At 50.3% G+C, this 270,870-nt stretch overlaps 1 protein-coding gene, 1 long non-coding RNA gene and 4 other non-coding genes across 7 annotated transcripts; 2 read left to right on the forward strand and 4 right to left on the reverse strand.

The window, feature by feature from the left end:
* Window positions 1–218: 218 nt before the first annotated feature.
* On the reverse strand, window positions 219–290 carry TRNAG-UCC. Its single transcript has one exon. It is a non-coding gene; the product is annotated as a tRNA-Gly (tRNA).
* An 11,357-nt stretch (window positions 291–11,647) lies between these two features.
* Window positions 11,648–154,329, reverse strand: LOC120381607 (zinc finger protein 850-like). The gene is made up of 5 exons (XM_039499757.1): window positions 154,277–154,329; window positions 152,607–153,213; window positions 131,903–131,915; window positions 129,866–130,278; window positions 11,648–12,493 (listed from the first exon to the last, which is right to left on the reverse strand). Exons 1-5 carry the CDS (start codon window positions 154,327–154,329, stop codon window positions 11,648–11,650), a joined length of 1,932 nt encoding a protein of 643 aa, XP_039355691.1.
* TRNAL-CAA lies at window positions 82,505–82,586 on the reverse strand. Its single transcript has one exon. It is a non-coding gene; the product is annotated as a tRNA-Leu (tRNA).
* TRNAC-GCA lies at window positions 88,325–88,396 on the reverse strand. The gene has a single exon. It is a non-coding gene; the product is annotated as a tRNA-Cys (tRNA).
* Window positions 154,330–177,047: 22,718 nt separating the features above from the next.
* On the forward strand, window positions 177,048–181,347 carry LOC120381806. Of its 2 annotated transcripts, none has more exons than XR_005588156.1 (3): window positions 177,048–177,122; window positions 180,280–180,347; window positions 181,023–181,347. It is a non-coding gene; the product is annotated as an uncharacterized LOC120381806 (long non-coding RNA). The 2 variants fall into 2 exon arrangements; XR_005588157.1 differs by lacking the exon at window positions 177,048–177,122 and adding an exon at window positions 178,002–178,085.
* A 53,584-nt stretch (window positions 181,348–234,931) lies between these two features.
* Window positions 234,932–235,004, forward strand: TRNAF-GAA. Its single transcript has one exon. It is a non-coding gene; the product is annotated as a tRNA-Phe (tRNA).
* The last annotated feature ends 35,866 nt before the right edge of the window (window positions 235,005–270,870 follow it).

Genomic DNA, 270,870 nt, shown 5'->3' on the forward strand with positions numbered 1-270,870 from the left:
AGAGGGAAGTAAAGGAATTAAAAAAAAAAAAAAGAAACGAAGCATTGTAATACCAGGATGACTCCAACTGCTCATTATATAGTCCCACCCCTTTCTTCCTCCACTGGGTGTTTAATGACCTGTTGGGATTTGGGACACTGATTCTCTCATTCCATTGATAAACTGATACAACGTGACTGACATTAAACCAATTCCCAGTGGAGGAATCATCACATCATTGCATTGGCTGGGAATCAAACCCAGGTCAACTGCTTGGAAGGCAGCTATGCTCACCACTATACCACCAATGCATGTGGTGAAAGTCTCTGATTTTTCACACTTGGTGTCTGGTCACCTTACTTCTCAGCATGAGGCGAATGTCTCTGTGGTCTCTGCCATTCATCGTGGGGAGTTTCCCCACTGATAACAGTTCTTGCTGGGTCGGGGATGGGAGAGAGAAGAGGGGTTTATTCTGTTTCATTCCTCTCCATTTTCTGTTCCTCCCCGTCCCTTCCAGGGTCCTCCCTTCCATTTCAGACTGTGCAGTGACACCCTCCCTGCACCCAGGACTCTCGAGCCTCTGGAGCAGCACGATCCCATGAGATCCTCAGTGACCAAGGGTCTTTTCCAACTTCCAGGAGACCCCAGCTTGAGACTAAAGGAAGCTCTGTTCCTTCCTGGGGATCCTCTCTCCCTTCCTAGAGATCAAGATCATGAAGCCTCTGCCTTGCCTCCTGGGTCTGAATTAATGTCCCATTTCCCACTATCTGCTCGAAAGAAACAAATGTTTCTAACCCAGGTGAGCGGAGTTAATTCAGCTGGAATCCTTCACCCACATTCCTTAGGAGATACAGACTCTCTGTGACACAGACTGACTGGGGTTCATCTCTGCATGTCCCCAATGGGGAAGGAAAGACACTGAGGGGGAAGGAAGAAGATGGACAGAAGGAGTCAAATGGGGCTAGACCAGAATAGGACATTTTCTGCCTGTTAAAATGTACTAGACTCTAATTGCTTAAAACAAAACAAAAACCCACCAGCTTCTGCTTGAACCATCAGCTTTTTACAGAGCAGCCAAAGTGGTGAAGCACAGACACACATAACCACCTACAGCCCAAGTTTGTCTAAGAAGCACCTATAGTGGCTCATGCAGGGGGAAATACAGCTGTGGGTGTGAGTTCAGGCCTCACCCAGAGCATTGGTTTTTATTAGCCACGGAGCTTCCCCCACTTCCTTTGCCCAATTCACATGGAAAGTGCCATAGGAGGGTGATGAGAGTAAATTCTAAACTCTGAAATGCGGAGGTTGGCCCAGAGATTGGGATAAGCGGTTTGAAGAGAAAAAGCTCTAAGAGTATAAAACCAGACAGTCTCCAGGGGCAGGTCCGGTACAACGCCTCAACAGGGAGCCATTCGGGGGAGGGGGTTTCACGTCCTCTGTTAAATGTCCTGAGAGGTATTTGAAGATGAAGATAACACCATGGCTAACAGGTGAGTGGCATGTCCTGGGTTAAAGAAAGGGACCTGGGTTACTAGTCGGAAGTTTTGCGTTACCGTCACTGTCTGACCCCCCTGCAGTGTGGAGCAGGTGTGTGCGTTGCTGGGTGGAACGCACAGACTCCTGCAGAGCAGGGGCAGCTGTTTCCATGGCAGAGAGCCTGGCACTTAGGAGACTTTCTACACTTGCTGTTTTGAAGCAATTCAGAAAAATAACAGTGGAGCTACAATGTCTGGTCCAAAATTTCAGCCCCCCTGGTGCAAAAACGCTATTTTAGGATCTACATCGGAGGCTCCTGGCACTAGGACACCTGGCCAGAGAGCTCAGTGGGGGCGTAACAGCTGCTGACTCTGAGGGTCCCGGGCTAAATCCACTTGCAGGGGGAAGTGTTTTGATTTATTTGATGGATAATGAGCACCAGCTACCAGGGGAGAAGCCCTGAGAGTCGCTGCCACTCCAGCTGCTGCTGGGGCAGGGGGGAGCCCCAGGGGGTCAGCTGCTGCTCTGGCCACCCCAGAAGTGCTGCCAGAGGCCACCAAGCTGTGGCTGCTCCTGCTGCCCTCGGGACCACTGGTCAAGTGGTCCCCGGGCCAGCCGCATTGACCGCTGCTTGGGCGGCCCCTGGAGCCAGTTGATTGAGTGGCCCTGGAGTCAGCCACTGTGGCCACTGCAGAAGTCACAGAAGTGGCAGGAAGTCACAGAATCCATCACTTCCACCACCTCCGTGACAGACACGGAGACAAACCCCTCCCTGCTGTGACTGCAGTTCCTGGAAGGAAAGAGCAGAACAGAAAGTGACGAGAGAAGGAAAAAGAGAGAGTCCCTGTCACCTCTCTCCCTGCTGCCTCCCCCGTTGTATTCTGTAACCCCATCTCACTGGGTTCCCTGTGCTTGTGCCATGGGGGTGACACTAGAGTTCTGGGGATTTGGGGGGAAGGGAAGAGGGCTCTTCACTTCTCAGCATTTCACACAAATTTGTCTTTGGGCTGAAGTTTCTCCTGTGGGGCCTCTCAGTCAGAGCTGTACCCCACCCCCTTCAGTGGGGGGGGGGTGTAAATTGCAGAGTAGGCAGAGAAGTCGCCCATAAAGGGTCATATTGATCAGGTGACTGGCTCTGACCGGGGTCCCACGTCCTCTGACACAGGATCATGTGCAGAACATGGGAGCTCTGGCTTGTCCTAAATGCTGTAGACTGTGAGTTCCTGGAAAGGGCAGGGGAGAGGGAGCAAGAGGAGAAAGGCAGAGACATTGGAGATGAGGAATTGGGGGGAGAAGGAGAGAACAGAGAGACAATAAATGATTGAAGCAGAACAGGTGTCCCAACTCCATCTTGCTCATCACAGGTGTTCAGAGAGACAGGAAGTTGCAGGTTTTCCAGTGTCAAGTCTGAACTTAGATTCTAACAATGTGCGTTGAAATATCAAGGGGCTCGCCCCATACCTGATCTCTTCCCTCCTCACCTTTTTAGTATTAATTTTTATTTTGACGTGTTTGGCTTAACCATGATCTTCCCTTTCCCCACCTGTATTGCAATGTGGGGTTTATGTTTATTTTGCTTCCCTTTTGTTCATGTCATTATAACTGTAACAGCAAAGGAATCTGCAGGAGCAAAAACTAACTCAAAAGAGAAAGTTACTCACCTTGCAGTAACTGAGGTTCTTCAAGATGTGTGTCCCTGTGGGTGCTCCACTCTAGGTGACGGTGCGTCCCGGCGCTGTCGATTGGAGATTTTCGGTAGCAGTGCCTGGTTGGGGCGCATGCACCCAGATGGTATCTCCCGTCTAGTTGGAATCTTCCTGAGTGCATGCGCCCCACACCCTCCTCAGTTCCTTCTCTACCGTGGAGAGTCATCTCAGTACTCCAAAGTAGAGGGGAGGAGGGTGGGGAGTGGAGCACCCACAGGGACACACATCTCGAAGAACCTCAGTTACGGCAAGGGGAGTAACTCTTCTTCTTCGAGTGCTGTCCCTGTGGGTGCTCCACTCTAGGTGAATGTGTAGCAGTACCCACTACAGTTGGTGGGACTTTGGAGATACGGCAGGGAGTACTGAAGATAGTACTGTATGACCTACTAGTGTGTCTGCCGTGGTGTCTTGCGTTAAAGCATAGTGTTTTGCAAATGTGTGTTCAGATGACCATGTAGCTGCTTTGCAGATATCGGGAATGGGAACGTTGTGTAGGAAGGCAATGGATGCCGACATGGCTCTAGTGGAATGAGTTCTAACGCCTTCAGGCGGTTGAAGATTCTTCGCACGGTGACAGGATCTGATGCAGTCAGAGATCCACTTGGATAGGCGTTGTTTAGAAATAGCCGTGCCTTTTGATCTTTCGGCAATTGAAAGAAAGAGTCGTGGAGACTTGCGAAATGGTTTAGTCCTGTCTAAATAAAAGGCAATTGCTCGCCTGACGTCGAGAGTATGCAGGGTTGCGTCCTGTGGCGTTTTGTGAGGTTTGGGGTAGAAAGTTGGTAAATATATAGGTTGGTTGAGGTGGAAGGTCGATACCACCTTAGGAAGAAATTGAGGATGCGGTCTCAAAGTGACTTTATCTTTGGAGAAGATTGTGTATGGAGGGTGGGCCATCAAGGCACTTATTTCTCCAACTCTCCTTGCAGATGTTATGGCAACTAGGAAAGCCACCTTCATGGACATATGGAGATCAGAGGAGGTAGCCAAGGGCTCAAATGGAGGTTTCATGAGAGCATGAAGAACGAGGTTAAGATTCCATGTAGCCACTGTTGTGTGAATTTCAGGGTAGAGATTTTGCAGGCCAGAGAGAAAGCGTTTAATGGTGGGGTGTGTAAAGAGTGAGTACCCATCCAATAGTTCGTGGAAGGTGGTAAGTGCCTCCAGGTGCACTTTGATGGAGCTAAGCGAAAGTCCGTCCTGTTTTAGTTCGAGGAGGTAATTTAGAATGTTAGGAAGGGTCACATTGTTGGGTGCTAAATGTTTATGAGAGCACCAAAGAGCGAAGCGCTTCCACTTCTGAAGGTAGGTTTTGCGGGTGGAGTCTCTCCTACTGTGCAGGAGGACATGTAGGACTTGCTCGGAACAAGCTAGTTCATGGGTTTGGAACCATGAAGGAACCAGGCCGTGAGGTGGAGCTTCTGGAGTTGGGGATGAAGGACCCGCCCGTTGTCCTGGTAAAGGAGGTCTGGCCTGTTGGGGAGAGCCCATGGGTGACGGGAGGACATGCGGAGAAGGTAAGGGTACCACATCTGCCTTGGCCAAGCCGGGGCAATAAGGATGATCTGGGCCTTGTCGTCCGCGATCTTCCGAATAACCCTGTGTAGTAGAGGGATAGGCGGGAAGGCGTACAGGAGGTAACTGTCCCATGAAATGAGGAATGCATCCCCTAGGGATGCAGTCCCGAGTCCCGCCCTGGAGCAAAACAGGGGGCATTTTCGATTTCGGGTCGTGGCGAAGAGATCTATTGATGGAGTGCCCCAGTGGGAGAAAAGGTGTTGGAGTACTGTGGGGTGCAGTTCCCACTCGTGTTCTGTGGAGAAGTGCCTGCTGAGTGCATCGGCAGTAGTGTTGTGGCAGCCTGGTAGATAGGAGGCGATGATTTGTATTCGATGTTGTATGCACCAATTCCAGAGTCGAATGGCTTCCATGCAGAGGGAATGTGATCTGGCACCCCCCTGTCTGTTTATGTAATACATACATGCTATGTTGTCTGTTAAAACTCGCAGATATCTGTTCTTTATAAGGTGAAGAAAGTGAAGGCATGCTTTCCTCACTGCTCTGAGTTCTAGGAGATTTATATGTAGATGCGTCTCTGATGGAGACCATCGACCTTGTGCTTTGTGTTCTCCTAGATGCGCTCCCCAACCTATCAGGGAAGCATCCGTGGTGAGCATGAGCGTTGGGGATCGTTGCTGGAAGGGAACCCCTGCACAGAGGTTTTCTGGACTTGTCCACCATTGTAGGGAAGTTATAACATTGGGAGGAGGAGTTAGCAGCATCCCTAAGGGATGTCTGCTGGGTTTGAAATTGGAGTTGAGCCAGCCCTGGAGGCATCTCATATGTAGCCTGGCATGTTGAACCACGAAGGTGGTAGCTGCCATGTGACCAAGGAGCTGTAGGCAGATTCTTGCTTGTGTCCTGGGACGAGTAGATAGTGTGCGTATGAGCTGTGTGATAGTGAGGAATCTGTTGTATGGGAGCGAGGCCCTGCTCTGGGTTGAGTCGAGATGAGCTCCAATGAACTCTATCTGTTGCGTGGGTATCAGGGTGGATTTTTGGGTGTTTATTTGGAGACCTAGGCTGTGAAAGAGGGAGATGGTGAGACGTGTGGCTTGAAGTGTGTCGCCACAGGAGTCGCCCTTGATGAGGCAATCGTCTAGATAGGGGAAAAGTGTGACTCCGTGTTTGCGGAGGTGAGCCACAACGACGGCTAAGGTCTTGGAAAAAACTCTTGGAGCCGTGGAGAGTCCGAAAGGAAGAACTCGGTATTGGAAGTGATCGTGACCGATTGTGAATCGTAGGAAGCGTCTGTGAGCTGGATGAATCGATATGTGGAAGTAAGCGTCTTGTAGGTCGAGGGCTGTGAACCAGTCCCCATGATCCAATGCGGGTATTATTGTGCCCAGTGTGACCATCTTGAATCTTTGTGTCCTCACGAATTTGTTCAGTCGGCGTAGGTCTAATATAGGCCTCCATCCCCCGGTCTTTTTCTGTGTTAGAAAGTAATGGGAGTAGAAACCTGTCCCCTGGTGTTGCAGAGGCACAGGCTCCACTGCGCCTAATTGCAGAAGGTGAGCCACTTCTGTGCGAAGTAATTGCTCGTGGGAGGGGTCCCTGAAGAGGGACGGGGAAGGGGGATGGGTAGGAGGGTAGGAAATAAAAGGAATGGAGTAACTGGTCTGAACTATTTCGAGGACCCAGCGGTCCTGTGTGATCCGCTGCCAGGCATGTTGGAAATACTGGAGGCGGTGGCCAAATGGGAAAGTAAGTGGTGGAATCAGGGGGTGGTCGTGCAGACCCTCGACCAAAGCTTCAAAACTGTTGTTTATTGCCCTGTGGACGGAAGGCGGTGGCTTGGTTTTGATTTTGTCTGCGTTTGGGAGGTCTATTACGATTCTGAGTTGTGTCGTACGGTCTGGATTGAGGGCGATAATACTGACGTGTTCTTTGGTAGGGTTGGTATCGCTGTCTCCTGGGAAGAGATGGTTGAATGCCCAGGGTGCGCAGTGTCGCTCTGGAATCCTTCATCGTATGGAGGAGTTCGTCAGTTTTTTGGGAGAAAAGTTTGTCCTTGTCAAATGGGAGATCCTCCACTTTAGTCTGGAGTTCTTTAGGAATGCCGGACGCAGAGAGCCATGAGGTTCTGCGCATAACCACAGCAGTTGCAGTAGTACGGGCTGCTGTGTCTGCCGTGTCTAAAGACGCCTGTAGGGCTGTTCTGGAGATTAATTGTCCCTCAGACAGGATTGATTTGAAGTCTGCTCTTCTGTCCTCTGGTATGTAGGAGGCAAATTCGAAAAGCTTATTGTAATTATCGAAATCATAACTGGCGAGGAGGGCAGAGTAGTTAGCAATCCTGAACTGTAGTGTAGAGGATGTATAAACCTTGCGTCCCAGGACATCAAGGCGTCTAAGGTCTTTGTCTTGAGGGGTGGGTCGATATTGTGAATGTTTGGTCCTCTGTGTCACTGCATCGATGACAAGGGAGTTCGGTGGTGGATGAGAGAATAGGAAGTCTGCGTCCTTTGCAGGAACGTAATATTTACGCTCAGCCTTCTTGCAAGTTGGTACCAGAGAAGCTGGGGTTTGCCAGAGAGTGTCAGCTGGCTCCATGAGTGCTTCATTTATAGGGAGCGCGATTTTCGAGGGTGCAGACGGTTGAAGGATTTTAAGGAGTTTGTGTTGCTTCTCCTGAACCTCTTCTAAGGGAATATCCTGGCTGATCGCAACCCTCCGAAAAAGTTCTTGGAACTGTTTGCAGTCGTCCACGATCTGTGGAGGTGGAGGGAGGCTGGCTTCATCTGAGGCTGATGGAGAGTTAGGATTAGGCGAATCAGGATATGGTGCATAGCTCCCCAGTTCAGGAGGGGGTTCAGGCACCCTGGAAGTGGATGGAGCAGGAGACTGAGGTACCGAAGGAAGGTGATTGATAGGAGGATTCTGCCACGGGTACCACTGCGGCCAAGGCATGGGGTAGGAGAACCCAGGCATCACCCACGGAGGGGCAGCATAGGGAAACTGAGGCTGCTGAACTTGAGCCGTGACCTGAGGTGGTAAAGGTGCCTGTGGAGGAGAAGCAGGAGGGGAGAACTCTGCCTGCTGTTGCAGTTCAAGGTCACCGTCGGTGAAAGCCATTTCAGGTGGAGAAAGTGGCAGGTCAAGGAAGGAGTCCTCTGCTTCCAGGAGTGGAGGGTGAGGCTCAGGTGGCACTAAAAGGTCACTTTGAGTGAGCAGCTGTCGTTCCTGCTCTCTAGGCTAAGCTAAGTCTACTCTCTGCTGTAGCTGTTTACTAGGCGAGAGTGACAGAGAGTCTCCTGTTGTATTGTGCTTGGACGCCCCCTGCAGGGGATCTGCTGCTAGTGCACGGGTAGCAGAGTGGCTGGGTGCCGACCCTGTTCTCGGTGCCGAGGCTGATCGAGCTGTCGGAACCGCAGCTATTTTTGTTGCTGAGGCAGAGCGCTGGCGGATCGCGGCTGCTTTCAGCGCTGAAATTGACCAGGCTGAAAGCAGCACGGCTGTTCTTGGTGTCGGTGCCGAATGCGCTGTTGGCACCGCTGCTGTTGCTGGTGCCGAGGCACGTGGTGCCGGTGTTGCAGCGTGCCTGGGTGCCGCAGAGGAGCGAGGTGTCCGTGCCGCAGCCGTTTGCGGCGCTGAGGGGACCAAATGGGTCAGTGCCTTCCCAGATCGGTACGTCTGGTCCCTGCCTTTCAGCTCTGTCAGAGCAGTAGCTGAGGCATTCGAAGAGGCTGAGGCAGCTGTCTTTCCTGCTGTCAGCACAGGGGGTAGGGATCTCGCCGGAGACCCCTTACCCTTGTTAGAGTCTCGTTTGTGAGACTTCTGCGCTTCGTGCCTCCGCTCCAGGGAGGTGAAGCGACGCTCCCCACCGGTTCTGAACTGGCTGGGGAGCGTGTGGGAGCGGGTTCCACTTTTCCCTTCTCCGACAGAGGCTGCAGGGATTTCTCCATCATGATGATCTTGAGCCGCAGATCCCTGTCACGACGAGCTCTTGATTTGAGGCTCGCACAGTGTTGGCACTTTGCGGGGATGTGGGTGTCCCCGAGGCACTTCACACACTGGGAGTGACCATCTGATCGTGGCATGGAGTCCTGACAGGAGATGCATCTTTTGAAACCCGAAGCTCCTGGCATTGTTAATTGGAGATGGGCGAGGAAAGTGTCTCAATCGGAGACAAGCCTGAGGGTTTCTTTTTTTTTTTTTTTTTTAACTAAGTAACTAACTATGTAACTATACTAAAGGAAGGGAAACAACTGAGAAATAATTAATAATTATTTCTATGTTTCCTACAGAGATCAGGGAAGAGAAGGCAGCACTGCTCCGAGTCCCGTCTTCAGCCGAGGACGGTTGAGAAGGAACTGAGGAGGGTGTGGGGCGCACGCACTCAGGAAGATTCCAACTAGACGGGAGATACCATCTGGGTGCATGCGCCCCAACCAGGCACTGCTACCGAAAATCTCCGATCGACAGCGCCGGGACGCACCGTCACCTAGAGTGGAGCACCCACAGGGACAGCACTCAGAGAAGAAAGTGAAATTCCTGTAAGCTGCATGGACACTTTAACGACACCATAATAGAGGCCCAACTTAAATGTATACCCCAATTTAAGAAACACAGTAAAAGAACTAAAAAAGAGCCACCGGGGCTTAACAACCATGTAAAAGAAGCAGTGAGAGGCAAAAAGGCTTCCTTTAAAAAGTGGAAGTCAAATCCTAGAAAGGAGCATAAACATTGCCAAATTGTAGGTGACAAATCTGAGGAACTGTCATAGACTGAAGTGTCACTAGAGGAGGTTTTGGAATTAATTGATAAACTCAACATTAACAAGTCACCAGGACCAGATGGCATTCACCCAAGAGTTCTGAAAGAACTCAAATGTGAAGTTGCGGAACTATTAACTATGGTTTGTAACCTGTCCTTTGAATTGGCTTCGGTACCCAATGACTGGAAGTTAGCTAATGTAACGTCAATATTTAAAAAGGGCTCTAGAGGTGATCCCAGCAATTACAGACCAGTAAGTCTAACATCGGTACCGGGCAAATTAGTTGAAACAATAGTAAAGAATAAAATTGTCAGACACATAGAAGAACATAAATTGTTGGGCAAAAGTCAACACGGTTTCCGTAAAGGGAAATCATGTCTTACTAATCTATTAGAGTTCTTTGAGGAGGTCAACAAACATGTGGACAAGGGGGATCCAGTGGACATAGTGTACTTAGATTTCCAGAAAGCCTTTGACAAGGTCCCTCGCCAAAGGCTCTTACATAAATTAAGTTGTCATGGGATAAAAGGGAAGGTCCTTTCAAGGATTGAGAACTGGTTAGAAGACAGGGAACAAAGGGTAGGAATTAATGGTAAATTCTCAGAATGGAGAGGGGTAACTAGTGGTGTTCCCCAAGGGTCAGTCCTAGGACCAATCCTATTCATCTTATTCATAAATGATTTGGAGAAAGGGGTAAACAGTGAGGTGGCAAAGTTTGCAGATGATTCTAAACTGCTCAAGATAGTTAAGACCAAAGCAGACTGTGAAGAACTTAAAAAAGAGCTCACAAAACTAAGTGATTGGGCAACAAAATGGCAAATGAAATTTAATGTGGATAAATGTAAAGTAATGCACACTGGAAAAAATAACTCCAATTATACATAAAATATGATGGGGACTGATTTAGCTACAACAAATCAGGAAAAAGATTTTGGAGTCATGGTGGATAGTTCTCTGAAGATGCCCACGCAGTGTGCAGAGGTGGTCAAAAAAGCAAACAGGATGTTAGGAATCATTAAAAAGGGGATAGAGAATAAGACTGACTATATTATTACCCTTATATAACTCCATGGTATGCCCACATCTTGAATACTATGTACAGATGTGGTTGTCTCATCTCAAAAAAGATATACTGGCATTAGAAAAGGTTCAGAGAAGGGCAATTAAAATGATTAGGGGTTTGGAACGGGTCCCATATGAGGAGAGATTAAAGAGGCTAGGGCTTTTCAGCTTGGAAAAGAGGAGACTAAGAGGGAATATGATAGAGGTATATAAAATCATGAGTGATGTGGAGAAAGTAGATAAGGAAAAGTTATTTACTTACTCCCATAATACAAGAACTAGGGGCCACCAAATGAAATTAATAGGCAGCTGGTTTAAAACAAATAAAAGGAAGTTCTTCTTCACACAGCGCACAGTCAACTTGTGGAACTCCTTGCCTGAAGAGGTTGTGAAGGCTAGGACTATAACAGGGTTTAAAAGAGAACTGGATAAATCCATGGAGGTTAAGTCCATTAATGGCTATTAGCCAGGATGGGTAAGGAATGGTGTCCCTAGCCTCTGTTTGTCAGAGAGTGGAGATGGATGGCAGGAGAGAGATCACTTGATCATTGTCTGTTAGGTTCACTCCCTGGGCTGCTTCTGCTCTACAACTATAATTGTCTTTTTACACCAAAATCACTAACTTGAGCACCCAATTCCATGTACAGTCCTAGTGGATGTAAGGCACAGGTAACTTTTGCCTCAGGGTAGCTTGTTGGCATCAACCCTCTCTCCCCCACCTGGAGCTGATGAAATTCCTGGCTGGAGGGACACACGCTCCTACAAGTCAAAAGGAAAGGAGCTGAAAGAAAAGATCACAGGACTGACCCCAAAGAAGGGTGAGCTGCAAAAGGCAGAAGCAGACAACTCATCTGGCAGAGCTGAGAGACCACGGTGAAGATGGTGCAAAGATCACTATATTGGAATTAGCAAATGTGATTTTTTTTTTAAAACAAATCTTTAGGAAGCCCTAATAAAGGCATTTCTTACAGTTCTCTCCCATTTGGATTTTCTGATATCTAATAGGGAATGACATCTGATTGAAGCTTTTCCCAAATGCAGAGCATGTGTAGGGTCTCTCTCCACTGTGGATTCTACGATGTCTGACAAAGTCTGAGTGCTCAATGAAACTTTTCCCGCACTCAGAGCATGTGGAGGGTATCTCTCATGTGTGGATTCTCTGATGTGTGATAAGGTTTGAGCGCCGACTGAAGCTTCTCCCGCACTCAGTGCACGTGTAGGGCGTCTCTCCTGTGTGGATTCTCTGATGTCTGATAAGGTGTGAGCGCTGACTGAAGCTTTTCCCGCACTCAGCGCATGTGTAGGGCTTCTCCCCTGTGTGGATTCTCTGATGTGTGATAAGGATTGAGCGCAGACGGAAGCTTTTCCCGCACTCAGCGCACGTGTAGGGCGTCTCCCCTGTGTGGATTCTCTGATGTTTGATAAGGTTTGAGCGCCAACTGAAGCTTTTCCCGCACTCAGCGCACATGTAGGGCTGCTCTCCTGTGTGGATTCTCTGATGTGTGATAAGGTTTGAGCGCTGGCTGAAGCTTTTCTCGCACTCAGAGCACGTGTAGGGCGTCTCCCCTGTGTGGATTCTCTGATGTATAATAAGGCTTGAGCGCTGACTGAAGCTTTTCCCGCACTCAAAGCATGTGTAGGGCGTCTCCCCTGTGTGGATTCTCTGATGTGTGATAAGGATTGAGCGCAGCTTGAAGCTTTTCCCGCACTCAGCGCACTTGTAGGGCGTCTCCCCAGTGTGGATTCTCTGATGTCTGATAAGGTTTGAGCGCAGACTGCACCTTTTCCCGCACTCAGCGCATGTGTAGGGCGTCTCCCCTGTGTGGATTCTCTGATGTGTGATAAGGCTTGAGCGCTGACTGAAGCTTTTCCCGCACTCAGAGCACGTGTAGGGCGTCTCTCCTGTGTGGATTCTCTGATGTGTGATAAGGTGTGAGCGCTGACTGAAGCTTTTCCCGCACTCAGCGCACGTGTAGGGCGTCTCTCGTGTGTGGATTCTCTGATGTCTGATAAGGTTTGAGCGCTGAGTGAAGCTTTTCCCGCACTCGTGGCATGTGTAGTTTGTTTCTTCCAAGTTGATTCTCTCATGTGTAATAAGGTCTGAGTGGCTACTGAAGTTCTCCTCTGGCCTCTGCTGAGTCTCAGAGGCTTTTACTGTTTCTCGGAGTGCACAACTCCTGGAAACATTCCCTTTGGGTCTTCCTGATAACGTCCCATGTGGTGCTCCTTGCTCAGCATCTTCCTGCTGCGGTTTCTGCTCCTCATTCTCACGCACCATCCTATCACCTGATGGGAGACAGAGAGAATCCAGACATAGGTCACTCCCTGTGCCTGAGAGAAAGGAAATCTCAAGACAGGAATTTTAAAAGGGATGAACAAACCAAAATATGTGCAGGAGAGATCAAACCTATCAGGAGCTGATTTTCCCCAGAGGAGAGACGAAGGGATCAGTTTTGGTCTGCATTTTACCAGAACATGCAGGGGAAAGTGGGATCAGGTAGGGATCTGCTGCCAGTTGTTAGTCAGGATAGGTGGGAAGCCATGAGTGACATCTGCCTAATTATTCCACATCTGCAGGGAACAATCCTGAACTTGGAGAGCTCACAAGGTCTTTGTAGGGCATCCCGAATGTTTTCTGTATTCACGGACAGTTTTTGACTTGCTTTAACCAAGTCCTCACCTGTGCAGGCAGCTCTTGGAAGCACTTCTTTCTCAGAACCCTGGAGGTCCAGGACCCACGGCTCTTCCCCTCGTTCCAGCTGGGAGACCACATCAGGTTTGGAATTTAGAAACCCTATGCCAGACAAAGAAAACAAGGGAGGTCGGTGGAATTTGTGGGATACTTGTCACAAAGAATAGTCCATGGTTTTAAGCTCAGATCATTTTTAAGCAGTAACATCCCAAGGCCAGCTTCCTTGGCTCCAAGTGGCAGGAGAGTTATTATTATTATTAATCATACGCATTACCTAGTGCTTAAGGACCAACTAACAGTGGGTCTCCATTGTGCTAGGCACAGTACAAATGCAGAATAGTAGATGGCCCATGCTCTGAAGAATTTACCGTCTAAATAGACAAGACAGACACAGCACGGGAAAGGGGTAGAACCCTCTGTTAGAATGGCGATATTCAGGCCTGCCTGCAAAGCCTATATTTTAAGAACTTAGGCGTATTTTTATCACTTAGCTAGTTACAGGAGTATGAAAACAAAGAATCAAAATCACAGTCTGCCTGTGAATGGGCCTTCTCTCACTAGGATAGCCTGAGGCCTTGTTCTTAGGCTAAGGCCTTTGGCTAAGCAGCAGGGGCAGCCATAAGCTGGGAAGCGAAGGGTCATATCCTCACATCCCAAACCAGTCACACTGAAATAAGGTGCTATTGGGCTGTTAGGAACTCGATCCTGTCCAGATCTTAAGATGGTTAAAGAAACCTTAATTTGATAGCATTCTGTCTGGCAAGAAATCCCTTATCAATGGTTGTGGTTGTGAAACCCTCATTTCTGTATTGCTTTATCTTTATGGCCACCACTTTTACATTGTTAATCAGTCTGGTTCTCTAATTGTTTCTCTCTCCTGTATAATTAATGTTGCCAGGTGTAAGTTAATTAGGGTAGTGGTTTATAATTGGTTAGAGCAGGAGTAGGCAACCTATGGCGGCACACGAGTTGATTTTCAGTGGCACTCACACTGCCCATGTCCTGGCCACCGGTCCAGAAGGCTCTGCATATTAATTTAATTTTAAATGAAGCTTCTTAAACATTTTAAAAACCTTACTGACTTTACATACAATAGTTTAATTATGTATTATAGACTTATAGAAAGAGACTTTCTAAAAACGTTAAAATGTATTATTGGCACATGAAATCTTAAATTAGAGTGAATAAATGAAGACTCAGCACACCACTTCTGAAAGGGGGCCGACGCCTGGGTTAGAGAATTATGTCACAATATGTTAGAATTGTTTAGTTAAATTTCAGCACAATGATTGGTTAAGGTATAGCTGAGAATATTACTCTATAAATGGGGTCAAACAGGAGGGGGGAAGGAAATTGGAATCATAGAATATCAGGGTTGGAAGGGACCTCAGGAGGTCATCTAGCCCCACCCCTGCTCAAAGCAGGACCAATCCCCAACTAAATCATCCCAGCCAAGGCTTTGTCAAGCCTGACCTTAAAAACCTCTAAGGAAGGAGATTCCACCACCTCCCCAAGGAACCCATCCCAGGGCTTCACCACTCTCCTAGTGAAATAGTGTTTCCTAATATCCAACCTAAACCTCCCCCATTGCAACTTGAAATCATTACTCTTTATTCTGTCATCTGCTACCACTGAGAACAGTCTAGATCCATCCTCTTTGGAACCCCCCTTCAGGTAGTTGAAGGCTGCTAGTAAATCCCCTCATTCTTCTCTTCTGCAGGCTAAACAAGCCCAGTTCCCTCAGCCTCTCCTCAGACGTCATGTGTTCCAGTCCCCTAACCATTTTTGTTGCCCCCCGCTGGATGCTTTCCAATTTTTCCACATCCTTCTTATAGTGCTGGGCCCAAAACTGGACACAGTGCTCCAGATGAGGCCCCATGAATGTTGAATGTTGATTAGGGGGAGAACGGGAACAGGGACACAGACCAGGCTCTGCGGCATCAGAGCTGGGAAGGAAACACTGGGGAACAGACTGTATCGGCATATAGAGATAAGCCCGACTGGCGTGAAGGGCTTCGGAATATGTAATCTTATAGGTGTAAAAATTGTACAGACTATACCACCCTGTGACATCATCGACAAAGTGCCCATTTGTGCCTGGGTAGGGGCCCTGCTCTGGGAGGGAGGATGCAGCAAGGACTCAGGATCGGTGGCCGGGGTCGCTGTGCATAGAGATGGGGAGGTTATATGGGGAGGGGGGTAATGAGTGGGAGAGGGAGGTCAAGAGTTAAAAATATTAATATTTGGGGAAAAAATGTATAATAAAGTGAAACTGAACAGAAATAAAACTGGAGTGGAGGCTCTAAAGCAACAAGGCTTCGGTAGGGATTTGGGGTTAAAGGTCTGGGATCCCCAACAGCTCTAGATCCCCAAACCTCTCCTCCCTCCCACTGATGCACCCACCCCACTTCCTGGGTGCCCCTCCCCCACACTCCCCTCCCCTTCTTCCCATTACTTTCAGCCAGCACCACCTCCTGGCACCTTGGGAGCATCTTCTGTTCCCTCCTCGTCTCTCACAACCTCATCTCTCCTTTCTCCATCTTACCTCTAACCCTGCACACACCTTCCCCATGTCCAGGCACCACAGAATTATCTACTCCCCCTCTTCTCCTCCTCTCACATGGCTCTGTTCTCCTTTCACCTTTGGGCTCCTGAATGACAACATTATACTCTCTTCTATCAAAAGAGGAGCTCATCTGACTGTCACACAAGCCATGCATTGGTCACACACCTATTTACTCAATTTAGAATTCTACAGGCAGCATATTTTCCTCTTAAAATGAGAAAAAGGCATGAAAGCTACAGTTATTAATGCAGTTATGAATGTAGCCAATAAGGATACATTCAATGCCATTTTAAAATGTCTGATGGCACCAAAAGGCACATGTCCAAAAATGATACTAGTGGGTGGGAGATAAGGCAAAAAGGGGGCAAGGAAACTTGTCAAAACTTGTATGATGAATAAAGGTATAAAGTTATTACTACTCAGGTTCTTCAGAGACCCCACAGCTTCTAATAACCCAGGAGACAGGACTCCTTACCCAGCGAGGTCACCGTCTCATAGTTCTCCTGCATGACATCCCTGTAGAGGGCTCTCTGAACAGGGTCCAGCAGAGCCCATTCCCCCTTGGTGAAATACACAGCCACCTCCTCGAAAGTCACCAACTCCTGAAAGAGCAAGAGTCCAACACTCAGTACCTGCTGCCCCACTCACAATCCCACTATTCACGGAACAGCAGCACCAGGTAAATGGAAGCTCCAGGAGGCACATGTTAACAGAGTCCCACCTCACCTTGCCTAGAGCAGCCAGGAAGCATCAGAGGGTAGAATGAGAGAACCTTTGCGTCTCCCAGCTGACAGATGGAGGCAGGGTCATCACATTTATCACATACCTACTAGCCAGAGTTTGATATAGGAGATGGGGCTGGCTCTGGACCCTACTAATGGCTCCCTGGTAGGAAACACTCTCCAAATAAAATATAAGGAAGAAAAGGGAAGTCAGTAGTAAAGAATATTAGTTAGAACAGGGGTAGGCAACCTATGGCACGGGTGCTGAAGGCAGCACGCAAGCTGATTTTCAGTGGCACTCACAATGCCCGGGTCCTGGCCACCAGTCCGGGGGGCTCTGCATTTTAATTTAATTTTAAATGAAGTTTCTTAAACATTTTAAAAGCCTTATTTACTTTACATACAACAATAGTTTAGTTATATATATTATAGACAGAGAAAGATCTTCTAAAAATGTTAAAATGTATTACTGGCCCACTCAAAACCTTAAATTAGAGTGAATAAATGAAGACTTCTGAAAGGTTGCTCACCCTGAGTTAGAAGGTCAGAATTGTAGAAAATTGATAAGGGAAGCTATCAGAAATCAATGACCAATCAATGAAAATAAGAAGGAAGTTTTGAAAAGTATATTAATCCTAACAATGGTAGTGATAAATTACTAGACGGAAATGGCAGAATTATCAAAAATAATGCAGAAGAGGTAAAAGTGTTCAATAAATATTTCTCTCCTGGATTTGGAGAGAAACAGATGATGTAAGTCATATAAGATGTTGACGCTGACAGTCTTTCCATCCCAACAATAACTCATGAGGATGTTAAACAGCAGCTATTACAGTTAGACATGTTTAAATAAGCAGGTCCAGATAACTTGTATTCAAGAGTTTTGAAAGACCTGGTGGAGGAGTGTGGAGGACTGTTAATGGTGATTTTAATTAGGACTTGGAACACTGTGGAAATTCCAGAAGACTAGCCTAAAGCTAATGCTGTGCCAATATTTAAAATCGGTAAAAGAGATGACCCAGCTAATTACAAGAGTGTTAGTCTGATACTGGTCAAGATAATGGAGCAGCGAATATGGATTTAATTAATAAAGAATGAAAGGAGGGTAATATAATTAGTATCAATTAAAGGTTCAGAGACAACAGATCCAATCAAACTAACTGGATATCCTTATTGCATGAGATAAAAAAAGTTTGGTTGCAACTAATAGTATTGATGTAATATACCTAGACTTCTGTAAGGCGTATGACTTGGTTCAGCACAACATTTTGACTAGAAAACTAGAAAGATACAAAATAAACACAACATACATTAAATAGATTAAAAACTATGATTGTAAATGGGGAACCATGCTTGAGTAGATTTCTTTCTAGGGAGTCCCACAAGGATTGGTTCTTGGCCCTGTGTTATTTAACATTCTTATCAATGACCTGGAAGAGAATATAAAATCATCACCGATAACATTTGCAGTTACCACAAAGATCGGGGTTGGTGGTAACTAATGAAGTGTCAGTAGGTTCAGGGTTCAGCACTAGGAGTCTGGGAAGTTTTCCCAGCCCTGGCTAGAGGGTTATTTCCTGTTCCACAAAGAGGGGAAGTTCCATTCCCAACACCTTTGCCTTGAAATTAGGCCCTATCTGACACTACACCCCCATATTCAGCATAGTGGTATGATTATCAAATGATTAGGACATAATTATGATGCATTTTGTGCAAGATGCATCATGTTCAGTGTCATTGGAAAAGTTATGATTTGCTGAATATGATTGTCCTATTTGTGTGCATGTATCATGTTCGTATCTGAAGTTATGGATATTGACTCTGTATCTGTATTTCAAATGTACTTACTCTGGATAACAGCCACAACGAGCCTTTCAGGTACAACAAAGAAGCCAGACAGTGTTCATGGCTCATCAACAAAGACAATGGACCATGGAAGAGCTTAGTGTGGAAGCCAGTAAATAATTAACAAGGTTTTGAAGAGATCTTAATGAATGTTAGTTAGCATGAGTTAGGTTAACTGTGACCCTGGTGACGTGAGGAAGCAAGATAATGTAAGACAGAGTGAATTGTGTGAAAGTTATTACGACCTTGCAATGTGCAGTCTTGCAGTCTTGTTTTTCTAGTGAGATAGCAGAAAAGCTTATGTATAAACAAAATGTATTTGTTGCTTTTTACTGTCTGTATTATTGCTAGAAATTGTCTGTAAAAGGTATAAAGGCTTGCTGTAATTGTTTACCAGTTGAGAGACCTGTCCAGGACCCTGTGTCCTATGGCACTCTCTCCTCCATTGTAATTACTGGAGAAATAATAAAGTATTTAATTTTGCTGCACCCAAACAAAAAGCGAGAACTAAATTTTTCTTCGACATTAGCCTTCTTGTGAATGTTTCAGCCAGCCTATGAGTCATGGTTACTATGACTCAGCAGGACATGCTAGTGCATGTGACCAGACCATATGACACTAAACTCCATTTTGGTACCTGTATTTTTCCACAAACTGGACTGGGAACTGAGTTTGGAACAAAGGGGTCCCGCCATATGGAAAAGCTACATAAGGTGGGTGTGACATCATCTCTTGGCCTCATTCCGCACACAAAAGAACTCCTGGAAACACCTGAGGAACAAAGACTGAACTGGGGGATGTGTTGGTCCCAGGGTAAAGGGATTTCTAGCTTGTGTATGGAAACTTGGGGGACTGCTTCTATCATCAGTCAGGGTGAGAAATTGCTAATTCAAATTCTATCCATCTAGTATGTCAGGCTTTTTTGAGTTTTTGGTTATTTGCTAAGTCATCTGCTTTGATCTGTTTGCTAACACTTATTGCTGGGAAATTGGCTGTTGTCTTCTCTCTCTCCTTGAGTGGCTTAGGTAAAGCACTCAGGTGGCTTAGTTGGGTGTATGGCGCCACCTGCTGTCGTGTTGGGTGATAACAGGGCCTGGAGAGGCTGGCTGAATCTCCAGCAAAGCAGTGTGAGAAGGTGTGATGGAGTAGGGGCTGTCTGTGTGGGAGATGGGAGAGCCGGGGATTACTTTAGGTGAGAGACAAGTGCTCAGCCTGTAACCTGAGCCAGGGAGCAGGGAGGGGTGTCAGCACCTTTGCCCAGGAAGGTGGACAAAGGAAGGGGCCGGCTGGAGGGAGGGGAGTTTAGTTTCGGTTTTGGGCTGGGTGGTTGGAATTTAGGGGACAAAGCTTCCTGGACCCCACAGGCGCTTGATTGAGGGGTCCTGGCTGTGCCTCCAAGCTCTGCTGTAACCTGCATTCCTGTTGTCCAATAAACCTTCTGTTTTACTGGCTGGCTCAGAGTCACTGTGAGTCCCAGGCAGAGGGGTGCAGGACCAGACTCCCCCACACTCTGTGACAACTGGTGGCAGAGGTGGGATTTACTGCACCCCGTGGACGGCGCTTCCTGCAGTAAGTGACTGGGGAGCAGTAAAAGAAAGGGACGAGTTTAGGGGTAATTAACCCCTGGGAGTGTGTGACCAGAGAGAAGGAATTTGCAGTAACAGGGTCCCCCGGGGGATTGCAGCGAGCGGGCGGAGGAGTCTGTGGCTCGACCCTGGCAGAGAGGTGGTGACCTCAAGAAGGGCTGGTGCACTAGGGGTCTCACTGGAAACCGTGGGGAGCGGTGAGCACCCCGGCCTGTGAGTGGCCAGCAGGAAGATATATGCCAAGCGGCGTAAGTGCAAGCTGGTGGAGCTGAGGGGGCTGCGCAGAGAGAGCCTCACCAAAGACCAGCTGATTGCCCAGCTAGAGGAGGGAGACCACTTGAATGAACTGATCCCTGTGTCTGAGGGAAGCAGCCTGGCAGATGCAGCGCAGGCCCCAGTGTCTGTCCCAGCTGGGAGTGGTCAGCCGGCAGCTATACCTAGGGGAAGGGCGGGAGGAGCCCAGTGAATACCGAGGGCACTGTGACCCCCCGAGCCAGCAGGAGATCCTCCCGGCGAAGCTCACCCCCCAGCAGGGGATCGTCCCGGTGACGCTCGGCATCCGTGGAGCGGAAGCGGCTGGAATGGGAGAAGGAGCTAAAACTGAGAGAGCTGGAGGATCGTGAGAAACAGAGAGAACATGACCGGGAGGAGAAAGCGAGACAGCATCATCATGAGCTGGAACTGGTGAGGCTGAGGGGCAGTGAGCCCCCGGCTGCGGTGAGTGAGGGAGGGGCCAGGACTGCGCAGAGCTTTGATAAATGCATCCTGGCCCAGCGTAAGGAGGGGGAGGACATGGATGACTTCCTGGATGCCTTTGAGATGGTCTGCACCAGGTAGATCCTGTGGACAGGCTCCAGGTTCTCACCCCCTTACTGGACCCCAAGGCCGTGGCACTGTACCGCCACCTGGGAGAAGAGGAGAAAGGGAACTACGAACTATTCAACTAGGCTCTGCTGCGCGAGTTTGGGCTGACTCCTGAGATGTACTGGGAGAGGTTCCGGAGTCAGTATAAAACCCCTGAGGTCTCCTATCTGCAACTAGCCGTCCGCATGGAGGGATACGCCAGCAAGTGGGCAGATGGAGCCCAGACGAAGGGGGACGTGATTAAACTGCTGGTACTGGAGCAACTGTATGAGCGGTGCCCATCCGACCTGAGGCTGTGGTTGAGGGACCAAAAGCCGGAGAACCCACAACATGCAGGCGGCTGGCCGATGACTTTGTGACGAGCCGGTTGGGGGGTGGCAGGAAGGAGTCCCAAAGGAACAGGCCCGCTGCGATGCAGAGAGAGAGTCATCCTGGGACCACCCAAAGGGGGAATCGGGAGAACCCCCTCCCAAGGGGAATGCTCAGCGTCAGGGACAACCGACCAGTTCGAGGGGACCAACGGGACATGAGCTGCTATCAATGTGGCCAGAGGGGCCACATACGATCCCAGTGCCCCAGGCTCAAGGACAGACTGAGCAGACCGACCCCACACCGGATTAACTTGGTAGAGACCCAGCTGGACGAGGGGCAGTGTTCCCAGGAAAGGGAGGCTGGCCGCGTACCACCGGCGAAGGAGGGAGGAGGGCCCCAGGCCAGTTCCTCTGGGGGGCTGGATGCTCCAGGCTCCGAGGTTTTGGTTTACAGGGTGGGGGCGGAGCTTTCCCTGCGGAGCGAGTGCCTTGTTTCCCTGGAGGCAGATGGCAGAAAGGTCACTGGGTACTGGGACAGGGGCGCAGAGGTGACGCTGGCCCGGCCCGAGGTGGTGGCCTCAGATCGGATGGTGCCCGACACCTACCTGACCCTGATGGGCGTGGGCGGGACCCCACTCAAGGTACCCATGGCGAGGGTACACCTGAAGTGGGGGGCCAAGGAGGGCCCCAAGGATGTGGGGGTACACCCATATTTGCCCACGGAGGTGTTAATGGTGGGGGACCTGGAGGTCTGGCCCAGCAATGCCCGGGGTGCCCTGGTCGTGACCTGTAGTCAGAGTCAGCGAAGGGCACGGCGCCCTGACAACGGGGAAGGTACTCTGCCCGAGGGGCAGGACCTTAACCTGGTGGGCAGGGAACGCCCAGGGACACGGCTCAGAGAGGCTGCGGCCTCAGACCCAGCCAGCGAGAGAGAGCAGGTCCCCATCCCTGTCCCAGCTGCTGAGTTCAAGGCCGAGTTGCAGAAAGATCCCTCCTTGCGGAAGCCCAGGGAACGGGCTAACCTCAGTGCGGTACAGACCATGAGGAGAGGTTGCAAGGAGAGGTTCCTGTGGGAGAAGGGGTTCCTGTACCGAGAATGGGCTCCCCCAGGGGAAGTAGAGTCATGGGGGATCAGGAGGCAGCTGGTGGTTCCCCAGAAGTTTCGCCACAAGCTGCTGTACCTGGCCCATGACATCCCTCTCGCAGGGCACCAGGGAATCTGACGCACCAGGCAGAGGCTGCTACAGAACTTTTACTGGCCTGGGGTCTTTACCCATGTTCAACAGTACTGCCGATCCTGTGACCCCTGCCAGCGGGTGGGGAAGGCCCGAGACAAGGGGAAAGCAGCTTTGAGGCCTTTACCCATTATAGAAGAACCTTTCCAGAAGGTGGCCATGGACATAGTGGGACCTCTCAGCAAGGCGACCCGGTCGGGGAAGAAATACATTCTGGTGGTAGTAGACTTCGCCACTCGCTATCCTGAGGCGGTGGCCTTGTCCTCTATCGAAGCAGACACCGTGGCAGATGCGCTGCTGACCATTTTCAGCCCGGTGGGGTTCCCCAAGGAAGTCTTAACGGACCAGGGGTCCAACTTCATGTCGGCCCTGCTCCGGTGCTTGTGGGAGAAATGTTGGGTCCGGCACAACTGGGCCTCAGCGTATCACCCCCAGTCCAACGGGCTGGTGGAGAGGTTCAACGGGATGCTAAAGATGATGCTAAAAACATTTATAAACCAGCACCCGCAGGACTGGGACAAGTACTTACCTCACCTGCTGTTCACGTACAGGGAGGTACCCCAGGAATCTACTGGGTTTTCACCTTTCAAACTGTTATATGGAAGGTGGGTAAGGGGGCCCCTGGACCTGATGAGAGACAAATGGGAAGGGAAGGTCGCTCCCGATGGAGAGTCAGTGGTGGAGTATGTCCTGACCTTCCGGGAAAGACTGGCCGAGCTCATGGGCCTGGCAAGGGAGAATCTGGCCAGAGCCCAGAGGAAGCAGAAGGTCTGGTATGATCGCACGGCGCGAGCCCGCACCTTCGCCACTGGGGATCAGGTGATGGTTCTCATCCCCATGAGGAAAAACAAACTCCAGGCTGCCTGGGAAGGGCCCTTCAAGGTTGTCAAGCAACTAAATGAGGTAAACTATGTAGTGGAGCTGTCGAACCGGGCGCACCACCGCCGGGTGTACCATGTGAATATGATGAAGCCATACTATGACAGGGGGAATGTGGTGTTGGCCATGTGTGGACATTGGGAGGAGCAGGGAGATGACCCTTTAGTGGATCTATTCCCTGGGACAAAAGCTGGTTCCCCCCTGGAGGCAATTCCCCTCTCTGATCAGCTGACCCTGGCCCAGCATGCTGAGATCAGAGGGGTGCTGCATCTATACCGACAGCTGTTTTCCAACCAGCCTGGATGCACTAATTTGACTGTCCACCGGGTGGAGACTGGGTCACATCCCCCTATAAGATGTTCCCCTTTTCAGGTCACCAGGAAAACTGCCCAGGCCCTACAAAGAGAGGTCAGGGACATGCTGGCTTTGGGGGTGATCCAGCCGTCTTCCAGCCCTTGGGCCTCGCCGGTGGTGCTGGTCCCCAAAAGGGATGGGTCGATCCGGTTCTGTGTGGACTATCGAAAGCTCAATGCCATCACCGTATCTGATGCCTACCCCATGCCCAGGCCTGACGAGCTCCTAGACTAGCTGGGAGGCACTCGGTACCTCACAACCATGGATCTTACCAAGGGCTACTGGCAAGTGCCGCTGGACACAGATGATAGGCTGAAATTGGCCTTTATCACCCCTCTGGGGCTCTACGAGTTTCTGACCCTGCCCTTTGGCCTCAAGGAAGGCCGCCACCTTCCAGCGCCTGGTGGATCAGTTCCTGCAGCGGATGGAGAGTTTTGCCATGGCGTATATTGACGATATCTGCGTCTTTAGCCGGACCTGGGAGAACCACGTGTCCCAGGTTAAACAAGTGCTGGACCGACTCCAGAAGGCTGGGCTAACCATAAAGGCTGAGAAGTGCAAGGTGGGGATGGCTGAAGTAGCTTACCTGGGCCATCAGGTGCGGAGAGGCTGCCTAAAGCCAGAACCAGCCAAGGTGGAGGTAATCAGAGACTGGCCTGCTCCCCAAACCAAAAGCAGGTCCAGGCCTTTATTGGGATGGCGGGTACCATCGTAGGTTCGTGCCCCACTTTAGGGCCATAGCCGCCCCTATCACTGAGCTGTGCAAGAAGGGGAAGCCAGACAAGGTGGTCTGGACCGAGCAGTGCCAGCAGGCTCTCCGGGCGCTGAAGGAGGCTCTGGTTAGTGGCCCAGTTCTGGCAAACCCAGATTTTGACAAACCCTTTATGGTGTTCACCGACGCCTCAGACACGGGACTGGGGGTGGTGTTAATGCAGGAGAATGAAAAGGGGGAGAGACACCCTATCGTGTACCTGAGCAGGAAGTTGCTACCCCGGGAGCAGAACTACGTGGCCATCGAGAAGGAATGCCTGGCCATGGTGTGGGCCCTTAAGAAACTAGAGCCATATCTCTCTGGGCGACACTTCACCGTGTACACCGACCACTCTCCCCTGACCTGGCTGCACCAGATGAAAGGAGCCAATGCCAAGCTCCTGAGGTGGAGCCTGCTCCTGCAGGACTATGACATGGACGTGGTCCATATGAAGGGAAGTGCCAACCTGATAGCGGAAGCGTTGTCCCGGAGAGGGAGCCCTGAACTTCCTCAGGTCACTGGGCAGAGTGACCCCGCTCAGTTCAGTCTCGAAGGGGGAAGAGCTGTGATGGAGTAGGGGCTATCCGTGTGGGAGATGGGAGAGCCGGGGATTACTTTAGGTGAGAGACAAGTGCTCAGCCTGTAACCTGAGCCAGGGAGCAGGCAGGGGTGTCAACACCTTTGCCTGGGAAGGTGGACAAAGGAAGGGTCCAGCTGGAGGGAGGGGAGTTAAGTTTTGGGCTGGGTGGTTGGAATTTAAGGGGATTAAGCTTCCTGGACCCCAGAGGGGCTTGATTGAGGGGTCCTGGCTGTGCCTCCGAGCTCTGCTGTAACCTGCATTCCTGTTGTCCAATAAACCTTCTGTTTTACTGGCTGGCTGAGAGTCACTGAGTCCCAGGCAGAGGGGTGCAGGACCGGACTCCCCCACACTCCGTGACAGAAGGGCCGGGCCAGCTTGAGGGTTAGAGGGAACAGCGGTTCCCAGAAGCCCCCCAGACTGCACCCCGGGGTGACAACCCATCACACCCTAGAGTATACAAGTCTCAGCAGGTTTGTCTCATCCTGTCCCCTCCCTTTCTCCACCCAAGATACTTCCTGCCTCCCACCCTCCTATACATTTACTGCTCCTCTCCCTCCAACCAGAACCCACCACCAGCTCCCTGAGAATCCCTTACCTGAGCCAGCTCCATTGCAGCCATTTCCTTCCCGCTGGGAGAGGGGATGATTTGGGGCGAAATGTGGACGTTATTTTGTAGCCTGCCAGGGTGAGAAGGGCAATGTGAGAGAATTCAGATAGGGTTTCTGTCCTTTCCACATGTCGATTCCCCCCAGCATTTTTCCCTGGTAATGGACATTCCAGGTTCTGCCACACTGTGAAGCACAGAGTGACCTTATCCCAGTACAGGCCTAGCCCCCTCCCACCAGGCTGTAACCCTCTGAGACATGGTGAAACCCTCCCAGTAACAGAGTCTCTGTGTTACACTTATCAAGTTTGTGGACGATACCAAGCTGGGAGGGGTTGCAAGTGCTTTGGAGGACAGAATTAAAATTCAAAATGATCTGGACAAACTGGAGAAATGGTCTGAAGTAAACAGGATGAAATTCAATAAGGACAAATGCAAAGTACTCCACTTAGGAAGGAACAATCACTTGCACACATGCAAGACAGGAAATGACTGCCCAGGAAGGAGCACTGCAGAAACGGATCTGGGAGTCACAGTGGATCACAAGCTAAACATGAGTCAACAATGTTACACTGTTGCAAGAAAAGCAAGTATAATTCTGAGATGTATTAGCAGGAGTATTGTAAGTAAGACACAGGAAGTAATTCTTCCGCTCTACTCCACACTGATTAGGCCTCAACTGGAATGGTGTGTCCAGTTCTGGGTGCCACATTTCAGGAAAGATGTGGACAAATTGGAGAAAGTCCAGAGAAGAGCAACAAAAATGATTAAAGGTCTAGAGAACATGACCTATGAGGGAAGAATGAAAAAATTGTGTTTGTTTAGTCTGGAGAAGAGAAGACTGAGAGGGGACATGATCAGCTTTCAAGTACATAAAAGGTCATTTCAAGGAGGAGGGAGAAAAATTGTTCTTAACCTCTGCAGACAGGATAAAAAACAATGGGCTTAAATTGCAGCAAGGAAGGTTTAGGTTGGACATTAGGAAAAACTCCCTCACTGTCAGGGTGGTTAAGCACTGGAATAAATTGCCTAGAGAGGTTGTGGAATCTCCATCACTGGGGATTCAGAAAGAAAAAGGTTGAGAACCCCTGGAGTAAGGGATCATCTGTCACGAAGGTGAGCTCACCTGCATGGTGAGATATATGGGATCACCCAAGGGGACTGTCTGTGATTCCATGTTAATGCTGTTACAGAGCCTGAAGCGTTTACACTGGATACTTGGTTGGTGAAATCTCCATACAGACCTCACACCCAATTTGGGGTTTGTTCCCTGATTCTTACCAGTCTGCCTGAGGCTGGTGCTCGTGCTCTCAAGTCACTGAAGACAACGTTACAGAGAGAGGGGCTGTGACTTCCCCACGGTCACTGAACAGGTCCGTGACAGAGCCAGGAACAGACCCTGTTAATGCCAGAGCCCCGTCACCCGCAGCTTGGGAAGGTCCCCCGAGCACACTGTATTAGGCTGCAGGAAGAGGTGTGCAGGGACTGCAGCTGAGCTGCCCTGCCAAGACAGCCTGTGCATCCATGGACAAACCACCTCGCTGGGGGGGTGTCCCCTGGGTCAGGAGAAGTCAGTGTCCAGCCCAGTGGGGCTGTGCTCCTGGCTCATACCTCCAGCACTCACTGCTGCCCCTCCCTTACCAGCTGCACTGTTCAGCCAGCCCCAGGCCTCTGTGAGGTCACTTCCCCCAGCCCCACCTCAAACCTTCAAACTGGGACATGGTGCACCAGTACCAATCAGAGTGCACTAGTGTAAATTCTGTCTGTACTAAGGGTTTGCACCAGTGCCTAAAACACCAGGGTGGCAGAGACCTTCAGAAACAGCAGTACGGTGGCACTAGAACCTATTTCTAGCTCCGTCACAGACAGCCTGGGTGACCTTGGACACGTCAATGTTTCTCCTCCCAACTTCAGTCTCTTTACCCAGCTGCCCACTCACTGGGGTCTCCTCTCTCTCCAGAGCTGCTCACCACTACAATCTGTGTGGGTGTCCCCAGAGCTAAGGCAGGTCAGCTCTGGAATAGTCTTACAAGGGGGGCTGGGGAGTCTCTGTCCCTGGAAGTTTTTAAGAACAGTAGGACAAAGCTCTGTCAGAGATAATCTACAGATACTTGGTCCTGCCTCGGCAGAGAGAGCTGGACTTGATGACATCTTGAGGTCCTATCTAGCCCTACATGTCTAGGATGCAATGCAATATATACGTATAAAAACCCAACATACAGTATAAAACCCACCACAACATAATGTTAGGCAATTCAGGGGGGAAAAAAACACAACCCACACTCCACAGAATAAAATGACAATACAAAGGAAAAGAAAGTAACACGATGCAAACAACGACATCCTAGGACAAAAGTACACAACGGAAAATAGCTCAACTCAAACCAACACAGCACAGGCACCAAACAAGCTGAGGCAAAACAATGCACCACAAAACTGCTACACAACATGGTGCGATCACAGTTCCAAATGGCCCCATGCACAACAGTTCAGCGTAGAACAGGACACAGCACAAAAGAGAATTATTTCAGTGTAGGCCTGGAAGGGATCTTGAGAGGGCGTCTACTCCAGCCTCCTGTGCTGAGGCAGAACCAAGTATCCCTAGACATTCCCAGACTGGTGCATCTCTAACCTGGTCTTAAAAACCTCCAATGAAGGAAATTCCACAGCCTCCCTTGGAAGCAAATGCAAGGCAAACACTGACCAAAACAACGCTGCACACACACACACTGGGCTTGGGGTTAAGGGGAGAAGCAAGAATTCAGACAATCTGGGTTCAGTTCCCAGTTTTGCCCCAAATTCTCCATGCAAACTTGTTAGACACCGGCGGCTGGGCCAAGCCCGCTGACTTGGGCTCACACGGCTCAGGCTGTGGGGCTGTTTAATTGTGGTGTCCATGTTCCAGCTGGGGCTGCAGCCCAAGGTCTGGCACCCTCCCACCTCGCAGGGTCCTACAGCCTGGCCCCAGCCCGAGCCCAGACACCTACACTGCAATTAAACAGCCCCTTCACCTGAGCCCTGTGAGCCTGAGTCACCTGGCATGGGCCAGCTGGGGGGTTTAGTGGCAGGGTAGAGATACCCTTGGTGTCTGTTCAGCACCTGTGACAATGGGGACCCTGATCTCGGTGTCTGTGCAGAACCCTGCACAACAGGGGCCTGACCTCAGTCGGGGACTCTGCAACTCCCAGCATTACAGGATCCCGGATTTTGTTTGGGGTCCCTGCAGTATCTGGTAAAATGTGGGGGCAGGATCTCTGTCAGGGTCTGTGCAGTGCCCAGTACAGTGGTGGGGCGTGATCTGGGTCGGGGTCAGTGCAGGGCCAGGTCCAACAGGGACACAGATCTCAGTCGAGGTTTCTCAAGTACCCTGAACAATGGAGGCAGCTATCTGGGCCGCAGTCGTGCGCTGCCCGGCACAAGGGGGGCCGTGATCTCGGTCCAGGTCTGTTTTACCTGGCACAATGGGGGACCTGATGTCTGTGGGGTCTCTGCAGTGCCCAGCACAACAGGGGCACAGATCTCACTTGGGGTCTCCACAGCACCTGTCACAACAGTGGGATCTGACCTCTGTTAGGGTCTCTGCAGCACCTGGCAGAACAGGGCCCAGAACTCACTTGGGGTCTCTGCAGCTCCAGGAACAACAAGGTCCCTGAGTTTGTTTGCTGTCTCTGCAGCACCTGGCACAATGGGAGCCTGATTTCACTTGGTGTTGATGCAGAACCTGGCACAACAGGGGCCCGGAGCTCAGTCAGGGTCACTGTAGCACCCGGCACAACAAGGTCCCTGCTCAATGTAGGGGTCTGTGCAGTTCCTGGCACAGCCAGTGCCCCAAAGTCGGTCAGGGTTTGTGCAGTGCCCGGCCCACTGGGAGACCTGATCTCAGGCCAGGCCTGAGCCACGCCCAGTACGATAAGAGCCCTGATCTCAGTCACACACCTGGAGAGAAAAGTGGGAAGATTTTTGAGCATTTGATATCAGTATTTCAGAACGGAGGAGAAAATGGGGCATAAACTAAATATTTGGCAACATAATAGAGAAGCCCCAACATCTGGGGAGATTTTATGTCAACAGTTCAAGAGAAAAGATGGGAAATTTGTGGGTATTACACAGCGATATTGAATCAACAACAGAAGGGGACGGATTCTTCTTGCCTCACACTCACATGGCCGGCAGGGAGCCCTGGGTGATGTGGCTTTCAGAGGACAGGAGTGGGGCTGGAGCCAGAAGGTCACTGGCTGTGGGGAGGGGCTGGCAGTGGGGTCTGGGAATGTGACTAGCAAGCGATGGGGACTGCTGGGTTGGGCAGGGTGGGGAGGAAGTAGCTGGGACTGGGAAACCGGGGCTGGGCCGTCTCCATAGGGGACACTTGCTCCTCCCTCCCTTCCTGGCCCTTCCCAGGCCCCGTTGCCAGCAGAGAGTGGCCCCAGCGCAGCCCAGAGGTGTCCCTGTCTCAGGGCCCCCAGCCTCTGCACATTCACCTCTGCCCAGCTCAGGAATCACTGGGAACCATTTCCCACCCGCACAAGGACAAATCCCTGCAGGTGGAAATGGGGAAACCCCCAAACCTGAGACCTGAACTGGCCACTGGCGAAGGGAGAGAAAATGGGGCACAATCGGGGACAGGGAACTTCTCAGGGGTTGGGGAGGGGGTCACCTGGGCGCTGCTCGTGGCTCTCTAGGGAGAGGGGGCAGGACAGGAGAGGAGGGGGTCCCCATGGGAGGGGCAGCGGTAAATCCGAGGATCTCAGCCCCCTTTCTCTCCCCACTCCTCGGGGTCACCTGCTCCCCGGGCCATGTCCGGGCTGCACAGACATTTCCCGCCCCAGCCCGGTCTCACCCCAGCCCCCCAGCCCCACGCAGGGACCCCAGTGGGGCCGGGCCCTCCCGGCACGCCCGCGGGCCCAGGCGGAGCCTGGCCGGGCCCGGGGCGCTGGGCTCCTGCGGGGCAGCAGCTCCGAGCCCCCTGGCGCTGCCCCGCAGGGAGCAGATCCCGGCGCTGCGAGATGCGGGCCCCAGGCACTGGGGCAGAGTCACCGCCCGGCCCCGCCCGGGGCTCGCTCCGGGCCTGGAGGCTGCAGCTCCGCAGCGGGCGGGCGGAGCCCTGGGCGGCCCCAGGGCGGCTCCAGCGGGCGGCCCCAGGGCGGCTCCAGCGGGCGGCCCCAGGCGGCTCCAGCGGGCAGGGCCGGGCCGGGCCGGGGGGTTAATGAAGGGCTCTCCCGCGCGATCTGCGCATGCCCAGAGCTCCAACGGCACCAACCCTTCTCCGGCCGGAGAGGCTCCAACGGCCCCGCGCAAGCCAGGCAGAGCCGCAGGGGCCCGCGCGCGTTTGCAGCTCGGCTTGGTCTCTCCACCCAACGTCACTTCCGGTCCAGGGAGAGTCAGGAACTACATCTCCCAGCCTGCCCCGGGGCGCTTCCGCCCTCTCCAGCCCAGGTAAGGGAGGTCCCCCGGGCCAGCCAGACCCTCCCCCCACCGCTCATCCTTTCCCCCGGCCCCGGCCCCTCTCCCAGCCGGTGCCTCTCAGACCCCCCCCCCGGCCTTTTCCCAGAGAGAGGCAGAGCTGGGGGGGGGCTTGTGACCCCCCGGTAAAAACTGCACCGCCCAACCCCAGCCCTGACCCCACCCCGGCAGGAGCGTGTCCGCCCACGTGTGTCCCGGCCCTGCCCGCCCTGCGCTGCCCTCGGCCCCACCGCGCTGCCCCGCGGGCTGCAGGAGCCCCCATGCTGCGCTTCCAGCCCCAGCCATGGCCCCGCTGCCACACAAGGGGCGGGGGCAGGGGCGCGGGGGCGGCTCCTCACCAGGCTTGGCCCCGCCCCCGGGCCCCACGCAGGGGGTGGGACACGTGGGGACCCGCATCAGCCCGGAGGAGGCAGGAGAGGGGCCGGGGCTCCCCAGGAGAAAAGCGGGGGCAGGGGCTAGTGTAGCAGCTCCCCCCCCCCCCAGCCCCTGCATTGGGTGTCAGCTGGATCCCAGCTGCTGCAGCCCGCCCTGGCGAGCGCTGCAGCCCGGGGGGGCGGGGGTTGCGGGGCACAGGAAGGCATTAACCCCTCTGTGCCTGGCCGGGGGGGCTTCTCCGGCTGCAGTGGCACCAGCTCAGGTAGGGGTTATTGGAGGGGTTGCTGGTGGGTTCCTGCTGGAGGGGGAGGGCAGGAAATACTGAAGAGGTGGCAACTTCTGGGGAGTTAGGTCTGGAGGGGGGCAGGGAATACTCTGGGTGAGGCTAGGGAGGGGGACAGTGTGTGACAAACCTGCTGGGACTTGTTTAATTGGGCCTAGATCCTCAGAACAAACACTTGGATGTTGGGGGAGAAAATTCCCTAATTTCTGAAACAGGAAACAGACAAAGCAACTCCCTGGGCAGGGCTCAGAAAACTGACCAGATTTCCAGGGCTGAATCCTCAGCTTGCTAGTCAGAGTCTGGTATGACATGGAAAGGGGGCACCCACAGGGAGGTGTAGGGAAGATGTCCCAGCCCCTCACATCCAGCTGCTGGCAGTGGGGAGGGTGTTGGGTTCCCCACCATGGGGCTGTATCAGCCTCTGGCTAGTAGGTGTGTGATGGATCTGCTGGGAGAGACAAGGGGTCCCTCTTTGTTCTCTCACCGTGATGCCCCCTAGCTGCTCTCAGGACTGGGGGCACAAATTTTCTAAACTGAACCAAAAGTTCCTGCAGTTTTCAAAAGAGGAGAAAAGCAAAATCTGTGATTTCACACTCACAGTGTCTGATAAGTGGACAGAAAGTTATCACAGTGACAGGGCCGGTGACTGGGGAATGCCCGGCAGTGCTTGGAGCCAGGACTCTGACACGAGTTGATCAGAGAGAAGGATCATGGTTAGCAGAAGTTTCCACAGCCAGGGGCCCAACAGCTATTCCCTGGGACGCAGCCCCCAGAGTCCCCGGCCAGGGACCCCAGATACCCCTCAAAGTCCCACCGGCCAGGGAATCCCCACCAGACCATGACTGTCAGGTTGGGAATCCCAAAGGGTTCCCCCCACCAAGAGCCCCCAGCAGCCAGAGACTTGCCTACTGGGAACTCAGTCCCTCACTGCCTGCCTAGGACCCGCCCCGCACACCACCACCAAGCAGGATCTGCCCTGCCATTTGCCTGGGACCCCCTCCTCCATCCAGCGGGACCCCCTGATGCTTTTCAGTGGGACCCCTCACTCTGCTTCCCGGGCATCCCCTGACCTAGTGCCAGGGATCCCCTCCCCCAGCTCTGTGCACTGGGCAGGGCAGCGATCCCAGGAGCCAGCCGGGGAAGCCCAGACGGAGCCCCTGGCACAGCACCAGGCCCCCTCTAACCCCCTGTCCTGCCTCCCCAAGAGACGCCCACCCCGGCTGTTCTGCAGCCAACAGCCCCCAGCAATACCCACCTCCAGGACCCACAGCCTCAGGGCTGGGCACATCACAACCACCCCCTGAAACCCCAAATCTCCAGAACCCACCAACCTCACTAGGGTACCCCCTGCCCAGCCACCCAGAGGCCTCCCCCCACAATCCCCTTCAGCTGCTATCTCCCCCCACAGCCCCACCCCCACCCCGCAACACTGTTACCTCACAGTGCCTGAGAAGTGGATAGAAAGTGACCACCGCCCCCTGCTGGCCAGTCACACAGGCAGAGGGAGCCCTGGGGGATGTCTCTTGAACAGGAGTATGGAAAGCCTGGAGGGACAAAATAGGTAAGAAATGTTCATGCCTGTTACTAGCAAATAATGGCCACCCTGGATCCACCCCAGAGGTGGCTACATCTTAGCACTGTGGGAATCAACCTCTCACAGAGACCATTTGTCATGGGGTTTGGGATACTTCTGGACCCACACTGCAATCAGAGTGACCTCCTCATCCCGTGCCAGCTGGAGAAAAGAAAAGGGTCCAGCCAACTCTCCCGTTACCAGCTGGGAACCACTGACCCCCAAACAGGGGGAGGCCTCGAGCTTTGATGTGTATTAAAGATGTGGCTGGTCTCTTTCTTTGGCAAACATTTTAACGGAGATAAGGGGAGAAATGGCTCTCAAAGGAGAGGGGAAAGATCCACACTGGGAAATTTAAGCCCCTGCAACCTCCAGGATGGACAGTGATTCAGGGCAACAGGTTTCCTCCAAGAAAGGAGAAGTTGCTGGGATTGAGAGACAGGGGGAACAGCCCCAAACATGAAAGGAATTTTAACTGATATTTGATAATAACGTAGAAGTGAAAGAGAAAGGGGGGAAATCTGAGAGATTTTGGCTCTATTTTTGCAAATAATAGAGAGGAAAGTGGAAAATCAAAGGGATTTTATATCAGTTTATATCTGATGTGCAGTAAAATGTCAGTGTTTCACATCAGTATTTGTTAAATGAATAGAGAGGAAATGGGCAACATTTGCAAACATTTTATATCTATGGTCAAGAAGCTGAGAAAAGGTGTAAATCTGAGATTTTCTTGTTATTTTATAATTAGAGGGGGGGGAAATCTCAGGGCATATTCAATGAGAAACAAACAACTAGAGAGAAGTGGGGCAAACGTTTAGGGTATTTTATATCAACCCTTGAGATCTGCAGAGAAAACGTGTCACGACCTGCAACTGGAGGTGGAGAATCAGACTCCTGGAGAGACCAGGGGGAAATGGGGGAGACGGGAGAGCGGCTCGTTGGCGGGGAAAGGCGAATCTCCCCGGATTTTACAGCCCGGGTGAGACACTGAGCGAGAAAAGGGGCAGAACTGAGAGAATTTGTATCGGGCGAGAGGCAAGTGGCACCAAGAGGACAGGATCCAATTAACCCCCTCCCCTTCACCCGCCCGCCACTTCCCCGGAATTTCCTGGCTGCCCAGAGACAGTTCAAACCCCGCGTCCCACTGACCTTCCCCTCCCACTCCGGCGTCTCCCCCCCCGCCCGACACCCCCCTCCCCCCCGGGACCCCCCGCCGGGGCCCCCCCATCCCAGCGGGGGGGGGCGGATCCTGCTGCGGCTCCGCTGGGGCCGAGGCGGCTCCGAGGCTTCTCCCGGGTTCCCCGGGGCAGAGTCACGTGCCCGCCCCCCCAGGGTCTGTCACTCACCGAGGCTCCAACGGTCCCGCGCGCGTTTGCAACTCGGCTCGGTCTCTCCCCCCAACATCACTTCCGCTCCGGGGAGAGTCAGGAACTACATCTCCCAGCCTGCCCCGGGGCCGCTTCCGCTCTCTCCAGCCCAGGTAAGGGAGGGTTTCAGCAGGTAAAATCGCGCATGCTCCGTGCGAGCCTCGCTGCGGGCGGGAGAACAAAGCTGCTGCTGCTGCCTCCGCGTGAGCCGGGCCCGGGCTGAGCCGCTGCTGCTCCTGGGGTCTGTGCGGGGCCCGGCCGGGGTTCTCCAGCTGGGCCCCGCCCCCCGGGCAGCCCTGGCTCTGCCGCCCCAGCCCGCCCGGAGCCCCGGGAGTGAGAGACGCTGGGGGTGGGGACGTGACTCTGCCCAGGGAACCCGGGAGAAGCCTCGGAACCGCCTCGGCCCCAGCGGAGCCGCAGCAGGATCCGCCCCCCCCCCGCTGGGGTGGGGGCGGAGCCTGGGGAGGTGTTGGGCGGGGGAGAAGCTGGAGCTGGGGGGGGGAAGGTCAGTGGGACGCGGGCGAAGGGGGGAGGGGGGTTAATTGGCTCCTGTCCCTGTTTGTGCCACTTGCCTCTCGCCCCCAATACAAATTCTCTCCAGTTCTGCCCCTTTTCTCGCTCAGTGTCTCACACGGGGCTATAAAATCCGGCGAGATTCGCCCCTTTCCCCGCCAATGAGCCGCTCTCCCGTCTCCCCCATTTCCCCCTGGTCTCTCCAGGAGTCTGATTTTCCACCTCCAGTTGCAGGTCGTGACACGTTTTCTCTGCACATATCAAAGGTTGATATAAAATACCCTAAACATTTGCCCTGAGATTTCCCCCCCCCTCTCTCTAATTATAAAATACCAAGAAAATCTCAGATTTACCCTTTTTCTCAGCTTCTTGAACATAGATATAAAAGTATCAGAGGGGTAGCCGTGTTAGTCTGGTTCTGTAGAAGCAGCAAAGAATCCTGTGGCACCTTATAGACTAACAGATGTTTTGCAGCATGAGCTTTCGTGGGTGAATACCCACTTCTTCGGATGCAAGCAGTGGGATATATAATGTTATAAATAACATAGATATGTAGATATAAAATGTTTGCAAATGTTGCCCATTTCCTCTCTATTCATTTAACAAATACTGATGTGAAACACTGACATTTTACTGCACATCAGATATAAACTGATATAAAATCCCTTTGATTTTCCACTTTCCTCTCTATTATTTGCAAAAATAGAGCCAAAATCTCTCAGATTTCCCCCCTTTCTCTTTCACTTCTACGTTATTATCAAATATCAATTAAAATTCCTTTCATGTTTGGGGCTGTTCCCCCTGTCTCTCAATCCCAGCAACTTCTCCTTTCTTGGAGGAAACCTGTTGCCCTGAATCACTGTCCATCCTGGAGGTTGCAGGGGCTTAAATTTCCCAGTGTTGATCTTTCCCCTCTCCTTTGAGAGCCATTTCTCCCCCCCCTTTATCTGTGTTAAAATGTTTGCTGATGAAAGAGACCAGCCACATCTTTAATACACATCAAAGCCAGAGGCCTTCCCCCTGTTCGGGGATCAGTGGTTCCCAGCTGGTAACAGGAGAGTTGGCTGGACCCTTTTCTTTTCTCCAGCTGGCACGGGATGAGGAGGTCACTCTGAGTGCAGTGTGGGTCCAGAAGTATCCCAAACCCCATAGCAAATGGCCTCTGTGAGGGGTTGATTCCCCCTGTGCTAAGATGCAGCCACTTCTGGGGTGGATCCATGGTGACCATTATTTGCTAGTGACAGGCCATGGACTTTTCTTACCTTTCTTGCCCTCCAGATCTTCCATTCTCCTGTTCAAGAGACATCCCCCAGGGCTCCCTCTGCCTGTGTGACTGGCCAGCAGGGGGCGGTGATAACTCTCTATCCACTTAGCAGACACTCTGAGGTAACAGTGCTGTGCGGGGTGGGGGGAGGTGTCTGTGGGGGGAGATTGCAAGGGGTACCCTAGTGAGGTTGGTGGGTTCTGGAGGTTTGGGGTTTCAGGGGGTGGTTGTGATGTGCCCAGCCCTGAGGCTGTGGGTCCTGGAGGTGGGTATCGCTGGGGGCCTGGGGGCTGCAGAACAGCCGGGGTGGGCGTCTCTTGGGGAGGTGGGACAGGGGGTCAGAGGGAGCCTGGTGCTCTGCCAGGAGCTCCGTCTGGGCTTCCCCGACTGGCTCCTGGCATCGCTGCCGTGCCCAGAGCTGGGGGAGGGGATCCCTGGCACTAGGTCAGGGGATGCCAGGGAAGCAGAGTGAGGGGTCCCACTGTAAAGCATCAGGGGGTCCCGCTGGGTGGCGGAGGGGGTCCCAGACAACTGGCAGGGCAGATCCTGCTGGTGGGGGTGTGCGGGGCGGGTCCTAGGCAGGCAGTGAGGAACTGAGTTCCCAGTAGGCAAGTCTCTGGCTGCTGGGGTCTCTTGGTGGGGGGAACCCTTTGGGATTCCCAACCTGACAGTCATGGTCTGGTGGGGCTTCCCTGGCCGGTGGGGCTTTGAGGGGTATCTGGGGTCCCTGGCTGGGGACTCTGGGGGCTGCGTCCCAGGGAATAGCTGTTGGGCCCCTGGCTGTGGGAACTTCTACTAACCATGATCCTTCTCTCTGATCAACTCTCGTCCAAGCACTGCCGGGCATTCCCCAGTCACAGGCCCTGTCACTGTGATAACTTTCTGTCCACTTATCAGTCACTGTGAGTGTGAAATCACAGATTTTGCTTTTCTCCTCTTTTGAAAACTGCAGGAACTTTTGGTTCAGTTTAGAAAATTTGTGCCCCAGTCCTGAGAGCAGCTAGGGGCATCACGGTGAGAGAACAAAGAGGGACCCCTTGTCTCTCCCAGCAGACCCATCACACCCCTACTAGCCAGAGGCTGAGACAGCCCCATGGCAGGGAACCCAACACCCTCCCCACTGCCAGCAGCTGGATGTGAGGGGTGGGACATCTTCCCTACACCTCCCTGCTGGGTGCCCCCTTTCCATGTCACACCAGCCCCTGGATTCAGCACTGGGAGTCTGGTCAGTTTTCCCCGCCCTGCCCAGGGGGTTGGTTTCTCTATTTCCTGTTTCACAAATTAGGGAATTTTCTCCCCCAACACCCAAGCGTTTGTTCTGAGGATCTAGGCCCATGTTAACAAGTCCCAGCAGGTTTGTCACACTCTGTCCCCCTCCCCTTCCTCACCCAGGCTATTCCCTGCCCCCTCCAGCCCTAACTCCCCAGAAGTTGCCACCTCTTCAGTATTTCCTGCCCCTCCCCCTCCAGCAGGAACCCACCAGCAACCCCCCAATAACCCCTACCTGAGCTGGCTCCACTGCAGCCAGAGAAGCCCCCGCCTCCCATAGGCGGCAGGTTCGTATAATTTTTGGTGGGGCCCAAAATGGTGGTCCCCCCCGCTCTCACCCTGTAAGCTGATAGAAAATGAAGCTATAATGCGTCAGCACCACAAGATTACAAGGGTCAATTAAAAGTGGAAAGTCAGAAGCAGCACTTGCCTATTAATACCTAATATACGGTATTAAATTTTGTTGCACCTGTTGTGACAAAGTGGGAATGTTCTTAATGTTTTCTCTGAATACTGTGTGGGTGCCTCAGTTTCCCCTGCAAAGTGCCAACTGAAGGTGTTGGGGACAAAGAGATCAGGTGGCCTCCTTGTCCGGAAGAGACACAAAGGCCAGATTGAGGGAGTGTCAGTTTGGAGCTGGCTGGGGAAATCGGGAGAGGCCCAGAACTTGGGTCTGGGCTCCCCACCCCTCAAGATGGACCTGACTGAGGAGTCCTGTTTTCTGTACTTACAAGCTCTGTTTTAGACTGTATCCCTGTCATCTAATAAACCTTCTGTTTTACTGTCTGGCTGAGAGTCACATCTGACTGCGGAGTTGGGGTACAGGGACCTCTGGTTGCCCCAGGACCTGCCTGGGCAGACTCGCTATGAAAGTGCACAGTGTGGAAGGGCATGCTGAATGCTCCGAGGTCAGACCCAGGAAGGTGTAAGCTTCTTGCCCTGGAGACAGTCTGCTCCGAGAGGAGGCTCCCAGAGTCCTGACTGGCTTTGTATGGAGTTGTTCCAAAGCATCCCAGCATCCCCTTCCACACCATGCGCTTCCCGGAAGTCTGCACAGGCACTGACACTCCCTCCTCTGGCCTTTGTCTCTTTTCCAAGCATTAGGAGGCCACCTGATCTCCCTTGTTCTCCAAAACCTTCAGTTGGCACCTTGTAGGAGAGTGGCCCAGGCCATCAGTTACCTGGAGGCAGGGTTGCAGCCATTCTCTGTGCAGATGGCATCACACTGGCCCTCTAGGGCTTTACAACAATCACACCCCCTTATCCCACCATCTAGAGCCTTAAGAAATGCATTGGGGAAACTGAGGCACACAGACAGTATTCAGAGAAAACACCTGTATACGACCAGTTACATACTTTGAAGGGTGTAAAATAATCAAATATTGTGCTCAATACAGTGATACTCCAAACACCTTCAGTTGGCACCTTGCAGGAGAGTGGCCCAGGCCATCAGTTGCCTGGAGACAGGGTGTCGGCCATTCTCTGTGCAGACAGCATCACACTGGCCCTCTAGGGCTTTACAACAATCACACCTCCTTATCCCACCATCTAGAGCCTTAAGAAATGCATTGGAAAAACTGAGGCACACAGACAGTATTCAGAGAAAACACCTGTATACGACCAGTTACATACTTTGAAGGGTGTAAAATAATCAAATATTGTGCTAAATACAATGATACTCCAAACTGACCACCAAATTTAAGTTGCATGTTTTTCCCCTCAGGTGAGGGTTCTGGGGTGGGGCTGGGGATGAGGGGTTCACAGTGCAGGAGCGTGCTTGGTGCTGGGGGTGCAGGCTTTGGGGTGAGGCAGGGCTGAGGATGAGGAACTTGGGGTGCAGACAGGCTGCCCCAGGGCCAGGGAGGACTCCCCATCACCACCACTGGCAGCAGCAAGCTCCAGGGGAGGGACCCCTCCTGCCCCCCACGGCACACACACTCTACACATGCGCCTAGGGCCCCTCTCAGGTCCAGAAAGCTCACTCCTCTCCCCTATGATGGGTGCTGGGGGAGGGGGGGCACAGGTGGCCTTCCATGTTGCTGCCCCTCACCATAACTTCACTGTGGATGGGGCTGCCCCTTGCCCAGCATGGGGCAGAAGTGGGGTAGGCAGGTTGGTGGTGGCTATGGGGCGGGGGAGCAGGGTGTCATAAAATTCACCCAAGCCCCAGCTGCTCAGGTCTAGGAAGCCTCCCTCTCCCATCCCTCCTGTGGCGGGTGGGTTGGTGGGTGCTGGGGGAGGGGGCATTGCCTTCACATGTGGCTTCCTGCCTCCCCTGTGCAGCCTGCTGCGCCTCACTGGGGGTAGGAGCTGGGGCTGGGGTTGAATCATAGGGTCAAACACTCAAACATAATAAATCATAGGGTCAAACACTCACGGAAGCAGCTGCTAAGGTGAGTGATGTCCGTCTCCTGGCCAGAAGTCCCCTTCGGTCTCCTCCAGGTAGGGGTAGGGGAGGGGAGAACAGCACAGCACGGCCCCCTCCACTCCACTCCCCCTCCCCCTCCCAAGGTGCTACAGCAGTAGCTAGCATTGCTCTTTCTTATGCTAATGCTGCAGATTTAGCCCTTAGGCTGCGGCAGCAGAAGGGAGAGAGACACGCGCTGCCTGCTCTCTTTACATTCAGGCAGGGAAGCTCCGGGGAGGGGGAGAAAATATTGGTGGAGCAGAGCCCCTGATTATGAATATTCCTGGGGCTTTAGCTCCACGAGCCCATATAAGCTGGCGCCCATGCCTGCTTCCACAGCCCTGGCCATGTACACAGCTGCTGGAGACCTGGGAGCGGTGGGGCTCAGTGGCTATTTAAAGGGCTGGGGTGATAGAAGCAACGGGAGCCACGGACTTTTTAAGTAGCCCACAGATCCCCACAGCCCTACCCCAGGGCTCCAGCAGTGTGGCTGTGGTGGCAATTTAAAGGGCCCCCAGGCCCTTTAAATTGTCCCCTGGAGAAGCCGGGCCACCCTGGTACAGTGCACTGACTCTTGCCAATACACCGAACCGGGGCTTGGGCGCGGGACCCTCTTAGGGGCAGGGCCCGATTCAGGGGAATTGGTTGAATTGGCCTAAAGCCGGCCCTGCCAGTATATCCAGGACATTAGTAGCACACTTTCCCCCCCCCCAATACCTAGTAGTTGCACTGTCTTCTCCCATAGCTACTTACGTTGCAGCTTTATTGTTAAAACTAAATTGGGAAGAAAGACGACTGATTCAGAACTTGTTTAATGGTTACTTTCTTGCTAAAGGGTGTTGTGGGGTGTAGACTTGGAGAGAGGAAGGTTTCTATCATGTAGGCAAGATCAAGTATTTTATCCAAAACCAGAATACGAATGGTGCTGGACTTCTTGGTGTCTGACCTTGAGCTATTGTCAAAAGTTTGAGGGTGACTCTTCTCCTTCCTCATATTTTGGTTAGGATTCCATTGATGAAGGGATTGGCCTCAAATACCTGGTTGTAGGACTCTTCCACGGTGTAGTTTTCATCTTGGGTTGCCTGGTCCTAATTATATTAAAGCATGTACTTTAGTCTTTGTAATTATCTGTTATAACTCAGTAGCTTTTTATGAAGGCAGGAGTAAAATAAAAGTAGCTGCAATAGTTTCATACTTAACTAACACTGAAAATGTACATAATTTAAATCAGACTCCTAATCTTAATTTTTGCTTAATAAATAAATCCATAAGAAAACTATGTTGGGAAACTGCTATAGGGAAGTGCACTTCTCCTATATAGGTCATAAGGATCCTATCTGTCTGAAACTGGCTGCTCTTTCTTTCTTTGATCTGCAGAGTGACTGATGCTTTTCAGATATCAGCTGTGGGTACAGGAGGGTTTCATTGCATCTTCTCTCTTGGCACCAGCTACTGTTCTCCCTTCTTGTTGCATTGATAGTGGGTGGGTGTGTCTCACCTTTCTTTAAAATCACATATGCTAGGGACAGTCTTGTCCTCTTCTCCTCTCCTGATGTCAGTGTAGATGCAGGCAGTGCAAAATGTACTACAGTCATATAGTATCTCAAATGCAAAGCTGCATTTCAGTGATCTGAGGTTTGAAGAACAATGTGGAACTAGCTGTTTTACGGGATGTCTCAATTTCATTCCTGTAGTAACATAACTGGTGATAGGAAAGCTGGGAGAGAGAGAGGTGTGTGCTCTGCAAGGCTGCTGGCCACGAGGCCAATGGGGGTGGGTGGGCTGGGTGGGATCTCGGGAGTCACGTCTCAGGGATCTGCCCCACTCCCCAGCACTGCTCCAGCTCTGAGCTGTCTCCACTGCCTGGGACCTGTGTGGCCCCACCTGCCTCCCGGGGGAAGAGCCACCTGGGACTGGTGCAGAGGCTGGGCCAGTCTCAGCCACTCACAGGGAACAGTCAGGGAGGGGGGAGGCTCAGCTGGGTCCTGAGAGCCTGGCCCGGGTAGGCTCTGCTCCTGCTCTAGCCTGGCTGCTTCCACCACTCCCAAGAGGCCAGAGTTCTCCTGCCCCAGGACCAGCTCTGGCTGCGCTGCCAGCTCAGCCTGGCAGACACAGTCACCTCCCATCAGGGCCGGCTACTGTGGCTGGGGGTTAGGGTGTGGGAGAGTAGGTCTCTAGTGGGTCTGGGGGGTGCTGGGCACTGTGGGGTGGGAAGATCTGTGTGTGTGGGGGGGCGGTCAGTGGGGGAGATCTGTGTGTGTGTGTTGGGAAGTGTGGGGGGTCTGGACAGCGTGGGTCTGGCAGCTCCGGTTTGTAAACAGGGCCCTTGTACTGGGCTGGGTGGAGTTGGGCTGTCCCTGCCGTGCCATGACTCATCATCCATTGCCCCGGCGAGCCCCTCGCTCTGAGGACTTTGCCCCCATGTCCCCATTTCCCCCAGGGGGACCCACAAATATGTTTAGCACCGGGCCCACAAAAGGTTAATCCAGCCCTGTTTGGGGTGCAGGATCTGGAAGGGAGTTGGGCAGGGGGTTGCAGGCTATGGGAGGTTGAGTGAGGGGTGCAGGCTCTGAGCTGGGGCAGGGGATGGGGTGCAGGGGGTGCGGACACGCGGGCTCTGGGAGGGAGTTGGGGCGGGAGGGTTGCAGGCTATGGGGAGGTTGAGTGAGGGGGCAGGCTCTGAGCTGGGGCAGGGATTGGGGTGCAGGGGGTGCGGACACGCGGGCTCTGGGAGGAGTTGGGGCGGGAGGGTTGCAGGCTATGGGGAGGTTGAGTGAGGGTGCAGGCTCTGAGCTGGGGCAGGAGATGGGGTGCAGGGGGTGCGGACACACGGGCTCGGGAGGGAGTTGGGGGCAGGAGGGTGCAGGCTCTGGGAGGTTGAGTGAGGGGTGCAGGCTCTGAGCTGGGGCAGGGATTGGGGTGCGGACACGCGGGCTCGGGGGAGTTGGGGCGGGAGGGTTGCAGGCTATGGGGAGGTTGAGTGAGGGGGGCAGGCTCTGAGCTGGGGCAGGGGATGGGGTGCCGGGGGGGGCAGACACGCGGGCTCTGGGGGGGGGGAGTTGGCAGCTCGACGCTGTAGCAGGGGAAGGGGCTGCGGGGGTTTCACACGGACACAGACACTTTCCCACAGTCCCGGGGCGGGAGGCAGAGCCGGGGGCGGGGTCTGGCCGGTGTGTCCTGCACTCGGGCTCCCGGCCGGAGCAGGGGCCGCCCCGCAGCGCTGGCACAGACCGAGCGGCGCTGCGGGGTCGGGGCTCGGACAGGCGGGGCGGTGCCTGGGCCCCGGGAACCCGCCCCCGGGCTGACACGCGGCAGAACCGAGACAGCCGGTGCCCCCGCCCGGCCCCCGGATCTGCGCGCGCAGCGGGGCTCGGCCCGAGGCCCCTGTTCCCCCCACGGGGTTTGTCCCACACAGGGTCTGGCAGCGGCTCCCCATTTCCCCGGCCCCTCCCCGCCGCCCCTGCAGCAGCTCGACCCCCCCCCGGCCAGTGAATTTCTGCCCCGCTCAGCCCCGGGCAGCCCCTCCCCCCCGCTGCGATTTGCCCCCCGGGGCTTTTCACCCCCCCCCCGCGGAGCGGGCCGGGAAGCGCCGGGGGCGGTGAGGGCAGAGAGCGGGCCGTGGCGACAGCGGCGGTTACGGCGCATGCTCCGTTCGGCTGCGCATGCTCAGTGCAGCCCAAGGAGCGAATCCGGAGCGGGAGCTGTGTCTGTCTTACACCGGCCCCGTCACGTGACTCTCCCCCCCACCCCCGCAGGGTGCGTCACTTCCGGCCGCTGCGGGGGGAGGCTCCGGGCGCGCGGCAGAACCGGTAAGAGCCGAGCGGGGCGCGGGGAACAGACACCTGGGCCCGCGACCCCCCCCCCCCCCGCCCTGGGCTGGGGCGGGGAGTCCCGGTGCGGCCCCCGTAGCGCTGGGGGGAGGGGGGTGAGTGTGTGTCCGTGTCTCGCCCCTGCCCTCCCCTCCCCTCCCCACTGCCCCCTTCCCCCGGGCTCCCGCGGCCCGTGTGAGGGGGAACCGTCACTGCCCGCGTGCGCTGGAGCGTCCCGTAAATCCCCCGGGGCCCTCACCCCGCCCCCGCGCTGGGGTTTGTCTCCCCGCTGCCGGGGCGGAGTCTGTGACCCGTTTTCCCCAACTCTCAGACCCGGATATAAAACATCCCAACCCCGTTCTCCCGCCTTCGCTGCTGCCGCCGGACCGGGCCGCGCGGGGCCCCGCCTCGGTAACGGGACCGCGCGAGCCACCGCCCGGATCGACCCTGAGCCCGGGTCCCCCCCGCGGGGCGGCAGCGCTTCCCCCGTCAGACCCTGGTGGGAACCGCTCAGATCTTATCCCTGATCAACACCTGCCCCCCCCCCCGTGTGTGTGTGTGGGGGGGGGGTTGGTGTTTTTGCCTAAATTGCCTGACGTTATGTTGTGGTGGGTTTTATTCTGTGTGATTTGAGGAAATCAGTAACTTTTTATTCATGCAAATGACACTCAGCAATAAGAGAACTTTTCTTCTGAAGTATTGTGAGCATCACACACCAGTAACACTCAGAGAGAGGTCAGGAATCAGAGCACAGTAGCCCTGTAGGAAAAATAATTCTGGAACAGGCTCCTTTTATAAGCAAGATATTTTACTTACAATTGGGCTTTAATTTGTGTGGAAAGAAATACTTTAGGCAGCACAAAGGAGAGTTATAAAAATGTATTACTCTTCATTGGCTCGACACACAATATCCTCCCCAAAATTCACCTCAGGAGTGTTGATTGGAACAAGAAAATTAATTCATCTACACGAGTTATCAGTTGCTTACCTTGTGACATGTATTCTCTGCAAATCTCAAAGATTCATATAAAATACCCTAAAAATTTGCCCCACTTTCTCTCAACTTGTCTATTTCTAAGTGACTATGCCCTGAGTTTTTCTTTGTCTCTATTTATAAATTACTAAAAAAAATAAATCTCAGATTTACACCTTTTCTCAGATTCTTGACTATGGATACAAAATGTGTCCTTATGTTGTCCATTTCCTCTTTATTCGTTTATCAAATATTGATGTGAACTACACTCAGATTTTACCTCATATCAACAACTGATATAAAATCCCTCTGATGTTCCACTTTCCTTTCACTAATTTACAAAAATGGATCCAAAAATCCTCTGATTTCCACCCTTTCTTTTCATTTCTGAACACTGATCTCAAATCTCAGGTTTTCCCTCTTTCTATGTCATCATCAAAAGTCAATTAAAAATCCTCTCCGGTTTGGGGCTGTTCCCCATGTCTCTAAATCCCAGCAACTTCTTCATTGGAGGGAACCTGTTGCCCTGAGTCATTCTCCATCCTGGTTGTTGCAGGGAGTTAAATTGCCCAGAGATCATCTTTCCCGTCTCCTTTGAGAATCATTTCTTCCTCCTTTATCTCTGTTAAAATGTTTGCCGAAGAAAGAGACCAGACACACGTTTAATACCCATCAAATTCAGAGGCCACCCCATGTTTGGGGATCAGTGTTTCCCAGCTGATAACAGGAGAGTTGGCTGAATCCTTTTCTCCAGCTGGCACGGGATGAGGAGGTCTCTCTGAGTGCAGTGTGGGTCCAGAAGTTTCCCAAATCCCATGACAAATGCTCTTCAGGAGGGGTTGCTTCCCGCAGTGCTAAGATGTAGCCAACTTGGGGTTGGATCCCTTTTCTTTTCTCCAGCTGGCACGGGATGAGGAGGTCTCTGTGAGTGCAGTGTGGGTCCAGAAGTATCCCAAACCCCATAGCAAATGGCCTCTGTGAGGGGTTGATTCCCCCTGTGCTAAGATGCAGCCACTTCTGGGGTGGATCCATGGTGGCCATTATTTGCTAGTGACAGGCCATGGAAGTTTCTTACCTTTCTTGCCCTCCAGGCCTTCCATTCTCCTGTTAAAGAAGCATCCCCCAGGGCTCCCTCTGTCTGTGCGACTGGCCAGCAGGAGGCGGTGATAACTTTCTATCCATTTATCAGACACTGTGAGGTAACACTATTGCTCTGGGGGAAGGGGTGTATGTATGAGGAGATTGCAGCTGGATATGAAGATGCATTGTGGTGGGGGGAGGTGTTTGGGTGGCTGGGCAGGGGGTACCCTAGTCAGGTTGGTGGGTTCTGGAGGTTTGGGGTTTTGAGGGGTTGTTGTGATGTGCCCAGCCCTGAGGCTATGGGTCATGAAGGTGGGTATCGCTGGGGGCCTGTTGGCTGCAGAACAGGGGGAGGGGGGTGTCTCTGGGGAGGTGGGACAGGAAGTTAGAGGGAGCCTGGTGCTGTGCCTGGGGGTCTGTCGGGGCGTCCCCAGCTGGCTCCTGGGATCGCTGCCGTGCCCAGTGCACAGAGTGTGTGTGGGAGAATCCCCAGCGCTAGGCCAGGGGGTGCCCCTGTAAAGCATCAAGGGATCCCGCAGGGGGGCGGAGGGGGTGCCAGGCAAAGAGCAGGGCAGATCCTGCTGGGGGGCGGGGATCCTAGGCAGGCAGTGAGGGACTGAGTTCCCAGTGGGTGGGTCCCTGGCTGCTGGGGGCTCTTGGTGGGGGGAACCCTTTGGGATTCCCAACCTGACAGTCATGGCTTCCCTGGCCGGTGGGGCTTTGAGGAGTATCTGGGGTCCCTGGCTGGGGACTCTGGGGGCTGCGTCCCAGGGAATAGCTGTTGGGCCCCTGGCTGTGGGAACTTCTGCTAACCATGATCCTTCTCTCTGATCAACTTGTGCCAGAGTCCTGGCTCCAAGCACTGCCGGGCATTCCCCAGTCACAGGCCCTGTCACTGTGATAACTTTCTGTCCACTTATCAGTCACTGTTCGTGTGAAATCACAGATTTTGCTTTTCTCCTCTTTTGAAAACTGCAGGAACTTTTGGTTCCGTTAGGAAAATTTGTGCCCCCCAGTCCTTGTCCTCGATCTGGGGGGTGAGGGAGGTGGGAAGTGGGTCAGCACTGCCGCACAATGGTCTCTTCCACAGCGTTCTGGACTCATTCTTTCTGAACTCTGGTTTCATTGAGACCAATGTTAATCCAGAGTCACTGTATGGAAAGACAAGGAGTGACTCCGAATCGACAGTGGGGCAAATGAGATCAGCAATTCTCCCTGTGAGGAGGGGCTCTCATTAGCTGCTCTCCCCAGAGAGCTAAAGTAGGGAAGCTGCTCAAACGCTCTGTCCCTCTCTGCTCAGGATACTGGGGTTCAGCTTCCTGGGTCAGAGGCTGCAGCCTCCATTGTGATCTGGGAGACCAGGCTTAGCAGCTGCTGCTCCCCCAGTGGGGTTCTGTGCTGGGAAGTGACCTTAATTAAAGCTGCTTCTCTGCCCAGCCCAGGGGATGACTTTCTCCAGCTGGTCCTAGCCCCCTAGGGCAGCCCTGGGCCCTGTTAATACTAAATTCTGAGCCAGACATTCCAAGTAACTGAAAGTGCTGGGGTCTGGCCTTAAAATGACTCTACACAAACAGACCCCCCTCGTTTCTCATCCAATTAACAATTGCAGGAGCAAATCCAGCCATGGGGGAGCAAACTACCCAGGAATGGGACTTTCCTACCAGACGGGCAGGGAGAGGGGAAAAGGAGATAGAAGGAGAAAGAAAAACTGAAAGGGGCTGTGGGAGAGAAGAGTTTGGAGAGAGATTTCCAGATCTCTAATCTGCCCAGACAGATGTATTACTGCACCCTGGATAGAGTCACTTTCCTGTGGAAAAGATGAGAATCAGACAGAGGAAAATCCAGTTCCTGAGTCCATATCCCTCCTGCTGGGGTGTGGCTGCCGTGGGGTCAGTGTCTGAGGGGATCCCCCACAGTGACTCCTTTGGTTCTGCTTTTTTCTAGCCTTGTGTTCAGAGACTTTGTTAGGGGGTGGGGGGAGGGAGAAGGGAAGTTAAAAATGTCACTGTGGGCTTAGCCTGGCAGGAGAGGCCAGGTCTACACCGTATAAAGAGATCAAGCCTTTCTCAGCATGGCAGACTCTAGGGTGCCTGTCTGCAGGGAAAGGGCCTGGGGGAATCATGCTGTGAAATGAGTTAAAGCCTGTTCTGAAACCTTCACAACTGCCCTTCTCGCCCTGCCAGGCTGCGGAATAACGTCCATGTTTCGCTCCAGTTCATCCCGTCCTCTCGTTGGACAGGGGAGAGAAATGGCTGCAGAGGAGCCGGTTCAGGTAGGTATTATCAGGGGGTTGCTGGTGGGTTCCTTCAGCGGGGGAGAGGGACAGCAAATACGTGGGAGATGGGAAGGTTTGCACAGGCTGGTTTGCAGGAAATGCACAGGGTGGAGAAAGGGAGGAGGACAGGGGTGTGCTAAACCTGCTGGGAGTTATTTAATATGTGGCCTAGATTCTAGGAACAGACCCAGGAGGTTCGGCGGTGGAAATGCTCTAGTTTGTGGAGCAGAAAATAACCCAGCTGCATGGGGCTGGGAAAACTGACCAGACTCATAGTGCTGGAGCCCGACCTGACTAACCAGCGGCTGCTGTGAGATATGAAGGGGGCACCCACCAGTGAGGCTTGAGGGAGATTCCCCTCCCTTCCCATCCAGCTCTTCAGAATGGGGAGGGTGTTGGGCTTCCTACCAGGGAGCTGTCCCTGGACCCTGCTAGGGGCCCCATCTCCTGTATCAGTCGGTGGCTAGTAGGTGTGTGATGGGTCTGCTGGGAGAGAGGAGGGGCTCTCGCTTCGTCCCCTCCCCCTGGTGTTTCCTGGATGCTCTGAGCAGGGTGGGGGTGGGACTCTGTTGACTGCAATCCACCCAGAGTTTCTGTTTGGCTCCTGTTCTCCATGTATAGGGGGGCTCTGAGTGGGGCAGCAGTTACTGAGTGTTGGACTCTTGCTCTTTCAGGGGCCGGTGACCTTCGAGGAGGTGGCTGTGTATTTCACCAGGGAAGAGTGGGCTCTGCTGGACCCCACTCAGAGAGCCCTCTACAGGGATGTCATGCAGGAGAACTATGAGAATGTGACCTCACTGGGTAAGGGTTACTCCCTCTATTCTTGGAAGGGAAAAGAAGAGAGATGGTTCACGCCAGCCCCACAATGCCACCTCTACTCTGCCCTGTTTCAGCATCACCCCAATATGCCAGTAACACACAAGCTACCAGAGACCCTCCCCTGCTGCAGAACACTTTGGGAACAGAGCACAGGAGCCGTATCGCACAGTGTCAAATATCTCCTGTTTGTTCAAGTAAAACTGAGGGTTCGGTGCGGCATAATCAGCAGAAGCTTCCTACTCCTGATCTCTCAAACCGTGAGCCTTCTCCACCCAGAGCACAATTATGCTTGGGGTGTAACGAGCAGGCTGCTGGAGTCAGCTGCTGATCCGGGTTACTTATCACACAGACAGTCCGTGCGTCCTTGAATGCTGGCTGGGGGTATCCAGAGAAGGAAGCTCAGTGGCGGATTTAGCGTTAGTGGGGCCCTGTGCTCAGCTCCATTTTAGGGTCCCTCCTTGGGACATAAGCAACAAAAAGATCACCCTCTCTTATTTCCTCCCACCCCCATTTTCATTCTTTTTTTTCCCCCTCCTTCTCCTATAAGTAATAGGAAGTAAATGAAAATAAAGTGAGGTACATTGATTGTTTTTGTCGTCTAACCGATTTTTCCACAGACCACTTGAAAATGACCGAGAGTCTTGGTGCACCACTTAATGATCTTTCCATATATTGTTTGTGCCGTTAGCTAACTATTTTAAAGTGCTTTGGATAAGAGCCCTTTATTAAAAATTAAAAATGTTGGAGTGCAGGGTCTGGCCAGGAGTTAGGGTGTGGGAGGGGGCTGAGGGTTGAGGCAGGGGGTTGGAGAGTGGAGCACTTACCTGGAGCAGCTCCTGTTTCATGCGAGCAATGCAGGTGGGGATGTGGGGGGGCAGGAGTCAGGGCTGGGGTGTGTGATGGGCAGGGGTGGGGATAAGTGGTTATGGGTGGTTGCAGGAATCAGGGAGGGCAGGGAACTGGGGTGTGTTTGAGAGGGGTGAAGGAGTAAGGACTGGGGGTGTGAGGGGGTGCCGGGGTCAGGGAGGGCAGGGTGTTCAGGGTGCAGGAGTCAGGGCTGGGGGTGCAGGGTCTGGGAGGGAGTTGGGGTGCAGGAGCAGCTGGAGATTGGGGTGCAGGGTCTGGCCAGATTTTAGGATGCAGGAGGGGGCTCAGGGTTGGGGCAGGAGGTTGGGGTGTGAAGTGCTTACCTGGGGCAGCTCCCATGTGGTGTGAGGGGTGCAGGTGGCAATGTAGAGGGGGGTGTGCAGGAGCTCCCATTTGGTGCTCAGGGTGCGGTTGAGGATGTGTGTGGGGGGGTGCAGGAGTCAGAGCATGGGGTGTGAGGGCTCGTTATGTGGGAGGGGATGCAGGAGTCAGGTCTAGGGCTGGGAGGGTGGGCTGGGGTACTGGGGGTGCTCCCAGCCCCCTATCCTGAGTGGCTCAAGCAGGGGCTGGGGGGTATGTGATAGGGGAGTGCTTTGTAAAGCTGGGAGCTTTTCAAACAGAGCTGCAAACGGGGAGTTTTGTTAGGGAGTTTGGAAGGGGAGTGGGAAGGGGGGAGGTGCTCTTGCCATTCTTTAAAACACTTAAGCTATAATACAAACTTCTTGATTGAAACAAAAACCCTGTTAACCTAGGTGGCTGTAAGAGAGAATGCAGGCAGAAGCCCAGCAGCAGAGTGGGGGCTATCCTGTTTATTGCTCTCAATGTAGCATGTATGATACCTGCCCTGTGGGCGGGGGGCTTACGTGTGCATTCAGTGCAAGGAGCTCCTGGCCCGCAGAGACCGCGTGGAGGCTTTGGAGGCCAGGGTGGTGGAACTGGAGACGCTAAGGGAGGCAGAGAAGTATGTTGATGAGGCTTTTCCGGGACACTGTAGATTTCTCCCACCTCCGGTCAGACAGCCACTGCGCTGTTGAGGAGGATGAAAGGCCCAGGGAAGGAGAGCTGTCAATGGGAGCAGAGGGAAACCTTCCCATAGTTGGGACCCTCCTCCCAGATGGTGTTGGGGTAACCTCTTGCACTGAGGTTACCTCTCTGGGGATGGAACCCCAGGCATTAAGAAAAGGCAGCTGTTAGTAATGGGAGATTTGATCATTAGAAACAAGGATAGCTGGGTTTGTGACGACCCGGAGAACCGTATGGTGACTTGCCTGCCTGGTGCAAAGGTTGCTGATTTCTCGAGGCATCTAGATAGATTTATGTGTAGTGCTGGGGAGGAGCCGGTGGTCGTGGCACATGTAGGCACCAATGACATAAGGAACGGTAGGTGAGACGTCCTGGAGGCCAAATTTAGTCTGCGAGGAAAGAGACTGAAATCTGGGACCTCTATGGTGGCATTCTCAGAAAAGCTTCCAGTTCCACGCACAGGGCCAGGTAGGCAGGCAGAGCTTCAGAGTCTCAATGCGTGGATGAGATGATGGTGTAGAGAGGAGGCGTTTAGATTGATTAGGACCTGGGGAAACTTTGGGGATGGGGGGCCTATACAGGAAGGATGGGCTCCACCTAAACCAACGTGGAACCAGACTGCTGGCACTTAACATGAAAAAGATTGCAGAGCAGTTTTTAAACTAAGGGCTTGTCTACACTACAGGACTATTTCGAATCTACTTAAGTCGAATTTGTGGATTCGACCTTAATAAGTCGAATTTGTGTATCCATACTAAATACACAAATTCGAACTTCTGAGTCCACATTCACGGGGCCAGCTTCGACTTTGGAAGCGGTGCACTGTGGGAAGCTATCCCACAGTTCCCGCACTCCCGCTGCCCATTGAATTGTGGATTTCCCCAATGCATGCTGGGGGAAAAATGTGTCGTCATTGAACCGTCAATCCCGCCTCCCTCTCTTCCTTGAAAGCGCCGGCGGAAATCTGTTCGCGCTCTTCTCTGGTCGGTTACAGCGGACGCCACAGCACTGCGAGCATGGAGCCCGCTGCGATCATCGCTGCACTTATGGCCGTTGTCAACTCCTCGCGACGTTATCGCCCACCTCTTCCACAGTCAGATGCTGAGAAACCGGGCGAGGAGGCTCCGCAGCACGGTGAGGAGAGTGGCGCAGACCTCTCAGAAAGCAGGGTACGCCGGGCAGTGGAGATCATGGTGGCAATGGGTCAAGTTCATGGTGTGGAACGCGATTCTGGGCCCGGGAAACAAGCACAGACTGGTGGGACCGCATAGTGCTGCAGGTCTGGGATGACACAGAGTGGCTGCGAAACTTCAGGATGCGAAGGACACTTTCCTTGAACTGTGTGACTTGCTGTCCCCTGCCCTGAAGCGCCAGGACACAAGGATGCGAGCAGCCCTGACTGTGCAGAAGCGAGTGGCCATAGCCCTCTGGAAACTTGCCACGCCAGACAGCTACCAGTCAGTAGCGAACCACTTTGGCGTGGGCAAATCTACCGTGGGGATTGCTGTCATTCAAGTAGCCCACGCAATCGTTGAGCAACTGCTCTCAAAGGTAGTGACTGTCGGAAATGTCCAGGTCATCATAGATGGCTTCGCGCGATGGGATTCCCAAACTGCGGTGGGGCTATAGATGGGACTCACATCCCTATCCTGGCACCAGCCCACCAGGCCAGCGAGTACATTAACCGAAAGGGCTACTTTTCAATGGTGCTGCAAGCTGTGGTGGACCATAGGGGACGTTTTACCAACATCAACGTCGGGTGGGCGGGCAAGGTTCATGACGCGCGTGTGTTCAGGAACTCTGGTCTGTTTAGACGCCCAGGCAGGCACTTTCTTCCCGGACCACAAAATAACGGTTGGGGATGTGCAGATGCCTACAGTGATCCTCGGGGACCCGGCCTACCCGCTAATGCCCTGGCTCATGAAGCCCTATACAGGCGCCTTGGACACTGAAAAGGAACTCTTCAACTACCGGCTGAGCAAGTGCAGAATGGTGGTGGAGTGTGCTTTCGGACGTCTCAAGGGGAGATGGCGGACCTTACTGACTCGCTCGGACATCAGAGTTATTGCCCGTAGTTATTGCTGCTTGCTGTGTGCTCCACAATCTCTGTGAGAGCAAGGGCGAGACCTTTTTGGCCGCTTGGGAGGTTGAGGCAAATCGCCTGGCTGCTGTTTATGATCAGCCAGACACCCGTGCTGAGAGAATATCCCAGCGGGAAGCGATATGCATCAGGGAGGCTTTGAAAGCGAGTTTCCTCGCAGAGCAGGGTAACCTGTGACTGTCCACTTGATTTTAAGAGAGCCTGATCATAAACCAAGTTTTCCCCACTTCCCAAGGACGTTTTAAAACTAAGGACATGTTTTAGTAATTAATAATAAATCTTTCGTTGACTTTGCATTTCTGTTTCTTCGTTGAAACATGGAAGCATTCTGTGCTGGTTAAGGTGTGCACTGATGGGTGGGTTTGCAGGAAGGGGCGAGGGGTGCCGTCCTTGGATAGGGGTTACCATGACGGCTGTGGGTTTGGGCGTTGGAAGGGGTGAGGGGTGTGGGGGAAGGGTGAGTATCTGCCCCTGGATGAGGTCTCTTTGGGGCTCGGGGCACCGGGAGGATCGTGACTACGGTCCAAATGCATGTGAAGGGAAGCCTGCCTTTACATTCGGGATGTCAGGCACCAGGACCCTACACATCAAGGAAAGACCCGGGCAGCATACACCACACAGACTGTCCCTGGTGCCTAGTGACTGCCGTCTGTGTGTGCCCTGCAGTTGACCCGGCCCCCAAGTCGGTACCCTGGTAATGTGGGCTATGCACTGTAATTAAAAATCCCCCCCCCCCCACAAAGTCTTCTGCCACGAGAAACGTGGACGGAAACAGAGAGTAACAGCAAACCGCTTTTAATAATGTTATACACAGTGGGGTTGAAACTTGGATTTGGGACTGGGTGATCCTGTAAGGGAAGAACTTCTACAAATTTACAGCGCGAGAGGTGTCTTGTACATTAGCGCCTGCTGCGGTGCAGTGACAGTTCTCACGGCCCCTACCGCCTCCTTCTTGTCACTTTGGGTGAGGGGGACAGGACTTCTTGGCGTTGGAGGGCGGTTGCAGATGCACTGCAGGGGGCTCTCTCCTCCTGCCTGTGGTCTTGCAGAACATCTACAAGGCGCCGGAGCGTGTCCGCTTGCTCCTCATTAGACCAAGCAGCGCTTTGAGTCGCCTGCTGGTCTTCCTGCCGCCACCTATCCTCCCGTTCCAGGTGTGTGCGATGCTGCTGACACAGGCTCTCCTCGACTGTCTCTGCTCTGCCGCCTCCGCTCTGGAGCTGGCCATCAGTTCCTGGAACATGTCGTCCCTTGTCTTTTCTTTCGGCGTCTAATCTGAGCCAGCCTCTGCAGGGGATGGCGGGCAGTCCGTGAAGGAGCCAAGCTGTGTGATGCGAAAAAGTAGGTGATTTCCTTGAACAAATACATGTTTGCCAACAGTAAACACAGTCTAGTCATTTTCAGTTAAGAAGACCAAACAGGGAACCAAGTCTCAGGAGATCTCGAACTAGTCCGAGATTTGAATACGCTCATTGGCGCGCGATTGCACTGGATAGCGCAAGCGAGGAGAGACAGCTGCATCCCTCTTGCACAAAGTCCTGGTAAGCCTTACAGTACAGACTGCTTATCAGATAGTGCTTAGCTGTGCTCTCCTGCTGGAGGCAATGTGCAAAGCAGAAAAGAAGAGCGTTATGCGGCATCTCCCGCCAGTGAACGAAAGACCCCTGTATGCTTTTCCTCTGAGGCCTGCAACACGTGGCTGTTAAGCGAGGGTCATTCTTATGCAAAGTAAAACTCTGTTAAGCGAGGGTCATTCTTATGCAAAGTAAAACTCTGTTAAGCGAGGGTCATTCTTATGCAAAGTAAAAGTCTACCATGCACAATAGTAACAGTACACTAATTCCACTAATTAGATGCAGCACTTCCACAACGACATCACCCTGAGGCGTGTCAGGCGCACACAGAGAGAGCGGATGTTAATAGAAGCCCTGCACAGACCAGGACCCTACGCTGCCATGCTCGTAGAGGCGATGGTCCCCCTCTACCTGAGGATGGCATGGCGCGGAAGAGTGTGCTTCAACGGAGCACCCAATAAAGCACCTCTCCCAAGAAACCTCTTGCTGAGGCTTTTCCAGCTGCTCTCTGAGAGCTATTTTGAAATATCCCCAGAGGACTATTGCTCCATTGCTGTTTGTGTAGACCTGCTGTTTGTTTAGTTTCATATTTAAAAATGTTTATATAGTATTTCTATTTTTTATAAATCCCTGTTTCTTAAAAAATAAATGTTTCCCTGTTTGTAGCACTTACGCCTGATCCTTCCCTGATTCCGAGTCCTGGTTAACGGGCGGGACGGTTGGTAGGGGATCTCTGTGAGGGTGATGAAGAGATCCTGGCTGTCAGGGAAAGCGGGAGTGGGTTCGATGTCGCCTGCGCCGTCCTCTAAAGACCCTTCCTCATCTTCCCCATCGGCGAACAGGGAGGGGAACTGTCCCGGTACACTATTCCGCCTCGGAGTCCACCGTCACTGGTGGGGCACTGGTGGCAGACCCACCTAGAATGGCATGCAGTGCCTCGTAGAAGCGGCATGTCTGGGGCTGGGCTCCGGAGCGTCCGCTTGCCGCTCTGACTTTTGATACCCTTGTCTTAGGTCCTTCACTTTCACGCGGCACTGCATCGCATCCCGGCTGTATCCTTTGTCTTTCATGGCTTTAGAGACCTTCTCGAAGGTCTTCGCGTTCCGCGTGTTGGAGCGCAGCTCCGAGAGCACAGACTCCTCGCCCCACACAGCGATCAGATCCTGGACTTCCCGGTCACTCCATGCTGGGGACCTCTTTCTATTCTGGGATTGCCCGGACTCCTCTGCTGGAGAGCTCTGCATCGTTGCAGGTGCTGCGGAGCTCGCCCCGATGTGCAACCAGAACGTCAGATTCAAACCGCCCAGACAGGAAAATGAATTCAAATTTTCGCGGGTCATTTCCTGTGTGGCTGGCCAGAGAATCCAAGCTCGGAATGCTGTCCAGAGCGTCAACAGAGTGGTGAACTGTGGGATAGCTCCCGGAGCTGCTAAGTTCGATTAGCATCCACACCAAGCCTAATTCGAGCTAGCAAGTGCGAATTTAGCGTTACTCCACCTGCCGGGGTGGAGTACCAAATTCGAACTAAAGAGCCCTCTAGTTCGAATTAAATGGCTTCCTGGTGTGGACGGTTGAGCGGTTAGTTCGAATTAACGCTGATAAATTCGAATTAAAGTCCTAGTGTAGACCAGGCCTAAGAGAACGGGGAAAAGCCAATGGCTGCAGAGGAGCTCGTGGATTGGACAGAGACTTGTCTTAGAGGGTGTTGGGAATAGAATGTGAAATGCTGAGATTGTTTAGGCTTCTGGGACGAGCCGATAACGCTGGGAACTGTGTATAAAGGGCTGACCTTGGGCGCGCTCTCATCGGCCAGCTAACTGTAAATAGGATGATAAGTCAAACAGGTGTGTAGGATGTTAATTAGGATGGGGTTACAGCTGCGGCTGTGTATATTTAATTAACCAATTAGCAACTGTCTGATTGCTTGCCATAATGGGATATAAGAGCATGCTGGAAATGAATAAAGAACTCTCTGCTTATGATCACACGCGTTGTCAGACTCTGTCCCTGCTCCTCTGCGATGCAACAAATGGTGACCCCGACGTGATTCGTATCGAATGAGGATAGTGTTGGTGGCCTGAACTGAAAAGAAGAAAAGGAGGCGCACCTGAGCTCAGTGTCGAGCGGCTAGGAGCCGCAGGGAGTCCGAAAAGAGGGGCACACCTGAGCTCAGTGTCGAGCGGCGGCCGCAGGGCGTCCGAAGAGAAGGGCGCACCTGAGTTCAGTGTCGAGCGGCTAGGAGCCGCAGGGCGTCCGACAAGAGGCGCACCTGAGCTCAGTGTCGAGTGGCAAGCCGCAGGGCGTCTGAAAAGGGAGGCACACCCCAGCCCAGAGGTGAGCAGCTAACATGGGAACCGCTGCATCAGCGGAAGAAAGGACGGTGCATAAATATTTGATGCGCATCGCGGAGCGGCAGGGAGAGAAGCTCCCCTCTGATAAGTTATCCCGTCTGCTGCGGTGGGGACGGAGAAGGGGACTTTCTGTTCAACCATGTACAATTTTTGATAAAACTGTTTGGGAGCGGCTAGGCTCCGAGCTTTGGAAGTCGGTGGCTCGGGGCGATAAGGAGGCCTTCTCCCTGAGTCCAGTATGGAATAAGGCGAAGGAGATAGTAGAAACTCTCGCGGCCGAGGCAGGAGTGCAGGCGGCCCTTTCTGAGCTTTGCCGCCCAACGCCCGGAATGCCTTCTGTGTTGCCGGTTGGAGCCAGAGAGTTTTTCGGTGGTGAGGACACGGTGATACCTTTGGCTTCCAACCCCTACCCTATGGATGATGTTGCCCCTGCTACGGCCCCACTACCCTCCAGTGTGGCTATCGGCCCCGACATGATTGATCCTGCTACGGTCCCGTTACCCCCCGATACGCCCGAGCCTATGGAGACAGCCTTGCCGGATGCACCCCCTCCAAAGCCATGCCGTGTCCATGGGGCCTGGGGGTGCCACGATTGCGGGGGGACAGAGGAGGCTCGGGTGGAACATGTGCCATCGAACCCATATCCCGATTTGACTACGTTTACTCAGTTTACTCAGTCTGATGCCTTCTATAAGGAGATGGAGCGCCAGGGTCGACAGCTGCAGCATATATGTGACAAGTTGGACCAATTGGAAGGTTTTCCACCTGGATCGTCGCGATCGCATCTTCACAAGTGCTTTCATTCGACTCGCCCCCCCGCCCCGCCTGGGCCCGGGGACCCTCCAACTGGGGACCCTCCGGATCCGGTACAGCGCTGGCATGGGGTTTTAAGAGAAGCCATCCTTGAAGGTCTAACACCTGAGGCCTTTCCGGTGATTACGCCAGACCCTCAACACCCTAATCATAGACGGTGGGCCCTTTGGACTGGAAGTTGATCCGTGAGGCACAGAAATCGATCATGGCTTATGGACTAGATAATCCGTATGTACAGTCTATCATTGAACAGGTATTTGCTGGCCAAGCAATGTGTCCGTACGATGCGATTAAGCTAGCTGACATGCTTCTTACACCTACACAGAAACTGTTGTGGAAAGATGATTGGGCTAAGAGAGTTGACTTGGCTCTTGTCCGCAATTTGGATTTACCGGATGGTGATCCTCGCGCGTGGCCACTGCTGATATGTTTTGGGAGCCGGTCGCTTTGTTGACCCGCATTTGCAAGCTCGCCTTGAACCCCGGATCCTGCAGCAATCACAGGAACTAGCCTTGGCTGCCTTTAAAGCAGTGCCCCAGATGGGGAAGCCGACCCCTCCCTATGCTAAAATTACACAAGGCCCATCGGAACCGTATTCCACCTTTTTGGATCGCCTTCGAGAGGCTATTGATAGATCTCCTAATCTGACGCCAGAGGCCAGAACTGCAGTTGGACTTGATCTTGCAACCCAGAATGCAAATCCCACTTGCCGCCGTATATTAGCCACCTTGCCCAAGACTGCGACCCTGATGGAAATGATTGAGGCATGTGGTAGGGCCGCTATGCTTGAGGAGACGGATAAGGCAGCAATTCATGCTAAGGCACAGGCCTCTGCACTGGCCGTGGCGTTACAACCCCTGCTCGGGGGACAGCGGGGGGCTAGAAGACCGACCCGGCCAGCCGGCCCCTGTTTTGGTTGCGGAAAACCCGGGCATTTCCGGCGGGACTGCCCTATGCAAAATGGGCAGCAGGCCTCTGATGTGTCACCTAAAGCTGCAACTGGCGCTTGCACACGATGTGATAAGTTTGGACATCGCGCCGCCGACTGTTGGGCGCGTTACACGAAGGATGGAACACCGCTGCCGGGAAACGGATCGCGGAGCGCCCCTCGGAGGAGCGCGACGACACAAGTGCCTCCACCCGCCAACCCGGCTGCCTGGAACACCTCACCGGAGCAACCCGTGGCAGTGCCGGAGTGGACTTGGCCACAGCGACAGATGTAGTTTTAGAGACTGACGAGGTTCAAGTTCTTCCTTCCAACATCGATGGTCCATTAGGATTTGGACTGAGTGCCCTTTTGATTGGCCGTTCGTCAACATCGAAACAAGGTATTTTTGTTTTGCCTGGCCTTATTGATGCCGACTATACGGGGAATATTGGGATAATGGTACGTGCCCTCTGTCCCCCTGTGACTATAATTGCTGGTACACGTCTTGCTCAGTTAATACCTTTCAAGGGATGTGTGCCCCGATCGACCCCGATTGACCGCGGGTCTCGAGGGTTTGGATCCACTGGCCCTCCCCAAACTGCCTTTGCTATGCACATTACTTCGCGTAAGCCCATCCGAACTGTTCGGCTTCAGGGATCCAATGGGCGGCAGATCACTCAGGAAGCTTTTATTGGGGATGCAATGCAGAGTGGGGTAATTGAGGCACCTGGGACGACAGAGGTAGAAGATACTGTGTTTACCTTGGAATTAGAGCACGCTGAAGCGGTTGCAGCTGAGGCCCCCATGCAGAATGATGTAGGAGATGCGCCGTTAACCTAGTATCAGAATGCCCAGGGGCTGTTGTAAATGGTTCCCCTCGACAGAGCGACATGTGTCCTCAAGAACTGCCTGTGTGTGGAAAGGGACACGAAGAGGAGCCTATGGAAGCAAAACAAACATTTCTACTGACTGCGACAAGTTCAAGTGACAATCAGCGAGGGGAAACCAAGTTTGAGCTAAGGACGGAAGTGGAAAAAGATTTGTTTGAATCTGGAAAATTAGAACTTGCAAGCGGTGATAAACTTTATTCAACTCCAGTGCAGCTGGAAGATATTGGCTCACCCATTCCTAGTACTGAAAGCTCTGAGGCTCAAAAAGCATCTGTGCCTGTTACAGCTGCAGCAATTGACGCACAAATCATTGCAGAAACTGTAACGCCTATGGAAACCTCGGCTGAAATTTTAAAGCCTTTAGAAGCAGTGCCTGAAATATTATTTCCTGAACTAGTCCACGATGTTACCACTGCTTATTCGGGATTTGAGGCTGCAAGCAGTAGCAGTGAAGCAATTGCAACTGTGTTAGTATCAGAGATGTCTGCTGCAGTGGTGGATGGAATGTCTGAAAGAGCCACAAGATGTACACAACCTGGGCCCCTGGAGGATAGTTGCTTGTTTGCTATGCCAGGATTCTTTCTGTTTGATCCTCCCTGAATGATTTATTAATTGGGATAAATTTTTGCTTTGCCTGAATGTATAGGGTATTTGTGTGTTTTAAGTAATGATTGATTGCCCCCCCATTACTTGCCCCGGCTCTCTGGAGCTTGGTTACCTTTGTTTTTGAAGTTTGAGAACACTCAGCCGAAAGGTTTGTTGAGTATTCTCAAAGGGGGGAGTTGTAGGTTATTAGATATAAATTTAGGTAATTTGGAAGTATGGTTTTGGGTTGTTAGCCTTATTAGATTTTTGTATGTTTTGTGCAGTTGTATGATTGTTTGATATTTGATGTAGCCCCCACGGTGGGAAAGTACAGATAGTTGTTCACAGAAGATACCAGAAAGGTAGGGGCTAGTACGGTTTAGCAAGAGGAAATATGGATCGGGCCCAGGCAGGCACGCAATAGATAGAGAACTTGAAGAGGAAAAAAGGATCGGGCCCAGGCGGCGGGCAACAGACAACAAGCTTGGAATACTGGTTGATAACCTTGAGGGTGTAGTTGATAGGAAAGGTAATTAACTACTAGCGAGTAATGTTAGGCAGAGTACAAAGTTAACTCTGTGGTTGCTGGAGGGAATAGCAGTTGAATTTTGTAAAGATGCTAAAGAGAAAAGTTTTTGGTGTTTTTGAAATGTTTGTAAATAAATTTAGGCAAAGAAATTAGTTTGCAATTGGTGGGTTATAAATAATTTTGTTGCATTAGTTGAAGATTGTATATTGTGCTATGTAATTGTATTAGGCTAAGGGTATATAAGTGGTGATTTTTTGGGGGGGTTTAAAAGTAGAAGTTAATAGTAAGAACCCTTAAGCTGTGAATAGCTTTGAATTTAGAAGTAAGTCAGGATGCAATTGTATTACTGTAAATGATTTAATTGATGATGTAATTTTTCTTTTTTTGCCTGATGGTACTAAGGGTATTTGTATATTGTATGTGATGATTGCTTGCCCAGTAGGGGTAGTTTTGTTTTGTTTTTTAGATATTAAGAAAATTGGTGTTAGCTGCATAGCATTTTATGTACCATGCATTTATTTATAGAGTCAAATTTATGTTATGTGTCTTATGTTTTGTTTGTGGTGTTTGTTTGTTTGTTTTCTGGCCAGAATTGTCTTTTGCGTTTTATGTGGTTTATGTTGTGTTTTTTCTAGGACCCCCCCCTCCCTCAGTGTCAGTTTGATCGCCTGACGTCTGAGGGATGATTTGGTAATAGAAGTTTGCCACAAGTTGGTGTGCTATAGAGAAGGGGGGAATCCTGTAGAATTTACACCATTTATTTGTTGTGCTTTGTTTTTGTTTGGTGTTGTTGGGGTTATGTTAAGAATTGCATGGTTATATAGGTTGGCTTTATAAAGTTTTAATTTTGGCTTGTGATAGATTGTGGTGTTATGATGTTATAAGTTGGAAATGTTTTGCTAATGTTTTTATCCTTTTTTTTCCCCTCCTTTTTGATTTTGGGTAGAGGGGGGAAGTGTTGGGAATAGAATGTGAAATGCTGAGATTGTTTAGGCTTCTGGGACGAGCCGATAACGCTGGGAACTGTGTATAAAGGGCTGACCTTGGGCGCGCTCTCATCAGCCAGCTAACTGTAAATAGGATGATAAGTCAAACAGGTGTGTAGGATGTTAATTAGGATGGGGTTACAGCTGCGGCTGTGTATATTTAATTAACCAATTAGCAACTGTCTGATTGCTTGCCATAATGGGATATAAGAGCATGCTGGAAATGAATAAAGAACTCTCTGCTTATGATCACATGGGTTGTCAGACTCTGTCCCTGCTCCTCTGCGATGCAACAGAGGGGAGTCTAGTGACAGAGATTTTCTAGTTTTAGTCAGGAAGAGAGGCTGGAAGAGGATAAAGTAGGGGCCAGATCAGACGAGAAGCATTCACACACACAAGAATCTGACACATCAGAAAAGGGCAGACAAATAAACAGTGGCAAGTTTTTCAAGTGCTTGTACACAAATGCCAGAAGTCTAAATAATAAGATAGGTGAATTAGAGTGCATCACAGAAATCTGGTGGAGTGAGGACAATCAATGGGACACAGTCATTCCAGGGTACAAAATATATCGGAAGGACAGAGCAGGTCATACTCGGGGGGTGGGGAGGGGAGTGGCACTGTATGTTAAAGAAAATGTAAACTCAAATGAAGTAAAAAATCTTAAATGAAACCACATGTTCCATAGAATCTCTATGGATAGTAATTCCATGCTCTAATAAGAATATAACAATAGGGCTCTGTTATCGACCACCTGTCAAAGACAGTGATAGTGAGGATGAAATGCGAAGAGAGATTAGAGAGGCTATCAAAATAAAGAAATCCATAATAATGGGAGATTTCAATTATCCCCATATTGACTGGGTACATGTCACCTCAGGACAAAATGCAGAGACAAAATTTCTGGATACTTTAAATGACTGTTTCTTGGAGCAGCTGGTACAAGAACCTGCAATAGGAGAAGCAACTCTCGATTTAGTCCTGAGTGGAGCGCAGGATCTAGTCCAAGGGCTAACTATAACAGGACCGCTTGGAAATAGTGACCATAATATAACAACATTTAACATTCCTGTGGTGGGAAGAACAGCTCAACACTGGCATTTATTTTCAGGAAGGGGAACTGTGCAAAAATGAGGGGGTTAGTTAAACAGAAATTAAAAGGTACAATGACTAGAGTGAAATCCCTGCAAGCTGCATGGACACTTTTCAAAAACACAATATTAGAGGCCCAAATTAAATATATACCCCAAATTAAAAAACACAGCAAAAGAACTAAAAAAGAGTCACCGTGGCTTAACGACCATGTAAAAGAAGCAGTGAGAGATAAAAAGGCATCTTTTAAAAGTGGAAGTCAAATCCTAGTGAGGTACATAGAAAGGAGCATAAACACTACCAAATTAAGTGTAAAATGTAATAAGAAAAGCCAAAGAGGAGTTTGAAGAAGGGGCTAGCCAAAAACTCAAAAGGTAATAACAAAAGCAGGAAGCCTGCTAAACAGGCCTGGGGCCACTGGACGATTGAGATACGAAAGGAGCCCTTAAAGACGATAAAGTCATTGCGGAGAAACTAAATGGATTCTTTGCTTCAGTCTTCATGGCTGAGGATGTTGGTGAGATTCCCAAACCATTTGTGGGTGACAAATCTGAGGAACTGCCACAGATTGAAGTGTCACTAGAGCAGGTTTTGGAACTACTTGATAAACTTAACTGTAACAAGTCACCGGAACCAGATGGTATTTACCAAGAGTTCTGAAGGAACTCAAATGTGAAATTGAGGAACTATTAGCTATGGTTTGTAACCTGTCCTTTAAATCGGCTTCTGTACCCAATGACTGGAAGATTGCTAATGTAACGCCAATATTTAAAAAGGGCTCTAGAGGCGATCCTGGCAGTTGCAGACTGGTAAGTCTAACGTCTGTACCAGGCAAATTAGTTGAAACAATAGTAAAGGAATAAAATTGTCAGGCACATAGAAGAACAAAAATTGTTGAGCAAAAGTCATTATGGTTTCTGTAAAGGGAAATCATGTCTTACTAATCTATTAGAGTTCTTTGAAGGTGTCAACAAACATGTGGACAAGGGGGATCCAGTGGACATAGTGTACTTAGATTTCCAGAAAGCCTTTGACAAGGTCCCTCACCAAAGGCTCTTACATAAATTATGTTATCATGGGATAAGAGGGAAGATCTTTTCATGGATTGAGAACTGGTTAAAAGACAGGGAACAAAGGGTAGGAATAAATGGTAAATTTTCAGAATGGAGAGGAGTAACTAGTGGTGTTCCCCAAGGGTCAGTCCTAGGACCAATCCTATTCAACGTATTCATAAATGATCTGGAGAAAGGGGTAAACAGTGAGGTGGCAAAGTTTGCAGATGATACTTGTGACGATGCGGTTCTGATGGGACCCAACTGAGAGTGACAAATCGCTTAAAACAGGGCAGTTACAGCCCAAGGTTGGGATTTTTCCACCTCTAAGGCAAACGAAACCAGTCAGACAAAGAGGACTTTGGTTTCACCTCACTGGTTAACCACAAGTCACACAAGCAATTCCCTTAGACACTCCAGTCTTCCAGTATCACCACCAGTGCCACTCGTCCTGGGGATGAATGGTTATGAAAACCAACACCCCAATACAAGAAAAAGGTTCTCTCGATCCCAAGGAATCAAGCCCCAGACCCAGGTCAATATACACATCAGATCTTACCCACAAATCACGCTGTTGCCAATCCTTTAGAGTCTAAAGGTTTCTTCATAAAAGGAAAAACATAGAGATGAGAGCTAGAATTGGTTAAATGGAATCAATTACATGCAGTAATGGCAAAGTTCTTAGTTCAGGCTTGTAGCAGTGATGGAGTAAATTGCAGGTTCAAATCAAGTCTCTGGAGTACATCCTCCTCTGGGATGGGTCAGTCAGTCCTTTGTTCAAAGCTTCAGTTTGTAGCAAAGTTCCTCCAGAGGTAAGAAGTAGGATTGAAAACAAGATGGAGATGAGGCATCAGCCTTTTATAGGCTTTTCGAGGTGTAAGAACCTCTTTGTTCTTACTGTTGAAAATGACAGCAAAATGGAGTCTGGAGTCACATGGGCAAGTCCCTGCATACTTTGCTGAGTTACAAGGCGTATCTGCCTTCTCTCAATGGGTCAGTTGAATAGCTGATGTCCTTAATGGGCCATCAAGCAGGTGAGGCAGAGCTAACACCAGCTTGTCTGGGATGTCTCCCAGAAGCACAGCATAAGTTGGAAATACAGACAGGATAGAGCCAATACTCATAACTTCAACTACAAAATGATACATACATATAGACACCATAATTATAACCAGCAACCCATAACCTGGTCTTGGACACCTTATATGACCCCTGTACATAATATTTGGTGCCACTACAGGACCTTGGTTTCAAGAACGTTCTATATGGTCCCAGTTTATATCAATAATGTCACAATTCTAATCTGCTCAAGATAGTTAAGACCAAAGCAAACTGTGAAGAACTTCAAAAAGATCTCACAAAACTAAGTGACTGGGCAACAAAATGGCAAATGTGTATAAATGTCAAGTGATGCAGATTGGAAAAAATAATCCCAACTATACATACAATATGATGGGGGCAAAATTAGGCTAATCAGGAAAAAGATCTTTTTGTCATTGTGTATAGTTCTCTGAAGACATCCAGCAGTGTGCAGCGGAAGTCAAAAAAGCTAACAGGATGTTAGGAATTATTTAGAAAGGGATAGACAGTAATACAGAGAATATCTTATTGCCCTTGTATAAATCAATGGAAATAACTAATTTAGACCCCATCATTTTATATGTATATTTGGGATTATGTTTGCCAATGGGCTGCACTATGTGTTATCCTGACATCTAGTACTGCTGAGATCCTGCATTCAATAATATCCCTGCCCTTCCTGTTCCCGTTCTCCACTGAGCCCCACGCTTATGTTTCCAGCTTCCCCAGGACTCAGTCTCTGGACCCATCTGTCAGCAAGAAGCAGTGCAAGGGAGACTTTGATTTCTGGGACGTGGATTTACTTTCTGTGTGTTTTAGGAGACTCTTTGGAATTGAGTGTCTGTGACATTAAGCACAGTACAATCTGGACTGTTAACAGCTGTGTCCCCTCAGTTCCCCAGGCTGGGGTGCCTTTTACACTGCTCTACTGTGAGAGCAGCCACTCCTGGGCAGTTCACACGCAGTCTCCAGCATGTAACTCGCTCCCAGCTACACAGTATTGAGTGCTGCTAGTCAGTGACTCACAAATTACAGTGCCCCACAGGAAAACCCCAGAAAATTCTCTGCTCCCAGACTTCCCCAGAAATGTGCATCTTGGCGAGTCCTGCATACTTTGCTGAGTTACAAGGCGTATCTGCCTTCTCTCAATGGGTCAGTTGAATAGCTGATCGTCCTTAATGGGCCATCAAGCAGGCTAGGCAGAGCTAACACCAAGTTGTCTGGGGCCTTGTCTACACTACAAGAGTATTTCGAATCAACTTAGTTCGAATTTGTGGATTCGACCTTATGAAGTCGAATTTGTGTATCCATACTAAATACACTAATTGAATTTCTGAGTCCACATTCACGGGCCAGCGTCGACTTTGGAAGCGGTGCACTGTGGGAAGCTATCCCACAGTTCCCGCAGTCCCCGCTGCCCATTTGAATGCTGGGTAGAGCCCCCAATGCCTGCTGGGGGGAGAAATGTGTCGAGGGTGGTTTTGGGTAAGTGTCGTCATTGAACCGTCAATCACAACCTCCCTCCCTCCCTCCTTGAAAGCGCCTGCGGGCAATCTGTTCGTGCACTTTTCTGGTCAGTGACAGCGCGGACGCCACAGCACTGCAAGCATGGAGCCCGCTGCGATCATCGCCGTTTTCTCCTCCTCGCACTTTATCGTCCACCTCTTCCACAGTCAGCTGCTGAGAAATTGGGCTACTTTTCAATGGTGCTGCAAGCACCGGGGACCGGGGGACGTTTTACCAACATGAACATCGGGTGGCGGGCAAGGTTCATGATGCGTGTTTTCAGGAACTGTGGGCTGTTCAGACGCCTGCAGGAAGGTAGTTTCTTCACGGACCTCGAAATAAGTGTTGTGGATGTGCAGATGCCTATAGTCATCCTCGGGGACCCAGCCTGCCCGCTAATGCACTTGCTCATGAAGCCCTATACAGGCGCCTGGGACAGCGACAAGGAACTCTTCAAACACCAGCGAGCAGCGAGACCTGTGACTGTTCATTTTCTTGACAGAGAAGCTGAACCTGCCCCTGTTTCTTTACCCAGTTACTGTTGAGTCTCCTCTTCGGTTACATACCCCGTTCACCCCGTTACCCCCACTTCCAGCACACGTGTAAAAATAAAATACATGTCCCATTATTACTTAACAAAGGTTTCTTTATTCATGACTTTTCGTGAAAGGGTTGAAACTGGGACGCAGACTGTGCTGGGTAGGGTGTGCGGTGATGTAAAGACCGCCTCTAAACTCAAGGAATGACAGGCTCCTGCTCCTAGAGTGGTCCGCAGTGCCGGAATGCTTCTTTCAACGGAGCCTGCCATCCCTCTTTATGGAATTCTGTGTGCGGATATGTGACCTTGTGCTGGAGGAGGACGGATACAGATTCCTCAGCTGCGTGACTCAGCGGTCCAGGACAAGGACCGCTGTATAAGATCTGTAACCGCCCTCCCCTGCTGCAAAGTCACATCTCCCCCACCCACACAGATCCTGGAAACCACCTCCCATACCGACCAGGGTGCCTACTGACTGCACCGTGTGTGACCCGCTGCTGATCCTGCCCCCGTGTCTGTACCCTGGGAAAGGTGACTTTCCTATGCAATTAACCACCCCCTTCCCCACGCCCCCCATTCAAACACAGTCTTCTTTGAAAAAACATAACGGAAACAGTAATTAACAGCAAAGCATTTTTATTAATTACGTAGACAGTTAGGGGATGGGACTGGGATTGGGACTACTGTGAGTCTGTAAGTAAAGGACTTCGGCAAATGTAGGGTATGAGAGCTTTTGGGTACTTGAGCACTGTGCTGGGGTGCTGTGACAGTATTCACGCCCCGGCCGCCTCCTCCTGGTTACTTTGGGTGAGGGGGATATGGGACTTTGTGGCGGGGGAGGGCGGTTGCAGATACACTGTAGGGGGGCTCTGTCCTCCTGCGGTCCTGCAGAACATCCACAAGGCGCCTGAGCGTGTCCGTTTGCTCCCTCACTAGTCCAAGCATTGTTTGAGTCGCCTGCTTGTCTTCCTCACGCCACCTCTCCTCCCGTTCGCTGTGTGAGCGCTGGTACAGAGAGACGGTCTCCCTCCACTGTATCTGCTGGTCCGCCTCGGCTAGGTAGCAGCCCATACGTTCCTCGAACATCTTGTCCCTTGTCTTTTTTTTTCGCCGCCTAATCTTGCCAAGCCTCTGCGAGGGGGATGCTGTGGCAGGTCTGGAGACAGTGGAGGCTGTGAGATGGGAAACAGGGAGTGAATTCCTTGCAAATATACATTTTTGCGAACAATTAACTGAGTCTAGGCTGTCTGTGTGAATTCTTGGTTGAGAGCCCTGTGCCTGCTGGGGCACAAATCATTTTCATGGTGGATTCTGGGTAAATGTCGCCATTACTTCCTTCCTCCGGGAAAGCAACGGAAGACAATCATTTAGAGCACGTTTTCCATGAATTGCCCTGGCATACGCCATAGCGTGGCAACCATGGAGCCTGTTTTGGATTTTGTGTATGTCACCATATGTGTACTAGATGCCGCTGACAGAGGCGGGCCAGCAGCGCTGCACAGCAGCATGCTTTTGCTTTTGCATGACAGCAGCGATGGTTGTTTTCCCTTTCACTTTTCCCTTTTCCCTTTCACTTCTGGGGGTGGGTGGGGGGTGCGCGCAAATTGCAGAACTATGCCCTGACCCACCGCGGACACTGTGTTTGACCCTAGAAGCTCATCCAAGAATGCAAATACTTTTCGGAGACAGCAGGAACTGTGGGATACCTTGCGTCCTCATTCCCCCCTCCCTCCATGAGCGTCCATTATATTCTTTGGCTTTCCGTTACGCTCGTCACGCAGCTGCGTGCTGAGTCTGTGCTATGCCGTCTGTCCGTAGATTTTTTAAAAATACTTTGGGCCAGGCGTAAAATTACATTAATTCCCCTAATTAGATGCAGGAGTCTCCGAGCGAGATCACCCTGAGGACGGTCACTGAAGGAGATAGAGAACGCATGCTGCGTGAAAGCTAGCATGAACCAGGGCCCGATGCAGCCGTGCTCGGGGAGGCAGTGCTCCATGAGTAATTCATGAAAGCCTCGCGCGGAAAAGTGTGCTACCACGGAGCACCCAATAAGGCAGCTCTCCCCGGGAACCTCCTGCTGATGCTTTCCGATTAACGGAAGGAGAGCTTCGTGGAGATCTCCCTGGATGATTTCTGTTCTCTCCCCATATATAGAGACCTCCTTTTCACACACTTAAGATTCCTGTTATATTAAGAATAAAAGTTAACATGGTTAAAGCACTTACCGACTGATCCTTCCCCTGATTCAGGATCCGGGTTCATGGCCGGGGAGGGTTGGTAGGGGATCTCCGTGACGGTGATGAATAGATCCTGGCTGTCGGGGAAGCCAGCGTTGTAAGCGCTGTCGCCTGCCTCGTCCTCCACAAACACTTCCTCATCTTCCCCGTCCGCGAACATCTCCGAGGAACTGTCCATCGACACTGTCCCATCGTCAGAGTCCATGGTCACTGGTGGGGCAGTGCTGGCAGGCTCCGTAGCGTCCGTTTGCCGCTTTGATTTTTTGGTAGCCTTGTCTGGGGTCCTTTGTTTTCACGCGGCGCTGCGTTGCATGATGGCTGTATCCTCTGTCTGGATCATGGCTCTGGAGACCTTCTCGTAGGTCTTTGCATTAAGTTTGTTGGAGCGCAGCTCCAAAAGCACAGACTCCTCGCCCCACACACCGATCAGATCGAAAAGTTCCCGGTCAGTCTATGCTGGGTCCCTCTTTCTATTCAGATATTACATGAACTCCTCTGCTGGAGAGCTCTGCATTGCTGCCGGTGCTGCTGAGCTCGCCCCGATGTCCAACCACGAAATGAGATTCTAACTGTCCAGAAAGGAAAAGGAATTCAAATTTTCCCGGGTCGTTTCCTGTGTGGCTGGTCAGAGCATCGAAGCTCGGACTGCTGTCCAGAGCGTCAACAGAGTGGTGCAGTGTGGGATAGCTCCCGGAGCTACTAAGTTCGATTTGCATCCACACCTAGCCTAATTCGAGCTAGCCAGTTCGAATTTAGCGTTACTCCACCTGTCGGGGTGGAGTACCAAATTCGAACTAAAGAGCCCTCTAGTTCGAATTAAATGGCTTCCTGGTGTGGACGGTTGAGCGGTTAGTTCGAATTAACGCTGCTAAATTCGACTTAAAGTCCTCGTGTAGACCAGGCCTGGGATGTCTCCCAGAAGCACAGCACACTGTCCAGCACACTCCTGAACAATGGGAGCTCATATGAAATCTGTTGTTTCATCAGTGGAAAATGACATGCACCAGCCTTGTTATTCCAAATGGAGTTTCCAACACACTTTAATCCAAACACACTGGTTTGATAAAAAAAGGAAACAAAATTATTAACTACCGAAAAAAAAGATTTGAAGTGACTACAAGTAATGAGGCATAAAAGCCAGAATTGGTTATGAAAGAAATGCAAAGATAAAACACAAACTAATGTTTAACTTAACAAGCTAAAAGGGATTTAAAACAAATGTTTCTCTCACCATCTGCTGAGACAGGCTGCTTTTCCTTTCAGCCAGGACTCCCCCTAACCTGCCCCTGCTGCCCACATTCAGTTCTTCAGGAGTTGTCATGAGCAGAGGGAAAAGGGGGAGAGCGAGAGAGAGAGTCTCATGCATTTTCCTCACCTCTTTTTATAATTCAGTCCTTTGTACTGGAAACCACTTCAGTTCTCAGCTGAGTCATGGTGACAGGCTGTCATAGATACGAGCTTCAAGTGTCCCTGTGATGGAATGTAAATGTCATCTTCACACCTTCCCCCTGGTGGAGAATGGCTATTTGACCAGCTATTTGCCTTGCTGTCTCTGAGGAACTTAAGGTTAGGGTTGCAGCTTTTTCAGTAATATCATACCGTAAAATCTCATCATTTTCCATACAATGTTGCTACACATTGTAACAGGAGTATCAGAGGGGTAGCCGTGTTAGTCTGGATCTGTAAAAGGAGCAAAGAATCCTGTGGCACCTTATAGACTAACAGACAAATAGCAGCATGAGCTTTCGTGGGTGAATACCCACTTCTTCGGATGCAAGTAGTGGAAATTTCCAGGGGCAGGTATATATAACCAAGCAAGAAGCAAGCTAGAGATAACGAGGTTAGTTCAATCAGGGAGGATGAGGCCCTGTTCTAGCAGTAGAGGTGTGAAAACCAAGGGAGGAGAAACTGGTTCTGTAGTTGGCAAGCCATTCACAGTCTTTGTTTAATCCTGAGCTGATGGTGTCAAATTTGCAGATGAACTGAAGCTCAGCAGTTTCTCTTTGAAGTCTGGTCCTGAAGTTTTTTTGCTGGAGGATGGCCACCTTAAGATCTGCTATTGTGTGTCCAGGGAGGTTGAAGTGTTCTCCTACAGGTTTTTGAATATTGCCATTCCTAATATCTGATTTGTGTCCATTTATCCATACAAACGGACTTCACTAAAATAAGACAGGAGATCTACATTACTCACTTCTCCTTTCTACAAAGGAAAAAGGACTGTAAGCTGTCTAAACTCCTACCTGCTACGTGGGGCCACAACTGTGATACCCCTAACCCACCCAACAATATCGTCAATCTATCCAACCACACACTCAGCCCAGAAGAAAAGTCTGTCCTATCTCGGGGACTCTCTTTCTGCCCTGCCACCCCCACCAACATGATACAGTTCTGCGGCGATCTGGAAGCCTACTTTCGCCGTCTCCGACTCAAAGAATACTTTCAGGACAACACTGAACAACACACTGATACACAGTTACCCTCCCACCAACAGCACAAGAAGAAGAACTCCACATGGACTCCTCCTGAGGGTCGAAATGACAGTCTGGACCTATACATTGAATGCTTCCGCCGACGTGCACAGGCAGAAATTGTGGAAAAACAACATCGCTTGCCTCATAACCTAAGTCGTGCAGAACGCAATGCCATCCACAGCCTCAGAAACCATCCTGACATTATAATCAAAGAGGCTGATAAAGGAGGCGCTGTAGTCATGAACAGGTCTGACTACCAAAAGGAGGCCGCCAGACAACTCTCCAATACCAAATTCTACAGGCCACTTCCCTCAGATCCCACTGAGGAATACACTAAGAAACTGCATCATCTACTCAGGACGCTCCCTACGCTAACACCGGAACAAATCAACATACCCTTAGAGCCCCGACCAGGGTTATTCTATCTACTACCCAAGATCCACAAACCCGGAAATCCTGGACGCCTCATCATCTCGGGCATTGGCACTCTCACTGAAGGACTGTCTGGATATGTGGACTCTCTACTCAGACCCTATGCCACCAGCACTCCCAGCTATCTCCGTGACACCACTGATTTCCTGAGGAAACTACAATGCATTGGTGACCTTCCAGAAAACACCATCCTAGCCACCATGGATGTAGAGGCTCTCTACACAAACATCCCACACACAGATGGAATACAAGCTGTCAGGAGCAGTATCCCTGATGATGCCACAGCACAACTGGTTGCTGAGCTCTGTGCCTTTATCCTCACACACAACTATTTCAAATTTGATGACAATATATATCTCCAGATCAGTGGCACAGCTATGGGCACCCGCATGGCCCCACAATATGCCAATATTTTTATGGCCAATCTGGAACAACGCTTCCTCAGTTCCCGTCCACTCACGCCCCTTCTCTACCTACGCTACATTGATGACATCTTCATCATCTGGACCCATGGGAAGGAGACTCTGGAAAAATTCCACCAAGATTTCAACAGCTTCCACCCCAGCATCAACCTCAGCCTGGACCAATCTACATGGGAGGTCCACTTTCTAGACACCACGGTGCAAATAAGTGATGGTCACATTAACACCACCTTATACCGAAAACCTACCGACCGCTATGCCTACGTTCATGCCTCCAGCTTCCATCCCGGACACACCACAAGATCCATTGTCTACAGCCAAGCACTGAGGTACAACCGCATCTGCTCTAACCCCTCAGACAGAGACCAACACCTACTAAATCTCCACCAAGCATTCTCAAAACTACAGTACCCGCAAGAGGAAATAAGGAAACGGATCAACAGAGCCAGACGTGTACCCAGAAGCCTCCTACTGCAAGACAAACCCAAGAAAGAAACCAACAGGACTCCACTGGCCATCACATACAGTCCCCAACTAAAACCCCTCCAATGCCTCATCAGCGATCTACAACCCATCCTGGACAATGATCCCACACTTTCACAGGCCTTGGATGGCAGGCCAGTCCTCGCCCACAAACAACCTGCCAACCTGAAGCATATTCTCACCAGTAACTGCACACCGCACCATAGTAACTCTAGCTCAGGAACCAATCCATGCAACAAACCTTGATGCCAGCTCTGCCCACATATCTACACCAGTGACACCATCACAGGACCTAACCAGATCAGCCACACCATCACCGGTTCATTCACCTGCACGTCCACCAATGTAATATATGCCATCATATGCCAGCAATGCCCCTCTGCTATGTACATCGGCCAAACTGGACAGTCTCTAAGGAAAAGGATAAATGGACACAAATCAGATGTTAGGAATGGCAATATTCAAAAACCTGTAGGAGAACACTTCAACCTCCCTGGACACACACTAGCAGATCTTAAGGTGGCCATCCTGCAGCAAAAAAACTTCAGGACCAGACTTCAACGAGAAACTGCTGAGCTTCAGTTCATCTGCAAATTTGACACCATCAGCTCAGGATTAAACAAAGACTGTGAATGGCTTGCCAACTACAGAACCAGTTTCTCCTCCCTTGGTTTTCACACCTCTACTGCTAGAATAGGGCCTCATCCTCCCTGATTGAACTAACCCCGTTATCTCTAGCTTGCTTCTTGCTTGCATATATATATACCTGCCCCTGGAAATTTCCACTACTTGCATCCGAAGAAGTGGGTATTCACCCACGAAAGCTCATGCTGCTAATTGTCTGTTAGTCTATAAGGTGCCACAGGATTCTTTGCTGCTTGTATTGTAACAGGAGGCTATTCAGTAGATTATGTCTTTTCAAATGGTACCTCACAAGCCCTACAGTGATAAATGAAGGGGAGGGGAGGGATCTCCCTTTTATAAACACCCAGTCAGCCAGTTGGCTGTAAAATCCCTGTTGGTGCGAGTTCTCTGCTTGCTTTATCTCTAAAGGGTTAACAAGCCAACAGGGTTTAAAAAAAAAAAGTATTGGGGACCTGACCAAAAGAGCCAATGGAAAGGCTAGAACTTTGTTAAATGGGAAAGTAACTTTCCCTTTGTCTGTTGTTCTCCGGAGAAGGCGACACGGAGTAGCAATGCTGTTTATGGCTTGAAGCAGGTATGAAAATTCATCTTCCATACCTAGAAGAAATGATTTGGCCAAGGAATGTTTAGACAGACACAATCAGGTTTATTTTTTATTTTGGCTTTTGGATCTACTCGGTGCTATCCCAGATGCTTTTGTTTGCTTGTAAGCTTTAAGCTGAACCCCCAAGAAAGCTATTTTGGGTGCTTACAAACATTTTCTTTTAAGATCTAGCAGAAGCCTAAGTTCCAGATGTATTGTTTTCCTTTTCAATTTTACTAAAATTTACCTCTTTTAAGAATAGGATTGGATTTTTGGTGTCCTAAGAAGTTTGTGTGTGTTGTTTGATTAGCTGGTAGCCACAGCTAATTTCCTTTGTTTTCTTTCTCAGCTCTTTCCCAGAGGGGAGGTGAAAGGGCTTGAGGGTGCCCCAGAGGGAAGAATTCTCAAGTGCTCCTTCCTGGGTCCAAGGGTTTGGGGGGGTTTTGCATTTGAGTGGTGGCAGCATTTACCAAGCCAAGGTCAGAGAAAAGCTGTAACTTTGGGGGTTTTAATACAAGCCTAGAGTGGCACAAATTAATCTGTAGAATCCTGTCGGGCCCCCACTTTCTGCACTCGGAGTGACAGAGTGGGGATTCAGCCCTGACACATACTATGAACAAAATTGATCATAATTTTCTAGAAGAGTGAACATAGGGGAACAGACTAGCACAGTGTCTGTGTGTTCCCAACATATATGTGGGTATTCTAGTCCCTCACAAGCAAGGTGTTCGCATCTTCAAACACCTGAGGAACCGGTCCTGGGAATTGACTGGTTTATTAAGTGACACTGTATGGAATTGAGAGACACTTTATATTATTATTATTTTATTATAAATACTGTGGCAAATTGCCAGTACTGTTATGCTGGGTCTCGTACTTTCTCTTCTTTGTGGAAGGTTCAGGGCGCCATTGCTTGCCTCCTAATCGGTATTTTAATTACCCCACTAGTGTCCTTGAGGAGGGGAGTGGAGAGGAGGGACCTGGGCCCGCCTCTTCTCCAGGTCCCAACCCAGGGGCCCTGAGGTTAGTGGTGAACCACTTGTACTGGCAGTTCCTTCCCCTGGGCTACTTCCCTCTCCTGCCCTTCAGCTTGTGGAGGGGCTTCTTGCCCTCCTTCTACACAAGCCAGGTGCCCCTTACCTAGGGTTTTTGGATTTCTCAGCCCACCGCAGCACTCCTCCAAACTTTCCTTTTGTCTCTCTTCAAAACTGCCCTCTGCTCCAACCAAACCTTCCTACTCCAACTCCCCACACTGTCTGGCTGAAGCAGGGTTTTTTATCACCTGACTGCTGGTGCTCTAATTGGCTTCAGGTGCTCCAGTTAATTTGTAGCAAACCTTCCTCCCCTTGCAGGGAATAAGGCTCCCTGCTAACACTCTCCTGCTGCATCACAATACCAATATGATGAAATTGCAATGAATTGTGCTATATATGCCATGTAAGGAGTCAGTGAAAATGTTATGAGTTTCCACGTATGATAATCTTGTTTCTATCTTTGTATTGTGAGTTACAGATATGTAGGGTATATCTGTATTCCAGACTTGTGCATTGTTTCTGAGTGACACCCCCAGATATATTGGCATCAGCCCTGCCCAGCCTGTTCGATGGCCCAGCCAGAGTCATCAGCCATACAATGAACCCATTGAAAGGATTAAGGGGATACGCCTATTGAGTCAGCAAGATATGCAGGGTTATGCCTGTTGTGGCAAATTGCCGGCACTATTATGATGGGTCTCCTGCTTTCTCTTCTTTGGGGGGGGGGGTCAGAGCACCATTTCTTGCCCCTGAATTGGAATATTAACTGCCCCACTAGTGTCCTAGAGGAGGGGAGTGGAGAGGGATGGACCTGGGCCCACCCTCTACTCCAGGTCCCAGCCCAGGGGCCCTGAGGATAGTGGTGAACCACTTGAACTGATGGTTCCTTCCCCTGGGCTACTTCCCGCTCCCACCCTTCAGCTTGTGGGGGCTTCCTGCCCTCCCTCTGTACAAGCCCGGTACCCCTTACCTAGGGTCTTGGACTTCTTAGCCCACTGCAGCACTTCTCCAAACTTTCCTCTGCTTCCCTTCAAACTGTTCTCTGCTCCAATACCAATCCCCTCTGCTCCAACTCCTTCCCTGTCTGATTGGAGCAAGGGTCTTTATCAGGTGACTGACTGCAGGTGCTCTAATTGGCTTCAGGTGCTCTAGTTCATCTATAGCAAACTTTCTTCCCTCTACAGGGAATAAGGCTCCCTTCTAACCCTCTCCTGCTGCCCTCTGGCCACGCTGTATCACACTGTGTACTGAGAATGCCAAGGCTTTTCCGTGCCATGTGCTGTGAAGCTTGTGTTTGGGACACAGGAATTAGAAGCCACTTGGCAAAAGGAATGTAAAGGGCAGCTGCATCATCTCCATTTTGTCTTCAATTCCTCTTCCTACCTCTGGAGCAATTTCTCTACAAACTGAAGGCTTGAACAAAGGACTGAATAATGTGGATGTGTACCAGAGAGCCTTTCAAGCCAGAAACTCACCAATACTGCTAAGAACCAGATGTATAGATTTCTGAATGTGTCTGACTGCTTTCCCATTTAACAACTCCCTTTTTCTTTCTTTCTTTCTTTTATAATAAACCTTTAGTTTAGATGCTTTCTTGCTTATACACCTTTAGTTTAGATGCCAATGATTGGCTGGAATCGTAGTATTTTGAGTAAGATCCAAACCTATACTGACCTGGTAATGTGGCTGACTCTGGGGTCAGAGGAACACTTTGTTTATGTGAGCAGAGTTTTTAAATAACCTCTCACTGTGCTGGACCTAGGTGCTGATTGGGAGTCAGAGAACTGGGATGGAATAAAGGGGGCCGTGTGATTTCTTTTTTCAGTTTCTCGATAACCAGTGTTGGGGATCAGAAGCACAGTTGGTGACTGGTTGGTGAGTTTAACTTCTGTGATAACCACCAGTTTGGGGAGCCTCTGCTCTCCCTTTTTCAGCCTGCCCTGGTCTTGGCATTTTCAGTGAGGACTAGCCCAGGCACACCGGGTCACACGAAGTATTAAAGTTAAATTAATGGAACGTTTTTTATGAGAAAGTTTTATGAAATCAACGGAACTCCTTTGTTTTCTTTCATCTGAGCAGGGTTTCCATTTTCCAAACCTGATGTGATCTCCCAGCTGGAACAAGGGGAAGAGCCATGGGTCTCAGACCTGCAGGGTTCAGAGGGAAAACAGACCCTGAGATCTCCCTGCAGAGGTGAGGAAACATTAAACCAACTCTGAGTGTGAAAGTGCCTGAAGGAAACATCTGGGATGCCCTACCAAGCCCTTGAGAGGTGTCTCAGTTCATTATTGTTGCCAGCAGGGGTCATATCCTCAGGGTAACTATAGCTCATGGCTTCCGTGAGACCCTAGCAGACACCAGCAGTAGCTTCCTCCCTTCCCCCTGCGTATTTGGATGGGAATTGAAAGCCAAATTGATCCCCTCCTCTCTCCTGTTTTGGGGAAGAGTACGGGGGAGTTCAGTTTGTGATTTTTATTTGACCTCCCTCCAGCACTTAGTTTGTTTTGGCTTTTCACTTTTCATCCCTGTTTGATGTTTGTCTTTTTCACAGCAGGTGATGCAATGGCATGTGAGAAAGAGGAGCAGAATTCTCAGCAGAAAAATGTTCAGCAAGTGGATAAGCACAGAGCATTATTGCAAAGATCAAAAAGCCATGTGTCCAGGAGTCATGAGGAGGAAAAATCCTGTGAGATTCAGAACAGACCAGAGAGAGAACAAGGAAACCAGCCGGGGGTGAAAATGGGTAAACGTATTTCCTCTCAGGGAACTCAGAAGGACCTCAAGGAAACCACAACAAAGCAGGAAATCATCATTGGAAAGAGAAAAAATACATGCATAGAGTGTGGAAAAAACTTACGTGACTACTCAGCCCTTCTTAATCATCAGAGAATCCACACAAGGGACAGGCCCTACGAATGCCGTGAGTGTGGGAAAAGCTTCACTCAAAGATCAGTCCTTTCTAGACATCAGAGAATCCACACAGGGGACAGGCCCTATGAATGCTGTGAGTGTGGGAAAAGCTTCACTCACAGATCAGCCCTTTCTGTTCATCAGAGAATCCACACAGGGGAGAGGCCCTACGAATGCTGTGAGTGTGGGAAAACCTTCAATTGCAGATCAGACCTTTCTAAACATCAGATAATCCACACAGGGGACAGGCCCTACGAATGCCGTGAGTGTGGGAAAACCTTCAATCGCAGATCAGACCTTTCTAAACATCAGAGAATCCACACAGGGGACAGGCCCTATGAATGCTGTGAGTGTGGGAAAAACTTCACTAGCAGCTCAGACCTTTCTAAACATCAGAGAATCCACACAGGGGGAAGGCCCTATGAATGTCGTGAGTGTGGGAAAAGCTTCACTCACAGATCAGCCCTTTCTAGACATCGGAGAATCCACACAGGGGACAGGCCCTACAAATGCCGTGAGTGTGGGAAAACCTTCACTCAAAGATCAACCCTTTCTGTTCATCAGAGAATTCACACAGGGGAGAGGCCCTATGAATGCCGTGAGTGTGGGAAAACCTTCAATCGCAGATCAGCCCTTTTTACCCATCAGAGAATCCACACAGGGGAGAGGCTCTATGAATGCCGTGAGTGTGGGAAAAGCTTCACTCACAGATCAAACCTTTCTAGACATCAGAGGAGCCACACAGGGGACAGGCCCTACGAATGCCATGAGTGTGGGAAAAACTTCACTAACAGCTCACACCTTTCTAGACATCAGAGAATCCACACCGGGGAACAGGCCCTACGAATGCCGTGAGTGTGGGAAAACCTTCTCTTGGCACTCAGCCCATATTAGCCATCAGAGAATCTGCAAGGGCAGTGAACACCATAAAAACCTCTACGGCTATCAATTTTTTTTCTTTAATATTTTTTCCTGATTCCCACACAGTAACTTTTTAAATCTGTTTGAACTGTTTGCAGCACTGTTATCCATCAGCTTGGCCAGATGAGTGGCCCATTTATGCCTTTTGTAGTTTGCCTTCTTTTGAGGTGGGCCCATTTGTCCTTTCTATCAACTCAATTATCCCACAAGTAACTGGAGTGTGCCCTTCCTATGAGGAACCAGGGAGCATCACATTTATACCATTGCTCCTATTGCAAAGTGATTGTTAGAGTCGCCAATGATACAGATTGTATCCTTGCCAGTTGTTCTCACGTTGCTCTGGGTTGTGCTGAAGAGCAGTTACATTGGGAATTTTTCATGTTATAGTTAAATAAAGAGGAGCAGGGGAAAAAAGTGTCATTTCAGCCTCTGTGACACTGGAAGGAGATGGGGTGGTTCAGAGATTCCCTCCTTCCCCATCACTCCAGAACTGTTACATTTTGGCTTCTCTGTGCAGAGTTTATTTTCATCACATTCTATCCCTCCACGTCTCAAAATGTCATGTGAGGAAGAGTTCTCAGCTGTCTGCTTGGAGATGATGCTTTGATTTCTTTCCTCCTATATCAGAGTCGCTATGACTGGAGATGAACATGTCAAAGACGTGGAAGGGAATTTAAATGGATCCCAAACATAGTGTGATTATTTGGCGTTTAAATTCCAGGTGTCATCTATTGGTAAAGCCACTTCTGGCAAGAGGACTATTTTGTCCCCCATTATGGGATGCTGGGATACTTACAATTTTGTAAATAACATAACTGACTATTGAGAGAGTGCTGAGTGAAGCTGCTTTGAATGGATCAGAGGAGAATGTGATGGGAGAATCTCTTGTCCTGATTCTAACTAATCAGATGTAACCTGCTCTGGAATTTCTCTTGATACTTTCATTGCCATGTATTCTGTCTCTCTGTGATGTGGGTTTCTCTCTTTCCTGAAGGCTGTTTGCTCACCCAATTGGATATTAGTTCAGTTCGATAGGACGTAGCTCAGATTTCTTGGAGAATTGAAGACAAATGACCGATTTCCTAAAGTCCTCATTTGTCACTTCAGCTTTGCTTTTTCCCCACCCCTCCATGATGACACGGAGAAAGTTCAAGTGCAGTTCTGTCAACAGTGGAGAACTTTCCAATTTACTGCACATGCTAACAAAGAAACAGCAGTGATTTAAAATCTCTATTCGAAATGGTGAACAACAGCAGAAGCCCAACTAACTGAGGGAAGTGCATATGATCACAGTGGAGTTCAATTATTTAAGTCAGTATTTTCTCAGATGATTTGGGGAGAGAATTCCACATTAAGTGATTTTTAACTTGGCAAAATGCCCATGTATTTGGTTCCCAAAGCATTTTTGTAACCCATGCCCCACAGAAGATCTTTCCTATTCGGAATGCTCCCCTTCATGATGCAGATGTTGAGGAAAGAGAAGTGGTATTTTTGTTCAATTTATCCTTAATAGATGCTCAAAATGTGTATAAAATGAAATCAGTGTTGGAAATCTAATAGCAGCAGAAAAATATCTCTTTTTAAATAGGAATTCTTGCTCTGGTAACGAAGATTCTGATCCAGGCCTGTATCCAGTCCCTTGCCTGGACCTGTGTCACCAAATTAAAGAAAAGCTGGGCACGTTTCCGGAAGCCATTGCTTACGACACTGCTGAGATTTTGAGTGGTTTTGTAAAGGATTCTACTTCTGAGAAGTGTCAATTTACCCTAAAAAGGGCAAGGAAACAAAGGGCATCAGGAATGTATGTTTTTTCGGATGAGGCAAGAAAAGGGAGTAGCATTGTCCCCCTTGGGTAGCCCCTGTTCAATTCCAGGTCAGAAAGCAAAACTCTTCTGCAAGAATATCCAAAAAATATTGTGTTTCACTTCACTTCATAAGTACAGTTGTGTGGCAATTAAATGATGACCCTAAAATTTCGTAAAAGCAAAGAACGCTGAACAAAAAAGTGTGGGAAGTACGGATGTATCTGAGAAAATGGCTTGGAATGAAGGAAGACAAAACTTGATCGGTCGAGAGAAAAGACCCTGTTTCCCCCTAGTTTGGAACTTCTCTCACAACTACTGGAATAGAAAAGCTAAACAAATGGTGTTCTATTGTTGCAAAGGAGACTGAAGTGAGGCCATTTTCTCCAGATAAAAGAAAATGGTCATGTCAGAAGTGGGATTTGAAACCACGTCTCTATGCAGAAACCAGAACACCCAAGAGATAGGAAAAAAGAGCCTTAAAACTGGCACTTTGGACCAGTCCACAATCCTAACGCTACAAAGAATGTGACTTATCAACCCTAGTTTTCATTAATATTTGATGACACTCTTTAGGGAGGCCAAGATGGCACATCTCTTTGAACGCCTAGAGACCTTCTCCAGCACAACTGATTTTTAGGCACACTCACCTGGACCTAAAGTTACACGTTTCCTGGAGTTCCATGAGTTCTGCAGTGTTGGAATCTCCCTGCTCGCATTTTAAGCGAACAAAAGATGGGTGCTGGCATTCTGAGACCCTCAAAATCCTGCCCTGGGGGCCAGACAGTTAAGCAACCAGCATCCACAACCTCTACCATGATAGCATCCTGTCTGGCAACAACTCACTTATCAATAGCTGGGGTCTGAAATCCTCATTTCTTTGTTGTTCTATCACTGTAGTCTCCACTTTCCTATTGCTTGTCTGTATAATCTCTGTCTGGTTCTGTGATTTTCTGTCTGCTGGATAATTAATTTGTTGGGTGTAAAGCAATTAAGGTGGTGGGGTATAACTGGTTAGATAATCATGTTACAATATGTTAGGATTGGTTAGTTACATTTCATTAAAATGATTGGTTAAGGTATAGCTAAGCAGAACTCCAGTTTTACTATATAGTCTGCAGTCAATCAGGAAGTAAGGGGGGGAATGGGATTGGGGGTAGGGGAATTGGAGTTATGTTTTGCTAAGGGGGAATCGGAAGAGGGAATGGGAACAGGGACACAGACAAGCCTCTGTGGTGTCAGAGCTGGGAAGGGCGATACCAAGGAAGGAAATTGGAATCATTGCTTGCTGGAAGTTTACCCCAACAAACATTGAATTGTTTGCACCTCTTGAACTGCAGGTATTGCTGCTCTCAGGTCATGCGAGAAGGACCAGGGAATGGGGGCGTGATGGGATAAACCCTCTAAGAAGTACGTCTTTCAGGGTGTGAAAACCCTGGAATCAGTATAATTAAGCTGATCTAAGCCGTGGTTAAATAGTGCTAAATGAAAGGAAAGATTGTTCTGTCAATGTAGCTATTACAGGGATGGAAAACCCCTCCACTCACTGTAGCAACTGTCTACTCCACAGTGCTGTAGCACTGTCACAGCAGCATTTTAAGTGTAGACAGCCTCAGAGTGAGACCAGGTCTGGCTCTGTGGATGCTCAGGCACTACAACAAGAGCAGTGACAATACACTAATGCTTCCGTAGTTGGCAGGATTCAAACTTGCCTGGGGAGACCCCAATGGATTTTGAGTCCATCGCCTTAACCGCTCGGCCACAACTACTTGGTGTATAGGTGCTTCACTACACAATGATTCTGTTCTCACTGAATTGTCACTTCACATTGCTCTGACCAGCTCCCCCAGCACACTCCTGGCTGTGCATTAGTGTAAGTGTGTCCATGGCTGAACAACAAGGGTTTCTGCCCATTTCCCTCCCAGCTGGAGCATGATTAGAGTGTGTTTGTGGATAACGACATTGCTATAGATTGTTGTTCATTCCCCACACTGACAATTCAGACCGTCCCGTTCCTATTCGAATCTCCACCAGATCATGCCAATAGCCGGAGTCAGGATTTCTCTGGGGCACTGAAATGTTTCAGGGGGTTGGTGCATGAACTCAGCCTTGCATCCATCCCTGATGTTTCATGGACTAACAACAGCAGCGTAAAGAAAGAGCTGATCCAATATCTCACTGTCAGAGGTGAAGGTGGCCTCATCCTGTCTGCATGACCATTGCCATTGCAGGAGAAAAGGTTTCAATGGAATCGAATGCCCTGGCTCAGACAAGAGACACAGGGAGGTTTTGCTGTTCATGGATCTGTGCAAGGGAAATTGTGTCTCTGTGTGAAATTGAGGAGGGAAATGAAACGTCCACATGGTGGCCCAATGCCCTAAGGAATGTGGGCGATGGACTCCGGCTGGGAAATGATTTCACAGGATCAGTGTATTGCCCTGATTAAAAGCTATGGCTAAAAGGCAGCCACTGTTGTTAGTACCTGAACTTGGGTAGGGACGCCCGAGTGCGTATCAAGTCCATTGCCGTAACCAGGGGTAGTCGATTATTTTATCAAGATTCAAATTTCTTGGTCAAAGTATAGTCAATGTATAGACGCCAGAGAAAATAATACACTGATAAGAAGAAGAATATAGAAATATTTTGCAGTCACTATGGGTATAACTATGATAATTGTTTTGTGTTTCACTCTTTATTATGGCACCACCTTCCTTGCCTTTAGACTTCTAGTTTACCAAGGGTAAAACTAAACATCTCTTCAGGTACCAGGGAGTGTTTGTGTTCATTCCTGCTAGCTACACAGGTATTTGATGTAGCTGCTTTCAATCCTCCGGCTCTGCCGGGATAAGTAACATTTCAGGCTGTCACTGAACTGAAGGAGGGAGATCATTTTTTGACAGGTTACGCCTCCTCTTAAAGGTGTTTGTCTGGCAGCCTTGGTTCCCAGGTCTCTCCTGAGGGAAGAAAGTTTCTGTGCAAAATACCAAACCTTTTAACAGAGCGGAGGGAAAGGGAACGGCCACATGATGAGGCCAATATGTACCACAACATGATTCTTTTATGTGGGATGACTCTGAACACTGACTGATCTGCACTCTCTTGTGTTTGAAGAGATGTTTAGTTTTGCACTTGGGAACCTATAAGGCTGAAGCAATGTTATGGATAGTGACACTGCGATTGAAGGGTGATTTAAGGTTGTAAAAATTGTTAAAAACACTGAGCTTAAACTTGAACTGCCTGTTATTAAAGGCTGGTTTCCCCACGTCGGTTCCATAAGCTCTGCTAGAAAGGCCCTGGGTTCTCTCCTGCCTCGGTGGGAACTCGAGGGAATCGTCCCCTGCTGCCCTTGGCTCCAGGCTGATTTTTCTGGGGAGGGGGCGTGGAATTGATTTGTTTGCTGTTGAGAAGGGAGCCAGGCCAGTTCTCAGGAACGAACTCCCAGCATCTGCCCAGCCCAGCCCAGGCTGCTGCCCTGTCCCAGCCTCTGTTCCACTGGGGGCCCTGCATGTTTGACTCTAGAGCAGGCCGGGAGCAGCAGCTGAGGCAGAGGACACCTGGGCTGGGCAGATAGGAGGGAGTTTAGCAAGTGGAAATGGTAAAACCGCAGTGAATATTAGCTTGGACTCGACGGCATTTCTCCATTGGTCTGTCTGCTTTGGGGCAGGGACAATGACACGTCCTGCTGCATTCGTCATTTCAAAGGGTGGTTTAGGATTTTCATTCTCAGACACGGTGCACAAAGCAGGACTCAAACCAGGGTGCAAACGAAATGAGCCACTCACAGGTTCTGGCAGCCACAATGAGCCTTTGGTGCGAGAGCTCAGACCTTCCCCTGTCCCAGAGGGAGGGGGGGGGGTGTCTACAAGGGGCTTGGACCACTGATCTACCAGTGCCTAACTCCCAAACTTTCAGTAACTCTATTATCAGTGCCCGTGAGTGTAATTTAAACCATGAGAAAAACCACACTAGGCTAGACCAAAGGCCCATCTAGCTCTGAAGCTTGTCCTCTGACAGTAGCCAATAGCAGGTGCCCCCAAAGCCACCACTGGGAGTTGAACCCAGGCTCACCTGTTCACAAGGCAGGTGCTTTAGCCAGCTAAGCCATGGTGCCTGTCTGGGTGTAAGACATAGTGTCTGCCCACACCTGACTCCCTGCCATCTCCACCAGGCCCTGACAAGCTTTCCTTGTGTTCGGATTCTGCAAAGCAGAGGAGCAGGTGACGTTTTCCTTGCAAGCTGTGTGTGTGAGTGAATCTTTGGCCAGGTCTGCTCTACAAAGTTGTTTCAGCAGAAATATATTGCTCAGGTGTATGAAGAACACACAACGCTCCCTCGGTCGGCAGCTTGGTGTGGCTGGTGTACACACTGCAATGCCACGTCTGGCAACAAAACTGCCCTGTTTTGGTGAAAAAATAAAACCACTTCGATGAGAGGCCTAGAGCTTTTTGCAGCAAACTTACAGTGACAGAGTGCCAGTGTAAATGCTGCTGGTCATTAAATCACCATAACTGGCCTCCGCCAGTATCCCACAATGCCTGCCGTGAACTCACCTGCCCTGCATTCCTGCTAAAGAGGCTGGGCCCCTCCCCTTTCCTAGCTCCAGGAAGTTCTGACAGCTGAGCCTGCTGCTCTGCTCTGGCAGCCAGGAGCAAATCACTGCCGTGCAATGCTGCTCTCGGTACTGCGAGCACAGAGCAGGGGCGGGAACTTCCATACATGGGGGCTACCGGCATCCGAACTGTGACACCCCATGACACCCCTTCCCTCCAGGAGGCTCTTACCTTCTAAACAGGGACGGCTGTTTTCTAGTAAAATCACTGAAAGGGAAGGAGAAAACTCGAAAGAGGTTCCTCCTGGTGCTCATGTCCGTGAACCCGAATACTCTCTCAGTCCTCAAAGAGAGACCTGGAGAAGGAGACTTGTTGGAGCAAAGCCACAGGGGTCTCTGAGGTTCCCCTGGCCCCTCGCCCCTGTCCTGCCTGGCTGATGTCAGCATCTCTCTGTGAAGTCACCACCTCCCCACCACCTCTGACCAATAGGCTGAGGTCCTGCCAAAGGCCTTTGTGATGTCACTGCCACACCCCTCCCTTGCTGGGCTAATGTCCTGCCCCTGGCCAGGCACTTTGGAGGTTTGAGCTACTCCCTGTGGATCACCCCACTCAAGGAGCGTTCGTTCTAGGCAGCAAGCCGGCTAGACAGGGAAACATCAGACGCTGCTCCCAATGCTACACTCAGTTTTTCAGAAATTATGGCCAGAAGAGACCATTAGAGCATCTAATCATATAATCATAGAATATCAGGGTTGGAAGGGACTTCAGGAGGTCATCTACTCCAATCTACTGCTCAAAGCAGGACCAATCCCCAACTAAATCATACCAGCCAGGGCTTTGTAAAGCCTGACCTTAAAAACCTCTAAGGAAGGAGATTCCACCACCTCCCTAGGTAACCCATTCCAGTGCTTCACCACTCTCTGAGTGAAAAAGTTTTTCCTAATATCCAAACTAAACCTCCCCCACTGCAACTTGAGACCATTACTCCTTGTTCTGTCATCAGGTACCACTGAGAACAGTCTAGATCCATCCTCTTTGGAACCCCCTGTCAGGTAGTTGAAAGCAGCTATCAAATCCCCCCTCAGTCTTCTCTTCTGCAGACTAAACAATCCCAGTTCCCTCAGCCTCTCCTCATAAGTCATGTGCTCCAGCCCCCTAATCATTTTTTGTTGCCCTCTGCTGGACTCTTTCCAATTTTTCCACATCCTTCTTGTAGTGTGGGGCCCAAAACTGGACACAGTACTCCAGATGAGGCTTCACCAATGTCTAATAGAGGGGACTGATCACATCCCTCGATCTGCCGGCAATGCCCCTAATTATACAGCCCAAAATGCCGTTAGCCTTCTTGGCAACAAGGGCACACTGTTGACTCATAGCCAGCTTCTCGTCTACTGTAACCTCTTGGTCCTTTTCTGCAGAACTGTTTCCTAGCCATTCGGTCCCTAGTCTGTAGCAGTGAATGGGATTCTTCCGTCCTAAGGGCAAGACTCTGCATTTGTCCTTGTTGAACCTCATCAGGTTTCTTTTGGCCCAGTCCTCTAATTTGTCTAGGTCCCTCTGTATCCTATCCCTACGCTCCAGCGTATCTATCAATCCTCCCAGTTTAGTGTCATCTGCAAACTTGCTGAGGGTGCAGTCCACGCCATCCTCCTAATCATTAATGAAGATATTGAACAAAACCGGCCCCAGGACCGACCCTTGGGGCACTCCACTTGAAATTGGCTGCCAACTAGACATGGAGCCGTTGATCACTACCCGTTGAGCCCGATGATCTAGCCATGTTTCTATCCACCTTATAGTCCATTCATCCAGCCCAGACTTCTTTAACTTGCTGGCAAGAATACTGTGGGAGACTGTATCAAAAGCTTTACTAAAGTCAAGGGATAACACATCCACTGCTTTCCCCTCATCCACAGAGCCGGTTATCTCCTCATAGAAGGCAATTAGGTTAGTCAGGCATGACTTGCCCTTGGTGAATCCATGCTGACTGTTCCTGATCACTTTTCTCTCCTCTAAGTGCTTCAGAATTGATTCCTTGAGGACACGCTCCATAATTTTTCCAGGGACTGAGGTGAAGCTGACTGACCTGCAGTTCCCCGGATCCTCCTTCTTCCCTTTTTTAAAGATGGGCACTACAGTAGCCTTTTTCCAGTCATCCAGGACCTCCCCCGATCGCCATGAGTTTTCAAAGATAATGGCCAATGGCTCTGCAATCACATCCGCCAACTCCTTTAACACCCTCGGATGCAGTGCATCTGGCCCCATGGACTTGTGCTCGTCCAGTTTTTCTAAACAGTCCTGAACCACTTCTTTCTCCACAGAGGGCTGGTCACCTTCTCCCCATACTGTGCTGCCCAGTGCAGCAGTCTAGGAGCTGACCTTGTTTGTGAAGACAGAGGCAAAAAAAAGCATTGAGTACATTAGCTTTTTCCACGTCCTCTGTCCACTAAGTTACCTCCCTCATTCAGTAAGGGGCCCACACTTTCCTTGACTTCCTTCATGTTGCTAACATACCTGAAGAAACCCTTCTTGTTACTCTTAACATCTCTTGCTAGATGCAACTCCAAGTGTGATTTGGCCTTCCTGATTTCACTCCTGCATGCCTGAGCAATATTTTTATACTCCTCCCTGGTCATTTATCCAATCTTCCACTTCTTGTAAGCTTCTTTTTTGTGTTTAAGATCAGCAAGGATTTCACTGTTAAGCCAAGCTTGTCGCCTGCCATATTTACTGTTCTTTCTACACATCGGGATGTTTTTTTCCTGCAACCTCAATAAGGATTCTTTAATCCTTTAGAGGATTGGAACTGATTTCAGTAAAGGCACATGTTTGCTAGGTTTTTATGCATTTGTGCAGGAAAACATTGAGTGTTTCTATTCATTTCAGGGATCCCTATCCAGTGGAACTCCTGAACATAATGGAAATGCCATTATTTTAGTTGAAGGAAGAGGTTTGTAAGGGGGTACTTGGAGTTGAACCAAGGACCACTTGAACTGCAGTCAAACACTCTACCACTGAGCTATACCCCCATAACTCCTGTGTAGATAAGTCAGAGATCTTAAAGATTTTGAAGGACAGGCCCTGCCTCAGCGATCTCCTGTTCTGTTCCCAAACCACAGTGCTTTTAAAAATGGGTTTGATTAAACTTAAAGATCCATGTAAACAGCACAGCTTGCACACCCACCCACATAGCTTCCCCCAGTGACATAGCTACCACCTCTCGGGGAGATGGATTAACTACACGGACGGGACAGCTCTCTCCCCTCCGCTTACAGCATCTTCATTATTTATGAATAGGTGGAAAATAACCTCCTGAATGGACAGTAACCAATTTATCAAATATTGCTGGGTCTGCATTCAATATGGGTACCTGGTCATATTGGCTGGATTAGTAGGAGCATTGCCGGCAGATCCAGGGAAGTGATTATTCCCTTCTATTCGGCACTGGGGAGGCCACATCTGGAGCATTGCGTCCAGTTTTCGCCCCCCCCCCCCCACTACAGAAACAAATTGGAGAGAGTCTAGGGGAGGGCAACAAAAATGATTAGGGGGCAGGGGACTGATGAGGAGAGGCTGAGGGCAGGGCTGCCCGGGGGGGGCAGGTGGGGCAATTTGCCCCAGGCCCTGCAGGGCCCCCACGAGAATACAGGATTCTAGAGTATTGCAACTTTTTTTTATGGAAGGGGCCCCCAAAATTGTTTTGCCCCGGGCCCCCTGAATCCTCTGGGCAGCCCTGCCCACTCCACCCCCTTCCCTCGTTCTCCTCTCTCTGAGGCCCCACCTGTGCTCCGCCCTCACTCCCATTTGGCCACTTCCCACCCCCGTTCTTCCACTGTGGCTGAGGCCTGCTGGTCCACCTTTCGCTCACTCCTCTCCTCCCCCAAGGCCTTCCTGCCTGCTGCTTGTGCCTCTCCATCCCCTACCCCAAGGCCTGCCTGCTGCCCCCACCTCTCTGCCCCTCCCCTGAGACCCGCCCTGCCCAAACCTCTCTGCCTCCTCCCCTAAGACCAGCCCTGCCCACCACTTGCACCTCTCTGCCTCTCCCGAGACCCACCCTGCCCAGCGCTCACACCTCTCTACCCCCTCCCCTGTCCTGCCCTGTCCACCACCCCCACCTCTTTGCCCCTCCCCTGAGACCCACTTGTCCACCTCTTTCCTCGGTCGTCTGTTGTTATTCCTTGAAACATCAAGGATGGAATTAAAAGCTGAGTTTACTCCAGGGTGAGGAAAGAAAGGAGCCACCAACCCCCTGACAAATCTCAGTGCCCCAGAGAAAACCTGCCCCCTGCTATTGCAATCACTGATGTGCTGGGGATATGGCAGGAAAGGGACTGTCTGAATGATCAAGGCAGGAAATGGACAACAATCTACAGCAACGTCATTGACCACAAACACACTCTCCTCATGCTCCAGCCAGAAGGGAAATGAGCAGGAATTCTTGCAGTTCAGCCATGGACACACTTACACAATGGCACAGCAGTGTGTGTGTTGTGGAAGCTGGTCTGAGGAAACAACTGGAATTGATCACTCAGTGAGAACAGAACTAGAGTGCAGTGAGAGACACATCTCAACCAAGTAGTTGTGGCTGAGTGGTTAAGGCAGTGGTCTAGAAGTCCATTGGGGTCTCCCTGTGCAGGTTCAAATCCTGCCAACTACAGAGAAAGTTGTGCTTCTTTAGTTTCAAGGTAGCTGGGTCTTGTCTCACTCTCAAGCTGTGTCTACACTATTGGGTAATGCAGCTTTAAAGTGTTTTAATTAAACAGCTGCTGCATGTCCACACTATGCCCCTTGTGTCACCAGAGCACATCCACGCTAGAATCTTGGATGGCCACAGAGAGCAGTGCACTGTGGGTAGCTGTGCAACTGGCTGCAGGGTGCTTTGGGAAGGGTTTGCAATGCCTCATGGGCCGGTACAGCATCACATGATGCAGGTTTCTCTATCCCACCGTTCCATGGGCTGCTTACTAGATTGCCAGCTGCTTTTCAACTGCAGTGTGCGTGGCGGGGTAGAGACTGTGTGTGTGTGGGAGAGGGAGTGTCGGCACACTGTCTCTATGTTCAGACAGCTGCTGCAAGCAACCAGTCCTGAGGCAGGGGGAGGGGGCAGCCCCAACATCAGCCCCCGCTTCCCTCACTGGCTCAGCTCAGCACAGCAGCCTCTGTCACACACACACACCGCTGCTGCTTAGCTCTGTGTCAGGGGTGCTGGAACAGGGGGGTTAGAGGGCCGTGGCCCCACCACTCTTAACTGGCTGTTAGGACAAATGATGGAGGGGGGAAAGGGGGAGTCTTGGGGGGGGGGAGAGGCGTTCTGTGGGTGTGGCCTCGGGGGGAGAGGTGGTGTGAGTGGGGGTCCTTGGGGAAGGGTTTTCATGGAAGTGCCACAGTTCAGACAATAGTGACCCCCCCACTGTAAGGAAGCTCCCGACGCCCCTGCTCTGTGTTCGTAGCGCGGGAGAGAGCAGCGTTCCAGGGCAGTGATTTGCTCCCCAGGGGCGCTTGGGAGGCTGCAGGGAGCCCTGGGCCCTTTAAATCACCAGCCTGGGGAAGCCGGGCCGGGCTGGCACAGCGTACCCGCTCTTGCCAGTACCCCATACCGGAATGTACCAGCTTACGTTCACCTCCGGAAGGTCCTCACGTGGATCAATAACTGGTTAAAAGCTAGGAAACAAAGGGTAGGAATAAATGGACAGTTTTCAGGATGGAAACAGGTAACTAGTGGTGCCTGTACTGGGACTAGTCAACATCTTCATAAACGATCTGCTGAACAGCGAGGTGACTGTTGCGTCGCATGGTGGACGTGGACAAAGCTCAACAGTCAATTTGATTGGAAGCAGAGTCATTTTATTTCTCTCCAGCATACATCTTTATACTCTTGAAGCAGGCAAGCAAGCAATTGCTAATTGGTTAACAAAATACACACAAGCACTGCTATAACTTCATAGGATAACATCATCCTAGACAGCTTCTAATTTATTATCCTATTATGCCTGCTAGAGAGAAGTTAGCCAAGGCCAACTTCTCATAACAAAACTCACAACTCAATCAACCCAAGCTGAAAACCTAAACATCTTAGGCTTCCCACACTATCTCCTAAAACCTAAACATCTTAGCTTCCCACACTACCAGCTGCCAAGCTAGCAAAATATTCCAACAGGTGACAAAATGTGCGGATGCTCCAAAACTAGGATAGTTAAGTCCAAAGCAGACTGTGAGGAGCTAAAAAGAGATTTCACAAAACTAGGTGAAAGGGCAACAAAATGGCAGATTAAATTCAATGTTGATCAATGCAAAGTGATGCACATTGGCAAACATAATCCCAACTCTACATATAAAACGATGGGATGTAAAATAGCTGTTCCAACTCAAGTGAGAGATCTTGGAGTCACTGTGGATAGTTCTCTGCAAACATCCATTCAATGCGCAGTGGCAGGCAAAAAGTGAACAGAATGTTGGGAATCATGAAGAAAGGGATAGAGAATAAGAGAGAAAATCTTATTGCCACTGTATAAATCCATGGTACGCCCATATCTTGAATATTGCATGCAGATATGGTCGCTCCATCTTAAAAAATATGTATTGGAATTGGAAAAGGTTCAGAAACGGGTATGGAGTGTCTGCCATATGAGGAGAGAATAATAAGACTGGGGCTTTTCAGCTTGGAGAAAAGCTGACTAAGGGGAAATATGCTAGAGGGCTATAAAATCATGACTGGTGTGGGAAAGTAAATAAGGAGTGTTACTTATTCCTTCTCATAACACAAGAACTAGGGGTCATCAAATGAAATTAATAGGCAGCCCGTTTAAAACAAACAAAAGGAAGTATTTTTTCACATAACGCACAGTCAACCTGCGGAACTCCTTGCCAGAGGAGGTTGTGAAGGCCAAGACTATAACAGGGTTCAAAAAAAGAGCTAAATCAATTCATGGAGGACATGCTCTGAGCCAGGATGGGCAGGGATGGTGTCCCTAGTCTCTGTTTGCCAGGAGCTGGGAATAGGCGACAGGGGATGGATCACTTGGTGATTCCCTGTTCTATTCATTCCCTCTGTGTGACAGTAGGAGACAGCGTTAGGATGTTAACGCCAGGCCTTTAGTTGAAAGGTCGCTTCTCTCTCCTTTCCCCCAAGAACTGAAGCGCAGCATTAAAGAGATCCAAAGATTGGCCAATGGCATTTTCAAGTGCTAAAATAGCAAGCGATGTTGGTCTCTCATTGGCCATCAGCGACTGAAGATGTGGTTTAATGAGCCGGAGCTTCAAGGCGAGGGTGGCTCTGTCCACTGCCTTCCGTTGCGCTGCTGGGCCCCAAGTCCCTGGTGGCCAATATGTGACGCTGGAAGAAGAGAGTGGGGTGGCAAGTGGCGGCAGGACTTTTGCCACCAGGGTCTAGCTGCCCAACTTCCTCCTGGTACTGCTGGCCCCCCGTCGCCTTCTGGTAACCCAGGAACTAAGGCAGGAATAGGGCGAGGAAGCAAGTAAAGCCGAGCAAGGAAGGCAAAAGTGAATCTTGTCTTCATGGGCCGCTTGCAATGACGTCCTTTTTCTGTGCCACAGCTGACAACAACATCCCAGACAGAAAAGCAGGAGGCCAAAAAGAAACCGAGCAGCTGCTGAAGTAGTTCAGTTGGGAGCGTGCTAGACTAACAGGCTCGTCTATCCCCCTTTGTGCACGGGTGGGATGTTTTCTGAAAGTGCAGCAGTGCCTTTAACTGCCACGAGTCCCTCATTTCAGGCTATGCAGCAGGAAAAGGCAGCATGGGCTTCTGCACCGAGTTGGCCCACCTGACCTTTCATTCTTCTCTTGCTCTTTGTCAGCAAGGGGAAGAAAAAGAAGCTCTCCCTGAAGCTGGAGTCACAAGGACGACGTAAGGACGACTTCCTGAGTGCCCGCTCCAGTCCTCTGCTCTGCCAGCTGACCTATTGAAGGGCTGCCACCACTTTCTCCAGGTTTGTCCATCAGTCTGTGCCAGGGTGAGCAAGAGTCAAGCAGATGGAGTTTCTGTAGTGTAGTGGTTATCGCATTTACCTAAGATGCAAAAGGTCCCTGGTTCAGAAACATGCTGGCTTCCTTTTCCCAGATCCCCTTGCTGTTCAGGAAGGCCTCCTCCTTCTCCTATTGGCTTGTCCCTGGGATAACTCCAACCCCGGCATGACAGAGGGTGCTGACAGCAGTGGAGAAAGCACCTTGGTGTCAGGCTGGAGAACCTAGAGGAGTGCGGCGTGTCACCTTTTGGAGGCTTGTGGCTTGGCCTCCTCTGCCCTGGGAGGTTGGCCGGTGGAGGCCGGCTCTTCCTGCTGGCCTCCTCTGCATGACTTGCCAAAGGAGGAAGTGAGGCAGGAATGGAGCGAAAGAGGAAAGTCGAGCTGAGAAAGGTAGGGCAGAAAGTAAGCGCCTCAGTGCGGCTAAATGGGGTTAGTAGAGCATCACCATTCGTTCTGCAAAGCCGGGGGAGGTGTGGTTGGCTGCTGGGAGGCAGAATCCTGTGCCTGCCTCTTGGCTTCCCAGGGATGGCTCCTTGCAGCCCAGGAGAAGCAGGGTTCTGGGGGGACGGAAAAGCAGCAATGGCGAGGCTGAGTGGGCTCCTTTCTGGCCGAAATGGTGGGTCTGGGAGTTGCCTGTAAGCCATAAGTGGACTTGGTGGAGTGAAAACCGCTGCTCCATTCTGGCTGACCTGGGGGAGCCATTAATGACTTGGGAGTGGGGGCAGGGCACTGGCTGTGAGCAAATGGGATCCAGGAAGCCCCAGCCTGCCCCTCCAGGGGCCGAGTCATCTTCTCTCCTGCCATGGGGAGCCCGGCCTTAAGCCTGCCCAGCATGCACTGCAGCTCAAGCATTAAGCCTTCCTGTGTGCATAACCGAACTACGGCCTAGTGTAATAAGGTGTAAAGTTTAGATTGTGAATTTATCTTTAATTTCCATGGTAATTTACTTTGATCTTTTATGCCTACCACTTATAATCCTTAAAACTCCATCTTTCTGTAGTTAATAAATCTGTTTTATGAAACTGGTGTATTTTGCTTGAAGTTCTTGGGAAATCTCAGCTCCATTACAAGGGTGGTTCATGTACTATTCACAGTGAGGGAGAGGTGGACCCTGCGTAATAAATTCACTATTGTGTCATACAGGAGGCCTGTGATATGCAGGGGGTCAGATTAGATGCTCTAATGGTCTCTTCTGGCCATAAAGTCGACTCATTTCTGAAAAACCGAGTGTAGCATTGGGAGCAGCGTCTGATGTTTCCCTGTCGAGCCGGCTTGCTGCCTAGAACGAACGCTCCTTGAGTGGGGTGATCCACAGGGAGTAGCTCAAACCTGCAAAGTGCCTGGCCAGGGGCAGGACATTGGCACAGCAAGGGAGGGGTGTGGCAGTGACATCACAAAGGCCTTTTGCAGGACCTCAGACTATTGGTCCAAGGTGGTGGGGAGGTGGTGACCTCACAGAGAGATGCTGACATCAGCCAGGCAGGACAGGGGCGAGGGGCCAGGGAAACCTCAGAGACCCCTGTGGCTTTGCTGCAGCAAGTCTCCTTCTCCAGGTCTCTCTTTGAGGACTGAGGGAGTATTCGGATACACGGACGTGAGCGCCAGGAGGAACCTCTTTCGAATTTTCTCCTTCCCTTTTAGTGATTTTACTGGAAAACAGCCGTCCCTGTTTAGAAGGTAAGAGCCTCCTGGAGGTTTGAAACCTGTTCAGTCTGATCCATCTGGTGAGAGTTGAATTCTGGGCATGGAAAACTCGAGCTTAAGGAGGCAGAATTTTATTGCGCACCTGGGATTCTGTCCCTTAGAATCACTGGGGACATTGGGGTTTGTCCTTTTTGTTTCATCTTTTCCTCCATCCATTCCTCCCTCCTTTCTCTTTGTCTTTTGCTTCTTTTGTCCTTTCTCCTGTTCCCCTCCCAACAGCAGGAGAGGGGTGTGTGTGTGTGTGTGTTGCTGGGGAGTGCTCTGCAGCTCCCACTGTGGGAGGTCCACCCAAAAATGTGGGGCTGAAATAGTGCTCGGGCAGTGATCCCCACCAGTGACCTGGGCCATCCTTTGGGCTCTCTGGTGAGAACCCTCGGCCTCTTGTCCTCAGTCTCTACCCTGATTGGCTCAAGGGTAAGCATTTCCTGCTGGATCACCTTGTGCATACACACGTGTTACGACTTGGCAGGGGTTACCCCACCGCCTATAGTGAAGGCGCATTCTATGAGAGTGCAAGCCTCGTCGGCCGCCTATGTCACCCACATCCCTATCCAGGACATATGTAGGGCTGCCACGTGGTCACCTGTCCACTTTTTCCTCGCACTATGCGATTGTCTCCCAAGCACAGGATGACGCCGGGTTTGGTAGGGTGGTACTCCGTCCAGATAACCCTTAAACTCCTACCCACCTCCATCAGATATAGCTTGGAGTCACCTACTGTGGAATACACAGGAGCAGTCACTCGAAGAAGAAAGGACAGTTACCTGTTCCGTAACTGGCGTCCTTCGAGATGTGTTGCTCTTGTCTAGTCCACATCCCAGCCTCCTTCCCCTCTGTCGGAGTTGTCTGGCAAGAAGGAACTGAGGGTGGGGGGAGTGCGCAGCTCCCCTTATAGCGCTATAGAGGCACCTCTCCAGGGGTCGCAGCGGTGCTCCAAAAATTTCCGGCACCAGTACATGTGGCAAGCACGCACACCTACTGTGGAATAGACCGGAGCAACACATCTCAAAGAACACCAGTTACAGAACAGGTAACTGTCCTTTTTAAAGGATGTCTACATTTCATTCCTGTAGTAACAGAACCGGTGATAGGGAAGAGGGAGAGGGAGAGGGAGAGAGAGAGAGAGAGAGAGTGTGTGTGTGTGTGTGTGTACAGCTTAAATTGGTTAAATAGTCTCACTTTCAGTACTCAGTGTTTCAAAAATGTTAGACTGCCATCCTGTGTCATAGAGATGTCTTCTGTTTTTTAAAAAAAACCATGAATAAAGCTACTTTAAGGGAAATTACTGCTTTGTCCAACCCTGAAGAGCTATGAGATCTTTGCTCACCAATTCTCATAAAACTTGTATTTGTTATGACTTTTTGGTGACTTTAGTATTATGATCTATTATAAATAAAGTTCATTTCACTGACTGATTTTAAAATGAAATTAGTAACTGGAAAAAATGGCCAGTATTTTTTTTAAACCTGTGACAATTATAAGCTACTGTATTCTGTCGAATCAAAAGTATATCTAAGTATAATCTAAAGTTCTCCTGCAAAATGCCGGCTGTGCAAATCCTCCTGTGGCTGGATCATTCTTGGGTTTTTATTTTAAGTACAAAATAAATATGTACATAACAAATTTAAATGTATGTAATTAGTAATTTGATATGTTGGGTGGTGCCTCTTTTTATGTGTTTGCTCCCCTGGTGTTAGAACCTGGCTATGCCACTGCTGTAGAGGGCTCATCACCTAGCAGCTGGGGGCCACCATGTGGCTCAGCAGGGCTGCTGGCCACAGGGCCAATGGGTGTGGGTGGGCTGGGTGGGATCTCGGGAGTCACGTCTCAGGGATCTGCCCCACTCCCCAGCACTGCTCCAGCTCTGAGCTGTCTCCACTGCCTGGGACCAGTCTCAGCCACTCACAGGGAACAGTCGGGGGCGGGGCGGGGAGGCTCAGCTGGGTCCTGAGGGAGCCTGGCCCGGGTAGGCTCTGCTCCAGCTCCAGCCTGGCTGCTTCCACCACTCCCAAGGGGCCGGAGTTCTCCTGCCCCAGGACCAGCTCTGGCTGTGCTGCCATCTCAGCCTGGCAGACACAGTCACCTCCCATCAGGGCCGGCTACTGTGGCTGGGGGTTAGGGTGTAGGAGAGCAGGTCTCTAGTGGGTCTGGGTAGGTGCTGGGCAGGGGGGGGTGAGGAGATCTGTGTGTGTTGTGGGGTTGTCAATGGGGGAGATCTGTGTGTGTCGGGGCACTGGGAAGTGTGGGGTCTGTGCAGTTGTGGCAGTGGGGGCCACAGGGCAGTGAGGGGATCTATGGGGGACTCTGGCCTGGTCTACACTACGTGGGGGTCGAACTAAGACGTGACTTCAGCTATGCAAATAGCATAGCTGAAGTCGAACTACCTTAGTTCGAATTTCCTACCTGTCCAGACGCCGCGGGATCGAACTCCGCGGCTCCCCCGTCGACTCCGCCACCGCCGTTCGCGGTGGTGGAGTTCCAGAGTCGACGGGAGCGCGTTTGGAGTTCGAACTATCGCATCTAGATTAGACGCGATAGTTCGAACTCCGAGAAGTCGAACTCTCCGCGTCAACCCGGCGGGTAAGTATGGACCTACCCTCTGGGTGGGGAGGTGCAGAGCACTGTGCAGTTGTGGGAGGGCTGTGGGGGTCTTCAGCTAGGGGGGCACTGGGCAGTGAGGGGATCTGGGGGTTCTGAGTGGGTGGGAGTGATCTGGGAGGGCACTGGGCAGGGGTTTGTGGGGTCTCTGGATGGTGCGGCGCTGGGCGAGGGGAGCCGGAGGGGTGCTGGGCAGGGGTTTGTGGGGGGCTCTGGGTGGTGCAGCACTGGGCGTAGGGAGCCGGAGGGGTGCCGGGCCGGGGGTGGGTGGGGGTCTCTGGGCGGGGCGGCGCTGGGCGGAGGGCGCCGGAGGGGTGCGGGGCAGGGGGTTGGTGGGGGACTCTGGGGGGTGCGGCGCTGGGCGTAGGGAGTCGGAGGGGTGCCGGTAGGGGTTGGTGGGGTCTCTGGGCGGTGCGGGCTGGGCGTAGGAGTCGGAGGGTGCAGGGCAGGGGTTTGTGGGGTCTCTGGGTGGTGCGGCGCCGGGCGTAGGAGTCGGAGGGGTGCCGGGCAGGGGTTTGTGGGGTCTCTGGGTGGTGCGGCGCCGGGCGTAGGAGTCGGAGGGTGCCGGGCAGGGGGTTTGTGGGGGTCTCTGGATGGTGCGGCGCTGGGTGTAGGGAGTCGGAGGAGTGCTGGGCAGGGGGTTGTGGGGGTCTCTGGGTGGTGCGGCGCTGGGCGTAGGGAGCCGGAGGGGTGCTGGGCAGGGGTTCAGGGGGGTCTCTGGGTGGTGCGGCACTGGGCGTAGGGAGCCGGAGGGGTGCTGGGCAGGGGGTAGCATGGTGCAGCATGGGCCCGCCCCCAAGGTGAAGACGCACGATGGCAGTGCAGGGCTGGGCTGGACAGCGTGGGTCTGGCAGCTCCCGGTTTGTAAACAGGGCCCTTATACTGGGCTGGGGGGAGTGGGGCTGTCCCTGCCATGCCATGATCCATCTCCCGTTGCCCCCGGCCAGCCCCTCGCTCTGAGGACTCTGCCCCCCTGCCCCATGTCCCCATTTCCCCCATGGGGATCCACAAATATGTTTAGCACCAGGCTCACAAAAGGTTAATCCGGCCCTGTTTTGAGGTGCAGGCTCTGGGAGGGAGTTGGGGGGCGGGAGGGTTGCAGGCTATGGGGAGGTTGAGTGAGGGGTGCAGGCTCTGAGCTGGGGCAGGGGATGGGGGTGCAGGGGAGTGCGGACACGCGGGCTCTGGGAGGGAGTTGGGGGGCGGGAGGGTTGCAGGCTATGGGGAGGTTGAGTGAGGGGTGCAGGCTCTGAGCTGGGGCAGGGAGTTGGGGGCAGGAGGGTTGCAGGCTATGGGGAGGTTGAGTGAGGGGGCAGGCTCTGAGCTGGGGCAGGGGATGGGGGCAGGGGGCGGACACGCGGGCTGGGGAGTTGGGGCGGGAGGGTTGCAGGCTATGGGGAGGGTGAGTGAGGGGTGCAGGCTCTGAGCTGGGGCAGGGGATGGGGGCAGGGGTGCGGACATGCGGGCTCGGGAGGGAGTTGGGGCGGGAGGGTTGCAGGCTATGGGGAGGTTGAGTGAGGGGGCAGGCTCTGAGCTGGGGCAGGGATGGGGTGCAGGGGTGCGGACCGCGGGCTCGGGGGAGTTGGGGGCAGGAGGGGTGCAGGCTGTGGGGAGGTTGAGTGAGGGGGCAGGCTCTGAGCTGGGGCAGGGGATGGGGTGCACGGGGTGCGGACACGCGGCTCGGGGGTTGGGGGCAGGAGGGTTGCAGGCTATGGGGAGGGTGAGTGAGGGGGCAGGCTCTGAGCTGGGGCAGGGGATGGGGTGCAGGGGTGCGGACACGCGGCTAGGGAGGGAGTTGGGGCGGGGGTTGCAGGCTATGGGGAGGTTGAGTGAGGGGGCAGGCTCTGAGCTGGGGCAGGGGATGGGGGCAGGGGCGGACACGCGGGCTGGGGTTGGCAGCTCGGCGCTGCACCAGGGGAAGGGGCTGCGGGGGTTTCACACGGACACAGACACTTTCCCACAGTCCCGGGGCGGGAGGCAGAGCCGGGGGGGGCGGGGGGGTCTGGCCGGTGTGTCCCGCACTCGGGCTCCCGGCCGGAGCAGGGGCCGCCCCGCAGCGCTGGCACAGACCGAGCGGCGCTGCGGGGTCGGGGCTCGGACAGGGGGCGGTGCCTGGAGCCCCGGGAACCCGCCCCCCCCCCGGCTGACACGCGGCAGTACCGAGACAGGCGGTGCCCCCCCGCCCGCCCCCCCCCAGATCTGCGCGCGCAGCGGGGGGCTCGGCCCGAGGGGCCCCTGTTCCCCAAACGGGGTTTGTCCCGCACCGGGTCTGGCAGCGGCTCCCCATTTCCCCGGCCCTCCCGCCGCCCCTGCAGCAGCTCGACCCCGGCCAGTGAATTTCTGCCCCGCTCAGCCCCGGGCAGCCCCGCCCCCCCGCTGCGATTCGCCCCCCGGGGCTTTTCACCCCCCGCGGAGCGGGCAGCGAAGCGCCGGGAGCGGTGAGGGCAGAGAGCGGGCAGCGGCCACAGCGGCGGTTACTGCGCAGGCTCCGTGCGGCTGCGCATGCTCAGTGCAGCCCAAGCAGCGAATCCGGGGCGGGGGCTGTTTCTGTCGTTACACCGGACCCGTCACGTGACTCCTCCCCCATCCCCCGCGGGGTGCGTCACTTCCGGCCGCTGCGGGGGGAGGCTCCGGGCGCGCGGCAGAACCGGTAAGAGCCGAGCGGGGGGCGGGGAACAGACACCTGGGCCCGAGATCCCCCCCCCGCTCTGGGCCGGGCCGGGAGCTGGGGCGGGGCGGGGGGTCCCGGGGCGGCCTCCGTAGCAGTGGGGCGGGAAACCCCCGTGGGGGGAGGGGGAGGTGAGTGTGTGTCCGTGTCTTAGTACAGACAGAATTTACACTAGTGCACTCTGATTGGCTCTGGTGCACCATGTCCCAGTTTGAAGGCTTGTGGGGGGGATAGGGACACTGACTTCTCCTGACCCAGGGGACACCCCCAGCTGTGTGCAGGGACTGCAGCTGAGCTGCCCTGCCGAGACAGCCTGTGCATCCATGGACAAACCACCTCTTCCTGCAGCCTAATACAATGGGGTCTGGGGACCTTTCCAAGCTGCGGGTGACGGGGCTCTGGAGTTACCGGGGTCTGTTCCTGGCTCTGTCCCTGACCTGCTTGGTGACCTGGGGGAAGTCACAGCCCCTCTGTGCTTTCCTCCTACCCATTGTCTACTTGGATTGTGAGCTCTTTGGGGCAAGGACCGCACTGATTGGTCGAGGTGTTAGTTAAAGCAATTTGGTGGAGGTGCGATTGTGATATGAGAAGATCTGGGTCTGAGTCCCCCATTGTGCGATGAAAGGAGAGAGGTGCATGTGTACCTTGAGCTTCCAGTCTGTCTCGTTTCTGCACTGAGCGGTGCACGTTGTCAGGAGGAAACGGGACTGTTTGCCATGGGAATGGTCAGCAGTGAGATGGGATGTGAGAGCAGTCTGTGTGCTTCACGATGGGTGAGTGAATGGAGACTGTTAAGTGGAACTTCTGTGAGTAAGGATGAAAGAGTTGTAAAAAGGGGTGAAGGGGTGTTCAATTGACCAAGTGTGCGGCTGCTTCTGGGGAGCAGGCCCAGTATCTGAGTGTAGAACAGGTGTCGGTAGCTCCTGTACAGCGCAGCTCACCTAAAACCACATTCTGCCTTAGCAGAGGTAAGCTCTGTCCCCTTCTGTTTGCTTCTGAAAGTTGCCTTTCCCAGGGCTTTGCTGCCTTTGTGAATTGCAGAATTAGGATTCCATTGGTGTGTACTTTCTCTGCATTTCCTGATTATTACAAGTTTGAGTTTTGCTGATCTCTCTTCTGGAGGGGCACCAGACAGCTTCGGGCAACCTTAAATCGTCCTTTCATAAAGTTTTAATAGGTGAATTTCTAGCTTTTTGCACAGAGCAATGTTGGCAGGAGGAGTTAGCAGGGCTATAGGCAGTTCTGGGTCTCACACAAGTTTGCAATCAGAGGCACAGGAAGTGCAATGACTTACCCAATGTCACCCAGCAGGCCCGTGGCAGAGCCAGGAATAGTAAGGGTCCAGTGCTCTCTCCACCTAGGTGCTGCGTGATTCTGAAGTTTTGCTCCCCTCTCCTGTACTTTTGTTACGGTGGAATGGGAATAATGGTCATGCTTTCAAGTGTCTCTCTCCTCCTCCTGACACCATTTGCAGCTCCGCCTCCCCTTCTTTCAAGTGTTTGCGGTGGGCAGTGGTAAGAGAGCCAGCGAGAGAAATCTCTGACATGGTCTGTGCCCCAGCTGGGCCTTCTGCTCCTGGTCCAGCAGTGCCCTAGCTCTGCGTCTCCTCCCCTATACACTCTGGCCTGCCCCTGCACCCCGTACACGTGTAACATGTGCCTTGAAACTATTCCTAGTTTGGATTTGGGAAGATTAAATTTGTTACCTTCAGCTCCCCCACACTCCAGTTTCCCCCACACTCCCCATCACACTCCCCCACCTTCAGCTCCCCCACACTCCAGTTTCAGTTGTTTGGTGGTATCCCGATGGTTTTCCACTGCTAGTTTGGGAGGGAGCAGGGCTGGACAGTTGAGTTTATAAAGTAGATGTTCAGTGTCAATGCTTTGTTCCGTACATATGACCCATACGCTGATCTCTGAGTCAGTGAGTCTTGACCAGTTATGAGCTTTCTGTAGACACCTTGCAGGACCATCCTCCAAGCGATGTTTTTGGTGTGGTGGGTTTGTCAGGTCTCAGGTGAGAGCTGCTGGCAAAGACCAAGTGACCCTTTGCCAAGGGATCTCTGTGTCACTGTCTGACCCCCCTAGGCCAGGGAGAGGACGACTTTATGCCAATGGCCTTCAGGACGGGTGCTGAGTTCACTGCAGTGCTCCATGTCCCCTCTCCGTTTGCCTTCTCACTGTGCTGTCTGGGACGCTGCCCCGCTTCCTGCTCCCCAGGCCACCCCATGTCTACTCCATGTGCCAGGCTGCTGGCAGCCCCCAGGGAGAGGCCATCCAGCCCATCAAACTGGTGCCCAACTCCTGGGCCTCAGGCCTTCTGGGGTGCAGCTCTGAGAGTCCCATTGGCCCCTGCCCCAGGGGTGCTCCGGGGGCACGTCCTTCTCGGGGCACCAGGTGAAACAGCAGAAGAGCCGACTGTCGGCCAACAAGGGTAAATAAAGAATGAAAGAAAGAAACGGGAAAGCCCTGTGGACAGCTCCCATCAGGATCTGGGCCCTCTTACTTCTGAGAGCCCTGGGAGCATCTCAGTCCCCTTCAGAGTTTAGTGGGTCCCCAGCACAAGTTTTAACCTGCTCCCCTTTGAGCTCCGGGATCCCCACCCTCCCTCAGTGAAGGCCAGAGCCCCGAATGCTGCCAGCCCTCTCCTTGGGGCTGGAAATGCTCCACAGACTGTTCCCTCCCAGGGTGCCCCAGAGTAGAGTAGGTCTCTCCTGTTAGCTCCTGCTCCAGTCCTGACAGGCCAGTCCAGACTAAAGCAGCAGTTTAACCCCTTCTATGCCAGCGTGGGGTTTATATAGCCCTTCACAGGCGCCCAGGCCCAGGGAATGGCCCCCTATCAGCCCCATGCCTGAGGTGGTGGGGAGACCCACTGGCAGCATTGCCCTTGAGGGTGCTGCTCCCACTCCCTCCCCTCCCCCTTCACTGCCTGTCACCGTCACTTCCTGAGGGGTGACCCCGGAGGGTGTGTTTTGTTATCCCTTTCCCTGCCCCCTGGATCCATTCTGCCCCCTCCATCACTCACCTCTGTCTCAGGAGACAAGGTGGGTCATGGGGTGCGGGTGATGCTGTGCTGCAGATCCATCATCACTGGAGGGGTGGCAGCCTGGACCCCCCCTTGAAGGTTGCCGGGATGCTAACATGCCCTGGAGGAGAACGGGGGTTTGGTGGAGACCACAGACCATTTGGCCCACACTGTGTCCCTGTGAAGCCTGCTCTGCATTGCTGCCAATTGCTGCTGGTGGCGTTGTGCCCGTTAGTCTCTGTAACGCTGTCCCCAGTGACTCGAGAGCACGAGCACCAGCCTCAGGCAGACTGGTGAGAAGCAGGGAACAAACCCAAATTGGGTGTGAGGTCTGTATGGAGATTTCACCAACCAAGTATCCAGTGTAAACGCTTCAGGCTCTGTAACAGCATTAACATGGAACCACAGACAGTCCCCTTGGGTGATCCCATATATCTCACCATGCAGGTGAGCTCACCTTTGTGACAGATGGTCCCTTACTCCAGGGGTTCTCAACCTTTTTCTTTCTGAGCCCTCCCCCCAACATGCTATAAAAACTCCACTGCCCATGTGGCCCACAATAACTGGTTTTCTGCATATAAAATCCAGGGCTGGCGTTAGGGGGCAGCAAGCAGGGCACAGGGCCCCCCACAAAGCTACATTGCTTAGGCGTTGGCTTCAGCTCTGAGTGGTGGGGCTCAGGGCCCTGGATTTCAGCCCCATGCGCTGGGACTTCAGCTTTCTGCCCTGGGCCTCAGCGAGTCTAATGCCGGCCTTGCTTGGCAGCCCCCCTGAAAGCTGCTCACGGCCCCCCAGGGGGCCCCAGACCCCTGGTTGAGAACCACTGCCTTACCCCACTAATCACAGCAATGTTCAGGTTACTGCCAGTCTCAAAGGACCAGTCACTTCCTTAGGTCAATTGAATCTTAGATCGTCCAACAAAGACAACTCTTGTAGCCAGTCCTGTAATAACCTGTATTAAATTTTATTTAAAACCAGAGTTGTTTACAAAGTTAAGGCAGGTTAAAGCAGATGCAGATGAGTTACAGTCTTAAATTTCAAAAGGTAACAGAAGCTTCTATAATAAGCAAGTTCTGCATAGCCTGGGTTAGTCCTAAAGAATAAGAAGCTTCATAAGCTCTTGCTTATGCCTAGAAACTTTGCCCCCCAGAGTCCAAGCAGCATACAGATCATCAGTTCCTTCTGTATGGGGTTTTTTTACCCCCTTCCTGCCATGTGCTCTGAGCTGCAAACTCAGCCAGAGGGAAGTGAAGAGCACAACAACAGTCTTGTGTCGTCTTTAATATCCCATAATAGTCTATCTGGTGTGGATGGACCTTTCCTGCCAGGCAGGGTGTAATGCATTCGGTTGCCAGTCAGCACTTCACCTAGGTAAAGTCTCTCTCCTGTCTGGTGATTTACAGAGGCTCACAATGCAGCTACTCAGATATTAACCCTGGCAGCAAATCACATGCATTTAGTAAAGTCTAAACCCATTGTTATAATTCTAATACCTCTTTTAACAATACTAACACAGGTGAGTCAGACTGATCCCAGCGATGCGTTTGTCCATGTTCAGTTAAGACTTGGGAGCTTTTGCAAGAATTACACCTCATCTGCCAGTGTCACAGGCAGGCTGGGCAGGGATGGTGTCTCTAGCCTCTGTTTGCCAGAAGCTGGGAATGGGTGACGGGGTGGATCACTTGATGGTTACCTGTTCTGTTAGTTCCCTCTGAAGCACCTGGCATTGGCCACTGAGCTAGACGGACCATTGGTCTGATGCAGTGGGCAGCTCTTATGTTCACAGTCTGTATGAGGAGTATCTACTCATTGAGACTCACTGGGGAGCCACAGAAAGGAACAAGATGTGCTGAGGCAAGAAGGCCCTGTCTCAGAGTCCCCGGGGTCACGCTTCCCAAAGGCTAAAACTAGGCCCAGCCCATGAAGGGGGCACTGCCAGGAGAGACTGGATAAAGGCTGGAGCATCAAACGGCTTTGTAAACCTGAGAGAGCTGCCTTGGGGACAGTGACAGGGAGAATCCCCAGAGTGACTCCTTTGATTCTGCTCTTCTCTGGCCTCTGATTGATAGAATCATAGAACTGGAAGGGACCTCGAGAGGTCGTCTAATAAGAACCTTTTGTGTACTTGCAAACTGTGATCATGTCCCCTCTCAGTCTTCTTTTCTCCAGACTAAACAAACAAAATGTTTTCAATCTTCCCTCATAGGTCATGTTCTCTAGACTTTTAGTCATTTTTGTTGCTCTTCTCTGGACTTTCTCCAATTTGTCCACATCTTTCCTGAAATGTGGCCCCCAGAACTGGACACACTATTCCAGTTGAGGCCTAATCAGCGCGGAGTGGCGCGGAAGAATTACTTCTCGTGTCTTGCTTTTTTTGCAACAGTGTAACACTGTTGACTCATATTTAGCTTACGATGCACTGTGACCCCTAGTTCCCTTTCCGCAGTTCTCCTTCCTAGGGAGTCATTTCCCATTTTGTGTGTGTGCAACTGCTTGTTCCTTCCTAAGTGGAGTACTTGGGATTTGTCCTTACTGAATTTCATCTTATTTACTTCAGACCATTTCTCTAGTTTGTCCAGATCATTTTGAATTTTAATCCTATCCTCCAAAGCACTTGCAACCCCTCCCAGCTTGGTATCGTCCACAAACATAAGTGTAACACAGAGACTCTGCTGCTGGGAGGGTTTCACCATGTGTCAGAGGGTTACACCCTGGTGGGAGGCGCTAGGCCTGTACTGGGATACGGTCACTCTGTGCTTCATAGTGTGGCAGAACCGGGAATGTCCATTAGCAGGGAAAATCCTGGGGAATCGGCTTGTGGAATGGACAAAACCCCACCTGAATTCTCTCACCTTGCCCTTCTCGCCTGGCAGGTTACAGAATAACGTCCACGTTTCGCTCCAGATCATCCCCTCCTCCCAGGGGAAGGAAATGGCTGCAGTGGAGCTGGCTCAGGTAAGGGATTCTCAGGAGCTGGTGGTGGGTTCTGCTTGGAGGAGAGGAGCAGTAAATGCATAGGAGGGTGGGAATTGCTCGAGGTGGTGGGAGGCAGGAACTATCTAGGGTGGAGGAAGGGAGGGACAGGATGTGACAAAGCTTCTGAGACTTGTGTAATGTAGGGTGTGATGGATTGTCACCCCGGGTGCACTGTGGGGGCTTCTGGGAACCGCTGTGCCTCTAACCCTGAAGCTGGGCTGGCCCTTCTCACAGTGGTTGGCGGAGATTCAGCCAGCCTCTCTAGGCCCTGTTATCACCCAACACGACAGCAGGTGGTGCCATGCAGCCAGCTAAGCTACCTGAGTGCTTTACTTAAGCCACTCAAGGACAGAGAAGACAACAGCCAATTTCCCAGCGGTAAGTGATAGCAAAGCGATCAAAGCAGATTACTTAGGCCTAGTTTGAGTTTTTGGTTATTTGCTAACATACTAGATGGATAGAATTTGAACTAGCAATTTCTCCCCCTTACTGATGATAGAAGCAGTCCACCAAGTTTCCATATGCAAGCTTGAAATCCCTTTACCCTGGGACCAACACTTCCCCCAGTTCAGTCTTTGTTCCTCAGGTGCTTCCTCAGGTGGAGAAAGTGAATAAGGAAAAGTTATTTACTTGTTCATGTAATATAAGAACTAGGGGCCACCAAATGAAATTAATGGGCGGCAGGTTTAAAACAAATAAAAGGAAGTTCTTCACGCAGCACACAGTCAACCTGTGGAACTTCTTGCCTGAGGAGATCCTGAAGGCTAGGACTATAACAGCATTTAAAAGAGAACTGGATAAATTCATGGAGGTTAAGTCCATTAATGGCTATTAGCCAGGATGGGTAAGGGTGTCCCTAGCCTCTGTTCGTCAGAGGGTGGAGATAGATGGCAGGAGAGAGATCACTTGATCATTACCTGTTAGGTTCACTCCCTCTGGGGCACCTGGCATTGGTCACTGTCAGTAGACAGAATACTGGGTTGGATGGACCTTTGGTCTGACCCAGTACGGCCGTTCTTATTCCTAGATCGATAGATTCTAGGACTGGCAGGGACCTCGAGAGGTCATCGAGTCCAGTCCCCTGCCCTCGTGGCAGGACCAAATACTGTCTAGACCATCCCTGATAGACATTTATGTAACCTACTCTTAAATATCTCCAGAGATGGAGATTCCACAACGTCCCTAGGCAATTTATTCCAGTGTTTAACCACCCTGACAGTTAGGAACTTTTTCCTAATGTCCAACCTAAACCTCCCTTTGCTGCAGTTTAAGCCCATTGCTGCTGCTTCTATCCTTAGAGGCGAAGATGAACATGTTTTTTCCCGCCTCCTCATGACACCCTTTTAGCTACCTGAAAGATTCTATCATGTCCCCTCTCAGTCTTCTCTTTCCAAACTAAACAAACCCAATTCTTTCAGCCTTTGTTCATAGGTCATGTTCTCTAGACCTTTAATCATTCTTGTTGCTCTTCTTTGGACCGTCTCCAATTTCTCCACATCTTTCTTGAAATGTGGTGCCCAGAACTGGACACAATACTCCAGTTGAGGCCTAACCAGTGCAGAGTAGAGCGGAAGAATGACTTCTCGTGTCTTGCTCACAACACACCTGTTAATGCATCCCAGAATCATGTTTGCTTTTTGCAACAGCATCACACTGTTGACTCATACTTAGCTTGTCCACTGTAACCCCTAGATCCCTTTCTGCCGTACTCCTTCCTAGACAGTCTCTTCCCATTCTGCATGTGTGAAACTGATTGTTCCTTTCTAAGTGGAGCACTTTGTATTTGTCTTTATTAAACTTCATCCTGTTTACCTCAGACCATTTCTCCAATTTGTCCAGATCATTTTGAATTATGACCCTGTCCTCCAAACCAGTTGCAATCCCTCCCAGTTTGGTATCATCTGCAGACTTAATAAGTGTACTTTCTATGCCAATATCTAAATGGTTGATGAAGATATTGAACAGAGCCGGTCCCAAAACAGACCCCTGCGGAACCCCATTTGTTATTCCTTTCCAGCAGGATTGGGAACCATTAATAACTACTCTGAGTACGGTTATCGAGCCAGTTATGCACCCACCTTATAGTAGCCCCATCTAAGTTGTATTTGCCTAGTTTATTGATAAGAATATCATGCAAGACCGTATCAAATGCTTTACTAAAGTCTAGGTATACCACATCCACCACTTCTCCCTTATCCACAAGGCTTGTTATCCTATTAAAGAAAGCTCTCAGATTGGTTTGACATGTTTTGTTCTTCAGATACAGAGTCAATATCCATAACTTCAGATAACAAACATGATCCATGCACACAAATAGGATAATCATATTCGGCCAATCACAACTTTTCCAATGACACTGCACATGACGCATCTTGCACAAAATGCCTAATAATTATGGCCTAATCATTTTATACTCCTACCACTATGCTGAATGTGGGGTGTAGTGTCAGATAGGGCCTAATTTCAAGGCACAGGAGTTGGGAATGGAACTTCCCCTCTTTGTGGAACAGGAAATAACCCCCCAGCCAGGGCTGGGAAAACTTCCCAGACTCCCCAGTGCTGGAGCCGGAATCTACTGACACTTCATTAGTTACCACCACCCCCAATCTTTGTGGCAACTGCAAACTTTATCACTGATGATTTTATGTTCTCTTCCAGGTCATTAATAAGAACCAGTCCTTGTGGGAAGCCCCTAGAAAGAAATCCACTCGACCATAGTTCCCCATTTACAATCCCAGTTTTTAATCTATTTAATATATGCCCTGTGTATTTTTTATCTTTCTAGTTTTCTAGTCAAAATGTTGTGCTGAACCAAGTCACATGCCTTACAGAAGTCTAGGTATATTACATCAATACTATTAGTTGCAACAAAACTTTTGATCTCATCCAGTAAGGATATCCAGTTAGTTTGACAATCTATTGTGTCTAAACCTTTGTTAATGGGTACTAATTATATTACCCTCCTTTAATTGGTTATTAATGAACTCCAGTATCGGCTGCTCCATTCTCTTGCCCAGTATCGATTTTAGACTAACACTCTTGTAATTAGCTGGGTCATCTCTTCTACACTTTTTAAATATTGGCACAGCATTAGCTTTATTCCAGTCTTATGGAATTTCCTCAGTGTTCCAAGTCCTAATGAAAATCAACACTAACAGTCCACCACGCTTCTCCACCGGGTCTCTCAAAACTCTTGTTATCTGGACCTGCTGATTTAAACACATCTAGCTGTAATACCTGCTGTTTAACATACTCATGAGTTGTTGTTGGAATGGAAAGTGTCGTCGTCAACATCTTATGATATGAGTTACATCATTTGTTTTTCTCCAAATCCAGGAGAGAAATATTTATTGAACACTTTTACCTCTTCTGCATTATTTTTGATAATTCTGCCATTTCTATCTAGTAATTGACCACTACCGTTGTTAGGATTAATTTTGTACTTAATATACTTTTTAAAACTTCCTTCTTATTTTTCATTGATTGATCATTGATTTCTGATAGCTTCCCTTACCAATTTTCTACAATTCTGACCTCCTAACTTATAGTCTTTACTATTGACTTCCCCTTTCTTCCATATATTTTATTTGGAGAGTGTTGGGATTCCTACCAGGGAGCCACCAGCAGGGTCCAGAGACAGCCCCATCTCCTGTATCAAGCTCTGGCTAGTGGGTATGTGATAAATGTGATGACCCTGCCTCCGTCTGTCAGCTGGGAGACACAAAGGTTCTCTCTTTCTACCCTCTGATGCCGCCTGGCTGTTCTAGGCAAGGTGGGGTGGGACTCTGTTAACATGTTCCTCCATTTACCTGGTGCTGCTGTTCCGTGAATAGTGGGGCAGCAGGTACTGAGTGTTGAATTCTTGCTCTTTCAGGGGCTGGTGACCTTCGAGGAGGTGGCTGTGTATTTCACCAGGGAAGAGTGGGCTCTGCTGGACCCCACTCAGAGAGCCCTCTACAGGGATGTCATGCAGGAGAACTATGAGAATGTGACCTTGCTGGGTAAGGATTCCCGTCCTCTTGGAATAGGAAATGAAGAGATAAGGTTCATGCCAGCCCCACAATGCCACCTCTACTCTGTCCTGTTTCAGCATCACCCCAATATGCCAGTGACACACACACTACCAGAGACCCTCCTGCTGCAGAACACTTTGGGAACAGCGCACAGGAGCCGTATTGCAGTGTCAAATAGCTCCTGTTTGCTCAAGTAAACTTCTTTGAGATGGGGCAACCACATCCGCACGGAGTATTTGAGATGTGGGCGTACCATGGATTTGTGTAGAGGCAATATGATATTTTATGTCTTATTATCTGTTTCTTAATGATTCCCAACATTCTGTTCGCTTTTTTCACTGCTGCTGCACACTGAGTGGATGTTTTCAGAGAACTATCCACAGTGACTCCAAGATCTCTCTCTTGAGTGGAAACAGCTAATTTAGATCCGATCATTTTTTATGTATAGCTGGGATTATGTTTTCCAGTGGGCTGCAATATGTGTTATCCTGACATCTAGTACTGCTGAGATCCTGCATTCAGTGATATCCCTGCCCTTCCTGTTCGCTTTCTCCACTGAACCCCACCAGCCCATGCTTCCTGTTCCCAGTTTCCCCAGGACTCTCTCACTGTCTCTGAACCTCTCTGTCAGCAAGAAGCAGTGCCAGGGAGACTTGCCCTCTGTCTGGAGTCTTTGATTTCTGGGACATGGATTTACTTTCTCTGTGTTTTAGGGACTCTTTGAAATTGAGTGTCTGTGATATTAACCACAGTGCAACCTGGACTGTTGAACAGCTGTGTGACTCAGTTCTCCAAGCTGGGGTGCCTTTTACACTGCTCTACTGTGAGAACAGCCACTCCTGGGCAGGTAACGCACAGTCTCCAGCATGTAACTCACTCCCAGCTACACAGTATTGAGTGCTGCTAGTCAGTGACTTATAAGTTACAGTGCAGCACAGGAGAACCCCAGAAAATTCTCTGCTCCCAGACTTCTCCCAGAAATGTGCATCTTTCCCTGTCCAGCACACTCCTGAACAACGCAAGCTCATATGAAGTCTGTCATTTCATCAGTGGAAAATGACATGCGCCAGCCTTGTTATCCCAGATGGAGTTTCCAACACACTTTATTACAAACACACTGGTTAGATAAAGAATAAAACAAGATAGTTAACCATCAAAAAAAATATTTTAAGATACAGATAATGAGGCATAAAGCTCAGAATTGTTTACAAAAGAAATGCAAAGATAAAACACAAATTAACATCTAAGTTAACCAGCTGAAACGGATTCAAGGCAAATGTTTCTCTCACCATGTGCTGAGACATGCTGGTTTTCCTTTCAGCCAGGACTCGGCCTAACCCACCCCTTCCTCCCACGTTCAGCTCTTCAGGAGTTGTCATGAGCAGAGGGAAAGGGGAGAGAGAGAGAGTCTGAAGCATTTTCCTCACCTCTTTTTATAATTCTGTCCTTTGTACTAGAAACAACTTCAGTTCTCAGCTGAGTCATGGTGCCAGGCTGTCTGTCGGAGATATGAGAATTGTGAGGGAAAGTCTACAGAAAGAGCTTTGGAGCTTTGGTCAAGCTAGTAGGCCTGAAGTATTAGCTGATCTTGCTTCTCTGTGTAAAGGGCATAGAAAGGCAGAGTGGAATGGAAAATCCCCCAGATTGGGGAACAAGTGAAGCCAGGGGGCTGGACTCGATGATCTTTCAAGGTCCTTCCAGTTCTAGGAGATTGGTATATCTCCAATTATTTATTTTAATTTAAATCCCCCAAATTGGGGAACAATGGCTTTGTGTGCATAAGGGCCCTAGTAGGTGAAGTGGAAAGTCCCCAAACACACTGATTTGCAGTAACCGAACTTTTGAAACATAACCACAATGGAAGTGTTAGAAAAGTCAAACCACAAACTAGACTAGGAATAACAATAACAGGAAAGGCCGAATATGGAAAACTGATTGTTCAGTTTGCTTTTGACCTGCATCATATTTGGCAATATATTCCAAATAAGGAAATTAACGTGCAACGTATGTGCCATTGATTGTGGTTTTAAGCTTTAAAAGGCTTGTGTGATTTTTAGCTCAGGGGGACAGTATTCCAATAGCTGTTGCCCCTACGCACTTTTAACCAAGAAAAGAGCCTCAGGCTGAGCTGATTCAAAATCAATCGTGTGGTTGTTTTCATAACAACTTCAAGTGGTCCCTATGATGGAATGTAAATGTCTTCTTCACACCTTCCCCCTGCAGGAGAATGGCTGTTTGACCAGCTGTTTGCCTTGCTGTCTCTGAGGAACTGCTCTGTGGGTGTTCCCCAGAATTGTAACTTTTTCCATAATCTCATACTGTAAAATCTCATAACTTTACAGATAGTGTTACTACACATTTTAACAGGAGGATAATATTCAGTAGATTATGCATTTTCAAATGATATCTCACAAGCCATACTGTGTACAAAATTGATAATTTTCTAGAAGAGTGAACATAGGGGTTGTTGCAAAGTTCCTCCTCTCCTCTAGTAGGTCCTGCGCTTATTGGCGGATTTCTTCCCCTCAGTGGTTTTCCCCTTGGGTGAAACCCATAGTCTGGATCAACTACTCCTATGTCTGATTAGAAGTAGCGGGGCTAGGGGGGAACCCAGGCCCGCCCTCTACTCTGGGTTCCAGCCCAGGGCCCTGTGAATTGCAGCAGTCTCTATAGTGCTACTTGTAACCGCTGCTTGACCACTACAGCTCCCTGGCTACTTCCCCATAGCCTCCTTCAAACACCTTCTTTATCCTCACCACAGGATCCTCTTGGTGTCTGATGCTGCTTGATTGTACGGTGTTTTCCTCAATCCTCCAGTAGTACATCCTCTCAGTTCTTAGTTCCTTGTGTCTCTTGCTCCCAGCTCCTCATGCACACTTCTTTCCTCTGGCTCCTCCTCCCCAGACTGGCGTGAGCTCCCCTTTTTATACCAGGTGCCTTGATTAGCCTGTCCTGATTGGCTGCAGGTGCTCCAATCAATGTAGCTCTCTCCGGTGCCTTCTAGAAAGTTCTTAATTGGCCCCAGGTGCCTTGATTAGCCTGGAGCAACTGCCATTTTGGTTCCTATGGTACTAGGGATTTGCTTAGCCTGGAGCTAACATAGCTGCTCCTCAATACTTTCCTGTAGCCATCCGGCCTTGCTCCATCACAGGGTGTAGACTGACACAGTGTCTGTGTGTGTGTTCCCAGCAGATATGTGGCTATTTCAATCCCTCATAAGCACAGTGTTTGGCATCTTCATGGACCTGGGGAACTGGTCCTGCGAATTCACTGGTTTACCAAGTGTGACACTGTATGGAATTGTGAGACACTTTGGTATTAATAATAAAATAATATAATCTTATCAAATTGCAATGAATCATGCTAGATATGCCATTTAAGGTGTCAGGGGAAATGTTATGATTTTCCAAGTATGATCATTTTGTTTCTATGTCTGTATCACCTTTGTATTGTGAGTTATAGATATGTAGGGTATATCTGTATTTCCAGACTTGTGCAGTGTTTCTGGGTGACACCCCCAGACATATTGGCATCAACACTGCCTAGCCTGTTTGATGGCCCATTGAGGGTCATCAGCTGTACAATGAGCCCATGGAAAGGACCAAGGGGATACACCTATTGAGTCAGCAAGACATGCCGGGGTATTGCCTGTGTAATGAGAACTCCAAGGCTTTTCCATGCCACATGCTGTGAAGCTTGTGTTTGGGACACAGGAAGTACAAGCCACATAGCAAAAGGAATATAAAGGGCAGCTGCATCATCTCCATTTTGTCTTCAATCCCCTTGCGTGCCTCTGGAGCAACTTCTCTACAAACTGAACCCTGGAACAAAGGACTGAATGACCCATCCAAGCTATGGATGTGTTCCAGACGGACTTCCAAGCCAGCAACTCACCAATACTGCTAAGAACCTAATATATCCATTTTGGAATGTATCTGACTGCTTTCCCATTTAACTTCTTTCTGCTTTTCTTTCGTTTAAACCTTTAGTTTAGATGCTAAGGATTGGCTGGCAGTGTGGTATTTTGGGTAAGATCCAAACCTATACTGGCCTGGTGATGTGGCTGACCTTTGGGGTCAGAAGATCATTTTGTTTATGTGAGCAGAGTTTTGAAATAACCTCTCACTGTACTGGGCCTAAGTGCTGATTAGGAGTCAGAGAACTGGGATGCAATAAAGGGGGCCGTGTGATTTCTTTTTTCAGCTTCTCGATAACCCGAGTGGGTGATCCCTTTTTCAGCCTGCCCTGATCTTGGCATTTTCAGTGAGACCTGCCTCTGGCCCACCAGGTCATACTAAGCACTGAAGTTAAATTAATAGAATGTTTTTTATGACAAAGTCTTATGAAATCAAGTGAACTCCTTTGTTTTCTTTCATCTGAGCAGGGTTTCCTGTTACCCAGCCTGATGTGATCTCCCAGCTGGAACAGGGGGAAGAGCCATGGGTCCCAGACCTCCAGGGTTCAGAGGAAAGAGAGATCCTGAGAGCTCCCTGCACAGGTGAGGAAACATTAAACCACCCAGAATCTGTAAGTGCCTGAAGGAAACATCTGGGATGCCCAACAAAGCCCTTGGGGAGGTCTCTCAGTTCATTATTATCCCTAGCAGGAGTCGTATCCTCAGGGTAACTATAGCTCATGGCTTCCTATAGATCCTAGCAGACACCAGGCAGTAGCTTCCTCCCTTCCCCCTGCGTATTTGGATGGGATGTGAAGGCTGAATTCATCCCCCTCCTCTCTCCTATTTGGGGGAAGAGTTTGGGGGAGTTCAGCTCCTGATTTTTATTTGACCTGTCTTCAGCACTTGTTTTTGTTTGGTCTTCCCTTTCCATCCCTGTTTGAGGTTTCTGTCTCTGTCACAGCAGGTGATGCAATGGCATGTGAGAAAGAGGAGCAGAATTTTCAGCCTGAAAATGTCGAGCCAGTGGGTAAAAACAGAGCATTATCGCAAAGATCGAAAAGGAATGTGTCCAGGAGTCATGAGCAGGGAAACTCCTGGGAGATTCAGCACAGACCAGAAACAGAGCAAGGAAACCAGCCAGGAGAGAAATTGGATAAATTTATTTTCTCTTGGGGAACTCAGAAGGTCCTCATGGAAACCACAACACAACAGGAAATCCTTAGGCGAAAGAGAAAAAATACATGCCCTGAGTGTGGGAAAAACTTCATTCACGGATCAAACCTTTCTGTTCATCTGAGAATCCACACAGGGGAGAGACCCTACAAATGCAGTGAGTGTGGGAAAACCTTCAATCGCAGCTCACACCTTATTGCCCATCAGAAAATCCACACAGGGGATAGGCCCTATAAATGCTGTGAGTGTGGAAAATGCTTCACTGAGAGTTCAGACCTTTCTGTACATGAGAGAATCCACACAGGGGAGAGGCCCTACAAATGCAGTGAGTGTGGGAAAACCTTCAATCGCAGTTCGGACCTTATTAGGCATCAAACAATCCACACAGGGGACAGGCCCTACGAATGCAGTGAATGTGGAAAATGCTTCACTAGCAGCTCAAACCTTTCTCAACATCTGAGATTCCACACAGGGGAGAGGCCCTACTACTGCAGTGAGTTTGGGAAAACCTTCACTTACAAATCAGGCCTTTCTAGACATCAGAGAATCCACACAGGGACAGGCCCTATGAATGCAGTGAGTGTGGGAAAACCTTCAATCGCAGATCAGGCCTTTCTAGACATCAGAGAATCCACACAGGGACAGGCCCTACGAATGCAGAGAGTGTGGGAAAACCTTCACTCAAATATCAGCCCTTTCTCAACATCAGAGAATCCACACAGGGACAGGCCCTATGAATGCAGAGAGTGTGGGAAAACCTTCACTCAAATATCAGCCTTTTCTCAACATCAGAGAATCCACACAGGGGAGAGGCCCTTTGAATGCCGTGAGTGTGGGAAAACCTTCACTTACAAATCAGGCCTTTCTAGACATCGGAGAATCCACACAGGGGAAAGACCCTACGAATGCCGTGAGTGTTGTAAAACCTTCAGTCGCAGCTCGCACCTTATTAGTCATCAAACAATCCACACAGGGACAGGCCCTATGTATGCAGAGAGTGTGGGAAAACGTTCACTCAAAGTTCAGCCCTTTCTGTTCATCAGAGAAGCCACACAGATGAGAGGCCCTATGAATGCAGAGAGTGTAGGAAAACCTTCACTCACAGATCAACCCTTTCTGTTCATCAGAGGATCCACAGAGGAAAGGCCCTATGTATGCAGTGAGTGTGGGAAAACCTTCACTCAAAGTTCAGCCCTTTCTCTTCATCAGAGAATCCACACAGGGAGAGGCCCTATGAATGCAGAGAGTGTGGGAAAACCTTCAATCACCGCTCACACCTTATTACCCATCAGAGACTCCACACAGGGGAGAGGCCCTATAAATGCTGTGAGTGTGGAAAATGCTTCACGAAGAGTTCAGCCCTTTCTCAGCATCAGAGAATCCACACAGGGAGAGGCCCTATGAATGCAGTGAGTGTGGGAAAACCTTCTCTTGGCACTCATCCCATGTTAGCCATCAGAGAATCTGCAAGAGAGATCAACATTGTAAAAATCTCTAGGGCTATCAATACTTTGTTTTTGTAATACTTTTCCTGATTCCCACATAGTAACTTTTAAAGCTCTTTGAACTGTTTGCAGCACCGTTATCCCTCAGCTTGTCCAGATGAGTGGCCCATTTTGCCTTTGCAGTTCGCCTCTTTTAAGATGGACCTATTTGTCCTTTCTATTGTCCCACAAGTAACTGGAGTGTGCCCTTCCTATGAGGAACCAGGGAGCATCACGTTTATACCATTCCTCCTATTGCAAAGTTATTGTTAGAGTCACCAGTGATACAGATTGTATCCTTGCCAATTGTTCTCATGTTGCTCTGGGTTGTGCTGAAGAGCAGTTATATTGGGAATTTTTCAAATTATATGTAAATGAAGAGGAGCAGGGGCAGGAAAAAAGTATAATTACAGCTTCTGTGACACTGGAAGGAGATGGGGTGACTCAGGCCACGTCTATACTTACCTTCCCGGTTGACTAGGTGAGTTCGACTTCTCGGAGTTCGAACTCCGAAGCGCTAGTTCGAACTCCGGTACTCCACCGCGCAGGCGGAGTTGCCGAGTCGACCCTGGAGCCGCGGAGTTCGCTTCCCGCCGTCTGACGGGTAAGTTTCGAACTAGGGTAGTTCGAATTCAGCTACGTTATTCACGTAGCTGAATTTGCGTACCCTAGTTCGAATTAGGGGCTGTGTGTGGACCAGGGCTCAGAGATTCCCTCCTTCCCCATCACTGCAGAACTGTTACCTTTTGCCTGAGCCAGGCAGAGTTTATCTTCATCACATTCTATCCATCCACTTCTCAAAGTGTCATGTGATGAAGCATTCTCCGTTGTCTGTGCTTGCAGATGATGTTTTGACTTCTTTAATCCTATATCAGAGTCGCTATGACTGGAGATGAAAGTGTCAAAGACCTGGGAGGGGAATTCAAATGGATCCCAAATACAGTGTGATCATTTAGAGTTTAAATTCCAGGTTCCATCTATTGTAAAGCCACTTCTGGCAAGAGGGCTGTTTTTCCCTTATTATGGGGATGCTACGATACTAAAAAATTTGTAAATAACATAACTGACTATTGAGACAGGGATGAGGGAAGCAGGTTTGAATGGATCAGAGGAGAATGTGATGGGAGACTCTCTTGTCCCGATTCTGAATAATCAGATGTAACCTGCTCTGGAATTTCACTTGACACTTTCTTTGTCATGTATTCTCTCTCTGTGATGCGGGTTTCTATCTTTCCTGAAGGCTGTTTGGTCACCCAATTGGATATTAGTTCATTTGGTAGGATGTAGCTCAGATTTATTGAAGAATTTAAGACAATGACCCTTTGCTAAAGTCCTCATTTATGATTTCAGCTTTGCTTTTTCCCCATCCCTCCATGTTGACATGGAGAAAGTTGAAGTGCAGTTCTATAAACAGGAGAGAACTCTCTAATTTACTGGACAAGCTAACAAAGAAACAGCAGTGATTTAAAATCTCCACTCAGAAATGGTGAACAACAGCAGAACCCCAACTAACTGAAGGAAGTGCATCTGATCACAGTGTATTTCAGTTGTTTAAGGCAATATTGTCTTCGATGATCTGGGAAGAGAATTCCATGGTAAGTGATTTTGAACTAGGCAAAATGCCCATGGGTTTGGTTCCCAAAGCATTTGTAACCCAGGCCCTACAGAAGATCTCTCCTAGCTAATCCTATGGTATGGGAAATGCAGCCCTTCATGACACAGATGTTGAGGAAATAGAAGTGGAGTTTTGTCAAATTTATCCTTTGTAGGTGCTAAAGATGTGTATAAAATGAAACCAGTGTTGAAAATGTAATAGCTTCTGAAAAATAGCCATTTTTAAATAGAATCTCCAGTTCTGGTAACTAACGAAGATTCTGATCCAGGCCTGTATCCAGTCCCTTCCCTGGACCTGTGCCACCGAATTAAAGAAGAGCTGGGCATGTTTCAGGAAGCCATTCCTCATTAACACTGCTGAGATTTTAAGTGGTTTTGTAAAGTATTCTACTTCAGAGAACTGTAACTTTACCCTATCCAAGACCAAGGATTTGGAAAGAGCTGAGGTTGAAAGAGTCCACACCCAGTTCTTGGTTTCTACCCCAGTAAAGGAAGCTATGGTGACCCAAGGAAAATCGTTTGTACAGCTCCACTTCCAAGTTCAGTGTCACTGATTACACTTCCAAAGTATGCCAGGGTTAGATTGAGAACAGTCATCCTTCACTGTTTGGATGCAAAGAGAGTGCTTCATAGGACAGTCCTTCCTGTGGATCCCAAACTGGCTGCCTGGATGGGTAACAAGGACTTTCAGGCTGTAGAAATTATGGTAACCAATAAGGCAAAGAATGTGTCAGCCTACAATTTCAGATTTTCAGATACACGCATGTTGAGTCCTGAGACTATGGTTTTGTGTCTGACGCTGTGGCTACACAATTAAGCTGATGTTGGCACAGCTCCACCAATGTAGCTGTGCTGCTGTAGCACTGCAATAACAGATGCTGTAAGCCAATGGGAGAGATTTCTCCCATCAGACTTGATTAGTCCAGCCCCTGCAAGTGGTGGTGGCTATGTTGAGAGGAGAAGCTCTCCTGGTCATGTAGCACTATCTACACAGGGGGTTAGGGCTGTGTAACTACATTGTTCAGCTGTGTGGATTTTTCACTCCCCTAAATAATATAGTTATCCCAATAAATGTCTTTAGTGTAGACCAGAGAGGTTTCTCTTGTGTTTTATGCATTTACCTTACTTCTCTACCTCCTCCTACTTTGAAAGATTAAAAAGTGTGAAAAGAGAGGTATTTTTCTCCATGATGCAAACATTCCGACATAGAAGACCCCTTCTACCAACACACATGGCAGAAGATCCTGAGATATATGAACTCACAGAAGTGGTTGGGACCTACGTTGGGACAAACTACAATAAGAACCAGGGTTCAGTTGGCAATGGGGATTAAAAGAAAACTAACATATATGACAAGAATTTGTGATCTTTGAATATGTTATTGTTACCAATTAAAATGATAGGTGAAGTTATTGGTTAAAGAGTAAGAGACTGTGGGATAATCTGAATTATTCTGGAAAACTGAAAGTTGTCTTGATTTTGTGTTTTGTTAGTCATACAGGAAATGATGGCTAATCTTGAAAAGTTAATTAGATTTAATTTACCCTGGTTCCTCAACTGTTGCTACAGCACTACTACCCATCAGACCAAAGACTGAGAGAAATGGAGAGTTCCAGCCATTGTCCTTTTAGTATCTTATTGTTCCTCTCTCTGTTTTTTGTGCTGGCCTTTCTAGTCTATCACTTTCTGCCTTTGTTTAGTTGGTAACAGTTGGTTTCCATCACTCACGTTTGTTTGTTTAAATCTCTATCCATTGTTAAATACATTTTTTGCTTGTTTGATAACTGTACTCAGGTGCTGTGTGAGATACAGTAGAAATGGTCCACAGTAAAACTAGTAACCTGGGATACTTGGGCAGATAGGATCTGGGATTTCACTGAGAATCTGGTGATCCGGGCTGGACCCCAGAGGGGGACACATTGAAGGAACTCAGGGGTGAGGGTGGCTGCTGTAGCTCAGAGGAGGGTGCTTGAGTTCCAGCAGGATGGTGAGTTTGGTCACTAACATCCAAATGGAAAACTCCTCTTCCTAGTGGCAGGTGGCAACAAGAGACTCACAGCCCTCAGCACCCTGAGAAGGGTCACAATGTGTCTCTGTGTTGATCCACCTGTCAAATTCACACAGGGAAAGCTCCCGATATTCCATCAAACTCTGCATCACACCTCTTGAGTATTTAAAAGAGTATCTCATAACTATTTGTCTATGTAAAGTATCAGAACAGTTCACAAATTTTAGGATCTGCCCTATGAAATCATGGAAAATATGCTCTTCACTCTGTGGGTACATCTAGACTACCCGCCGTATCGGGCGTGGCGATCGATTCTCGGGGATTGATATATTGTGTCTCATCTAGGCGTGATATATCAATCCCTGAAAGTGCTTCCGTCGACTCCGGAACTCCACCAGCGCGAACGGCGGTAGCGGAGTCGACAGGGGTAGCCACAGACGTCGATCCCGCGCCGTGAGGATGCGAGGTAAATCAATCTAAGATACACAACTTCAGCTACGTGATCTTAGATTGATCCCACTCCCCAGTGTAGACCAGCCCTGTGAAAGCATGTAAAGAATCCAAGCGCTGGAGGACAGGGTTTGGGTCCAGAGTGACCTAGACAAATTGGAGGATTGGGCCAAAAGAAATCTGAGGAGGTTCAACAAGGAGAAGTGCAGAGTCCTGCACTTAGGACCCAAGAATCCCAGGCACTGCTACAGACTGGGGACTGACGGAGTGAGTGGGGTTTGATAGCAGCCTTCAACTACCTGAAAGAGCAGCAGTGTGGGCTTTCTCCTGGCCACTTTTGCTGGGCTGGGCAGGCAGCCTGGAGGCCTTTCTAGAAGAGAATTGGGAACTGAGTTAGAAAAACCAATGTGAAAACCAGAACCTCAGGTTTAGACTCATTCATTTATAATATTAAATCTTCAATTCTAGTGTCACAATCAATACAATTGCTTCAGCCTGATAGTTGCCCAAAGGGAAAACTTAACGTCTTTCCAAGGGGAGTGGAGAGAAAATACTTTTCAGAGTCCAAAAGAGACAAGGCGGGTGAGGTAAGAGCTTGCAGAGGACCAACCTCTGTTGGTGAAAGAGACAAGCTGTGGAGCTAACCCCACACACTTCTTCAGTTCTGTGTAGCCTGGAAGATCGTCTCTTCCATAACCAGCAGTTAGAACATAAGAACAGCCACACTGAGTCAGACCAGTTCATCTAGCCCACTCTCCCGAAAGTGGCCAATGCCCGGCGCCCCAGAGGACCCCTGGGACCAACATGGATACAACACCACCACAAACAAGGTTAAAAGTCAATGCACGTGAGAGAAGCATCTTGTGTTTCATTCCTTATGTCCTAGTCCCATCATGTGGCCATTTCCTTTTCTTCCTTTCTGTTAAAAGCTTTGGTGTTTTGCACAGAAACATTATTTCCCCAGGAGAGACCCAGGAGGGGGGGCTGCATTCCTGTACCAAACAGTCACTGGAAGGGGGCAGACAAAGGCCTTTAGGACGAGGCATCCGTCACTGTCAAAAGATCATCTCCCTCCTGCAGGTCACTGGCAGCCTGAATTTGTTCCTTATCCTCCCGGAGTCTGGGGGTTGGAATCAGCACTACCCAGCCCCTCCGTATGTAGCAGGAACAAACACAAACCTGATCTTTAAAACAAGCTGTCCCCTTCCTCCTCAGGGAAGATTTTTCTGTGATTGAAGTTGAGCTTCAGTTCCCCTCTCCTAGGGGCGGGGCAGGTGTGGGGCCAGCTCCCAGTAAGATCTGTTTTTACCTTTGCCCCCTTTCAGTCACTCTGGGATGGTAACTCTGCTCCCAGCTGTCAGGCAGCTTCCAGCCCAACCACCCTGCTCACTACTTCCATGGTCATGTGTCACCCCCTTTGCCAGCACACAGAGCCTGCAGGAAAGCTACTCCTGCCAGATGCACTGGTGATATAGTGGTGTGCGTAGGTGTCTTCCAAGCAATTCATCTGGGTTTGATTCCCAGCCAATGCAATAATGGCTTTTCTCTTTTGTTGTTTCCTCATCTGGAAGTGGCTTAATTTCAGTCACATTGTGTTACAATCACATTATCTATAGAATGAGACAATAAATGTGTCAAAGTCAAGCAGGTCATACAAGATGGAGGCACACAAGGGGCTGGAATGTGTCATCTGAGAAAGACAGAACACTTGAAACCTGCATCTCCCATCCCCTGGCCTTGCGGGTTATGATTCCAGCTGCGTGAGCTGTTTGTAGGATGTTCCGGCATGACAGGGAAATGAAATTTTGAGTCAGTTTTTGCTCCTGCAGATTCCTTTGCTGTTATAATTATAATGACATGAACAACAGGGAGGCAAAATAAACATAACCCCCAAATTGCAATACAGCTGGGGAAAGAGACGATCACGGTTAAGCCAAACACTTCAAAATAAAAATTAATACTAAAAAGGGGAGAGGGAAGAGATCAGGTATGTGGAGATCCCCTTGATATTTCAACGCACATTGTTAGAATCAAAGTTCAGACTTGACACTGGAAAACCTGCAACTACCTGTCTCTCTGAAAACCTGTGATGAGCAAGATGGAGTTGGGACACCTGTTCTGCTTCAATCATTTATTGTCTCTCTGTTCTCTCCTTCTCCTCCCAATTCCTCGTCTCCAATGTCTCTGCCTTTCTCCTCTTGCTCCCTTACCCCTGCCCTTTCCAGGAACTCACAGTCTACAGCATTTAGGACAAGCCAGAGCTCCCATGTTCTGCACATGAGCCTGTGTCAGAGGACGTGTGACCCCGGTCAGAGCCAGTCACCAGATCAATATGACCCTTTATGGGCGACTTCTCTGCCTGCTCTGCAATTTACATCTTCCCCCCCCCCCCGCAAACAGGGTGGGGTACAGCTCTGACTGAGAGGCCTCACAGGAGAAATTTCAGCCCAAAGACAAATTTGTGTGAAATGTTGAGAAATGAAGAGCCCCCCCAAATCCCCAGAACTCTAGTGTCACCCCCCATGGCACCAGCACAGGGAACCCAGTGAGATGGGGTTACAGAATACAAGGGGGGAGGCAGCAGGGAGAGAGGTGACAGCAGGGCCGGCTCTAACATTTCTGCCGCCCCAAGCAGAAAAGGAGAGCGCCGCCGCCCAGCGCGCGGCGCTCCGCCAAGTCCCGCCCCAGCAGCGCGTAGCGCAAACCATTACCACCCCTCCCCTGAGCGGCCAATTCCCCCCCCCCCGAGTGTCACGTAGCGCCGGCCAATTCCCCGCCCCCCCCGAGTGGCTCGTAGCGCCGGCCAATTCCCCGCCCCCCCCGAGTGGCTCGTAGCGCCGGCCAATTCCCCGCCCCCCCCGAGCGGCGCGTAGCGCCGGCCAATTCCCGCCCGAGTGGCTCGTAGCGCCGGCCAATTCCCGCCCGAGTGGCTCGTGGCGCCGGCCAATTCCCGCCCCGAGTGGCTCGTGGCGCGGCCAATTCCCGCCCCGAGTGGCTCGTGGCGCGGCCAATTCCCGCCCCGAGTGGCTCGTAGCGCCGGCCAATTCCCGCCCCGAGTGGCTCGTGGCGCGGCCAATTCCCGCCCCGAGTGGCTCGAGCGCCGGCCAATTCCCGCCCCGAGTGGCTCGTGGCGCCGGCCAATTCCCGCCCCGAGTGGCTCGTGGCGCCGGCCAATTCCCGCCCCGAGCGGCTCGTAGCGCCGGCCAATTCCCGCCCCGAAGGCTCGTAGCGCGGCCAATTCCCGCCCCCGGCGCGTGGCGCCGGCCAATTCCCGCCCCGAGCGTGGCGCCGCCAATTCCCGAGTGGCTCGTAGCGCCAGCCAATTCCCGCCCCACCCTCACCGGCGGTGCAGCGCGCCCAACCAAAAATAACAAAACCAAACCCCAATCGCCGCCCCCTCCCAAGGTGCCGCCCCAAGCACGTGCTTGGTAGGCTGGTGCCTGGAGCCAGCCCTGGGTGACAGGGAGTCTCTCTTTCCTTCCAGGAACTGCAGTCACAGCAGGGAGGGCTTTGTCTCATTGGAAGGGATCCGTGTCTGTCACGGAGGTGGTGGAAGTGACGAATTCTGTGATTTCCCGCGACCTCCATGACTTCTAAGTGAAAGCTGGAGACATGTAGGTAAGTATAGTGGTCGGTAGGTTTCCAGTATAGGGTGGTGTTCATGTGACCATCGCTTATTAGCACAGTAGTGTCCAGGAAGTGGATCTCGTGTGTGGACTGGTCCAGGCTGAGTTTGATGGTGGGTTGGAAATTGTTGAAATCATGGTGGAATTCCTCAAGGGTTTTCTTTTCCATGGGTCCAGATGCTGAAGATGTCAGCAGTGTAGCACAAGTCAAGTAGGGGCCTTAGGGGACAAGAGCTGAGGAAATGTTCTAAGTCAGCCATAAAAACGTTGGCACACCGTGGGGCCATGCGAGTACCCATAGCAGTGCCGCTGGCTTGAAGATACACATGGTCCCCAAATGTGAAATAGTTATGGGTGAGGACAAAGTCACAAAGTTCAGCCTCCAGGTTTGCCGTGACATTATCGGGGATACGGTTCCTTACGGCTTGTAGTCCATCGTTGTGTGGAATGTTGGTGTAGAGGGCTTCTGCCTCCATAGTGGCCAGGATGGTGTTTCCTGGAAGATCATCGTAGTTTCCTCAGGAAGTCAGTGGCGTCTCGAAGATAGCTGGGAGTGCTGGTGGCGTAGGGCCTGAGGAGGGCGTCTACATAGCCAGACTATCCTGCTGTCAGGGTGCCAATGCCTGAGATGATGGGGCATCCAGGATTTCCAGGTTTATGGATCTTGGGCAGCAGATACAATAATCCTGGTGGGGTTCTAGGCTGTCTTATTGCCAAGGGACGGAGAAACTCGACCAGCAGCAGGGGTGCAGAACATCGTCCTAGTGTGGGGGTGACAGCGCCTCCGAGATCCTGACATCCCAGCACTTTACACACCTTCCTAGAGCCTCCCAACCCCCCTGGGCTGTCGGGACTGCGACCCCAACCCTACTGACAAGAAACAGGCTTGGGAGGGAAGCTACTGGCTCAGGGTCACACCAAGTGTCAGAAGTATGGATGGAACCCAGCAGGCCTTCTTTCCAGGCCCCTTCGCTAACCACTGCTGCACACTCCTCCCACAGCTGGCAATGAGAAGCAGGCCCTCATGGCCGCTCCCCTGCCTTTGAGAGGGAGTGTGCTCCGCTGGAGTGACTGGGCCAGGGATTGGGAGTCAGGACTCCGGGTTCCATTGCTGGGTTTCCTATTGGTTCCACTGCTGGTTGTTTTCCTTTTCCTGGGGGACTCTGGGCAAGTTGCTCCCCCCTCTAGGGCTCCGTCCCCAGCAGGCAAATGGGGATTTCGTACCTTCCCGCTATTGGAAAGTGCTGGGAGAATCCCCCAGCCAAAGCTGCTCTGACAGCGCTAAGCAGCATCTGACCATTCAAGGTCGGAGCGCACTGCCCAGGAGGAGGAGTGTTTGGCTCTGGGGTTTCACTTCAGCCCAGTCTAGAGAGAGGGGCCCAGCCATGGGGTTTGGCTCAAGAAGACCAAGTCTCCAATTTGTTAAGGGTGTTTTGAATTCCAGTCCTGAGCTCCAAAGTGCTTGGTGTCAGCTGCACATTTTGGAAGCAGGCTCTCCACTCCATTTTCCAAATCATTCATGAAACTATTGAATAGTACCGGACCCCGGACTGATCCCTGCCGGACCCACTAGGTGCACCCTCTCTGTTGGGCAGCCAACCATGGAGAAGGGCCCTTGGAGTCTGGGCTTTCAACCAGCTCTGCACCCACATGACACTGATTGCAGCTGGACTGCATTTCCCTCATTTGCTTGTGAGAATGTCCTGCAGGACTGTGCCAAAAGCCTTAGTAACCCCGAGATAGATCCCATCTACTGTTTACCCACCTCCACTAGGCCCGGAACCCTGCCAAAGAAGGAAAGAGGATTGGTTTGGAATGATTTGTTCTTGACAAATCCATGCTCCCTCGTCCTAAGAACCAAATTATCCTGTAGGTGCTGCTGACAAACTGATTGTTTAAGAATATATTGCAGTATCTCTCCAGCTGTGGAAGTGAGGCTGGCTAGTCTGTAAGTCCCAGGGGTCTCTTTGTTCCCCTTTTAAAAATGGGTCCTGTCTTGTTCATGGATGGGAAGATGTTCTTTTTCAGGGATCTCAGACGAGAACTGAGGCACAACACCTGGTTTGTTACGGTTTGTTACGGCCACAAAAATGGAGGCAGGAACCTCTTCTCTCCTGCTGGCAAAGAACCCCAGGTACCTAAAAGACAGGTAATGGGCTTAAGAAAAGGCAATGGTTAAAAAGTTTGGCCCTGGCCATTTCTTGTTTCCACAAACTAGACATTTTAGCAAACTTTAGAATTCCTTGGTGCTAAACACCCTGAAACTCCCCTTTCTCCTTCACAGAGGGCTTTATCGCCCCTTATCTCACTCAGGCTCACGACTGCCCAGAGTTCGAGAACTGTCCCTGTTCCCATTGGGGAGGAGCCTGAGGTATAGAGAAGGGAAGTGACCTGTCACCAGATGGATCAGACTGAACAGGTTTCAAACCTCCAAGAGGTTCTTACCTTCTAAACAGGGACAGCTGTTTTCTAGTAAAATCACTAAAAGGGGAAGGAGAAAACTCAAAAGAGGTTCCTCCTGGCGCTCACGTCCATGAACCCGAATACTCTCTCAGTCCTCAAAGAGAGACCTGGAGAAGGAGACTTGCTGAAGCAAAACCACAGGGGTCTCTGAGGTTTCCTGGCCCTCGCCCGGTCCTGCCTGGCTGATGTCAGCATCTCTCTGTGAGGTCACCACCTCCCCACCACCTTGGACCAATAGTCTGAGGTCCTGCAAAAGGCCTTTGTGATGTCACTGCCACACCCCTCCCTTGCTGTGCCAATGGCCTGCCCCTGGCCAGGCACTTTGGAGGTTTGAGCTACTCCCTGGGGATCACCCCACTCAAGGAGCGTTCGTTCTAGGCAGCAAGCCGGCTAGACAGGGAAACATCAGACGCTGCTCCCAATGCTACACTCGGTTTTTCAGAAATTAGTCAACTTTACGGCCAGAAGAAACCATTAGACCATCTAATCTGACCCTGTATGACACAATTGCTGGTGTGGGTGGGGGTCTGTGGTGGCGTGGGGCGCGCTGTGGCACGCGGGGGGGTGCGCGGGGCGTGGGGGGGGGCTGTGGCAATGGGGTGGGTGAGCCGGCAGCATGAAGGGGGGGGGAATGAGGAGGCGAGTGAGAGGGGCTGGTGAGCCGGCAGCAGGGGACTGAGGAGACGAGCTATGAGTCGGTGGCTGACCTGTTCTGCTGATCTGGTCTGGCTCCCAGCCCTCTCCAAGGGTTCCAGCTGTCTGGAGGTGCTGCCTGCCTCAGTCCCACCTCAGTCACTCCACAGAGCACCTGATTCCAGAGTGGGGGGCAGATCTTATTCTACTGCTAGCAAAAGACATTTTCTTTTACCTTAATCATACTACCTTAGAGGCCCGCTATAACATATTACCAAGATTCAATGCCACAGTTTTGGCGGGACGGTGCTAGGGAAGGCGGGTTTGTTTCCATGGGGCGGGTGGCGCTTGGGGGGGATTTTTTCGGGGAGGGGCTCAGCAGCGCTGGGGGGTGGTGTTCAGTGAGGCGGGGGGGGTTTCATCCCTCCGCTGTTTTCTTTGGAGTAATATTGCCTTCGCCGCTTTACGAGTTGTGCAGGCCTAGACTAAACCAGAGACTCTGGGACTCAGCATTCAAGTATCCTGCAGTCTGAACTTGGAATCTGATACATTCCCTCGTTGGCTACCATTGTTTGGCCAGCAGGGAAGTGCTTCTTGTCCAACAAGGCAGCCAGACTGGGACCCATAGGCATGGAATGTCTCTGAAGGAATCAGCTGTTTCTCTCTGTGCTTCATCTAACTTTGGATCCAAATGGGAAAAGACAGTTGTGCCCAATTTAATCACGGCATCCTTCAGGAGTGTGATCAATGCCACTTAACTAGGGAGCAGCGTTCTAAAAATAGTTTACCTGGGCCACAGGTCACCATAGCTTCCATCTCAGGGGTGAAAATCAACCACTAGTACCTGCAATTTCTACCTGAGCTCTTGTCAAATCTTTGACCTTACTTGGAGTAATTTGACACTTCTCTGGTGTAGAATTCTTCACCAACCACACAACAGATCAGTAGTGACAGTGAGGTACAACTCCACCAACTATGCCCTTTTATTTCTTTAATCTGGTGGCACAGATTTAAATTAGGGACTAAATTCAGGTGCTATTTAGAATCCCTGTAAGACACCAAATGTCAGGTCTCTATTAAAAATAGGTATCTTTCTGCAGCTACAGCACATTCAACACGGATTTCATTTTCTACACATTTGCAGCATCTCCCAGGGGTGAGCTGATGAGAAAAGTCACTTCCATGTTTCCCATCTCTACCTAGCTAGGGATTGTATTTGCCAAACAATAGGCAACATGCAGCTAATGAGGAAGGAGATCTCTTCAGGAGCCACTTCCTGCAGGGCCTGGACCACAACGGCTTTGGGAGCCCAATGCATGGGCACTTTGTTTAGTTACAAGTTATTTATGAGGAATCCTCTTCCCAGCCCTTTAGAAAAAATACTGACCTAACCAACTGCACAACAGGGGGATTGGGATGGTGATGGGGAATAAGGGAATCCCTCTGATTTACCCCATCTTCTTCTGTTGTTCCAGAGGGTGAAATGACATTTTCCCCTACCCCTGCCCAGTTCCTCCTCTTTGTTATAGTTCAATATATTTTAAGTGAGAAAAATGGTAGTAAAAATATCTGCTCCCCAGCACAACCTGAACCAACATCAGAGCAACTGGGAGTGAAACAACTTCTTCCCCAAGAGTGAACTCGATGACTAACAATGGCTTTGAAACGGGGGAACAGTATAACCGTGATGCTCAGGGTTTGTTTAGACTAGGGAAAGTGATGGAGTTTAGGTCAGGTCAAGGGGGAAGCTAATGCCAACCCCTGCACCTGGGCTGCATCTGCACTACAACTATAATTGTCTTGTTACACCAAGATCACTAATTTGAGCAGCCAACGCCATATACAGTCCTAGTGGATGGAAGGCACAGGTAGCTTTAGCCTCAGTGTAGCTTGTTGGGATGAAACCTCTCTCCCACCTGGAGCTGACGAACATTCCTGGCAGGAGGGAAACACACTCATTTGACTCAAAGGAAAGGAGTTGATAGAAAAGATCACAGGACTGACCCCAAAGAAGGATGAGCTGCAAAAGGCAGAAGCAGGTAACTGATCTGGTGGAGCTGAGACACCACGGTGGAGATGGTACAAAAATCACTGTGTGGGAATTAGCAAATGCGATTTAAAAAAAACAAACAAAAAACCTTTCTCCAGCCCTAATCAAGAGATTTATAACAGTTCTCTCTCATGTGGATTTTCTGATGTCTGATAAGGTTTGAGCGCTGATTGAAGCTTTTCCCGCACTCAGAGCACGTGTAGGGCGTCTCCCCTGTGTGGATTCTCTGATGTGTGGTAAGGTTTGAGCGCTGATTGAAGCTTTTCCCGCACTCAAAGCACGTGTAGGGCGTCTCCCCTGTGTGGATTCTCTGGTGTGTGATAAGGGTTGAGATATGCCCAAAGCTTTTCCCGCACTCAGCGCACGTGTAGGGCGTCTCCCCCGTGTGAATTCTCTGATGTGCGATAAGGTGAGAGCTCCGATTGAAGCTTTTCCCGCACTCAGAGCACGTGTAGGGCGTCTCCCCTGTGTGGATTCTCTGATGTGCGCTAAGGTGTGAGCTCTGCTTGAAGCTTTTCCCGCACTCATGGCACATGTAGCGTCTCTCTTCAAAGTTGATTCTGTCGCTTGTTATAAGGTCTGAGTGGCTACTAAAGGATAGGCTGAGGCCTTGTTCTTAGGCTAAGGCCTTTGGCTAAGCAGCAGGGGCAGCCATAAGCTGGGAAGCAAAGGGTCACATCCTCACATCTCAAACCAGTCACACTGAAATAAGGTGCTATTGGGCTGTTAGGAAGATGATCCTGTCCTGATAGTGCCCATCACCACCAGATAAAGAAACAGATCTTAAGATGGTTAATGAAAACTTAGTTTGAAAGCAGCCTGTCTGGCAAGAAATCACTTCTCAATGCTTGTGGTTGTGAAACCCTCATTTCTGTATTGTTTTATCTTTATGGCTACCACTTTTACAATGTTAATCAGTCTGGTTGTCTAACTGGTTTTGTCTGCTGTACTATTAATTTTGCTAGGTGTAAGTTAATTAGGGTAGTGGGATTGGTTAGAGAATTATGCTGAACTTGAATTAATATGCAAACTAGACACAATTAACTGTGGCCTAAACAGAGACTGGGAATGGTTGGGCCATTACACTAATTGAATCTATTTCCCTATGTTAAGTTCTCCTCACACCTTCTATGGGCCATCTTAATTATCACTTCAAAAAGTTTTTTTTCCTCCTGCTGACAATAGCTCATCTCAATTGATTAGACTCTTCCTGTTGGTATGCATACTTCCACCTTTTCATGTTCTCTGTATGTATCAAAATCTCCTGTCTGTGTGTTCCATTCTATGCATCCGAAGAAGTGAGCTGCAGCTCACGAAAGCTCATGCTAAAATAAATTTGTTAGTCTTTAAGGTGCCACAAGTACTCCTGGTTTTTTTTATGTTTCAATGTGTTAGGATTGGTTAATTAAATTTCATTACAATGATTGGTTAAGCAAAGGTATAGCTGAGCATATTACTATATAAACTGAGTCAAACAGGAGGGGGAACAGGAACAGGGTGTGACGTTATTGATATAAATGGGAACCATATAGAACATGGGTTGCAACCAAGGTCCTGTGGTGGCACCAAATCCTAAGTAAAGGGGGTCATATAAGGTGTCTAAGACCAGGTTCTGGGTTGCTGGTTATGATTATGCTGTCTGTATGTCTGTGTATCATTTTGTAGTTTAAGTATAAGTATTGGCTCTATACTGTCTATATTTTGTATTATGCTCTGCCTCTGGGAAGTGTCCCAGACAAAGCTAATGTTAGCCCGGCATAGCTGGCTTGATGGACCATTAAAGGACCATCAGCTACACAATTGACCCATGGAGAGAAGGCAGACACGCCTTGTGACTCAGCAAAGTATGCAGGGACTGGCCCATGTGACTCCAGGCTCCATATTATTTTTGCTGTAAGTTTCCACCGTGAGGACAAAGGGATTCTTACACCTGGAAAAGTCTATATAAGGCGGATGCATCATCTCCATCTTGTCTTCAATCCTGCTTCTGACCTCTGGAGGAACTTTGCTACAAACTGAAGCTCTACACCAGGGACTGAGGACCCATCCCAGCGGGGGATGCATTCCAGAGACTTAAATTGAACCTGCAGTTTACTCCATCACTGCTGCAAGCCTGAACTAAGAACTTTGCCATTACTGTATGTAATTGATTCCATTTAACCAATTCTACCTCTCATCTCCACCTTTTTCCCTTTGTAAATAAACCTTTAGATTTTAGATTCTAAAGGATTGGCAACAGCGTGATTTGTGGGTAAGATCTGATGTGTATATTGACCTGGGTCTGGGGCTTGGTCCTTTGGGATTGAGGGAACCTTTTTCTTTTATTGGGGTGTTGGTTTTCATAACCATTCATCCCCAGGACGAGTGCACTGGTGGTGATGCTGGGAGACTGGAGTGTCTAAGGAAATTGCTTGTGTGACTTGTGGTTAGCCAGTGGGGTGAGACCAAAGTCCTTTTTGTCTGGCTGGTTTGGTTTGCCTTAGAGGTGGAAAAACCCCAGCCTAGGGCTGTAACTGCCCTGTTTAAGCAATTGGTCCTGATTTGGCACTCTCAGTTGGGTCCCGCCAGAATCGCTCCGTCACACGGGGACACAGGGTAAATGCTCTGCGGTGTCAGAGCTGGTAAGAGGACACGGGGAAAATGCTCTGCGGTGTCAGAGCGGGTAAGCGGGACACGCCGCCGAAGACCCCAGGCCCCCTGAATCCTCTGGGTGGCCCTGGGTGACAGTCATTCCCTGGTCTCTGTCGGGTATTCCATTGATGTAGGTTACTCCCAGCCAGTCCTTAATGACCCATTCATATCACCCCATGACAGCTACGTGAGAAAACACCTCACGTCTCCTGCTCTTTAGAATCACAGCAATACCAATCACAGCAGGAAACTGAGGTGTGTATTGGCATCATACAAGTATCACCAAAAGTCCCACCTCTATCACACACACACACTGCTCACAGCCCCTGGAGAGAAAGCAAAGCACAGGAACGTTAGTCCAGCAAACACAGTGGAGGACAAGCTGCAATCCTCACACTCTGGTCAAAAAGGAGAGGCAGGTGGGTCCCTGCCCACAGAGAGGGGCTGGCTACAGGCCTGATACCTGAGGGGCCATTCCGTGAGCAGACCATGGAGGCAGGTCAAAGGCTTCGCTATCCCAGAACAGTGACACTGCAAAAGCACATTTTGGGGAATTAGGAAATCTAGTGACTCAGGTGTAATGGGAGGGAGAATTAAACTCCCCCAGTGGGAGGAGAAGGCTGGGGAATTACACACTAACATTCAGGAGCAACAGCCTCTAATTCTTCCGGAAAAGGAGAAGGTCAGAAACAAGAACTGGGCCACGCAGCCTCAGGAGGGACAGGCTCAGAGATCCAAGGAGCCGGGAGGGAAGACAGCTTGTGGTTGCTGCAGATGGGGAGAGGGGGGACAAGACTCTCTCCAAACTCTCACTCTTCTTGACCCCAACCTGATTTTACGATCTGTGACCCAGTCTCACGTCTTGTGGGCAATTTCATACTCGCTAGAGGTAAGATGTCATGATCAGAGAATTGCTTATTAGCTTGGACCATGCGTGGAGGGGCAAGGAGGTGAACATAAAGAAACGGGTTATTCAGGGCAGGTCGACACTACAGCCGAGATTGACGCTCTGAGATCGATCTAGCTGTGGTCGATTTAGTGATACGATTTAGTAAACGTGGCCTAAGCTTGCTACAGTTCAGGGCCTTATATTAAGTTGAGGCTTTGTGAGAGTGGTTATGCTGAAGTCTGGGATTTACCTGAGGTTTGGGTAGGGATTCAGGGTTAAAGGTCTGGGATCCCTCACAGCTCTAGATCCCCAAACCTCTCCTCCCTCCCACTGACCCACCCAGCCCACTTCCTGGGTGCCCTTCCCCCACACTCCCCTCCCCTTCTTCCCATTACTGGCAGCTGGCATCACCTCCCAGCGCCCTGGGAGCTTCTTGTGTTCCCTCCTCGTCTCTCATTACCTCCTCCCTCCCTGCTGCCTGCTAGTCTATGGGAGATAAGGAAAGAAAGGGGGGACAAAGAAACTTGTCAAAACTTGGGTGATGAATAAAGGTATAAAGTTATTACTGCTCAGGTTCTTTAGAGACCCCATAGCTTCTAATAACCCAGGGGACAGGACTCCTTACCCTGCGAGGTCACTGTCTCATAGTTCTCCCGCATGACATCCCTGTAGAGGGCTCTCTGAGCGGGGTCCAGCAGAGCCCATTCCTCCCTGGTGAAATACACAGCCACCTCCTCGAAGGTCACCGGCCCCTGAAAGAGCAAGAGTCCAACACTCAGTATCTGCTGCCTCACTCACAGCCCCACTACTCACAGAACAGCAGCACCAGGTAAATGGAAGCTCCGGGAGGCCCATGTTAACAGAGTCCCACCTCACCTTGCTTAGAGCAGCCAGGAGGCATCAGAGGGTGGAAAGAGAGAACCTTTGTGTCTCCCAGCTGACAGACGGAGGCAGGGTCATCACATTTATCACATAGCTACTAGCCAGGACTTGATATGGGGCTGTCTCTGGACCCTGCTGGTGGCTCACTGGTAGGAATCCCAACACTCTCCAAATAAAATATATGGAAGAAAGGGGAAGTCAATAGTAAAGAATCTAAGTTAGAAGGTCAGAATTGTAGAAAGCTGGCAAGGGAAGCTAACGGAAATCAATGATCAACCAATGAAAATAAGAAGGAAGTTTTTAAAAGTACAAAATTAATCCTAACAATGGTAGTGGTACATTACTAGATGGAAATGGCAGAATTATCAACAATCATGGAGAAGAGGTAAAAGTGTTCAATAAGTATTTCTCTCCTGGATTTGGAGAAAAACAGATGATGTAACTCATATCATAAGATGTTGGGATGGAAAGACTGTCAGCGTCAACAATAGCTCACAAGGACGTTAAACATGAGGATGTTAAACAGCAGCTATTAAAGTTAGATGTGTTTAGATCAGTGGGTCCAGATAACTAGAGTTTTGAAAGACCTGCTGGAGGAGCGTGGTGGACTGTTAATGTTGATTTTAATTAGGACTTGGAACACTTGGGAAATTCCAGAAGACTGGAATAAAGCTAATGCGGTGCCAATATTTAAAAACTATAAAAGAGATGACGCAGCTAATAACAAGTGTGTCAGTCTGAAATCGATACTGGGCAAGAGAATGGAGCAGCCGATACTGGATTTCATTAATAAAGAAAGGAGGGTATTTTAATTAGTACCCATTAAAAAGGTGTAGGCACAATAGATCCTATCAAACTAACTGGATATCCTTACTGGATGAGATCAAAAGTTTGGTTGCAGCTAATAGTACTGATGTAATATACGTAGCTTCAGCACAATATTTTGACTAGAAAGATACAAAATACACATGGCATACATTAAATAGATTAAAAACTGGGATTTTAAATAGGGAACCATGGTCGAGTGGATTTCTTTCTAGCGGGTTCCCAAAAGGATTGGATCTTGGCCCTGTGCTATTTAACATTCTTATCAATGACGTGGAAGAGAATATAAAATCATCACCGATAAAGTTTGTAGTTGTCACAAAGACTGGGGGTGGGGGAACTAATGAAGTGCCGGTAGGTTCAGGTTTCAGCACCGGGAGTCTGGGAAGTTGTCCCAGCCCTGGCTGGAGGGTTATTTCCTGTTCCACAAAGACAGGAAGTTTCATTCCCAACACCTGTGCCTTGAAATTAGGACCTATCTGACACTACAGCCCATATTCAGCATAGTGGCAGGATTATAATATGATTAGGACATGAGGCATTTTGTACAAAATGAGTCGTGTGGTGTCACTGGAAAAGTTATGATTTGCTGAATATGATTATCCTACCTGTGTGCATGGATCATGTTTGTACCTGAAGTTATGGATATTGACTCTGTATCTGTCTTTCAAAGGTGCTTACTCTGGGTAACAGCCACAACTAGCCTTTCAGGTACAACAATGAAGAAGCCAGACTGTGTTCATGGATCACCAACACAGACAATGGACTGTGGAAGAGCTTAGCCCTCCTGTGAACGTTTTTGCCAGCCTATGAGTCATGGCTACTATCACTCAGCAGGGCACTCTAGGACATGTGACCAGACCACATGACAATGAACTTCATTTTGGTACCTGTATTTTTCCACAAACTGGACTGGGAACTGAGTTTAGAACAAAGGGTTCCTGCCATATGGAAAAGGTACATAAGGTGGGGTGTGACATCATCTCTCGGCCTCATTCCCCACAGAAAAGAACTCCTGGAAGCACCTGAGGAACAAAGATTGAACTGGGGGAAGTGCTGGTTCCAGGGTAAAGGGATTTCTAGCTTGTGTATGGAAACTTGGTGGACTGCTTGTATCATCAGTCAGGGTGAGAAATTGCTAATTCACATTCTATCCATCTAGCATGTCAGGCTTGGTTTGAGTTTACTAGTGGAGTTCCTCAGGGATCAGTTTTGGGTCCAATCTTATTTAACCTTTTTATTACTGACCTTGGCACAAAAAGCGGGAATGTGCTAATAAAGTTTGCGGATGACACAAAGCTGGGTGGTATTGCTAACACAGAGAAGGACCGGGATATCATACAGGAAGATCTAGATGACCTTGTAAACTGGAGTAATAGTAACAGGATGAAATGTAATACTGAAAAGTGCAAGGTCATGCATTTAGGGATTAATAATAAGAATTTTAGTTATAAATTGGGGACACATCAGTTGGAAGTAACGGAGGAGGAGAAGGACCAAGGAGTATTGGTTGATCACAGGATGACTATGAGCCGCCAATGTGATATGGCCATTAAAAAAGCTAATGCAGTTTTAGGATGCATCAGGCGAGGTATTTCCAGCAAAGGAGGTGTTAGTACCGTTATATAAGGCACTGGTGAGACCTCATCTGGAATACTGTGTGCAGTTCTGGTCTCCCATGTTTAAGAAGGACGAATTCAAACTGGAACAGGTTCAGAGACGGGCTACTAGGATGATCCGAGGAAAGGAAAACCTGTCTTATGAAAGGAGACTCAAAGAGCTTGGCTTGTTTAGCCTAACCAAAAGAAGGTTGAGAGGGGATATGATTGCTCTTTATAAATATATCAGAGGGATTAATATTAGGTAGGGAGAGGAATTGTTTAAGCTTAGTACGAATGTGGACACAAGAACAAATGGATATAAACTGGACACTAGGAAGTTTAGACTTGAAATTAGACGAAGGTTTCTAACCATTAGAGGAGTGAAGTTCTGGAACAGCCTTCCAAGGGGAGTAGTGGGGGCAAAAGACATATCTGGCTTTAAGACTAAGCTTGATAAGTTTATGGAAGGGACAATCGGTTCTAAAAAAGCTTTTAAATTTAACAAAGGCTCGGGCAGCTGTCCCCCCCGGCCCCAGCTCACCTCCCCCTCTCCTCCGAATGTTCTGCCCTCCTTCTCCTCCCCATCCCCTGCTTCCCACAAATCAACCAGTCCTGGCCCCAGGCAGTGTGATAAGGGGGCAGGGAGGAGGTGTTCAGTGAATTGTGGGGGGGTGGATAGGGGTCGGGGCAGTCAGAGGGCATGGAACAAGGGAACTGAATGGGGGCAAGGGTCCCAGGGGGCAGTCAGGAAGGAGCAGTGGATGAGGTGGTGGGGGACAGTCACGGGACAGGGAAGGGGATGGGTCAGGGTCCCGGGGGTGTCAAGGAGCAGGGGGGGTTCGACGGGACACAACCCCTCGTGAGGTGAGGAGGAAGGAACCTGTTGTTACTATTTTGGCAGGTCATCACTGGCTCCCACCCTCCTGTACATTTACTGCTTCTCTCCCTCCAAGCAGAACCCACCACCAGCAACCTGAGAATCCCTTACCTGAGCCAGCTCCATTGAAGCCATTTCCTTCCCCCTGGGAGAGGGGATGATCTGGAGCAAAACGTAGACCTTAATTTGTAGCCTGCCAGGGCGAGAAGGGCAATGTGAGAGAATGCAGACAGGGTTTCTGTCCTTTCCACATGTCGATTCCCCCCAGCATTGTTCCCTGCTAATGGACATTCTAGGTTCTGCCACACTGTGAAGCACAGAGTGACCGTATCCCAGTACAGGCCTAGCCCCCTCCCACCAGGGTGTGACCCTCTGACACATGGTGAAACCCTCCCAGCAGCAGAGTCTGTTACGCTTATCAAGTTTGCGGGCGATACCAAGCTGGGAGGGGTTGCAAGGACTTTGGAGGATAGAACTGAAATTCAAAATCATCTGGACAAACTGGAGAAATGGTCTGAAGAAAACAGGATGGAATTCAAAAAGGACAAATACATAGTACACAGCTTAGGAAGGATCAATCAGTTGCACACATACAAAATGGGAAATAACTGCCTAGGAAGGAGTGCTGTGGAAAGGGATCTGGGGGTCAGAATATGAGTCAACAGAGTTACGCTTTTTTTGCAACAGTAAGTATCATTCTGGGATGTATTAGCAGGAGTATTGTAAACAAGACACGAGAAGTTATTCTTCCGCTCTACTCCGCACTGATTAGGTCTCAACTGGAGTAGTGTATCCAGTTCTGGGGGCCACATTTCAGGAAAGATGTGGACAAATTGGAGAAAGTCCAGAGAAGAGCAACAAAAATGATTAAAGGTCTAGAAAACATGGCCTGTGAGGGAAGATTGAAAAACCTGGGTTTGTTTAGTCTGGAGAAGACTCAGAGGGGACACAATCACAGTTTTCAAGTACATAAAAGGTTGTTACAAAGATGCCAGAAAAAAATTGTTCTTCTTAACCTCTGAGGATAGGACAAGAAGCAATGGACTTAACTTACAGCAAGGGCAGTTTAGGAAGGAGATTAGGAAAAAAACTTCCTAACTGTCAGAGTGGTTAAGCACTGGAATAAATTCCCAAGGGAAATTATGGAATCCCCATCACTGGGGATATTTAAGAGCAGGTTGGACAAACACCTGTCAGGGACTGTCTAGATAATACTGAGTCCTGCCTTGAGTGCAGGGGACTGGCCTAGATGACCTCTCGAGGTCCCTTCCAGTTCTATAATTCTCTGAACCAAAAGTCAGAGAAGAGCAGAATCAAAGGAGTCACTCTGGGGATTCTCCCTGTCACTGTCCCCAAGGCAGCTCTCTCAGGTTTACAAAGCTGTTTGATGCTTTAGCCTTTATACAGTCTCTCCTGGCAGTGCCCCCTTCGTGGGCTGGGCCTAGTTTTAGCCCTTGGGAAGCGTGACCCCGGGGGCGCTGAGACTGGGCCTTCTTGCCTCAGCACATCTCGTTCCTTTCTGTGGCTCCCCAGTGAGTCCCAATGAGTAGATACTCCTCATACAGACTGTGAACATAAGAGCTGCCCACTGCATCAGACCAATGATCCGTCTAGCTCAGTGGCCAATACCAGGTGCTTCAGAGGGAATGACCAGAACAGGTAACCATCAAGTGATCCATCCCCCGTCACCCATTCCCAGCTTCTGACAAACAGAGGCTAGAGACACCATCCCTGCCCATCCTGCCTGTGACACTGGCAGATGAGGTGTTAGCTCTTGCACAAGCCCCCATGTCTTCATTGAACAGGGACAAACGCATCGCTGGAATCAGTCTGACTCACCTGTGTTAGTATTAGGTATTAGGATTATAAGAATGCGCTTACACTTTATTGAATGCTTGTGAGTTGCTGCCTGGGTTAATATCTGACTAGTTGCATTGTGAGCCTCTGTGGCTCTGTAAATCACCACACAGGAGAGAGACTTTACCTAGATGACATGCTGATTGGCAACCGAATGCATTTCACCCTGCCTGGTAGGAAAGGTTCATCAACACCAGACAGACTATTATGCGATGTGAAAGACGACAAAAGACTGTTGTTGTGCTCTTGACTTCCCAGTAGCTGACTTTGCAGCTCAGAGCATATGGCAGGAAGGGGATAAAAAGCCCCATACAGAAAGAACTAATTATCTGTATGCTGCTTGGACTCTGGGGGGCAAAGTTTCTAGGCATAAGCAAGAGATCCCCAGTTGATTAGCCTGGGTTAGCCCTAAGGAAGTGGGTTTGACAAAATTCATTGTGTCTATTTCTTTCTTTTAATTTCAATAGATAACGATATTTATTTTTAAGCCCTTTTTTCAGTGTTTACAATTTCAACGTTCAGAGCTGTGGGAAGTTACGGGGGTCGTCAGACAACAATTATTTAATAACAGTAACTGTTGAGAGTCCAAAAGCCAAATCATAGAACTGTTCAAAGAGAAATTCTCAATGTCACACCCAAAATATACAGTGTAAATATCCTTAAATCAAACTCCACTTTCTCCAGAAGCATTTCTGTATATTACCTATATAAATATTTTTTCATCTGTGTGTGAGTACAGTGAAATTAACATTTACTGCAATTTATTCATAAAAATCCAATCCTTTCAAGCGTAATTTTAAGTAATGAAGTACTTGAATTCTTTCACTTCCTAGATTGGAATGTTTCACTTCAGAATAATTACAGCCTCCTTGTGATGTATTTCACTCTCAGTACTGTAACCCCCTCGTGATGTAGCTCCTGTCTAGGAGCTCTGCTGAAGCCAGTGGCATTATGATCAGGTGACACTGACATGAGCAGAGACACATGGGGGAGGGGGGAGGATGAGGTAACATGGAGGCTACCAGAGTTGAACGTGGCCGTAAGAGCAAACGCTCTCTCAGCCTCTCCTCTCTCCCACCTCCCAGAGTCAGTAATTCTGAGAAATCGTTCCCTGAAATCTAAATAGCCCTAGTATCAGAGACAGCGATTAAGGCAGGTACCTTAGGGGCTGCAGCACCAACCCCCTGCCTGGATGAGGAGGGTGAAGAATTACAGTAGAAATGGGTAAGGTTGGGAGAGGGCACAGCTGATGGGGGTCTGGGAGCTGAGTTGACCAAGAGGCCAGAACTCATGGGGGGTTTCGGAGAAGAAGTCAACAGGACTGGGTAGAGGCACTTCAGTGTATGTATTTAATTTAGAAACTTTTCATTCCCATCTAAACACCTTGGAGCTAAGCTGGGTTGATGCATTTCCACTTACAGTGGTACAGTTGTAATTAGGTGCTTAATCAGATGCTCATGCAGCACAAAGCAGTCAATAATGGGTGTGCTTTCATTCATTAACTGGACTGTGTGCTGTGCATCGCTTTGAAAAAAAGATCCTGTGAAGGAGTGTCAACATTTTAGGCATTAAGAAATGGTAAGTAGGTGTCAGTTCATTTCTCATGCGTTTCTTTCCTAATTTTAATGTCAGTTTTGAATCAGTATTAATACCATGTTGTTTTAACAGCAGCAGGGTCCATTTGTATAATTGTTTGCAAGATTTCATTGGATATTGTGACCCAGCCGTCTTCACCTTTTATTTTCAGATTCCTAAATACAATCCAGTGCACCTCTCCTCACAGACTGCAGGCCCTGGCTGGTGACATGTTCCTTAGAGAGCAAACACCTGACGAGCCCTTTTGCCCTCAAACGCGCATTTGGCTCTTTGACGTTGCTTTATCCGCCCCACCAAAAAAAGCTAAAGGGAACCCGGTCATTACAGCCGACCGCACTAGGTATCGTTCTACCAGCTCTGGGCCAACATTCAAATCGTTCTGTTTGTTTATCTTTCATTCCGCTTTGCAATTCTTAGATCCCATTTAAAAACTGGAAGTGAAATAACTGAAGCAAGTTAAGAAGAGAGCGGCACCTGGCATAGGTGAGGGTAAAACAATAAATGGAAAGACCTGACTATGGAAAAAGGAACATTGCCAACTATCAGAGCCCCAGACCCCCGTCCAGCTGAACCCACCCCAGCCAGGCATATCAAGCTGGGTCCCTGAAAAATCGCCCAGCCTGTCTGGCAGTGAACGCTGCGTGTTCCAGGCAGAGCTACGGTGTGTGCTTCTGCTCTGCTGACATGCTGCTTTAGTACAGAAAGCACCATGGCCACAGGGAGCAGAGACATGGACTCCTACAAAACACAATCCCACATACACCTCCAATGCCGCATTCCCTCCCCACTGTCTGCCATCCTCCCCACCTCCACATGGCCATTCTCAGCCTACTGCTAACACTTCCTCCCAGCCTTCAGCGCTACAAATAAATAAAACATGGTGTTACAAAAGGTAGATTGTGCAGAGAAACCTGATCTGGACGTCAGTAAGGTTTTTGATACAGTTCCACATGGGAAACTATTCGTTAAATTGGAGACGATGGGGATTAATATGAGAACCGAAAGGTCAAAAAAGAATTGGTTAAAGGGGAGTCTACAAGGGGGTCATATTGAACGGTGAGTTGTCAGGCTGGAGGGAGTTACTAGTGCAGTTCCTCAGATCAGTCTTGGGACCAATCTTACTCAACACTTTTATTAGTGATCTTGGCACAAGAAGTGGGAGTGGGACACAGAGCCGGGAGGGATTGCCAATATGGAGGAGGACAGGAAAATCATACAAGAAAATCTGCATGTCCTTGAAAGCTGGAGTAATAGAAATGGGATGAAAATCAATAGTGCACAAATTCTAGTTCTTAGTCCCCAAGTGCATAATTTTGCAATAAGATGGGGATTTGTCAATTGGAAGTGACAGAGGAGACTGGTTGATCACAGGATAATTATGAGCTGCCAATGTGATGCAGCCGTGAAATAGGTTAATGCAGTCCTAGGATACATCAGGTGAGGGATTTCCAGCAGACACATAGAATCATAGATTATTAGGGTTCGAAGGGACCTCAGTAGATCATCTAGTCCAATCCCCTGACAGATTTTTGCCCCAGATCCCTAAATGGCCCCCTCAAGGATTGAACTCACAACCCTGGGTTTAGCAGGCCAATGCTCAAACCACTGAGCTACACATGAAAGGGTCAGTACTCTTATACAAGGCACCGATGAGACCTCATCTGACATACACCTCTACCTTCTGCCCTTAAAGTCTGTGAGTCTATAAGCTGTGCTTTGTGTTGCACAGACACTGATGGAGATCAGGGCCCCATCGTGCAGCACATGGCAGAGAACCTGACTGAGATCAGCAGCCCCATTCTGCTGGGCACTGCACAGACAGAGAGGGACAGTCCTTGCCCCAAAGAGATCACAATCCAAGCAACAATGGGTAGGAGGAAAACACAGAGGGGCTGTGACTTCCCCCAGGTCACCAAGCAGGTCAGGGACAGAGCCAGGAACAGACCCTGTTAACGCCAGAGCCCCGTCACCCGCAGCTTGGAAAGGTCCCCAGACCCCACTGTATTAGGCTGCAGGAAGAGGTGGTTTGTCCATGGATGCACAGGCTGTCTTGGCAGGGCAGCTCAGCTACGGTCCCTGCACACAGCTGGGTGTGTGGGTCATGGGTCAGGAGAAGTCAGTATCCAGCCCTGTGGGGCTGTGCTCCTGGCTCATACCTCCAGCACTCACTGCTGCCCCTCCCTTACCATCTGCACTGTTCAGCCAGCCCCAGGCCTCAGGGAGGCCACTGCTCCCCCTCCCCTATCCCCTGCAAGACTCAAACAGGAATATGGTGCACCAGTGCCAATCAGAGTGCACTAGTGTAAATTCTGTCTGTACTAAGGGTTTGCACCAGCGCCTAAAACACCAGGGTGGCAGAGACCTTCAGAAACAGCAGTACGGTGGCACTAGAACTGGGCTCTATTTCTAGCTCGGTCACAGACAGCCTGGGTGACCTTGGACACGTCAATGTTTCTCCTCCCAACTTCAGTCTCTTTACCCAGCTGCCACTCACTGGGGTCTCCTCTCTCTCCAGAGCTGCTCACCACTACAGTCTGTGTGGGTGTCCCCAGAGCTAAGGCAGGTCAGCTCGGGAATAGTCTTACAAGGGGGGCTGGGGAGTCTCTGTCCCTGGAAGTTTTTAGGAACAGGCAGGACAGAGATAATCTACAGAGACCGGATCCTGCCTCAGCAGGGGGAGCTGGACAGGGACATGGCAGTTGAAGGCACTAGGCTGCCCTACAATAGATACGTATGAAAACAAATCACACAGGATAAAACCCACCACAACATAACGTCAGGCAATTCAGGGAAAAAAACAACCCCCCCGCCCCCCCACACACACATACGGGGGGGGCAGGTGTCGATCAGGGATAAGAGCTGAGCGGTTCCCACCAGGGTCTGACCGAGGAGCGGGGGGAAAAGCGGCGCCGTTGGCCCCCAAGGCCCCGTCCCGCGGGACCCGGGCACAGGGGTCGATTCGGGCGGTGGCTCGCGCGGTCCCGTTACCGAGGCGGGGCCCCGCGCTCGGCCCGGTCCGGCGGCAGCAGAGAAGGCGGGAGAACGGGGCGGGGTTGGGATGTTTTATATCCGGGTCTGAGAGTTGGGGAAAAACGGGTCACAGACTCCGCCCCCGGCAGCGGGGAGACAAACCCCCAGCGCGGGGGGGGGAGGGGCCCGGGGGGGGGATTTTACGGGTCGCTCCAGCGCAAGCGGGCAGTGACGGTCCCCCCCCCTCCCCCGGGCCGCTGGGAGCCCGGCGGGGGAGGGGGCAGCAGTTGGGGAGGGGCGGGGCGAGACACGGACACACACTCACCCCCCCCCACGGGGGTTTAACGCCCCGCTACGGAGGCCGCACCGGGACCCCCCGCCCCGCCCCGCCCCGCCCCAGCTCCCGGCCCGGCCTGGCCCAGGGCGGGGGGGGGGTCTCGGGCCCAGGTGTCTGTTCCCCGCGCCCCGCTCGGCTCTTACCGGTTCTGCCGCGCGCCCAGAGCCTCCCCCCGCAGCGGCCGGAAGTGACGCACCCCGCGGGGGACGGGGGGGAGTCACGTGACGGGGCCGGTGTAAGGACAGAAACAGCCCCCGCTCCAGATTCGCTGCTTGGGCTGCACTGAGCATGCGCAGCCGAGCGGAGCATGCGCAGTAACCACCGCTGTCGCCGCTGCCCGCTCTCTGCCCTCACCGCTCCCGGCGCTTCGCTGCCCGCTCCGCGGGGGGGTGACAAGCCCCGGGGGGCAAATCGCAGCGGGGGGGGAGGGGCTGCCCGGGGCTGAGCGGGGCAGAAATTCACTGGCCGGGGTCGAGCTGCTGCAGGGGGCGGCGGGGAGGGCCGGGGAAATGGGGAGCCGCTACCAGACCCTGTGCGGGACAAACCCCGTTTGGGGAACAGGGGCCCCTCGGGCCGTGCCCCGGGCTGCGCGCGCAGGTCCGGGGGGGCCGGGCGGGGGGGCACCGGCTGTCTCGGTTCTGCCGCGTGTCAGCCCGGGGGCGGTTCCCGGGGCTCCAGGCACCGCCCCCGCCTGTCCGAGCCCCGACCCCGCAGCGCCGCTCGGTCTGTGCCAGCGCTGCGGGCGGCCCCTGCTCCGGCCGGGAGCCCGAGTGCGGGACACACCGGCCAGACCCCGCCCCCGGCTCTGCCTCCCGCCCGGGACTGTGGGAAAGTGTCTGTGTCCGTGTGAAACCCCGCAGCCCCTTCCCTGGTGCAGCGCCGAGCTGCCAACTCCCAGCCCGCGTGTCTGCCCCCTGCACCCCATCCCCTGCCCCAGCTCAGAGCCTGCCCCCTCCTCAACCTCCCCATAGCCTGCAACCCTCCTGCCCCTCAACTCCTCCTGAGCCCGCGTGTCTGCACCCCCTGCACCCCATCCCTGCCCCAGCTCAGAGCCTGCACCCCTCACTCACCCTCCCCATAGCCTGCAACCCTCCCGCCCCAACTCCCCAGCCCGCGTGTCCACACCCCTGCACCCCATCCCTGCCCCAGCTCAGAGCCTGCCCCCTCACTCAACCTCCCCACAGCCTGCAACCCTCCCGCCCCAACTCCCCAGCCCGCGTGTCCGCACCCCCTGCACCCCATCCCTGCCCCAGCTCAGAGCCTGCCCCCCTCACTCAACCTCCCCATAGCCTGCAACCCTCCCCCCCCCAAACGCCCACCCAGAGCCCGCGGGTCTGCACCCCTGCACCCCATCCCTGCCCCAGCTCAGAGCCTGCCCCCTCACTCAACCTCCCACAGCCTGCAACCCTCCCGCCCCAACTCCCCGAGCCCGCGTGTCCGCACCCCCCCTGCACCCCCATCCCCTGCCCCAGCTCAGAGCCTGCCCCCCTCACTCAACCTCCCCATAGCCTGCAACCCCCCCGCCCCCCAACTCCATCCCAGACCCCGCGTGTCCGCACCCCCTGCACCCCATCCCTGCCCCAGCTCAGAGCCTGCACCCCTCCCTCAACCTCCCCATAGCCTGCAACCCTCCTGCCCCTCAACTCCCTCCCTGAGCCCATGTGTCCACACCCCCCTGTACCCCAATCCCCTGCCCCAGGTCAGAGCCTGCACCCCTCACTCAACCTCCCCATAGCCTGCAACCCTCCCGCCCCCCAACTCCCTCCCAGAGCCTGCACCCCAAACAGGGCCGGATTAACTTTTTGTGGGCCCAGCGCTAAACATATTTGTGGGTCCCCATGGGGGAAATGGGGGCAGGGGGGCAGAGTCCTCAGAGTGAGGGGCTGGCCTGGGGCAACGGGAGCTGGATCATGGCACGGCAGGGACAGCCCCACTCCACCCAGCCCAGGACAAGGGCACTGTTTACAAACCAGGAGCTGCCAGACCCACGCTGTCCAGCCCAGCCCTGCACTGCCATCGTGCTTCTTCCCCTGGGGGGCGGGCCCATGCTGCACCATGCTACCCCCTGCCCGGCACCCCTCCGGCTCCCTACGCCCAGCGCCGCAGCACCCAGAGACCCCCACCAACCCCCTGCCCAGCACCCCTCCGGCTCCCTACGCCCAGTGCCACACCACCCAGAGACCCCCACCAACCCCCTGCCCGGCACCCCTCCAACTCCCTACGCCCAGTGCCACACCACCCAGAGCCCCCCACAAACCCCCTGCCCGGCACCCCTCTGACTCCCTATGCCCAGCACTGCACCATCCAGACACCCCACCAACCCCCTGCCCAGCACCCCTCCAACTCCCTTTGCCCAGTGCCACACCACCCAGAGACCCCTCACAACCTCCTTGCCCAGCACCCCTCTGACTCCCTATGTCCAGCGCCGCACCATCCAGAGACCCCCACAACCCTCCTGCCCGGCGCCCTCCCAGATCACTCCCCCACCCAATTAGAACCCCCCCACAGATCCTCTCACTGCCCAGTGCCCCCCAGCTGAAGACCCCCCACAGCCCTCCCACAACTGCACAGTGCCCCACACCTTCCCACCCAGAGCCCCCCTACAGATCCCCTCACTGCCCAGTGCCCCCCACCACCACAACTGCATAGTGCCCCGCACAGACCCCCCCCCACTTCCCAGCGCCCACACACACACAGATCTCCCCCACTGTCAGCCCCCCAACACACACAGATCTCCCCACCCTGCAGTGCCCAGCACCCCCCAGACCCACTAGAGACCTACTCTCCCACACCCTAACCCCCCCGCCACAGTAGCCGGCCCTGATGGGAGGTGACTGTGTCTGCCAGGCTGAGATGGCAGCGCAGCCAGAGCTGGTCCTGGGGCAGGATAACTCCAGCCCCTTGGGAGTGGTGGAAGCAGCCAGGCTGGAGCAGGAGCAGAGCCTACCCGGGCCAGGCTCCCTCAGGACCCAGCTGAGCCTCCCCCCTCCCCGACTGTTCCCTGTGAGTGGCTGAGACTGGCCCAGCCTCTGCACCAGTCCCAGGTGGCTCTTCCCCCGGGGAGGCAGGTGGGGACCCACAGGTCCCAGGCAGTGGAGACAGCTCAGAGCTGGAGCAGTGCTGGGGAGCGGGGCAGATCCCTGAGACGTGACTCCCAAGATCCCACCCAGCCCACCCACACCCATTGGCCCTGTGGCCAGCAGCCCTGCTGAGCCCGCATGGTGGCCCCCAGCTGCTGGGTGATGAGCCCTCTACAGCAGTGGCATAGCCAGGTTCTAACATCAGGGGAGCAAACACATAAAAAGAGGCACCACCCAACATATCAAATTACTAATTACATACTTTTAAATTTGTTATACATATTTATTTTTTACTTAAAATAAAAACCCAAGAATGATCCAGCCACAGACGGATTTGCACAGCCGGCATTTTGCAGGAGAACTTTAGATTATACTTAGATATACGTTTGATTCTAGAAACTAAACGACAGAATATAATATCTTATAATTGCCACAGGTTTAAAAAAAAAATACCAGCCATTTTTTCCAGTTACTAATTTCATTTTAAAATCAATCAATGAAATGCTCTTTATTTATAATAGATCATAATACTAAAGTTACCAAAAAGGCATAACAAATACAAGTTTTATGAGAATTGGTGAGCAAAGATCTCATAGCTCTTCAGGGTTGGACAAAGTAGCTTTATTCATGGGTTTTTTTAAAAACAGAAGACATCTGTACGACACAGGTTGGCAGTCTAACATTTTTGAAACACTGAGTACTGAAAGTTAGACTATTTAACCAATTTAAGCTGTACACCCCCACCCCCTCTTCCTGCTTTCCTATCACCAGTTCTGTTACTACAGGAATGAAATCTAGACATCCTTTAAAAAGGACAGTTACCTGTTCCGTAACTGGTGTTCTTTGAGATGTGTTGCTCCGGTCTAGTCCACAGTAGGTGTGCGTGCTCACCACATGCACCGGTGCTGGAAATTTTTGGAGCACTGCTGTGACCCCTGGAGTGGTGCCTCTATAGCGCTATAAGGGGAGCTGCGCACTCCCCCCACCCTCAGTTCCTTCTTGGCAGACAACTCCGACAGAAGGGAAGGAGGCTGGGATGTGGACTAAACAAGAGCAACACATCTCGAAGAACGCCAGTTACGGAAGAGGTAACTGTCCTTTCTTCTTCGAGTGACTGCTCCTGTGTATTCCACAGTAGGTGACTCCAAGCTATATCTGATGGAGGTGGGTAGGAGTTTAAGGGTTATCCGGATGGAGTACCACCTTACCAAACCCGGCGTCATCCTGTGCTTGGGAGACGATCGCATAGTGCGAGGAAAAAGTGTGGACAGATGACCATGTGGCAGCCCTACATACCGGGTAGTTGTGCTCAACAGGAAAAGTGGCTTCAGCTCCTATACAAATAACTGGTTGCAAAAACCAAACCAAAAATTAAATTAAAAAACCAAACCAAAAAAAAAAAAAACAAAGAAAACACCACCCAGAAAAGTTCCTATCACACATCCATCACCATTTTAGATTTTGACATCTCCTGCCTGATGTGACATCTTTGCTTTGCAAACAAGAGACCTGGGGATCTCTGTGGCTGTTACCCTCGAACTGGGTAAAAGGTTACACATCTTGTCTCGAGTAATTTTCCTCTTAACAGAAGGTTCATTTTAAAATTTGTCACAATAAAATTCCATTTTAAATAGAAATAATTAGTCTATACTGGGTCTCTATTCTCGTACAGCCTATTTCTCTCACATATTTCCCCACTCTAATTCCTTTGGAGTGAGGTTTTAATTTCAGGATTAGTCACCATTTCCGATTTAGGAAGAGGACGGAGGGAGAAAACTAGAAGAAAACCTGAATTATATTGTAACTCTGAAAGTTATCATTTAATCAGCCTCTTATGTTACACTAATTAACTTCATGTTTAATTTCATTGTCGCTGGTAACAACTTATTCAAAGATTACAAAATATAAACCTATAGGGCAGTTTTCTCTTAATTCCCATTTCCATCCAGTCAGCTTTGTGTGAAGTCACATTCTACAACCGAGGAGCCTTCCATTTCTGTGAGTTCATTTCTCCCTGGGACTTCTCCCATGAGTGTGGGTGGAAGGCGTCTCACGCTATGTGGGAAGGCTGCATTATGAGAAAAATCACCTGTGCTCTATTTTCACACTTTCTAATCTTTCAGAGTAGCAGGAGGTGGAGAAGTGATAAAAATGCGTAAGACTAAGTAGCAAACCTAAGAGACCAAACCACAGACTCTGGACTCAGCATTCATGTATCCTGCAGTCTGAACTTGGAATTTGATACATTCCCTCATTAGGTACAATCATCTCCCCAGCAGGGAAGTGCTTCTTGTCCAACAAGGCAGCCAGATTGGGACCCGTAGGCATGGAATGGCTCTGAAGGAATCAGCTGTTTCTCTCTGTGCTTCATAAAACTTTGGTTCCAAATGGTAAAAGTCAGTTTTCTCAATTTAATCATGGCATCTTTTAGGAGTGTGATCAATGCCACTTAACTAGGGAGCAGCGTTCTAAAAGTAGTTTACCTGGGCCACAGGTCACCATAGCTTCCATCTCTGGGGCAAAAATCAACCACTAGTTCTTGTCAAATATTTTACCTTCCTTGGAATAATTTCACACTTCTCTGGCATAGAATTCTTCACCAACCATACAACGTATCAGTAGCAATAGTGAGGTATAACTTCCCCACATATACCCACTATACACATAGTTCTTTAATCTCATGGCACAGATTTAAAATAGGGATTAAATTCAGGTGCATTTTAAAATCTCTATAAGACACCAAATATCAGGTATGTTTTAAAAGTAGATATCTTTCTGCAGCTATATCACATTCAACACAAATTTCATTTTCTACACATTTGCAGCATCTCCCAAGGTGAACAGAAATATCACTTCCATTTTTCCCATCTCTACCTAGACAGGAATTGCATTTCCCAAATAATAGGCAACATGCATCTGATTAGGAAGGAGATATCTTCAGGAGCGAGCTCCTGCAGGGCCTGGGCCACAACTGCTTTCGGAGTCCAATGCATAGGTATTTTGCTTAGTTCCAAGTCACTTACTAGGGAATCCTCTTCTCAGCCCTTCAGAGAAAATATTGACCTACCCAATTGAACAACGGGGGGTTGGGATGGTGATGGGGAATAACGGAATCCCTCTGACTTACCCTATCTGCTTCTGTTGTTACAAAGGGTGAAATGACATTTTCCCCTATCCCTGCCCTGTTCCTGCTCTTTGTTATAGTTCAATATATTTTAAGTGAGGAAAATGGTAGTAAAAATATCTGCTCTGCAGCACAACCTGAAGCAACATCAGAGCAACTGGGAATGAAACAATTGGTTCCCCAAGGGAGAACTCAATGACTAACAATTGCTTTGAAATGGGGGAACAGTATAACCGTGATGCTCAGGGTTTGTTTAGACTAGGAAAAGTGATGGAGTTTAGGTCAGGTCAAGGGGGAAGCTAATGCCAACCCCTGCACCTGGGCTGCATCTCCTCTACAACTATACTTGTCTTTTTACCCCAAGATCACTAACTTGAGCAGCCAATGCCATGTACAGCCCTAGTGGCTGTCAGGCACAGGTAGTTTTTGCCTCAGTGTAGCTTGTTGGGATCAAACCTCTCTCCCAGCTGGAGCTGATGAACATTCCGGGCTGGAGGGCCTTCTAGGATGAGAAAACGGGCTTTGTGGATATGTGGAAAGTGGTGGAGGTGATATATCTTGACTTTAGCAAAGTTTTTGCTACAGTCTCCCACAGTATTCTTATCAGCAAGTTAAAAAAGTATGGATTGGATGAATGGACCAGAAGGAGGATAGAAAGCTGGCTACATTGTTGGGCTCAATGGGTAGTGATCAATGGCTTGATGTCAAGTTGGCAGCAGGTATTAAGTGGAGTGCCCCAGGGGTCAGTCTTGGTCCCGGTTATGTTCAACATCTTTATTAATGATCTGGATGATGGGATTAATTGCACCCTCAGCAAGTTTGCAGATGACACTAAGATGGGGGGAAGAGGTATTTACACTGGAGGGCAGGGATAGGGCCCAGAGTGACCTAGACAAATTAGAGGATTGGGTCAAAAGAACTCTAATGAGGTTCAAGAAGGACAAGTGCAGAGTCCTACACTTAGGAAGGAAGAATCCCATGCACCGCTAAAGGCTGGGGACTGACTGGCTAAGCGGCAGTTCTGTAGAAAAGAACCTGGGAATTGCATTGGATGAGAAGCTGGATGAGAATCAGCTTCTCATCCAATGTAGGGAGGAGGGATAGCTCAGTGGTTTGCGCATTGGCCTGCTAAACCCAGGATTGTGAGTTCAATCCTTGACGGGGCCACTTAGGGATCTGAGGCAAAAACTGGTCCTGCTAGTGAAGGCAGGGGGCTGGACTTGATGACCTTTCAAGGTCCCTTCCAGTTCTAGGAGATTGGTATATCTCCAATTATTACCTTTTAGTACCAGTGTGCCCTCGTTGCCAAGGAGGCCAATGGCATATCGGGCTATATTAGTAGGAGCATTTCCAGCAGATCAAGGGAAGTGATTATTTCTGTCTATTCAGCGCTGGTGAGGCCACACCTGGAGTATTGCATCCAGTTTTGGTCCTCCCACTACAGAAGGGATGTGGACAAATTGGAGAGAGTCCAGCGGAGGGCAACAAAAATGATTAGGGGGCTGGGGCACATGACTTTCGAAGAGAGGCTGAGGGAACGGGGGTTATTTATTCTGCAGAAAACAACAGTGATGGGGGGATTTGATAGCAGCCTTCAACTACCTGAAGGGGGGGTTCAAAGAGGAGGGAGCTTGGTTGTTCTCAGTGGTCGCAGACGACAGAACAAGAGGCAATGGTCTCAAGTTGCAGTGGGGGAGGTCTAGGTTGGCTATTAGGAAACACTATTTCACTAGCAGGGTGGTGAAGCACTGGAATGGGTTACCTAGGGAGGTGGTGGAATTTCCATACTTAGAGGTTTCCAAGGCACAGCTTGGCAAAGCCTTGGCTGGGATGATTGAATTAGTATGGGTCCTGCTTTGAGCAGGGGATTGGACTAGATGACCTCCCGAGGTCTCCTCCAACCCTAATATTCTATGAGTCTATAACACACACTCCTGTGACTCCAAAGGAAAGCAGTTGATAGAAAAGATCACAGGACTGACCCCAAAGAAGGGTGAGCTGCAAAAGTCAGAAGCAGGCAACTCATCTGGGGGAGCCGAGAGACCACAGTGAAGACGGTGCAAAAATCACTATGTGGGAATTAGCAAATGTGATTTTTTTTTTTAAATCTTTTGGCCAGCCCTAGTCAAGGCATTTATTACAGTTCTCTCTCATGTGGATTGTCTGATGTCTAATAAGGTTTGAGCTCCGATTGAAGCATTTCCCACACTCAGAGCACGTGTAGGGTTTCTCTCCTGTGTGGATTCTTCGATGGGTGATAAGCTGTGAGCTCCGATTGAAGCGTATCCCACACTCGGAGCATCCATAAGGTTTCTCACCTGTGTGGATTGTCTGATGTGTGGTAAGGTGTGAGCGCTGATTGAAGCTTTTCCCACACTCAGAGCATGTGTAGGGCGTCTCTCCTGTGTGGATTCGCTGGTGTGAGATGAGGGCTGAACTATCAGTGAAGCATTTCCCGCACTCAGAGCATCCATAAGGTTTCTCCCCAGTGTGGATTCTTCTATGTGTGATAAGGTGTGAGTGCCGATTGAAGCGTTTCCCGCACTCAGCGCATCCATAAGGTTTCTCACCCGTGTGGATTGTCTGATGCGTGATAAGGTGTGAGCTCCGACTGAAGCTTTTCCCGCACTCAGAGCATGTGTAGGGTGTCTCTCCTGTGTGGATTCTACAATGAGTGATAAGGTGTGAGTGCCAACACAAGCTTTTCCCACACTCAGAGCATGTGTAGGGCCGCTCTCCTGTGTGGATTCGACGATGTGAGATGAGGGTTGAACTATCAATGAAGCATTTCCCACACTCAGAGCATCCATAAGGTTTCTCACCCGTGTGGATTCTCCTATGTGTGATAAGGGCAGAGCTTCGATTGAAGCGTTTCCCGCACTCAGAGCACTTGTAGGGATTCTCTCCCCTGTGAATTCTCTGATGTGTGAAAAGGTATGAGCTCCCATTGAAGCTTTTCCTGCACTTATGGCATGTGTAGCATGTCTCTTCCAAGTTGATTTCCTTGCGTGCAATAAGGTCTGAGTGGCTATTGAAGTTTTCCTCTGGCCTCTGCTGAGTCTTGCAGGCGTTTGCTTTTTCTGGGAGTGCACAACTCCCTAAAACATTCCCTTTGGATCTTCCTTTTAACATCCCATGTGGTTCTACTTGCTCAGCATCTTCCTGCTGGGGTTCCTCCTCATTCTCATTCACCTTCCCATCACCTGATGGGAGACAGAGAGAATCCAGACATAGGTCACTCCCTGTGCCGGAAAGAAATGAAATCTCAGAGACCGGAATTGAAAAAGGGATGAACAAAACAAAATACATGTGGGGGAGATCAAACCTATCAGGAGCTGATTTTCCCCAAACCTTTCCCCAGAGGAGAGAGGAAGGGATCAGTTTTGGTCCACATCTCACCAGAACACTCCGGGGGAAGCTATATTGGTGAGAGACCTGCTGCCAGTTGTCAGTCAGTATAGGTGGGAAGCCATGAGTGACCTCTGCCTAAAGATTCCATATCTGCAAGGAACAATCCTGAACTTGGAGAGCTCACAAGATCTTTTGTAGGGCATCCCAATTGTTTCCTGTATTCAAAGACAGTTTTTTTAGTTGGTTTAACAAATTCCTCACCTGTGCAGGCAGCTCTTGGAAGCACTTCTTTCTCAGAGCCCTGGAGGTCTGGGACCCATGGTTCTTCCCCTCGTTCTAGCTGCGAGATCACATCAGGTTTTGAAACTGGAAACCCTACTAAAGGCAAAGAAAACAAGGTGGTATTGGGCTGTTAGGAATACGATTATGTGTCGATAGGGCCCATCACCACCAGATAAAGAAACAGATCTTAAGATGGTTAAAGAAAACTTAGTCTGACAGCAGCCTGTCTGGCAAGGAATCACTTATCAACAGTTCTGGTTGTGAAACTCTCATTTCGGTATTGCTTTATCTTCATGTTCCCCACTTTTCTATTGTTAATCTGTCTGGTTCTCTAATTGTTTCTGACTGCTGTATAAATAATTTTGCTAGGTGCAAGTTAATTAGGGTAGTGGGATATAATTGGTTAGAGAATTACATTACAATATGTTAGGATTGGTTAGTTAAATGTCAGTACTATGACTGGTTAAGGTACAGCTGAGAATATTACTATATAACCTGGTGTTAAACAGGAGGGGGGGAATGGAAATTGGAATCATGTTTGTTAAGGGCGGAACGGGAATAGGGAATGGGGAAGAGAGACACACGCAAGGCTCTGCAGTGTCAGAGCTTGGAAGGGTGACACGGTGTAAATGCTCTGCAGCATCAGAGCTGGGAATGGAACACCGTGGAACAGACTCTATCGGCACACAGAGATAAACCCTACTGGTGTGAAGGGCTTCGGAATATGCTTGCTTGGAAACTAACCCCAATAAACATCGCATTGTCTACACTTTGGACTTCTGGTCTTTTGCTGCTTGCGGTCTGCATGACAAGAACCAGGGAAGTGGGAAGGTGATGGGAAAGCCCTCTAACAAATGGACATGATCTGATAACCTAGACATAAGCCTTAGAGGAAGGTTTTAATACACTATGAAACGGATCAGGGATTCCCACAAGGACTGATGCGGGGGAAATGGTAAACATGCATTTGGATCCTTTTCTTCTTTTATATTTTTTCTCCATAAGGCTGAACCTCTGGCACTGTCATGGATCCACAGGATCTGTGCAATGCCCTGGCTTTTAAACAGTCCTTGGGAGGTGCCCCTTGCGTGTGCTAGACCCCCAAGGGCTCCCACTCTTCCACAAGGAGAGACCATGTAGCTTCAACACTTGAGACTGAGCCTCTGGCTTCAACACTCCTACTTCAACCTGTGAGCTCTGCCAGCAGGACCAGCTGAACGACACTCCTGTTCAGAGACTGTTCCTCATTCATGCTTCAATGCACCTCAGCAAGTTTTTGTTGTGACACTGGGCAGACTGTTAAAATATAGCAGGGTTTATTAGTCAACTGAAACACAGCATTGGAAAGGCTTTAGATTAGGACAGAGAAGCAAAGAAGACAATATAGTCCATACTGGCCAATGCCCTTGAGGACATGCTGCTGTTAAAAACAGTTTTGTTTCCTTTCACTTTGCCTGTCCATTTGTCTTAGCTCCGGTAGAGCTCCGCAAGGCCTGCTAACCCAGGTCTTCCTGCTCCCAAAAACATAACGAGTCCATGTGTGCTTCACTCAGCCAAGCTGAGATCCTCCCATGGACAGGTGAGAATTATTCCCTTGTCTCTGTCGAGTATTCCATTGATGTAGGTTGGTCCCAGCCTGTCCTTAATGACCCATTCGTATCACCCCATGACAGCTACGTGACAAATCACCTCATGTCTCCTCTTCTTTATAATCATAGCAATACCAATCAGAAGGAAACTGAGGTGTGTATTGGCATCATACAATTATCACCAAAATTCCCATCTCTGTCACACACACACTGCTCACAGCCCCTGGAGAGAAAGCAAAGCACGGGAACTGGACAATAGTCCAGTGAACACAGTGGAGGACAAGCTGCAATCCTCAAACCCTGGTCAAAAAGGAGAGGCAGGTGGGTCCCTACCCATAGAGAGGGGCTGGCTAGAGGCCTGATACCTGACAGGGCATTCCTTGAGCAGACCATGGAGGAAGGTCAAAGGCTTAGCTACCCCAGAACTGTGGCATTGCAAAAGCACATTTACTCAATTTAGAATTCTATGGGTGGCATATTTTCCTCTTCAAATGCGGAAAAGGCATGAAAGCTGTAGTTATTAATGTCTCCAATAAGGCTACATTAAATACAATTTTAAAATGACTGACGGCACCAAAAAGGCACATGTCCAAAAATTATTCTGATGGGTGGGAGATAAGGCAAAAACATGGGGGCAAGGAAACTTGTCAAAACTTGTATGATGAATAAAGGTATAAAGTTATTACTACTCAGGTTCTTCAGAGACCCCATAGCTTCTAATAACTGGGCGGACAGGACTCCTTACCCAGAAAGACCACCGTCTCATAGTTCTCCTGCATGACATCCCTGTAGAGGGCTCTCTGAGTGGGGTCCAGCAGAGTCCATTCCTCCCTGGTGAAATACACAGCCACCTCCTCGAAGGTCACCGGCCCCTGAAAGAGAAAGAGTCCAACACTCAGTACCTGCTGCTCCACTCACAACCCCACTGTTCACAGAACAGCAGCACCAGGGAAATGGAAGCTCCGGGAGGCACATGTTAGCAGAGTCCCACCCCACCTTACCTAGAACAGCCAGGCGGCATCAGAGGGTGGAAAGAGAGAAACTTTGTGTCTCCCAGCTGACAGACGGAGGCAGGGTCTTCACATTTATCACATACCTACTAGCCAGAGCTTGATATAGGAGATAGGGCTGTCTCTGGACCCTGCTGGTGTCTCCCTGGTAGGAATCCCAACACTCTCCAAATAAAATTTATGTAAGAAAGGAGAAGTCAATAGTAAAGAACAGAAGTTAGAAAGTTAGAATTGTAGAAAATTGGTAAAGAAAGCTATCAGAAATCAATGACCAATCAATGACAATAAGAAGGAAGTTTTTAAAAGTATATTAAGTACAAACTTTACTAGATAGAAATGGCATAATTATCAAAAATAATGCAGAAGAGGTAAAAGTCCTCAATAAATATTTCTCTCCTGGATTTGAGAAAAAAAGATGTTGTACTCATATCATAAGATGTTGATGACGACGCTCTTTCCATTCCAACAAGAACTCATGAGGACATTAAACAGCAGCTATTAAAAGTTAGATGTGTTTAAATCAGCAGGTCCAGATAACTTGTATCCAAGAGTTTTAAAAGGCCTGGTAGAGGAGCGTGGTGGACTGTTAATGTTGATTTTAATTAGAACTTGGAACGCTGGGGAAATCCCAGAAGACAGGAATAAAGCTAATGCAGTCCCAATATTTAAAAAGTGTAAAAGAGATGACCCAGCTAATTACAAGAGTGTCAGTCTGACATCGATATTGAACAAGATAATGGAGCAGCTGATACTGGATTTTACTGATAAAGAATGAAAGGAGGGTAATATAATTAGTACCCATGAACAAAGGTTTAGAGAAAATAGATCCTATCAAACTAACTGGATATCCTTATTGGATGAGTTCAGAAGTTTGGTTGCAGCTAATCGTATTGATGTAATATACCTAGACTTCTGTAAGGCATATGACTTGTTTCAGCACAATATTTTGACTAAAAAACTAGAATGATACAAAATAAACACAGCATACATTAAATAGATTAAAAACTGGGATTGTAAATGGGGAACCATGGTCGACTGGATTTATTTCTAACAGGTTCCATCAAGGATTGGATCTTGGCCCTTTGTTATTTAACATTCTTATCAATGACCTAGAAGAGAATATAAAATTGTCACTGATGAAGTTTGCAGTTGCCACAAAGATTGGGGGTGGTAGTAACAAATGAAGTGTCAATAGATTCAGGCTCCAGCACTGGAAGTCTGGGAAGATTTCCCAGTCCTTGTTGGAGGGCTATTTCCTGTTCCACAAAGAGGGGAAGTTCCATTCCCAACTCTTGTGCCTTGACATTAGGCCCTATCTGACACTACACCCCATATTCAGCATAGTGGTATGATAATAATAGGATTAGGTCATGATTATGATGCATTATGTGCAAGATGTGTCATGTGCAGTGTCACTGGAAAAGTTATGATTTGCTGAATAGGATTATCCTATTTGTGTGCGCAGAGCATGTTTGTATCTGAAGTTATGGATATTGACTATGTATCTGTATTTCAAAAGATGCTTATTCTGGGTAACACCCACAATGAGCCTTTCAGGTACAACAATGAAGAAGCCAGACACTGCTGATGGCTCATCAACAAAGACAATGGACCGTGGAAGAGCTTAGCCTTCCTGTGAATGTGTCAGCCAGCCTATGTGTCATGGCTACTATGATTCAGCAGGGCATGCTAGAGCATATGACCAGACCACATGACACTGAACTCCATTCTGTTACCTCTATTTTTCAACAAACTGGACTGGGAACTGAGTTTGGAACAAAAGGTTCCCCATATGGAAAAGCTACATCAGGTGGGGTGTGACATCATCTCTTGGCCTCATTCCCCACACAAGAGAACTCCTGGAAGCACCTGAGGAACAAAGACTGAACTGGGGGAAGTGTTGGTCCCATGATAAAGGGATTTCTAGCTTGTGTATGGAAACTTGGGGGACTGCTTGTACCATCAGTCAGGGTGAGAAATTGCTAATTCTAATTCTATCCATCTAGTATGTTAGGCTTAGTTTGAGGTTTTGGTTATTTGCTAAGTAATCTGCTTTGATCTGTTTGCTACCACTTAGAATTGTTGGGACATGTTATGGTTCAGTAAAAGAGCTGGGAACTGCTAATGTGCAGACATGGGATTAGGGGACAAAGGCATAAGCAGGCAGGAATTCTTTGCTTAATAAATAAGTTGCCATATTTTTCCTTTCCCTGTTGCTTGTAAGAATTGATAAGGATGCAGCTGCATGAGAAATGTAGTTGTCGGAATGAATGTCCTTTGTGTGAAAGAAGGTAAAAGAAATGTTACCTCCCCCTCCCTTCCTTTCCCAGCTACATAAATAAGCCCTGGTTTATGGCCTCTTCCTCCGTCCCCTGAGAACTGCTCATTGACCCTTCCTCCGTCCCCTGAGAACTGCTGATTAAGGAAATTTGTAGCAACACATTAATACAAAGTACTGTATTTTCAAGGTAAAAATGTCTGTATAACATGCGTAATCCTGTGAATAATAGATAGGGGTGGGTATACTAACAGTATGGGTGTTTCTATTACTTAATAAGGGTTTTGGGGGTGTTGTAATGGATGTAGGCGTGTACATACTAAGTTAGATAAAAGGAGTGTGATGTAACTAATCCAGTGCTTACTCCACAATTGTCGAGGGGAACAAGCATCGCAATAAAGATGCCTGTACTCATATCCGCTTCCGGGTCAACCTGCTCCTTTATTCTCCTAACAAAAATCACTTAATCTATCTTTCTGCAGTTAATAAACTCGTTTTATGCTTTATCTTAACCAGTGTTAAGTATTTTGAGTGAAGTGTCTGGGGAAAATCTGAGCTTGGTGTGCACAAGCTTGTTGTGCACATCTTTCCCGTATCAAGGGGAAGGCAAATTATATTAATGAGATTACATTATAGAGCTCCCTGTGTACTATAAGACGATACAATTCTGAATTTATACTACAGCAAGTGTGCAAGGTTGGGGAGCTAGGAAATTGGCTGTTGTCTCTATCTGTCCTTGAGTGGCCTAGGTAAAGCACTCAGGTAGCTTAGCTGGGTGTATGGCGCCACCTGCTGTCGTGTTGGGTGATAACAGGCCCTGGAGAGGCTGGCTGAATCTCCAGCAAAGCAGTGTGAGAAGGGCCAGCCTTGCTTCAGGGTTAGAGGGCACAGCGGTTCCCAGACTGCCCCCTGGGGGTGACAACCCATCACACCCTAAACTACACTAGTGTCCCAGCAGGTTTGTCACATCCTGTTATTTCCTGCCTCCCACCACCTGTAGCAGCTACCACCTTCCTATGCCTTTACTGCTCCTCTCCCTCCAAGCAGAGCCCACCACCAGCTCCCTGAGAATCTCTTACCTGAGCCAGCTCCATTGCAGCCATTTCCTTCCCCCGGGATGATGGGATAATCTGGAACGAACGTGAATGTTATTTTGTAGCCTGCCAGGCGAGAAGGGCAATGTGAGAGAATTCAGACGGGTTTTTGTCCATTCCACAAGCCGATTCCCCAGGATATTTCCTGCTAATGGACATTCTAGGTTCTGCCACACACTGAAGCACAAAGTGACCTTATTCCAGTACAGGTCTAGCCCCTCTTACCAGGGTGTAACCTCTGACACCCTCTGAAACCCTCCCAGTAGCAGAGTCTCTGTGTTACACTTATCAAGTTTGCGGATGATACCAAGATGGGAGGGGTTGCAAGTGCTTTGGAGGATAAGATTAAAATTCAAAATGATCTGGACAAACTGGAGAAATGGTCTGAAGTAAATAGGATGAAATTCAATAAGGACAAATGCAAAGTGCACCGCTTAGGAAGGAACAATCAGTTGCACACATACAAAATGGGAAATGACTGCCTAAGGAGGAGTGCTACGGAAAGGGATCTAGGGGTCATAGTGGATCACAAGCTAAATATGAGTCAACAGTGTAACGCTGTTGCAAAAAAAGAAAACATTCTGGGATATATTAGCAGGAGTACTGTGAGCAAGACACGAGAAGTCATTCTTCTGCTCTACTGCACTAATTAGGCCACAACTGGAGTACTGTGTCCAGTTACGGGTGCCACATTTCAGGAAAGATGTGGACAAACTGGAGAAAGTCCAGAGAAGAGCAAAAAAAAATGATCAAAGATCTAGAAAACATGACCTATGAGGGAAGATTGAAAACATTGTGTTTGTTTAGTCTGGAGAAGAGAAGACTGAGAAGGGACATGATCAGAGTTTTCAAGTACAGAAAAGGTTATTACAAAGATGCGGGAGAAAAATTGTTCTTCTTAACCTCTGAGGATAGGATAAGAAGCAATGGGCTTAAATTGCTGCAAGGGCGGTTTAGGATGGAGATTAGGAAAAAAAACCTTCCTAACTGTCAGAGTGGTTAAGTACTGGAATAAATTGCCTAGGGGGGTTCTGGAATCTCCATCACTGGGGATTTTAAGAGCAGGCTGGACAAACACCTGTCAGGGATGGTCTAGATAATACTTAGTCCTCCCTTGAGGGCAGGGGACTGGACTAGCTACCTCTCAAGGTCCCTTCCAGTTCTATGATTCTATCAATCAGACGCCAGAGAAGAGCAGAATCCAAGGAGTCACTCTGGGGATTCTCCCTGTCACTGTCCCCAAGGCAGCTCGCTCAGGTTTACAAAGTTGTTGGATGCTCCAGCCTTTATCCAGTCTCTCCTGGGAGTGCCCCTTTCAAGGGCTGGGCCTAGTTTTAGCTTTTGACAAGTGTGACCCCGGGGGCTCTGAGACTGGGCCTTCTTGCGTCAGCACATCTTGTTTCTTTCTGTGGCTCCCTAGCGAGTCCCACAGCCTCATACAGACTGTGAACATAAGAAGAGCCCACTGCCTCAGACCAATGGTCCATCTAGCTTAGTGGTCAATGCCAGGTGCTTCAGAGGGAATGAACAGAACAGGGAATCATCAACTGATCCATCCCGTGTCACCCATTCCCAGCTTCTCGGAAACAGAGGCTAGAGACACCATCCCTGTCCAGCCTGCCTGTGACACTGGCAGATGAGGTGTTAGCTCTTGCAAAAGCCCCCATGTCTTCATTGAATATGAACAAACACATCGCTGGAATCAGTCTGACTCACCTGTGTTAGTATTGTTAAAACAGGTATTAGAATTATGAGAATGTGTTTAGACTTCATTGAATGCTCGTGAGTTGCTGCCTGGGATAATATCTGACTAGTTATATTGTGAGCCTCTGTGGCTCTGTAAATCACCAGACAGGAGAGAGACTTTACCTATGTGAAGTGCTGATTGGCAACAGAATCCATTACACTCTGCCTGGGAGGAAAAGTCCATCAACACCAGATGGACCATTATGGGATGTTATGGAGGGAGGGATAGCTCAGTGGTTTGAGCATTGGCCTGCTAAACCCAGGGTTGTGAGTTCAATCCTTGAGGAGGCCACTTAGGGATCTGGGGCAAAAATTGGTCCTGCTAGTGAAGGTAGGGGGCTGGACTCAATGACCTTTCAAGATCCCTTCCAGTTCTAGGAGATTGGTATATCTCCATTACCTTTAAAGAAGACACAAGACTGTTGTTGTGCTCTTGACTTCCCATTAGCTGAGTTTGCAGTTCAGATCACATGGCAGGAAGGGGATAAAAAACCCCATACAGAAATGTAGTGAGGCCGTGTGGCTCCCCGCCGCCCCAGATGGGGAACAGCCCATCCGGAGGCCGGAGTGGGCAGAGCTAGGGAGCACCCCCCCAATGTTCTGTCTCTCCAAGGACCTGGCCCCTAGTGCAAAATCACACACTCCCCAGAAATCTGAAATGCCCAGTTCATAGCTGATAAAACGTTATTAATCTGGGAATTACCAATGAGAAACAACCCAGTGACGGTGATATCCTGAGGAAAAGATCTCATGTGTCTTTAGATCATAGCGATTCGTAATCTGGAACTTTATACACTAAAATGCCTAATTTGTAGCCCTACGGCAATTGCCTGGTGTCACTACAGGGCAGAATTAAGGTTGGTGCCTTAGTTGTGAATTTCCATCCCCTGGCATATTGCGATTGCTGTTAAGTGGGTTTGACAAAATTCATTGTGTCTATTTCTTTCTTTTAATTTCAATAGATAACGATATTTATTTTAACCCTTTTTTCAATGTTTACAATTTCTATGTTCTGAGCTGTTGGAAGTTATGGGGGTCGTCAGACAACAATTACTTAATAACAGTATGTCCTAGGGTCTTACCCCCACTTTGAGCTTGTGAGTTCAAAGATGGGGACCCGCAGGTATTCTCCCCCCACCCTAACCCTTAGGGTAGGGTTCCTTCTCGCTGCCACCACTCGATTATTCGGTGAATCGAGACACCCTCTGTTCCCCTCCTCCTTCCAGAGACTTTCCTGGGGAAGCACAGATCAAATCACAGAGGAGAAAGATTCCTTTCACTTCCTCTCCCTTCCCTGCTTTCTCTGCTTGGAGACAACCCTTGTCTCCACAGAGTGGCGCCTAGCTTCCTTCCCCTGAATCCACAGGTAAGGAACTTAACCAAGTCCTGAACCTAAAAGAGTTTATTAAAAGAATAAAAAAAGGAAAAAAATACACAATCTCTATGAATCCAAGATAGACATTCATAGGGTCTAATCTTATTAATCCCTGGAGAAATTTCTCCCTTTTCCTCAGTACAAACAATACAGGCAAAATTACGAATAATCAATACAAACACACAGAATTGCAGACACAGGATTCTTATATGAAATTACCCAGTACTTCTAATACTCACTAGCTGGAATAGAAGAAATTAGTTCAGAGAGATGAGCAGACTTGATTAAGCGTCTGGGCTGGTGTAGTTCCAGACGGCTAAGAACACAGAACAAAGAACACAGAGACCCAAGTTCCCGCTCTCTGGGATTTTCAAATTGTCTTCCCTGATTGGTCCTTTGGTCAGGTGTTTCACCAGGTCTGTGTTAACCCTTTACAGGTAGAACTTAACCCTTAACTAACTACTTATGACACAGTAACTGTTGAGATTCCAAAAGCCAAATCATATAACTGTTCAAAGAGAAATTGTCAATGTCACACCCAAAATATAGTGTAAATATCCTTAAATCAAACTCCACTTTCTCCAGAAGCATTTCTGTATATTACCTATATAAATATTTTTTCATCTGTGTGTGTACAGTAAAATCAACATTTACTGCAATTTATTCATAAAAATCCAATTCTTTCAAGCGTAATTTTAAGTAATGAAGTACTTGAAGTCTTTCACTTCCTAGACTGGAATGTTTCACTTCAGGATAACTACACCCTCCCTGTGATGTATTTCACTCTCAGTACCGTAACCCCCTTGTGATGTAGCTCCTGTCTGGGAGCTCTGCTGAGGCCAGTGGCATTATGATCAGGTGACACACTGACTCCATGGCTACACTTGCACTTCAAAGCGCTGCCGCAGCAGCGCTTTGAAGCGCTAAGTGTAGTCAAAGCGCCAGCGCTGGGAGAGAGCTCTCCCAGCGCTGTCCGTACTCCACCTCCCTGTGGGGAATAACGTACAGCGCTGGGAGCCGCGCTCCCAGCGCTGGGGCTTTGACCACACTGGCGCTTTGCAGCGCCACAATTTGCAGCGCTGGAGAGGGTGTGTTTTCACACCCTACTGCAGCGCTGCAAATTTGCAAGTGTAGCCAAACCTTGACACATGAGCAGACACACATGGGGGAGGGTGGAGGACGAGGTAACATGGAGCCTACCAGAGTTGAACATGGCCCTAAGAGCAAACACCGTCTCAGCCTCTCCTCTCTCCCACCTCCCAGAGTCAGTAATTCTGAGAAATCATTCCCTGAAATCTAAATAGCCCCAGTATGAGAGACAGTGATTAATGCAGGTACCTTAGGGGCTGCAGCGCCAGCCCCCTGCCTGGATGAGGAAGGTGAAGAATTGCAGTAGAAATGGGTTAGGCTGGGAGAGGGCACAGCTGATGGGGGACTGGGAGCCAAGTTGACCAAGAGGCCAGAACTCATGGGAGGTTTAGGAGAAAAAGTCAACAGGACTGGGTAGAGGCATTTCAGTGTATTTTCCCCATTAACCATTCTGCCATGTATTTAATTTAGAAACTTTTCATTCCCATCTAAACACCTTGGAGCTAAGCTGGGTTGATGCATTTCCACTTACAGCGGTACAGTTGTAATTAGGTGCTTAATCAGATGCTCATGCAGCACAAAGCAGTCAATAATGGGTGTGCTTCCATTCATTAACTTGACTGTGTGCTGTGCACCACTTTGAAAAAAAAGATGCTGTGAGGGAGTGTCAACATTTTAGGCATTAAGAAATGGTAAGTAGGTGTCAGTTCATTTCCCATGCGTTTAGCCCTTTCGCCCTCAAACGCGCATTTGGCTCTTTGACGTTGCTTTATCCGCCCCACCAGAAAACGCTACAGGGAACCCGGTCATTACAGCCGACCGCACTAGGTACCATTCTACCAGCTCTGGGCCAACAGTCAAATGGTTCTGTTTGTTCATCTTTCATTCAGCTTTGCAATTCTTAGATCCCATTTAAAAACTGGAAGTGAAATAACCGAAGCAAGTTACGAAGAGAGCGGCCTCGGGCATAGGCGGGGGTAAAACAATAACTGGAAAGAACTGACTATGCAAAAAGGAACATCGCAAACTATCAGAGCCCAGACCCCCGCCCAGCTGAACCCACCCCAGCCAGGCATATCAAGCAGGGTCCGTGAAAAATCGCCCAGCCCGTCTGGCAGTGAACGCTGCGTGTTCCAGGCAGAGCTACGGTGTGTGCATCTGCTCTGCTGACATGCTGCTTTGGTACAGAACGCACCACGGCCACAGGGAGCAGAGACATGGACTCCTACAAAACACAATCCCACATACACCTCCAATGCCACATCCTCCTGCCTCCCCACTGTCTGCCATCCCCTCCCCCACCTCCACATGGCCATTCTCAGCCTACTGCTAACACTTCCTCCCAGCCTTCAGCGCTATAAATAAATAAAACATGGTGTTACAAAAGGCAGTGGGGGAGGGGGAGGGGCGAGACACGGACACACACTCACCTCCCCCCCCCACTACGGAGGCCGCCCCGGGACCCCCCGACCCGCCCCAGCTCCCGGCCTGGCCCAGGGCGGGGGGGGGTCTCGGGCCCAGGTGTCTGTTCCCCGCGCCCCGCTCGGCTCTTACCGGTTCTGCCGCGCGCCCGGAGCCTCCCCCCGCAGCGGCCGGAAGTGACGCACCCCGCGGGGGATGGGGGAGGGGTCACGTGACGGGGCCGGTGAAAGGACAGAAACAGCCCCCGCTCCGGATTCGCTGCTTGGGCTGCACGGAGCATGCGCAGTAACCGCCGTTGTCGCCGCTGCCCGCTCTCTGCCCTCACCGCTCCCGGCGCTTCGCTGCCCGCTCCGCGGGGGGGTGAAAAGCCCCGGGGGCAAATCGCAGCGGGGAGGGCTGCCGGGGCTGAGCGGGGCAGAAATTCACTGGCCGGGGGGGGTCGAGCTGCTGCAGGGGCGGCGGGGAGGGGCCGGGGGAATGGGGAGCCGCTGCCAGACCCGGTGCGGGACAAACCCCGTTTGGGGAACAGGGGCCTCGGGCCGAGCCCCCCGCTGCGCGCGCAGATCCGGGGGGGCCGGGCGGGGGGGCACCGGCTGTCTCGGTTCTGCCGCGTGTCAGCCCGGGGGGGGGGGCGGGTTCCTGGGGCTCCAGGCACCGCCCCCGCCTGTCCGAGCCCCGACCCCGCAGCGCCGCTCGGTCTGTGCCAGCGCTGCGGGCGGCCCTGCTCCGGCCGGGAGCCCGAGTGCGGGACACACCGGCCAGACCCCCGCCCCCGGCTCTGCCTCCCGCCCTGGGACTGTGGGAAAGTGTCTGTGTCCGTGTGAAACCCCGCAGCCCCTTCCCTGGTGCAGCGCCGAGCTGCCAACTCCCGCAGCCCGCGTGTCTGCACCCCCTGCACCCCATCCCCTGCCCCAGCTCAGAGCCTGCCCCCTCCCTCAACCTCCCCATAGCCTGCAACCCCTGCCCCCAACTCCCCCGAGCCCGCGTGTCCGCATCCCCTGCCCCCATCCCTGCCCCAGCTCAGAGCCTGCCCCCTCACTCAACCTCCCCATAGCCTGCAACCCTCCTGCCCCCAACTCCCGAGCCCGCGTGTCCGCCCCCTGCACCCCATCCCCTGCCCCAGCTCAGAGCCTGCCCCCTCACTCAACCTCCCCATAGCCTGCAACCCTCCTGCCCCAACTCCCCGAGCCCGCGTGTCCGCACCCCTGCACCCCCATCCCCTGCCCCAGCTCAGAGCCTGCCCCCTCACTCAACCTCCCCATAGCCTGCAACCCTCCCGCCCCAACTCCCCGAGCCTGCGTGTCTGCCCCCGCACCCCCATCCCCTGCCCCAGCTCAGAGCCTGCCCCTCACTCAACCTCCCCATAGCCTGCAACCCTCCCGCCCCAACTCCCCAGCCCGCGTGTCCACACCCCTGCCCCATCCCCTGCCCCAGCTCAGAGCCTGTCCCCTCACTCAACCTCCCCATAGGCTGCAACCCCGCCCCCAACTCCCCGAGCCCGCGTGTCCGCCACCCCTGCACCCCATCCCTGCCCCAGCTCAGAGCCTGCACCCTCACTCAACCTCCCCATAGCCTGCAGCCCTCCCGCCCCAACTCCCCAGAGCCCGCGTGTCCGCACCCCCTGCACCCCATCCCCTGCCCCAGGTCAGAGCCTGCCCCTCCTCAACCTCCCCATAGCCTGCAACCCTCCCGCCCCCCCACACCCTCCCAGAGCCTGCGTGTCCGCACCCCCCTGCACCCCCATCCCCTGCCCCAGCTCAGAGCCTGCACCCCACACTCAACCTCCCCATAGCCTGCAACCCTCCCCCCCCCCAAATCCCTCCCACACCCAGCACCCCAAACAGGCCCCGATTAACCGTTTGTGGGCCTGGGGCTAAACATATTTATTGGTCCCCAAGGGGGAAATTGGGACATGGGGCACGGGGCCGAGTCCTCAGAGCGAGGCTGGCCGGGGGCAACGGGAGCTGGATCATGGCACGGCAGGGACAGCCCACTCCCCCCAGCCCAGTATAAGGGCACTGTTTACAAACCGGGAGCTGCCAGACCCACGCTGTCCAGCCCAGCCCTGCACTGCCATCGTGCTTCTTCCCCTTGGGGGCAGGCCCATGCTGCACCATGCTACATTCTGCCCAGCACCCCTCTGGCTCCCTATGCCCAGCGCCACACCGCCCAGAGACCCCCACAAACCCCCTGCCCAGCACCCCTCCGACTCCCTACGCCCAGCACCGCACCACCCAGAGACCCCACCAACCCCTGCCCAGCACCCTCCAACTCCCTACGCCCAGCGCTGTACCACCCAGAGACCCCACAAACCCCTGCCCAGCACCCCACCATCCAGAGACCCCACCAACCCCTGCCCAGCACCCTCCGACTCCCTACGCCCAGTGCCGCACCGCCCAGAGCCCCCCACCGACCCCCAGCCCAGCACCCCGCCCACTCCCGACGCCCAGTGCCGCCCCCCCCCGCGACCCCCACCACCCCCCTGCCGGGCACCCCTCCCACTCCCTACGCCCAGCGCCGCACCACCCAGAGACCCCCACAAACCCCCTGCCCGGCCCCCCACCCCCTCCCTACGCCCAGCGCCGCACCACCCAGAGGCCCCACAAACCCCTGCCCGGCACCCTCCGACTCCCTACGCCCAGCGCCGCACCACCCAGAGACCCCACCAACCTCTGCCCAGCGCCCCTCCGACTCCTACGCCCAGCGCCGCACCACCCAGAGACCCCACAGACCCCCTGCCCAGCACCCTCCAACTCCCTACGCCCAGCGCTGTACCACCCAGAGACCCCCCCCCACCCCCTGCCCAGCACTCCTCCGACTCCCTACGCCCCGCGCCGCACCACCCAGCGACCCCCACCACCCCCCTGCCCGGCACCCCTCCGACTCCCTACGCCCAGCGCCGCACCACCCAGCGACCCCCCCCAACCCCCTGCCTGGCGCCCTCCCAGACCACTCTCCCACCCACTCAGACCCCTCCCACAGATCCTCTCACTGACCAGTGCCCCCCAGCTGAAGACCCCCCACAGCCCTCCCACAACTGCACAGTGCCCCACACCTTCCCACTCTGAGCCCCCCTACAGATCCCCTCACTGTCCAGTGCCCCCCACCACCACAACTGCACGGTGCCCCACACAGACCCCCTACACTTCCCAGCACCCACATACACACAGATCTCCCCCACTGACAGCCCCCCAACACACAGAGATCTCCCCACCCCCCAGTGCCCAGCACCCCCCAGACCCACTAGAGACCTACTCTCCCACACCCCAACCCCCAGCCACAGTAGCCGGCCCTGATGTGAGGTGACTGTGTCTGCCAGGCTGAGCTGGCAGCGCAGCCAGAGCTGGTTCTGGGGCAGGAGAACTCCAGCCCCTTGGGAGTGGTGGAAGCAGCCAGGCTGGAGCAGGAGCAGAGCCTACCCGGGCCAGGCTCCCTCAGGACCCAGATGAGCCTCCCCCCTCCCCCACTGTCCCCTGTGACTGGCTGAGACTGGCCCAGCCTCTGCACCAGTCCCAGGTGGCTCTTCCCCGGGGAGGCAGGTGGGACCCCACAGGTCCCAGGCAGTGGAGACAGCTCAGAGCTGGAGCAGTGCTGGGGATTGGGGCAGATCCCTGAGACGTGACTCCCGAGATCCCACCCAGCCCACCCACACCCATTGGCCCCGTGGCCGGCAGCCCTGCAGAGCACACACCTCTCTCTCTCCCTGCTTTCCTATCACCAGTTATGTTACTACAGGAATGAAATCGAGACATCCCATAAAACAGCTAGTTCCACATTGTTCTTCAAACCTCAGATCATTGAAATGTAGCTTTGCATTTGAGATACTATATGACTGTAGTACATTTTGCACCGCCTGCATCTACACTGACATCAGGAGAGGAGAAGAGGACAAGACTGTCCCTAGCATATATGATTTTAAAGAAAGGAGAGACACACACACCCACTATCAATACAACAAGAAGGGAGAACAGTAGCTGGTGCCAAGAGAGAAGATGCAATGAAACCCTCCTGTACCCACAGCTGATATCTGAAAAGCATCAGTCACTCTGCAGATCAAAGAAAGAAAGAGCAGCCAGTTTCAGACAGATAGGATCCTTATGACCTATATAGGAGAAGTGTACTTCCCTATAGCAGTTTCCCACCATAATAAATAAATCCATAAGAAAATTAACCAAAAATTAAGATTAGGAGTCTGATTGAAATTATGTACATTTTCAGCATTAGTTTAGTATGAAAATATTGCAGCTACTTTTCTTTTACTCCTGTCTTCATAAAAAGCAACAGAGTTATAACATATAATTACAAAGACTAAAGTGCATGCTTTACTATAATTAGGACCAGGCAATCCAAGATGAAAACTACACCGTGGCAGAGTCCTACAACCAGGTCTTTGAGGCCAATCCCTTTATCAATACAATCCTCAACCAAAATATGAGGAAGGAGACGAGTCACCCTCAAACTTTTGACAATAGCTCAAGGTCAGACACCCAGAAGACCAGCGCCATTCGTATTCTGGTTTTGGATAAAATACTTGATCTTGCCTACATCATAGAAACCTTCCTCTCTCCAAGTCTATACCCCACTACACCCTTTAGCGATAAAGTAACCATTAAAGAAGTTCTGAATCAGTCGTCTTTCTTCCCAATTTAGGTTTAACAATAAAGCTGCAACCTAAGTAGCTATGGGAGATGACAGTGCAACTACTAGGAATTGGTGGGGTAAAAGTGTGCTACTAATGTCCTGGATATACTGGCAGGGCCGGCTTTAGGCTAATTCAACTAATTCCCTGAATCGGGCCCTGCCCTAAGAGGGTCCCGTGCCCAAGCCCTGGTTCGGTGTATTGGCAAGAGTCAGTGCACTGTACCGGGTGGCCTGCTTCTCCAGGGGACAATTTAAAGGGCCTGGGTGCCCTTTAAATTGCCACCACTGCCACACTGCTGGAGCCATGGGGTAGGGCTGTTGGGATCTGTGGGCTACTTAAAAAGTCCATCGCCCCCGTTGCTTCTATTGCCCTAGCCCTTTAAATAGCCACTGGAGCCCCGCCGCTCCCCCAGGGCTCCGGCAGCTGTGTACATGGCCAGGGCTGTGGAAGCAGGGGAGCCCCAGGTGGCTGCTGTTACTCTGGTGGGGGAGGGAGGAGGAGGAGGGAGCACTTACCATACCGGGTGGTCTGTACCCCCTGTACCTGCACCCCCTGCCCTGTCTCCAACCAACCCCTGCTGCACGCCCCCTGCCTGAAGCCAGCCATTCCTGCACTCCTCTGTCTTCAGCACTGCCAATCTATGCCGCACTGCCAATCTATGCCACACCCCCCCTATGGCCCTGCTTGAAGCCAGCCAGCCAGCCCACCCCACCCCACCCCACCCACCCCTGTCTCCAGCCATTGCTGCACCCCTTGCCCTGCCTGCAGCCAGCCCCATGTCCACTGGTGCCCTGCAATTCCCTGGGCAGTAACCCTGCATACCTGCTTCAATGATGGGAGAAGAGAGCAGCTGGTACCCACACACATGTGCACACCCTAGGGTGACCAGACAGCAAGTGTGAAAAATCAGGATGGGGTGGAGGTTAATAGGATCCTATATAAGAAAAAGACCCCAAGATTGGGACTGTCTCTATAAAATCGGGACATCTGGTCACCCTAGCACACTCCCAGGGAGTGGCGGGGACCAGGGGCGGCTCTATACCCCAGCGCGCCAAGCAGGCACGTGGGGCGGCCCTTTCCCGGGGGGGCGGCATTTGGCTCCGGTGGACCTGCAGTCTTGCCTGTGGCAGGTCCGCTCGTCCCAGGCTCCGGTGGACCTGCCGCAAGCAGGCCTGCGGGAGCTCAACCGGAGCCGCGGGAAGAGGGGACCCGCCGCGGGACCGGGGAAGGGCGGCGCAGCGCACCGCGCTGCTTGGGGCAGCCTGATTTCTAGAGCCGCCCCTGGCGGGGACCCACATATGTGAAGCGGAGTTCATTTCTAGTTCAGGCCCATCTTTTTAAAAAAGAACTGTAGGTAGTGTTAACATACAGCCATATTTTCCTGGACATGTCAGACTTTTTGGTTTTTAAATTCCTGTTCGGGAGGAATTTTTAAATCTGGAAATATAGTAACCCTATTGGTACCAGAAATACATATTCTGGCACATCCCTTAAATCAGAACTTTTCATAGGGAAACGGTTGCTAAGAAAGGAAAGGCTTTTTTTCCCCACCTTTTTTTCCTTTTTTTTAAAGTCATCCCTGCTGGGGCCCCGCTGAAAATGTTTGAATTGGGTGGGCCCCAAACTTCCTAAAGCCGGCCCTAACTAGTCTGTTCAGTGTTATAGCTTTTAATATGCTACTGCAAATACTGTAATAGAGCATTAATGTCCCAATGTACTGTAGCTTGTTTTAACTTACCGTAATACTAGAAGTGGTGCATGTGAACATTGCCGTAACGAGGGCAAGGCGAGTGAGGCATTTGCCTCGGGCACGGAAAGTGAGGGGCTCAGAAAGTCTCTCCTTCAGCGGCAATTCGGCAGCAAGTCCTTCCTCTGAGAGGGACTGTGGTACTCGCCAAAGTGCCGCTGGTCGTCTTCAATGGAGAGGGGCAGCGATACGGCTCTTTGCAGAAATTGTCGGTGGATCCTTCCTCTAATAGGGAAGAGCCGGACATGCTGCCTCTGTTCCTTGCCTTATGTGCCAAAAATCCCTACTGACGGCTCTGCATGTGAAGCTCTCTTAAAAGCTGACACTACAGTAGTGATATTCCCTAGCCAGCATGCATAGGGCTGGGTGTGGGGAAGGGGAGTGAATTTAGGTATAAGTAACATCTCTCACACCAAACAGGAACTTTTACAAAGTTCATTATTATGCCTTGTCTTACAAACACCAAAAACTATTATTACATATGCATAAAGGTCAATAATCAGCCCCTCCCCATATATACAGAGTTGTGCTTCTGCATATACTATCTATGTCAGATTAATATTGAGTTACCAGCTGTTCAGGAATCAGTCAAGAGTCAGCTGCCAAGCCACATGTTGATTCCTATTGCAAACTGTATGGGTGACCCTTGAGGCATTCTGAAGCAAGAGATTACTGTAAAACTGTAAATAAGACATAGAAAGAATAAAATTTTCCTAGGTTTTGTTTGTCAGATTTATTGTATTATGTATAGTAGGTGTTTAATATAAAAACCAGGTAGTATGGTTTACAATGTTTTAACAAGAGATTATTCTATTACCATTATCCAGTCAACTTGCACACTATTTTGAAGTAGTGATAATTCACAGAGAGAGAAAGAAGAAAGCTGAATTTAGATAATTATTAACCAGATTCCTGGTTATTCACCAGCCACTTTGCTTCAGTCCATGGCATAAAGCATCATAAACCCAGGACAGTATTGACAAGATAATATTCACCTCGAATTTGCATCTGCTACACTCCCGCCCCGCCTCATTCCCAGTCACAATATTCAGGATATAGCCTAGTGAGAAAGTGGCCTGGCTGAAGCATGTAGCTGCCAACTGAAAACTAGTACTGAGTACAATAGCCTTGAGAACATTGCTTAATTCTGAGCACTGTGTCTGCAGTGAGATGCAGGGTGGCCCTGGTGCCATGGCACCATTGTAAAGTCGATACTGACTGTAATCCCATAGGCGGCAGGTTTGTATAATTTTTGGTGGTGCCCAAAATGGTGGTCTATCTCCCCGCTCTCGCTCTGTAAGCCGATATAAAATTAAGCTACAACGCATCAGAAACACACGATTACAAGGGTCATTTAAAAGTGGAAAGTGAGAAGCAGCACTTGCCTGCTTCAATATACGGTATTAAATTTTGTTACACCTGTTGTGCCAAATTGGGAATGTTCTTAGTGTTTTCTCTGAATACTGTGTGGATGCCTCAGTTTCTGCAAGGTGCCAACTGAAGGTGTTGGGGACAAAGAGATCAGGTGGCCTCCTTGTCCAGAAGAGATACAAAGGCTAGAGGAGGGAGTGTCAGTTTGGAGCTGGCTGGGGAAATGGGAGAGGCCCAGAACTTGGGTCTAGGCTCCCCACCCTCCAAGATGGACCTGACTGAGGGGTCATTTTCTGTACCTACAAGCTCTGTTTAATCTGTGTTCCTGTTGTCTAACAAACCTTCTATTGTACCGGCTGGCTGAGAGTCACGTCTGACTGCAGAGTTGGGGTGCAGGGACCGCTGGTTGCCCCATGACCTGCCTGGGCACACTCGCTGCAGAAAGTGCACGGTGTGGAAAGAGCTGAATGCTCCAAGGTCAGACCCAGGAAGGTGTAAGCTTCTTATCCTGGAGACAGTACGCTCAGAGAGAGGAGTCTCTCGCAGAGTCCTGACTGGCTTTGTATGGAGTAGTTCCAAAGCATCACAGCATCCCCTTCCACACCATGGGCTTCCCGGAAGTCCGCACAGGCACTGACACTCCCTCCTCTGCCCTCTCTCTTTTCCAGGCATTAGGAGGCCATCTGATCTCTTTGTTCTCCAACACCTTCAATTGGCAGCTTGCAGGAGAGTGGCCCAGGCCATCCGGTGCCCGGAGACAGGGTTTCGGCCATTCTCTGTGCAGACAGCATCACACTGGCCCTCCAGGGCTCTACAACAATCACACCCCCTTATCCCACCATCTAGATCCTTGAGAACTGCATATGGGAAACTGAGGCACCCACACAGTCTTCAGAGAAAACATTAAGAACATTGCCACTTTGTAACACCTGTATACAACTACTTATATACTTTAAAGGGGTGTAAAATAATCAAGTATTGTGCTAAACACAATGATACTGCAAACTGACCACCACATTTCAGTTGCACATTTTTCCCCCTTTGGTGTGGGCTCTGGGGTGGGGCAGGGGATGAGGGGTTCACAGTGCAGGAGGGTGCTCTGGTTTGTGGTGCTGGCGGTGCAGGCTCTGGGGTGGGGCAGGGCTGGGGATAAGTAACTTGGGATGCAGACAGGCTGCCCCAGGTCTAGGACCAGAGAGGACTCTCCTCCCCATTATCAGCAGCAGCAAGCTCCAGTGGAGGGATCCCTCCTCTCCCCCCACAGCACACTCACTCTGCAACACAGTCACTGCACATGCTCCTAGGGACTCTTTCAGGTCCAGAAAGCCCACTCGCCTCCCCTGCGGTGGGTATTGGGTGGCACAGAGTCCCTGGGCGATGCTCTGGAACTGCTCCCAACCAAGCCAGTCAGGACTTTTGGGAGCCTCCTCTCCCTTGGAGCAGACTTTTCCAGGGCAAGAACCTCACACATCTTCATCTCCTGGGTCTCTCCTTAGTGCATTCAGCATCCTCTGCCCCTCCATGTGCTTCCCACAGTGATCCCACCCCAGCGGTGTTCAAGGGAAAGCCACAGGGTCCTGCACCCCCAGTTTGCAGTCAGATGTGACTCTCAGCCAGCCAGTAAAACAGAGGTTTGTTCGGTGACAGGAACACAGTCTAAAACAGAGCTTGTAGGTACAGCAAACAAGATCCCACAGCTGGGTCCATTCTGGGGCAGTGAGCCAGATCCCCATATGCACTTCCTCATTATCCCCAGCCAGCTCCAGACTCCCAAACCCCTCCAGCCCCTCCTCTCTGCTCAGTTCTTTCCTGGGCCAGGAGGTCACCTGACCTCTTTGTCTCCAACACCTTCAGCTGGCACCTGTGGAGAGGAGGGCCCAGGCCATCAGTTGCTAGGAGACAGTGTGCCAGGCATTTAGGTGCACTGGCCCTTTGCTCTGTAGCAATCAAATACCTTGATCCACCACCTACATACTTTAGAACGGCATAGGAGACACTGAGGCACCAACACCGTATTCAGAGAAAACATGAAGAACATTCCCAGCTCGTCACACCGGGGTGGGGGGCTGCCATCATGTGTGGCCTCCCACCCTGCTATTCCCCTGAGTGCGGGAAGAGAGCTGAAGCACCTGAGTGCCTCCTGTCTCCTCCTCTCTCCTCTTCCTCCCCTCCCCCGGTGCTCCAAGAGGCTACCAGCCGCTGATCTCTATATCCGTAGGCAGAAACAGCACAAAGAAAGGAGAGAGGCACTGGCTGTTTTCTTTCAGGCAGGGAAGCTCTGCAGCGGGGGCAGGGGAGAAACACCGCTCCAAATATTGGTGGAGCAGAGCCCTCAGCCTTGAAGATTACTGGTGCTTAAGCACCTCGAGCCCATATAAGCTGCGGCCCCTGTCATCCCCTTCAACAGGAAAACTCCTTGGACCGTTTCTGGATGCCACTAAAAATATAAAAATCTGCTTCCTGCTGTTAATTTACTGCTACAGGAGACTTGATGCAGTGACATACTTTCCCTATATTCCATCAAACTCTGCATCACATCTCTTGAGTATTTAAAAGAGTATCTCATATTTGTCTATGTAAAGTATCAGAACTGTTTACAAATTTTAGGATTGCCTTTTGCTGCATTACTCTTGCCTGTGAATCCAGCTCTTACAGTCCCATGTGCACACATCATTGCTTATGTGTAGAAGATGATTCACAAATATTCAGTAAGTGTATTATATGGTCTCACCCTACATTGTTCCCAAGGGCAAAAATCTTCTGCAACAATGAAGGCTTGGGCTGATGACCAGTGGCTGCAGAATTATTGGATGTATCTTTGTGCAAAACTCGCCAAAATGAAAGCTGGACTGACAGTGGAGAAGAAAAAACAATTGCACTATGGGGATCTGCAACACCTTATTACTTTCTGTCAATCAGTGCTCTCTCTCCTAAACTAAGGTGAATGGATTTCTTTAATGTAAGTAGTCACAACATATGGTTAAATATTTTATTATCAATATCCTGTTATGAACTCAGTGGTCACAGATAATACCTGTCTTCTATTGCAACCAGGGCACATTATCCAGTCTTTTCCCGCACCCCACACAACCAAAACTGATCAGAGAAAAACCTTGCATAAAGCAGTTAATGGAGGTGCGAGACATACCTACTTCTTTGGTGACAAGCTGTAGGCAACACCCCTATCCTTATTCACACCCATAGCAGTAGGACAGACTTCTAGTAGTGAAACTCTTACTGATATCCAAAATACCGAAGCTGACAAATTACTTGTCAGCCACCTGAAGGGACACCACCCATAGTAAGAGGTGATCAGTTCCTATTATCTAGCCTAAATAAATTCCTTCAGTCCTCAGTTTACCCATAAAGAAATCTAGTGTTTTCCCATCAACCAATTCCATATTTTCTACCAAACCATTTCCTCACTGTCAATTAAGAATTCTCATGTGTGCATAGACCCAAAGTATGCCTGATTTAGAATCATAGAATAGAATCATAGAATGTCAGGGTTGGAAGGGACCTCATGAGGTCATCTAGTCCACCCCCCTGCTCAAAGCAGGACCAATCCCCACATAAATCATCCCAGCCAGGGCTTTCAGAAGCCTGAGCTTAAAAATCTTGGAGATTCCACCACTTCCTAGGTAACAACATCTACTCCTGACAGAATCAAGATTCTGAGTTAAGAACAACAATGCAGACTCACGAGTTCAAGCTTCCTGGAGTGGGTGAGTTCCTCATTTTATCTCTCTGTTTCCTTTTCTACCACAGGTATTAATCTTTAAGAATATAATTTCTTTTAGTTTGGCTCTCCTTATGATATAAGGGTGATGACAGGGACATGCTAACTGTGGGACAAATAAGGGTGTCAGCTTGAAAGTGCTGTTTGAATCATTCCAGTGGGCACACAACCAGTACATTGATAGATTTACACAACTTACCCCCACCCCCCGAAGAGGAGAAATATCAAGGAAAACCAAGACAAGTAACCACACTAAATGAGCATATCCCAAGTAATGGGCAACTCTGTTAAAAGGACCCAAATAATAAGGGTCTTCCTGGCTAACTGCATGAATAATAAAGAATCTTCAGAATGTAGTCATTTCTTAAATGGTTTGCAAGCCTGTAATCATGGTGATTTCTTTATTGCTACCAATTTCTATATTGTTTCTCTGTGCATGGTCTGTTTTTTTTATGTGTCTTTGGCTGACATATAAGTAATTTTGCTTGGTTTAAAACAATTTAGATGGTGGGATCTAATTGGTAAGATAATCAAGTAACAGTATGTTAGGGTTGATTACTTAAATTATATTACAATTATTGACTAAAGGCATTGATGAGAATGAGGCATGGCCACACAGAGGTGGGGTGCAAGTGGGGCAATATGGCCCAAGCCCTGGGCTCTGCAGGGCCCCCCCAAGAGAACGTGTGAGGTCTCCACCCCTCTTCTGGAGCCTCAGCGGATCCAGTAGTGCCTCAGAGCAGCTGCAGCTGGGTGTGGCCTGACCACCTCCCTTTTCAGAGACACGTGGTAAGGGGGTGGGGCTGCGAGCTCCAGCGGGGCTGCGTTCCCAGCCCCACCCTTTACCACGTGACTCTGAGCGTGGCGTAGCTCAAGAGCCACGCTGCAGCGATTCAGGGAGACTGTTGGAAACGACGCGCTGGGGCTCCGTGTGAGCGGGGCGCCAGGGGTAATTGGCCGGGGTTAAGGGGCTATGGCCGGGGGGGGCTGGCTAAGGGGTACGAAGTCCTGGGGACAGGGAGGGGGCAGAGGTGGGGTGAAGTCAGGGGACAGGGAACTTTGGGGTTGTATTGTGGGTGTTCTGGGGTGTCTGTCAGGACTCAGCAGGAGGGTGGATGGGGTGGGTCAATCAGGAGACAGGGAGCAGGGCTGGGGTCGTGGGGTGGTGGTGGTGGTGGGAGGTGGGGGGGGGTGAGGGGACAAGAAGGAGGAAGGGTTCAGGGAGTCTGAGTTGGGGGGGGGCGGTGGGGGGCAGGAAGGGGGTGGGGTCAGATGGGGCAGGGCCAGGCTGTTTGGGAGGCACAGCCTTCCCTACCCTAAAGCTCATTTTGCAGTTTGAGGCTTGCAGAAGAGCCAAGCTGTTAGCTTTTCCATTAGGGCTACCATCCCTTTCACTTCTCAAATGCCAAATTACAGTATATATTTAATTTCAGGGGAGGGTAGCTTCATTTAAAATTAGCCACTTGAGGGAATCACATGAGAAGAGCAATATCCTACACCGCCTACCTTCTTCCCCACCTTACCAAGGGAGACAACCCCCTCCCCTACATTCCCTGAGGCTTCAGAGGGGTTAATTCAGTGGCTCTCAAACTTTTTTTGTCCTGGCGAACCCTTTCACATAGCAAACCTCTGACTGTGACCCCCAACCCCATACATTGAAAATACTTTTTGATATATTTTACACTACTATAAATGCTGGAGGCAAAGCGGGCTTTGAGGTGGAGGCTGACAGCTCGTGACCCCCCCCCCACAACCTTGTGACCTCCTGAGGTGTCCCGACGCCAGTTGGAGAACTCCTGGGTTAATTGAATTTTAGCGACCAGTGTCCATGCACATGCATGTGCATTTCTAAGCATGTCAGTTTTCACAACATAGGCTTATCCCAGATTCTGGAACAAGCACAAATGATCAGTTTGTGGAGTATGTACATAGTCTATACTAAAGACAAATCCACCGTAACCGTCTCCGGTTTGTAGTGGACCCCATGGAGCCAGTCTCTAGGAAAAACATAAATGCATAGAGGTTAAGTCCGTAAATGGCTATTAGCCAGGATGGGTAAGGAATGGTGTCCCTAGCCTCTCTTTGTCAGAGGGTAGAGATGGATGGCAGGAGAGAGGGGGGAGGGATAGCTCAGTGGTTTGAGCATTGGCCTGCTAAACCCAGGGTTGTGAGTTCAATCCTTGAGGGGGGCCACTTAGGGATCTGGGGCAAAAATTGGTCCTGCTAGTGAAGGCAGGGGACTGGACTCGATGACCTTTCAAGGTCCCTTCCAGTTCTAGGAGATTGGTATATCTCCAATTATTACCTATTAGAGATCACTTGATCATTACCTCTTACGTTCACTCCCTCTGGTGCACTTGGCATGGGCCACTGTCGGTAGGCAAGATTCTGTGCTGGATGGACTGTTGGTCGACCCGGTATGGCTGCTCTTATGTTCTACCCTAAATGAGCCCAAAGTTATGGAGACCCATATGAGTCAAGTAAGCCAGCAGAGTATCAGAAACCTGGAAAAAACCTCTGACTGGGTGGGCTCAGGCATTTGGTCACAAGCTGAGGTGGTTCAAAAGTTTTTGATTTTTTTCAAGCAGAACTTTTTGTTTCTTAACACAATCAAACACAGCAAGCATCAAATATTTTGAAACGTACTTATGAAACCCAAACCATATTTAGGTTTTGGCTGATTACTTTCAGCTTTTCTATTACCAAAAAAAAAAAAAAATTTCGAAGGAAAGCAGAAATTGTCCGTGAATTTCTTCTGCTGTTTTAAAAACCCCTAGTTTTTGATCCAAAAAACCCACTGACGGAAATAATTTGTCCAACCGTTTTAATGAGCCTTACTGCCTTTTACCATTACCTGATTCTGAGAACCAGTGATACCTCCTAAGGAAGTTTTCTCTAAAGTGGGTTTGTGCTGCGATGCGGAAGGTTTCTTTTTCCAAGGGCCACCCGTGGGGGAGATCAAGTGGTGCAATTTTCCTGGGCCCCGCTGAGGCCCCCACGAGAATATAGTATTGCAATTTTTTTATTGAACGGGACCCCAAAATTGCTTTGTCACAGGGCCCCTAAATCCTCTGGGCAGCCATGGAATGATGTGATAATGATATGTGTATGTTACAGGATTGTCTCTTTTTCATAATCTTCAGATTTACAGAAAAGTATTTTCTCCAAAAAAAGTTGCACCAAGCAGAAAATTAACTCAACATAATGGCAAGTAAGTAGAAATTTTTCATATGTACCCACGGGGGTAGGGGTAGCTCAGTGGTTTGAGCATTGGCCTGCCAAATCCAGGTTTGTGAGGACAGTCCGTAAGGGTACCATTTAGGGATCAGGGCTCCAAAAAAAAGGTGTGGCTTGGGAAAAACTGCCAGGGACAGTACATTGTCCTGCTACTGAAGGAAAGGGACTGGACTTGATAACCTTTCAAGGTTCCTTCTAGTTATATGACATAAGAATATCACCATATATTGTTAATTAGTTTATTATTTATTCTTTAGTTTCCAGATCCCCTTACTTTCAAGAAAATCCGCTTGTTTTACTTTTTTAAGGACATATTTATGCTGTCACATTTACGGTCCTGAGTCAATATGTCTATACATGGTTACAATCTTGTAGTGATCTCTTCATCTCTGATGACATTCACTCTGCATTGGGCGAATATGGCCATAATTTCCAATTAACAAGTATTTTAAAATTATGCACAAGCCTGACATTTTTTTATGTATGTCTTCTGTTTGGCCTATGACTGATGCATCGTTGATTTTGGTTTACCCTGCTTATAGGTCAGCAATCTACATCTCATACCTTGTAACTCAACTTTAAGTCTTATATGCATTGATATGCCATGTTTGTGGTTAAGTAACTGTTTTCTCTTGTAAATGATTCTCAGGGAAGTCTTTTGAAGAAAAAATAGCAAATGTCTTGGCATACTTAAAGACAGGCAGATATCCTGAAGGAATGAATAAAGCTGGCAGACTGAACCTGCGTCGATATGCTGTCAACTTTTCATTGGAAGGAAAGGAATCCTTTTTTTTTTAATACAGTACTGACACATTTACAGGCTGAAGTTTCCTATGTAATGATGGCCCTGATGTCCCAACACTGGGATTGTGTCGAGTGTTACTATTATCTTTCATGGGCCTGGAATTGGTATCTCTACTTTTCTTTAAATTATCCAGAAAATCAATGTATACCAGTGGTGCAACAAACGCAGTGTGATGTACAGTTATGTGATAAATGACTATGACTTTGAAAAAAAAAATTTTTTTTCATTTCTTAATTATGTTATCCAGTCTGCTGCAAGCACCACCAGCAATCACTATATGTAAAATTAGCAAAAATTTCTAGCTAAACACCAGGGCCGCCAAGAGGATTCCAGGGGCCTAGCGTCTTCAGTGGCGGAGGCCCACGCTTCGGTGGTAATTCGTCGGCGTAGGGTCCTTCCGCTATGGGACCTACTTCAAAAGTGCCCCAAAGACCCATGGTGGGGGCCGAATTACCGCCGAAGCGGGACCCACCACCAAATTGCAGCCGGGTCTTCTGCGGGAATTCGGCAGCAGGGAGCCCCCTCAGCAGGTCTTCAGGGCACTTCGGCGGCGGGTCCCGGAGCAGAAGAACCCCCTCCCCCCCCCGGCTGCTGAATTACCATCAAAGACACGGCTGCACTTTGGCGGCGGGTCCCGCTTTGGCGGTGGGGGGACCTTCCTCCGGGGCATAAGGACCCCACGGCGGCGAAGACCAGGAGTGGAAGAAGCTCCGGTGGCCCAGGCCCTGAGAGAGTGTCCCGGGGCCACCCGGAGCGAGTGAAGGTCCCCGCTCCAGGGGCCACAAAAACCTCTCGTGGGGGGCCCCTGCGGGGCCCGGAGCAAATTGCCCCACTTCCCACCCCCAGTCTTCGCAGCCCTGCTATACAGTGAAATTTCCCCCTTGTACTCAAGGTATTATGATTCATAGTGTACATAGATGTCTTTGATAGGCATACACCTTATAATTAATAATTTTTTTGCAAGTAACCAGTTACAGATTAAGTGAAACATGTTGCCCCCACCACAGCCCTGGCAGAAGCCACAGGGCTGCAGGGGAAGCCCATATGCCCAACCTCATCTCCAGGATACATGCCTGGTGGGGCAGGAGAATCCACAGCACCCTGCTCCTGGTCCCCTAAAGAACCGCAGCATCAAAAACCCCACTGCAGCCCTGGGACTGGAGGAGCTCTCAGTTCCTGGTACAGCCATGACATAGGAATAGAGCTTCTCCAGTCCCAGTGCTGTGTGGGAGAGCGGGGTGGTTAGGAAATGAGACAAGGAGTTCTGGGGCAGGCAAAATGGTGGGGAGCCTAGGTGGAACATGGCTGAGATCCCGGTGAAGAGGACGCAAGGGACAGGGCCATAGGTGTTGCTGCGGGTGGACAGGGTGGGTACAGGGAGAACAATTGCTGTGGCCCAGGGCCACGATAAACCTTAATCATCCTCCGTGCTCCGTCTTCTATGATCAACAGAGGGGAAATTGTTCCATTCAGCAAAAGGAAGAAAGGTGGCCGTTGTGCATACCATGAAAGAAGCCCTGCGACTCTTTGAAATGTTTCATGACAGTGCAGTGGGTGGACATCTTGGAATACTCAAAACGAGGAACGTGCTGACATCAAAACACTATTGGCCAGGGATGACAAAAGACATTACCAATTGGGTATGTACAGTAATGAAACGAAATCCTGAGGAATGCTATTTAAAAGTGAAGTAGAAGTTCACAATGAAGAAAAGGAATATAAAATTATATTTGGTGGGCAAATCTTAACTGTGTTCCTTTGGAATACTATTTCCATAACAAAATGTTCATGTCATCATTTTGTTCTATCAAAACCAGGTTGCACAATGCCTGACTTGCCAGAAACAGGGAAAGCAATCAAATCTGGATACCACCTTGAAAAGCATAAAGGTTAATTTTTGATCAAGACACATTATTGTTTATCATTATCCATTGTTATTTCTGAAATGCAATGAGGGTTTGTTTTTGAAACGAGTCCAATGCATACAAGTGGTACAGCATAGTGCAGCAATTACTTGTCATGCGACATCTCAGTGGCTGGGGATACTTCTACAGCTTTACTGTAGTATTGTTTTCTATATCCCATTCCTGTACTTCTGTTGGTTTGTTTTCCCTTTCTTTCTTTTCCTTTATCATTTAAAAGTGGGCTTTCATTCGGATTCTATGGCTGTTGTAACCATATTACATTCTGTACTCTCCCTATGACATACGGGTTTTTTGAGAACATTTAGTAATAAACATGTGTAGTATGTCTGTAACTAGTACCCTTGTATGTAGGTCACGCGGATCTGGGAATTGTTGGGAATGGATTTAATAGGACCATTACCAACAACAAAGGATGGATACAAGTATATACTGACAGTCATAGATTATCTGTCAAGATGGGTGGAAGGCTTTCCACTTAGAAGTAAGTCAGCATTCGAAGTGACTATGAACATACACAAAGTGATTCTTCGACGTGGATGCCCATATCGGATACTGACAGATCTTGGTTCAGAATTCAATAATAAGGTAATGGCCTTTTTTTTTCTGGTTATTTGTAATATGCAGTAAAACTCACTATGAGGTCACCCATTGATCTCCAACAATCACCATCCTTTATTAATTTTTTTTCCCAAACTGCTGTTGGTCACCATCAGTATTCCTATACCATTATTATTCTTCATATCTAACATAGAAATGCAAAACTACTGGTTTAAAAAACAAATATCAAAAGATAGTCTATTCCTGTTGCTAATAAAAACATAAAAGTAGAGGCAAATATGCAATGGAACAGTCCTCAACAGAAGCCTATATGCAAGGTAACGGTGTAACTTCTTTTCTTTCAGTTTAACTTGTTTTTTTGTGAAAAATTGGGAATAGAACGTAGCTTCACCAGTCCGTACCACCCACAGACCAATGGCTTGGCTGAGAACGCTAATAGATCCATAAAAAGGTAAGTGATTTTTTGGGAATATTATAGTACTAATGGCAAGTAGACTGTGTTATGCTAGAAGATAGAATTCACAGAAAAATCTCCAAAGGAATTGTTACATGGAAAGTCTTTTTCATTCTGTATTACACCTTTTTTATTATGTATGATCTGTTTTAAACAAGACCGTACATGTGACTTTCTTTTTTTAAGCAATCAAATCAATGTCCCTTTTTTACAGAGCACTGCGGAAGATGGTTGATGAAAGTGGGACTAACTGGGATCAATTTCTTGATCCCATTTTGTTTTCTTTGCGAACAAAAGCACACGCAACAACAAAAATTTCACCTTTTCGTCTAATGTTTACTGAAGAACCAGTGTTTCCAACAGACGTCCCAGAGAATTACCCGGTAAGTGTATGTTTTTTCCAGCACCTGTCATGTAGACATGGCATTCAGTGTGTCTTCATTTTACAAATACAACCCCTTCTCCATTTGTTTACAAAGATCCCAGATATTAATACATTCGTGGAAGAGTTCTGCAAAGAGTACAGCATAGATATGACGTCAAGACATGATGCTGACATTGCACTGCCCCTAGGTAACATTGCCAAAGCACAGGAGAAACAACAAAGACTTTATGCTAAAAGAAAGAAATCTAAATACGGGGAAATAGCATTTGATGTCGGGGACTCTGTTCTATTACTGAACGCTAGAAAGACCAGCAAACACACAGAGAGACTGGAGGCCAAAGTGAGAAACATTAAATTATATGGCTCCTCCTTTCATTGCCTGAAACCTAAAAGCTGGATAAGTGATGAGGTACAGTTAAGTACCAGTAAACAAGTATTTTGTAATGGGATTGACTAATCAAATGTCATTGAAATTGTGCTTTTCTTTCATCATGTGTTGTAGGTTATTGATGCATATTTGAGCTGTGTAGTTGAGAAAGCAGATGGAAAGGTAGGCTACTTACTGTGATGATACATGACAATATACATTGATTCAATAAGTGAACAATCACGGTAATGTGGCACAACATATTTAAGTCCAAATCCCCTTGAAATATCAACAGACACCGGTTATCGCAACATTTGTTTGTATTTTATGCTTAAAAAAATTTAGTATCAGGTATTTGGAGGTGCATATTGGACATGCAATAGAGGGCCCCATTAGTTTTGCTGTACAGTTCATTGGGTCCATTAATTGTACACAAGTATGCAAACAGCTTAGTCACATTTTTAAATTAAGACAGAGCACATTGATTACAAATCATTTACTTTTTATAGGACACTCTTACATATACATATCTGATTTGTAAAACGAAGGATCCCTTGCATGCCTGTCTATGTTAAATTAACTTTGTGCTTGACATGCCACAATTATTAATGCATTAATAACTTTGTTGACTGTCAACAGGTAGAAGCCATCTCAGCAGTAGTTTCCACTGTCATTCTCTCAGGAAGAGCTACTCAAATGAAAGTGAAGGTAAATGCTGACACACTGTAATACATAGTATGAGAAAAGCTCAGTTTCATTCAGTGAGTAAAACACAGGTTGAAGCAGAAAATACAGTGGTATGTTTGATGTGGCGGAGTAGTCTAATAGTAAGACATGTAATGATTTTGGGAAATACAGTATAACGTACATTTAATGGTTTGCTTCACTGGAAACTATAATTGAAATACTAATTTTTTGATTTTTAAATAAATACAGAGTGAATTACTTCAAAATGATATATTATTGCTTCCTTACCACACACCAGGTCATTGGGTTATTATGTAAGATGTTTTATATTGTACTACAATTTCCTTGTTGCGGGTTTTCACTGTGTTCAGTGCATGCTAAGGAAAGAGGAATGTGAATGTTATAAAAAATGGCAACTGTCACTTTACATTGTTCATGTATCCTGGAAGAATACATTCTGTAAAGAATTAATTGATTTCACAATATGCTTATATCTTATGTCTTACTGAGACATTACAAACAACAATATGTTAGTAGCATAATGCTTGTTGATAATTCAATAGAAAGTTTTTGAAAACCTCTCATGACCAATAAAATTTGTGAATATATTGAAACTTACAGATAGCCTTGATGGAAAAAAAGGAATTGTTAATAATTGACCCCTTGTGTGATGAGATCAGATATGAAAGGACATGCCTGAGGAATTGGAGGTGATTTCTTAGATGCTTGCTTTTACATTGGACATTAAGTTTTCCATTGACATTTTTTTAAAGGGAATGTAACAACACTGAGACTAACATCTTCCTGTTAACGACAAGTAAAAATTGAAACAGCATGCACTTCTACTGAATATGCTTAATGATGGACTTTGAGTGAACTTGTGTGATTGGTATCAGAGGGGTAGCCGTGTTAGTCTGGTTCTGTAGAAGCAGCAAAGACTTCTGTGTCACCTTATAGACTAACAGACGTTTTGCAGCATGAGCTTTCGTGGGTGAATACCCACTTCTTCGGATGCAAGTAGTGATTTGATTCTGGGGAAAGACTTAACATAATGTGGACACGAAATAGTAGCATGTTGCATGTTTGAGAATGTGTTATTATCAACATGGGGCACAGCAAATCAGGTGAGACATTGTGTAAAGTGTGAGACAATAATATGAAAACAAGTGTGTATGTATGTGAGCAGTAAGTCATTCCAATTACTAATTGAAAAGAGAGAGAATGGATTTTTATCTATGTCGAGAAACCAGAGGGGGTGGGGGAAGGGAAAGCAGAGCTCATTTATGCAGTCTGCTAATGTACTCTCTAAAAATTTCAGAAACTTCATAAAACGATTAACTAGTAAATCCTCATCTGATTGGAACAGTAAAATTGTTCCGCATCCAAGACAAAGTGATGGCCACAACTGCGGACCACTCATCTTAAAGGTATTGAATAGCAAATTGCCATTAATATTGGTTATGTATGTTTACTTATCCATGTTGAAAGTAAATGACAGAGATTACCAGTGGGCACTGCACCGGTGTCCTTGCCAGGGTGTATGGGGTGCGCTTCTGGCCCCAAGAAGGAATGGGGTCTCCAGTGGAAGGTGCGGTGCTGGGGGGACCAGATTGTACCAGCCAGCCCTTCGTGACATCTGCTGCTGCAGTGGCCAGGAGCACCAGGTGCTTGTAAATCACCGTAACCCAGAGGCCCTTTTGGTCACCCACCGTAGGCAGCCCTGCCAGGAGCGTTCAACAGCATTGCCGGACCCTATGGCTGGGCCACTGATGCGGGGCAGATGGGATAAAGGGGGCAGCGCCGTTAAAGCATAAAGCACTGCCACAGCGGTAGTGTAATGTCAGCCATGTACGGGAAGGAACCAGTGGGCAGTTCTTAACGGTACACTAGACTGGCCAACTTTCACCTCTGTTACTTATGTGTATTCTAAATATCTGTGTTGCTAGTTTGCAGAAACGTATTTGCAGCACAAAGACTTCAGTGCGGTAGAAACAACCCAAGGGGCTACTACTGCATTTAGAAGACATATAGCAATTCTTCTAATGAAGGAGTCAGGTAATTACTTTCTTGCGTGTATTGTGGACTCATTAGGCACATGCGACGATAACATGAAGAGTGGAACTTTGTCACATAGTAGACAGTTATCGTAACACCCCTAAAGTGGGATATCTCACAGGTTTGGTTCTCTAATGGTGACTACGAATCAATAATATCTTTAAGTACACAAAAATTTGAAGGGGGTGAATGATTGCTATTGATCAGTTAAATGAAATTTGCATTTTTAGATACAGGTGCAGTAAAGTAAAAATTTGAGAAATTATGATTCCCAAAAAATAAAAAAAAGTTAAAACCATTGACTGCATTAAAATATTGACAAGTAATAAATCAAGGTTTGCATTTTCAGTGTTGGTCATACCATATTGATCATTTCATAACGCTATAATTATTTTTTAGAAAGCGTGGAGGACTACTGTATATACTGCAACTGTATCAACTGTGAAAAAGAAAATGAGGATTGCACGATGGTAAGATAAATAATATTGAATGAGAAATATATGCCATAAACTGGTTAAGGAGCATGATTTCTGTAAAAATTCCACAGCAGTAATCGTTTTCTTCATGCTGATTATCATATATTAGGTAATGCTCCCATGTGGAAGGAATAGCATGAGTGAATGCTAAGTATGTGTAACATTATAACTTCTGTGATTTCATTTCTTAATTGTTACTTATCAAAGGTCCAGTGTGATTCTTGCAAGAGGTGGGCACATATACCCTGCATTGCAGAAGGAACCAATCAAGAAAACCTGAAAGATGAGAAGAAAGAGTACAACTGCAAGAAATGTGCATAGTTCACTTCATTACCCCCCAAAAAACCCCAATAGAGAAACCCCTAGTTTAAATGCCTCTTGTTCAAAACATAAAACTATATTTCGTTGGGTTGCATTATGTATAATCAGAATTTAATAAAACATGTTTTTTACTTGAAAAATTTATTCTCTGTATTTGTGTCCATATATATAATGCAAAGTATAAAATTATAAAAATATATTTAAAAAAAGAAAGTGGTCTCATCATAGGCGTTCTCCATACCCCCAAACCTTACCTCCCTTTTCACGTATTCACACTTAAAAAAGTGGAAGCGCGCGCCTCAATCATCCAATAGGTCAATTTGGCACATTAGCCAGGAGGAAGTAGATCGTGAGCGTTTTTTACAGCAAAGGCCATCCCTCCAGATTTGCAACCATCCCTGGACTGGTGACAGGTGCATAGGGAGCCAAGTCATTGGAAATAATCAAGGAGGAAGCCAGTGGAAAAAATGAATGGGGCCACTCTGGTTATCACCTTGGGGTCAGGGGCGTCCTCTGTACCCCCAAACCTTACCTCCCTTTTCAGTTATTCACACCGTGACGAGGCAGTTCTGGCGGTACCAAACTGAGAGTGCCAATTCAGGACAAATTGCTCAAACAGGGCAGTTACAGCCCTCGGCTGGGGGTTTTCCACCTCTAAGGCAACCCAAACCAGCCAGACAAAAAGGACTTTGGTTTCACCGCACTGGGGAACACAAGTCACACAAACAATGTCCTTAGACACTCCAGTCTCCCAGTATCACCACCAGACCCACTCATCCTGGGGATGAATGGTTATGAAAACCAACACCCCAATGAAAGAAAACGGTTCTCTCGATCCCAAAGGACCAAGCCCCAGTCCCAGATCAATATACACATCTGATCCTACCCACAAATCACGTTGCCAATCCTTTAGAATCTAAAATCTAAAGGCTTATTCATAAAGGCAAAAAGGTAGAGATGAGAGCTAGCATTGGTTAAATGGAATCAGTTACATAGAGTAATGACAAAGTTCTTAGTTCAGGCTTGTAACAGTGATGGAGTAAACTGCAGGTTCAAATCAAGTCTCTGGAGAACATCCCCGCTGGGATGGGTCACTAGTCCTTGCGTAGAGCTTCATTTCCTAGCAAAATCCCTCCAGAGGTAAGAAGCAGGACTGAAGACAAGATGGAGATGAGGCATTAGCCTTATATAGGCTTTTTCCAGGTGTAAGAACCTTTGTCCTTACTGTGGAAAATTACAGCAAAATGGAGACTAGAGTCACATGGGCAAGTCCCTGCATACTTTGCTCAGTTACAAGGCGTATCAGCCTTCTCTGCATGGGTCGATTGTGTAGCTGATGGTCCTTAATAGGCCATCAAACGAACTTATCAGAGCTAACACCAACTTGTCTGCAGTGTCACCCAGAAGCAGAGCACAAATACAAAATACAGACAGTACAGAGCCAATACTTATAACTTCAACTACAAAATGATACACAGACATACAGACAGCATAATCATAACCTGGTCTTAGCCACCGTATATGACCACCTTTACCTAAGATTTGGTGCCACTACAGGACCTTGGTTGCAAACCATGTTCTATATGGTCCCAGTTTATATCAATAATGTCACACACAAACAAATGAGTGGAAGCGTGCGTGCGCGTCATTCACCCAATAGGTCAATTTGTCACATTAGCCAGGAGGAAGCAAATCGTGAGCGTTTTCAACCACAAACCCCATCCCTCCAGATTTGCAACCATCACTGGACCAGTGACAGGGGCACAGCCATCCCTGGACCAGTGACACATGCATAACCATCCCTGGACCAGTGACAGGTGCATAGGCAGCCAAGTCACTGGAAATAATCAAGGAGGAAGCCAGTGGAAAAAATGAATGGGGCCACTCTGGCTACCACCTTGGGGTCTGGGGTGTGCTCTGTACCCCCAACCCTTACCTCCCTTTTCACGTATTCACACACAAAACAGTGAAAGAGCGCACCTCAATCATCCAATAGGTCAATTTGTCACATTAGCCAGGAGGAAGCAAATCGTGAGCGTTTTCAACCACAAACCCCATCTCTCCAGATTTGCAACCATCCCCGGACCAGTGACAGGTGCATAGGCAGCCAAATCATTGGAAATAATCAAGGAGGAAGCCAGTGGAAAAATGAATGGGACCACTCTGGTTATTACCTTGGGGTCAGGCGAGTGCTCTGTACCCACAACCCTTACCTCCCTATTCACGTATTCACACATAAAAAAGTGAAAGAGCATGCCTCAAGCATCCAAAAGATCAGGGTTCAGCAACCTTTCAGAAGAGCTGTGCCGAGTCTTCATTTAGTCTCTCTGATTCAAGGTTTCACATGCCAGTAATACATTTTAATATTTTTAGAAGGTCTCTTTTTATGGCTATAATATATAACTAAACTATTGTTGTATATAAAGTATACAAGTTTTTTAACATGCTTAAAACGCTTCATTTAAAATAAAATTAAAATGCAGAAACCCCCAGAACCCTGCAATAGGTCAATTTGGCACATTAGCCAGGAGGAAGCAGAATGTGAGTGTTTTTGACCACAAACTCTGTCCATCCTGATTTGCAACCCCATTTGGCACATTAGCCAGGAGGAAGCAGAATGTGAGTGTTTTTGACCACAAACCCCATCCCTCCAGATTTGCAACCATCCCTGGACCAGTGACAGGTGCATAGGGAGCCAAGTCAGTGGAAATAATCATGGAGGAAGGCAGTGGAAAAAATGAATGGGGCCACTCTGGTTACCACCTTGGGGTCAGGGGAGTGCGCTGTACCCACAAACGTTACCTCCCTTTTCACGTATTCACAATCAAAAAAGTGGAAGTGCGCGCCTCACTCATCCAATAGATCAATTTGTCATATTAGCCAGGAGGAAGCAAATCGTGAGCGTTTTCGACCGCAAACACCATCCCTCCAGATTTGCAACCATCCCTGGACCAGTAACAGGTGCATAGGGAGCCAAGTCAATGGAAATAATCATGGAGGAAGGCAGTGGAAAAAATGAATGGGGCCACTCTGGTTACCACCTTGGGGTCAGGGGAGTGCGCTGTACCCACAAACGTAACCTCCCTTTTCACGTATTCACAATCAAAAAAGTGGAAGTGCGCGCCTCACTCATCCAATAGGTCAATTTGGCACATTAGCCAGGAGGAAGCAAATCGTGAGCGTTTTCGACCGCAAACACCTTCCCTCCAGATTTGCAACCATCCCTGGACCAGTGACAGGTGCATAGGGAGCCAAGTCAATGGAAATAATCATGGAGGAAGCCAGTGGAAAAAATGAATGGGGCCACTCTGGTTACCACCTTGGGGTCAGGGGAGTGCGCTGTACCCACAAACGTTACCTCCCTTTTCACGTATTCACACTCAAAAAGTGGAAGTGCGCCTCACTCATCCAATAGGTCAATTTGGCACATTAGCCAGGAGGAAGCAAATCGTGAGCGTTTTCGACCGCAAACACCTTCCTCCAGATTTGCAACCATCCCTGGACCAGTGACAGGTGCATAGGAGCCAAGTCAATGGAAATAATCATGGAGGAAGCCAGTGGAAAAAATGAATGGGGCCACTCTGGTTACCACCTTGGGGTCAGGGAGTGCGCTGTACCCACAAACGTTACCTCCTTTTCACGTATTCACAATCAAAAAGTGGAAGTGCGCTACCACTCATCCAATAGGTCAATTTGGCACATTAGCCAGGAGGAAGCAAATCGTGAGCGTTTTCGACCGCAAACACCATCCCTCCAGATTTGCAAGCATCCCTGGACCAGTGACAGGTGCATAGGGAGCCAAGTCAATGGAAATAATCATGGAGGAAGCCAGTGGAAAAAATGAATGGGGCCACTCTGGTTACCACCTTGGGGTCAGGGGAGTGCGCTGTACCCACAAACGTTACCTCCCTTTTCACGTATTCACACTCAAAAAAGTGGAAGTGCGCGCCTCACTCATCCAATAGGTCAATTTGGCACATTAGCCAGGAGGAAGCAAATCGTGAGCGTTTTCGACCGCAAACACCTTCCCTCCAGATTTGCAACCATCCCTGGACCAGTGACAGGTGCATAGGGAGCCAAGTCAATGGAAATAATCATGGAGGAAGCCAGTGGAAAAAATGAATGGGGCCACTCTGGTTACCACCTTGGGGTCAGGGGAGTGCGCTGTACCCACAAACGTTACCTCCCTTTTCACGTATTCACAATCAAAAAAGTGGAAGTGCGCGCCTCACTCATCCAATAGGTCAATTTGGCACATTAGCCAGGAGGAAGCAAATCGTGAGCGTTTTCGACCGCAAACACCATCCCTCCAGATTTGCAACCATCCCTGGACCAGTGACAGGTGCATAGGGAGCCAAGTCAATGGAAATAATCATGGAGGAAGCCAGTGGAAAAAATGAATGGGGCCACTCTGGTTACCACCTTGGGGTCAGGGGAGTGCGCTGTACCCACGAACGTTACCTCCCTTTTCACGTATTCACAATCAAAAAAGTGGAAGTGCGCGCCTCACTCATCCAATAGGTCAATTTGTCACATTAGCCAGGAGGAAGCAAATCGTGAGCGTTTTCGACCGCAAACACCATCCTCCAGATTTGCAACCATCCCTGGACCAGTGACAGGTGCATAGGAGCCAAGTCAATGGAAATAATCATGGAGGAAGCCAGTGGAAAAAATGAATGGGGCCACTCTGGTTACCACCTTGGGGTCAGGGGAGTGCGCTGTACCCACAAACGTTACCTCCCTTTTCATGTATTCACACTCAAAAAAGTGGAAGTGCGCGCCTCACTCATCCAATAGGTCAATTTGGCACACTAGCCAGGAGGAAGCAAATCGTGAGCGTTTTCGACCGCAAACACCTTCCCTCCAGATTTGCAACCATCCCTGGACCAGTGACAGGTGCATAGGGAGCCAAGTCAATGGAAATAATCATGGAGGAAGCCAGTGGAGAAAATGAATGGGGCCACTCTGGTTACCACCTTGGGTCAGGGGAGTGCGCTGTACCCACGAACGTTACCTCCCTTTTCACGTATTCACACTCAAAAAAGTGGAAGTGCGCGCCTCACTCATCCAATAGGTCAATTTGGCACATTAGCCAGGAAGAAGCAAATCGTGAGCGTTTTCGACCGCAAACACCTTCCCTCCAGATTTGCAAGCATCCCTGGACCAGTGACAGGTGCATAGGGAGCCAAGTCAATGGAAATAATCATGGAGGAAGCCAGTGGAAAAATGAATGGGGCCACTCTGGTTACCACCTTGGGGTCAGGGAGTGCGCTGTACCCACAAACGTTACCTCCTTTTCACGTATTCACACTCAAAAGTGGAAGTGCGCGCCTCACTCATCCAATAGGTCAATTTGGCACATTAGCCAGGAGGAAGCAAATCGTGAGCGTTTTCGACCGCAAACACCTTCCCTCCAGATTTGCAACCATCCCTGGACCAGTGACAGGTGCATAGGGAGCCAAGTCAATGGAAATAATCATGGAGGAAGCCAGTGGAAAAAATGAATGGGGCCACTCTGGTTACCACCTTGGGGTCAGGGGAGTGCGCTGTACCCACAAACGTTACCTCCCTTTTCACGTATTCACAATCAAAAAAGTGGAAGTGCGCGCCTCACTCATCCAATAGGTCAATTTGTCACATTAGCCAGGAGGAAGCAAATCGTGAGCGTTTTCGACCGCAAACACCATCCTCCAGATTTGCAACCATCCCTGGACCAGTGACAGGTGCATAGGAGCCAAGTCAATGGAAATAATCATGGAGGAAGCCAGTGGAAAAAATGAATGGGGCCACTCTGGTTACCACCTTGGGGTCAGGGGAGTGCGCTGTACCCACGAACGTTACCTCCCTTTTCACGTATTCACAATCAAAAAAGTGGAAGTGCGCGCCTCACTCATCCAATAGGTCAATTTGTCACATTAGCCAGGAGGAAGCAAATCGTGAGCGTTTTCGACCGCAAACACCATCCCTCCAGATTTGCAACCATCCCTGGACCAGTGACAGGTGCATAGGGAGCCAAGTCAATGGAAATAATCATGGAGGAAGCCAGTGGAAAAAATGAATGGGGCCACTCTGGTTACCACCTTGGGGTCAGGGAGTGCGCTGTACCCACAAACGTTACCTCCTTTTCATGTATTCACACTCAAAAAAGTGGAAGTGCGCCTCACTCATCCAATAGGTCAATTTGGCACACTAGCCAGGAGGAAGCAAATCGTGAGCGTTTTCGACCGCAAACACCTTCCTCCAGATTTGCAACCATCCCTGGACCAGTGACAGGTGCATAGGAGCCAAGTCAATGGAAATAATCATGGAGGAAGCCAGTGGAGAAAATGAATGGGGCCACTCTGGTTACCACCTTGGGTCAGGGAGTGCGCTGTACCCACAAACGTTACCTCCTTTTCACGTATTCACACTCAAAAAGTGGAAGTGCGCCTCACTCATCCAATAGGTCAATTTGGCACATTAGCCAGGAAGAAGCAAATCGTGAGCGTTTTCGACCGCAAACACCTTCCCTCCAGATTTGCAACCATCCCTGGACCAGTGACAGGTGCATAGGGAGCCAAGTCAATAGAAATAATCATGGAGGAAGCCAGTGGAGAAAATGAATGGGGCCACTCTGGTTACCACCTTGGGTCAGGGGAGTGAGCAGTACCCACAAATGATACCACCCTTTTCACGTATTCACACTCAAAAAAGTGGAAGTGCGCGCCTCATTCATCCAATAGGTCAATTTGTCACATTAGCCAGGAGGAAGCAAATCATGAGCGTTTTCGACCGCAAACCCCATCTCTCCAGATTTGCAACCATCCCTGGACCAGTGACAGGAGCACAGCCAACCCCGGACCAGTGACAGGTGTGTAGGCAGCCAAGTCACTGGAAATAATCAAGGAGGAAGCCATTGAAAAAAATGAATGGGGCCACTCTGGTTATTACCTTGGGGTCAGGGGAGTGCTCTGTACCCACAACCCTTACCTCCCTTTTCATATATTCACACACAAAAAAGTGAAAGAGCATGCCTCAAGCATCCAAAAGATCAGGGTTTGGCAACCTTTCAGAAGAGCTGTGCCGAGTCTTCATTTAGTCTCTCTGATTTAAGGTTTCTCATGCCAGTAATACATTGTAATATTTTTAGAAGGTCTCTTTTTATGGCTATAATATATAACTAAACTGTTGTTGTATATAAAGTATATACGTTTTTTAACATGCTTAAAACGCTTCATTTAAAATAAAATTAAAATGCAGAAACCCCCAGAACCCTGCAATAGGTCAATTTGGCACATTAGCCAGGAGGAAGCAGAATGTGAGTGTTTTTGACCAAAAACTCTGTCCCTCCTGATTTGCAACCCCATGGATCAGGCGGCAGCAAGTCCTGAGCAGGAACCCAGATGGTTATGCTGTGCGGCAGAAACTGCTACTAGTAGCAAAACGGGATGGTTTCGAAATGTGATGGTACACCTGAACGTTCCGCCGGGCGCTGGCGGCGGGGCTGGGACGGGGCGAGGGAGCAGCAGGGAGCGGGGGCTGAGCAGGGAATTGATGAGGGGGGAGTCAGGCAGGTGGGGGCGGGGCTGGGGGTGCTAAAGGGAAGATCCGGGCTGGGGGGGGCACTGGAGTTGAGCTGGGGGGCGCAGGGGAGGAAGGTCATTGGGGCGGGAAATATGAATTGGTTTGTGCAGTCAGGAAATTCCCGTGTGGGGGGGAGGTGAGTTCACTGAATCCTGCCCTGTTTGTGCCCTGTCCTCCCACATACAAAGTCTCTCCAGCTTTTTCCCCTGGTCTCTCTGTATTTCTCAAGTGTCAATTCAAAATCTCTCCCATGGGGCAGTTTTTCCCACCCATTTTATCTGCAGCGATTTGTCCTTGTGTAGGTGGGAAATTGTTGCCCTGAGTCATTCCCCAGCACATGGCTGCCCCTGGAGTGGGGGTGGGAGGAGGTGCCCGTTCTCTGCCAAGGTGGGGATAAGAAGCGCACGTGTCTCCCATGAAGACTGTCCAGACCCCAGTTTCCCAATCCCACCCACTGCCCCCAAACTACCAACACAGTTTCCCCCAGCCCTCAGTTGCCAGTCACCTGCCCGTCCCCCACTTCTGCCCCCTTCCTTTATCCATGGTTCCTTCCAGCTCCCCCCACCCCTTAAATCAGCTCCTCACAGGGCTCCCTAGAAAGGAAGGAGAAAACTCGAAAGAGGTTCCTCCTGGCGCTCATGTCCATGAACCCGAATACTCTCTCAGTCCTCAAAGAGAGACCTGGAGAAGGAGACTTGCTGGAGCAAAGCCACAGGGGTCTCTGAGGTTTCCCTGGCCCCTCGCCCCTCTCCTGCCTGGCTGATGTCAGCATCTCTCTGTGAGGTCACCACCTCCCCACCACCTTGGACCAATAGGCTGAGGTCCTGCAAAAGGCCTTTGTGATGTCACTGCCACACCCCTCCCTTGCTGGGCTAATGTCCTGCCCCTGCCCAGGCCCTTTGGAGGTTTGAGCTACTCCCTGTGGATCACCCCACTCAAGGAGCTTTTCTGCAGAGCATCCTCAGATGTCTGAGCACACAAGTGCCATGGCAACGAACTGACACACATGACACCAAAATGAGATCATTAATATACTAACCTAGAGGAGAAGGACACTGCAGCATTAGTAGGGGAGAACCCCCTACTGAACATGCATTACACCTGGCAGCGTCAGCAGAACATATCGGCTACACAACTAAAGAAAGGGATCTGCACGTTGCTGTAGACCAGTGGTTCCCAATGTGGTGCCCACGAGCGCCATGGTGCCCGCCGGGGCATTTATGTGCACCCACTTACTGCCCAGCAGGGGAGAGAAGCTGTGGCCCTGCGCCTGACGGGGACAGAGAACTCAGGCTGCAGGCGCCGGTGCTCTCTGTCCCTGGCTGGCGCGGGGCTGCAGCTTTTCTCCGGCTTCTCTGGGGCTGCAGGCTGCGGGCACCGGTGCTCTCTGTCCCTGGCAGGTGCGGGGCTGCGGCTTCTCTCCAGCTTCTCCGAGGCTGCAGGCACCGGCGTTCTCTGTCCTTGGCAGGCACGGGGCTGTGGCTTCGAAGCTGGAGAGAAGCTGCATCCCAGCCCCGGCCGGGAACAGAGAACTCTGGGGCTGCAGGCTTCATTCTATGTTAAAGTAAGGATAATAAATATATTTGGACCAGCAGTTCAACAGTGTTTTACTTTTTAAAAAATAAAGATTAAAACTGTTTATGATATTTATTTTGTAAAATGTTTTGTAGATAAAAAAGAATAAATTCACATGGGAAGGTGAATGAATAATTGCCAAATAATTTAGTTAATACCTTTTACATGTAAAATTACTGTTTTTATCTGATGGATTCATATATTATGTAATATTAAATGATTTTTTGTATATTTAATGTAAACAGAAAATAAGCCTTGAAAAATGGTTGGCGCCCGCCACACTCTTCTGAAAACATGAATGTGCTACTGGCCACAAAAAGGTTGGGAAGCACTGCTGTAAACAGATCAATGAAAAGCTCCACTCACTGCACAGCTGCCAGCAGAAAAGCGAACGTGTTCAGATTCACAAGGAATGGGATGGAGAATAACACGGAATGTTTGTATATAAATCACGGGGGCAGCCTCGAATATCCTGGGCTCACCATGGCTACTACAGCACCGCACACGGGATATTTTAAATCTATCCTTGAGAATTGGGGAAGAAATAGGTCTAAAAAGAAATATTTGATAATGAGAGAAAAGCACCTGGTTCTGAAGAGATTTTATACTAAGTAAGTGACGGTAGTTGGACAGTGTGACGGGATTGTATATGGAAGTTCCATAAACAGACAGTAATAATTCCCCCCCACACCCCCACCCTTCACATGGGCAGCAGGGAGCCCTTTGGGGAGGTGCTTTAAGAGGGTACGTGAGGGGAGTATGGAGCAGGAAAACTCCCTGGCAGTGGGGAGGAGGCAGCAGCAGGGCGGGGGGTGACTGGCAGCTGGGGGGGTGCTGGGCAGTGGGGGCAGCAGCAGGGAGGGGATGACTGGCAGCTGGGGGCGCTGGGCGGGGTGACTGGCAGCGGGGGCGCTGGGCAGGGGGCGGGGGTGACTGGCAGCTGGGGGCGCTGGGTGGGGGCAGCAGCAGCAGGGCGGGGGTGACTGGCAGCTGGGGGTGCTGGGCGGTGGGGCAGCAGCAGGGGTGACTGGCAGCAGCGGGGTGGGGGCACTGGGCGGGGGCAGCAGCAGGGGCCGCTGGCGCAGCAGGAAGAGGCCGGTGGAACCTGGGGCCGGACAGTCTCCGGGGGGCACTTTCCCCTCCGGTCCCTTCCCGGCCTCGCTGCGGGCAGAGCCCGGCCCCGCCTCCCCCCCACAGGCCGCTGCGTCTCGGGCCCCGCGAGCTGCTCCCGGGGTCTCGGGCTCTGGCGCGAGGGGGACGCGCCCCGGCCGCGGGCAGGGACCGGCACATGGGAGGGGGCGGGGGGGCTCCGGGCGGGGCCGCTGCTCCTGGGGCGGTGACGGGGGCGGGGCGGGGTTTCTGCGAGGTGCGGGCATGAGATGGGGCCTCCTTTACCTGAGCTGCAGAGGGCGGAAGCGCCCTCGGGGCAGGCTGGGAGATGTAGTTACTGATTCGCCCCGGAGCGGAAGTGACGTTGGCGGGAGAGGCGGAGTCGGCCTGCGAAGGAGCGTTGGGCGCTGCGGTTCTGCCTGGCTCGCGCGGGGCCGTTGGAGCCTCTCCCGGGGCAGTTGGAGGGTTGGTGCTGGTGGAGCTCTGGGCATGCGCAGATCGCGGCGGGAGAGCCCTTCATTAACCCCCCCGTGCCCGACCCGGCCCCGCCCCTGCCCCGCTGGAGCCGCCCTGGGGCCGCCCCGGGCTCCGCCCGCCCCGCTGCGGAGCTGCAGCCTCCAGGCCCCGGAGCGAGCCCCGGGGGCGGGGCGGGGCCGGGCGGTGACTCTGCCCCAGTGCCCGGCCGGGGGGGGACCCGGCATCTCGCAGCGCCGGGAACTGCTCCCGGGGGGGGCAGCGCCCGCGGGGGGCTCGGAGCTGCTGCCCCGCAGGAGCCCAGCGCCCCCGGGCCCGGCCAGGCTCTGCCCTGGGGCCGCGGGGGCTGCCGGGAGGGCCCGGCCCCACTGGGGTCCCTGCGTGGGGCCGGGCGGGGCTGGGGGGTGAGACCGAGCTGGGGGGCGGGTGGGCAATGTCGGTGCAGCCCGGCCATGGCCGGGGGCAGGTGACCCCGAGGAGCGGGGAGAGAAGGGGGCTGAGATCCTCGGATTTACCGCTGCCCTCCCGTGGGGACCCTCCTCCTCCCCGTCCTGCCCCCTTTCTCCCTAGAGAGCCACGAGCAGCGCCCAGGGTGACCCCCTCCCCAAACCCCTGAGAAGTTCCCTGTCTCCCCCCCCCCCCCGATTGTGCCCCATTTTCTCTCCCCTTCGCCAGTGGCCAGCTCTTACTGTGACCGGTGGGGGTATCTGGGGTCCCTGGCCAGATACCCCCATTCTTTCTGAACTCTGGTTTGAGACCATTGTTAATCCAGAGTCACTGTATGGAAAGACAAGGAGTGACTCCGGATGGACAATGGGGCAAATGAGATCAGCAATTCTCCCTGTGAGGAGGGGCTCTCATTAGCTGCTCTCCCCAGAGAGCTAAAGGAGGGAAGCTGCTCAAACGCTCTGTCCCTCTCTGCTCAGGATACTGGGGTTCAGCTTCCTGGGTCAGAGGCTGCAGCCTCCATTGTGATCTGGGAGACCAGGCTTAGCAGCTGCTGCTCCCCCAGCGGGGTTCTGTGCTGGGAAGTGACCTGAATTAAAGCTGCTTCTCTGTCTGGCCCAGGGAATGACTTTCTCCAGCTGGTCCTAGCCCCCTAGGGCAGCCCTGGGCCCTGTTAATGCTAAATTCTGAGCCAGAGTCTCCAGGTAACTGAAAGACCTCAGGGAAAGTGCTGGGGACTGGCAAGAAAGTGACTCTGCACAAACAGCCCCTCCTCATTTCTCCTCCCAGTAGCAATTGCCAGGAGAAAATCCAGCCCTGGGAGAGCAAAGCCCCCAGGAATGGGACTGTCCCGGCCAGAGGGGCAGGGAGAGAGGACAGGGGAAGGAGAGACTGAAAGGGGCAGTGGGAGAAATGAGGGGGGAGAGATTTCCAGCTCTCTAGTCCACCCAGGCTTTGGCTACACTTGCATTTCAAAGCGCTGCCGCGGCAGCGCTGCTGCGGCAGCGCTTTGAAGCGCTAAGTGTAGTCAAAGCGCCAGCGCTGGGAGAAAACTCTCCCAGCGCTGTCCGTACTCCAGCTCCCTGTGGGGAATAACGGACAGCGCTGGGAGCGCGGCTCCCAGCGCTGGGGCTTTGACTACACTGGCGCTTTGTAGTGCCGCAATTTGCAGCGCTGCAGAGGGTGTGTTTTCACACCCTGCTGCAGCGCTGCAAATTTGTAAGTGTAGCCAAGCCCCCAGACACATGTATTGCTGCATCCCTGGGCAGAACCACTTTCCAGTGAACAAAACAAGGATCAGAGAGAGGAAAAGCCATTTCCTGACTCCATATTCCCCCTGCTGGGGTGTGGCTGCCGTGGGGTCAGTGTCCGAGGGAATTCCCCACAGTGACTCCTTTAGTTCTGCTCTTTTCTAGCCTTGTGTTCAGAGACTTTGTTACGGGGTGAGGGGAGGGAGAAGGGAGGTTAAAAATCTCTCTGTGGGCTTAACCTGGCAGGAGGGGCCAGGTCTACACTGTAATAAAGAGATCAGGCATTTTCCCAGGATGGCAGAATCTAGGATGTCTGTCATGATGTGAAATTAACTAAAGCCTGTTCTGAAACACCCACAACTGCCCTTCTCCCCCAGACAGGCTGCAGAACGACGTCCATGTTTCACTCCAGCTCATCCCAACCTCTCATGGGAGAGGGAAGAGAAATGGGTGCAGAGGAGCCTGTTCAGGTAGGGATTATCGAGAGGTTGCTGGTGAGTTCCTGCAGGAGGGAGAGGGACAGCAAATACACCAGAGAGGGAAAGAGTTGTGCAGTCTGGTATGGAGGTTGGAGCGGGGCAGGAAATGCACAGGGTGGGAAAGGGAGGAGGACAGAGTGTGGAAAACCTGCTGGGAGTTGTTTAATAAGTGGCCTAGATTCTAGGAACAGACCCATGAGATTAGGAGGTGGAAATACCCTAATCTGTGAAACAGAAAATAATCCTCCTACATGGGGCTAGGAAAGCTGACCAGACTCCCAGTGCTGGAGCCTGACCTGACTGACCAGTGGCTGCTGTGAGATATCAAAGGGGCACCCAGCAGTGAGGTTTAGGGGAGCTGCCCCGCCCTTCACATCCAGCTCCTCACAAGGAGGAGGGTGTTGGGTTTCCGACCAGGGAGAGCTCCCTGGTCCCTGCTAGGGGCTCCATCTCCTGTATCAGTCTGTGGCTAGTAGGTGGGTGATGGCTCTGCTGGGAGAGAGGAGGGGCTCCCTCTTCGTCCCCTCACCCTGGTGTTTCCAGCATGCTCTGAATGGGGTGGGGGTGCGACTCTGTTGACTGTGATCCACCCAGAGCTTCCATTTGTTTGGCTCCTCTCCTCCACGAATAGTGTGAGTGGGGCAACAGGTACTAAATGTTGGACTCCTGCTCTTTCAGGGGCCGGTGACCTTCGAGGAGGTGGCTGTGTATTTCACCAGGAACGAGTGGGCTCTGCTGGACCCTACTCAGCGAGCCCTCTACAGAGACGTCATGCAGGAGAACTATGAGAATGTGACCTCGCTGGGTAAGGGTTCCTGTCCCTTCAGTTCTTGGAAGGGGAAATGAAGAGATAAAGTTCACGCCAGCCCCGCAATGCCACCTCTACTCTGTCCTGTTTCTGCATCACCCCAATATGCCAGTGAGACACACACACACTGGAGGAGGTGCTGCAGAACACTTTGGGAACAGCGCACAGGAGCAGTATCACAGTGTCAAATATCTCCTATTTGCTCCAGTAAACTTCTTTGAGATGGGGTGACCACATCATAGACTCATAGACTTTAAGGTCAGAAGGGACCATTATGATCATCTAGTCTGACCTCCTGCACAATCCAGGCCACAGAATCTTACCTATCCACTTCTATAACAAACCCCTAACCTATGTCTGTGTTATTGAAGTCTTCAAATTGTGGTTTGAAGACCTCAAGCTGCAGAGAATCCTCCAACAAGTGACCTGTGCCCCACGCTGCAGAGGAAGGCAAAAAACCTCCAGGGCCTCTGCCAATCTGCCCTGGAGGAAAATTCCCTCCCAACCCCAAATATGGCAATCAGTTAAGCCCTGAGCATGTGGGCAAGACTCACCAGCCAGCACCCAGGAAAGAATTCTCTGTAGTAACTCAGATCCCATCCCATCTAACATCCCATCACAGACCATTGGGCATACTTACCTGCTGATAATCAAAGATCAATTGCCAAAATGAGGCTATCCCATCATACCATCCCTTCCATAAACTTATCAAGCTTAGTCTTAAAGCCAGATATGTCTTTTGCCCCCACTACTCCCCTTGGAAGGCTGTTCCAGAACTTCACTCCTCTAATGGTTAGAAACCTTCGTCTGATTTCAAGTCTACACTTCCTAGTGTCCAGTTTATACCCATTTGTTCTTGTGTCCACATTGGTGCTAAGCTTAAATAATTCCTCTCCCTCCCTAATATTAATCCCTCTGATATATTTATAAAGAGCAATCATATCCCCCCCTCAACCTTCTTTTGATTAGGCTAAACAAGCCAAGCTCTTTGAGTCTCCTTTCATATGACAGGTTGTCCATTCCTCGAATCATCCTAGTAGCCCGTCTCTGAACCTGTTCCAGTTTGAATTCATCCTTCTTAAACATGGGAGACCAGAACTACACACAGTATTCCAGATGAGGTCTCACCAGTGCCTTATATAACGGTACTAACACCTCCTTATCTTTGCTGGAAATACCTCGCCTGATGCATCCTAAAACTGCATTAGCTTTTTTAACAGCCATATCACATCATGATCATCCTGTGATCAACCAATACTCCGAGGTCCTTCTCCTCCTCTGTTACTTCCAACTGTTGTGTCTCCAATTTATAACTAAAATTCTTATTATTAATCCCTAAATGCATGACCTTGTACTTTTCACTATTACTCCAGTTTACAAGGTCATCCAGATCTTCCTGTATGAGATTCCGGTCCTTCTCTGTGTTAGCAGTACCTCCCAGCTTTGTGTCATCCGCAAACTTTATTAGCACATTCCCGCTTTTTGTGCCAAGGTCAGTAATAAAAAGGTTAAATAAGATTGGTCCCAAAACTGATCCCTGAGGAACTCCACTAGTAACCTCCTTCCAGCCTGACAGTTCACCCTTCAGTACGACCTGTTGTAGTCTCCCCTTTTACCAGTTCCTTATCCGGCTTTCAATTTTCATATTGATCCCCATCTTTTCCAATTTAACTAATAATTCCCGATGTGGAACTGTGTCAAATGCCTTACTGAAATCGTGGTAAATTAGATCCACTGCATTTCCTTTGTCTAAATAATCCGTTACCTTCTCAAAGAAGGAGATCAGGTTGGTTTGGCACAGTCTACCTTTTGTGAAACCATGTTGTATTTTGTCCCAATTACCATTGACCTCAATGTCCTTAATTACTTTCTCCTTCAAATTTTTTTCCCAAGACCTTACATACTACAGATGTCAAACTAACAGGCCTATAGTTACTCAGATCACTTTTTTTCCCTTTCTTAAAAATAGGATCTACGTTAGCAATTCTCCAGTCGTACGGTACAACCCCTGAGTTTACTGATTCATTAAAAATTCTTGCTAATGGGCTTGCAATTTCATGTGCCAGTTCCTTTAATATTCTTGGATGAAGATTATCGGGGCCCTTCGATTGTCCCATTAAGCTGTTCGAGTTTGACTTCTACCTCAGATGTGGTAATATCTACCTCCATATCCTCATTCCCATTTGTCATCCTTCCATTATCCCTAAGCTCCTCATTAGCCTTATTAAAGACTGAGGCAAAGTATTTATTTAGATATTGGGCCATGCCTAGATTATCCTTAACCTCCATTCCATCCTCAATGTTTAGCGGTCCCACTTCTTCTTTCTTTGTTTTCTTCTTATTTATATGGCTATAGAATCTTTTACTATTGGTTTTAATTCCTTTTGCAAGGTTCAACTCTACATGGCTTTTGTCCTTTCTCACTTTATCCCTACATGTTCTGACCTCAATAAGGTAGCTTTCCTTGCTAATCCTGCCCATCTTCTACTCCTTGTAGGCTTTCTGCTTTTTCTTAATCACCTCTCTGAGATGCTTGCTCATCCACCTTGGTCTACAACTCCTGTCCGTGATTTTTTCCCCCTTTCTTGGGATGCAGGCTTCTGATAAGTTTCTGCAGCTTTGACTTAAAGTAATTCCAGGCCTCCTCCACCTTTAGATCCACAAGTTCTTCAATCCAATCCACTTCCCTAACTAATTTCCTTAATTCTTTAAAGTTAGTCCTTTTGAAATCAAACACCCTAGTCTCAGATCTATTTTTGTTTATCCTTCCATCTAGTTTGAACTGAATTAGCTCATGATCACTCGAACCAAGGTTGTCCCCTACAACCATTTCTTCTATGAGGTCCTCACTACTCACCAAAACCAAATCTAAAATGGCATCCCCTCTTGTTGGTTCTTCAACTGTGTGGTGAAGAAATCCATCAGCTATCACATCCAGAAAAATCTGAGCCCTATTACTACTACTAGCACTTGTCCTCCAGTCTATATCTGGGAAGTTAGTCTCCCATGATCACACAATTCCCATTAGTGTTTACTTCATTAAAAACATTAAAGAGGTCTCTATCCATCTCCAAATCAGATCCCGGCGGTCTGTAGCACACCCCAAGCACTATCTCAGGGGAGGCTCTAGTAGCTTTCTTTCCCAGTGTGATTTTTGCCCAGATAGACTCTGTCTTATCCATTCCATCACTTCTTATTTCTTTACAATTAACTTCATCATTGATATACAATGCTACTCCACCACCTTTGCCTTTATTTCTGTCTTTCCTAAACAGCACATACCCTTCAATACCTGTACTCCAGTCATGATCTACTATTCCACCATGTTTCTGTTATCCCTATAATATCCGGTTTCACTTCCTGCACCAGTAGCTCTAGTTCCTCCATTTTGTTACCTAGGCTCCTCGCATTAGTGTACAGACATCTTAATTCCTGCTGTTTGGCTTCACTGACATTCTTTACCTGGGGGTTAGGCACAGACATTCTACCACCAGCATCACCTATTAGACTGGTATCTACACTACCCTTCCTCCTTATGTCCATTCTTCTGCCCACGGCTGTATCCTCTCTTACTTTGTTTTCTTCCCTCTCAATGTTAAATTCCGGCGTGGAGATTACCTGGACATCTCCCCCAAATTCCTAGTTTAAAGCTCTCTTAATCAGTTGTGCCAGCCTCCATCCTAGAAGTCTATTTCCCTCCTTACTCAGGTGGAGTCCATCCCGAGAGAACAGTCCTCTGTCCATGAATGGTTCCCAGTGGCTGTACATCCCAAAGCCCTCCTTATAGCACCACTGCCTGAGCCATCTGTTGGTCGCCATAATCTTCTCACACCTTTGTTGTCCTTCTCTGGGAACCGGCAGAATCCCACTGAAGATCACTTGAGCCTCGATTTCCTTAAGCGTCTTCCCCAGCCTGGCATAGTCTCCCTTGATACGTTCCAGCGAGAATCTAGCCGTATCATTTGTTCCCACATGAAGGACAATCAACAGATTCTTTCCCACTCCCGTTAGGATCCTTTTCAGCCTCAGGTCCACATCCCATATCTTAGCACCTGGCAGACAGCACACCCTTCTGTTCTCCGGATCAGCTCTAGTTACAGGCCTGTCTATTCTTCTCAGTCGGGAGTCCCCAATCACGTAGACCTGCCTTTTCCTGATGACAGTGTGATTCTCCGGTCTGTCCCCTGCTCCCACTGGCTGCAAGTCCTCTCGATTCCTATTCACCCTTGCTATCCTCCGCAACCCTTCCCGTATCCTCCTGGGGGTCATATTTGGTGTTGTCTCCATTGACTCTTCCCCTCTTCCTGTAGGACTAGCAGCTCTTCTCTTTTTCCTTGCCCTCTCACCTTCAGCGACCACCTGCTGTGTCCCTTCTTCATTTTCCAACTCTGCAAACCTGTCCCTGAGCTCTATTTCTCCGTCACTGGCCCGTCTTTTCCTCTGCCTGGTTCTCTTAGTCACATGCTTCCACTGTTCACTTTCCTCACCCAGCAGTCTCCCCTCAGAGTTCTTTGGTCCTGCTTCCATCTGCAAGTCTGAGCTTATCCCTTCAGCCTCCTCATGTCTTTGCTCCATCATCAGCTCGAACCGCCTTCTAAACTTGACCAGAGTTTCCACCTGCATTGGCCTGCTAAACCCAGGGTTGTGAGTTCAATCCTTGAGGAGGCCACTTAGGGATCTGGGGCAAAAATTGGTCCTGCTAGTGAAGGCAGGGGGCTGGACTCGATGACCTTTCAAGGTCCTTTCCAGTTCTAGGAGATTGGTATATCTCCAATTATTACCTTTATTACCTATTACCTTTATCAGCTCTATCAGGTGGCACTTCATGCAGACAAAACTCTTTTCAGGTACCCCCTCCAGGATCGTGTACATGCCGCAGCTTCCACATCCAGTCATCCTCATTGTGTCTTTCCCTGCTGCCTCTGTATCGGTCATAGCCTTCCCACCTAAAACCTGTTAGTCCAAGAAACACAAAACAAAACAAACCCCCAAAAGGCACCAGAACACTGGCAGACCACCACCCACTCCCTTCACTAGCCTGTCAGTTCCTCTGCCTAGGTCTCTTAGTCTCCCAAGTAAACTCCCTCTGAAACTCCCCTGTTTACAGCTCTGTTTGCTGGCTGCTGTGCCGCTGCAGCTGTCTATGCATCTGCACACAATGTTCGAGATGTGGGCGTACCATGGATTTATATACAGGCAATATAATATTTTCTGTCTTTTTAGCTATCCTTTTCTTAATGATTCCCAACATTCTGTTCGCTTTTTTCACTGCCGCTGCACATTGAGTGGATGTTTTCAGAGAACTATCCACAGTGACTCCAAGATCCGTCTCTTGAGTGGAAACAACTAATTTAGACCCCATCATTCTGTATGTATAGTTGGGATTATGTTTTCCAATGGGCTGCAATATGTGCTATCCTGTCATCTAGTACTGCTGAGATCCTGCATTCAGTAATATCCCTGCCCTTTCTGTTCCCTTTCTCCACTGAACCCCACCAGCCCATGCTTCCTGTTTCCAGCTTCCCCAGGACACTTCCATTGTCTCTGTCTCTGGACCTCTCTGTGAGCAAGAAGCAGCGCCGGGGAGACTTGCCCTTTCTCTGGAGTCTTTGATTTCTGGGACATGGATTTACTTTCTCTGTGTTGTAGGAGACTCTTTGAAATTGAGTGTCTGTGACATTAAGCACAGTACAATCTGGACTGTTGAACAGCTGTGTCCCCTCAGTTCCCCAGGCTGGGGTGCCTTTTACACTGCTCTACTGTGAGAGCAGCCACTCCTGGGCAGTTCACACGCAGTCTCCAGCATGTAACTCACTCCCAGCTACACAGTACTGAGTGCTGCTAGTCAGTGACTCACGAGTTACAGTGCAGCACAGGAGAACCCCAGAAAATTCTCTGCTCCCAGACTTCCCCCAGAAATGTGCATCTTTCGCTGTCCAGCACACTACTGAACAACGCAAGCTCATATGAAGTCTGTCATTTCATCAGTGGAAAATGACATGCGCCAGCCTTGTTATCCCAGATGGAGTTTCCAACACACTTTAATCCAACCACACTGGTTACATAAAGAATAAAATAAGATTGTTAACTATAAAAAAAAATATTTTAAGATACAGATAATGAGGCATAAAGCTCAGAATTGTTTACAAAAGAAATGCAAAGATAAAACACAAACTAACGTCTAAGTTAACCAGCTGAAACGGATTCAAGGCAAATGTTTCTCTCACCATGTGCTGAGACAGGCTGGTTTTCCTTTCAGCCAGGACTCCCCCTAACCTACCCCTGCCGCCCACGTTCAGGTCTTCAGGAGTTGTCATGAGCAGAGGGAAAGGGGAGAGAGAGAGTCTGAAGCATTTTCCTCACCTCTTTTTATAACTCAGTCCTTTGTACTAGAAACAACTTCAGTTCTCAGCTGAGTCATGGTGCCAGGCTGTCTGTCGGAGATATGAGAATTGGGAGGGAAAGTCTACAGAAAGAGCTTTGGAGCTTTGGTCAAGCTAGTAGGCCTGAAGTATTAGCTGAGCTTGCTTCTCTGTGTAAAGGGCATAGAAAGGCAAAGTGGAATGGAAAATCCCCCAGATTGGGGAACAATGGCTTTGTGTGCATAAGGGGCCTAAGTAGGTGAAGTGGAAAGTCCCCAAACAAACTGATTTGCAGTAACCGAGCTTGTGAAACATAACCACAGTGCAAGTGTTAGAAAAGTCAAACCACGAACTAGACTAGGAATAACAATAACAGGAAAAGCTGAATATGGAAAACTGCTTGTTCAGCTCGCTTTTGACCTGCATCATATTTTGCAATATATTCCAAATAAGGTAATTAACGTGCAACGTATGTGCAATTGTTTGTGGTTTTAAGCTTTAAAAGGCTTGTGTGGTTTTTAGCTCAGGGGGACAGTATTCCAATAGCTGTCGCCCCCTGCGCACTTTTAACCAAGAAAAGAGCCTCAGGCTGAGCTGATTCAAAATCAATCATGTGGTCATTTTCCACAACAACTTCAAGAGGTCCCTATGATGGAATGTAAATGTCTTCTTCACATCTTCCCCCTGCAGGAGAATGGCTGTTTGACCGGCTGTTTGGCCAGCTGTTTGCCTTGCTGTCTCTGAGGAACTGGTCTGTGGGTGTTCCCCAGAATTGTAACTTTTTCCGTAATCTCATACTGTAAAATCTCATAACTTTACATACAGTGTTACCTCACATTTTAACAGGAGGATAATATTCAGTAGATTATGCATTTTCAAATGAAACCTCACAAGCCATACTGTGTACAAAATTGATCATAATTTTCTAGAAGAGTGAACATAGGGGTATAGACTGACACAGTGTCTGTGTGTGTGTGTTCCCAGCAGATATGTGGGTATTTCAACCCTCATAAGCATAGTGTTGGGCATCTTCAAGGACCTGGGGAACTAGTCCTGGAAATTCACTGGTTTACCAAGTGTGACACTGTATGGAATTGTGAGACACTTTGGTATTAATAATAAAATAATATAATCTTATCAAATTAAAATGAATCATGCTAGATATGCCATGTAAGGTGTCAGGGGAAATGTTATGATTTTCCAAGTATGATCATTTTGTTTCTATGTTTTTATCACCTTTGTATTGTGAGTTATAGATATGTAGGGTATATCTGTATTTCCAGACTTGTGCAGTGTTTCTGGGTGACACCCCCAGACATATTGGGATCAACACTGCCTAGCCTGTTTGATGGCCCATTGAGAGTCATCAGCTGTACAATGAGCCCATGGAAAGGACCAAGGGGATACACCTATTGAGTCAGCAAGACATGCCAGGGTATGCCTGTGTAATGAGAACTTCAAGGCTTTTCCATGCCACGTGCTGTGAAGCTTGTGTTTGGGACACAGGAAGTACAAGCCACATAGCAAAAGGAATATAAAGGGCAGCTGCATCATCTCCATTTTGTCTTCAATCCCCCTTTCTACCTCTGGAGCAACTTCTCTACAAACTGAACCCTGGAACAAAGGACTGAATGACCCATCCAAGCTGTGGATGTGTTCCGGACAGACTTTCAAGCCAGCAACTCACCAATATTGCTAAGAACCTGATATATCCATTTTGGAATGTATCTGACTGCTTTCCCATTTAACTTTCTTTCTGTCTTTCTTTTGTTTAAACCTTTAGTTTAGATGCTAAGGATTGGCTGGCAGTGTGGTATTTTGGGTAAGATCCAAACCTATACTGACCTGGTAACGTGGCTGACCTTTGGGGCCAGAAGATCATTTTGTTTATGTGAGCAGAGTTTTGAAATAACCTCTCACTGTACTGGACCTAAGTGCTGATTAGGAGTCAGAGAACTGGGATGCAATAAAGGGGGCCGTGTGATTTCTTTTTTCAGCTTCTCAATAACCCAAGTGGGTGAACCCTTTTTCAGCCTGCCCTGATCTTGGCATTTTCAGTGAGACCTGCCTCTGGCCCACCAGGTCACACTAAGCACTGAAGTTAAATTAATAGAATGTTTTTATGACAAAGTCTTATGAAATCAACTGAATTCCTTTGTTTTCTTTCATCTGAGCAGGGTTTCCTGTTACCCAGCCTGATGTGATCTCCCAGCTGGAACAGGGGGAAGAGCCATGGGTCCCAGACCTCCAGGGTTCAGAGGAAAGAGAGATCCTGAGATCTTCCTGCACAGGTGAGGAAACATTAAACCACCTCAGAATCTGTAACTGCCTGAAGGAAACATCTGGGATGCCCTACAAAGCCCTTGGGAGGTCTCTCAGTTCATTATTGTCCCTAGCAGGGGTCGTATCCTCAGGGTAAATATAGTTCATGGCTTCCTATAGATCCTAGCAGACACCAGGCAGTAGCTTCCTCCCTTCCCCCTGCGTATTTGGATGGGATGTGAAGGCTGAATTGATCCCCTCCTCTCTCTTATTTAGAATCATAGAATCTCAGGGTTGGAAGGGACCTCAGGAGGTATCTAGTCCAACCCCCTGCTCCAAGCAGGACCAAACCCAACTAAATCATCCCAGCCAGGGCTTTGTCAAGCCTGACCTTAAAAACCTCTAAGGAAGGAGATTCCACCACCTCCCTAGGTAACCCATTCCAGTTCTTCACCACCCTACTAGTGAAAAAGTTTTTTCTAATGTCCAACCTAAACCTCCCTCTCTGCAACTTGAGACCATTACTCCTTGTTCTGTCATCTTCTACCACTGAGAACAGTCTAGATCCATCCTCCTTCAAACCCCCTTTCAGGTAGTTGAAAGCAGCTATCAAATCCACCTTCATTCTTCTCTTCTGCAGGCTAAACAATCCCAGTTCCCTCAGCCTCTCCTCATAAGTCATGTGCTCTAGCCACCTAATCATTTTTGTTGCCCTCCGCTGGACTCTCTCCAATTTATCCACATCCTTCTTGTAGTGTGGGGCCCAAAACTGGACACAGTACTCCAAATGAGGCCTCACCAGTGCTGAATAGAGGGGAATGATCACATCCCTCGATCTGCTGGAAATGCCCCTATTTATACAACCCAAAATGCCATTAGCCTTCTTGGCAACAAGGGCACACTGTTGACTCATATTCAGCTTTTCGTCCACCGTAACCCCTAGGTCCTTTTCTGCAGAACTGCTGCCCAGCCATTCGGTCCCTAGTCTGTAGCAGTGCATGGGATTCTTCCGTCCTAAGTGCAGGACTCTGCACTTGTCCTTGTTGAACCTCATCATATTTCTTTTGGCCCAATCCTCTTAATTTGTCTAGGTCCCTCTGTATCCTATCCCTACCCTCCAGCGTATCAACCACTCCTCCCAGTTTAGTGTCATCTGCAAACTTGCTACGGGTGCAGTCCACACCATCCTCCAGATCGTTAATGAAGATATTGAACAAAACTGGCCCCAGCACCGACCCTAGGGGCACTCCACTTGATACCGGCTGCCAACTAGACATGGAAACATTGATCACTACCCGTTGAGCCCGACCTTCTAGCCAGTTTTCTATCCACCTTACCGTCCATTCATCCAGCCCATACTTCTTTAACTTGCTGGCAAGAATACTGTGGGAGACTGTATCAAAAGCTTTGCTAAAGTCCAGAAATAGCACATCCACTGCTTTCCCCTCATCCACAGAGCTGGTTATCTCATTATAGAAGGCAATTAGGTTAGTCGGGCATGACTTGCCCTTGGTGAATCCATGCTGACTGTTCCTGATCACTTTCCCCTCCTTTAAGTGGTTCAGAATTGATTCCTTGAGGACCTGTTCCATGATTTTTCCAGGGACTGAGGTGAGACTGACCGGCCTGTAGTTCCCTGGATCTTCCTTCTTCCCTTTTTTAAAGATGGGGCACTACATTAGCTTTTTTCCAGTCATCCGGGACCTCCCCATACCGTGCTGCAGAGTGCAGCTGTCTGGGAGCTGACCTTGTCTGTGAAGACAGAGGCAAAAAAAGCATTGAGTACACTAGCTTTCTCCACATCCTCTGTCACTAGGTTCCCTCCCTCATTCAGCAAGGGGCCCACACTTTCCTTGACTTTCTTCTTGTTGCTAACATACCTGAAGAAACCCTTCTTGTTACTCCTAACATCTCTGGCTAGCTGCAACTCCAAGTGTGATTTGGCCTTCCTAATTTCACTCCTGCATGCCTGAGCAATACTTTTATACTCCTCCCTGGTTATTTGTCCAATCTTCCACTTCTTGTAAGCTGTTTTTTTGTGTTTAAGACGAGCAAGGATTTCACTGTTAAGCCAAGCTGGTCGCCTGCCATATTTACTTTTCTTCCTACACATCGGGATGGTTTGTTCCTGCAACCTCAATTAGGATTCTTTAAAATACAGCCAGCTTTCCTCGACTCCTTTCCCCGTCATGTTATTCTCCCAGGGGACCTTGCCCATCAGTTCCCTGAGGGAGTTGAAGTCTGCTTTTCTGAAGTCCAGGGTCTCTGTTCTACTGCTCTCCTTTCTTGTGTCAGGATCCTGAACTCGACCATCTCATGGTCACTGCCTCCCAGGTTCCCATCTACTATTGCTTCCTCTACTATTTCTTCCCTGTTTGTGAGCAGCAGGTCAAGAAGAGCTTTTCCCCTAGTTGGTTCCTCCAGCGCTTGCACCAGGAAATTGTCCCCTACACTTTCTAGAAACTTCCTGGATTGTCTGTGGGAAAAGTTTGGGGGAGTTCAGCTCCTGATTTTTATTTGCCCTCTCCAGCACTTGTTTTGGTTTGGTCTTTCCTGTTCCATCCCTGTTTGAGGTGTCTGTCTCTATCACAGCAGGTGATGCAATGGTCCGTGAGAAAGAGGAACAGAATTCTCAGCAGGAAAATGTTGAGCAAGTGGATAAACACGGAGCATTATCACAAAGCTCGAAAAGGAATGTGTCCAGAAGTCCTGAGCAGGGAAACTCCTGGGAGATTCAGCACAGACCAGAAAGAGAGCAAGGAAACCAGCCAGGAGAGAAATTGGGTAAATTTATTTCCTGTTCGGGAACTCAGAAGGTCCTCATGGAAACCACAACACAGCAGGAAATCCTTAGGCGAAAGAGAAAAAATACATGCACTGAGTGTGGGCAAAACTTCATTGACGGATCAAGCCTTTCTGTTCATCTGAGAATCCACACAGGGGAGAGGCCCTACAAATGCCCTGAGTGTGGGAAAACCTTCAATCGCAGGTCGCACCTTATTAGGCATAAAACAATCCACAGAGGAGAGAGGCCCTATGAATGCAGTGTTTGTGGAAAATGCTTCACTAGCAGCTCAGCCCTTTCTCAACATCAGAGAATCCACACAGGGGAGAGGCCCTATGAATGCCATGAGTGTGGGAAAACCTTCACTTATAGATCAGCCCTTTCTGATCATGAGAGAATCCACACAGGGGACAGGCCCTATGAATGCAGAGAGTGTGGGAAAAGCTTCACTCAAAGATCAGCCCTTTCTGTTCATCAGAGAATCCACACGGGGGAAAGGCCCCATGAATGCCGTGAGTGTGGGAAAAGCTTCACTTACAGCTCAGCCCTTTCTAGACATCAGAGGATCCACACAGGGGAAAGACCCTACGAATGCCATGAGTGTGGGAAAACCTTCAGTCGCAGCTCGCACCTTATTAGTCATCAAACAATCCACAGAGGGGAAAGACCCTACGAATGCAGTGAGTGCGGGAAAACCTTCAATCGAAGCTCGCACCTTATTAGCCATCAAAGAATTCACACGGGGGAGAGGCCGTATAAATGCTGTGAGTGTGGAAAATGCTTCACTAAGAGTTCAGCCCTTTCTCAGCATCAGAGAATCCACACAGGGGAGAGGCCCTATGTATGCCATGAGTGTGGGAAAACCTTCTCTTGGCACTCAGCCCATGTTAGCCATCAGAGAATCTGCAAGAGAGATCAACATTGTAAAAATCTCTAGGGCTATCAATACTTTGTTTTTTTAATACTTTTCCTGATTCCCACATAGTAACTTTTAAAGCTCTTTGAACTGTTTGCAGCACCGTTATCCCTCAGCTTGTCCAGATGAGTGGCCCATTTTTGCCTTTTGCAGTTCGCCCTCTTTTGAGATGGACCTATTTGTCCTTTCTATTGTCCCACAAGTAACTGGAGTGTGCCCTTCCTATGAGGAACCAGGGAGCATCACGTTTATACCATTCCTCCTATTGCAAAGTTATTGTTAGAGTCACCAGTGATACAGATTGTATCCTTGTCAGTTCTCACGTTGCTCTGGGTTGTGCTGAAGAGCAGTTATGTTGGGAATTTTTCAAATTATATGTAAATGAAGAGGAGCAGGGGCAGGAAAAAAGTATAATTTCAGCTTCTGTGACACTGGAAGGAGATGGAGTGACTCAGAGATTCCCTCCTTCCCCTTCACTGCAGAACTGTTACCTTTTGCCTGAGCCAGGTAGAGTTTATCTTCGTCACATTCTATCCATCCACTTCTCAAAGTGTCATGTGATGAAGCATTCTCCGTTGTCTGTGCTTGAAGATGATGTTTTGACTTCTTTAATCCTATATCAGAGTCGCTATGACTGGAGATGAAAGTGTCAAAGACCTGGGAGGGGAATTCAAATGGATCCCAAATACAGTGTGATCATTTAGAGTTTAAATTCCAGGTTCCATCTATTGTAAAGCCACTTCTGGCAAGAGGGCTGTTTTTCCCTCATTATGGGCATGCTGGGATACTAAAAAAATTGTAAATAACATAACTGACTATTGAGACAGGGATGAGGGAAGCAGGTTTGAATGGATCAGAGGACAATGTGGTGGGAAAATCTCTTGTCCCGACTCTGAATAATCAGATGTAACCTGCTCTGGAATTTCACTTGACGCTTTCTTTGTCATGTATTCTCTATCTGTGATGCGGGTTTCTAGCTTTCCTGAAGGCTGTTTGGTCACCCAATTGGATATTAGTTCAGTTTGATAGGATGTAGCTCAGATTTATTGAAGAATTTAAGACAATGACCCTTTGCTAAAGTCCTCATTTATGATTTCAGCTTTGCTTTTTCCCCATCCCTCCATGATGACATGGAGAAAGCTGAAGTGCAGTTCTATCAACAGGAGAGAACTCTCTAATTTACTGGACAGGCTAACAAAGAAACAGCAGTGATTTAAAATCTCCACTCAGAAATGGTGAACAACAGCAGAACCCCAAGTAACTGAAGGAAGTGCATCTGATCACAGTGTATTTCAGTTGTTTAAGGCAATATTGTCTCCAATGATCTGGGAAGAGAATTCCATGGTAAGTGGTTTTGAACTAGGCAAAATGCCCGTGTGTTTAGTTCCCAGAGCATTTGTAATCCAGGCCCTACAGAAGATCTCTCCTAGCAAATCCTATGCTATGGGAAATGCAGCCTTTCATGACACAGATGTTGAGGAAATAGAAGTGGAGTTTTTGGTTGAATGTATCCTTTGTAGGCGCTAAAGATGTGTATAAAATGAAACCAGTGTTGAAAATGTAATAGCTTCAGAAAAATAGCCATGTTTGAATAGAATCTCCAGCTCTGGTAACTAACGAAGATTCTGATCCCAGGCCTGTCTCCAGTCCCTTCCCTGGACCTGTGCCACCAAATTAAAGAAAAGCTGGGCATGTTTCAGGAAGCCACTCCTCATTAACATTGCTGAGATTTTAAGTGGTTTTGTAAAGTATTCTTCAGAGAAGTGTAAATTTACTCTATCCAAAACCAAGGATTTGGAAAGAGCTGAGTTTGAAAGAGTCCACACCCAGTTCTTGGTTTCCACCCCAGTAAAGGAAGCTATGGTGACCCAAGGAAAATGGTTTGTACAACTCCACTTCCTAGTTCAGTGTCACTGATTACACTTCCAAAGTATGCCAGGGTTAGATTGAGAACAGTCATCCTTCAGTGTTTGGATGCAAAGAGAGAGTGCTTCATAGGACAGTCCTTCCCTGTGGATCCCAAACTGGCTGCCTGATTGGGTAACAAGGACTTTCAGGCTGTAGAAATGATGGTAACCAATGAGGCAACGTATTTGTCAGCCTCCAATTTCAGACTTCCAGATACACGCATGTTGAGTCCTGATTCTATGGTTTTGTGTCTGACGCTGTGGCTACACAATTAAGCTGATGTTGGCACAGCTGCACCAATGTAGCTGCGCTGCTCTAGCACTGCTATAACAGATGCTCTAAGCCAATGGGAGAGATTTCTCTCATCAGACTTGATTAGTCCAGCCCCCGCAAGCGGCGGTGGCTATGTTGGCAGGAGAAGCTCTCCTGCTCATGTAGCACTATCTACACAGGGGGTTAGGGCTGTGTAACTACATTGCTCAGCTGTGTGGATTTTTCACACCCCTAAGCAATATAGTTATCCCAATAAATGTCTTTAGTGTAGACCAGGCCTTAGTTTTCTCTTGTGTGTTATGCATCTACATTACTTCTCTACCTCCTCCTACTTTGAAAGATTAAAAAGTGTGAAAAGAGGTATTTTTCTCCATGATGCAAACATTGCGACATAGAAGACCCCTTCTACCAACACACATGGCAGAAGAACCCGAGATATATGAACTCACAGAAGTGTTGGGACTCACGTTGGAAGAAACCACAACTTGAGCCAAGGTTCAGTTGTTGGCAATGGGGATTAAAAGAAAACTAACATATATGACAAGAATTTGTGATCTTTGAATATGTTATTGTTACCAGTTAAAATGAAATTATAGGTGAAGTTATTGGATAAAGAGTAAGAGACTGTGTGATAATGTGAATTATTTTGGAAAACTGAAAGTTTTTGTGTTTTGTTAGTCATACAGGAAATGATGGCTAATCTTGAAAAGTTAATTAGATTTAATTTACCCTGGTTCCTCAACTGTTGCTACAGCTCTACTACCCATCAATCCAAAGACTGAGAGAAATGGAGAGTTCCAATCATTGTCCTTTTAGTATCTTATTGTTCCTCTCTCTGTTTTTTGTGCTGGCCTTTCTATACTATCACTTTCTGCATTTGTTTAGTGGTAACAGTTGGTTTCCATCACTCATGTTTATCTGTTTAAATCTCTCTCCGTTGTTAAATAAATGTTTTACTTGTTCGATAACTGTACTCAGCTGGTGTGTGAGATACAGTAGCAATGGTCCACAGTAAAACTAGTAACCTGGGATACTTGGGGAAGAGAGGATCTGGGATTTCACCGAGTATCTGGTGATCCGGGCTGGACCCCAGAGGGGGACACATTGAAGGAACTCAAGGGTTAAGGTGGCTGCTGTAGCTCAGAGGAGGGTGCTTGAGTTCCAGCAGGCTGGTGAGTTTGGTCACTAACATCCAAATGGAAAACTCCCTCTTCCTTTTGGCAGGTGGTAACAAGGAGACTCACAGCCCTCAGCACCCTGAGAAGGGTCACAATGTGTCTCTATGTTGATCCACCTGTCAAGTTCACACAGGGAAAGCTCCTGATAGCACAAAACTCTGCCCTATGAAATCATGGAACATGTGCTCTTTGCTCTGTGAAAGCATGTAAAGAATCCAAGCACTGGAGGACAGGATTTGGGTCCAGAGTGCCCTAGACAAATTGGAGGATTGGGCCAAAAGAAATCTGAAGAGGTTCAACAAGGAGAATTGCAGAGTCCTGCACTTAGGACGGAAGAATCCTATGCACTGCCACAGACTGGGGACTGACTGAGTGAGGGGGGTTTGATAGCAGCCTTCAACTACCTGAAAGAGCAGCAGTGTGGGCTTTCTCCTGGCCACTTTTGCTGGGCTGGGCAGGCGTCCTGGAGGCCTTTCTAGAAGAGCATTGGGAACTGAGTTAGAAAAACCAATGTGAAAACCAGAACCTCAGGTTTAGACTCATTTATTTATAATATTAAATCTTCAATTCTAGTGTCACAGTCAATACAATTGCTTCAGCCTGATAGTTGCCCAAAGGGAAACTTAACGTCTCTCCAAGGGGAGTGGAGAGAAAACACTTTTCAGAGTCCAAGAGAGACAAGGCGGGTGAGGGTAAGAGCTTGCAGAGGACCAACCTCTGTTGGTGAAAGAGACAAGCTGTGGAGCTAACCCCACACACTTCTTCAGTTCTGTGTAGCCTGGAAGGTCGTCTCTTCCATAACCAGCAGTTAGAACATAAGAACAGCCACACTGAGTCAGACCAGTTCATCTAGCCCACTCCCAAAAGTGGCCAATGCCCGGCGCCCCAGAGGACCCCTGGGGCCAACATGGACACACCACCACCACAAACAAGGTTAAAAGTCAATGCACGTGGGAGAAGGATCTTGTGTTTCATTCCTTATGTGCTAGTCCCATCATGTGGCCATTTCCTTTTCTTCCTTTCTGTTAAAAGCTTTGGTGTTTTGCACAGAAACATTATTTCCCCAGAAGAGACCCAGGAGTTGGGGGCTGCATTCCTGTGCCAAACAGTCACTGGAAGGGGGCAGACAAAGGCCTTTAGGACGAGGCATCCTTCACTGTCAAAAGATCATCTCCCTCCTGCAAGTCACTGGCAGCCTGAATTTGTTCCTTATCCTCCCAGAGTCTGGGGGCTGGAATCAGCACTACCCAGCCCCTCCGTATGTAGCAGGAACAAACACAAACCTGGTCTTTAAAACAAGCTGTTCCCTTCCTTCTCAGGGAAGATTTTTCTGTGATTGAAGTTGAGCTTCAGTTCCCCTCTCCTAGGGCTGGGGCAGGAGTGGGGCCAGCTCCCAATGAGCTCTGCTTTCACCTTTGCCCCCTTTCAGTCACTCTGGGATCCTAACTCTGCTCCCAGCTGTCAGGCGGCTTCCAGCCCAACCACCCTGCTCACTACTTCCATGGTCATGTGTCACCCCCTTTGCCAGCACACAGAGCCTGCAGGAAAGCTACTCCTGCCAGATGCATTGGTGGTGTGTAGGTGTCTTCCAAGCAATTCATCTGGGTTTGATTCCCAGCCAATGCGATAATGGCTTTTCTCTTTTGTTGTTTCCTCATCTGGAAGTGGCTTAATTTCAGTCACATTGTGTTACAATCACATTATCTATCATTCATTCATTCATGCCTCTCACCCCAACCGGGGTATGGGCCGCCAACCACAGATCTCCAGAGTCTTCTATCCTGGGCCATTCGCTCTAGCTGGTTCCAGGTATAGCCCATTTTTTTGCTATCAACCTGAAGGTCGCGTCGCCAGGTATTTCTTGGGCGGCCTCTTTTCCGCTTGCCTTGGGGATTCTGCAACGTGCGCCGTCTTTCCTGACTCGTACATGGTCCTCACGTTCCATGTGCCGATGGTAATTCTCCTGGTTGTAAGAAGGGTGATCGGCTTAGTGGCTTCCTCACGACTTTCACCACCCAGCGTCATGCGTCTTCGAGTTGAAGACCCTTCTTTTTCCAGGCTAAAAGTCTCTGTTAACTCTATTGTTGGCGTTTCTGTAGCAAGCTGATTTTTACGGGGTGGAGTTGCTAGCCCCATGCCCAACCCTCCTCCTTTACCCTGACTTGGGACAGGCAGATGGCCCCAAAGGACCTCTCTGGTGGAGTTACATTATCTATAGAATGAGACAATAAATGGGTCAAAGTCCAGCAGGTCATACAAGATGGAGGCACACAAGGGGCTGGAATGTGTCATCTGAGAAAGACAGAACCCTTGGAAACCTGCATCTCCCATCCCCTGGCCTTGCGTGTTATGATTCCAGCTGCGTGAGCTGTTTGTAGGATGTTCCGGCATGATGGGGAAATGAAGTTTTGAGTCAGTTTTTGCTCCTGCAGATTCCTTTGCTGTTACAATTATAATGACATGAACAAAAAGGAGGCACAATAAACATAAACCCCAAGTTGCAATACAGGTGGGGAAAGAGACGATCACGGTTAAGCCAAACACGTCAAAATAAAAATAAATACAAAAAAGGGGAGGGGGGAAGAGATCAGGTATGTGGAGATCCCCTTGATATTTCAACGCACATTGTTAGAATCAAAGTTCAGACTTGACACTGGAAAACCTGCAACTGCCTGTCTCTCTGAACACCTGTGATGAGCAAGATGGAGTTGGGACACCTGTTCTGCTTCAATCATTTATTGTCTCTCTCTTCTCTCCTTCTTCTCCCCCCAATTCCTCGTCTCCAATGTCTCTGCCTTTCTCCTCTTGCTCCCTCTCCCCTGCCCTTTCCCAGGAACTCATAGTCTACAGCATTTAGGACAAGCCAGAGCTCCCATGTTCTGCACATGAGCCTGTGTCAGAGGACGTGTGACCCAGGTCAGAGCCAGTCACCAGAACAATATGACCCTTTATGGGCGACTTCTCTGCCTACTCTGCAATTTACACACACACCCACTGAAGGGGGTGGGGTACAGCTCTGACTGAGAGGCCCCACAGGAGAAATTTCAGCCCAAAGACAAATTTGTGTGAAATGCTGAGAAGTGAAGAGCCCCCTTCCCCTCCCCCCAAATCCCCAGAACTCTAGTGTCACCCCCATGGCACCAGCACAGGGAACCCAGTGAGATGGGGTTACAGAATACAAGGGGGAGGGAGCAGGGAGAGAGGTGACAGGGAGTCTCTCTCTTTCCTTCTCTCTTCACTTTCTGTTCTTCTCTTTCCTTCCAGGAACTGCAGTCACAGCAGGGAGGAGTTTGTCTCTTTATTAGGGATCCCTCTGTGTCACGGAGGCTGCAAATGTCATAGATTCTGTGACTTCTGCAGTGGCCACTGTGGCTGACTCCGTGGCTGCCCCAGCAGCTGGCCTGGGGGCAGCCTGAGCAGTGGTTCCAAGGGTGGCAGCAGCAGCCACAGCTCAGTGGCTCCTGGCACCTGTCCCGAGGTGGCCGGAGCAGGGCTGGTCTCTGGGGCTCCCCTCACCTGGCAGCAGCTGGAGTGGCAGTGGGTCCCCGGGGCTTCTCCCCCAGTACATGGTGCCACGGGCACCCTGGACTCCCTGCGCCCACAGCTGGTGCCACGGACCTCCTGGGCCTCCCTCCCCATGATTCAATGAGGGGTATTTATGGTATAAGTCATGGCCGAGTCATGGGCAATGAGCTTTTGGGTTTTGCCCGTGATCTGTCCATGACATTTACTAAAAATACCTGGGATTAAATCTTCGCCTTCCTCATTATCGATCAAATAAATCGAAACGCCTCCACCTGCAAATGGATTTAGCCCAGGACCCTCAGAGTCAGCAGCTGTTACGCCCCCGCCCCCAGCTCTCTGGTCAGGTGTCCTAGCGCTGGAAGCCTCCTGTTTAGATCCTAAAATAGCGTTTTTGCACCAGGGCTGAAATTTTGGACCGGACATTGTAGCTCCACCGTTATTTTACTGAATTGCTTCAAAACAGCAAGTCAAGAAAGTCTCCTAAGTGCCAGGCTCTCTGCCATGGAAACAGCTGCCCCTGCTCTGCAGGAGTCTGTGCGTTCCACACAGCAACGTACACACCTGCTCCACACTGAAGGGGGGTCAGACAGTGACAGGGCTGGTAACACAAATACTTCAGACTATTAACTCCAGGTCCCTTCCTTTCTTTAACCCAGGATGTGCCAGTCAACTGGTAACCATGGCGTTATCTTCACCTTAAAATACCTCTCAGTGCATTTTCAGCGAGCCCTCCACCCCCTGCCCTCCTGCAGGCAGCCCCTGCCTCCAGCCAGCCCCGCATCCCCTGCTCTGCCTGCAGCCAGCCCCTCTCTGCAGCCAGCCCTGCACCCTCTGCCCTGCCCGCACCAGCCGCATCCTCCCTGCTCTGCCTGCAGCCAGCCCCTCACCCCCTGCTCACAGCCAGCCCCTGCCACACCCCCTGCCCTGTCTCCAGCCAACTCCTGCCGCACCCCCCTGCCTGAAGCCAGCCAGTCCCGCACTCCTCTGTCTCCAGCCCTGCCAACCAGATGCACCCCCCTGCGTCCCTGCCTGAAGCCAGCCAGCCCCACACACCCCTGTCTCCAGCCAGCCCCGCACCCCTTGCCCTGCCTGCAGCCAAACCCTTCCTCCAATCAGCCCCTGCCCTGCCTCCAGCCAGCCCCATGGCCACTGGTGCCCTGCAGTTCCCAGGGCAGTAACCCTGCACACCTGCTTCAATGAGGGGGGCAGGGAGCAGCTGGGACCCACACATGTGCACACCCGAGGGTGACCAGACAGCAAGTGTGAAAAATCAGGACAGGGAGTGGGGGGGGGGGGTAATAGGATCCTAGATAAGAAAAAGACCCCAAAATTGGGACTGTCCCTATAAAATTGGGACATCTGGTCACCCTAGCACACCCCCAGGACTCCTGAGTTCCATTGCTGGGTTTCCTATCGGTTCCACTGCTGGTTGTTTTCCTTTTCCTGGGGGACTCTGGGCAAGTTGCTCCCCCCTCTAGGGCTCTGTCCCCAGCAGGCAAATGGGGATTTCGTACCTTCCCACTATTGGAAAGTGCTGGGAGAATCCCCCAGCCAAAGCTGCTCTGACAGCGCTAAGCAGCATCTGACCATTCAAGGTCGGAGCGCACTGCCCAGGAGGAGGAGTGTTTGTCTCTGGGGTTTCACTTCAGCCCAGTCTAGAGAGAGGGGCCCAGCCATGGGGTTTGGCTCAAGAAGACCAAGTCTCCAATTTGTTACGGGCGTTTTGAATTCCAGTCCTGAGCTCCAAAGTGCTTGGTGTCATTTGCACATTTTAGAAGCAGGCTCTCCACTCCATTTTCCAAATCATTCATGAAACTATTGAATAGCACCGGACCCCGGACTGATCCCTGCCGCACTCACAAGGTGCACCCTCTCCGTTGGGCAGCCAAACCTGGAGAATGGCTCCTGGAGTCTGGGCTTTCAACCAGCTCTGCCCCCACATGACACTGATTGCATCTAGACTGCATTTCCCTCGCTTGCTTGTGAGAATGTCCTGCGGGACTGTGTCAAAAGCCTTAGTAACCCCAAGATAGATCCCATCTACTGTTTACTCACCTCCACTAGGCCCAGAACCCTGCCAAAGAAGGAAAGAGGCTGGGTTTGGGATGATTTGTTCTTGACAAATCCATGCTCCCTTGTCCTAAGAACCAAATTCTCCTGTAGGTGCTGCTGACAAACTGATTGTTTAAGAATGTATTGCAATATCTCTCCAGCTGTGGAAGTGAGGCTAGCTAGTCTGCAAGTCCCAAGGGTCTCTTTGTTCCCCTTTCAAAGATAGGTCCTGTCTTGTTCATGGATGGGAAGAAGTTCTTTTTCAGGGATCTCAGACGAGAACTGGGGCACAACACCTGGTTTGTTAAGGCCACAAAAATGGAGGCAGGAACCTCTTGTCTCCTGCTGGCAAAGAACCCCAGGTACCTAAAAGACAGAGACTCACATCCCTGAATGGGCTTTAGAAAAAGCAGTGGTTAAAAAGTTTCTTTTTAAGAAACCTGACCATTTCTTATTTCCGCAGACTAGACATTTTAGCAAACTTTAGAATTCCTTGGGGCTAAACACCGTGAAACTCCCCTTTCTCCTTCACAGAGGGCTTTAACGCCCCTTATCTCACTCAGGCTCACGACTGCCCAGAGCTCGAGAACTGTCCCTGTTCCCACTGGACAGATGGGGAGGAGCCTGAGGTCCAGAGAAGGGAAATGACCTACCCAAGGGCCTACACCGCAAGGCAGTGGCAGAGCCAGAAAGAGAAGCCACCAGTTTCGACTCCTGACAGACAAAAAAACTCCAGAGGCAGGGATAGATCCCAGGAATCGAGATGGTGGGGAAATTTCATTCAAACCGTTTCTGTCAGAAAATCCCATTCAGACTAAACCAGTTTGTTTCTCGAAATCATAACAAGTGGGATGAAAGTTCTTTGCAAAAAGATTTTGTTGCAAAACAAAAGCATCTCCTGTTTGTCACAGTGTGTTAGATTGTCTCGTCACACACAAAGAGGAGACACTTAGATCTCAAAAATTAGATAAGATGCTTCAATCTGAGCTAAGTCGTTGCTGCTCTTAACAATTTCAAAATAAAAAAAAAACAAATCAAATAGACTATTTCCGCTATTCTATTCTGTCATAATCTGCTCTGAGTAAATGTGATAGGACACCTCATATTATGCACTACTCCTAGTGACACTCTCCAATGGATCCCCATCCTCCATCCACCATGAGGTAGGTACGAGTGGATCATTATTATCCCTACTTGAAAGAGGGAGAAGCTAAGGCTGAGAAAGGAGAATTGACTTGTCTGAGGTCACACAGCCAGTCAGTGGCAGAGTTGGGAACAGGACCCAAGAGCCCTGATTTTCAAACTAACCATCGGATCTTGAATTTCATACACTGAATGACCTGAATAAAGTGCTCTGATGAGCTCCAGAGCAACAGCAGTGCACAGGAATTATCCAGCAAGTATTTGAGGAGAACTGCAATGTTAGAGAGAATCATGAACTGCTCAGAGACCATTAATGCAGAGAAGCAGCAAAATTCATCAAACACAGAACTGGTTCTGACTTATTTCCTTGGTCTTGAAAGAGAACAACAAGGACCTGAGTCTCCTCCCTGTCAATAACCCCCTGCTCAGCCAATCAGGGTAGAGACTGAGGAAGGGAGGCTGAGGGTTCTCACCAGAGAGCCCAAAGGATGGCCCAGGTCACTGGTGGGGATCAAATAAAATTCAGAATAAAATTCGGCCTCCTTAAGCTCGTGTTTTCCATGCCTAGAATTCAACTCTCACCAGATGGATCAGACTGAACAGGTTTCAAACCTCGAGGAGGCTCTTACCTTCCAAACAGGGACGGCTGTTTTCTAGTAAAATCACGAAAAGGGAAGGAGAAAACTCGAAGGAGGTTCCTCCTGGCGCTCGCGTCCGTGAACCCGAATACTCTCTCAGTCCTCAAAGAGAGACCTGGAGAAGGAGACTTGCTGCAGCAAAGCCACAGGGGTCTCTGAGGTTTCCCTGGCCCCTCGCCCCTGTCCTGCCTGGCTGATGTCAGCATCTCTCTGTGAGGTCACAACCTCCTGTCACGGAGTGTGGGGGAGTCAGGGCCCTGCACCCCCGGGCTCCCTGCGATTCACCAGGACTCTCAGCCAGCCAGTAACGCAGAAGGTTTATTTAGACGACGGGAACACAGTCCAACACAGGTCTTGCAGGTACAGATAACAGGATCCCCCCTGTGAGGTCCATCTTGGGGCCCCAGGAGCCCCATAGCCCCCATTGGGGATCAGAGCCCTGTCTCTGCTTCCCTTCTTTCCCCAGCCAGCTCCAGACTGCCCAGCCTCCTCCAGCCCCTCCTCTCTGCTCAGCTTCTGTCCCGGGCCAGGAGGTCACCTGACCCCTTTGTCTCCAACACCTTCTCCTGGCACCTTTGCAGGAGGGGCCCAGGCCATCAGTTGCTAGGAGACAGAGTGTCAGGCATTCCGATGCACTGGCCTTTTGCTTTGCTAGATACCTAAGAACTGCACACACAGCACCCCAGTAAGAACAGTCCCACTTCGTCACACCTCCCCACCAATAATCTTTGACCAATAGTCTGAGGTCCTGCAAAAGACCTTTGTGATGTCACTGCCGCAGCCCTCCCTTGCTGTGCCAATGTCCTGCCCCTGGCCAGGCACTTTGGAGGTTTGAGCTACTCCAGGTGGATCACCCCACTCAAGGAGCGTTCGTTCTAGGCAGAACTGACACCAACTTGTCTGGCTGGGGTGTTCCCCAGAAGCAGAGCACAAGTTTGAAATACAGGCAGCATAGAGCCAATATTCATAACGTCAACTACAAAAATGAAACACATCTAGAGATAGCATCATTATAATCAGCCAGTCAGAACCTCTCCATAGACCCCTTACACGACAACCTTTCTACAATATTGGCTGCAAATATAGAACAGTGGTCGCAAGGGTGATCTATACAGTTACAGATTATGTCAATAACATTACAAGAGGTGACACGGCATCAGTGAGACTGATACTGGAATACTGCCTCCAGTTTTGGTGTCCTCATGTGAAAAAGATGTTGTGAAATTGGAGCTGGGGCAGCAAAAAGCCACCAAATGTTCTGAGGGCTGGAGAAAAATGCCTTCCAGGGAGCTATTGAAAGAGCTCAACCTGTTTAGCTTATCAAAAGAAGATTGAAAGGTGACTATACTGAAGTGTTGAAGTGCCTTAATGGAGAGATAAAATTGGGTATTAAAGGGCTCTTGAATCGAGCAGAGAAAGGCCTAACAAGACCCAATGGCTGGAAGGTGAAAAGAGACAAATTCATATTACAACAAAGGCACAAATATTCACCAGCGAGGATGATTCACCACAGGAACAAGCTACCAAGGAAAGTGGTGGGTTCTCCATCTCTTGATGTCATTTCATGAAGACTAGATGCCTTTCTGGAATGTGTTTACCCCAAAAGTAGCTCTTGTGTCATACAGGAGGCCTGTGATATGCAGGGGGTCAGATTAGATGCTCTAATGGTCTCTTCTGGCCATAATTTCTGAAAAACTGAGTGTAGCATTGGGAGCAGCGTCTGATGTTTCCCTGTCTAGCTGGCTTGCTGCCTAGAACAAACGCTCCTTGAGTGGGGTGATCCACAAGGAGTAGCTCAAACCTCCAAAGTGCCTGGCCGGGGCAGGACATTGGCACAGCAAGGGAGGGGTGTGGCAGCGACATCACAAAGGCCTTTTGCAGAACCTCAGACTATTGGTCCAAGGTGGTGGGGAGGTGGTGACCTCACAGAGAGATGCTGACATCAGCCAGGCAGAACAGGGGCGAGGGGCCAGGGAAACCTCAGAGACCCCTGTGGCTTTGCTTCAGCAAGTCTCCTTCTCCAGGTCTCTCTTTGAGGACTGAGGGAATATTCGGGTTCACGGACGTGAGCGCCAGGAGGAACCTCTTTCGAGTTTTCTCCTTCCCTTTTAGTGATTTTAGTACAAAACAGCCGTCCCTGTTTAGAAGGTAAGAGCCTCCTGGAGGTTTGGAACCTGTTCAGTCTGATCCATGTGGTGACAGTTGAATTCTAGGCATGGAAAACACGAGTTTAAGGAGGCAGAATTTTATTCCGCACCTGGGATTTTGTCCCTTAGAATCACTGGGGACATTAGGGTTTGTTCTTTTTGCTTCACCTCTTCCTCCCTCCTCTTCTTCTCTTGCTTCCTTTGTCCTTTTCTTTTACCTGTTCCCCTCCCAACACCAGGAGAGGGTGTGTGTGTGTGTGTGTGTGTCGGGGGAGTGCTCTGCAGCTCCCACTGTGGGAGGTCCACCCAAAAATGTGGGGCTGAAATAGTGCTCGGGCAGTGATCCCCACCAGTGACCTGGGCCATCCTTTGGGCTCTCTGGGCAGAACCCTCAGCCTCCCGTCCTCAGTCTCTACCCTGATTGGCTGAGCAGGGGGTTATTGACAGGGAGGAGACTCAGGTCCTTGTTGGTCTCTTTTAAGACCAAGGAAATAAGTCAGAACCAGTTCTATGTTTGATGAATTTTGCTGCTTCTCTACATTAATGGTCTCTGAGCAGTTCATGATTCTCTCTAACGTTGCAGTTCTCCTCAAATACTTGCTGAATAATTCGTGTCCACTGTTGTTGGTCTGGAGTTCATCTGTGAGCACTTTATTCAGGTCATTCAGTGTATGAAATTCAAGATCCGATGGTTAGACTGAAAATCAGGGCTTTTGGGTCCTATTCCCAGCTCTGCCCCTGACTGGCTGTGTGACCTAAGAGAAGTCAATTCTCCTTTCTCAGCCTGAGCTTCTCTCTCTTTCGAGTAGGGGAAATAATGATCCGCTCCTACCTAGCTCAACACACTCACTCTTCCCCAGCACACACACTGTCTCTCCCCAGAACACAAACAGTCTCTACCCCACCACGCACACCGCAGTTGAAAAGCAGCTGGCAATCTAGTAAGATGCCCGTGGAACGGTGGGATAGAGAAACCTGCATCATGTGATGCTGTACCAGTCCGTGAGGCATTGCAAACCCTTCCCAAAACACCCTGCAGCCAGTTGCACAGTGGGATAGTTACCCACAGTGCACTGCTCTCTGTTGCCATCCACGAACTGCTAGCATGGATGTGCTCTGGTGACACAAGGGGCATAGGGAGGACATTCAATAGCTGTTTTAACTAAACACTTTAACTAAAGCAGCAATGCCGGGGGGTTGGTGGCTTCTTTGTTTCCTCAACCTGGAGTAAACTCAGCTTTTTATTCCATTCTTGATGTTTCATGGAATAACAACAGATGACCGAAGAAAGACGTGGACAGGGTGGGTTTCAGGGGAGGGGCAGAGAGTTTTGAGCGGTGGGCAGAGCAGGTCTCGGAGGTGGGGGCAGTGGGCAGGGCAGGTCTCAGGGGAGAGGCAGAGAGGTGTGGGTGGTGGGCAGGGTGGGTTGCAGGGACGGGTCAGAGAGGTGGCGGTGGCGGCTGGTGGGCAGACCTTGTGGTAGGGGGTGGAGAGGCACAAGCAGGAGGCAGGAAGGCCTTGGGGGAGGAGGGGAGCGAGCAAAAGGTGGCTCAGCCATCCTCAGCCAAAGAGGAAGAGCGGGGGTGGGAAGTGGCCAAATAGGAGCAAGGGGGGAGCACAGGGGGGGCCTCAGAGAGAGGAGAAGGGTGGGGGGGCAGTGCCATGGTCTGGGCACCAATGGGCCCCCCACTTCCAGGGAGCTTCCAGCGCTCACACCCAGCCTCCCCAAATGCAAGAGCCATGGGCCACCTATTCTCTTCATCTTCACTAACCAAGCCCCTCCCCAAGCTATGCTGATGGGAGAAGCCCTCCTGTTGGCACAGCGCTATCTGCACCGGGGTTAGGCTGATATAACTGCATTGCTTAGGGAGGTAAATTTTTCACACCCCTGAGTAATGTAGTTACACCGATCTAATTTTGTAGTGTAGACCTGTCCAAAGAACCTTGGGAGTAAAACTTCATCTGCTCCTCTGCTTTACTGAATCCAAACACCAGCAAAGCTTGTCAGGCCCAGATGGAGGTTGGCAGAGAGTCAGGTGTGTGCAGAGATGATCCCTTCAGCAGCTGTAGGCACCATGGCTTAGCTGGCTAAAACCAGTGTTTTGTATACAGGGGATCCTGGGTTCAAGTTCCAATGGTACCTTACTGAGTTGCTTTTGGGGCACCTGGAATTGGCTACTGTCAGAAGACAAGATTCAGAGCTAGATGGACCTTCGGTCTAGCCTAGTGTGGTTTTTCTTATGGTTTAAATTACACTCACAAGCACTGATGATAGAGTTACTGAAAGTTTGGGAGTTAGGAGCCGATAGGTCAGTGGTCCAGTCCCCTCACAGACAAGCCCCTCCCTCTGGGACAGGGGCAGGTCTGAGCTCTCACACCAAGTGCTCATTGTGGCTGCCAGAATCTGTGGGCAGCTCGTTTAGTTTATGCCGAGGGTTGAGTCCTGTTTTGTGCACCGAGTCTGAGATGAAAAGCAGCAGGACGTGTTTCTGTCCCTGCCCCAGAGCAGACAGACCAATGGAGAAATGCCGTGAGTCCAGGGTAATACTCCCCTGTGGTTTTACCATTTCCACTTGCTAAACCCCCTCCCAACCTTCTGGGCTCCTGGAGCAGGGGACTGAGCCTGAGCCGAGACACGGACACTGCAACTTTACAGCCCAAGCCACATGACCCTGATTAACGTGACACGGGCCAGTCGTGGGTGTTTCATTGCACTGGAGACGTAGCCTAATGTTATGTCTACACTGCGATTAACACACCCAGGGCACCTGTCGCAAAGCCCGGGTCAGCTGACTCAGGGTTATGGGGCTTGGGCTGCAAGACTATAAAATTACAGTGCAGACAGATGGGCTTGAGCCCAACCTCTGAGACCCCACGAGGGGTGAGGGTTTCCGAACCCAGGCTTCAGTGTGAACACAAATATCTGCACCACAGTTTTTAGCCTCTCAGCTTTAGCTTCCTGAGCCCACGTCAGATGACCCAGGCCAGCCATGCTGCCATCTTTATCCCAGGAGAGATGGACATTAAGGGTACGTCTCCATTGCAATGTCAGCCCAGGTGTGGCACTCTGTGCTCAAAGCAGCACCCTGGAAGCCCCATATTCACCAATCTCATATAATGATGATACGGTTTGTACAAAGTCTGCCTGGTGAGGTGTCATTTCAAAAGTCTTGGTCTGTTGAACATTAATATTGTGTTGGATTGTGTGTGTAGCATTGGCTGGGAAGTTTTGCTCTGTGTGTGTTACTGAGATGAGGTTGGGAAATGCCCCCCACCAGCCTTTCAGGTGTGACAATGGAGGAGCCAGACTCGCTGCTGGCCCATTAAAGGGATCCACACTCCCAAGGACTATCCCAGGAGCCGTGTACAATGCAGACTTCTCCGAGATAGCACAGCGACAATGGACACTGCTTGACTCACATCCTAGCAAAGGTACTTCCTAGCCAGTTGGAAGAAACTATGAAAGGGGGGGTAGAGACATTATGAGTTAGCCTCTCTCCCCCACAACTCAACAGCTGGAAATACACCTGGATGACAAAACTGATTCAGAAATCAGAAGAGAATAATAATAGTACATTCAAACCAAAGTCCCCAAACAGACTAGTAGTGGTTTTTCAGCAGAAAATTTTCAGTTTGGGGAATTCTGTTTTCTCAGTCAGACTTTGCCAAGGGAAGCAGGGAGAAAATGGTTGAGTTGCCTCCTTCAGAACAGCTTGGCCTAGGCACTAGCTCTGGTTCACTGTTGTGGCCTTGCTCAGGTTGGGGGTAGTTTAATTATTTGGGGAGGTCCCAGGGTGTTTGGGGGAGATTATGAGGCTGTTCCCTTTTGAGATAAAAACTAAGAAATGCTGGACTAGAGAATTGTTTTAGAAATCTGGTATTTAGACATTTTATTTGAAGCAAAGGGGGGGGGAGAGATTCTGAGAAGGTTTTTGTTTGCAAGAAGCAACATTGTTTGATCTGTCATTGTACCAAAGAGGGGAGACGGTTGTCTATAAAGGAGGGTGAAGACTAAATGCAACTGCTGAGGATGGGATTTGAACCCATGTGCGCAGAGCACAATGGATTAGCAGTCTATCATCTTAACCACTCAGCCACCTCATCTGAGCTATCAAGAAGTGGACAGGAGGAGAAATCTAAGGCCGGCAGAGATAGGGCCACTAAGGAGTTTTTAAATACTAAGCGTAAGCAGGGGCTGAATGAGCTCCCCCCTCACATCTAGTGAGGAGCTGGGGGAAGACTTCAGGAACAGGCCGTGTTTGCACAGACACCCCTGCTCTGCCCAGCTCTGCAGCAGGGTGGGGCCGCTTCCCCAAAATGACCAGTTTGGGATGGTGGTGGGTTGCAAATCACTTTAGCATTGAGTGGAATGAAATGTTATTCTCCTTCCTGTATGAGTGAAGGGCAGCGGAACGTACCTAGGCCGTCCTGACGGAGGGGTGGGTGGGGGAGGAATTGCTTTCATTGGACGGCAGAGAAGTGATTGAGGACGTCACCCTAACCCAGTGGTCCCCAAACATTTCACACTGCGCCCTCGTACCCATGGCTGTGGCCCCTCGGAAGCCGCGGTCGAGAACCGGGGCTGGGAGTGGGGCCGCTGCTTGCCGGGGAAGGGGTGCGGACAGGGGTAAGAGGGTCGAGGCCGGGCTGGGAGCCAGGGGCCCAGGCTGAGGGTGGGATTGGGGAAGAGCTGGGACAGAGTGGGGCTGAGTGGGGCTTCCTCCCTGCCCTCCATGGGGGCTGGCTCAGGTCCTGAAGTGCCCCCATGAATGTTCCTCTGTGTCCCCCTAGGAGTCACGCCCCACATTTTGGGGTCCGCTGCCCTAAACTGACCCCTAGTCGCTAAGCAGGGGCTAGTGATGCTAAAGCCTAGGGACAGGGAGCTTTGCCAGAGTGGAGCCTGTAGGTCACATGCTGGGGGGCTGTGACGGGCACACAGGCTCCGTGCTCTGGAACAGCTCGGAGTCAAACCCAGGCAGGAGCCTCCTCAGTGTGACCCCAGGACGCCCTCACTGGGGGAAGCCTCCTTGGCTTCAGCCCCTCCTGGGACTGACCTTGGACCTTTCAGCCCCCCTGTTCCACACCAGGAGCTTCCTGCAGTGAGTCCACCTGAATCAGACACCTGGGAAAGCCTCACCCCCCCCCCCGAAGGGGAGTCCTGCACCCCCAACTTCCACAGTCCCCAGTGACTCTCAGCCAGCGCTGTACAACAGAAGGTTTGTTAGGGGTCTGGGATCCAGCCTGGGAAAGTTCTGTGTTCGCACAGGAAGCAGGAAGTTTCAGCAACGTCCATCTTGGGGAGACCCCGAACTCAGAGCCTGGGCTCTCCCCTCGAGTCCCAACCCAGCAGACTCCTTGCTCCCAACAGCCCGACTCAGCCAGGCCCTTTGCCCCTCGTCTGTCCCTTGTCCTGTTTCCCTGGCAACCTGCCCACCTGGCCTCCAGCTCGTTCTTTGTTCTCCGACTCCTCCCGGCCAGCTGGCCTCTTGCAGCAGGTGCACCCCGGCCATCGGTTGCTAGGAGACAGAATTTGTGGCCATTGTCTGGGCCCAGGCAGCCAGACAGTAGCCACACCTGCCCTTTGGGGGTCTCTGCCAAGATTTAACCCCCTTGTCCCACCACCGAGATCACTGGTCCAAAACACTTCGGGGTCATGCCCCCCACCCCTGTCCATGCTCCCCCCGAGTCGTGGCTGGGAGTGGGGCCGCAGCTAAGGGGGAAGGGACACAGACAGGGGTAAGGGGGCTGAGGCAGGGGCCAGAGCTGGGGCTGGAGCCAAGAGTGGAGCTGGGTGGCTCCCCCTCCTCACCCCCATGGGGGCTGGCCCAGGCCCAGCTGCATCCCCCTGAATGTTACTCCATTCCCCCTGGCAGGGTGCACCCCACATTTTGGACCTTTAACCTAGATAATCGTGCAACAAATAGGGAAAACTGAGGTACACACAAGATGCAAACAAAACATCCAGAAAATTCCCACTTCATCAAAGGGGTGTCAGTGGGGTCGGAGCTGGGCAGCAGCACAGGAAAGTGGGGATGTTAAACTGCAAAACATCCCACTGTGTTCCCGCAAAAGCCTCTCGTTTATCCCCTAACCCCCTCCCCATGAAAATCTCCACCCCTGCCCTGGCACACAGAGACCCCCTCACTCCAACGCAGATTTTTAACTTTTCTTACTTGTCCTTGGCCTTCCACAAACATTGTTCCCATCAAAATGACCCAGGGCTTTTACAACGAGAATGAGAAAACAAACTAAATCAAACCCAAAGAAACCGCTATCGACCTCCCCACCACACACACTTTGGGTCTGAATTTTTCTACTGAAATGTTGAGGCAATAAAACTCTCACTGCTCTTGTCCAGAAACAAACCTAAGCCCCCCACGCAGTACCTGGGGCATCTATGTCTGACCCACCAAGGCTTCAGCTCCTTTGGGGAGATTTCCAGCTGCCCAATTCTGCTGCTATTCCAGGGGAACAATTCCTGGCTCCTGTCAGCATTTATCTCAGCCCCGTTCTGGGCATCACAGGTTTCTCTGGGAAAGGGCAGCAAGTGGTTCTAGGGTCCAGTGATCCTCCTCCAAATCGAGCTAGAACCTGGGACTCCTTCCCCTTCCCCTTCCCCAGGCTGTGGGCGGGGAGGCCTTTCACAGAGCTCTCGGAGCTATAGCCCGTGGCTAAGGAGAGAGAAAAAGCCTCCTATCCCCCTCTGTTCTGGGGGCTGGGTTTCCTCCTGAAGCCTCTGCCCCCCACCGAGTGCCTATGGCTCATCCCTGACCCTTGCTGCTGCTCCTTGCTATAGACTGTGAAAGGAGCGGAGGCAGTGCAGGAGCCTTCTGGGGACGCAGATCTGAGGCTTTGGGGAGACACATTGTCTGAGACACCAGAGCTCTGCAAACCCTGCAACCACCCCCTCAATCCGGGGCCTGTTCCAGCCCTGAGTCTGGGCTGCCACGATCCCGCCCCCAGAGCAGGGCGCCCACAGATTACAGCCTGGAAATAAGCATGTGAGACTAACTCCTGCTTTCCCTGACAGGGCCTCCCCTAGACCAAGTAGCATCCCAGGCAAGACGTGTCTTCGGAACCCCCCAGCCCCGCTCCATATGTTAAACCATTGAATACCTTATTTTTATCGCATTTGTAGCTCATTTCATGATTTTAATGCACAGTTTGGATGCATGATTTTCTCTATCATATAAGACAATAAATGTTCATGCTAGGATGTGTAAATCTGTATTTATTCATGCCATATATAAGCAAATTAAAAAATCATTTCTTTTAAGCATATAGAAACTTTTAATTTTGACAGTAACTGAAATGTACTAACATCTAGAAATGGAGCACTCACCAGCACAGGGTGGGCCAGTATTAAATAGTGTTACAGTCGGAGACAGACAGCATTAGGATGTTAACCCCTAACTCCTGCTTTCCCTGGTCAAAGGTCGCTTCTCTCGCCTTTCCCCCATGAACTGAAGCGCAGCATTCAAGAGATCCAGAGACTAGTTAATGACGTTTCCAAGGGCTAAAATAGCAAGCGATGTCCGTCTTGCATTGGCCATTGTTGACTGGAGAGATGGTTTATGGAGAATAAACTTCAAGGTGAGCAGCAGCAGCCCAAAAAGGCACCCCTGCAGGTGCTGAAGTAGCTCAGTTGGGAGAGCGTTAGACTGAAAATCTAAAGGTCCCTGATTCAATCCCAGGCTTCAGCAGGCTGTTTCATCCTCTTCCTGCAGCAGTGGGCTCTTTCCTGGAAGCACAGCACTGCCTTTACTCAATGCAAGTCCTCATTTTGGGCTTCACTGCAGGAAAAGGCAGCATTGGCTTCTGCACCCAGTTGGCCCACCGGACCTTTCTTTCTTCTCTTGCTGCTTCTCAGCAAGGGGAAGAAAAAGAAGCTCCCCTTCAAGCTAGAGGGGTTAAGGAGGTGAGCAACGAGTCGGTGGATGGAGGGGAGAATCCATTTTCAGTATTTTAATTTTTGGTACTGCATTGAGTGACTGCTGTGTGCAGTGATATAGTGACCGCTGGGTCTTTGAATGAGGCTTTATACTGGGGGGGGGGGAGCGAGGAGGTAAGCGGCAAGTCGGTGGATGGAGAGGGACAAATCTCCCAGCTTCAAAATCTGGGACTGTGTCTGTTGGTCCTTTTTGCTGCTTTTCTCTGGGCTGGGGGTTGTCCCAGTGCTGCACAGAGGGGGTTCCCACAGGAAGGTGCTTGCTCCTAACCCCCGAGGCCGTCAGTGTGTCGGCTCTTCTCTAGCCAGCCCACTTGCCAAGTCTGATTGGCCTTGGTCGGGCTCCCAAGGGTTGCACCTGTCTGGAGGTGCTGCCTTCCACGTCTTCCTCAGTCCCACCTCATTCACTCCACAGGGCGACGGGTTACCAAGTGGGGGGAAGATCTTATTGTACTTCTAGCAAAAAGACATTTTTCTGTTACCTTAATTACACTACCTTAGGGGCTCCCTATAACATATTACCAAGGTTCAATACAAAGTCATAGACAAATTATACAAAAATGCATAATGCAGAGATTTATCTACAACTGCAGTGAGTGACTGCTGGGTGCAGTGATATAGTGACCCCTGGGTCTCTGAATGAGGCTTTACACTTGGGGGGGGTGAGGGGGCAAGTGGGGAGCAGGTGGGCGAGCGGGTGGGCAAGTGGCAGGTGGGCACAGAGGTGAGCAGTGAGCCAGCAGGGAATCATAGAATCATAGAATCTCAGGGTTGGAAGGGACCTCAGGAGGTCATCTAGTCCAACCCCCTGCTCAAAGCAGGACCAAACCCAACTAAATCATCCCATCCAGGGCTTTGTCAAGCCTGACCTTAAAGACCTCTAAGGAAGGAGATTCCACCACCTCCCTAGGTAACCCATTCCAGTTCCTCACCACCCTACTAGTGAAAAAGTTTTTCCTAATGTCCAACTAAACCTCCCCCTCTGCAACTTGAGACTATTACTCCTTGTTCTGTCATCTTCTACCACTGAGAACAGTCTAGATCCATCCTCCTTGGAACCCCCTTTCAGGTAGTTGAAAGCAGCTATCAAATCCCCCCATTCTTCTCTTCTGCAGGCTAAACAATCCCAGTTCCCTCAGCCTCTCCTCATAAGTCATGTGCTCCAGCCCCCCCTTGCCCCTGCCTCTGGGCGGCCCTGCTAGCAGCTCTTCTGGGAGCGCAGGGAAGGAATGACTCCCCCTTCTCTAGCTTCTCCCCGTGGGGCTCTGGGGAGCAGGGAGGGTTGTGTGATAAATTCCATCCAACTCCCCCTTTGATCCAAGCCGAGGGGCATCTCAGCTCTGCACGATCCCCTTGGCAGGGCCAAACAAGGGATGTTTTCCACTGCCGAGGAGACCCAGCCAGGGACTGATGTGCTGGAGATATGTTGGGAAAAGGGACTGTCTGAATTGCCAAGGCAGGAAACGAACCATCTACAGCAACGTCATTAACCACAAACACACTCTAGCCATGCTCCAGCCAGTGGGGAAATGGGCAGGAACTCTGGCTGCTCAGCCATGGCCACACGTACAGAGCTGCACAGCAGTGAATGCGCTGGGGAAGCTGGTCTGAGTGAACAATTGGAAATGACCCTTCAGTGAGAACAGAACCAGAGTGTAGAAAGGCCCCTGTGTTAAGTGGTTGTGGCTGAGGCCTTAGGGAGCTGGGTTAGAAGCCACAGGGTGTTTCTGTGGAGGTTTGATTCTTGCCAGCTAGGCAAGGCTGGTGTGTGGTGTCTCCATGGCTGCACTTTCAGTCATGCAGGTTTCTCTCCCCCATTGTTCCCTGGGCATCCTACTAGATTGCCAGCTGCTTTTCCACTGCAGTGTGGAGACTGTGTGTGTGTGGGGAGAGACAGTGTGTGTGTTGGGGAAGAGTGAGTGTACTGAGCTAGGTAGGAGCAGATCATTATTATCCCTACTTGAAAGAGGGAGAAGCCAAGGCTGAGAAAGGAGAATTGACTTGTCTTACGTGACACAGCCAGTCAGTGGCAGAGTTGGGAATAGGACCCAAGAGCCCTGATTTTCAAACTAACCATCAGATCTTGAATTTCAGATATGGAATGACCTGAGTAAAGTGCTCTCAGATGAGCTCCAGACCAACAGTGACAGTAATTATTCAGCAAGTATTTGAGGAGAACTGCAATGTTAGAGAGAATCATGAACTGCTCAGAGACCATTAATGCAGAGAACAGCAAAATTCATCAAACACAGAACTGGTTCTGACTTATTTCCTTGGTCTTAAAAGAGAAGAACAAGGACCTGAGTCTCCTCCTGTCAATAACCCCCTGCTCAGCCAATCAGGGTAGAGACTGAGGACGGGAGGCTGAGGGTTCTCACCAGAGAGCCCAAAGGATGGCCCAGGTCACTGATGGGGAATCACTGCCCGAGCTCTATTTCAGCCCCACATTTTTGGATGGATCTCCCACAGTGGGAACTGCAGAGCACTCCCCAGCAACACACACACACAAACCTCTCCTAATGTTGGGAGGGGAACAGGAGAAAGGACAAAAGAAGCAAGAGACGAAGAGAAAAGAGGGAGGGAGGGAGAGATGGAGGAAAAGATGAAAGAAAAACAACAAACCCTAATGTCCCCAGTGATTCTAAGGGACAAAATCCCACGTGCGCAATAAACTTCTGCCTCCTTAAGCTCGTGTTTTCCATGCCTAGAATTCAACTGTCACCAGATGGATCAGACTGAACAGGTTTCAAACCTCCAGGAGGCTCTTACCTTCTAAACAGGGACGGCTGTTTTCTAGTAAAATCACGAAAAGGGAAGGAGAAAACTCGAAAGAGGTTCCTCCTGGCGCTCACGTCCGTGAACCCGAATACTCTCTCAGTCCTCAAAGAGAGACCTGGAGAAGGAGACTTGCTGCAGCAAAGCCACAGGGGTCTCTGAGGTTTCCCTGGCCCCTCGCCCCTGTCCTGCCTGGCTGATGTCAGCATCTCTCTGTGAGGTCACCACCTCCCCACCACCTTGGACCAATAGTCTGAGGTCCTGCAAAAGGCCTTTGTGATGTCACTGCCACACCCCTCCCTTGCTGGGCTAATGTCCTGCCCCTGGCCAGGCACTTTGCAGGTTTCAGCTAGTCCCTGTGGATCACCCCACTCAAGGAGGGTTCGTTCTAGGCAGCAAGCCGGCTAGACAGGGAAACATCAGACGCTGCTCCCAATGCTACACTCGGTTTTTCAGAAATTAGTCAACTTTACGGCCAGAAGAAACCATTAGACCATCTAATCTGACCCCTGTATGACACAATAGCAGGTGAGGGAGGGGGTCTGAGGAGGCGAGTGGCGCGCAGTGGCAAGGCGGTGGGTGAGCCGGGCGAGTGGGTGGGCAGTGGCAAAGGGGTGGCTGAGCTGACAGCATGGAAGGGGGGGCTGAGGAGGCGAGTGGGGGGGGCTGTTGAGCCGGCAGCAGGGGACTGAGGAGACGAGCTATGAGTCAGTGGCTGACCTGTTCTGCTGATCTGGTCTGGCTCCCAGCCCCTCTCCAAGGGTTGCAGCTGTCTGGAGGTGCTGCCTTCCTCAGTCCCACCTCATTCACTCCACAGGGCAACTGATTACAAAGTGGGGGGAAGATTTTATTCTACTTCTACCTTAATTATACTACCTTTGAGGCCCGCTATAACATATTACGAAGGTTCAATGCCACCGTTTGGGCGGGGCGGTGCTGGGGAAGGAGGGTTTGTTTCCACGGGGCGGGTGGCGCTTGGGGGGGATTGTTTCGGGGAGGGGCTCGGCAGCGCTGGGGGGTGGTGTTCGGTGAGGCCGGGGGGGTTTCATCCCTCCGCTGTTTTCTTTGGAGTAATATTGCCCTCGCCGCTTTATGAGTTGTGCAGGCCTGGACTAAACCACAGCCTCGGGACTCAGCATTCAAGTATCCTGCAGTCTGAACTTCACATCTGATACATTCCCTCATTGGCTACCATTGTTTGGCCAGCAGGGAAGTGCTTCTTGTCCAACGAGGCAGCCAGATTGGGACCCGTAGGCATGGAATGGCTCTGAAGGAATCAGCTGTTTCTCTCTGTGCTTCATGAAACTTTGGTTCCAAATGGTAAAAGACAGTTGTGCCCAATTTAATCATGGCGTCCTTCAGGAGTGTGATCAATGCCACTTAACTAGGGAGCAGGGTTCTAAAAATAATTTACCTGGGCCACAGGTCACCATAGGTTCCATCTCGGGGGTGAAAATCAACCACTAGTACCTGCAATTTCTACCTGAGTTCTTGTCAAATCTTTGACCTTCCTTGGAGTAATTTTACACTTCTCTGGTGTAGAATTCTTCTCCAACCGCACAACAGATCAGTAGCGACAGTGAGGTACAACTCCCCCAACTATGCCCTTTTAATTCTTTAATGTGCTGGCACAGATTTTAATTAGGGACTAAATTCAGGTGTGACTTAGAATCCCTGTAAGACAACAAATGTCAGGTCTCTATTAAAAATAGGTATCTTTCTGCAGCTATAGCACATTCAACACGGATTTCATTTTCTACACATTTGCAGCATCTCCCAGGGGTGAGCTGAAGAGAAAAGTCACTTCCATGTTTCCCATCTCTACCTCGATAGGGATTGTATTTCCCAAATAATAGGCAATATGCAGCTAATGAGGAAGGAGATCTCTTCAGGAGCCACTTCCTGCAGGGCCTGGGCCACAACTGCTTTGGGAGCCCAATGCCTAGGCACTTTGTTTAGTTACAAGTTATTTATGAGGGAATCCTCTTCCCAGCCCTTTAGAAAAAATACTGACCTAACCAACTGCACAACAGGGGGACTGGGATGGTGATGGGGAATAAGGGAATCCCTCTGATTTACCCCATCTTCTTCTGTTGTTACAGAGGGTGAAATGACATTTCCCCTATCCCTGCCCTGTTCCTGCTCTTTGTTATAGTTCAATATATTTTAAGTGAAAAAAATGGTAGTAAAAATATCTGCTCCCCAGCACAATCTGAACCAACATCAGAGCAACTGGGAGTGAAACAACTTCTTCCCCAAGAGTGAATTCGATGACTAACAATGGCTTTGAAATGGGGGAACAGTATAACCGGGATGCTCAGGGTTTGTTTAGACTAGGGAAAGTGATGGAGTTTAGGTCAGGTCAAGGGGGAAGCTAATGCCAACCCCTGCACCTGGGCTGCATCTGCTCTACAACTATAATTGTCTTGTTACTCCAAGATCACTAACTTGAGCAGCCAACGCCATGTACAGCCCTAGCGGATGTCAGGCACAGGTAGTTTTAGCCTCAGTGTAGCTTGTTGGAATCAAACCTCTCCCCCATCAGGAGCTGATGAACATTCCTGGCTGGAGGGACACACACTCCTTCGACTCAAAGGAAAGGAGTTGATAGAAAAGATCACAGGACTGACCCCAAAGAAGGGAATTAGCAAATGTGATTAAAAAAAAATATCTTTCTCCAGCCCTAGTCAAGGGATTTATAACAGTTCTCTCTTATGTGGATTTTCTGATGTGCAATAAGGTTTGAGCTCTGATGGAACCTTTTCCCACACTCAGGGCATGTGTAGGGCCTTTCCCCTGTGTGGATTCTCCAATGTATGATAAGGTGAGAGCTCCACCCGAAGCTTTTCCCGCACTGAGAGCACGTGTAGGGCTTCTCCCCTGTGTGGATTCTCTGATGTCTGGTAAGGTGAGAGCTCCACACGAAGCTTTTCCCGCACTCGTGGCACATGTAGCGTGTCTCTTCCAAGTTGATTCTGTTGCGTGGAATAAGGTCTGAGTGGCTACTGTAGTTTTCCTCTGGCCTCTGCTGAGTCTCACAGGCTTTTGTGTTTTCTGGGAGTGCACACCTCCTGGAAACATTCCCTTTGGATCTTCCTGATAACAGCCAATGTGGATCTACTTGCACAGTGTCTTCCTGCTGGGGTTTCTCCTCCTCGTTCTCACTCGCCAGGCCATCGCCGGATGGGAGACAGAGAGAATCCAGACATAGGTCACTCCCTGTGCCTGAGAAAAAGGAAATGTCAGAGAGAGGAATGGAAAAAGGGATGAACAAACCAAAATATATGTGGGAGAGATCAAACATATCAGGTACTGATTTTCCCCAAACCCTTCCACAGAGAAGAGAGGAAGGGATCAGTTCTGGGTCCTCATTGCACCATAACTCTCAGGGGAAAGTGAGATCAGGGAGGGACCTGCTGCCAGTTGTCAGTCAGAATAGGAGGGAAGCCATGAGTGATATCTGCCATAATGATTCCACATCTGCAGGGAACAATCCTGAACTTGAAGAGCTCACAGGGTCTTTGTAGGGCATCCCAAATGTTTCCTGCATTCCTAAGCAGTTGTTTAACCAATTCCTCACCTGCAAAGGCAGCTCTCGGGACCACTTCTTTCTCAGAGCCCTGGAGGTCCGGGACCCATGGCTCTTCCCCTTGTTCCAGCTGCGAGATCACATAAGGTTTGGAAACTGGAAACCCTACTGCAGGCAAAGAAAACACGGGAGGTCAGTGGAATTTGTGGGATACTTGTCACAAAGAATATTCCATAGTTTTAACCCCATCTCATTTTTAGACAGTAACATCTGTAGCTCTCAGGATTCATCTGCTTGCCTGCATAAATCTCTCTTTTCTTATAAGTACGGTATTGTGATAGGTTTATTAATTCATATTAAAAATACATTTGGCTGTAATGCAAGAAACCTACAGGCCAAAAACCTGCATTTTAAGCTAAAGCAAAGTTAGCATAGCTACATCCTGTGCCCCTTTACCCAGAAAAGCAACTGTTTTTCCTATACCCAAATAAAGTGCCTATGCTTAGGTCTAAGACCCTTTACCTAGACCAACAGACAATGAAGAATAGCAAAGGGGATTTTTCAAAGTTGTACTCACAGACTTAACAAGTACCCCACAAGTGCGCAGATACCTGTCATCCATATGCACACACATACTAGCCTATGGAGTAAGCATACCCTAACATTTCTATGGGGGAAGACTGAAATTTGGGCATAAAAGGAAGGATTTCCGGTATTTATTTCTATAAAAAGAGGTCCTCACTATGGTATCCCCACCCGCACCTCGACCTCCTCCTTCTCTACACTTCACCATCTTCAGCTACGTATTCATGCTATCCATCTACAACAGCTATTAACCAGTAATAGGCCGCACTTATTTTCTTTTCAAACTTTAAGTTCAAAAGGGACTCGGCTAAGCTTGGTCTCTCTAAACTTTATTTTAATTTGTGTATTAGATTATTTAGTTGAGCTAAAAAGTAAATTCCAAAGTAGCTTTGACAGCTCTTTGCATTAGTTTCCCTTGCAAGAGCTGTGAAACCAGAACCGCCAGAGGCGAGGCCAACATCAGTTTATCAAAACAGGGTGTGAATATTAACCAACGTTTGCAGCACATAATATTGTATCATCATATGTATCTCCTGAATAACAGTAATACAATTGTAACTCTGTAATTCTACCTGTTTTACAATTTACTTACTATTTCATTGAGTTTAATAAAAAATCGTTATGACTAAATCTGTCTCACTGTGAGCTTCCTGTCATACCCCCGAAGGTCCCTTTATCAATTCTGTGGAACCCGATTCGAAACACCAACTTTTATCTTCTGATCAAACAAATTGGTGAGCCTAAACCCATAATACTTAATCATTTATATTAATTAATATTATTAATTAATTAAAATAATTACAATACACATTAAATTAAGTTGATAAATCAAATCAACATTACTCACACACCCCAAATAAGGCTACGCATCCCAAGGCCATCTTCCTTGGCTCAAAGTGGCAGGAGAGTTACTATTATAACAAATCATATTCACTACCTTAGTGCCTAAGGACCAACTAACAGTGGGTCCCCATTGTGCTAGGCAAAGTACAAACAGAGAACAGTAGATGGCCCATGCCCTGAAGAATTTACAATCTAAATCAGGGGTAGGCAACCTGCAGCGAGCTGATTTTCAGTGGCTCACACTGCCTGGGTCCTGGCTCCTGGTCTGAGGGGGGGCTCTGCATTTTAATTTAATTTTAAATTAAGCTTCTTAGACATTTTAAAAACCTTATTTACTTTACTTACAACAATAGTTTAGTTCTATATTATAGACTTATAGAAAGAGACCTTCTAAAAATGTTAAAATGTGTTACTGGCACATGAAACCTTAAATTAGAGTGAATAAATGAAGACTCGGCACAGCACTGCTGAAAGGTTGCCGACCCCTGATCTAAATAGACAGGACAAACACAGAATGGGGGAAGGGCTAGAACCACTGTTAGAATAGAGATATTCAGGCCTGCCTGTAAAGCCTAGACTTTAAGAACTTAGGGGTATTTTTATTACTTTGTCTTTATACCCCGGTAACTAGCTAAGAATCAAAATCTCAGTCTGCCTGTGTATGGGCCTTCTCTCACTAGGGGCCTTGTTCTTATGCTAAGGCCTTTGGCTAAGCAGCAGGGGCAGCCATAAGCTGGGAAGCGAAGGGTCACATCCTCACATCCCAAACCAGTCACACTGAACTAAGGTGCTATTGGGCTGTTAGGAAGTCGATCCTGTCCTGATAGCGCCCATCACCACCAGATAAAGAAACAGATCTTAAGATGGTTCAAGAAAACTTAGTTTGACAGCATCCTGTCTGGCAAGAAATCCCTTATCAATGGTTGTGGTTGTGAAACCCTCATTTCTGTATTGTTCTATCTTTATGGCTACCACTTTTACTTGTTAATCAGTCTGGTTCTCTAATTGTTTCTGTCTGCTGCATAATTAATTTTTCTACGTGTAAGTTCATTAGGGCAGTGGAATATGCTTGCTTGGAAATAACCCCAATAAACATCGCATTATCTGTGCTTCAGACTTCTGGTCTTTCGCTGCTTGCTGTCTGCGTGACAAGAACCAGGGAAGTGGGAGGGTGAAGGGAAAACCCTCTAACAAATGGACATGACCTGATAACCAAGAGGTGAGCCTTTAAGGAAGGTTTTAATACACTTTGGAACGGATCAGGGATTCCCATGAGGACTGAGAGGGAGCGATGGTAAACACGCATTTAGATCCTTTTCTTGTTTTATATATTTTCCCCATAAGGCTGAACCTCTGGCACTGTCATGGATCCACAGGATCTCTGCAATGCCCTGGCTTTTAAACAGTCCTTGGGAGGTGCCTCTTGAGTGCACTAGACCCCCAAGGGGTCCCACTCTTCCACAAGGACAGGCCACTTAGCTTCAAACCTGAGACTGAGCCACTTCCTCGGTGCCCTTCCTCCACACTCCTCTCCACTTCTTCCCATTACTCTCAGCCAGCACCACCTCCCGGCACCTTGGGAGATTCTTGTGTTCCCTCCTCGTCTCTCACAACCTCATCCCTCCCTGCTGCTTCTTAGCTCTAACCCTGCACACACCCTCCCCACGTCCTGGCACCCCAGAATTATCTACTCCCCCCTTCTGCTCCCCTCCCACAGCTCTGTTCTCCCTTCACCCGTGGGGTCCTGAATGGCAACATTATACGCTCTCCTATCAAAATAGGAGCTCATCTGACTGTCACACAAGCCATGCATGAGTCATACACCTATTTACTCAATTTAGAATTCTACAGGAGGTATATTTTCCTCTTAAAATGAGGAATAGGCACGAAAGCTACAGTTATTAATGTATTCAATAAGGATACATTAAATGCAATTTTAAAATGACTGACGGCACCAAAAAGGCACATGTCCAAAAATGATACTAGTGGGTGGGAGATAAGGCAAAAAAAGGGGGGGGCAAGGAAACTTGTCAAAACTTGTATGACAAATAAAGGTATAAAGTTATTATTACTCAGGTTCTTTAGAGACCCCACAGCTTCTAATAAGCCAGGGGACAGGACTCCTTACCCAACGAGGTCACAGTCTCATAGTTCTCCTGCATGACATCCCAGTAGAGGGCTCTCTGAGCGGGGTCCAGCAGAGCCCCCTCTTCCCTGGTGAAGTACACAGCCACCTCCTCGAAGGTCACCGGCCCCTGAAAGAGAAAGAGTCCAACACTCAGTACCTGCTGCCCCACTCACAACCCCACTATTCACGGAACAGCAGCACCAGGGAAATGGAAGCTCCGGGAGTCACATGTTAACAGAGTCCCACCCCACCTTGCCTAGAGCATCCAGGAGGCATCCGAGGATAGAAAGAGAGAACCTCTGTGTCTCCCAGCTGACAGACGGAGGTTGGGTCATCACATTTATCACATAGCTACTAGCCAGAGCTTAATATAGGAGATTGGGCTGTCTCTGGACCCTGCTGGTAGCTCCCTGGTAGGAATCCCAACACTCTCCAAATAAAATATATGGAAGAAAGGGGAAGTTAGAATCTAAGTTAGAAGGTCAGAATTGTAGAAAGTTGGTAAGGGAAGCTAACAGAAATCAATGATCAACCAATGAAAATAAGGAGGTTTTAAAAAGTATATTAAGTACAAAATTAATCCTAACAATGGTAGTGATAAATTACTAGATGGAAATGGCAGAATTATCAACAATCATGGAGAAGAGGTAAAAGTGTTCAATAAATATTTATCTCCTGGATTTGGAGAAAAACAGATGATGTAACTCATATCATAAGATGTTGACGCTGACAGTCTTTCCATTTCAACAATAACTCACGAGGACGTTAAACAGCAGCTATTCAAGTTAGATGTGTTTAAATCAGTGGGTCCAGATAAAAGACGGTTACTCACCGTAGTAACTGTTGTTCTTCGAGATGTGTTGCTCCTATCCATTCCAGTTAGGTGTGCGCGCCGCGCGTGCACGGCTCTTCGGAAGATTTTTACCCTACCAACTCCGGCGGGCTGGCTGGGCGCCCCCTGGAGTGGCGCCGCTATAGCGCAGGATATATACCCCAGCCGGCCCGTCCGCTCCTCAGTTCCTTCTTGCCGGCTACTCCGACAGTGGGGAAGGAGGGCGGGTCTGGAATGGATAGGAGCAACACATCTCGAAGAACAACAGTTACTACGGTGAGTAACTGTCTTTTCTTCTTCGAGTGATTGCTCCTATGCATTCCAGTTAGGTGATTCCCAAGCCTTATGTAGGCGGTGGGGTCGGAGTTAGATGTTGCAGAATGCAACTGCTAAGCCAAAGGCTGCATCAGCTCTGGACTCTTGGACCAATGAGGCAAAGGTGTGGACCGAGGACCAGGTAGGTGCACAACACATCCCCTGAAAGGGTATGTGAACCAGGAAGGCAGCAGAGAAGCGTGAGCCCTGATGGAATGTGCAGTACGGTGGCTCTATGGAACATGGGCCAAAACAGAGGAGGTGCGGATGCACAACGTCATTGAAGATGAAATCCTCTAGGAGGAGACAGGTATGCCCTTCGTCCGTTATGCCGGTACGATGAAGGTTTTGGGGGCGTTACGAGAGGGCCCTGTCCGCTAGATATAGATTGCGGACGCCCTACGGATGTCGAAGGAGGGCAATTGTTGCTCTCCTTGCAAAGAGAGTGGCTTCGGAAAGAAGACCGGAAGGAAGATATCCTGGTAGATATAAAAGGCCGACACCTCCTTAGGGAGGCAGGTCAGACGTGGTAATAACTGCCCTTGTCCTTGAGGAACACAGTATACAAGGCGGTTACTCACCGTAGTAACTGGTGTTCTTCGAGATGTGTTGCTCCTATCCATTCCATGTAGGTGTGCGCGCCGCGCGTGCACGGTTCTTCGGAACATTTTTACCCTAGCAACTCCGGCGGGCCGGCTGGGCGCCCCCTGGAGTGGCTCCGCTATGGCGCTGGATATATACCCCAGCCGGCCCGTCCGCTCCTCAGTTCCTTATTGCCGGCTATTCCGACAGTGGGGAAGGAGGGCGGGTCTGGAATGGATAGGAGCAACACATCTCGAAGAACACCAGTTACTACGGTGAGTAACCGTCTTTTCTTCTTCGAGTGATTGCTCCTATGCATTCCAGTTAGGTGATTCCCAAGCCTTACCTAGGCGGTGGGGTCGGAATGAGACATGGCGGAGTGTAATACCGCGGAGCCGAAGGCTGCGTCGTCCCGAGACTGCTGCACCAACGCGTAGTGGGACGCGAAGGTGTGGACTGAAGACCAGGTGGCCGCTCTACAGATGTCCTGGATGGGAACATGGGCCAGGAAGGCGGCCGACGAGGCGTGCGCTCGCCGAGTGTGCGTGAGGCGGCACGGGGACCCGAGCAAGCTCGTAGCACGTTCGTATGCACGTCACCCAGGATGAAATCCGTTGTGAGGAAACCGGCTCGCCTTTCATGCGATCGGCAATTGCCACAAAGAGCTGGGAGGAACGCCGGAAGGACTTCGTCCGGTCGATGTAGAAAGCGAGGGCCCTGCGGACGTCCAGAGTGTGGAGCTGCCGCTCCCGAGGGGAGGCGTGCGGCTTCGGGAAGAAGACCGGGAGGAAGATCTCCTGGTTGAGGTGGAAGGCCGACACCACCTTGGGGAGGAAGGCCGGATGCGGTCGAAGCTGCACTTTGTCCCCGTGGAAGACGGTATATGGGGGACCTGCCGTCAGGGCGCGGAGTTCCGAGACTCGTCTGGCGGATGTGATCGCCACGAGGAAGGCCGTCTTCCAGGTGAGATGGAGCAGAGAGCACATGGCCAGGGGCTCGAAGGGTGGGCCCATCATCTGGGCGAGAACCAGGTTCAGGTCCCAAGTCGGAGCAGGCGGACGCACCTGAGGGTAGAGACGGTCTAACCCTTTAAGGAAGCGGGCTACCATTGGGTTGGAGAAGACAGAGCGAACTCCTATAGCGGGCCGAAAGGCTGACAGAGCCGACAGGTGCACCTTCAGGGACGAGATTGCGAGACCTTGACCTTTCAGGTACCAGAGGTAATCAAGGACGGTCTGGATGGGGGCCGAGAATGGGTTAAGACTTCGCTGGTCGCACCAGAGCGCAAAGCGTTTCCACTTCGCGAGGTAGGTAGAGCGCGTCGAAGGCTTCCTGCTTTCCAGCAGAACTTGTTGCACCGCTGCCAAACATCCCCTCTCTGCGTCGGTCAACCACTCAGGAACCAAGCTGTAAGATGCAGCGAGTGCAGGTTCGGGTGACAAAGCCTGCCGAGGTCCTGAGTGATGAGGTCCGGCCACAGCGGAAGGGGAATGGGTTCCCGAACCGAGAGCTCGAGCAGCAGGGTATACCAGTGCTGTCTCGGCCAGGCCGGAGCGACGAGTATTACGCGGGCCCTGTCCCTCCGAAGCTTGAGTAACACTCGGTGGACGAGCGGAAACGGGGGGAACGCGTAGAGGAGGGACTCCGTCCATGGCAGGAGAAACGCATCCGAGAGGGAGCCTGGAGCTTGACCTTGGAAGGAGCAAAACCTGTGGCACTTCCTGTTGGCCCGGGAGGCGAAGAGTTCTATCTGGGGAAACCCCCACCTCTGGAAGATTGTGTAAGCCACATCTGGGCGAAGGGACCACTCGTGGGAGGCGAAGGACCTGCTCAGACGGTCGGCCAACGTGTTCTGCACTCCTGGTAGAAAAAACGCTTCGAGGCGAATCGAGTGGGTTACGCAAAGATCCCAGCGGAGCATCGCCTCCTTGCAAAGCGGGGAGGATCGAGCTCCGCCCTGCTTGTTGACATAGAACATGGCTGTGGTGTTGTCCGTGTACACCGCTACACAGCGGTCCTGAAGGTGGGTCCGAAAGGCGAGACACGCCAGACGGATCGCTCTCAGCTCCCGGACGTTGATATGGAGGGAGAGCTCCTGGGCTGACCAAAGACCTTGGGTGTGCAGGTCTCCTATGTGAGCCCCCCATCCCAGCGCCGACGCTGCCTGTGGTCAGGTGATCGACGGGCGAGGAGGGCGGAACGGAACCCCGCGCAGACTGTCTCCGGATCCAGCCACCAGGTGAGCGTCTGGAGAGCGGGACTCGGCACCACCACCACCATATCCATGGGGTCGCGCTGAGGGCGGTACACCGATGCCAGCCACATTTGGAACGGGCAAAGTCGCAGCCTTGCGTGTGCGGTCACAAACGTACACGCTGCCATGTGACCTAGGAGACGTAGGCAGCACCGCACTGTTGTCGTTGGAAAGGCCTGCAGTGTCCGTATCAGGGAGGCCAATGTCTCGTGCCGAGCCCGAGGGAGGCAGGCTCTGGCCAGATTGGAGTCGAGGACGGCTCCTATGAATTCCACTCTTTGCGTCGGAACTAAGTGGGACTTGTCGGCGTTGACAAGCAGGCCGAGAGACCGGAACAGATGCAGTATCTCGGACACCTGAGCCGCCACCAGCTCTTGGGTGCGGCCACGAATCAGCCAGTCATCGAGATAGGGGTACACATGAATTTGACGACGACGGAGGGCTGCGGCCACGACCGCCATGCATTTGGTGAATACCGCGTGTGGAGAGGCGAAGGGTAACACCGCAAACTGGTAGTGGGCCTCGTTGACCATGAAGCGCAGGTAGCGCCTGTGGGGGAAATTGCTACATGAAAGTAAGCATCCTTCATGTCGAGGGCGGCAAACCAGTCTCCCGGATCCAAGGAAGGGATAATGGTCCCCAAGGTTACCATCCGAAACTTGAGCTTGCAGAGATACTTGTTCAGCTCCCGGAGGTCTAAGATGGGACGAAGACCTCCTTTCACCTTGGGGATGAGGAAATATCTGGAGTAGAATCCCCTGCCCCGCCTGCAGGGAGGCACCTCCTCGATGGCACCCAGGCTCAACAGAGACTGGACCCCCTGTCAGAGGACTTGCTCAGGAGAGGGGTCCCTGAAGAGGGACGGGGAAGGTGGATGGGAGGGAGGGGGCGAAATAAACTGTAGGCGGTAGCCGTGCTGGATGGTGTTGAGCACCCAGCTGTCCGATGTTACAGAACACCACGCCTGGAGGAAGAGGGAAAGGCGACTTGAAAACAAAGGGGATGGATCCTGGGAGAGTGGTGCGCCCCTCGGGCGTCCCATCAAAAGGTTGGCTTGGGACCTTGAGGAGCTTTGGACGAGCCTTGGGACTGGTTACGCCGCCCGCCCGACGGTCTGCGGCGGAATGGGGCCCTGCGATTATTAAATGGCCGAGACCTGGCCTGCGGCACGGGCTGATAGGGCTGTTGCCGAACGGACGCCTCTGTGTGGCCGGGCGATGCATTCCCAAAGTGCGGATTGCCACCGTCCGTCCTTCAGGGTCTGAATTCTCGTCAGTTTTTTCAGAGAACAGACCCTGCATTTCAAAGGGGAGGTCCTGGAGGGTGTATTGTACCTCCGGCGGCAAAGTGGACGACTGCAGCCACGCAATGCGTCGCATGGTTACACCGACGCCACAGTTCTGGCCCCGAGTCCGCTGAGTCGACCGCTGCTTTAATTAAGGTCCTGGAGGCCCGCTTGCCCTCTTCCAGGAGCGCCGAGAATTCTCGGCGGGAGTCCTGCGGGGTCAGCTCCGCGAATTTTCCCAGGCATCCCAAGAGGTTCAATGTATAGCGGGATAGCAGGGCCAGTTGTTTTGCGATGTGGAGTTGGAGGCCGCTCACGAGTAAATCTTGCGCCCCAATAAGTCCATGCGCCTGGACTCCTTCGACTTGGCGCAGCGGCAGGCTGTCCGTTACGCCCCGGTCGCTCACGGACTGGACTACCAAAGAGTCCGGAGTCGGGTGCACATAAAGGTATTCGCACTTTAGGTGGTACAGAATATTTCCTCTCCACTCCGCGTGCCGTGGGAGGGACGGAGGAAGGCGACTGCCAGATGGCGGCATTGTTCCGCTGGATTGTGCGGATGAATGGCAGCGCTACTCTCACGGGGGCGTCTGCTCCCACGACATCCGTGATGGGGTCATCGAACTCTTGGACCTCTTCGATGGGCAGGTTGATGGCTTTCGCTACCCGCCGGAGAAGGTCCTGGTGTGTTTTGAGGTCAATAGGCGGGGGCTCTGATGGTGACGCCCCTGCCACCGCCGCCGGGAGAGGAGGACGAGGAGTGACCTGGCAGCACCTCTTCAGGAGCTGGCTCCGCGTCTGGGCGCTCCGGTGCCAGTGTCTCATGCCCCAACGGTGTACCGTGAGCAGCGGTCTGTGGCGTTGGAGACGGGGGTGGCCTGCTGACAGTGGCCTCTGGCACCGAACGCGCTGAGCCTGGCTGCCTCGGTGGAAGGGGAGGCCCCTGCTCATGTTGGGCCCAGGGCACCCAAAACCCCCATTGTTGAGGTCCATGGTCCTGCGGAAGAGACCCCGCTCGGAAGTCTACCGCACTGCCCTCAGGGGAAGCAACTGAGGGTTCCCTCAAAGGCCAGGGAGGAGCCGTGGCGGTCCCCGGGGGTACGTCCGGTGCCGGAGTAAACTGCCTCTCCGGTGCCGACGGACGGTGCCGGTCGTCATGCGGTCTAATAGGTGAACGGGATCTGCGCGCGCGTGCCGGAGCTCGACCGGGCGTGCCGAGTCGGACTCGAGCGCGAGCGGCGGCGCCTGAGCGGCCGCGTGATTCTCGATATCGCCCGCGATGCCTGGAGCCGACCTGGTGCGGTGCCGCGACTCGGCGATCGGGACCTGAGCGCCGCCGGAGTGCGACCGTACCGACTGCGACCGCGACGACGGAGGCGCGCTCGACGCTGACCGTCAGACGGATCGGGCCCGTGCGCTGGCGACCGCCGCCTTGAAGGAGATCGAGCGACCGATCATGGTGCTCCGATCACCTCGGCCGCCAGGAGAGGGAGGGCGATCATCAGTGGCTTTCCGATGGACTTGACTGTCCGTGACCGGGCGGTGCCAGTAGCTGATGGCCCGTGATCAGCGGTGAGGTCGACCAGCTCCTCGCTGCCGCGAACGCCTCCGACGTGGACGGGAGCCTCAGCTCTTCCTCAGTCGGCACTGGGGAGCTGGGCGGTGCCGGACTCGACGGCCCTTGTGGTGCCGGAGTCGACGGCCCGGTGCACTTCTTGTGCACTGCCTCAGCCTGTACCGTTTTAGTCGGAGGCGGCTGGGCTAACGGCTTCTGCTGCTGTTTCGCAGAGGCCGTCTTCGGCACCTTTTGCTTCTTCCCCGGAGAGAGGGAGCGGTGCCGGGTCTTCGGTGCCGGGTGCCGAGACGCGTCGGCACCGGAGCGGCTCGGTGCTGCCGGTGCGCTGCTCACGGAGGCCGGCTTCGGCGCCGATGGAGCTGGTGCCGGAGGCTGGAGAGCCGACTCCATAAGGAGTTGTTTTAAACGAGAGTCCCGCTCCTTCCTCGTACGAGGCTTGAAAGCCACACAAATGGGGCACTTATCCGACCTGTGCGACTCTCCGAGGCAGCGGAGGCAGGAGTTGTGCGGGTCACTCACCGGCATGGGACGCTGGCAAGCCACGCAGGGCTTGAATCCCGGTGCTCCGGGCATAAGCCCGCACCGGGGCAGAAGAAGAGGGCTAACCCCCCTAATTCCCTAACTACTATACTATACAACTAACTATACAACTATAACAAGAAACTTAACAAACTATTAACAACTATATACACTAAAGCTATTGAGAACGCTAGGGCTGTGGAGGTAAGGGAGCACTCCACTGTTCCTACTAGCCGTCACGGGCGGAAAGAAGGAACTGAGGAGCGGACGGGCCGGCTGGGGTATATATAAAACGCCATAGCGGCGCCACTCCAGGGGCTCTAGTCGCCCGCCGGAGTTGCTAGGGTAAAATGTTCAAGAACTGCACGGCGGCGCGCACACCTACATGGAATGCATAGGAGCAATCACTCAAGAAGAACTTGGGCCTATTGTGAGAGTCTGAAGCTCAGAGACTCGTCTGGCCGCAAGAAAGGCTACAGGAAAACTGTCTTGCAGGACAGGTATATCAATGAGCATGTTGACATTGGCTCGACTAGGGCAGTCATAAAACTGGTTAGAACCAGATTGAAGAGCCAGATGGAATGGAGCGGGACCTCGGCGGGAGAAACATTGTGTGTTTCGGAGCAGCAGGAGAAACGCTTCCACTTGGCCAGATACTTTAACTGAGTGGAAGATTTTCTACCACCCCGGAGAATCCTGTAGAACCGAGGCAGAACAACGTAACTCGGATCGGTTTAGCCACGCAGGAGCCCTGCTGTGAGGTGCAGGGATTACAAGACCGGGTGGTGAAGGTTGCCGTGATCCCGCATCATGGGGTCTGTGCCAAGAGGGTTGCTACCGACAGGTGTAGCAACATGGTGTGCCAGTGCTGCCCGGGTTACGCTGGAGCGATCACGATCAGGGGCGCTCTGTCCATGCGGAGTTTTAGCAGGACCCTGTGAACCAGCGGGAACAGTGGAAAGCGTACGGCAGATGGCTGATCCACGGCCTCAGGAAAATCCTCCAAGACCGAGCCTGGGGAGAGGCCTTGGAACGAGGGGAATTTCTCTCTCTTTCCGTTCTCGCGAGAGTGAAGAGGGCTATGTGGGGAAAGACCCACTTCTGGAAAACGGAATAGATAAAGACCGGAGGAAACTACCACTTGTGAGACAGGAAGGATCTGCTGAGACGATCCGCCAGCTGAATCGCCTGGTACACAAGGCAGACTGCTCTCAGCTCTCGGACATTGATGTGTAAGGCCAGCTCTTGCGCTGACCGAAGGCCGTGAGTGCGAAACTACGCCAGGTGCGCACCCAGCCGAGAGATGGGCTGTCTGTCATGAGGAACCCCGAGGGGTGAATGAAACAGCATCCCTGGATACACCAGGGAGGGCGCTGACTCCCGGTCAAGGGAGCCTAGGATGCTCGGGGGGAACGAGACGACCACGAGTATGCTATCTCTGCCCGGGTGGCACACCCAGGTGAGCCACGATTGAAGTGAACGGAGGCGAAGCCTGGCATGTTTGGTTGCAAATGTGTAGACAGCCATGTGACTCAGGAAACCTAGGCAAGTGCGAGTCCAAGTTGGCGGGAAGGTCCGTAGACCTTGTACAATTGTTACCCTCGCCTGAAACCAAGGCTGAGGTAAACAGGCTCTGGCGAGTCTGGAGTCCAGGACGGCCCCAATGAATTCCCTTCCCTGTGTGGGAATCAGAGTGGATTTTACTATTGATCATCAGGCCTAGACACAGGAATAGGTTCGTGTCGATGCCCACATGACTGGTAACTTGGGCCCGGTGGTCCTTAGAATGAGCCACTGCCTAGATACGGAGAACGTGTATCCGACGGTGGCGAAGAAAGGCGGTGACTACAGCCATGCACTTTGAATACCCCTGGGCTGTATAGAGGCCAACCGGGAGGGCCGTATACTGGGAATAACGATGGTAGGCCCCAAACCGAGGGTACCTTCTGTGTGGAAGAGAAATGGCGACGTGAAAACACGTGCCCTTCATATCGAGGGCGGCGTACCAGTCTCCGGGATCCCAGGATGGGATGACGGTTGCCCTGGGTACCATGAGGAACTCATCTGCATCGCGACTTGTTGAGTTCCCGCAGGTCTAGGATAGGTCTGAGACCTCCTTCGGCTAGGGGATTAGGTTTTGCCCTTAGGTACCTCCTGTATAGCTCCGAAGAGGAGCGTCCGCACCTCTTGCCAGAGGAATCGCCGTGAGAGGGGTCCTTAGGAGGGATGAGGATGGGTAGGCTTTTGCCCCATTGGTGGTCAGAAGGACCCTAATTTCGGCCCTTTGGGGTCCGGATTGATGGCCACGACCGTGTAAGCCACGCCCGCTGGCCAAGTCCTGACTTTGTCAAGGCGCAGGGTAAGAGCGAGGCTGGGGACGGAAACGCCGGCGCTGGAATCACCGGCGTGTGCATGCCGAGAGAGAGAGCAAAGTGACCCTGCTGCCCTTTAGGTTTTGCAGCCTAGGGCCAGTGTTTTCAGAGAACAGGCCTGTGCCATTGAAGGGCAAGTCCTGTATAGCGTGCCGCAGCTGCGAGGGAAGGCTCGATAACTGGAGCCATGAAACGCGCTGCGTGGCAACACCCGAGGACAGAGTCATGGCAGCGGAGTCAGCTGCGTCCAACGAGGCCTGGAGGGAAGCTCCCTCCAGCTCCGTCCTTTGCTGCAGGAGGGCATCGAACTCTTGACGGAGTTCAAGAACCGACTTGTAATTTGCCCACCGCCACCCACAGTAGCGGTTACAGGGCTTGCTGGTTCGCTACACGAAGTTGCAGGGCTCTCCGGGTACATCTTATGGCCCAGTAAGACCACATGCCCAGCCTCTTTGGATTTAGGGGCTGGTCGCATTTTGATTAGAGGAGGGCCGGAGGGGTATGTTCCTGCCTCCGCCTCATCTGGGGAGGAGGAAGAAGAAAGGCCAGGGACAAGCGGGTCCTGTGTGGGCTCGAGCTCCTGGACGACCTCCTGATCCGGTGGATCTGGGAGCCCGGTGCCGAACCGGGGTTGCTCTGTACCGGTCGGACGGGACGACTAATTGTCGCCTCTGGCACCAAGAGCCCGAGGAACGGAGCGAGACGGGATCACCGGTATGACTCTGGCGTGGTAGTACACCCAAGGCGCCCAGAATGACCACTGATAGGTCTCCTGGAAGACTCTGGAGGCACATCGAAAACAGAGTACTACGATATGAAGTGTCCGCACGGGACGACACTGATGCGTGGCTGGATGGCCCTGGAGGAGCTGAAAGCCCTTGGTAGAGTCTCCGCTCTAACTGATGTCGCCGATGCGGCACCGGGATCGGTACCGGTAGACATATCGGTACCGAGAATGGGACCTGCCACCGGCTGTGCCGGGCGGTCGACCGAGGTGCAAGGCTCGGCGATCAGGACAGGCTACGGGCGCCCCGGTGCCTGGGGCGGTGCCGAGCTGGATCGGTGCTGAGTGTCCCGGACCGCGAACGGGATGCTGACCGTGCCGCGAGTACTACTGGTACCAACATGGAGAACGGTGCCGAGACTGTGAGCGCGCCGACCTAGATCGGTGACGGGACCGAGAACATCTGCGGACCGCGATCATGAACGGTGCCGCTTCGCGGTGCCGACGGAGGGTGGTCTGATCAAGCGCAGGCTTGCCCATCGACTATGTAACCCGTGACCGGGCGTGCCGGGGTTGAGGCAGCGCAGACGCTGTCATTGCAATCAGCTCCCTCGCCGTGGACACTGTCTCCGGCGTGGAGGGAATAGTGAGCTCGACCATACCTCGCACCACGGATGCAGCTTCATAGCGAGCTCGACCACGGTGCGTACCGGGGAGTGTTCCAGCACCGGACTCGACGGCTCTTGCCTGGCCGGAGTTAATGGTGCGGATATTGTCGGTGCCGCAGCAGACATCGGTGCCGGGCGATCTGACTGAGCATAGCGCCGCCGCGGAGCAGGCATCTCGGACGCAGCTTCAGAGCGAGCTCGACCACGGTCTGTACCGGGAGCTTTCCAGCACCGACTCGACGGCTCTTGCCTGGCCGGAGTTAATGGTGTGGATATTGTCGGTGCCGCAGCAGACACCAGTGCCGGACGATCCGACTGAGCATAGCGCTCAGCTGCAGAGGTGGCGGCTCGGACGCAGCAAGGATATTGTGCCTCTTCATCCTCCAGGAGAGGGATCCATGCCGAGGGTACGTCGGAGCCAGCGACGGTCGTGCCAGGAGGCCTTGGCGGTACCGCGATCCGTGCCGAGGAGCGCCTTGAAACTAACTAGCGCTGGCGCCGAGCGGAGGAGCAAGAGCTGCCTCCTCAGGAGCTGTTTAAAACGAAAGCCCCGCCCCTTTGTTCACTGATTAAAGGCTCACAAATGCGGCACTTATCTGTGAGGTAAGTGCCTCGAGGATCTTAGGAGAAGATCTCTTGCTGGCAACGGCTTGTGGCCGGCCGAGCATTAGAAAACCCTGTGGACTGGGCATTGACCCGGCACTGGTGAGGGGAAGGGATAAACCCTGAACCCTGTAAAATAAATACACTATACTATTCTACAAACAAACAAAGTTAACTACAACTATAAACAGAACGAGAGAAACTACGAGTAGCTAGGGAAGTGGAGGTCAGCTAAGCTGCGCCACTGTTCCAACGGCCGCCACGGGCGGAAAGAAGGAACTGAGGAGCGGACGGGCCAGCTGGGGTATATATCCTGCGCTAAAGCAGCGCCACTCCAGGGGCGCCCAGCCGCCCGCCTGAGTTGGTAGGGTAAAATCTTCAAGAGCCGCACGCGCAGCGCACACAGCTAACTGGAATGCATAGGAGCAATCACCAAGAAGAACTAGAGTTTTGAAAGAGGAGCTGGAGGAGCGTGGTGGACTGTTAATTTTAATTAGGACTTGGAACACTTGGGAAATTCCAGAAGACTGAATAAAGCTAATGCTGTGCCAATATTTTAAAAAGTATAAAAGAGATGACGCAGCTAATTACAAGTGTGTCAGTCTGAAATCGATACTGGGCAAAAGAATGGAGCAGCTGATACTGGATTTCATTAATAAAGAAAGAGAGTAATGTAATTAGTATCCATTAAAAAGGTTTAGACACAATAGATTCTATCAAACTAAGTGGATATCCTTATTGGATGAGATCAAAAGTTTGGTTGCAGCTAATAGTACTGATGTAATATACGTAGGCATATGAGTTGCTTCAGCACAATATTTTGACTAGAATGTACAAAATACACACGGCATACATTAAATAGATTAAAAACTGGGATTTTAAATAGGGAACCATGGTTGAGTGGATTTCTTTCTAGCGGGTTCCCGCAAGGATTGGATCTTGGCCCTGTGCTATTAACATTCTTATCCATGATCTGGAAGAGAACATAAAATCATCACCGATAACGCTTGCAGTTGCCACAAAGACTGGGGGTGGGGGTAACTAATGAAGTGTCAGAAGGTTCAGGCTCCAGCACTGGGAGTCTGGGAAGTTTTCCCATCCCTGGCTGGAGGGTTATTTCCTGTTCCACAAAGAGGGGAAGTTCCGTTCCCAACCCCTGTGCTTTGACATTAGGACCTATCTGACACTACACCCCCATATTCAGCACATAGTGGCAGGATTATAATATGATTAGGACATGAGGCATTTTGTACAAGATGAGTCACGTATGGGTGTCATTGGAAAAGTTATGATTTGCTGAATACGATTATCCTACCTGTGTGCATGGATCATGTTTGTATCTGAAGTTATGGATATTGACTCTGTATCTATCTTTCAAATATGCTTACTCTGGGTAACAGCCACAACGAGCCTTTCAGGTACAACAATGAAGAAGCCAGACAGAGCTGATGGCTTATCAACAAAGACAATGGACCATGGAAGAGCTTAGCCTTCCTGTGATTGTTTCAGCCAGCCTATGTGTCACGGCTACTATGACTCAGCAGGGCACTCTAGGCATGTGACCAGACCACATGACAATGAACTTCATTTTGGTACCTGTATTTTTCCACAAACCGGACTGGGAACTGAGTTTGGAATAAATGGTTCCTGCCCTATGGAAAAGCTACATAAGGTGGGTGTGACATCATCTCTTGGTTTCATTCCCACACACAAGAGAACTCCTGGCAGCACCTGAGCAACAAAGACTGAAGTGGGGGAAGTGCTGGTCCCAGGGTAAAGGGATTTCTACCTTGTGTATGGAAACTTGGTGGACTATCATCAGTCAGGGTGAGAAATTGCTAATTCAAATTCTATCCAGATAGTATGTTAGGCTTAGTTTGAGTTTTTGGTTATATAAGTAATCTGCTTTGATCTGTTTGCTAACACTTATTGCTGGGAAATTGGCTGTTGTCTTCTCTCTCCTTGAGTGGCTCAGGTAAAGCACTCAGGTAGCTTAGTTGGGTGCATGGCGCCACCTGCTGTCGTGTTGGGTGATAACAGGCCCTGGAGAGGCTGGCTGAATCTCCAGCAAAGCAGTGTGAGAAGGGCCAGCCCAGCTTGAGGGTTAGAGGGCGCAGCGGTTCCCAGACTGCCCCCTGGGGGTGACAACCCATCACACCCTAAACTACACTAGTGTCAGCAGGTTTGTCACATCCTGTCCCCTCCCTTTCTCCACCCAGGATATTTCCTGCCTCCCACCATCTCTAGCAGCTCCCACCAGTGGTGAGCTCCAGCTGGGTCGCATGAACCGGTTGTTAAATTTAGAAGCCTTTTTAGAACCGATTGTTCCAGGACAACTGGTTCTAAAAAAGCTTTTAAATTTAACAAATGCTCGGGCAGCTGTCCACCCGGCCCCTGGCCCCAGCTCACCTCCCCTTCTCCTCTGAAAGCTCCACCCTTCTTCTCCTCCCCCTTTGAGGTTGTGGGGGCTGATAGGGTCGGGGCAGTCAGAGGGCAGGATACAAGGGGACTGAATGGGGGCAACGGTCCCGGGGCAGTCAGGAAGGTGCTGGGGTTGGATGCGGTGGTGGGGGGCAGTCAGGGACAGAGAGACGGGGTGGTTGGATGGGGCAGAGGTTTCAGGGGGGCATCAAGAATGAGAGGAGGGGTTTGATGGGGCGGCAGGGGGCAGTCAGGGGATGGGGATGGGTCGGGGTGTCAAGGAGCATGGGGTTGGAAGGCACGACCCTGGGGGCATGACCCCCTCGTGAGGTGAGGACAAGGGAACCTGTTGTTAATATTTTGGCAGCTCATCACTGGCTCCCACCCTCCTGTACATTTACTGCGTCTCTCCCTCCAAGCAGAACCCACCACCAGCTCCCTCAGAATCCCTTACCTGAGCCAGCTCCATTGAAGCCATTTCCTTCCCCCTGGGAGGAGGGGATGATTTGGGGAGAAACATGGACATTATTCTGTAGCCTGCCAGGGCGAGAAGGGCAATGTGAGAGAATGCAGACAGGGTTTCTGTCCTTTCCACATGTAGATTCCCCCCAGCATTGTTCCCTGCTAATGGACATTCTAGGTTCTGCCACACTGTGAAGCACAGAGTGACCTTATCCCAGTACAGGCCTAGCCCCTCCTACCAGGGCGTGACCCTCTGAGACATGGTGAAACCCTCCCAGCAGCAGAGTCTCTCTGTTACACTTATCAAGTTTATGGGCGATACCAAGCTGGGAGGGGTTGCAAGGACTTTGGAGGATAGAACTGAAATTCAAAATCATCTGACAAACTGGAGAAATGGTCTGAAGTAAATAAGATGAAATTCAATAAGGACAAATCCAAAGTACTTCATTTAGGAAGGAACACTCAGTGGCACACATACAAAATGGGAAATGACGGCTTAGGAAGGAGCACTATGAAAGGGATCTGGGGTCGAGTGGATCACAAGCTAAATAGGAGTCAACAGTGTTGCAAAAAGCAAGTATCATTTTGGGAAGTATTAGCAGGAGTATTGTAAGCAAGACACGAGAAGAAATTCTTCCGCTCTACTCCACGCTGATTAGGTCTCAACTGGAGTAATGTGTCCAGTTCTGGGGCCACATTTCAAGAAAGATGTGGACAAATTGGAGAAAGTCCAGAGAAGGGCAACAAAAATGATTAAAGATCTAGAAAACATCACCTATGAGGGAAGATTGAAAAACTGGAAGACTCAGAGGAGACATGACCATAGGACAAGAAGCAATGGATTTAAGGTGGTTTAGGATGGAGATTAGGAAAAACTCCTAACTGTCAGAGTGGTTAAGCACTGGAATAAATGGCCCAGGAGGTTGTGGAATCTCCATCACTGGGGATATTTAAGAGCAGGCTGACAAACACCTGTCAGAGATTGTCTAGATAATACTGAGTCCTGCCTTGAGGGCAGGGGACGGGCCTAGATGACCTCTCGAGGCCCCTTCCAGTTCTATGATTCTAAGAACCAAAGGCCAGAGAAGAGCAGAATCCAAGGAGTCACTCTGGGGATTCTCCTGTCACTGTCCCCAAGGCAGCTCTCTCAGGTTAACTGTTGTTGGATGCTCCAGCCTTTATCCAGTCTCTCTGGCAGTGCCCCTTTCATTGGCAGGGCCTAGTTTTAGCTTTGGGAAGTGTGACCCCGGGGGCTCTGAGACTGGGCCTTTTTGCCTCAGCACATCTTGTTCCTTTCTGTGGCTCCCCAGTGAGTCCAAATGAGTAGATGCTCCTCATACAGACTGTGAACATAAGAAGGGCCCACTGCATCAGAGCAATGGTCCATCTAGCTCAGTGGCCAATGCCAGGTGCCCCAGAGGGAATGAACAGAACAGGTAACCATCAAATGATCCATCCCCTGTCACCCATTCCCAGCTTCTGGCAAACAGAGACGAGACACCATCCCCGCCCATCCTGCCTGTGACACTGGCAGACGAGGTGTTAGCTCTACACAAGCCTCTATGTCTTAATTGAACATGGACAAACACACAGTGGAATCGGTCTGACTCACCTGTGTTAGTATTGTTAAAACAGGTATTAGGATTCTAAGAACATGCTTAGACTTTATTGAATGCTTGTGAGTTGCTGCCTGGGTTAACATCTGACTAGTTGCATTGTGAACCTCTGTGGCTCTGTAAATCACCACACAGGAGAGAGACTTTACCTAGGTGAAGTGCTGATTGACAGCCGGATGCATTACACCCTGCCTGGCAGGAAAGGTCCATCCACACCAGAGAGACTATTATGGGATCTTAAAGAAGACACAAGACTGGTGTTGTGCTCTTGACTTCCCATTAGCTGAGTTTCCAGCTCAGAGCACATGGCAGGAAGGGGATGAAAACCCCACACAGAAGGAACTGATGATCTGTATGCTGCCTGACTCTGGGGGCAAAGTTCCTAGGCATAAGCACGAGATCCCCAGCTGCTTAGCCAAGTTAGTCCTAAAGAATATGCAGAGCTTGCTTATTAGAGAAGCTTCTATTACCTTTGAAATTTAAGACTGTAATTTGTCTGCATCTGGATGATTAGCTGCTGTGACAGGGCAAGGCCAGATGGCTCTAGGAAAGTAGTGAGAAACAGGCATGTTAGCCCCAGGCTAAACAAATCCCTGTTACCATGGTAACCAAATGACAGTTGCTCCAGGTTAATCAAGACACCTGGGGCCAATTAACATCCTTCCAGAAAGCCGTGGAGACAGCTAGGTTGATTGGGACCCTGAAGCCAATCAGGGGCTGGCTGAAACTAGTTAAAGAGCTCCCAGTTAGGCAGGTGGGTGTGCAGAACAGGAGCTGTGGGAGCGACTACAGTACACACCAGATCAGGCACAAGGAAGACAGCCCTGAGGTAAGGGTGAAGTGGAGCCTGAGGAAGTGGGGTGCTGTGGGAAGTAGAACAGGGAATTGTGTGTGTCCTGTTTCTAAAAGGTCAGATACCACAGCTGATACTATTAGGGTTCCTGGGCTGGAGCCTAGAGTAGAGGGGGGGTCCTGGCTCCCTTTGCTCCTGATTAATCACTGAGACTGGGAGACAACAGAGACTTTGCAAGGGAGGGTAGCTTTGCCTCCCCTCCCTCACTGGCTTATGATGAAAATGGCTCAGTGGGCTGTGACCCTTGTCCCTAGAGAGAAGGGCTACGTGGAGGGTCACAGTGAGCCTCTGAGGCTAGCAAAATCCACCAGGAAATGCAGGGCCCATGGAGACAAGGACAGAGCTTTGTCACACTGCTTTAACTTTGTAAACAACTCTCATTTCCTTTCAAATAAATCTTAATACAGGTTGTGACAGGACTGGCTACAAGTGTTGTCTGTGTTGGGAGATCTAAGAGTCATTTGACCTACGGAAGTGACTGGTCCTTTGGGCCTGGCAGTAACCTGAACGTTGCTGTGACTCGTGGGGTAAGGCAGGGTTCTCAACCAGGTCTGGGGCCCTGGGGGCCGTGAGCAGCTTTCAGGGAGCTGCCAAGCAAGGCCGGCATTAGACTCGCTGAGGCCCAGGGCAGAAAGCTGAAGTCCCAGCGCATGGGGCTGAAGTCTGGGCCCCTGAGCCCCACCACCCAGGGCTGAAGCAATGTAGCTTTGTGGGGGTCTGGGGCCCCAGGATGTTGCCCTGTTTGCTACCCCCTAACACCAGCCCTGGCTGTGATGTTATTAATATAACCTGTGGCTGTGTAGTTCATTGGTGCAACCACTGTTCTATATTTGCAGCAAATGTTGTACAACGGTTGTCGTAAGATGCCTATGAAAAGATTATAATTTGCTGCTGATGATGATGATACTATCTGTGTGGGTGTATCATTTTTGCAGTCAAAGTTATGAATATTGGCTACGTTCTTGTACATCAATGTGTTTTGATTCTGAAGTAGCCTTAGTAAAGCATTAGGTCAGCTTCTTCAGAAACGAATTTGCAAATCAAGTGCCCAATCAAGAAACACTTAAAGGACCTTGAGGAAATTCCAATCCACATACCCTGGTGGCCGGGCCAGTTTCTTTACCTGCCACATCCGCTGGTTCGCCGATTGCAGCTCCCACCAGCCACGGTTCGCCGTCACAGGCCAATGGGGATGGAAGCGGCGCAGGCTGAAGGATGTGCTGCCTGCCACTTCCTGCCGCCTCCATTGGTCTGGAGTGATAAATTGTGGCTAGTGGGAGCTGCGATCGGGCAACCTGCCAACATCGCAGGTAAACAAACCGCCTGGCCTGCCAGGGTGCTTACCCTGGTGAGCCGCGTGCCAAAGGTTGCTGATCCCTGAGCTAAAATATTTGAGAGACAAGTCAGTAGAAAATACAGTGGTGCAAGAACAAAGTAACATCGCTTCCCATTGCTACACGGCTTCCAGGTGCTGGAGGCTGCAATCCCCTGTCGTTAACATGGTTATTGGGCTGAAATCTCCCCTTGGCCAGTCAGAGACAGACACGTACCTGTGTCGCTCCCCAGCTCCCGCCGCAGCGTCTCTAGGGGAAGGAGAAGACGGGAGAGGTGAGAATTCAGGCCCTCACATTCATGGAGAAACCCCCATTGCTTATTAATGGAACTGCTGTTAACGACAAGATGGTGACAGAGATCAGAGGCCGATAACGCAGCTGCTGCAGGCAGAGCCAGCCCCACAGGGCTGCTCCATGGGGAAGGGCGACTGGCTGAGCTGGGCTGTGAGATGGAGCCCAGGATCAGTGACATCACTAGAGTCCTCACTCCTTCCCAGGGTCAGGTCGCCTAACCAGAGGAGACGCCACCCCCAGACTCCAACTACCTTTGAATCCCAGAAGCACCTCCTGCAGCATGGCACTTTGCAGAGAGAAATCGCGGAGTCTCTTCTCCAGCTCCGCAAACGACGGCTCTGGCTTCCGAAATGTCCCGTCCTTCCTGCTGGGGAAAGGAGGGGTGAGAAATAGGCCTGAGCCCCAGACCCTGAGCCCAGCAACCCCCAAACTTCACGAAACCTGGATCTGAGCTTTGTAGCCTGAGATAGTCAATGTCAGGTGAGTCACCCCAGCCCTGTGCTCCCAGAGAGACGGGAAGTGGGGAGACACTAGAGCAAGGAACGGAGACATTGTTCAGGGGCTTTCTCAGGACGCCTGGTTCTGTGGGGCAGAGCCACCCCCTACGCTGGGTTACTGCAGGAACAAGGGGCACCAGCACGGGGATTATGTGGAAAGGGAGGAGACACAGACCAAAGAGTGTGCAGGTCCTACATGCTGACAGTGGCCACAGACAGAGCCCAGGGCTCCAGCAGAGAATGAACGTGGGCCCTTTAATGCCAAAACCCCAACCCTTCAGCTGAAGCAGTAACGCTGGGGCGCCCAGCTCCTTTGGCAGAGAGGGCCACACTGCCCTGTCCATTACGGCCAGTGGCCAGGGCATCAGGTTAGACTCTGTGCCCTGCTCCAGTCACAGCAGAACACCCACTGCTCTCCATGGGACACCCACGCACAAAGAACAAGGGGGAATCTGCCCTTCGCATGGGAAATAAAATTTTAGTTCTTTGCCTGTCATGTTCCGTGTCACCAGGAGGAAAACAGCCCCTTCCCGACACCCTGTAGGGCCCTGCTGGTTCTTCCCTGTGTTTCTGCCTTCCCACCCTCCATTCCCCATTTTTCTCTCGCCTTGTTGTTGTCTCTCCTCTGTTCTTCCCTCCCTACAGCAACCCCTATTCCCACCCCACAAAGGCTTCACTCCCGCCTCTCCCTGCTCCACCTGCTCGAGTGATCAGCCAGGAAACACTCCTGCCATTTCAGCTGACACCCCAATGACATTAACAGGGGACAGGAGAGTTCACGCCTCAGAGCCACGGCTTCAGGCTGCTGGCAGCCCCAGCAAGGCAACACTGTCTCCGCTTACACTGGGGAGGTGCTGAGGGCCGGCAACTCACTTTAACAAATGCGAAAGCTGAGATTCTGCGCCTCTGAGTACGTGACGCGCCACGCCAGTCCAGGAGACAGGCCTGGTCTGTCCCATCGGCCCTGGGTCTAGCAGCCCTGCTGTGACCCCATAAGCCACCAGACAGTAACCGCCTGCCTCCTACCCGAGTCAGCCACTAGGGGAGACAGAATCACACACTCCCAGGGCAGGGGGCAGCTTCCTACTCAGTGCAGGTATCAAACCTAACGGCCCATGAGGGGGAGCGAAATGGAGCCCAGAACTTACCTGCCCCCAGTGCTCCCAGCACCCTACAAAGGAGAGAAAGAGGAGGCTGTCAGGGGGAGTGTCCCTGGGTGGGGAGGCCTCCTGCTCTGCAGGGGTCACCATTGAGGCCTTGGGCAGTAGGGGAATTTCAGGTTTACATTCCCAGAGCTGCTGCCCCCCTATCAGGGACTTTCCCCTATGCAGCCCCAGCAATCCCTGCGGGCAGGACCCACTGTGAAATCTTCTCCCCGGGCACTTTACAGGCAGAAGATATTTCTCTGCATTGAGAATCAAATTCCCAGGGCTGAGAGACCCAGAAGGCCCTGGCCCCACTAAACCCATTAACCTGCAGTGACAGGGGCCTTGGGCCTAACTCGGGACCTCAGCATGGTGGGGAGGGATTTCACCCTCCAAGTGCAAATGCAGAGAGACATTTCCAGGAGAGAAGGTCTTGGGGCTGCGGCATCCAGGACTCCCAGGCCCATCCTGGCACCGCTGCCAGACTCACTGGGTGACCTTGGGCAGGGCTCTGCCCCTCCTCTGCCTCACTTTCCCATTTGTCCCATAGGATAATGCCCTGACCCCACTCTGTAAAGGGCTTTGGGGTCTAGGGCCCAGAAGCGCCTATAGAAACGCTGCGCATGATCATTGCAATGACAGCCTGACCTGCAGGTTGGCTCAGCGGCTGCTGCCCCTCGCCTCCTCCCCTCTCGCTGAGCAGGAAATCTCCCAGGACAGGCTGCAGACGCCTCATCCCTTCTCTGGACAATGGCTCTCTCTAGCTCCTCCAGCCGGGCCAGCAGCCGCTGCCCTGCTCCTCCAGAAACCCTCGCAGCTCCTGCCACTCCCAGACGCATCTTCTGCCTCTCGGCTGCCGTCTGTTTCTGCAACAGGGAGAGGGCGGCTCAGTAACAGGGGAACATAGAACATATGAATGGCCAGACTGGATCAGACCAAAGGCCCATCTAGCCCGGTATCCTGTCTTCTGACAGTGGCCAATGCCAGGTGCCTCAGAGGGAATGAGCAGAACAGGGAATCAAGTGATTCATCCCCTGTCGCCCATTCCCAGCTTCTGGCAAACAGAGGCTAGGGACACCATCCCGCTCATCCTGGCTAATAGCCCCTAAGGGACCTGTCCTCCATGCACTTCTCTAGTTCTTTTAGAACCCTGTTAGTGTCTTGGCCTTTACAGCATCCCCTGCCAAGGGGTTCCCAGGTTGACTGTGTGAAGAAACCCTCCCAACCAACCGGGCCCATCCTGCCCTTCAGTACAGGTTGGTTGGGTGAAGAATTACTTCCATTTGTTTGTTTTAAACCTGCTGCCTATTCATTTCAGTGGATGACCCCTAGTTCTTGTCTTATGAGGAGGAAATAACACTTCCTTATTTACTTTCGCCACACAAGTCATGATTTTATAGACCTCTACCATATCCCCTTAGTCGTCTTCTCCAAGATTAACAGTCTCAGGCTTTGTCTACACTGGCACTTCTCTCCTGCCGACAAACAGCAGGTACACTGCGCACCTGGCAGCATTTATCCCGGGAAGGGAGGAGGATCAGGACCGGGTGAGCTGTACATCACCTACAGGAGGGACACTTCTCTCCAAAACCTCATCAACTTGCACTGAGCGAAATCCTCCATCTCTGCAGCCCACATTTCATCTCCTTCCTCCTCATCCCCCCCAGGAGCTAGAAAGGATCCCTGGTCACTGTGACATCCAGACAGCCTGTGGGCAGGGGCTCTGGGCCAACACAGACTGACTCTCTCCGCCCAGCAGCCTCCTGCATCCTAAGGGCATCATGTTACCCCCATGTCTGACCCTGCAGGCCCTGGGCTCCAGTGGGGATGGGTCCTGGCTGAGGCTGGCAGGGTGGGCCCTGCACTCACCAGGTCATTCTTATGCCAGGCAAACCTAAGTGGCAGGGGGCTCTGGGCACCTACCAGCAGCTCCTCGCCTGCCGCTCCTCCTCGGCTTTGGCTGCTTCTCTCTTTCCCAGAGGCCAGATGCTTTGTGGGGCCTCCTGGAAGAAGCAGAGGAAGGAGGGTTAGAAACTGCTGCAAACCTCCCAGCTGCCAGATTTCAGGACCTGCCCTGCCCTGCAGAGGCCTGTGCAGGGTCCCTGGGATTCAGACTGAGAGGAGCTGCTGAAACAGGGAGCAGCTTTTCCAGAGGAAACGCAGGGCCCCAGGCTGCAGGGACAGGGGTGCAGCCCAACCCCCAGCTCCCCGGGGCCTCACCCACATCCCAAGCAGCCACCTTCAGACAGTCCCCCACTTTCCCAGCGCCAGCCCCAAAGCCCCTGCAGGGCCAGATCTGAACATGGAGCCCCCAAACATCCCCAGCCCTGACCCCAGCGCACCCCAAACTCCCAGCTCCCAGCCCCAGCCGCTCCCAGCGCACCCCAAACTCCCAGCTCCCAGCTCCCCAGCCCCATCCCCAACCGCCCCAGCGCACCCCAAACTCCCAGCTCCCCAGCCCCAGCGCACCCCAAACTTCCAGCTCCCCACAGCCCCATCCCCAGCCGCGCCCCCACAGCCCGGACCCCCCCAGTGCACTCCCAGCTCGCCCACAACCCCCATCCCCACCCGCCCCCCCCGCCCGACGATGACACCCCCGATCCGCCCCCGGGCCCCGCCTGGGCTCTGAGCTCTGCAGCCGAGCCGCGCCCGGCCCTCCTGCAGCTCCCGGCCCAGCCACTCCCGGGCTCCATCGCTCGGGCAGCCCCGCCTCCGGCCACGCTGGAGCTTGGGGACCTGCCCCGGCAGGGGTGAACCAGGCAGCCGGGCCCGGCCCCAGCAGGAGCTTGTCCGCCCCACGCGTGTCCCTGCTCTCCAGCCCCACCGCGCTGCCCCGCGGGCTGCAGGGCTGAGCAGCCCCGCGCTGCGCCCCGGCCATGGCCCCGCTGTCGCACAAAGGCGGGGTGGGGCTGGGCCGGGAAGGCGGCTCTCCCAGGCCTGGGCCTGGCCCCGCCCCCGGGCCCCACGAAGGGGGATGGGACCCGCGGGGACCCGCCTCAGCCCGGAGGGGGCAGGAGGGGGCGGGGCCCCCCAGGGGAAAAGGGGGCGGGGCGGGGCTGCTGAACCGTCAGACTCAGGAGCCCCAGGCAGCGTGACACGCGCCTCCCGCAGCCACGTGCCGCTCCCGGCACTGGCGCATGCTCAGTGACAGCCGCTGAAGTCGCTGCCCTTCCCTGTCCATATCAGCCTCACCATTCTGCTCCTTCCAGGGGCTGGAGCGGGCGGGGGAGTGACAGGGGCAGGGGCGGGGCTGAGCAGGGGCGGGAATTGCCCGGCTGGGGGTCAGGCAGCTGGAGGCAGGGGCAGGAGAGGGGCTAAAGGACAAAACCAGGGCTGGGGAGGAGCAGGAGTGAAGCCCAGGAGTGAGGCTCTGCAGAGGGTGACTAAGGGCAAAACCCAGCACAGGCGGGTCACAGGGGCAGCAGTGACCCCAGTGTTTGCAAAATGGGGGAGGGGGAGCAGCTTTAATTTTAAGTTCCTCCCCAGACAGCACCGCTCAGCAGGGGCTTCCCAGGGCTGGTTCTACAGACACAGGCATTCCCTGCCTAGGCAGTGCAGCTCCTCTGTCTGACCCAACCTACTGAGGCTCTGTCTGCACTACACAGTTCAGAGCGCTGCGGTGGGTGCCAGTGCGCCTGGTAATCCACCTCCACGAGGATGCGCCTGAGCACTGGGAGCCGAGCCTGTCCACGCTATCGAGAAAGCGCCAAACTTGCTGTGCTCAGGTATGTGTGTGTGTGATTTTTCACACCCTGAGCCAGCGAGTTCGAGCGCTTTAGCTTGCCAGTGTAGATAATCCCTGAGACTTAATTCAGTAAAACATTTTACACAGATCCCCTCAGAAACAAAGAATCCCTTCACTGTATCTGAAAGCACAGAGTCTCCAATCAGTTTCCTAAGTTGTTTTATCTGCTGCTGGGATAACCTGAATTCCTGAATTTTTTAATTTAATTTTTCTTCTCATTTTAGAGAAGACAGAATTTCTGGCCTAGTATCAAAACTTTGTTTTGAGTCAATCCACCACTGGGGATTGCATTTTTTGCAACTGTTATTTTGCCTCAGTCTAGCCCTCTTAGTGTTTTTCCACATGCCGTTGTGTACAGCTTGATTCTCAAATATTCAGTAAAGGCAGGATACTATCGCTATAATGTCTTTCTCCCTGGAAAAAATTCATTGTAATTTTTGCAGAAAATTAGAACTGCCAACATGGGTCAGACCAATAGTCCGCCTAATCTAGTATCCTGTCTTGTGGCAGTGGCCAATGCCAGGTGCTTCTAAGGGAATGATCAGACCAGGCAATGACACAGTGAACCATCCCATTGCCCACTCCCAGCATCTGGCAATCAAAGGACGGTTTAGGGACATGCAGAGCATGGGCCTGCATCCCTGATGATCTTGGCTAATAGCCAGTCTACTTATCCTGAGGGACTGATCTAATTCTTTGTTCAACCCATTCATAGTTTTGCCTTTCAAAATATAATGAAACACATCTACAACCCCAAGATACCTTGACAACCACAAGAATTCTAAAATCACGAGTGATACACCCTCGAGTCAAGACACTGTAATAAATAAATGAGATCTTTTTTGTGCCTCTTTGTTCCTGAGCCTGTAGGGTGCAGTAAGGCCAGTTCCAATGCCTTGAGCCGAAACACCTGAATGAATCTTTGTCTACCCTCAGACTGTTCCTGTTACCTCTCCCAAACATTTAATATACCTAAGGCCATATCTACACTTTAAGGGTGGGTTAATCAAGCTATGTCAGCACAGTGGTTACTATGCCACATATTAGGGAGGTAGCCGTGTTAGTCTGTATCCACAAAACAACAAGGAGTCCGGTGGCACCTTATTTGTTAGTCTTAAGGTGCCACTGACTCCTTGTTGTTTTTACGGTTACATTATGTCACTGGTGCGCATGCCTCCTGGACTCCTTGCCTCAGCCATTGTGGTACTCACCAGAACCACTTGTACAGATTCAGAGTGAGGTGCACCATGAATAGATCTCCCACTGTCCACCCACTGCATTTTGGGACACTTTGGTTTGGCTGTGTCTGCTGGGTACCAAACAGCTCAGTCAGGGGTGGTTGTGGCCATGGGATCCAACTTCTTAGAACACACTGTTAACTAGCCACTAATGTTGTGTGTGTCCCCTACATAAACGTGATATAATGTTTTTCTACACCTTTTTTCTAAAGCCACAAACCTGCCTGGCCCTCCTCACTGTCTGCCATCTCACACAGAACCATGGAGCTTGCATGGTTTGGCAGCACTATTGTCATGAGCGCTTGCACCCAAAGGTGCATGCTCCTTTCCTATTTGCAGATCAGCAAACATACATTATACTCTACAGTCTTTATGAAAATATGCTTATGATCTGGATATGACATAGCTAATATATACTTTTATGCA

Source organism: Mauremys reevesii, linkage group 14, assembly GCF_016161935.1.
Source record: "Mauremys reevesii isolate NIE-2019 linkage group 14, ASM1616193v1, whole genome shotgun sequence".
Lineage (NCBI taxonomy): Eukaryota > Metazoa > Chordata > Testudines > Geoemydidae > Mauremys > Mauremys reevesii.

What these genes read in the sequence shown, in the direction of transcription:
- LOC120381607 (XM_039499757.1), bottom strand. Translation starts at nt 154,329, where the DNA reads ATGAAGATAAAGCAATACCGAAATGAGAGTTTCACAACCAGAACTGTT. An exon ending in ACAACCAGAACTGTTGATAA is followed by an intron (nt 153,214 to 154,276) that starts GTGATTCCTTGC and finishes GGGTGAGAAACC; the next exon opens with TTATGGATGCTCTGAGTGTG. An exon ending in TCAGACATCAGAAAATCCAC is followed by an intron (nt 12,494 to 129,865) that starts ATGAGAGAGAAC and finishes CAGAGAATCCAC; the next exon opens with ACACGAGAGACGCCCTACAC.